Consider the following 288,358-nt stretch of genomic DNA (forward strand, 5'->3'; position numbering starts at 1 on the left):
CTTTGTTTTTCACAAACCCTTCCTTGGATCCCAGGCTGCAGAGTGAAAATGCAAACACTACACAGATAGCACCAGAGATCAGCATTGAATCCTGATCTCAGGGTCCATGAGACAGTGAGGCAGTGGCTCTGCCCTGTAACACTGGAGGAACGGAGGCTTCTCAGTGGGTTACAGGGTGGGACAGGAGGACATGAATGCTGTGTACAAGGGTATCTCTATACACTTGTAGAGGGTACAAGGGTAATGCTGTGATGTTAATGGACTGAGAATAAACATAGGCTGATATGTCCTGGCTGATGGTAATTGTCCTGGCCATCCATACAGATCATTTTAATCACAGGTATTATGAGGCAGTATAAAGGGAAAAGCAATTACCAAAATGTTGATTTCTTCCCCTTTCCTTTCCAGTCCTGACAAAGAGCCTCAACCCAAGACATTAGCTGTTCAGTTCCCTCCATGGATGCTGTCTGATCTGCTGAGTTCCTTCAGCACTTTTTGTGCATTGCTCAAGATTTCCAGCATCTCGTGTTCAAAGAATGTAGGACCGAGTGTTACAGTTACAGAGAAAGTGCAATGCAGTTGGGCAGATTACGTGCAAAGATTCATGATGTGGTCGCGTTCTGCTCATGATGCCATGACACCCGGGATCCCCCATCAGAGCCTGTTCCACTTGCTTCCGTGTCCAGCATCTGCACAATCTCTTTTGTTGACAGAAAGTAGAATCTAGTGTTATAGAGAAAATGATGAGGCAGTGTTCAGCTCACAACGCTGTGTCCCCAACATCCCATCCCACTTGCCAGCGTTTCCCCCATCTCCCTTTCTTCTCCTGCCACCTTTGGGCGGGTGGCACTGGAATCTGGAGTCCACACCACCAGGTTTGAGAGCTGTTGTTACCCTGCGGCTGGAAGGCTCCCGGACTGGCTTTACTCACCTCAGTGACTCTCGGAGATTCTGCATCTATGTTATTGGCCTTCCTTTTTACTGATTGCGTGATTTGCTCCTTCCACACATTGGATGTTTGCCGATCGTTGGTGTATGGGGATTTTTGTGGATTCTATTGTGTCTCTTTGTTTTGTGGGTGTCTGCAAGAAAATGAATCTGAAGGTTTGCTAATGCTACACACACAATCACATCTGTAGACTTTCTCCTGTTTCCTAATGCTACATATACATCTGCAGATTTTCTCCTGTTTGTTAATGCTACACATACGTCTACAGATTTTCTCCTGTTAGTTAATGCTACACACATCTGCAGGTTTTCTCCTGTTTGTTAATGCTACACACACATCTGTAGATTTTCTCCTGTTTCCTAATGCTACATTTGCATCTGCAGATTTTCTCCTGTTTGTTAATGCTACACACATCTGCATATTTTCTCCTGTTAGTTAATGCTACACACATCTGCAGATTTTCTCCTGTTTGTTAATGCTATATACACAATCACATCTGCAGATTTTCTCCTGTTTGTTAATTCTACACACATCTGCAGATTTTCTCCTGTTTGTTAATGCTATATACACAATCACATCTGCAGGTTTTCTCCTGTTTGTTAATGCTACACACACATCTGTAGATTTTCTCCTGTTTGTTATGCTAGATACACAATCACATCTGCAGATTTTCTCCTGTTTGTTAATTCTACACACACATCTGTAGATTTTCTCATGTTTCTTAATGCTGCATGATAAGGTTTGAACTAGAGTTGCAAGGAAATGGGAACCAGAGTGCCAGAACAGTCAGTGAAGAGGTTGTGGAGACAGATGTTGGTAAGACCTCAGACAAAGTCAGGAATCAACAGGTTGAGTATGGTGCAACTAGTGTCCTAAGCTGTGAATATTTCAATGCAAGTAGTATTGTAGGAAAGGCAGATGAGCTCAGGGCATGGATCAACACCTGGAATTATGATATTGTAGTCACTAGTGAGACCTGGTGGCAAGAGGGGCAGAACTGGCAACTCAATATTCCGAGGTTCCATTGTTTTAGATGTGACAGAGCGAGAGGGATTAAAGGAGGAGGAGTGGCATTACTAGTCAGGGAAAGTGTCACAACAATGCTCTGTCAGGACAGACTGGAGAGCGCCATAGTGAGCTGTTATGGGTGGAACTGAGAAATAAGAAATATATGGCCACATTAATGGGCTATATTATAGACCACCCAACAGTCCTAAGGATTTAGAGGAACAAATTTAGAGAGATCGCAGACAATTGGAAGAAATATAAGGTTGTTATTGTAGGTAACTTAACTTTCCACATACTTACTGGGAATTCCATTTTAGATGGGATAGAGTTTGTCAAATGGGTTCAGGAAAGTTTCTTTCATCTGTTTAAAGAAGTCCCGTCGAAAGAATGTATGATAGTGGATTTGCTATTAGGGATTGCAACAGGACAGGTGACAAAAGTTTATGTAGGGGAATTCTTTGCAACCAGTGACCACAATGCCATTAGTTTCAAAGTAAATATGTCAAAAGATAGATCTGGTCCTTAGTTAGATTCTAAGTTGGAGAAAGGCCAATTTTGATGGTATCAGAAAGGATCGGACAAGTGTGGCTTGGGGCTTGTTAATGCGACACACACATCTGTAGATTTTCTCTGAGGGTACAAAGCTTGTTTGTCCCTGTAAGAGTAAAAGATAAGGATGACACGTGCAAGGAACCTTGGTTTTCAAGAGATATTGAGGCCCTGGTTAAGGAGGTGCATATCAGGTAGGAACAAATGAAGTGTGCATGGAGTATAAAAAGTGCAAGAGAATACTTAAAAAATCAGGAAGGCTGAAAGGAGGCATGAAATTGTTGAAGCAGACCAGGTGAAGGAGAATCCTAAGGGATTCTACAGATAGGTTAAGAGCAGAAGGATTGTAATGGACAAGATTGCTCCTCTGAAAGATCAGAATGGTAATCAATGTGTGGATCCAAAACAGGTGAGGGAGATTTTAAATAAATGTTTTGCATCTGTGTTTACTCAGAAGGTGAACACAGAGTCTCTAGGAGTGAGGCAAAGTGGCATCATGGACTGTTTGCTACCTTGAGGCAAATCAGGGTGGATAAATTAAGGCCTGACCCTATGGGGAGGGGGGAGGGCAAGTGCAGAACTTGCCATGGTCCTCATAGAGATACAGTATTTAAATCATTCCTAGTGACAGGAGCAGTATTGGAGGATAGCCAATGTTGTTCCACTGATTAAAAAAGGCTCTGAACATAAACCAGGAAATTATAGGCCAATGAGTATGCTATCAGTTGTGGGAAAATTATTGGAAGGTATTCTAAGGGACCAGATATATAAGTATTTGGTTAGACATGGACTGATCAGAACCAGAATCAGTTTATTATCACCAACATGTGACATGAAATTTGTTAACTTAACAGCAGCAGTTCAATGCAATACATAATCTAGCAGCAAAAAAATAATAATAAATAAATAAATAAATCAAGTGTGTATATTGACTACATTTTTTAAAAACATGCAAAAACAGAAATACTGTATATTTTAAAAAAAGTGAGGTAGTGTCCAAAGATTCAATGTTCATTTAGGAATCCGATGGCAGAAGGGAAGAAGCTGTTCCTGAATCACTGAGTGTGTGCCTTCAGGCTCCTGTACCTTCTACCTGATGGTAACAGTGAGAAAAGGGCATGCCCTGGGTGCTGAAGGTCCTTAATAATGGATGCTGCCTTTCTGAGACACCGCTCCCTAAAGATGTCCTGGGTACTTTGTAGGCTAGTACCCAAGATGGAGTTGACTAGATTTACAACCTCTGCAGCTTCTTTCGGTCCTGTACAGTAGCCCCTCCATACTAGACAGTGATGCAGCCTGTCAGAATGCTCTCCACAATACAACTATAGAAGTTTTTAAGTGTATTTGTTGACATAACAAATCTCTTTAAACTCCTAATAAAGTATAGCCACTGTCTTGCCTTCTTTATAACTACATTGATATGTTGGGACCCAGTTAGATCCTCAGAGATCTTGACACTCTCTCCACTTCTGATCCCTCTATGAGGACGGGTATGTGTTCCTTCATCTTACCCTTCCTGAAATTCACAATCAGCTCTTTTGTCTTACTGACGTTGAGTGCCAGGTTGTTACAGAAGCACCATTCCACTATTTGACATATCTCACTCCTGTACGCTCTCTCATCACTACCTGAGGTTCTACCAACAATGGTTGTATTGTCAGCAAATTTATTGATGGTATTTGAGCTATGCCTAGCCACATAGTCATGGGTATAGAGAGAGTGGATCAGCAGATAAGCACACACCCCTGAGGTGTGCCAGTGTTGATCACAGTGAGGAGGATATGTTATCACCAATCCACACAGATTGTGCTCTTCCATTTAGGAAGCTGAGGATCCAATTGCAGAGGGAGGTACAGAGGCTCAGGTTCTGCAACTTCTCAATCAGGATTGTGGGAATGATGGTATTAAATGCTGAGCTATAGTCGATGAACAGCATCCTGATGTAGGTGTTTGTGTTGTCCAGGTGGTCAAAAGCCATGTGGACAGCTATTGAGATTGCGACTGCTGTTGACCTATTGTGGTGATAGGCAAGTTGGAATGACAAATGATTGATTAAGGCTTAGTACATGGTAGGGTATGTCTAATCAATCTTACAGAGTTTTTCAAGTAAGTTACCAGGAAAGTGGATGAAGGCAAGGCAGTGGATTTATGTGGACTTTAGCAAGGTACTTGACAAGGTCAAGAAGGTTCAATCGCTCAGCATTCAAGAAGAGGTAATAAATTATATTAGGCTTTGGCTTTATAGAAGCCAGAGAATGGTAGTAGAGGGTTGCCCCTCTGATTGGAGGCTTGTGGTGTGATTGTGGTGTGCCACAGGGATTGGTGCTGGGTCTGTTGTTGTTTGTCAACTGTTTCAATGATTTGGAAGTAATGTGGTTAACTGGATCAGCAAATTTGCAGATGACACTATGATTGGGGTGTCATGGACAGTGAGGATGGTTGTCATGGCTTACAGAGGGATCTGTATCAGCTGGAAAAATGGGCTGAAAATTGGCAGATGGAATTTAATACAGACAAATGCGAGGTGTTACTCTTTGGCAGGACTAATCAGGATATATCTTACACAGTGAATGGTTGGGCACTGAGGAGTGGTAGAACAAAGAGATCTGGGTGTACAGGTACATAATTCTTTGAAAGTGGCATCACAGGTAGTTAAGGGTTGTAAAGAAAGCTTTTGGTTCATTAGTCTTCATAAATCAAGGTATTGAGTACAGGAGATAGGATGTTACGTTGAAGTTGTATAAAACACTGGTGAGGCCTAATTTAGAGTATTGGGTGCAGTTTTGGTCACCCACCTACAAGAAAGATGTAAATAAGGTTGAAAGAGTACAAAGAAAATTTACAAGGAGGTTGCTGGGTCTTGAAGACCTGAGTTATAAAAAGGTTGGTGGACACATCCCGCGGGGATCGATCGGCAGGTTACGTTGTCAGGCGCTCCAGGTCGGGCCGAGTGACGGGGGAGGCTCCGCTGCCACTTCCAACTGTCGGGGGCCCGGGCTGTCAATCGGGTCGGGGCCCGAAGCTGACAATCCCAGAGGGCCAGGCTGCTGGCTGAAACAAGTCCGTGAACTGTGTCACGGTTGCGGAAGCCTCCACTCCAACCGAGCCCCGGGCTCAATTTCTGAGGCCGGTGGCAGAGGCCTGACTTCCGGCAGCTGTGGATGGCCACCAATGGGGCTCTATGGTGGTTGATCCGGGGAAACGTCTGGGGTATCTTGAGGTCTCTGACATCACTTCTGTGTGGTCGTCTGCTTCAGAGAGGTGCTGGTTGGAATAGGCCGTATCTCAAGGCACTCCGACACGGTAGCAGGCCGCAGGTCTCCGGGAGTGAGGTGGACCTCGGACCAAGCCTCGACGATTGGGTCCAGGTGCAGTCTGGAGTTGAAGCAATTCTGGCGCGTCGATGATTCTAGATTGAATACCCATTCTAGATTGGGTATTGAGCAATGAGGAAGGGTTAGTTAGCAATCTTGTGGTGCGAGTCCCCTTGGGTAAGAGTGACCATAATATGGCGGAATTCTTCATTAAGATGGAGGGTGACATAGTTAATTCAGAAACAAAGGTTCTGAACTTAAAGGGTAACTTTGAAGGTTTGAGACGTGAATTAGCTAAGATAGACTGGCAAATGATACTTAAAGGGTTGACAGTGGATATGCAATGGCAAGCATTTAAAGATCGCATGGATGAACTACAACAATTGTTCATCCCAGTTTGGCAAAAGAATAAACCAGGGAAGGTAGTGCACCCATGGCTGACAAGGGAAATTAGGGATAGTATCAAGTCCAAAGAAGAAATATATAAATTAGCAAAAAAAAGCAGCACACCTGAGGACTGGGAGAAATTCAGAGACCAGCAGAGGAAGACAAAGGGCTTAATCAGGAAAGGGAAAAAAGATTATGAGAGAAAGCTGGCAGGGAACATAAAAACTGACTGTAAAAGCTTTCATCGATACGTGAAAAGAAAAAGATTGGTCAAGACAAATGTAGGCCCTTTACAGTCAGAAACAGGTGAATTGATCATATAGAACAAAGACATGGCAGACCAACTGAATAACTACTTTGGTTCTGTCTTCACTAAGGAGGACATAAATAATCTTCTGGAAATAGTAAGGGACTGAGGGTCTACTGAGATGGAGGAACTGAGGGAAATGCATGTTAGTAGGGAAGTGGTGTTAGGTAAATTGAAGGGATTAAAGGCAGATAAATCCCCAGGGCCAGATGGTCTGCATCCTAGAGTGCTTAAGGAAGTAGCCCAAGAAATATTGAATGCATCAGTGATAATTTTTCAAAACTCCTTAGATTCTGGATTACTTCCTGAGGATTGGAGGGTGGCTAATGTTACCCCACTTTTTAAAAAAGGAGGGAGAGAGAAACTGGGGAATTATAGACCGGTTAGTCTGACATCGGTGGTGGGGAAAATGCTAGAGTCGGTTATCAAAGATGTGATAACAGCACATTTGGAAAGAGGTGAACTCAGCGGACAAAGTCAGCATGGATTTGTGAAAGGAAAATCATGTCTGACGAATCTTAAAGAATTTTTTGAAGATGTAACTAGTAGAGAGGATAGGAGAGAACCAGTGGATGTGGTATATTTAGATTTTCAAAAGGCTTTTGACAAGGTCCCACACAGGAGATTAGTGTGCAAACTTAAAGCACACGGTATTGGGGGTATGGTATTGATGTGGATAGAGAATTGGTTGGCTGACAGGAAGTAAAGAGTGGGAGTAAATGTGACCTTTTCAGAATGGCAGGCAGTGACTAGTGGGGTACCGCAAGGCTCAGTGCTGGGAGCCCAGTTGTTTACAATATATATTAATGATTTAGACGAGGGAATTAAATGCAGCATCTCCAAGTTTGCGGATGACACGAAATGGACGGCGGTGTTAGCTGTGAGAAGGATGCTAAGAGGATGCAGGGTGACTTGGATAGGTTAGGTGAGTAGGCAAATTCATGGCAGATGCAATTTAATGTGGATAAATGTGAGGTTATCCACTTTGGTTGCAAGAACAGGAAAACGGATTATTATCTGAACGGTGGCCAATTAGGAAAAGGGGAGATGTAACGAGATTTGGGTGTCATTGTACACCAGTCATTGAAGGTGGGCATGCAGGTACAGCAGGCGGTGAAAAAGACAAATGGTATGTTGGCATTCATAGCAAAGCGATTTGAGTACAGGAGCAGGGAGGTTCTACTGCAGTTGTACAAGGCCTTGGTGAGACCGCACCGAGAATATTGTGTGCAGTTTTGGTCCCCTAATCTGAGGAAAGACATTCTTGCCATAGAGGGAGTACAGAGAAGGTTCACCAGATTGATGCTTGGGATGGCAGGATTTTCATATGAAAAAAGACTGAATCGACTAGGCTTATACTCACTGGTATTTAGAAGATTGAGGGGGGATCTTATTGAAACGTATAAAATTCTAAAGGGATTGGACAGGCTTGATGCAGGAAGATTGTTTCTGATGTTGGGGAAGTCCAGAACAGTTTAAGGATAAAGGGGAAGTCTTTTCGGACCCAGGTGAGGAAAAACTTCTTCACACAGAGAGTGGTGAATCTGTGGAATTCTCTGCCACAGGAAACAGTTGAGGCCGGTTCATTGGCTATATTTAAGAGGAAGTTAGATATGGCCCTTGTGGCTAAAGGGATCGGGGGTATGGAGAGAAAGCAGGTACAGGGTTTTGAGTTGGATGATCAGCCATGATCATACTGAATGGTGGTGCAGGCTCGAAGGGCTGAATGGCCTACTCCTGCACCTATTTTCTATGTTTCTATGATCTCCAGCTGGGTCAGTAACTTTGCCAGGGTGTTGTTGATCCTACTAGATGTAGCATATTAGAGGTTTAGAAGGGTTTCTCGGGTATAGGATAGTGTAGAGAGCAGTTTGCTTGGGAGAGCACGTGCAGAGTCGCCAGTTACCAGCGCTATCTTAACTTTTCGTTCTGACCAATGACCTCACTTCGGAAAATCGGACCATCAGGCCATACTCCTCCTCCCGGCTTACAAACAGAAACTGAAGAGGGAGGTCATGGTGTCAAAAGTGGTGTCGCGTTGGACAGAGGAAATCGATGAGGTCCTCTGTGACAGCTTTGAATCAGTGAACTGGTTAGTATTCAAGGTCTTGGCAGCTAACCTCGATGAGTATGCTTCAGCTGTCACGGACTTTATCTGGAAGTGCACAGAGGACTGTGTGTCTCGCAAGACGATCTGGGTATTCCCTAACTGGAAACTTTGGATGAATTATGAGGTCCAGTCCCTTTTGAAGGCTAGAGCTGTGGCTTTTAGGTCCAGGGATACCAGTCACTACATGGAATGCAGGCGTGAACTCCAGAAAGCCATTAAGAGCGCCAAGAGGCAGTATCGAGTCAAGTTGGAAGCCCAGGCTAACCAGAGGGATGCCAGTATACTATGGCAGGGTCTAAATGAGATAACTGAGCGCAAAGAAAAGGCTGGGAATATCAGTTACTGTAGCGCTTCTCTTCCTGACGAACTTAACGTATTCTACGCAAGACTCGAACAGAAGAGGAGCATCCCACGCCCCCCTCTGGATGAAATGAACTTGGTGGCATTGAGATTCATCATCACCGAGGAAGACATTAGAAGAACCTTCCTGAAGATAAATCCAAGGAAGGCGATGGGCCCAGATGGCGTCCCGGGACGGGTTCTCTGACCCTGTGCAAGCGAGCTAGCTGGAGTGTTTCCTGACATCTTCAACTGCTCCCTGCTTCAGTCTAAGATCCCCTCATGTTTTAAGAAGGCAACGATAATCCCGGTGCCGAAGAAAAGCAAGGTGGCATGCCTGAATGACTACCGACCTGTGGCTCTAACATCAATTGCTATGAAGTGCTTCGAGCAATTGGTTATGGCACACATCAACCAGAACCTACTGGTCAACCTCGACGCTTTGCAATTCGCCTACCGGAGCAACAGGTCAATGGCAGATGCCATCTCTCTGGCACTATATTCCTCCTTAGAACACCCGGAGAATAAAGACACATATGTAAGGCTCCTTTTCATTGACTACAGCTCTGCCTTTAATACCATCATTCCAAATAAACTGATTCCCAAGCTCTGGAACCTGGGTCTTAGCACTCAGATCTGCAGCTGGATCTTCAACTTCCTCATAGACAGGACCCAGGCTGTAAAAATAGGGGACAAGCTCTCCTCTACAATCACTCTGAGCACCGGTGCCCCATGAGGCTGTGTACTCAGCCCCCTGCTCAATATATAAGTTTGCTGATGACACCAGAATTGTAGGCCGTATCTTGGGTAATGATGAGTCTGAGTACAGAGAGGAAATTAAGAACCTGGTGGCATGGTGCGAAGACAATAACCTATCCCTCAACGTCAGCAAGACAAAGGAATTGGTTGTTGACTTCAGAAGGTGTAGCGGACTGCACGACCCCATCTACATCGATGGTGCACAGGTGGAACAGTTCAAAAGCTTTAAGTTCCTTGGGGTGAATATCACAAATGACCTGACTTGGTCTAACCAAGCAGAGTCCACTGTCAAGAAGTCCCACCAATGCCTTTACTTCCTGAGAAAGCTGAAGAAATTTGGCCTGTCCCACTAATCTTTATAGGTGCACTGTGGAAAGCATTCTTCTAGGGTGCATCACAACCTGGAATGGAAGTTGTCCTGTCCAAGACTGGAAGAAGCTGCAGAAGATCGTGAACATAGCCCAGCACATCACACAAACCAATCTTCCATCCTTGGACTCACTTTACACCGCACACTGTCGGAGCAGTGCTGCCAGGATAATCAAGAACACGACCCACCCAGCCAACACACTTTTTGTCCCTCTTCTCTCCGGGAGAAGGTTCAGGAGCATAAAGATTCGTACAGCCAGATTTGGGAACAGTTTCTTTCCAACTGTGATAAGACTGCTGATTGGATCCTGACCCGGATCTGGGCCGTACCTTCCAAATATCCAGACCTGACTTGCACTACCTTACTTTCCCTTTCCTATTTTCTAATGATGATTTATAATTTAATTTTTTATTATATTTACTTCAATTTGTACTTCAGGGAGTGCGAAGCACAGAATCAAATATCGCTGTGATGATTGTACACTCTAGTATCAATTGTTTGGTGACAATAAAGTAAAGTAAGATTGAATAGGCAAGGGCATTATTTCTAAGAATGTAGAAGACTGAAAGATTTGATAAGGGGTATACAAAATTATGAGGGATATAGCTAGGGTAAATGTAAGCAGGCTTTTTCCACTGATGGGACAAGAGGTCATAGGTTAAGGGTGGAAGGTGAAAAGTTTAAGGGGAACATGAGGGGCACCTCTTCACTCAAAGGGTTCTGAGAGTGTGGAATGAATTGCCAGCATGAGTGGTGCATGTGAGCTCGATTTCAACATTGAAGATAAATTTGGATAGGTACATGGATGGTAGGGATATGGGAGAGCTATGGCCCTAGTGCAGGTCAACGATGGTTTAAATGGTTTCAGCATGGACTAGATGGGTCAAAGGGCCTGTTTCTGAGCTGTACTTCTCAATGCCACTATGAGTCAAGGTTGTATATGGTATTCATACTTTGATAATAAATGTACTTTGAACTTTAATTGGGAGATCAAGAGTATGGTACGGTAGCATCGCAGTTATCACAGCACCTAACAGTACAGATGACCCTGGTTCAATCCCTGCCGTGGCCTGTAAGGAATTTGTATGTTCTCCCGGTGACTGCATGGGTTCCCTCCCACAGTCTTAAGGAATACTGGTTGGTAGGTTAATTGGTCATTGTAAAATTATCCTGTGATTAGGCTCAGATTAAATCAGGGGACTGCTGAGCGGCATGGCTTGAAGGGTCGGAGGGCCTATTCCACACTGTACCTCAGTAAGTAAATAGGTAATAACTACAACATCTGTTATAGGCCCATTCAGGTGTCTTACAACAGCAGACTAGAAGAAGTTTTTGAGTTTGGTGGGGGGTGCTTTCAAGCTTTTGTTGTTCTGTCCAATGGGAGGGGGAGAAGAAGAATAACCAGGGTGCGAGGAGTCCTTTATTCTGTTGGCTGCTTTCCTGAGGCAGTGTGGTGTAGACAGAATCAATGGAGAGGTGGCTGGTTTTCATGATAGACTGATGTCTGTCCACAACTCTCCACAATCTCTTGTGATCTTGAACATACTAAGCTGTGGTGCACCTGGATAGGATGCGTTCTATGGTGCATCTTTAAAGATTGATGAGGGTCATCAGGGACTCTCCGAATTTCCTTTACCTTCTGAGGAAGTAGAGGTACTGGAGTGCTTTCTTGGCATAGCGTCTATGTATTTCAACTTACACCTGTGAAATTGAAGCTCTTAACCTTCTCCATTTATGCACCATTGATACATTTGGGGGTGATGCTAAAAAAAGTCCGTGTGAGTAGATCTGAGTTAGTAACAAAAATGCTCATCAGCTTGTGTGGAGGAAACAGAGTCAATGTCAAGTCAAGTTCAATGGCTTTCGTTAAAGATCCGAGGGCAGTCAAGTCATCCCGTCTCAGCTGGTAATAGCAAATATCGTTGTGCAAGCACCAAAATTTTCTATCCAGCTTTTATAAGGTTATTGAACAGACATATTGTACGATGAAGTGGACCTGGTCATGACCAACGTTCCCTCTAATTTATAAGGACCAGTGTGCGCAAAAATCTTATGAAGTCATTCCTGCCTGTGGCCATCAAACTTTACAACTCCTCCCTTGGAGTGTCAGACACCCTGAGCCAATAGGCTGGTCCTGGACTTATTCCCACTTGCCATAATTTACATTATTATTTAATTACATGGTTTTATATTACTATATTTCTACACTATTCTTGGTTGGTGTGACTGTAACGAAACCCAATTTCCCTCGGGATCAATAAAGTATGTCTGTCTATCTGTGCAATTTTTTGCCCAGTGACAACATGTGTGCACTGAATAATTTCTTCAATTAAAAAACAGTATAAATTGTAAAATCTGCAGACAAATCTTCTCAAACTCCACATTGTCAACACTGTCTACATCAGAAACTGGGAAAGAAATGTGATTGTGTACATTTGTGAAATATACTTAACATTCCAATGAGGTAGAGGGTTGATGACCTTTTCTGCGCTGTTTAAATTCCTTTGTGTTCTAATAGCAAAAGCATACATACACACCTTAGAGGGAACATTGGTCATGACCTTGCACCTTATTGTCTACCAGTGTAGAGTAATGTATATAATTCACACCCACCAACTTTGAGTTTGGGTGGGGTTCACTTTAAGAGGCTGGTCTGATGTGATGATGTAATTACATGAAGTTTGGTTACCACACTTTGTGTTCAGGTTTTGGAGTACAATAAACGAGTTGTTATGGTTTTTCATGAACATAAATGCCTCACATCAATTTACTTGTGAAAACCTACTCCAGCACTACCCTTTTTCTGTAACCAATACTTTATTCTGCATTCTATTACTGTTTTTTCTTGTCCTAATTGATGCATTGATATGATGAAATTATCTGTATGGATGGTAAGCAAAACAAAGTATTTGTGACTGTACCTCAGTACATGATTCCAGCAATGAAAGGGTTACATTCAAGGGTCTCGGCCCGAATGTCAACTGTACTTCTTCCTATAGATGCTGCCTGGCTTGTTGTGTTCACCAGCATTTTGTGTGTGTTGCTTGAATTTCCAGCATCTGCAGATTTCCTCGTGTTTGGGTTACATATAAGGAATGTTTGATGCTTCTCGGCCTGTACTCGTTGGAATTTAGAGGACTGGTGGGGGGAGGTGTAATGTACAACCTGTAATGAATTATTTAAAAAATAAAGTCTGCTTACTCGAACAATATATTTACAATATTACCCAAATACTACTGTTATATTGAATACACAACAGATCTCATTGAAACCCACTGGATATTAAAAGGCCTAAATAGAATGAATATGGAGAGGAAGTTTCCTATAGTGGGGGGATTCTAGGACCAGAGGGCATAGCCTCAATAGAGGAACAACCAATTAGAACAGAGATTAGGAGGAATTTCTTCAGTCAGAGGGTGGTGAATCTGTAAATTCATTGCCACAACTGGCTATGGAGGCTAAGTCATTGGAAATATTTAAAGAGGAAGTTGATAGGTTCTTGATTAGTTACAGGGAGACTGAGGTTGAGAGGGATGATAAATCAGCCATGTTGGAATGGTAAAGCAGACCCGATGGGCTGAATGGACTAATTGTGCTCCTATGTCTTATGACCTCTGTCATGTGACAATAATAAACTAATTTCATTAAAAACACAAGTGTTTCTGCCGGTGCTGGAAATCTTGAGGAACTCAGCAAGTCAGGCAGTTTTTATGGAGATGAATAGTCAATATTTCAGGCTGAGACCCTTCATCAGAATTGGAGAGGAAGGGGGAAAGACCAGAATGAGAAGGTGGGGGTAGAGAAGAAGCTGATATGTGATGAATGAAACTAGGAGGTGGGTGAGGGAGGAGGGATGAAGTAAGAAGGTGGGAAGTGATAAATGGAAGAAGCTAAGGAAGAAGGTATCTGATAGGAGAGAACAGTGTTCTAAATTTAATGAATTTAAATTTACCTATTATAAATAAACAAATTTAACAAATTTCACGTCACATGCCAGTGATAATAAACCTGATTCTGATTCTGATAAATGTTAAATTTTGCAACAACGAGAAACCTAATTGTGGTTTTGGAGCCAGGAAACAACTCAGGAAACGGCAGAGAGAACCCTAGCCCAACTAGAAACATGACTCAGCGTGTCACCAAAGACTTCAAGAGGATTGGAAAACCAGCAAGACAATGGTTTAAAAAGTCACTGCATAAATAATTAAAAGGGTGTTAAAAGCCAAGCTAGGTGGCAGGCAGACTTTACAGTGAACTAAGAATTGCTTTTGTCTGAAGGCGCAGGGGAGTTCTGGTGTTAATGATGTAAGGAGATGCCTTGCTTTGAAGTCAAGCCTGCTTTGTGGAAATTTTTTTGGGATAACAGTTATCAACATACGAGGAGCTTTACATTTGGGCTGCTGAATGTAAAATCCCATTTGGAATCACCAGGCCCCTTCCCACTGCAGTCTGTTCAATTTGATGATTGTAGAAGGAATTCCATCCTGATGAATTCTGCATTAATTGGCTGTGCTAAATAGTCCTTATTATTTATTTATTTAGAGACGAAGCCTTGAACAGCCACTTTTGGCTCACTGAGCCATGCCGTTTAGCAACCTTAGGCTAATCACAGGAGAATTTACAATGACCAATTAACCTACTGGTTTGACAACTAACTGGTTTGTCTTTGGAATTGGAATGTGTGAGGAAACTGGAGGAAAACCCTCATCTCATGGGAAGGACGTACCGGAAGTGAACTCAGAATCTGATTCCATCATGCTAACCCCTGTGTTACTGTGGTGCCCCCATCTAGATGGCTGACAAAATGGGGGGGAAGGTTATAGAGGATCCTGAAGACATACACTCAATGTCTTAGGAAAAGCTTCATCCCCTCCGCCGTCCATGAACCCATGGACACTACCTTGCTTTTCCTCTTTCACATTATGTATCTATCTATTATTATAAAATAGTAATTTTAAATGTCTCGCAATGTACTACAAACAACAAATTTGATGACACGTCAGTGATAATAAACCTGATTTTGTGTATAAACACATACGTCGTAACATCACTCACCCGATCACTGAACTGTTCTCATAACCTATGTGAATTCACTTTCAAGAGCTCTTCATCTCATGTTTTACATAGAAACATGGAAAATAGGTGCAGGAGTAGGCCATTTGGCCCTTTGAGCCTGCACCACCATTCAGTATGATCATAGCTGATCATCCAACTCAGAACCCTGTACCTGCTTTCTCTCCATACCCCCTGATCCCTTTAGCCACAAGGGCCATATCTAACTTCCTCTTAAATATAGCCAATAAACCAGCCTCAACTGTTTCCTGTGGCAGAGAATTCCACAGATTCACCACTCTGTGTGAAGAAGTTCTTCCTCATCTCAGTCCTAAAAGGCTTCCCCTTTATCCTTAAACTATGACCCCCTCGTTCTGGACTTCCCCAACATCGGAAACAATCTTCCTACATCTAGCCTGTCCAATCCCTTTAGAATTTTATACGTTTCAATAAGATCCCCCCTCAATCTTCTAAATTCCAGTGAGTATAAGCCTAGTCGATTCAGTCCTTCTTCATATGAAAGTCCTGCCATCCCAGGAATCAATCTGGTGAACCTTCTCTGTACTCCCTCTATGGCAAGAATGTCTTTCCTCGGATTAGGGGACCAAAACTGCACACAATATTCTAAGTGTGGTCTCACCAAGGCCTTGTACAACTGCAGTAGAACCTCCCTGCTCCTGTACTCAAATCGCTTTGCTATGAATGCCAACATACCATTAGCCTTTTTCACCGCCTGCTGTACCTGCATGCCCACCTTCAATGACTGGTGTACAATGACACCCAAATCTCGTTGCATCTCCCCTTTTCCTAATTGGCCACCATTCAGATAATAATCTGTTTTCCTGTTCTTGCAACCAAAGTGGATAACCTCACATTTATCCACATTAAATTGCATCTGCCATGAATTTGCCCACTCACCTAACCTATCCAAGTCACCCTGCATCCTCCTCACAGCTAACACCGCCGTCCAGCTTTGTGTCATCCGCAAACTTGGAGATGCTGCATTTAATTCCCTAGTCTAAATCATTTTATATATATATATATATATATATATATATATATACACACACTCATATATATATAGTAAACAACTGGGGTCCCAACACTGCGGTACCCCACTAGTCACTGCCTGCCATTCTGAAAAGGTCAATATTTTCAATATTTATTTATTATTTCCTTTTGTATTTGTACAGTTTGTTGCATTTTGCGCATCAAAATCAAAGGTTCATTTATTATCAAAGTATCCAACTCGGAACAACAACTTCTCCAGATAGCCATGAAACCAAGAAAAAAAGAATTGCAACATGATCATCAATCCCCAAACCCCTCTCCCTTGCACAAAAAAGAACAAACAAAAACAAAACAGGCACGTTGACCCTCAAATCCTCCTCCCCAACACAAAAAATTAGAAATATTGGGTGAAAAACACAGAATATAAAAAACTTTAATATTGGAAAGAAAGTCCATAGTCTATAATCTGAGTGCATATCTATATCCATATCCAAAATGGGCACAGCGGCAGGCCACACACGTTTCCCTCTCTGGCAGCAGAGTGACCGAAAGGCAGGCAGCCGGCACTTACCTTCTGCATTCGCCTCAATGTTTTCCATCTATCTTGTCATGTAAATCGGCAAAAAATGGAAGTTTTAATCAGTGAAATGGAGTCAAACATTGGCTAGTGTCACGATCCGCAGTCTCCTCACAACTAGTTTTCAATATCCGTTCAAAAATTGGATGGCAGAGGGGAAGAACCTGAGTTGCTGAGTGCATATCTTCATGCTTCTGTACCTTCTTCCTGATGGTAAAAATGAGAACAGAGCATGTCCTGAGTGGTGGGGAGCTTTAATGATATATGCCACCTTCCCTGAAGATGCCTTGGATACTACGGAGGTTAGTAGCCATGATGGAGCTAATTTTACAACTCTCTGCAGGTTGCTTGGATTCTCCCTCCCCCATATCAGATGGTGAGGCAGCCAGTTAAAATGATTTTGACAGCACATCTACAGAAATTTACAAGTGTTTTAGGTGACATACCAAATCTCCTCAAACTCCTAATGAGATATTACTGCTGTCTTGTCTTCTTTCTAGCTATATTGATACGTTGGGACCAGGTTAGGTCTTCAGAGATATTAAAACCCAGGAACCTGAAATTGTTCACTCTCTCCACTTCTGATCCCTCTATGAGGACTGGTTTGCGTGCAAGGTTTTGTATATCCCACTACTGTACACCCTCTTGTCACCATCTGAGATTCTGCCAACAATGGTAATGTCACCAGCAAATCTATAGATGGGATTTGAGCTATAGCCACAAGTCATGGGTGTAGAGCGAGTAGAGCAGTGAGCTAGGTACACATCTCTGAGGTGCACCAGTGTGGATTGTCAGTGAGGTGGAGATGTTATTTCTGATCTGCACAAATTGTGGTCTTCCAGTTAGGAAGTCAAGGATCCAGTTGCAGAGGCCCAGATTCTATAGTTATTTTGATCAGGACTACAGAAATTATGATGTTAAACGCTGAGCTATATCCTGACATAGTTATTTGTATTCTTCAGGTGATCCAAGGTTGTGTGGAGACATAATGAGATCATATCTGCTGTAGACTGTTCTATTGTGGTGATAGGCAAATTGCAATGTTCAGGTCGTTGCTAAAGCACAAATTGATTCTAGCCATGACCAACCTCTGTCCATTTGTCTGTTTTGTTGTGTGTGTTTTTTCATTGATTCAGTGGTGTTTCTTTGCAATTACTGTGAATGCCTGCAAAAAACTGACTATCAGGGTGACATGTGAACTACTTTAATAATAATTTTACTTTGAACGTTGAACATCAAAAAGCAGGCTAGATTCTCAAGAGGTGGCAGGTGCCGGAGTCTGGAGCAACCAAGAATCTGCTAGAGGGACTCAGCAGGTCAAGCAGCATCTGTGTGTGTGTGGGGGGGAAGAAATTGCTCATATTTCAGGTTGAAATCCTGCATCAGGTCTCCAAAAACATGCTAATTGGCCTACATTATTCCTGTTTTTCTCTCTTCCCAAATTTTTCTCAGTTCTTTTGGGATTCTATCCCTCACCAATACAAGAGGGGCAATTTACATTGGTCAATTAATCTACTAACCTACATACCTTTGGAATGTGGGAGGAAAGTGGAGCACCCAGGGGCAACTCATGTGGTCACAGGGAGAACATGCAATCCCCAATGAAGCCAGGCTGTGGGGCATCTGCTGCTGTGCCAATTAATAGGAACAGATTGGGATTTGTGTGATGGGTCGATGTGATAGCATGACCTTGGTGGGCTGAAGTGCCTGTCTCCATTCTGTAAGACTCTGCTTATCCTTGTCCTGATGTAACATTGACTCTAACTTTGCCTCCACTGATCCACTCGTTCTTCAAGCAGTGTTTTTTTTCTTGGAGTCCAGGATCTGCCATCTCTTATGTCTCCAGGGTATGTCTCTGTGACAGTGGTAAGATGGTGAAGATACCCAGTTCCCTTCCCTGACTCGAGTAGGGGCTTTATGGAGGAGGCAATCCTCCTCCATGGCTCTGACAGAACATCGGTACTTTTTTTCTAATTATGTCTACAGAAGCATTTCTCACAAACCTGACAGTAAAAAAAATGTTGATGCCAGAAATCTGAAATAAAAACAGAGTGGTGCTACATATACTCCTTTGGTCAGGCAGCGATGTGCAGAGGGAAAGTTAATGCTTCAGTTCTAATAAAGGCTCTTTGAACTTAAAGGTTAACCCTGTTTCTCTTTCCACACCTCTTCTGAACCAGGAAAGAATTTTAGGATGTTTGAAGTTTATGAAAGGTGTAATATATCTCTCACTACAGTGAGTACTGGAGGATTCTTAACCCTCTATAGTGGAACAGCTTACCATTTAGACAATAGACAATAGGTGCAGAAGTAGACCATTTGGCCCCTCGAGTCTGCACCGCCATTCTGAGATCATGGCTGATCATTCACTATCAATACCCAGTCCCTGCCTTGTCCCCATATCCCTTGATTCCCCTATCCATCAGATATCTATCTAGCTCCTTCTTGAAAGCATCCAGAGAATTGGCCTCCACCGTCTTCCGAGGCAGTGCATTCCACACCTCCACAACTCTCTGGGAGAAGAAGCTCTTCCTCAACTCTGTTTTAAATAACTGACCTTTTATTCTCAATCCATGCCCTCTGGTACTGGACTCTCCCAACATCTGGAACATATTTCCTGCCTCAAACCTATCAAATCCTTTAATTATCTTAAAAGTTTCAATCAGATCCCCTCTCAATCTCCTCAATTCCAGCATGTACAAGCCCAATCTCTCCAATCTCTCTGCGTAAGACAGCCCTGCCATCCCAGGAATCAATCTAGTGAATCTACGCTGCACTTCCTCAATTGCCAGAATGTCCTTCCTTAAACCTGGAGACCAAAACTGTACACAATATTCCAGGTGTGGTCTCACCAGGGCCCTGTACAAATGCAAAAGGACATCCTTGCTCTTGTACTCAATTCCCCTTGTATCAAAGGCCAACATTCCATTTGCCCTCTTCACTGCCTGTTGCACTTGCTCATTCACCTTCATTGACTGGTGAACTAGGACTCCTAGGTCTCTTTGCATTTCTCCCTTACCCAACTCTACACCGTTCAGACAATACTCTGCCCTCTTGTTCCTGCTTCCAAAGTGGATAACTTCACATTTATTCACATTGAATGACATCTGCCAAGTATCTGCCCACTCACCCAGCCTATCCAAGTCTCCCTGTATTCTCCTAACGTCCTCTTCGCATGTCACACTGCCACCCAGTTTAGTATCGTCAGCAAACTTGCTGATATAGTTTTCAATGCCCTCATCTAAATCGTTGACATAAATCGTAAAGAGCTATGGTCCCAATACAGAGCCCTGTGGTACCCCACTAGTCACCTCCAGCCAGTCCGAGAAACACCCATTCACTGCTACCCTTTGCTTTCTATCTGCCAACCAGTTTTCTATCCATGTTGAAACCCTGCCCCCAATGCCATGAGCTCTGATTTTACTCACCAATCTCCTATGTGGCACCTTATCGAATGCCTTCTGAAAATCTAGGTACACAACATCTACTGGCTTACCCTCGTCTAACATCCTTGTTACACCCTCAAAAAACTCCAACAGATTAGTCAAGCATGATTTGCCCTTGGTAAATCCATGCTGGCTTGGCCTAATCCTATTTCTGCCATCTAGATGTGCCACTATTTCGTCCTTAATAATGGACTCAAGAATCTTCCCCACGACTGACGTTAGGCTAACAGGGCGATAGTTCTCCGTTTTCTCCTTCGCTCCCTTCTTGAAAAGTGGGATAACATTAGCCACTCTCCAATCTTCAGGAACTGATCCTGAATCTAATGAACATTGGAAAATGATTACCAATGCATCCGCAATTTCCTGAGCCACCTCTTTTAGAACCCTCGGATGCAGACCATCTGGACCCGGGGATTTATTAGCCTTCAGTCCTACCAGTCTACTCATCACAGTTTCTTTCCTAATGTCAATCTGTCTCAATTCCTCTGATATCTTATGTCCCTGGCCCATCCATACATCTGAGAGATTGCTTGTGTCCTCCCTGGTGAAGACAGATGTAAAGTACGCATTAAATTCTGTTGCCATTTCCCTGTTTCCCATAACAATTTCTCCCAATTCATTCTTCAAGGAGCCAACATTGTTCTTAACTATCTTCTTTCTCTTCACATAGCTAAAAAAGCTTTTGCTATCCCCTTTTATATTCCTGGCTAGACTGAGCTCATACCTGATTTTTTCTCTCCGTATTGCTTTTTTAGTTAAGATCTGCTGTTCCTTAAAACTTTCCCAATCATCTGTATTCCCACTCATCTTAGCCCTGTCATACTTCTTTTTCTTTAATGCTATACAATCTCTGACTTCCTTTGTCAACCACTGTGGCCCCTTCCCCCTCTTTGAATCCTTCCTTCTCTTTGGAATGAACTGCTTTTGCATCTTTTGTATTATGCCCAAGAATATCTGCCACTGCTGATCCACTGTCTTTCCTGCCAGGGCATCCACCCATTTAACTTTGGCCAGCTCTTCCCTCATGGCTCCGTAGTCTCCTTTATTTAATTGCAACACTGACACCTCTGATCTGCCCTTATCCCTCTCAAATTGTAGATAAAAACTTATCATGTTATGATCACTACTTCCTAATGGCTCCTTTACTTCAAGATCACTTATCAATTCCTGTTCATTACACATCAACAAGTCCAAAATAGCCTCGTTCCTGGTTGGCTCAAGCACAAGCTGTTCCAAAAATACATCCCTTAGACACTCCACAAACTCCCTATCCTGGGGTCCAGCACCTACCTGATTCTCCCAGTCCACCTGCATGTTGAAATCTCCCATAACGACTGCATTACCTTTAGCACATGCCAATGTTAACTCCCTAATCAACTTGTACCCAATATCCACGCTACTGTTTGGGGGCCTGTACACAACACCCATTAGGGTCTTTTTACCCTTACTGTTCCTCAGCTCAATCCACACAGACTCTACTTCCCCTGTTCCCAAGTCACCTCTTGCTAAGGACTGAATCACATTCCTCACCAACAGGGCCACCCCACCCCCTCTTCCCATATTTCTGTCTCTACGATAGCACGTATACTATCGTACACTCAATTCCCAGGCCTGATCCCCTTGCAGCCATGTCTCCGTTATCCCAACAATATCGTAGTTCCCCATTTTCATCTGAGCTTCAAGCTCATCTGTCTTATTTCTGACACTACGCGCATTCAAGTATAGAATTCTGAGCCCATTCCTCCTCTCTTTGCTTAAAACACTGTCTACTGTACCTAACCCAGCTCCTTGAACTTCCATCGGGCTAATTGCACCCTGAATTTTGATGACCTTCTCAAGATCACCCAAACCTTCTACACATTTAACCCCATGCTCCTTCTGACCAACCCTCTGGATCTGGATCCCTGCCCCCTGCACATCTAGTTTAACCCCCCCCGAGCAGCACTGGCAAACACTCCTGCAAGAATGTTACATTTCTTACATTTCCATAGAGTACAAACTCAATGGCCACTTTATTGGGTACCTCCAGAGACTTGTAAAATTTGTCAGCTCTGTCAAGTGTATCAGCCTCCATAGCATCCAAGACATCTTCAAGGAGCAGTGTCTTCATTAAGGATCCCCATCACCCAGGACATGCCCTTTTCACACTGCTACCATCGGGAAAGAGGTACAGAAACCTGAAGGTACACATTCAGTGATTCAGGAACAGCTTCTTCCCATCTGCCATCTGATTTTAAATGGACATTGAAACCAAGAATACTACTTCACTACTTTTTTATTTCTTTTTTTTTGCATTACTTATTTCAACTTAACTAGTTAATATACAACATACTTAATGAAACTCATGGTTTTTTCTCTATACTTATTTATCATGCATTTCATTGTAAATACATTTCACAACTTCTGCTGGTAATATTAAATCTGATTCTAATTCAGATTCCATGGTAGAATGGTACCATGGAGACATGAAATGACAGATGCTGGAATCTGACAAACTGTAAGAAGGAGCAAGGGGAGGACAGCATCTGTGAAGGCAAAGGGAGGGTCATTGTTTATCAGGACACAGATACAGATGATCATAGAGCATAGAGACTGGCCTTTAACATCAACCCATCACACCTATCCCATTTTATTCTGCCCCATTCCTGTCAACTGGCAGAGGGTAGAGCAACAGTAGGTCCAATGGAGCTGATTGTCTCAGTACCAACAACCTGGATTGGATGGACACAATCTGTGTGGAGTCTGCATGTTCCCCTTAACCATATGGGTTTCCCACCATTGAGGACATTGTCCAGAGCTGGTGCCTCAAGAAGCAGGTACCCATCATCCATCATGCTGCCTCTTTAATTTACTATCATTGGGAAGGAGCCTGAAGATTCACACTGAACTTCAGGAACAATGTCTTCTCCTCTGCCATTTGATTCCTGAACCGTACATGAACCCATGAACACCACCTCAGTATTCCTTTTATTTTTCACTATTTATTTTTATAATCTATAATAATTTTATGCCTTTGCACTGTACTGATGCAGCAAAACAACAAATTTGATGTTGCATAAATCAGTAGATAATCAGTACTCAATTCCTCCTTCTCCACTGCATCTGCTCTCAGGATGAAGCTTTTCATTCCAGAATGAAGGAGATGTCCTCCTTTCTCAAAGAAAGGGGCTTCCCTTCCTCCACCATCAATGCTGCATCTTCTCCATTTCACAAATGTCTGCTCTCACCCCGTCCTCCCGCCACCCTATCAAGGATAGCTTCCTCTCGTCCTCAGCTACCACCCCACCAGCCTAAGCATCCAAAACATAATTCTACAAAACTTCCACCATCTCCAATGGGATCCCACGACTGAGCACATCTTTCCCTTACCCCCCCCCCCACTTGCTGCTTTCTGCAGGGTTCACTCCCTAATGGACTTCCTTCACCACTGATCTTCCTTGCAAGCAGAACAAGTGCTACACCTGCCTCTACACCTCTCCCTCACAACCATTCAGGACCCCAAACAACCTTTCTAGATGAGGCAACACTTCACCTGTGAGTCTGTTGGAGTCATATACTGTGTCTGGTGCTCCCAGAGTGGCCTCCTGTATATCGGTAAGACCCAATGTAGATTGGGAGATTGCTTCACCAAGCACCTATGCTCCATCTGCCAGAAGAAACAGGATCTCCCAGTGGTCACCCATTTTAATTCCACTTCCCATTCTCATTCCAATAATGTAATCCATGGCCGGGCGAACAACACCTGATGGTACGATTTCTCCAACTTCCAGTAATGGCCCCTCCTTCTTCACCATTCCCCATCCCCTTTTCTCTCTCTCACCTTATCTCCTTGCCTGCCCATCACGTCCCTGTGGTGCTCCTCCCCCCCTTTGGCAGTGGAGGCCAATTTTCTGGATGTTTTCAAGAAAGAGTTAGATAGAGCTCTTAAAGATAGTGGAGTCAAGGGATATGGGGAGAAGGCAGGAACGAGGTACTGATTGTGGATGATCAGCCATGATCACAGTGAATGGTGGTGCTGGCTCGAAGGGCCAAATGGCCTACTCTTGTTCCTATTGTCTATTGTCTTTCTTCCATGGCCTTCTGCCCTCTCCTATCAGATTCCCCCTTCTCCAGCCTTTCACCAATCAACTTCCCAAGTCTTAACTTCATCCCTCCCCCTCCTGGTTTCTGTCACCTTGTGTTTCTTTTGCCTCTCCCCCCCCCCCCACCTTTTAAATCTACTCCTGTTCTTTTTTTCTCCAGTCCTGCCAAAGGATCTTGCCTGAAATATCAGCTGTACTTTTTTCCATGGATGCTGTCTGGTCTGCTGAGTTCCTCCAGCATTTTGTACATTTTGCTCTGATAAATCTGAATGCGCGGTCAGTGCAACGGTGACACAAAAGACTCCAGAGGCTGGATTCTGGAAACAACATGCAGGAAGGGCACACTGCTTTGCAACTTTACAACCCATGTGCAACTCCAGCCACTACCTAAGGAGTTTGGATGTTCTCCTTGTGGGTTTCTTCCGGGTGCTCTGGTTGCCTCCCAAACCTACCAGTTGGTAGGTTAATTGACCGTTTTAAGTTGTCCGGTGATTAGGCTCAGGGGATTGTTGGGTGGCAAAGATCGAAGGGCCAGAAGAGCCAATTCCGCGCTGTTTCTCAATAAATAAATAAATCAATAGACTCAGCGGGTCAGGCAGCATCTGTGGAGAGAAAAGGACCCTCAATATTTTGGGTTGACAGCCTTTACCTGGACAGAAATGTATGTAATAAGTGATTATCAGAAAACGGGGAGATGCTGGAAATCTGAAATAGAAGCAGAAATTTAAGGACAAACGCAGAATGCGGGGGGGGGGGGGGGGGGGGGTGTGGGGCTCAGCAGGTTAGAATCACCTGACTCCTGATGAAGGGTTTCGGCCCGAAACGTCGTCACTACCTCCTCCCAAAGATGCTGTCTAGCCTGCTGAGTTCTGCCAGCATTTTGTGTTTTTATTTAGGTTAGAATCAGGCAGCGTTTGTTGAGAAAGAGTCAACCTTTCTGGTCCACTACGGCTGTGAATTGTGGACTTTTCCCCCCAGCATTTTCCGTTTTAACTCCAATATAAATGTGTGGTGGATGATGAAAGTTTACTGAGTTTGGGGAAGGGACTGTACCAGTCTAAATTCTGTGTTCGGATGCCTGCGTTCGTGAGCTGAAATACCACAACTGCCATATACCGATTTCTACCATAACAATCAATCCATTCTGGGTGGTGGGGAGTGGACTCTCTTGGTGCGGTTAGGGGCAGTCCTCTCACCGGAGAGGGGCGGGAGGTTGAATTGCTCGTTGAGCGATTCTTAAAACAAACCAAGCGTTGATGTTCAGAATCAGGAGTGGTTGAAACTCGTCAGAGGTCAGGTTGTAAAGGCCAGCAGGAGTGGAGCCTCAGGTTTTGGAATTCATTCGGGATATTTATCGCTTCTCGGTCTTTTGGCTAAAATCAGATTTTAAAAATGGGATATTTATCCAGCTTTTTCCGAGTACTCTGGGATCAGCTCTTCTAAATTTGCACAGATGCTGAACTGTTAACTTTTTAAAGAAAGTTGCAGCCTGACTTTTTGTTTGTTGGGTCCACCCATCTTTCCCCTCCCACACAAACTTCAGTGGGACGTAGTTCTCCGCTGGGGCGAGAGTTGTGCGGAGTCTCCGGCCGAAGGGACCCGCGCCACGTCCCGGAAAAATTTGGTGAAGTTTTGCCGGAATTGGAAGTAGAGGGACCTCAAGGAGCAGGGGCCGATGCGCGCCGTTTGCTGAATTGGACGGGGAGCCTTTATTCTCGTGAATTAAAGAGCCTGCGATCTGTAAGAGAATGCGAGCGGTGGGGCTGGTCTTGCTCTGCTTTTGGGTTGAGTCTCTGACCCAGACCGCCGATCCAGAAGGTGAGAATCCAGTAACCTCTCTCCCTCTATGAACTGTGATTGAAAGCGAGCCTGGAGTGTTTAAACCAGGGGCAGTCAAACCCCGTGAGCATATGTTATTTCTTACGGAAAATCTCCTTCCTCAATGGTCTCAGCAAAACAGAATTTCTAACCAAGAGACCCCTAATATCCTGTGCGTTCAGAGGGCCCCTTGAAGGGGCAGGGGGTGAAATGGGTGGCTGGTTAGTTTGTGGACTACAGGAGGTTAAGTGACCCTGGTTTCTATCGGTTGTGATTCATGTTTAGATTCTGTCGGGCTGTGGTCAAATTGGCAGGGTCCGTGTGTGTTTGGGTGTGTGAGATTTTAAAAAAATATATGATTGAAAGGTTCTGTGTGTGATTTTTTTTAGATCGCAAATTCTATATAGGAAAATACTCAACACAGCGTTTATTTGCATAAAGTGGAAATGTGGCGGCTGTAGTAGTGATAGGGATGGAAGTGGTTGGATTAGGGTTGCAAATTTCAGAAAAGGGTCTTCTACTGAGTGAGGTGTTGGTCCACTGTATAGACTGTAAGTGGTCCACTGGACAGATTGGCTACAAAATACAGCTCCACTAGATAGAATGAGGTATATCTGCAATGGTGAAACTGTCCCGAGGCAACAGATCCACTGAAAAACCAGTGGTGAAGTACAATTCCACTGGATAGGCAGCCAGTGGGTGCAGTCTGGGAGTACACTGTGTCCTCTGAAGATGCTGCTCCATCAACCTATTGACCCTGAGCCTGATGGGGCATTTAACCAACAGTGAAGGTTAGGAGCGATATGGGGCAAACATGTGCAAAATTGGGCATTTTAGTTGGCACAAGCTGGTTGGGCTGAAGGGCCTGTTTCTGAGCTGTATTCCTGTACTTAACGAGTAAAAGAGAAAACAGACCTGGTGACACCTGTGGAGAGAACAACACTGGTACCATTTTAGAGGTGAGCCTGTTGTTTGGTGACAATCACTTTCAATCTTCCTTTCTGACCTCTGCAACTATGAAATTTTGCTATTAAACCCCCCCCATGTGAAAAGAACATTGGACAACTTAGGATAAAAAAAACTTTTGTAAACAAGAAGGCATGGTATAAAGTCGTATCACGAACAGCAGCTCCCACAGCAGTGAGGAGCTAGATTAGTATCTGTTTACGGGAGGATTTGAATGTTCTGCTGGAAGTTTCAAGAAGTTTCAGAGCTTTCTGGGTCCCTGGGAATAGATCTGTGGAATGCGAGAGGTCACGATTAAATTCTGCATGAGAAATCATTCCATTGCTATTCATTCAGTGGATAACTCAATTTCAAGTAGAACAGTGAACACTACAGTGATAAAACTGATAATGCTGCTGCTTCACACAGAGGTCTGGGTTCGATCCTGACCTCCGGTGCTGTCTGTGCGGAGTTTGCACATTCCCATTGTGACTGCATATGTTTCCCTCAGGGGCACCTTTTTCATCCCCAATTGCAGAGACGTCTATGTTTTAACAGGTTAATTGCTATAGATTGCTGGTAGTGTGTTAATCAGGGGTAGGTTCTGAGGGCAGTAGTTGGGAATGTGGAGCAATTAATGCAGGCTTGTGTGTAGGGGCAGCCCATGCTCGATGGGACAAAGGACCTACTTCCATGATACATGACTCTGTTCAGACCATCACAACTCTGTGCCTTCACTTAAAGAATCCCCCAGATTGTCTGATGTCTTAATCTTGCCCCACAGCCCTTCAAACTCCAGCCTTTAAATCTTCTGCTTCCAGCACGCATGTAGAGTCCTACAGATTGCAAAAATGTTGCTGAAAAATGATCAGCAAAATGCAGCAGGAACTCTGCAGGTCAGGCAGTATCTATGGAAAGGTCAACATTTTGCACCAAGACCCTTTACTGTACCAGGATTTTTTCCAGTTAAATCCATACTTCCAAGTCTTCTCTTACTATTACAGTTGTTGTCTTCCAAAACCCTTCTTGGCTTTAAATACAGCATGGAATGCTTTCTAAATAAACAGTCAGCTCCTCAATGGCCTCAACATCAAATTGGACTGTACTGAGAGATTTTGTGCTAGCAATTAGTACATTAATAAATCTAAAGGAAAGATTTAAATGGGAAAGATGTAAATAGGTTTGAAAGAGTACAGAGAAAATTTACAAGGATGTTGCCAGTTCTGGTGGGCCTGAATTACAAGGGAAGATTGAATAGGTTAGGACTTTATTCCTTAGAACATCAAAGATTGAAGGCAGATTTGATAGAGGTATACTAAATTGAGGGGTATAGATAGGGTAAATGCAAGCAGTCTTTTTCCATTGAGGTTGGGTGGGACAGCAATCAGAGGTCATGGGTTAAGGATGAAAGGTGAAAAGTTTAAGGGGAAGATGAAGGAAAATTTCTTCACTCGGGTTGTGAGAATGTACAATAAATTTCCAGTACAAGTGGTGCTTGCGAGCTCAATTTCAATGTTTAAGCAAAGTTTGTATAGGTACGTGGATGGTAAGGATATGGAGGGCTATGGTCGGGGTACAGGTCGATGGGAGTAGGCAGTTTAAATGGTTTCAGCATAGACTTGATAGGCTGAAGGGCCTGTTTCTGTGCTGTACTTTTCTATCACTCTAAAAACTTAATAAACAAATCAATAAATTATTATTTCGTACATGGAGTTAATTAATCAGCTGGATCCTTTGCTGGAATTTGATGGTTATGTCCAATCAGCAAAGTACCCAGTAGTTGGCCTTTGAACTGTTCACTGCTGGCAGTGATTGCAACACACTGCTCAGGATTACACTCAGTACGGAAGTTCCCCTTGTCTTGCTGTTGTCAACAGTTTTTGTACTTTGATGAGAACACATTGTAGCATTGTACCCTTCTGATCAGTGCCTGGAATCGTAGGGTTTCAGCCAGTCCTTCAGGGTGAAAATAGTAAACGTGGCCCTTTCCAAAGATATATTTTGTTCCTACTAAGTAAATTTATTATCAAAGTACACAGATGTCACCACGTACTACTCTGAGATAGATTTTCTTTCAGGCATTCACAGTAGAACAAAGAAACACGATATAGAGTTAATGAAAAACTGCACACAAAGACAGACAAAAATGTGCAAATAGATGCTTCTGAGAACATGAGTTGTAGAGTCCTTGAAAGTGAGCCATAGGTTGTGGAAGCAGTTCAGAGTTGAGGTGAGTTAAGTTACTTATGCTAGTTCAGGAATGTGAAGTTATTCAATGGTTTAAGATCCTATAAGAAGTAGTGGATACAGCCCATTCCATCATGGGTAAAGCCCTTCCACCATTGAGCACATCTACGTGAAATGCTGTCACCGGAAAGCAGCACCCATCATCAGGGACACCTGCCACCCAGGATATGTTCTCTTCTCATTGTTGCCATCGGGAAGAAGTACAGGAGCTTCAGGACTCACACCATCAGGTTCACAAACGGTTATCGATTCTCAGCCACCAGGTTCTTGAACCAGAGCGGATAACTTCACTTGCCCCGTCACTGAAATGTTCCCACAAACAATGGATTCACTTTCAAAGACTCTTCATTTCATGTTTTCAAAATTTATTGCTTATTCATTTATGATTATAATTTCCTCTTTTTGTATTTGAGAAGTTTGTTGTCTTTTGCACCCTAGTTGAGTGATCTTTCATCAAGTCTGTTATGGTTATTCTGTAGATTTATTGAGTGTGCCCATGAGAAAATGAATCTCAAGTTGTATATGGTGTATTATATGCACTTTGATACTAAAATTTGCTTTGAACTTTGATGTTTGAGGGGTAATAGTTGTTCCTGAACCTGGTGGTGTAGGACCTGAGGCTCCTGTGCCTCCTGCCCAATGGCAACAGCAAGAAGAGGGGCATGGGCTAAACGGTGAGGGGCCCCAATGATGGATGTTGCTTTCCTGAGCCACAGCTCCTTGTAACATGAAATTTTATTGCATAAATTCTGAAAGATTTTGTACTTTCAATTAATAAATTAATTAAAAAATAAGTAAATAGATCAATAATGTTTTGTACTTGTTTTCTCTTTAATGGCCAAAATATGGAATAGGAATGACTTTGCACTTGCAATTATTAAATTCATAAATAAATTCTTAAAGTGATAAATAAATAAATTAATACTTTATATTTGCAAAAGTGAGCCAATAAATAAATCAATACTTTGGTACCTGCAAGTTGTTAAATATATTTGTAAATGTATTTATTTCTTTATGTTTTGATTGATAAGTTAGTATCTACTCTTAGTATTAACAAGTCATTTCCTCTTTGATATCAACACAAAATTGGAATATATTGAGAAAAATTATGGAAGCGATTATTTATAAATAATTTTATTGTTGAATTAAATTATTAATTTATCAATACATTAATAAATACTTTATTAATACATGAATAAATGTCAAAATTAATGGGGAATTATATACTTGCAATTAATGAATGATTTTCTCTTTGGCTGGAGCATGACATTGGATTAAATGCACTGAAGAACAGACTGCTTCCCTCACTTGAGTGGTAGCAACGAAGGGAGTGTGTTGGGATACAGGAGAGCAGCTCAGTCACCAGACCTGAATAGCATCAAACTTTACCAAGAGTAAACATGTCAATCAGATGGAAGAAGGCGTTAATGATGCAGATACTGGTGTAAGTTGCAAGCTTGTATTTGTACGCCACTGCTTTACAGCAGGAATGCAGCAACTGTTTAAATACAAAAAGAAACAAGAGAAGGACAAGGTGGCATCGTTACCACTGCTTCTTCATGGCTCTCTGTGCTCAGTTGGCAGAATCAGATTTAGTCTCACAGACATATGTCGTGAAATTTGTTTTGTGACAGCAAAGCAGTGCAATAAATATGTTATAAATTGCGATAATATACATATGTAAATGCTATAAATTACATATATTCTGTTCCTCAGCATTGGTGTTTCCTACCATGCAGTTAAGATGTTCTCTACTGAGCGTATATAGAAGTTTGTCCAAGAGTTTGGTGACGGACTGATTCTGTGCCAACTTCAGAGAAAGTGAGGTGCTCTCGTGCCTTCGCAATGACACGTTTGTGCTGGGACAGATCCTCAGAAATGTTAACAACAAGGAATTTGGAGCTACTGACCCTCTGATAGGGACCAGATCATAGAATTCCAGTTTCCTCATCCTGTCGTCAATAATCAACTCCACAGTGTTGTTGACTTTAAGTGAAAGGTTCCAATCTCCCTCCTATATGCTGATTCAGTCACAAACTGTGGTAACATAAACAAATGTACATATGACATAGGAGCTGTACTGAGTCTCAAATTTAGAAATAAAAACTGAGTAGATTAGGGGCAAAGCTCACAGCCATTGTGGATGAGATGTTGCAAATTGGTGTGTGACAGAAATCTTTCTATACACCTCAGGCACCCTGTCTGAAAACCCTGTATACCTCACCCAGGCCGTCCGACACGACACCCACTATAAACCTCACCCACCCTGGCCGATACCCCCTATAAACCTCACCCATCCTATCTGATACCCCCATACACCTCATGCATCCTGTCCGACACCCCCTATAAACCTTACCCACCCTGTCCGACACCCCCTATAAACTTCACCCACCCTGTCTGACAGCCCCTATACCCCTCACCCATCCTGTCCCACACCCCCATACACCTCACCCACCCTGTCTGACACCTCTTGCACCATCTGTTGAAGGGTCTGTGGATCCATGAAAGGCCTCATCACCCACAGACCAGAGTGGAAGGAAGTTATTGAGATGGTATTTGTCAGTTGCTCTGTGTAGGTGCAGTCATGGTTGTGTCTGATCCTATGGTGTTTCACCCCACTAAAGGTGACCCTAGTCTTGATGCTGTGGTAACAATGAGGGGCAAAGTTGCTGAGTTGGAGTCAAATCCTTTCACACCACCTGGAAGAGATCCTTGTTTTCTGAGTAATTCCGGCCCCATTCATCGTAGAAATTCAGAGCAGAGAGATATTCTGGAATGGATGAAGAACTGTCTTATTCTTTGTCCTTGATACAATTGGACCACTATAAGCACTGGTCTTTGTGAGGATCTTTTGCCACTCTCCTTGAGCCTGTATATGGATTGTCAAGCCATTGAACTGTTGAAGGCATCATGCCAAGTCCTGTCCTTTGCCCAGAGTGATGTCTTAATGCCTAACAGTTGTGCTCAAGGCTTAGACTCGTAGTTCACTCAGCACAGTTCAAAGGGTCTGAGGGATATTTCTCCTGTGTCTGGGCACCAATTCAATTGCTGTTCACACTCTCTGTCAGTGTCATGGTGTGCACTCATGGGACTGGTCCCAAGTGCAGAAAAATGGCAGAATTCCTATAAAGAGGTTAAGACATAGGAATACCAGCAGAGCCCTGGAGGAACGACTGAGCAACTCTGTGAGACAAATCATTCTGTCGAACACAATGACTCTGCTAAGGATCTAAAGAGAGTCCTTTTTAAATAATCATTGATTGCCAGAAACAAATGCCAGTTGCAATTAACTTGACAGGATTAAACTGAAAGTACAAGAGTTTAACAGCCCTAGTTAAGGTGATGGATAGCAAATGGTGTTTTGAAAGCTAGAAGATCAACGTTCTCTGGCAAGCCACAGAGGACTCCAGGACTCATGACAGTCAGGGACTTCTTGCCCTATATGTGGATGAAGCCATGGTTCCAGCATTGGACCCAGGTGTGAGCAAGTCTTCAGAATAACCTGTCAGGAGCTGGCTCATTCTGAAAACATCTGTTCTGCATAGGGGAGAAATGAAAGATTGTCTTCTAGAAGGAGAAATGAAAGATTGTCTTTCAGCATTTATGTGGAGCTTCTTACAACCTCTGAAAGTCTTATATCTCAAATAGAAGATAGAACAATACAGAAAATTCAACCCACAATGTCTGCACTAAGCATAATGCTGGATTAAACAACATCTCTTCTGTTTGCGTGTGATCCATGTCCCTTCATCTCCTGTATGTTCATGTGCCTATCTAAAAGCCTCTTAAATGCCAGTATTGTAACATCTTCCATCACTACCCCTGGCAGCACATTTCATGTACCCACATTTTATATAAAAGTATCTTGCCCCATACATCTCTTTTAAACTTCTCCCTCTCACCTTAAGTTAATTTCCTCTAGTCCTTGACATGTAATTTCTGGCTGTTGAAATACTGGGGACTTGTCTTTGTTGAAAAACAGAAAAAGGTCACACACAGCAATATTCCACAGGAAAGGCTATAGATGGTCGATCTGTGAAAGGGTCTTGGATATGGAACATTTGCTCTGGGGAGGGGTGGCAGAAGTATGATAGAAGTATGCGTAGGTGAACATTTTGGGTCCAGTGACCATAATATTGTTAGTTTCATGGATCAAGATAAGTCTGGTCCTTGAGTTGAGGTTCTAAATTGGAGAAGGGCCAATTTTGTGGAAAAGAGAAAGGATCTAGGAAGAGTGGATTGGGATAAGTTGTTTTCTGGCAAGGATGTGTTCAGTAAGTGGAAGGCCTTTAAAGGCAGAGTTTTGAGAGTGCAGAGTTTAAAGGATTAAAGGCAAAGTTAACAAGCATAGGGAACCTTGGTTTTCAAGGGATATTGGCACTCTGGTTAAGAAAATGAGAGAAGTGTATAGTAGGTATAGGCAACAAGGAAAATATGAGGTACTTGAAGAGTATAGAAAACATAAGAAAATACTAAATCAGGAAGGCAGATAATATGAAGGTAAACCCGAAGGGTTTCTGTAAGTATATTAAGAGTAAAAGGATAATAAGGGACAAAATTGGTCCCCTGGAAGATCAGAGTGGTCATCTATGTGTGTTTTTTTGCATCAGTATTTACACAGGAAACTGGCATAGCGTATATGGAAGGAAGGGAAATAAGCAGTAGTGTCATGGAACATATAGAGATTAAAGAGGAGGAGGTGCTTGCTGCCTTACAGTGAATCAAGGTAGATAAATCCCCCGGGCTTGACATGATATTTCCTTGGACCTTGAGAGAGATTTAGTGTAGAAATTGCAGGGGCCCTGTCAGAAATATTTAAAATGTCCTTAGCCATAGTTGCGGTGCCGGAAGATTGGAGGGTAGCTCATGTTGTTCTGTTGTTTTAAAAAAAAGGCTTCAAAAGTAAACCAGGTAATTACAGGCTGGTGAGCCTGACATCAGTAGTAGGTAAATTATTGAAAGGTGTTGTGAGAGATTGGATATATAAATATTTGGACAGCCAAGGGCTTATTAAGGATAGTCAACATGGCTTTCGGCATGGTAGATTGTGTTTAACGAATCTTGTAGAGTTTTTCGAGGAGGTTACCAAGAAAGTAGATGAAGGAAAGGCTGTGGATGTTGTCTACATGGACTTTAGTAAGGCCTTTGACAAGGTCCCACATGGGAGGTGAGTTCAGAAGGTTCAGACACTTGGTATCCATGCAGCGGTTGTAAACTGGATTTGAAGTTGGCTGTGTGGGAGAAGACAGAGTGGTAGTGGATGATTGCTTCTCAGACTGGAGGCCTGTGATTAGTGGTATGCCTCAGGGATCTGTGCTGGGACCATTGTTATCAATGATCTAGATGATAATGTGGTAAATTGGATCAGCAAGTTTGCTGATGACATTAAGATTGGAGGCGTTGTGGACAGCGAGGAAGGCTATCAAAGCTTGCAGAAGGATCTGGACCGACTGGAAAAATGGGCTGAAAAATGGCAGATGGAATTTAATGCAGACAAGTGTGAGGTGTTGCATTTTGGAAGGACAAATCAAGGTAGGATATACACAGTAAATGGTAGGGCACTGAGGAGTGTGGAGGGACAAAGGGATCTGTGAGTTTATATACATAATTCCTGAAAGTGAATCTTGGAATTCTCTGCCACAGGAAACAGTTGAGGCCAGTTCGTTGGCTATATTTAAGAGGAAGTTAGATATGGCCCTTGTGGCTGAAGGGATCAGGGAGTATGGAGAGAAGGAAGGTACAGGGTTCTGAGTTGGATGATCAGCCATGATCATACTGAATGGCGGTGCAGGCTTGAAGGGCCGAAGTGGCATCACAGGTAGAAAGGGTTGTAAAGAAGGCTTTTGGCATCCTGACATTCATAAATCAAAGTACTGAGTACAGTATAGGATTTCGGATGTTATGGTGAGGCATTGGTGAGGCCAATTTTGGAGTATTCTGTGCAGTTCTGGTCACCTAACCATAGGAAGGATGTCAGTAAGATTGAAAGAGTGCAGAGAAGATTCACTAGGATGTTCCCAGGTCTTCAGGAGTTGAGTTAGATGAAAGATTGAACAGGTTAGGACTTTATTCCTTGGAACGTAGAAGAATGAGGGGGGAATTTGATAGAGGTTTAAAAAATTATGAGGGGTATATTCAGCATGAATGCGAGTAGGCTCTTTCCACTTAGATTAGGAGAGATATATACGAGAGGCATGGCTTTAGGGTGAAAGGGGAAAGGTTTAGGGGGAATTTCTTCACTCGGAGAGTGGTGGGAGTGTTGAATGAGCTGCCACCTGACGTGGTAAATGTGGGCTCACTCTTAAGTTTTAAGAATAAATTGGATGGATACATGGATGGGAGAGGTCTGGAGGGTTATGGACTGGGTGCAGGTCAATGGGACTAGGGGAATAAAGTTTTGGCACAGACCAGAAGGGCCGAATGGCCTGTCTTCTGTGCTGTAGTGTTCTATGGGTGGAGTTGGTGCTGGGGCTGAAGGCTGATAAGTTAAGACAGATAAGGAGAGCAAAAGGGAGCAGATGGAGTCTCTGGGATTTTGATGCAAAATGCTCAGACCTCTGTCGCTGTCTTCATCCTTCCCATTCGCAGCTGACTCCATTTGCCTTTTGCTGAGTTCCTCCAGCAACTTGGAGGCCAATTCTCTGGATGCTTTCAAGAAGGAGCTAGATAGATATCTGATGGATAGGGGAATCAAGGGATATGGGGACAAGGCAGGGACTGGGTAGTGAATGATCAGCCATGATCTCAAAATGGCGGTGCAGACTCAAGGGGCCGAATGGTTTACTTCTGCACCTATTGTCTATTGTTTATAACTTGTTTTTATTTTTGCCCAGTATTCCAGTGTCAATAGCTTTTTGCGTCTCAATTCCTTTTCTCTCAATTCCAGAGTGGTAGAACATGGAAAAAGGCTTTCAGCCTGTACTTGTCTACAAGATACGTTTAATATAGCTATATAAGCTATATTCTATATAAAGATGAGCATTTGATGGCTCTGGGCCTGTAGTCACTGGAGTTTAACAGGATGAGTGGGAAATCTCTTAGAAACCCATCAAATGTTGAAAGGCCTCGACAGAGTGGACATGGAGTGGATGTTTCCTGTAGTGGGGGAATCTAGGAGCAAAGGGCCATCCATTTAGAACAAAGATAAGGAGGAATTTCTTCAGCCAGAGAGTGGTGGATCTGTGGAATTCATCGGCACAGATGGCTGTGGAGGTCGTCATTGAGTACACTTAAAGCAAAGGTTGACAGGTTCTTGATTAGTCAGGATGTCAAAGGTTACGGGGTGAAGGCAGGAGAATGGGGTGAGAGGGATAATAAATCAGCAGATTCGATGGGCTGAATGGCCTAATTTTGATTCTTTGTCTTATGGTTTAGCTAATCCCATGTTGCAGCACTTGGTCTATTTCCCTCGAAACTCCTGTCATTTATATAGCTGTGCACACATATCTAATGTAGCTACCACAAACACTTTGTCTGGCAGCCGGCACCTACCACGTGCTATGTAATAATGTTGCCCCTCACATTCTCTTTCACTTCTAATGAGAAGGTGGGGGTGTGGGATGACTAAAAGCTGATACTCCTTGTGCTTCTCCCCCTCCTCCCACCTTTTCACTTCTGCTTCTGCTGTCTTCCTTTCCAACCCCGATGAAGGGTCTTGGTCCGAAATGTGAACTGTTTATTCCTCTCTATAGATGTTGCCTGAGCTGCTGAGTTCCTCCAGCATTTTGTGTGTGTAGCCTATTCCTCACTTTACCAGAGAGGGCTGGGCAGTGCTTTCAAAGCTTCTCTGTACAAGAAATTCTCTGTAACTCTCAACTAAGTCTCAAGGGCAGCCTTTGCTATTTCCTGGCCGTGTCAGGCAGAGCAATAATTTCAAAACCTGGACCTCTCATTATGATACAGCAACAATGGTGTGCATTTATATAGTGCCATTGGCACTGGCTGCGTTAGATAACCTCAGTGTCCCTGTTGGACTGGAGGGGGCAGGTTTTCTCAGAGATGGGTTGGAAGCTGGAGAGAAGGGAAGAGCGCATGCATAAGTTTAAATTGGGGGAATGCTGGGCAGTGCAGCTCCGAGGGCCAAAAGGGCCGATTCTATGCTGTATCCCGATAAATAAAAACAAAAATAAATATAAATAAATAAACAAACTAATGCAATAACAAAGGAGGGGGTGTTGCACTCTAGGCCAGAGTAGGTGCAAAGCAAATTCAGAGGTTTGATTGACTGTAGAAGTAGAGAGGAATTTGTTATTCACTGTTCACAGTAAATTCATAGTTCCGAGTAAATATATTACAAAGTATCATCTACTCCTTGAGATTGATTTTCTTACAGACTTTCACAATAGGACAAAGAACTACAATAGAATCAATGAAAAACTACACACAAAGACTGACAAACAACCAATGTGTAAAAGAAGACAAACTGTGCAAAAAATATTAATAAATAAGTATTACTTTGAATATCAGTTGTAGAGTCCTTGAAAGTTAGTCCATAGGTTGTGGAATCAGTTCAGTGCTGAGGTGAATGAAGTTATCCATGCTGCCATGAGAGTGGGCAAAGAAGTGGCAGACGGAATACAGGGTTGGGAAGTGTACGGTCATGCACTTTGTTAGAAGGAATGAAAGAGAATGGAGAATTTTCTAAATGGAGAGAAAATTCCAAAATCTGAGGTGCAGGGAGACTTGGGACAAGGTTCATTTGCAGGTTGAGTCCGTGGTGAGGAAGGCAATTGCAATATTTGCATTCATTTCATAAGGACTGGAATATAAAAGCAAGGATGCAATGTTGAGGCTTTATAATGCACTGGTGAGGCCTCACTTGGAATATTGTGAGCTAATAAACACGTACAAACAAGCTGGATGAACTCAGCAGGTTGGGCAGCATCTGTTGAAATGAGCAGTCAACGTTTCGGGCCGAGACCCTTCGTCAGGACTGAAATATTGTGAGCAGTTTTGGGCCCCTTATCTAAGAACTGATGTGCTGACATTGGAGAGGGTTCAAAGGAGGTTCATGAAAATTTTTCCAGGATTGGAAGGCTTACTCCATGAAGAGTGTTTCATGGCTCTCGGTTTCTGCCCACTGGAATTCAGAAGAATAAGGGGTGACCTCAATAAAACTATTGAATGGTGAAAAGCCTCGATAGAGTGGATATGTAGAGGATTTTTTCCTATGGTGGGGGAGTCCAAGACCAGAGGACATAGCCTCAGAATAGAGGGGCGTCCTTTTAGAATGGAGATGAGGAGGAATTTCTTTAGCCAGAGAGTGTTGAATCTGTGGAATTTGTTGCCACTGGCCTAGTCATATATTTAAGGCTGAGATTGTTAGATTCTTGATTAGTCAGGGCATGAAGGGACACAGGAAGAAGGCAAGAGATTGGGGCTGAGAGGGAAAATGGATCAGTCATGATGAAATGTCAGTGCAGACAATGGGCCAAATGGACCTAATCCTGCTCTTGTGTGCTTGTAGTTTTATGGTTCAGAAAGTTGATAGCTGAGGGGTAATAACTGTTCCTGAACCTGGTGGTGGTGTGAGATTTGAGCGTACAGATTAAATATATAAAATCAAAGTGTTAAATTTTTAACAATGTATCGGCATTGATGTCAATTGTATTATATATCTGGGGGCTCTGTGTATTTATCAGTTTTCTACAGGGATCTCTCCTGCTCAGAATGGGAATTACTATTCCTAAAAACAAATCACTTCTGCGAGAGAGCATAGTCTTAGAATGAGAGGTGAAAGATTTAAAAAGCTCCTGAAGGGTATCTTCTTCATGCAGAGGCTGGAGCTCCCATGGAATGAGCTGACAAAGGAAGTGGTTGAGGCAGGTACAGTAACAACATTCAAAAGACGTATGGATAAGGACAGGGACAGGAAGGGTTTAGCTAAATGTGGGCAAATGGGATGAGCTTGGTGGGTCAGCATGGGTAAGTTGGGCTCAGGGGCTTTTTTTGAGTTCTGTGACTCCATGAACCTGGAGCAGGCACTGAATAGATTAAACTGCCTGTGTTGCTGAAGAATGGGGATAGTTACACAGACATCTCTATTAAGCTTTAACATGTAGACAAGGGGCAGTCTACTTCATCAATAGAACATCACTATCTGTACTGGGCAGTATGCTGCAGACCCAGTTCTCTAATTGGTACACACTCAGTTGCTGCTTTGTTAGGGGACGTCTCCAAATGAGAGACTGACATTGACTTGAAACACATCCTTTCATGGTTCATGGCCCAGCAGTGGGATAGATCTTAATTACCTTCTTGGTTCTGCAAGATAACCTCTCTGACCCCTCCCCTAGTCTGCTTTTAGTTTCTCAGAATAATTCCTTTGGAACACTGCTCCCGGCATCCTCACCCTTCAGTTCCGTGGGTTGTGTGCATGTTGAACCTCCAGGAACATTACCTTCAACTGGTGTTGCAAAGAGAAAATAAATCCTTGCATTGTGAATTTGTTTTCACTTTGGAGCACTTGTTGAGGGAATTAAATCAGTGTTAAGCTAATATGAGAGAATTAAATAAGTGAAAATCAAGGACAAAATTCAGATTATTGTCCTTTACACAAATACATAAATTATGGATCACTACAACACAAAAACAGGCCATTTGGCCCAACTAGTCCATGCTGAACTATCTATTCTGCCCAATCCCATCGACCAACACCTGGACCATAGCTTTTCATACCCCTCTTAACCACATACTTATCCAAATTTTTCTTAGATGTTGAAATTGACCCCACTTGTGCTGGCAGCTGTTCCACACTCTCACCACCCACTGAGTGAAGAGGTTCCCCTTAAACATTTCATACATGCACATCTACAATGAAAAGTAACATCATAGGCACATAACATTAGAAAAGCAGCATTTTCAGGAAAAAAAAACAATTAAATAATAAATTAAAGTATCTTTACAGTAAAGAACACAATTAGAATAAAAATAAGCAATGTCCATTTTAGTGCAAAGTGGTCGTGGTGACCTGGGCTGTGCCAATCATTACAAGATCCAAATGACTGCTCTTGAAACTGGTGGTGTGGGACTTCAGGCTTCTGTGCCTCTTGCCTGATGGTAGCTGGGAGAAGATGTTTAAGGGGAGTGAGGATGACTGGAGGAATTGAATCAGCCCATGATTGAATGGCGGAGCAGACTTGATGGGCCAAATGGCATACTTCTACTCCTATATCTTATGGTCTTAAGATGGCTTGTCCTGAATGGTGGGGATCTTTGACGATAGATATTTTCTTATTGACTTGGTCCCTACTGTAGATAGTATTGATGGAGGGGGTGTGCCTGTGATGTATTGGCCAAGGGCAGGGGTGTCAAACTCATTTTAGGTCACGGGCCGGATTGGGCAAAATGCAGCTTCATGCGGGCCGGATCAGTCGGGCGCGTGCGAACGCAGCTTTCATTGCCTCCCGTTTTTTCAGCCTGTTCTCGTGTGTCTCAGTCTTTGCTATAACTACAAAGCGTTTCACTTCACAAATTCCGTTTCTTATGAAGAAGACTGCTGACCAAGCATTATTTTTATGATTGGTATTAACTTACAATCATAGGCTTCATATCGCCGGGCCATTAATAATTAAAATAATAGATCTATCTAAAATGATCTCGCGGGCCGGATATAATTGTACGCCGGGCCTTGAGTTTGACACCTATGGCCAAGGGCCACTACTCTCTGTAGCTTCTTACAGTCCTGCACATTCAAATTTCTGTACCAGACCATGATGGAGTCAAAGGTACTCCTTGTATGAGTTTGTTAGACAGTTTGGTGACAAACCGAACCTCCTTAATCTTCTTAAGAAAGTAAAGATGCTGGCGTTGGGGTTGCTGTGCTGATAAGGTGTGAGGTGGTAGAGTGGAAAGGACTCATGAGGAACATTTCAGATTAATTTATCACAGGTACATGGAAACATGCAGTGAAATGTATCATTTGTGTTGGCAATCAACACATGTATGGATGTACTGGCGGCAGCTTGCAAGTCTTGCTGCACCTTCCAGCGCCAATATAATATGGCCAACGTACTTGTCAGAGCAACACAGAACACACCAACTGGCTAAGCAACAGCAGTGGCTAACAGCCCAATCCTCCCTCTCTCCCTCCCTCCCACCCATCCATCCACACACATACACAGCCCCCTAACCTCAGGACAGGTCATCTTCGGCCTCTAGCCTCCAGCAGATTCGCTGGACCAGTATAGACCACACTGTCTAGATTTTGGCCGGAAATTACAACTCTCCATTTCCCTCTACAGATACTGCTTAATGCTCTGAACTCTTTGAGCAGTTTGTTTTTTGCTCTGGACTAGCCTGTTTCTAGGCTGTAGTGGTATAGGATTGGAGAAAGTGTTTTAACAATTTGGGTGGTGATAGAGTGTAGATGGGTGACAAATAGTTTGAACTGGGATTCAGTGGCGCATTTCCCGAGGAATATGTCCAACTAACAGCTGGCAGTGCTGTCTTCACTGCCTCCTCCATCCCTGAATGTGGTAAAGGAACTTGCTAAAGTGCCCAGACATTGCACTCACCATTATTACCCAGTTCCTCATTTCTGGCGTGTGCCAGGGTTCCACATCAAGTCAAACAGCTGGTTTGTTACTGTCTGTGGAAACTCTGACTTCAGATGTCCAAACCAGTCCAAGTGACAGCTGACACCTCCAATGGCTAATGAACCTCTTTATTTTGGACCTGTTCTAGGTTTCAAGTGAAGGAACTTGGAATTCAGTTCTTGGGATCAATTTTTTTTGTTGTTTTTATTTTGCAACACTTCAGAAAGTTGAGGTCTAGATGATATATCCAACAGCACTACCATTGCTTGGCTCTACACTCACACTAGTGGTTAAGTAGGAGCTTTGGATTAAATAAACTACGCATGCCTTTCATCTTGGGACTTATTAAAGCTTTATGATCGCAGTTCACAAAAGACTGAGGCTCCAGAGTTGGACGTGTTCAAATCCCCAGTCTAAACTTAGGAATTTGAAGTAACCCTTTGTCCAAACGACCTAATGTTCACTCGAGCCTCTGAAAAGATTCGGAGTAAAGAACCAGTGATCACATGGAGTTTGGTCATGTTTACGTTCCACAGCTCCCTCTGGACTAAGTTCTTTTTTTAATATTTAGGGCCTGGGGGTTAAATAGTCTGGCACATTCACTGTTCTCCTTTTTGTTTTCTACATCTCATCCCGAGATTAAAATTCCTGAAATCCTTCTGCTCCTGTCTTTACATTATTCAGAAAAACAGCCTTCTCCCCTGAATATCCGGTTCTTTGTATGTCCAGCTCCCTTAACTCCATCATTCCTTCAAGATCCTCCATAAAACTGCTTCTTTGAACAGGTTATGAGTTACCTCACCTAATCACTGTTTTTCTTGAAATTCGAGTGAAGGACTTTGCAGATCACTATTCTGTTGGAACGAGTTAGTTCACTAGTTTGAATCCTTCTTAAGGAAAGGGAGTTTGTTGCAGGCAGTTCTGAATAGTGATAGGAGGCAAAATCCTCTCTCTCCTGCTCTTTCTCAAACGTTGCCTGCAATCAAGATGATGACAACTCCATCTAGCATCTATTTTTCCTTTCATTCCCATGAACCACCTGCACTATTTTATTTTAGGTCAATTGAATTCAGTCTGCAGTAAATAATGATTTCTGTATCTGTCGTGTTCATTTCTCCAAATCCTCTCCTTGTCATCAGAGCATCTTGTGACTCCCACTGTTCTCTGTCATTTTCTCTGTTCTGTGCACCTGTCTCCTCTCTCTCTACCCCCCCCCCCCCCAATCACTCTTGCTCTCATCTCACTCCAGTGATGAACTCATTTCCTGTGGTTGGAAAGTCTTTGATGACCTGCCATTGTGAGCTGCAGGAATTCACAGTAAGTCAGAGGCTTGATGGACCTTGGAATGTGTTGCTAGAACTACAGAAAAGACCATTTTTTAAGGAAAGATTCCAGGCTCATGGGAAAGACCAGGAATGTGGGGTTAATTTCAGAAAACTCCAGCTCAGAGTTGAAAAAAGAGTTTTTTTTCTTGGGTTGGAAGAGCTTTAGTCTTTTTTTCTCTTCATTAACATTTTAGAGGTGAAGTTGTGTTGTCTAACTGGAAGGAGTTGGAGAGTTTCCTCGATTTGGGATTGAAGTTGCATGCTCAGAGTTCATTGCACTTCCCTTCTGGCCGAATGGGTTTCTCGGCATTTCCTGTATCATCACAGGGTAGTATGTCACTGACGTGGCACTACATCAGTGCCAGACTGCAGGATCAGACAATTTGCTATACCAGCCAACACTGTGAGCTCAGTGTTACAAGGGTAACAATCCTCAAAAAGCAGTTCCGTATCCAGTTCAGAGCAACACACTGGAGAAACTCAACAGATCAGGTAGCATCTATGGAGATTAATAAATAATCGTTGTTTTGAGCTGAGGGCCCTCATTAAGGCTGGAAAAGCAAGAATAAGGAGGTAGAGGGGGGAGGGGATGGAGTACAAGCTGACAGATGATAAGGGAAGCCAGGTGAGGGGGAAGGTAGGTAGATGGGGGAGTGGGAATGAAGTAAGGAGTTGGGTGGTAATAGTTGGAAAAGTAAAGGGCTGAAGGAGGAGGATTGTGATAGGAGAGGAGTGTGGATCACAGAGGGGAAGCAGTGAAAGAGGATCTCACCGAACTCCCATCAAAGAGACGATTTAAACTTCTTCAGGGTAGGTATACCTTGAAGAGACTTCACAGTGGTGAAGCAAATTATAACCCTAAGAGATTCAGTTTGACTATGCTTCCCTAATGTTCCCCCTGCACATTCCCTTTTTTTGCACAGTGGTTCCACAAGCAACAATGCCTCTTATCCTTCCTTCTCTCTCTACATTTACACTTCCCACTGCCTTGAGAAAGCAGCCGGCCACCCATTTCAATTTGTCTTCTTATTCCCATTCCAATATGTTGGTCCATGACCTCCTCTACTGCCATTATAAGGCCACACTCGGGTAGGAGGATAAACACCTCATAGTCCGTCTGGGTAGCCTCCAACTTGATGGTATGGACATCAATTTCTCTAACTTTGGTTATTTCTCACCTTTTGGCTCACTTCTTACCAGTTCTCTTTTCTTCACCTGTCCATCACCTCTCTGTGGTTCCCTTCCTCCTTCCCTTTTTTCTGTGATCCATTGTCCTTTCCTATCAGATTCCTTCTTCTTCAGCCGTCATCTGTACCCTGCCAGCTTGTACTCCTTCTCCTCCTCCTCACATCTTATTATTCTTCTTCCCATTCCTTTGCTGTCCTAACGAAGGCTCTCGGCCCAGAACATTGACTGTTTATTCCCCTCCATAGATGCTGCCTGACCTGGTGAGTTCTCCTGTATTTTGTATGTGTTAATCTAAGACCCCACCCACCCCGGTCATTGTTTCTTCTACCCTCTTCCACTGGGCAGAAGATATGACAGTGTGAGGCTCAAGGACAGCTGTTATCCTGCTGGTGTTCATGTCTTCAATGGACCCCTTGTAAGATAAAGATGATCTCTTGATCTCTCAATCTATCTCATCATGGTTGTCTTGCTGTTCTGCACTTTCTCACTATCTGCAATAAATATGTACTACCTTGTGTACTTATGTTTGGAATGATCTGTCTGGATGGCATGTAAAACAAAGTCTTTTTCAGTACATGTGATAATGATAAACCATTTAGCAATCATACTTGACCCAGTGGCCTGGATATGAGTTTGAAAGGGCAGGTGTGATAACAGCAAGGAATAATAGTCTATCTCCCATTTGATCAGTAGCTGATCGTAACTCAATGCTATTTAGCTGCTTTGCATTGTAGTTTTCTATCTCAATTTTGGGAAATTTTTTATTGACCAGTCAATAGACAATAGGTGCAGAAGTAGACCATTCGGCCCTTCGAGCCTGCACCGCCATTTTGAGATCATGGCTGATCATCTACTATCAATACCTGGTTCCTGTCTTGTCTCCATATCCCTTGATTCCCCTATCCATACCTACCTAGTTCCTTCTTGAAAGCATCCAGAGAATTGGCCTCCACTACCGTCTGAGGCAGTGTATTCCAGACCCCCACAACTCTCTGGGCGAAGAAGTTTTTCCTTAACTCTGTCCTAAATGACCTACCCCTTATTCTCAAACCATGCCCTCTGGTACTGGACTCTCCCAGCATCTGGAACATATTTCCTGCCTCTATCTTGTCCAATCCCTTAATAATCTTATATGTTTCAATCAGATCTCCTCTCAATCTCCTTAATTCCAGCGTTTACAAGCCCAGTCTCTCTAACCTCTCTGCGTAAGACAGTCCTGACATCCCAGGAATTAATCTTGTGAATCTATGCTGCACTTCCTCTACAGCCAGGATGTCCTTCCTTAACCCTGGAGACCAAAACTGTACACAATACTCCAGGTGTGGTCTCACCAGGGCCCTATACAAATGTAAGAGGATTTCCTTGCTCTTGTACTCCATTCCCTTTGTAATAAAGGCCAACATTTCATTAGCCTTCTTCACTGCCTGCTGCACTTGCTCATTCACCTTCAGAGACTGATGAACAAGGACTCCTAGATCTCTTTGTATTTCTCCCTTACCTAACTACACCGTTCAGATAATAATCTGCCTTCCTGTTCTTACTCCCAAAGTGGATAACCTCACACTTATTCACATTAAACGCCATCTGCCAAGTATCTGCCCACTCACCCAGCCTATCCAAGTCACCCTGAATTCTCCTAACATCCTCATCACATGTCACACTGCCACCCAGCTTAGTATCATCTGCAAACTTGCTGATGTTATTCTCAGTCCTGACTCAAAAGTCCTCCAGCAGAGAAAGAAATCATGAAGGTCTTGTCTTGAAACATCTGTATCTACTGTAGGTGCCTGTGATGCTAAGGTTTTCATTGTACAATAAACTCAACTTGACTTTCCCTCCCCAGATGCTGTCTGGCACACAGAGTTCCTCCATTATTGACTTGTTTAATGCTCGATTAGGTGAATCTTGACTGTGAATCAAGAATCTTTCTCTCCCTCTTTTATCCATTCAAAGAAAGATGGAATTAGTTTAGTTTCATTTGTCACGTGTACATGTGAATATCGAAACGTGTAGTGAAACATATCAATGACCAACACATCATAAAGATGTGCTGGAGGCAGCCCACAAGTATTGCCACACTTTCAGACCCTAGCCCCTGTGTGCTTTTTGGAATATGTGAGGAAACCGGAGCAGCTGGAGGAAACCCATGTAGTCACGCGAGAAGGTACAAACTCCTTACAGATAGTGGCAGAATTGAACCACAACCTTTGGATTGCTGGTGCTGTAAAGGATTACATTAACTGCTGCCCAGTAAGAAAGTTTTGTTAGTTTAATAATCAGGCATACTTTTAAAATTTGAACATAGGACGTAGAACATTGCAGCAGAGAACAGGTCCTTCGGCCTGCAGTGTTGTACCGGTCCTTTAACTTGCTCTAAGGTCAACCTAAACCTTCCCTCCTACATAGCCCCAGGTTCTCCTATGATTTTATTTCTGCCGTTTTTACCACAATGCCTGGGATGTTAATATTTGGTACTTGAAGACTTGAATATCAATCTAGATTGGGGTCAGATTGAAATTCCATTAAGGTATGCAGATGAGCTACATGGTTCCAAAGTGAGATTTACAAATTCAGCCAAGCCAGATTTTAACCTCAACCTCTTCTGCTCTGTGTGCCTCAGCACCAGAGTTGGCACTGATGGGTCCCAATCTTAACCCCATGTCAGACCAAGAACTCAACAATATAACATGGAAACAGGGCTTTGGCCCAACTTGCCCATACCAACCATGGTGCCTACCAACCTAGACCCATTTGCCTATGTTTGCCCAAATCCCTCTAGTAATAGTAGGGTGATCATTTGAGTTGAGTATGATGTTCTCCCAAGGGGTTATTCTCTTAATGGAGATTGACAGTGCACCCTTCACTGCTGCAGCCTTCCTTCACCTTCACTGCCATTGTGATGTATCATCATTTTCCGCCAGCTGAGACCGTTGAGGTCGCTCTTTGCCTGGAACCTCCCTGTTGACCTTATCACCATGGGTGACCTTACCAGGAGCTAAGCTCCAGACGTCATCGCTCTTGGGATCTCAGCACACAAGCCTCTCCTCCATGACAAGGTGTCGATCCTCAGAGAAGCCCTCTAAGCCTTCTCAGCCGCTCTTATCCAAATGTCTTTTGAATTTCTTTGAAACATTGTGGTAGAAAAAAGAGGAAAAAGAAAGAAAGAATAAAGAAATAATCCTAAAGATCCACACTCAATGGTTTAGGAACAGTCTCTTCCCCCCCTTGCATTATTTATTTATTTAGAGATACAGTGCAGAATAGACCTTCCTGACCCAATGAACTGTGCTGCCCAGGAACCTGCCAATTTCACTCTAGCCTAATCACAAGACAATTTATAATAACCAATTAGCTGGTACATCTTCAGACTGGGAGGAAACCAGAGCACATGGAGAAAACCCAGACAGAGATGGTGTTGGAATTGAACTCTGAACTCCCAGAACACCCTGAGCTGTAATAGTGTCATACTAACAGCTATGTTACCGTAGCACCCAGTGTAACTGACAGTAATTTGGGATGCCTTCAATGTGCTGTTGCCATGAAGCAATAAATTTAATGACTCTGTCAGTGACAATCAACCTGATTCTCAAGTGTAAAAGCTATTGAGAAAGTGCAGTGCAGGTGATCAATAAAGTGCAAGATTGTGACCAGGTCAAGAGTCTATCTTATCGCACAACAGTGGGTCAGGTTTGCACAGTGAAGTTCTTGGTTCAGGGCCTGGAGGCAAATTAGCTGCTCCTGGTCTCTGTAAAGGGTTAATGTGCTGTGCTTGTGATTTCACAGTGATTCAGCCCAGTGATGAGGCCTCAAGCTGAACCACTGCCAATGAACTAGTCAGTGTGACATCATCATTGGGACGGTACGTTGGAAAAAAGGAGGCATGTTGACTTGGCAGCTGAATTCAGGAACTATTTTTAGTTCAGCAAATTGGAGTCAGACTCCTGAGATGGCACTTCACACCGAGAAGCCAGAGGGAAATATGCATTCCATCCCACTTGCTGGTGCTCATCAATAACTGGATCTGCACGACAAATCTCTGTGGGTTCCCAAGCACCGTCACATCTGCATTTGGAGACAGGAGAGTTTGCTTTAGGTCTTCAGTTCTAAGTGGGGAGGGATTTTATTTTTATTTATTAAGATACAGCGTGGACAGCACAGGTCCTTCCAGCCCTTTGAGGTACACCATCCAGCAACTGCCTACACTCTAAAGCGTTGTACCAACCTCTAGGCTACCGGGCCACCTGGATGAAGCTGGTCAGATAAATGGAAAGCAGGTGGGGAAGAGTTTATGACCCTGGACGATTTTCTAAGACTGATGGTTATGACTCATGAATGTCTCTGGCAGCTTCAATATTTAGTATCCAGAGCAACGCACACACAAAATGCTGGAGGCATTCAGCAAATCAGGCAGCGGTTACGGAGATGAATAACTAGACGATGTATCGGGCCGAATTGTGCATCAGATCTCATGGCTTATTATAATGCCAACACAGATGCCCTGTGCAGGAAAGCACAGAGTCGACTGTACTTCCTCAGAAGGCTGGTGTCATTCAATGTTTGTAGTGAGATGCTGAAGATGTTCTATTGGTCAGTTGTGGAGAGCGCCCTCTTCTTTGTGGTGGCGTGCTGGGGAGGCAGCATTAAGAAGAGGGACGCCTCACGTCTTAATAAGCTGGTAAGGAAGGCGGGCTCTGAGAGTATGACATCGGTGGCAGAGAGGAGGGCGCTGAGTAGGCTACGGTCAATCATGGAAAACCCTGAACATCCTCTGCACAGCACCATCCAGAGACAGAGAAGCAGCTTCAGCGGCAGGTTGCTGTCAATGCAATGCTCCTCAGACAGGATGAAGAGATCATTACTCCCCAACGCCATTCGGCTCTACAATTCAACCACCAGGGGCAAGACATGTTAAGTGCCGGGGTTAGGACTGAGCTTAAGTTACCACTCAATGCACTTTAGTAAACTATTTAAGAACTTTTTAAAAGCTATTTATTAATGCTTTTTGGGAGGGTGGTTTTAGATGCATATCATATTTATACTGAGTTAAATACTGTATGTAATTAGTTTTGCTACAATAAGTGTATGGGACACTGGAAAAATGTTGAATTTCCCCTTGGGGATGAATAAAGTATCTATCTATCTATCTATCTAATACTCGGTATGTGTGATGATACTCGGTACGTGTGATGATACTCGTATGTGTCATAATACTCATATGTATCATAATACATGGTACCTGTGCTAATCCTCAGTACGTGTGATAATATTCAGTACCTATGATAATACTGAGTGTGTGTGATAATACTCGGTACGTGTGCTAATACTCAGCATGTGTGATAATACTCATGTGTCTTAATACTCGTACATGTCATAATACTTGGTACCGTGATAATACAGTACATGTGATAATATTCAGTACCTATGATACTGAGTGTGTGTGTGATAATACTCAGTACATGGATAATACTCAGTGAGTGTGGTAATACTTGGTACATGTGATAACATTCAGTACGTGTATTAATACTCAGTATGTGTGATAATATTCATATGTGTGATGATACTAGTTACTTGTGATTATACTCGTACGTGTCATAATACTCGGTACCTGTGATAATACTCCTGTGATAATACTCAGTGAGTATGATAATACTTGGTACATGTGATGATACTCATTACTTCTGATAATACTCGTGTCATAATACTTGGTACCTGTGATAATACTCAGTACGTGTGATAATACTTAGTATATGTGATAATACTGTACTTAGTGTATGTGATAATACTTCATGTGTGTTAATACTCAGTAGGTGTGACATTACTCAGAAGTGATAATAATCAGTGAGTGTGATAATACTCAGTATGTGTGATAATAACTCGGAGCATGTGATAATACTCACACTCAAAACTGTTAATCTGGCATGTCAAACCTAGTGGTGCTACATTAGCAAGAACTCCTGAGTGTCATAAATCACTTCATTAATATTCTAGTATTAATTCACTTCTAGTATTAATGCAATTCTAATATTAATTCACTTTCTCTATTTACTTGGGCATCACTTTCTCTGTAGCTGCTATATTTTAGAACATGGAATATCAAACATTACCATACAGGACCACTCCTCAATGTAGAACATGGGATATCAAATGTTACCGTACAGGACTACTCCTCACTCCACAGTGTAGAACATGGGATATCAAGCGTTACTGTACAGGTCCAGTCCTCACTCCACAGTAATGGGCTGAGCAATCTAACTTAATGACACATTTTCCCTGCTGCCTGCACACAATCCTTATCCATATCCATTCATTCTTTGCTCATTCATGTGCATATCTAAGAGCAACTTAAATGCTTCTGTTGTTTTTAGCTCCTGCACTCCCCCCATGGCAGCAGAATTTTCATTCAATTATTAAAGAGTCAGCACGTTAACCCCCGAGACAGCACTCCCTAATTACACCTATGTGACCCGCACCGTTTGTCTGAGACTGTGCGATGGAAGTGGAGCATCCATGCAGTGTCGAGAATGTACAAACCCCTGACAGACGACAGTGGAATTGAATTCAGGTTCACTCAGTAGCTCTATGCTAACTGCTACTCTATCGTGCGACCCTGATTTCAATGTTTCGTTTTCTATTTATAGCCTCTGTGTATTTATGGACAGCATGATCTGTCTGACTGGCACACAAGCTAAAGCTTTTCATTGTTTCTCAGTGTACATGGTACTAATGAACTAATGCCAATACTAAGTTATTACTCCCCAGCTTTCAATATACCCAGTAAATTGGGAACACAGGGAACAGAAACAGGTGAACTGGGGCTCTGGTCAGTGGACAGAGAATGGAGCAAACATCACAGGTAGTGCATTATTTGAATTTTTTCTTTATTTAGAGATGCAGCACGGATAAGGCCCTCCTGGCTCAACACGCTGTGCTACCCAGCAACCCACCAACTGAACTCTTCCCTAATCACAGACCGATTCACCCACTAACCAGTACATCTTTAGAACGTGGGAAGAAACTGGGGCACTCAGAGAAAACCCACGTAGTCACAGGGAGAACGTACAAAAGCCCAAAGAGATGGCGTCCAAGCTGCAATAGCATCACATTATCTGCTATGGTACCGTGACACCCCTTTATATCATTAGGATAAAAGGATTCTCTGAATTTGACTATCTTATATGAGCTGCTCTGAGTGACAGGTCTAGGCTCTGAGTATTGGGTCTAGGCTGTGTGCTGCTTTGAGTGACAGTTTTAGGTGTGTTGTTGTTCCTGACGTCATATAACAAGGCCTCCAGGGACACACCGGGTTGGAGCTGGCAGTTCCCAGCTGGAGATACACCGTGGAAGTGGGACAAAGAGGGAGGAGTTTAAGCTGCATCTTGTGTATGAGCTGGGAGGTGCTGAGATTACTGGAGAGGTGCAGCGTAAATCTAGCAACAGCGTGAAAGCTTGTTGTGGTCTGGCTTCACTTGCTTGAGACTGCCTGCTCATTTGACCATCATTTAGTGCCAACATTGATTTTCCAGTGTTGGACAGAGCCAGAATACAGGTCCCAGCTTGATTTTTGATATCAAATATTCTTATTTTCTGTGATGGGGAAGTGGTGCAGTGAAGGGGTTATAAAAGGTAGGAAATGTTATCCTTGGCTTAAATTCCCAGCCAGAATGCTGAGGCCCAAAACTCACGGCTAAACGTGTGGAGGGTCGAAGCATCAACTGTTTATTTCTGTCCAAAGATGCTGCCTGACCTGCTGAGTTCCTCCAGCACTTTGTGTGTGTTACTCTGGAGGTAGAAGAGACTGCCAAAGCTGGAATCTGCAACAACAATCAAACAGAATCTGTACACGGAATTATTGGCCATTTGAAACTCTTTGTGTGGGGGGGGGGGGGAGTGCAGAGTGTTGTGTATGGTGGGTTGAGTGGGAATGGGTCAAAGTCGAGTTTAGTGTCATACACACAAGTAAGTCTAGACAAAGGTCCAATGAAAATCAGCAGCACCATAGACACACAGGATCAGATAAACAGTATTCACAAGAAAAACATCATTTAAACATAAAATACAGAGGCTAAGTAATCTACCGATAAACTCTCAAAGTTCAAAGCAAATTTATTGTCCAAGTACATATATGTCACCATATACTACCCAGAGATTCATTTCCTTGCAGGCATTCACAGTAGAACAGAGAAATTCAGTAGAATCAATGAAGAACTACACACAAAGTCTGACAAACAACCAGTGTGCTAAAGAAAGCAAACTGTACAAGTCAAAAATAAATAAATCAATGCTAACAACAGGAGTTGTAGAGTTGTTGCAAATGGTCTATAGATTGTGGAGTCAGTTCAGAGTTGAGGTGACTGAAAAGTTTGTATCGAAGATTAGACACTTTGTGTTAAGGATTATTGTTGCCTCACAAAACACCATCTCTGACTCTCCTGTTCAATAACCATATAACCATATACTTGAATGATGACCTAGGGTAACTTGTTGCCACAATGTGTGGGCGAAGGCATGTGCGTATGGGTGTGAGCATGCGTGTGTATACATGAGTGAGTGTGTGTGGGTGCAAACAAGTGTGTGTGAACATGAGAGAGAGGGGGAGAGATGTGTTGAGCAATAATGCTTCACAGCTGTCCTAATCCTTTGCAACTTCTCTGAGGATCATCACCTTGTCAAGGTGGAGATGCTGTGAGTTCCTGAGATCCAGAGAGTGATGCTGCGTGGAGTTTAGTTCCCGGTAGGGCCACCCATGGTGGTAAGATTGAGGGGGAGGTTCCAGACAAAGTGGAGCTGGTGGATGATGATGACACATCAAAACGGCAGTGAAGGGGGAGGAAGGTTGCAGCAGTGAAACTTGCAGCAGTCTTGCATTCCATGCCACTGGAGCCTGATCTATCAAAGACCATGTGTGCTTGCCTGTGCATCAGCCTTCACACATGAAACAAAATCACACATGGGTGTTCTCCATTAAGGGACCCTACCCTAACATCTGGGACAACACCTTCGGAGAATGTAATACTTGATTCGAGTGATTGCACTACTATTAATTCTTTGCAAATTCCAGTCATTGAAGTTACATATCCCAGGTTTTTCTTGCCCATCTCTTTAATCTGGCATAGTATTATTAAATCTAACTAAATTAAATTTAGATTTAGATGGGTAATCTTTTAGGAGCTATCTGTTTGGCCAATGATTGCAATGTATTTACCACAATTAGGTTTTATTTAAGGTAGCGTTGATCATGGCATAGTGGTTGTAATCTCCTCTCTGCCCTGTCATCTCTCAAATGAGATGTTAAGCTGAGACGCTGTCTCCTGTCGCGAGTGTATGAGGCATGTCAGAGCACCGTTTGGGAGAAGGATGCTTAGGGGGTTTCTCACATGAGTTCTGGTCAATATTTATTCCTCTGCATATATCACTAAAGCAGACCATGTAGTTATCATGTCAGGCATGTCTTTGGGATCTTGCTGATGACATTAGATTTAGGTCATATATGTTTATTGTCATACCCACCAGAGTGCAATGAAGTTCCTTGGTTGTGTGAAATTTACCAACTAGACAGGTGTACATAGAACTATAGAGTCGTAGAGGACAGCATAGAAACAGGCCCTTTGGCCCATCTAGTCTGTGCTGAAACCATTGGTAATAATGGGAAAACATGGTAACAATGAATACAACTGTATATACACCAATTGGATGATTTTGTATGCTGTAAAACAAATCCTATCTTCATGGCACCATGTAAATACAGGTTTTCCTTGTTTTGTTTCCTCTTTCTTCTTGAGGATGTGGCTGGGACATGGAATGTGGCCTTTTGTTGTTTCAAGTATATGCAGTTTCTCTCAGCAATAATCCCATTTACTTCCCTTGTACATTGCCCCCACCTGCAATTTACTACACTAGGGGTAGGTAACCTGCCAGGCTTTACACCTGGACTTCTGTAGATGCACAGTGGAGGAAAATCTGACTGGTTGCATCACGGCCTGGTATGGAAACTCCAACGTATATAAATGGAAAAAAAAACTACAGAAAAGGGTAGATACTGCCAAGTCCATCACAGGCAAAGCCCTCCCCACCACTGAGCACATCTCCAAGGAGGGCTGCCATAAGAGAGCAGCATCCATCATCAAGGACCCCCACCATCCAGGCCACACTTTCTTCTTGTTGCTGCCATCAGACAGGAGGTACAGGAGCCTTAGGTCTCACACCACCAGGTTCAGGAACAGTTACTAACCTTCAACCATCAGGCTCCTGAACCAGAGTGAATAACTTCACTCACCTCAGCTCCGAACTGATTCCACAATTATGGACTCACTTTCAAGGATTCTACAGCTAATGTTCTTAGAATTAGTTTCCAGAGCATATCAAGAATTGTGTGAAAAAAATCCAGTGAGTGGCAGTTCTGTGGGTGAAAACACTGACCACTGACTCAACCTGCAAAGTATCCACAAGGACTTCCAAGGCCTTTTGCATCTCTGATTTCTGAATTTTCTTTAGAACAGAGATGAGGAGGAATTTCTTTATCCAGAGAGTGGTGAATCTGTGGAATTCGTTGCCACAGATGGCTGTGGAGTCCAAGTCACTGCGTATATTTAATAGAAACATAGAAAACCTACAGCACAATACAGGCCCTTTGGCCCACAAAGTTGTGCCGAACATGTCCCTACCTTGGAGATTACTAGGGTTACCCATAGCCCTCTATTTTCCTAAGCTCCATGTACCTATCCAAAAGACTCTCAAAAGACCCTATCGTATCCGCCTCCACCACCATTGCCAGCAGCCCATCCCACACACTCACCACTCTCTGCGTAAAAAAAACTTACCCTGACATCTCCTCTGTACCTACTGCCCACACCTTAAACCTGTGCCCTCTTGTGGCAGCCATTTCAGCCCTAGGAAAAAGCATCTGACTATCCACATGATCAATGCCTCTCATCATCTTATACACCTCTATCAGGTCACCTCTCATCCTCCGTCGCTCCAAGGAGAAAAGACTGAGTTCACTCAACCTATTCTCATAAGCCACGCTCCCCAATCCAGGCAACATCCTTGTAAATCTCCTCTGCACCCTTTCTGTGGTTTCCACATCCTTTCTGTAGTGAGGCGACCAGAACTGAGCATAGTACTTCAAGTGGGGGTCTGACCAGGGTCCTATATAGCCGCAACATTACCTCTCGGCTCCTAGATTCAATTCTACGATTGATGAAGGCCAATACACCATATGCCTTCTTAACCACAGAGTCAATCCGCGCAGCTGATTTGAGCGTCCTATGGACTTGGACCCCAAGTTCCCCCGATACTCCACACTGCCAAGAGTCTTATCATTGCTGCTATATTCTGCCTTCATATTTGACCTACCAAAATGAACCACTTCACACTTATCTGGGTTGAACACCATCTGCTACTTCTCAGCCCAGTTCTGCATCCTATTGATGTCCTGCTGTAACCTCTGACAACCTTCCAGACTATCCACAACACTCCCACACACCCAATATTTGTGTCATCAGCAAACTTACTAACCCACCCTTCCAGTTCCTCATCCAGGTCATTTATATAAAAAAAAACACAAAGAGGAGGGGTCCCAGAACAGATCCCTGAGGGACATCATTATTCACCATCCTCCATGCAGAATATGCATTCATATTTGATCTACCAAAATGAACCACTTCACACTTATCTGGGTTGAACTCCATCTGCCACTTCTCAGCCCAGTTTTGTATCCTATCAATGTGCAGCTCTAACCTCTGACAGCCCTCCACACTGTTCACAATACCTTCAACCTTTGTGTCATCAGCAAACTTACTAACCCATCCCTCCACTTCCTCATTCAGGTCATTTTTAAAAATCATGAACAGTAAGGGTCCCAGAACTGATCCCTGAGGCACACCACTGGTCACTGACCTCCATGTAGAATATGACCCGTCTAAAATCACTCTTTGCCTTCTGTGGGCAAGTCAGTTTTGGATCTACAAAGCAATTTCTCCTTGGATCCCATTCCTCTTTACTTTCTCAATAAGCCTTGCATGGGGTACCTTATCAAATGCCTTGCTGAAATCCATATACACTACATCTACTGCTCCTCCTTCATCAATGTGTTTAGTCACATCCTCAAAAAATTCAATCAGGCTCGTAAGGCACGACCAGCCCTTGACAAAGCCATGCTGACTATTCCTAATCATATGATACCTCTCCAAATGTTCATAAATCCTGCTTCTCAGGATCTTCATCAACTTACCAACCACTGGTCTATAATTTCCTGAGCTATTTCTACTCCCTTCCTTGAATAAGGGAACAACATCTGCAACCCTCCAATCCTCCGGAACATCTCCCGTCCCCATTGATGATGCAAAGATCATCACCAGAGACTCAGCAATCTCCTCCCTTGCCTCCCGCAGTAGCCTAGGGTACTTCTCATCTGGTCCCGGCGACTGATCCAACTTGATGCTTTCCAGAAGCTCCAGCACATCCTCTTTCTTAATATCTACATGCTGAAGCTTTTCAGCCTGCTATAAGTCATCACTATAATCACCAAGATCCTTTTCCATAGTGAATACTGATATTTCCTCTGGTTCCATACACACTTTCCCACTGTCACACTTGATGGGCCCTATTCTTTCACATCTTAACCTCTTGCTCTTCACATACTTGTAGAATGCCTTGGGATTTTCCTTAATCCTGCCCACCGAGGCCTTCTCATGGCCCTTTCTGGCTCTCCCAATTTCCTTCTTGAGCTCCTCCCTGTTAGCCTTATAATCTTCTAGATCTCTAACATTACCTAGCTCTCTGAACCTTTTGTAAGCTTTTCTTTTCTTCTTGGCTAGATTTATTACAGCCTTTGTACACCACAGTTCCTGTACCCTACCATAACTCCCCTGTCTCATTGGAATGTACCTGTGCAGAACGCCACACAAATATCCCCTGAACATTTGTCACATTTCTTCCGTACCTTTCCCTGAAAACATCTGTTCCCAATTTAAGCTTCCAAGTTCCTACCTGATAGCCTCATAATTCCAATTAAACGCTTTTCAAACTTGTCTGTTCCTATCCCTTTCCAGTGCTATTGTAAAGGAGATAGAATTATGATCACCATCTCCAAAATGCTCTCCCACTGAGAGATCTGACACCTGACCAGGTTCATTTCCCAATACAAATCAAGTACAGTCTCTCCTCTTGTAGGCTTATCTACATATTGTGTCAAGAAACCTTCCTGAACACACCTAACAATCTCCACCCCATCTGAACCCCTTGCTGTAGGTAGATGCCAATTGATATTTGGGGAATTAAATCTCCCACCATGACAACTCTGTTATTATTACACCTTTCCAGGATCTGTTTCCATATCTGCTCCTCAACATCCCTGTTACTATTGGGCGGCCTATAAAAAACACCCAGTAGAGTTATTGATCCCTTTCTGTTCATAACCTCCCCCCACAGAGACTCCGTAGACAATCCCTCCATGAGGTCCACCTTTTCTGCAGCCATGACACTATCTTTGATCAACAATGCCACGCCCCCACCTCTTTTGCTCCCTCCTTGTCCTTTCTGAAAATCTAAAACCCAGCACTTGAAGTAACCATTACTGTCCCTGAGCCATCCAAGTCTCTGTAATGGCCACCAAATCATATCTCCAAGTACTGATCCACGCTCTAAGCTCATCCGCTTTGTTCACAATATTCCTTGCTTTAAAATAGACACATCTTGAACTGTCAGTCTGAACATATCCCTTCTCTGTCACCTGCCTATCCTCCCTCACACACTGTCTCCAAGCTTTCTCTATTTGTGAACCAACCGCCCCTTCCCCAGTCTCTTCAGTTCGGTTCCCAACCCCCAACAATTCTAGTTTAAACTCTCCCCAGTAGCCTTAGCAAACCTCCCTGCCACGATATTGGTCCCCCTGGGATTTAAGTGTAACCCGTCCTTTTTGTACAGGTCACACCTGCCCAAAAAGAGGTCCCAATGATCCAGAAATCTGAATCCCTGCCGCCTGTTCCAAACCCTCAGCCACACATTTATCCTCCACCTCATTCTATTCCTATTCTCACTGTCACTTGCCACAGGCAGTAATCCCGAGATTACTACTTTTGTGGTCCTGCTTCTCAACTTCCTTCCTAACTCCCAGTAGTATTTTTATAAGAACCTCTTCCCTTTTCCTATGTATGTGATTGGTACCAATATGTACCATGACTACTGTCTGTTCTCCCTCCCACTGCAGGACGCGATCTGAAACATCCCAGACCCTGGCACCTGAGAGGCAAATTACCATCTGTGTTTCTTTCCTGCATCCACAGAATCGCCTGTCTGACCCCCTAACTATAGAGTCCCCTTTCACTACTGCCTTCCTCTTCCTTTCCCTACCCTTCTGAGCCACAGGACCAGACTCTGCCAGAGGCACAGCCACTGTCACTTCTCCCAGGTAGGCTGTCCTCCCCAACAGTACTCAAACAGGAGTACTTATTGTTCCGGGGGGCAGCCACAGGGGTACTCTCTAGTACTTGATTCTTCCCCTTCCCTCTCCTGACTCTGACCCACTTGTCTGTCTGCTGTTGCCCCGGAGTGATCACCTGCCTATAACTCCTTTCTATCACCTCCTCGCTCTCCCTGACCAGACGAAAGTTGTCGAACTGCAACTCCAGTTCCCTAACATGGTCCCTTAGGAGCTGCACCTTGACACACCGGTTCAGATATGGCTGGCTGGGAGACTCCAGGACTTCCCACATCTGACACTGAGGACAGAACACAGGCCTCATACACGCATACTTACTTTCCACAATTAACACAGGTAAACCTACCTCGCCTTGTCCCTCTACTGCCTGATGCAGAGATAGATAATTACTTGATTAGTCAGGGATTTCAAAGGCTATAGGAAGAAGGCAGGAGAATGGGGATAGGAGGGAGAATAAATAATGGCATAGTGAAGAAGACTGAATGGGCTGAATGGCCTAATTCTGCTCCTATGTCTTATGGATAAGGTTCAGCAGCAGGAGACCACAAACATGTACTCAGTGGCCATTTTATTGCGTATTCACCACTTAGCATATAAGTACATTAATAATAGGTTTACTTTGACATTAACTTTGGTTTGCTGCAGTAATAGCTGAGGTAATGGATGGACAATCTTCATACACTTTCTCTTCCCTATGTCTGGGTGGGAGGAGGGTCTGGGGTCGAGAGGAGAGGAAGCTGGGTTAACTTTCTGATGAACTAACTGCACATGGCATGGGATGGATGGAGAGAATGCTGGAATTTCTTAGCAGGTCAGGCAGCATCAGTGGAGAGAAACACTTCCAATCAATAGGATCCATCACCTCCATGAGTGGAGTCTTACAGAATGGAAAGAGGGCTGAGTCATGCTGATAATCAAACACCCAGTTTCACACTAATCCTACCCCTAATCCATTTTAATTCATGGGAAGAACATATCAACCCTTTACGGACAGTGGAAGAATTGAACCCTCGCTATAACTGCTAAGCTATTGAGCTGCTCAGTAGTAGAGAAGCAGGGGAAAGAGGTCGCAGGTCGAACGGCAGCAGTGGATGTCATGGACAAACTTGGGTGTTGGCTGAACCTGTACTCACTGTGCCATCCGAATGTAAATTAAGGACTGACCTTGTCCTTAACTGCTGGGTTGATGGGCAGTGAGATGTGGGTTGCAATGATGGGTGATAATTCTATAGCTCTCAGGGTTACCTTTGGGTGCATGGCAGTGTTTGTGGAGGAATTATCCTCGGGGTTTGGAGTGGGTCTATAACATAGTACACTGAATCAGAGAAGGTCACACCACAGAACCGAATCACTGTTTCACTATGATCTTGACCACAGACCTCCTGCTTAGCTACTGTAAGTTCTGGCCACCAATGTTGGTTTGCAGAGAGATTCATGCTGGGTCTTGTGGTTTCTCAAGATAGCCAATTCATCTCCACGTGTAATGGAAACAGCGATGTTTTTGGTAGATGCTTCTATGATATTATCTGGAATTAGCCTCATTAAGCCATAGCTGTGTACCTGTGACAATTTTATTTTAATAGGTCCTTCTGGCCCAACGAGCTCTCACAGCCCTATTACATCCATGTGACCAATTAACCTACTAAACTGTATGTCTGTGGAATGAGGAAGGAAACCAGAGCACCCGGAGGAAATCCACTCAGTCATGGGGAGAATGTGCATGCTGGTCACAGGTGACAGTGGAATTGGATGCATCAGTATGGGTGCTGTAATATCCTTATGCTACTGTGAATGTCCCAACATTTTCCCACCCAGCTCATGTCCCGCTTGTAGTCAGAAAATGGCCATTCAATAATGTCCATTTACACCAATCCCACTATGCCTACACCTTCTACACCCGGTTTGAGGCGGAAAATGACGTGGCGAATGACCAGGTGCTGTTTCTCACCGCAGCCGACGTGAGAAGAACCCTGTGCAGGGTCAACCCATGGAAGGCTGCTGGACCAGTCAACATCCCTGGTAGAGAGCTCAGAGGATGTGTAGACCAGCTAGCAGATGTTCTCACTGACATCTTCAACATCTCCCTGAGCAGCGCCGCCATTCCAACGTGCTTCAAGGCCGCCACCATCGTCCCCATGCCAAAGAAGTCTTCAGTGTCCTGCCTAAATGACTACCGTCCCGTTGCACTCACATCCATCATCATGAATTGTTTCGAGAGGCTCGTCATGAGGCATATCAAGACCCTGCTGCCCCCCTCACTGGACCCCCTGCAGTTTGCATATCGTCCCAACTGCTCAACAGATGACGCCATTGCCACCACCCTCCACCTGGCCCTAACTCACCTGGACAAAAAAGACACATGCGTTCGGATGCTGTTCATAGACTTCAGTTCAGCATTCAACACAATCATCCCTCAGAAACTGATTGGAAAGCTGAGCCTCTGCAACTGGATCCTAGACTTCCTGACTGGGAGACCTCAGTCAGTCCGGATCAGGAGCAGCATCTCCAACACCATCACACTGAGCACGGGGGCCCCCCTAGGGCTGTGTGCTCAGTCCACTGCTGTTCACTCAGCTGACCCATGACTGTGCTACAACACACAGCTCGAACCATATCATCAAGTTCGCCGATGACACAAACGTGGTGGGTCTCATCAGCAAGAACGACGAGTCAGCTTACAGAGAGGAGGTGCAGCGGCTAACGGACTTGTGCAGAGCCAACAACCTGTCTCTGAATGTGAACAAAACAAAAGAAATGGTTGTTGACTTCAGGAGGGCACAGAGCAACCACTCCCCTCTGAACATTGATAGCTCCTCGGTAGAGATCGTTAAGAGCACCAAATTTCTTGGTGTTCACCTGGCGGAGAATCTCACCTGGTCCCTCAACACCAGCTACATAGCAAAGAAAGCCCAACAGCTTCTCTACTTTCTGCAAAGGCTGAGGAAAGTCCATCTCCCACCCCCATCCTCATCACATTCTACAGGGGTTGTATTGAGAGCATCCTGAGCAGCTGCATCACTGCCTGGTTCGGAAATCGCACCATCTAGGATCGCAAGACCCTGCAGCGGATAGTGAGGTCAGCTGAGAAGATAATCGGGGTCTCCCTTCCAGCCACCACAGACATTTACACTACACGTTGCATCCGCAAAGGAAACAGCATTATGAAGGACCCCATGCACCCCTCATACAAACTCTTCTCCCTCCTGCCATCTGGCAAAAGGCTCCGAAGCATTCGGGCTCTCACGACCAGACTATGTAACAGTTTCTTCTCCCAAGCTATCGGACTCCTCGATACCCGAAGCCTGGACTGACGCCTTGCCCTACTGTCCTGTTTATTATTTATTGTAAATGCCTGCACTTTTTTTGTGCACTTTATGCAGTGTCCTGTGTAGGTTTGTAGTCTAGTGTAGCTTTCTCTGTCTTGTTTTTTTATTATGTAGTTCAGTCTAGTTTTTTTGTACTGTGTCATGTAACACCATGGTCGTGAAAAACGTTGTCTCATTTTTACTATGCACTGTACCAGCAGTTATGGTCAAAATAACAATAAAAGTGACGACTTGACTTATCAAGCCTTCTATGCCTTGCTCATTCGTCCTTACTTAGATCTTGGATGTCGTGAGAGTACCTCCCTCCTCCACTCAGGAATGTGTCCCAGTTTCCATCCGTTCTCTGAGTGAAAAGATTCTTCCTACTGTTCCCTTTTAGCCTCTTTCCCCTTGCCCCAGAACTATGCACTCTGGTTTTAGATCCTACCACTGCGGTGTTCTGGCTACTAAATATTAAGTCGACCCTTAAGTTAGTGTATGGATTTACAGAGATGTTGTTAGATATTTAAAAACAATCTTCATATAGTAAGTTGAGTTATGGATGTTGGGTTTCTTGGTAGGATATCTAAATTTATAATAAGAAAAACTATGGTAGTTTTGCTGACAAATATCTGAACAAAATGAACTGACATGAAGAGTCTATTTGTGAGATACTATAGGAGCAACATTTTCAGTCTAGACCCTCTAATTGTCTCTCTAGATGCTCCTTCAGCTGCTGAGGTCTTCCAAGTTTTGCTGCTTGGCTCCAGGTTCCAGCATCTGCAGTATCTTGTGTCCCCAATATTTTATGAGAATCTGTTGGTTGTTAGTTGTGATCATATTATCGCTAGGCTGGAGCTCCTCTAATCGCAGCCGAGATGATCGAAGCCTGGTGACTTGGCTGAAGTTGGGCTCTGGGAATGATAACCTAAATCTTTGGTTGATGCCAAACCATTAGAGAGAGGATGGCTTAAGGGTTGCAAAATCAGTCTAGGATAATGTTAGTTAGAGACTTTCAATTCCAATCGGTGTCCTTGGTCATCCCCTGAAATATATGTGTATCGGGTAATTGGATACAGGTGCAACTGGACCTGGATATTGTGGATGTGGAAAAGTATGTTTCCATTAGTAGGAGAGTCTAGATGTGAGGCACAGACTAGAAATACAAAAACATCTCTTTAAAACTGAAATGAGGGGGGAGTTTTTTTTTCCTAGCCAGAGGGAGGTAAATCCATGGAATTTATTACCTATGTAGAGCTATGTTTTATGCATTTAAGGCAGATATCACCAGGCTTTTGATTGGTAAGGCGATTAAGGATAATGTAAAGAAGAAAAATGGACATGATTGAATGGTGCAACAGCCTTAATGGGCCAAAAGGCCTCATTTTCCCATATCTATGGTCCTGCAATCATAAGGTATAGGTCTCAGTTATGATCTTGCTGTCAAAGATCTGAACTAAATTCAGTACAAGAAACTATGTGAGTGATGTTTCAGGACTAGAGCTTCATCAGGAATATTTCCCTCTGTAGATGCTGGCTGAGCTGTTGACTTCCTTCAGCTTTTGGTGTCTTGTTCCAGTCACCAAAAGCTGGTGTCTTTTGGCAACAGTTGTGCTTAACAGAATTCATCTTATAGTCAAACATCTTACTCATTGGTAAAGATCAAAACTGCCGTGGAGCTAGGCTGTAGTGAATTTTATTTTGAGTCAGGGGTCGGTGAGTTGAAATCCCACACCTGGATGTGAAAATCTAAGCCAGAGTGTTGCTACAATGCAGTGCTGCAGAGTGCTGTACCATTGTATGTCCTTGATAAGTTGGGAGGAAATGAAGCACAATCTGTGCCATAGGTAAGTACTGAACCTGGGTCTATGATGCAGTAGCACCATCTACTATGCCATATTGTTGCCCACTATTTGGGAGAAAATCACAGCCAAGGATAAAATGGGAAGAATTGGCAACAATAGTTCAAAAAGAAACAGGACTAAGGCTAAAATTGAATACAGCAGCTGCAAAAAAGCTTATTGTTAAAGATGTTATGAAAGTAACAGAACTCCCAGTGAAACATGAAACAGAAGCTATGGAAAACCACATGGAAAATTGCTTCTGGAATTGTGCAAAGCATTAGCAATTCAGGTAGCAGGTCACAGAGAAAAGATGGCTCCATTACAGCAGTACATTGAGCATTCAAGTGCTTCCTCCAATCCCTACTCCTCTGTCTACCTATCCGAGTGCTTCCCTCCAATCCCCACTCCATCTATCTATCCAAATGCTTCATCCAATCCCAATTCTCCACCTACCTATCCAGGTGCTTCCTCCAATCTCCATGTCTCCATCTACCTGTCCAAGTGCCTCACTCTAATTCCCATGTCTCTATCTATTCATCCAAGTGCCTCCGAAACAAAGCAACAGAATGAGGCCATTTGCTGACATGTCTGTTCTGTCATCCATCATGGCTAATTTATTATCCCTCTTAATCCCATTCTCCTGCCTTCTCCCAGTAACCTTTGATGTCCGTACTAATTAATCACTGCTTTTAACATACCCTATGTCTTGGTCTTTTCAGTCATCCACGGCAATGATTTCCACAGATTCACCACTCTCTGGCTAAAGAATTCCTCCTCATTTCTGTTTTAAAGCAATATCTTTCTATTCTGAGGTTGTGTCCTCTGGTCCTGGTTGCTCCACATCCACTCTATCAAAGCCTTCCAATATTCAATAGGTTTCAATGACACCCCCCTCATTTTTCAAAACTCCAGTGAGTTCATAAGCAGCCCCCCAATGCTCTTCATGCTTTAACCCTTTCATTCTCAGGATCATTCTGGTATAACTCCCCCTCCACCCCCCTTTGAACCCTCTCCTATGCCAGCACATCCTTACTTACAGCTATATAGGACCCCAGTCAGACCCCACTCGGAGTACTGTGCTCAGTTCTGGTCGCCTCACTTCAGGAAGGATGTGGAAACTATAGAAAGGGTGCAGAGGAGATTTACAAGGATATTGCCTGGGCTAGGGAACATGCCTTATGAGAATAGGTTGAGTGAACTTGGCCTTTTCTCCTTGGAGCGACAGAGGATGAGAGGTGACATGAAAGAGGTGTATAAGATGATGAGATGCATTGATTGTGTAGATAGTCAGAGGCTTTTTCCCAGGGCTGAAATGGCTAGCATGAGAGAGCACAGTTTTAAGGTGCTTGGAAGTAGGTATGGAGGAGATTTCATTGGTAAGTTTTTTACGCAGGGAGTGGTGAGTGCGTGGAATGGGCTGCTGGTGTCGGTGGTGGAGGCGGATACAGTAGGGTCTTTTAAGAGACTCCTGGATAGGTACAAGGAATTTAGAAAAATAGAGGGCTATGCGTAACTCTGGGTAATTTCTAAAGTAAATACATGTTTGGCACACAGCATTGTGGGCTGAAGGGCCTGTATTGTGCTGTAGTTTTTCTATATTTTCTATGCTTCTATGTTTTGTTAGATAAGAGGCCCAAAACTGCTCCAAATGTGGTCTGACCAATGCCTTATAAAGCTTCAACATTACATTGTATCATTGTTCCTTCTTGTTACTGGATCTAAATCCTGTCACCCCCCCCCCCCCCTCCTCAATATCTCTATTGTTGCATATTCAGTGCACAGATCACAGCTGATCATGAGCATGACCCTTCACTGTCTCAAGGCCAATTAGGGATTGGTAATTAATGCTGGTCTTTCCTGGATCCTAAGACAATGATTAAGTAGATAAAACAGTGGCTCTGTTTGGGATCTCAGTTAGGGATCTTTAGGAAGGTCAGGAAAAAAGGATAAGCTATTATATTGATGAATTATGTAAAAAAAAGTGTGGAAAATGAGGATTTCTGAAAGAGGTAGCAGGCAGTGAAAGTGGAATTCGCACAGGATATAAGTCTGTAGTGGGACATCTTTTTACAGCTGACTGTTGCAATGTAGTGGGGAAGTTGAGAGTAGAGGAACTTGGGGGTGGGTGGGATCCAAACACAAACGGGAAAAGTAAGAGCGATTTTAACAGTGCCATAGTAGAACAGAAACTGGCCCCTTAGCCTGCTGTGCCCATACTGGACATCATTTACCCAACCACACTGATCTGATTTACAAGTCTGTAGTCTTGTGTGTTGACTGTTCACTCTTGTCTAGATACAGTTTAAACAATGTGAGAATCTCTGCCTTCACCATCTCCTCAGGCGGTGTGTTCTAGATTGCAACCACCACCTAAGTGAGAAAGGTCTTCCTCATGTCCCTTCTTAAACTATGGCCCTTACCCTAAAACTAGTTTTTGACTCTGTCATGGAGAACATTTTCTGACTGTCTACTTTAAGAAGCAGTTTAGGTTGCAAAGCCAGGCAAGAGAAGTCCCCCGCCCCCCCAACCGCCATTCTGACAAAATAAACTTCATCTCTGTTTCTTCTACAGATGCTGTGTGACCTGCTGAGTACTTCCAGCAATTTTCTGTTTTTATGTAAGCTTTCGAGTGACTGTAGATAGTTTTAATGTCCATTTATATGGGTTTTAATCTGTTCTACTAAAGTAAATTTTGGCAGTATGATATATATGTGCTGATATGACTGGACAGTTAGCAAACATGACTGAGTCCTGCTGAAGGGTCTCAGCCCGAAATGTTAACTGTTTATTCATTTCCATAGATGCTGTCTGGCCTTATTGAGTTCCTCTAGTACCTTTGTGTGTGTTGCTCTGGATCTCCAATATTTGGAGAATCTCTTGTGTTTTTACTTTTTCTCCAACCAATGAGGAAACAAATCTAGTGCTGAATAACTAACCAACAGTTGGGAGGGGTAGGTAATATCTCAGGAACACAGATCCGATCGAATTTGATTTTAGTCATGAGATGGAAAAATATTTGGAACAGCTTAAGATCTTTAAGGCAAGTATTTTAGGTTCCTGTGTAATTAAGCTATAAATAAAGTTTAGATAAATGCAAGGAAAGACCAACGTTATAATTGGCAAAACGTAGCTGCACTGGGAAACTAAGTACACATTGATGATCATGTCTAAAGACAGTCTTGTAGAAACATACTAGGATTTAAGGAAGACAAACTCCTCAGGATCTGCGGATTTACTCGTGTGGTATTAAAAGCAATCAATGGATATTTGCTATAATGTTCCTGTCAGGAACTGCAGCATAGAATTGAGAAGTTTTAAACTTTTCTCCTTCATTTAACCAGGGAGACAGGGGGAGACTAGTTAATGATTAATCTGAAAATTTATCAGTATTGTGGGAAATAGTTGGTTGCTATCATCAGGAAAGTGTGGGTGAGTATAAATTGATAAGAGTCAGAATTTGAGAGGATTAAATGTCTAACCAAACTAAATCAGTTTATTTTTTGAAGAATTCATTAACATGGTGAATGAATACTATCTTATGTTCTATTTTCTGTCTGTCTCTATCTCTCTCTGACTATTTCTCCCCCCTCCCCTCCCTCTCTGTTTCTGTCTATCTGTCTCTGTTTCTCCCCTCCTCCCCCTCTCTCTCTCTTCCACTCTGCCTCTCTCTAACTCTCTCTGTCTGTCCCTGTCTCTCTGTTCCTTCCCCCCCTCTCCATCTTTCTCTCTTTCTGTCTGTCTCTCTCCCCATGTCCTTTGTCTCTCTCCACTTCTCTCTCCATCCCTCCCCCTATCATATACCTACTGCTTTCTCCCATCTCCATACCCGCCCCATCCCCTATCTGTCGCTACCTGCATCTCATCTTGGACGCCTTGTCACCTTGGAATTGTTTCTTGCTACTCCCTCTCCCCTCTCTATATCCTGGCCATAGAACCATAGAACATTACAGCGCAGGAACAGGTCCTTTGGCCCTTCTTAACTGTGCTGGACCATTTTTCTGCTTAGTCCCACTGACCTGCACCTGGCCCATATCCCTCCATACACCTCTCATCCATGTACCTGTCTAAGTTTTTCTTAAATGTTAAAAGTGAGTTCACATTTACCACTTCATTCCACACTCCCACCACTCTCTGTGTGAAGAAGCCCCCACAAGGTTCCCTTTAAACTTTTCCCCCTTCACCTTTAACCCATGTCCTCTGGTTTTTTTCTCCCCTAGTCTCAGTGGAAAAAGCCTGCTTGCATTCACTCTATCTATACCCATCATAATTTTATATACCTCTGTCAAACCTCCTCTCATTCTTCTACTCTCCAGGGAATAAAGTCCTAACCTATTCAACCTTTCTCTGTAACTCAGTTTCTCAAGTCCCAGCAACATCCTTGTAAACCTTCTCTGCACTCTTTCAACCTTATTAATATCCTTCCTGTAATTCAGTGACTAAAACTGCACACAATATTCCAAATTCGGCCTCACCAATATCTTATACAACCTCACCATTACATTCCAACTCTTATACTCAATACTTTGATTTATAAAGGCCAATGTATCAAAACCTCTCTTTACTACCCTGTCTACCTGTTACACCACTTTTAGGGAATTTTTTAATCTATATTCTTAGATCCCTCTGTTCTACTGCACTCCTCAGTGCCCTACCATTGTATGTTTTATCTTGGTTTTTCCTTACAACGTGCAATACCAGCACATTACACAAACCAATCTTCCATCCTTGGACTCACTTTACACCACACGCTGTCAGAGCAGTGCTGCCAAAATAATCAAGGACAAGACCCACCCAGCCAACACACTTTTTGTCCCACTTCCCTCCGGGAGAAGGTTCAGGAGCACGAAGACTTGCGCGGCCAGGTTTGGAAGCAGCTTCTTTCCAATCGTGATAAGACTGCTGAACAGATCCTGACCCGGATCTGGGCCGTACCTTCCAAATATCTGGATCTGACTTGCACTACCTGACTTTCCCTTTTCTATTTTTCTAATTATGATTTATAATTTAAATTTTTATTATATTCGATTTGTACTTCAGGGAGCGCGAAGCGCTGAAACAAATATCACTGTGATGATTGTACGTTCTAGTATAAATTGTTTGGTGACAATAAAGTATCTCACACTTGTCTGTATTAAACTCCATCTGACATTTTTCAGCCCATTTTTCCAGCTGGTCCAGATCCCCCTGCAAGCTTTGAAAACCTTCCTCACTGTCAACCATACCTCCAATCTTTGTATCATCAGCAAACTTACTGATCCAATTTACCACATTATCATCCAGATCATTGATATAGTTGACAAATAACAATGGACCCAGCACTGATCCCTGTGGCACACCACTAGTCACAGGACTCCACTCAGAGAAGCAATCCTCCACTACCACTCTCTGACTTCTCCCATTGAGCCAATGTCTGATCCAATTTACTGCCTCACCATATATACCTAGCGACTGAATCTTCCTAACTAACCTCCCATGTGAGACCTTGTCAAAGGCCTTTACTGAAGACCATGTAGACAACATCCACTGCCTTCCCTTCATCCACTTTCCTTGTAACCTCCTCGAAAAACACTAATAGATTTGTTAAACATGACCTACCATGCACAAAGCCATGTTGACTCTCCCTAATAAGTTCCTGTCTATCTAAGTACTTGTAGATCCTATCTCTTAGTACTCCGTCCAATAATTTACCTACTACCGACATCAAACTTACCAGCCTATAACTTCCCTGATTACTTTTAGAGCCTTTTTTAAACAATGTAACAGCATGAGCTAGCCTCCTATCCTCTGGCACCTCACCCGTAGATACCGACATTTTAAATATATCTGCCCGGGCCCCTGCAATTTCAAAAGTAGTCTCCTTCAAGGTCCAAGGGAATACCCTGTCATGTACTGGGGATTTATCTACTCTGATTTTCCTCAAGATAGCAAGCACCTCCTCCTCTTCAATCTGTATAGGTTCCATGACCTCATTACTTGTTTGCCTTATTTCCATTGACTCCATGCCAGTTTCCTTAGTAAATACAGATGCAAAAAAACCCATTTAAGATTTATTTTGGTTCCATAGCCGACCACTCTGATCTTCAAGAGGATCAATTTTATCCCTTACTATTTTGCTTTTAATATAACTGTAGAAGCTCTTTGGATTATCCTTCACTATGACTGCCAAAGCTACCTCATGTCTTCTTCTAGCCCTCTTGATGTCTTTCTTAAGTACTTTTTTGCTCTTTTTATACTCAAGTACCTTATTTGCTCCCTGTTTCCTATACATGTCATACATCTCTCTCTTCTTCTTTATCCAATATCCCTGAGAACCAAGGTTTCTTATCCTTATTCACTTTGCCTTTAATCCTGACAGGAACATGCAAGCTCGGCACTCACAAAATTTCTGCTTTGAAGGCCTCCCACTTACCAATGACATCCTTGCCAGAGAACAACCTGACCCAATTCATACTCTTTAGATCCTTTCTCATTTCTTCAAATTTGGCCTTTTTCCAGTCTAGAACCTCAACCCGAGGACCAGATCTATCTTTATCACCTCTCCACTCACCGTCCCAATGCAGGGGTTTTGACCTGATTTTGCCAACAGCTCTGAAGCTTGTTGTTCTTCCAGCACTGCGAGATGTCCATAAAGTATGATGTTGACTGGCACAGGAGAACATGTTGAGGGATGGTGCAGCGGTGTACAAAGGTGATGTCCAGGCTCCTTCTACTACTGGGCATGGAGTGGCTGAGTCAAGTGGGGGAGTCCCTCAGACATTGAAAGGGTGTGTCATCCCAGGGGCCACATGAGTGGCAATGATACTGTGATAACACAACTGAATCTATTGACCAAATGGCACTAGGAATGTAAAAGGTTTTTTCCAGTATTTTTCTTTCTGTGTATGCTCTGTGGCCACCTTATTGCATACCTCCTGCACCTGATAACGTGGCCTCTGAGTGTATGTTTGTGTTCTGCTGCTCTGTAGCCCATCCACTTCAAGGTTCGACGTGTTGTGCATTCAGAGATGCTCTTCTGCACACCACTGTTGTAACACTTGGTGGTTTGAGTTACTGTCACCTTTCTGTCACTCTGAACAGTCTGGTCATTCTCCTCTAAACCTAACAAGGCAATTTCACTCGCAGAACTATCTCTCACTGGATGTTTTTGTTTTTCACACCATTCTCTGTAAATGCTAGAGACTGTTGTATGAGGAAATCCAGGGAGATCAGCAGTTTCTGAGATACTCAAGCCACCCTGTCTGGCACCAATTATCATCGGCAAAAGTCACTTAGATCACATTTCTTCTCCATTCTGATGTTTGGGTTGAACAACAACTGAACCTCTTGACCATACTTGCATGCTTTTATGCATTGAGTTGCTGAAAATAATTGGCTGATTAGATATTTGCATGAATGAGCAGATTAATTGTACCTAATAAAGTGGCCACTGAGTATATATTTTATAATGCATAAAGATTTTTTTTGGGAAATAAAACATATTTTCCTCCTACAAATGCTGGTTAACCTGTAGAGTTCTTCCAGCAGATTGTTAATTGCAGATAACATACAAGGGTACCCAGTTTAGAAGAACTCACCACATTCTTTTCCAAAGAAGTCTCTGAATGACACATCACTCGATTATTCTCCTTTCTGCAGAAGTGCGTTTCCTGCAGGATCCCGAGAGCACCGTGTCCTCCCAGGGGAAGCTGGTGAAACTGCGATGTTCCATCAAGGTGACTGACGAACTCCCTGAAATATACTGGCAGCGGGATGGCGCTCTGTACATAGCCAATGTCAACCAAGTGCTCGTACCTCTGAATGACTTGGAGCGGCTGGCCATCAGTGAGCTGAGGTAAGTGAGTGTAACCATGACAGCTTAACAGTTCACCTTCAAAATTATTGCTGTCACATGATAAGGCTGATTTATACTTATGTATCGCATCTACGCCATAGGTACCGCATACCCTACGCCGTACCTATGCCGTAGGGTGACGTGCACCTCCCCAAAAAAGTAAGTAACTTGCGCATTTGGCGATGCGGACCGCAACAACTGTGATCGGTCCACTTGGTAGCACCGCATTTCCAGTTGCTTCTTCTCCGCCATGTCTGTAACTGATCCAAAATAGATGAACCAAATCATCAAATCTACCTGACGACATGCGAAAATGTTTGAAATGCATTTCCTCGTCCATATCTCTCATGAAGAAACTCAACGCAGTGGCATAGAAACCCCACCACCAACTAACATTTTGGCGCACATCAATGCATGCTCACTATGGCGTACGCCTATGCATAAGTATATAATCAGGCCGACGGCGTAGGCTACGGCGTAGCCCATACGCAGAACTATAAATCAGCCTTTATGGTCACAGAGGGTATAAATTTAAGATTCAAGGTTATTTATCATGTGTACTTTGAAACATTCAGTGAAATGTGTCATTTGCATTAATAATCAACGCATTTGAGGGGGCAGCCCCCATGTTTTGCTGCATATTCCAGCGTCAGCATATGACAGAACAACATAGAACACAGTAAGCAACAAAACAACAGCAGCAAAACGAGCTGCATACCTCCATTCCGCACTCCCCCAGGCATATATACAGTCCTCTAAACCCCAGATCAGGCCATATTCTTCAGCCCCCAGTCTCCAATGGACTTGGACATGCAGACATTGGGCCTTCGACTACCACGACAGACTTGCAAAGATCCGGCCAACAGGCCTCAGCCCCGGACTTCTGATCCAATTCTTAGGCCTCAGTCCTCAGCAACAACTAATTACTAAACACCAGGCTCAAACACTGGATGCTCCAATATTGGAATCTGAATCACTAGGCCTCAGACTCTGGTCTCATGAACCCAGGGGGTAATAAGACCTCATTCTTCCTGTTGCATGAAATTATAACTCTGGAACCCACCTAGCATTGGCCCTGGGAGCCCACCAGCAAAAGTTTACACTGGTCTTCCAGTCCAATATCTGGCCAGACAAATGTTTATATGTTCCTGTGATGCAGCAGTGGCACGGTACTTTATGAACATAAATTAAGTCAACATAAATTAAACATAAGCTTACATGTCAGTCAGAGTGAAACTTTACAGCTACAGAGACCTGGGTTTGATTCTGACCTTGAGTGCTGTCTGTGTGGAGTTTGCATGTTCTCCCCATTCATGTGTGGGTTTCTCCCGGTGCTCCTGATTTCTGTCCACATCCTAAAGGTGTGGGGGTTAGTAGGTTAATCGACTGCGGTAAATTGCCCTGGTGCATAGGTGCTGAGTAGAATCTGGAAGGAGTTGCTAAGGATGTGGGGTGAATTAAAAATGCGATTAGGTAAATAGGTGGTCAGTGAACAGTGCAGACTTGATGGGCTGTTTCCAAGCTGTATCGGTCTCTGACTGTGTCTGTGGAGTCCGGGATCTCATCGGAATGTGGGCTGAAGGGGTTTTTTTTCTGCCTTGTATTTTTCTGTGATGGTGTCTCACTGAATCCAGGATTCTCATTGGAATGTGGGCTCCAGGGGTTTTTCTGTCTTGACTTTCTCTCTGACGGTGCCTTACTGGAATCTAGGAATATCATCGGAATACAGGCTGAAGGGGTTTTTTCTGTCTTGTATCTCTCTATGACTGTGTCTCACTGGAATCCAGAAATCTCATTGGAACGGAAGAGAATTTCAAGACAGGCCGACTTAGCTCCAGATTTGGGCAACAGGTATTTCTTTCAAATGGAGAGGTATGAGGTCAGAGTTTGAGTGGACCATTCAGAGAGCTACAGATGACACAAAGTCATCGTCAGGTTCATAGTCTGTGCGTGATTGCATGGACACACAGGTATAATGAAAATCTTACTTGCAGCACCATCACAGAGACATATAAGCAGAATTCACAAGAAAAGCATAAATTAGAGATAAATTAAACACAGCTTTGACAAGAAAGAACAGAATTAGAGAGAAAACAAATCAAAGTAATCCAGGTGCTCAAAGTGTTGCAGTGCTGGGATCAGAGTTTGCTAGTTAGTTCAAGAACCGAGTGATTGAAGGGAAGTGACTGTTCTTGAACCTGGTGGTGTTGGGACTTCAGTACCTCCTGCTCAATACGAGCTGTGAGGAACTTCTGCTCAAGGGAAGTCAATCCGTGTTGACAGCAAACCTTTTGCGAGTGTGGAAAGCAATAACGCTTTGAGTGTGTTTCATCTAATGCCACTGTGTCACCCAACACTTGGCAAGTAGTGTCGAAGGGAACTATGACAGTAAAGAAATTCTTGTAGCATAAAACAGCAAATTCTGGAATCTCTCAGCAGGTCCGGCAGCATTTGTGGAGAGAGGGAGAGTTAATGTTTCAACTGTAAAATGAAAAAGGAATGTGTTGCAGCAGTGTCAACTCCTTGAACGTACATTATCGGCTGCCGAACGTGTAAAGATAAAAAACTGCAGATGGTGGAATAAAATTTGAAATTGTGCAAGGCAGGTAGTATCTATGGAATGAAACACACTTAATACAATGCTGAATTACAAACAAAGCTTACTGCAAGGTCACAGCTTGATGGCTTAGTGTAACACCATTACAGTACCAGCCACCCGGGTTCAATTCCTGCCACTATCTGTAAGGAGTTTGTACATTCTCCCCATGACCATGGGCTCTGGTTTCCTCCCACATTCCAAAGACGTACTGGTTAGGGTGAGTGAGTTGTGGACACGGTACGTTGGTGCCAGAACCATGGCTGTCCTCAGCACATCCTAGGAGTGTGTTGGTTGTCGAGGCAAATGGCACATTTCACTGTTTGTTTCAATGTACATGTGGCAAATCAAGCTAATCTCTTAAATCTCCATGCACCTGAAATCATGTCCTCAAATTCTGATACCCTTTTATTCACAGTATTCCTTCCATTCACCGCTCTGATGCTGGGAGTTACCGCTGTGTCACTTCAGTCAAAGGGAAAGAAATTGTTTCCAAAGAAGCTCAGCTGGACACAGAAGGTATGTTGGCAATGAAAGTGGGTTTGATGAATACTGATCGGTACAGGAACAAATCCAAACTTTGATCAACACACACAAAAATGCTGGTGGAACGCAGCAGACCAGGCAGCATCTATAGGGCGAAGCACTGTTGACATTTCAGGCCGATATCCTTCTTCAGGACTAACTGAAAGAAAAGATAGTAAGAGATTTGAAAGTAGGAGGGAGAGGGGAAAATGGAAAATGATAGGAGAAGACTGGAAGGGGTGGGGGTGGAGCTGAGAGCCGGAAAGGTGATTAACAAAAGGGATACAGAGCTGGAGAAGGGAAAGGATCATGGGACGGGAGGCCAAGGGAGAAAGAAAGGGGGAGGGAAGCACCAGAGGGAGATGGAGAACAGGCAGAGTGATGGGCAGAGAGAGAAAGAAAAAAAGGGAGGGGGAGAAAAAAACGAAATATATCAGGGATGGGGTTAGAATGGTAGGAGGGGTATTAATGGAAGTTAGAGAAGTCAATGTTCATGCCATCAGGTTGGAGGCTACCCAGCCAGTATATAAGGTGTTGTTCCTCCAACCTGAGTGTGGCTTCGTCTTGACAGTAGAGGAGGCCATGGATCGACATACCAGAATGGGAATGGAACGTCGGAGACCATTTTGCTGAACACCTACACTCTGTCCACCAGAGAAAGCAGGATCTCCCAGTGGCCACACATTTTAATTCCACGTCTCATTCCCATTCTGATACGTCTATCCATTGAGGAAGTTCGTGTAGAAATAGCAGGGGCTCTGACAGAAATATTTCAAATTAGAAACGGAGATGGTGCCGGAGGATTGGCTTTTTGCTCATGTGGTTCCATTGTTTAAAAAGGGTTCTAAGAGTAAACCTAGCAATTATAGGCCTGTCAATTTGATGTCAGTAGTGGGCAAATTAATAGAAAGTGTTCTTAGAGATGGTATATATAATTATCTGGATAGACAGGATCTGAGTAGGAATAGTCAGCATGGATTTGTGCGTGGAAGGTCATGTTTGACAAATCTTATTGAATTTTTTGAAGAGGTTACGAGGAATGTTGACGAGGGTAAAGCAGTGGATGTTGTCTATATGGACTTCAGTACGGCCTTTGACAAGGTTCCACACGGAAGGTTAGTTAGGAAGGTTCAATCGTTAGGTATTAATATTGAAGTAGTAAAATGGATTCAACAGTGGCTGGATGGGAGATGCCAGAGAGTAGTGGTGGATAACTGTCAGGTTGGAGGCCGGTGACTAGTGGTATGCCTCAGGGATCTGTATTGGGTCCAATGTTGTTTGTTATATACATTAATGATCTGGATGATGTGGTGGTAAATTGGATTAGTAAGTATGCAGATGATTCTAAGGTAGGTGGTGTTGTGGATAATGAAGTAGGTTTTCAAAGCTTGCAGAGAGATTTAGGCCAGTTAGAAGAGTGGGCTGAACAGTGGCAGATGGAGTTTCATGCTGATAAGTGTGAGGTGCTACAGTTTGGTAGGAATAATCCAAATAGGACATACATGGTAAATGATAGGGCATTGAAGAATGCAGTAGAACAGAGTGATCTAGGAATAATGGTGCAGAGTTCCCTGAAGGTGGAATCTCATGTGGATAAGGTGGTAAAGAAAGCTTTTGGTATGCTGGCTTTTATAAATCAGAGCATTGAGTATAGGAGTTGGGATGTAATGTTAAAATTGTGCAAGGCATTGGTAAGGCCGAATTTGGAGTATTGTGTACAGTTCTGGTCACCGAATTATAGGAAAGATGTGAACAAAATAGAGAGAGTACAGAGAAGATTTACTAGAATGTTACCTGGGTTTCAGCACCTAAGTAACAGGGAAAGGTTGAACAAGTTAGGTCTTTATTCTTTGGAGCATAGAAGGTTGAGGGGGACTTGATAGAGGTATTTAAAATTATGAGGGAGATAGGTTTTTTCCATTGAGAGTAGGGGAGATTCAAACAAGAGGACATGATTTGAGAGTTAGGGGGCAAAAGTTTTAGGGTAACATGAGGGGGAACTTCTTTACTCAGAGAGTGGTAGTTGTGTGGAATGAGCTTCCAGTAGAAGTGGTAGAGGCAGGATCGGTATTGTCATTTAAAGTAAAATTGGATAGGTATATATATGGATAGGAAAGGAATGGAGGGTTATGGGCTGAGTGCAGGCCAGTGGGACTAGGTGAGTGTAAGCATCAGCATGGACTAGAAGGGCCGAGATGGCCTGTTTCTGTGCTGTAATAGTTATATGGTTTCCAATGCTGGACGTGATGTTGTGGCTTTGAAACCAATTGCCATTGATAAGCCAATAAGCCATTCCTTAAATGTCTCCCTTCTGTTGCTTCCTCAGGTTTGCCCCACTTTACTAAGGAGCCACAGGACCTCAATGTGTTTGCGGGCATGCCCTTTAATCTGAGCTGTGCTGCCGCAGGATCGCCCAGCGTTCAGGAGCTGGTATGGCTGCAGGATGGGACTCCAGTTCTTCGCAAAGAGAAGGCAGGGGCATTATCTCCTTCAATCTTCACAGTCAGAGGTGAGAATACTGGGTTTCAGTAGCGGTGAAATCCTATCTGATTCAACCTTTGAGCACATGAGGATGCATTAGCAGGTATTTGCGTGAACATCTTAGTGAATTGGAGAAAAGCCTCAGGGACATAGATTCAATTGTGAGTTCCTTCATGCTGTCTGTGTGGCATTTGCATGGTTCCCCTCTGACGCTGGTTTCCTCCCACGTCCCAAAGTTGTAGATTGGTTGCCTGGGGAATAAGGGAGAACCGTGAGAGAACTAGTTGTGGGGACGTAAATTCTGTTATTGTTCTCCTTTTCACTACCGCAATGTAATTTATTTGAAGAATAATCTCTCTCTCTATGGCATCAGACCTAAGCTTTTCACTGCATCTGAGCTCATTTAACAATACTAAACCACTACCAAACTGTTCAGCATCTCCCCACCTGAGACAGATGCAGACATGAGGGGTATCCCAAGCTGAAAATGTCCAACTAAGTTTCTGATGGGTGCAGAACAACCCTGGGGTCATCCTTACCACTCCAAATAAAAACAGGGCAACAAGCCATGATTTCCCATTCCTGTCTTCAGGCATGACCTCTCTTGAGGATATTTTTGTCAATAGAAGACTACAGAGAAAATGGGAAAATATAGTTTTATTTTCATGCTTCCCACTTATTCTGGAAATTTTTATCAATATACTGGAGAAACTTTCCATCTGGATACATATTGGTTTGGTTCAGGAAGTTATTGGCCTCTCAACCGTTAGCCTCCTGAACCAAAGTGGATAGCTACTCACCTCGACACTATAACCTAGAGTCACTTACAAAGACTCTATAACTCATGTTTTCAAAATTATTTATTTATTATTATTTTGTTTTTTCTTTTCGTATTCTTACAATTTGATGTCTTTTGCACACTGAATGTGTTTGTGAGCAGTTTTTCATTGTGTCTATTTGTATTTATTGTGAACGAATTTCAGGGTTGTGTAGTGATAATAAATTTATAATTTATAAATATAATAATTTAAATATAAATAATAAATTGATAATAAATTTACTTTGAACTTTGGTATAATAACTGCTCTGTGCATGGCTGCAAGAAACTACAGAGTTGTGGACACATCTTAGCATGTTGTGGAAACCAGCCTTCCCCCATGGACCCTCACGGCGTCAGTAAAGCAGCCAGCATCATCAAGGACCCTAACCACCCCGAACATTCTCTCTTCTCCCCTTTCCCATCGGGCGGAAGATACAAAAGCCTGAAAGCACATACCACTAGACTGAAAGACAGTTTCTATCCCACTGTTATCAGACTCTTCAACGATGGGCTCTTGACCTCATCATCTACCTCGTTATGATCTTTACTGCACTGCACTTTCTCTGTAGCTGATACACTGTAATCTTCATTGCTAATGTTTTACCTTATTCGAGCTCAATGGGCTGTGTAATGACCTGATCTGTATGAACAGTATGCAAGACAAGTATTTCACTGTACAGGTATCTTGGTACATGGGACAATAATAATAGTCAACCAAATGATTCTGGGAGAATGCAAGATGGTGGGATCCGTCCCATTTAAATTTGGTTTGGTCACAGAAAGATGCAGGAAGGGAGATGGTGGAGGGACTCTGTCAATTCATTCAGTCACATTCCAACCCATTGCCAGAGGGAATGGGCTATTTGACTCCTCCCCTTGGTGTGGCCTCGGTCGATGACTTGTTATCGTGACAGCAAGCAGGGATGGTGTGGGTGGGGAAGAGAACCTGGGCTCCAATCCTTCAGCAGATCCATTGTTGAGTGTGCGAATTCACAAATAAAAACAAAATGCTAATATAGCAGCGAAGAGCACTTCACAAAATGTTTTATTACTTTAAATGGTTGGGGTACAGAGTAATGAGGATGTTGTGAGCTCCCACACAAACAAGGTTGATCAAACTACAACCAACACTTCCCTTCATACATTTGGTTGCTGGGTAATGAGAGGGCAGGAACTAGGGGCCCGATGAGTAGAACAGAGAGTAGGAACAGGTACCACAGTGAGTGGGCAGGAATCAGGGGCCCCTTGAGTGGAACAGAGTGCAAAGTAAGGTCTAAGTACAGTACTACTCCGATAACTCACTATCTGATTAGTTCAAACTTCTAATGGTTCAAGCATCTTGATCACCAGGTGAAGATCCTATGGTTCATCCCACTCACAGGAGCCACATATTCTACCCTTAATTCTTCTTGATGATGACCCAATTTCTTCCTCTCCTCCCAGTTACTGCGACCCCCTTTTCCTGTACCCTCTTTCCACTTAGTCTGGTCCCAGTCCCTGCATTCTTTTCCACTTATTGGGCCCCTGGTTCTAGCCCATTCACTATCCCTGTTCCTTCACTCAGTTCCATTTAATAATCCCCCGGTTCCTACTCACTCACTGTGATCCCAGTTCCTGCTCTCTGCTCCTCACAACAGGCTCCTGGGTCCTCCCCTCTCACTGCGGTCCCAGTTTCTGCACTCTGTTCTATTCATTGGGCCCCTGGTTCTGCCTGGTTCCTGCCCACTCATTGTGGTCCCAGTTTCTGCTCTCTGTTCTACTCAATGATCCCCTGGTTCTTGGCCACTCACTGTGGCCCTAAATCCTGAGCTTTTTCTTAAATTGACCAGGGCCTTATTTCTCATGCTTCCTTTAAACTTAGGAGATTCACTCAGAAATTTATTATCCTGTGCAGCAACTTCAAAGTAAAATAATGAATTAAAGGGTAAACGCATGGAGTCATAGTAAAGCACAGCACAAACTGCCCCTTCGGCCTATCTAGTCCTTGCCAAACCATTTAAACTACCTACTCCTATTGACCTGCTCACCTTGCTCTCTTAACCCATGACCTCTACCAGTCCCACCCAACTTCAGAGGGAAAAGTCTGCTTGCATTTACCCTATCTATACTCATAATTTTGTAAACCTCTATCAAATCTCCCTCAATCTTCTGTTCCAAGCAATAATATCCTATCCTATTCAATCTTTCCTTTTTACTCAGGTCCAACAGTCCTTGTTGTTTTAATACATCCAAGGGTGGAGATTAAGTCATTGGGTATATTTAAAGTGGAGGTTGAAAGATTCTTAATTCAGGTTAGAGAAGGGTAGGGGAGAATGTAGGAGACTGGTGTTGGGAGGGACAATACATCAACCATAACAGAATGATGGAGCAGACTTGATCCCCATTTCTGCTCTTACATCTTTCCACAGTCTGGAAAATCTCCAGTCCAACACCTCCAAATTCCTGAGCCTGCCTGATTATGAGAGTCTAATTGTGCTGTAAAATCTTTCCTCCTACAGTGTGTCTGACTCTTAACTCCCTCTTGCCTGACTCCCAACTACTGAACCTCTCCCACCATGCACTGCCTGCATGTCATCTAGCTGTCCACCTGACTCGCCATCCTCTCTGGCCCCACCCATCCTCATGGTCCCGCCAACTACGTCTGAGTCATACTATCCTTGAAATTTTACCCTTGTCTTGGTATATGCTCATATCCCCAGTCCCACTCATGCCTGTCAAAGCTCTGACACATCTGGTATCTTCAGCCCTACTCAAAGTTCTGAGCCACCTCAAAGGTGTGATAGGTTTAAACAGGAACAGTACAATCCCACTCCAATGATCTGCCCACCTTCAGCCAACCTGGAGATGGCATATTTGCAGAGGCTGAAGTAAAATGCATAACATCGAACTGCTTCTCTGTGTACTCTGTTCCATCAAATGGTGGGATATACTTTAACTCTAACGCTCCACATTCCGATTTTTTGTAAATCCCAATAATTATGGTTCTGCTCACCAGCTTCTGTTCCCCACACACCCTTAAAACACAGCAGGATCCCATTTCCACAATCCTTTCAACTCTTGGGAAACTTCTCACCCCTCTCCTTTCCAATTCACTGGGCCCTATTCCAACTCTCCTTTCAACTCACCACACTCACTGGAAAATTTATTACACTGCTGCAGAAAATCTACAACAAAGAATAATTAAAAGTGTAGACCCAAGAGATGGCAGAAGCTGGAATCTGGAGTGAAAACAATCTGCTGGAGGAACTCAGCATTTCAGCAGCGTCTGTGAGTGGAAATGGACAAAGTTTTCAGTCTAGACCCTTCATCAAAGTTCAAAGTAGATTTATTATAAAAGTACGTATATGTCTCCATATACTACCCCGAGATTTATTTTCTTGCAGGCATTCACAATAGAACAAAAAGATACAATAGAATCAATGAAAAACTACACACAAAGACTGACAAATGACCAATGTGTAAATAGAACACATAATAGTAATTAAATAAGTAAGTAAATAATATTGAGAACGTGAGTTGCAGAACCTTGAAAGTGAGTCTATAAGGTGAGTGTCACTTACAGGTCAGTTACACTGGTTCGGGAACCTGATGATTAGAGTCATAGAATCATTGAACACAACAGCACTGGAAAAGACCCCTTGGCTCAAATAGTCCACTCCGAATTATTAATCTGCCTCGTCCCATTGACTTGGACCTGGGTCTGAACCATACCACTCCCATCCATATTTCTCTAAAATGTTGAAATTGAATCCGCATCTACCACTTGTTCTGGCAGCTCATTCCACACTCACCACCCTCTGGTGAAGAAGTTTCCCCTCAGGTTCCCCTTAAACATTTCACCTTACACCCTTAACCCATGACCTCTAGTCATAGTCTCATCCACCTCAGTGGAAAAAGGCTTCTGGTATTTACTGTATCTATACCCTTCATAATTTTGTATACCTTTATGAAATCTCCCCTCATTCTTCTACATTCTAGGGAACAAAGTCCTAACCTATTTCACATTTCTGTATAACTCAGGTCCTCAAGTCCTGGCAACACCCTTGTAAATTTTATTTGCACTGTGAATTTTATTCAATCTTATTTACGTCTCTCCAGTAGGTAGGAGAACAAAACTACACATAATACTCCAAATTAGGCCTTACCAATGTCTTATTACAACTTCAACATAACATCCCAACCACAAGAAAATCTGCAGATGCTGGAAATCCAAAACAACCGACACAAAATGCTGGAGGAATTCAGCAGGCCATGCAGCATCTGTAGAAAAAAGTAAACAATCGACAGTTCAGGCCAAGATCCTTCATCAGGACTCATGAAGGGCCTTGGCCCGAATGTCGGTTGTTTACTCTTTTCCATAGATGCTGCCAGGCCTGTTGAGTTCTTCCAGCATTTTGTGTCTGTTGCATAACATCCCAACTCCTGCACTGGGTACATTGATCTATGAAGACCAATGTCCCAAAAGCTTTCTTTACGACCCAATCTACCTGTGACAGCACTTTATTCCCTCTGTTCTATCGCACTCCTTAGTGCCCTACTGTTCACTGTGTAAGTCCTATTCTTGTTGATCCTCCGAAAGGGCAACACCTCTCACTTGTCCGCATTAAATTCTGTCTGTTATTTTTTCAGCTGGTCCAGATCCCGCTGCAAGTTTTGATAGTTTTCCTCTCTGTCCACCACCCCCAATCTTAGTGTCATCCGGATCTAGTTTACCACATTATCATCCAGATCATTGATGTAGATGACAAACAACAATGGACCCAGCACTGACCCCTGCAGCACTAGTCACAGGTCTCCAGTCACAGAGGCAACTATCTGCTATCACACTTTGGCTTCTCCCATGAAGCCAATGGCTAATTCAATATACTATAATTTAGTCTATAATATAATCCCGTTAACGTGGTCATACCTTTCTTATTCCTCAATTCTACCCATAAAGCCTACTAGTTTTCAGTCCTGAGCACTGCCGTACCATTTTCCCTGACTAGTATTGTTATCCCTCCTCCCTTAATCCCACCTGCCCTATTATGTCTAAAACAATGGAGCCACAGAACACTGAACTGCCGGTCCTGTCCTCCTGCAACCAAATCTTATTAATGGCTACAAATGTCATAATTCCACGTGATCCATGCCCTAAGCTCATCTGCCTTTCCTACAATACTCCTTGCATTGAAATACATACAACTCAAAACATTAATCTCACCATGCTCTACCTTTTGATTCCTGACTTTGTATGTAGGCTTTACACCATCTTTCCTCACAACCTCCTCACTACTTATTCTGGCAGTTTGATCCCATGCTCTGCAACTAGCTTAACCCCACCTCATACAGCACTAGCAGACCTTCCTGCTAAGAACATAAGAGATAGGAGCAGGAGTAGGCCAATCGGCCCCTCAAGCCTGCTCCGCCATTCAACAAGATCATGGCTGATCCAATCTTAACTCTAGTTATCACCGAATCCCACAAGGCAACAGTGGCAACCAACAGGGCACCATGTCGCCCATTTTATTTTATTATTCATCCCGCCCAAACCCATGTGATCACCCGGGGGGAAAAAATTTTAGTGCCCCTCCAGTTCAGGTGCAAACTAACCCTTCTGTACAGGTCTCACCTTCCCTGGAAGAGAGCCCAATGATCTAAAAATCTGAAGCCCTCGCTCCTGCACCATCTCCTTAGCCACATGTTAGACTGAATAATCTTCCTATTTCTGGCCTCTTTACAACCCTGGAGGTCCTGTCCTTTAACTTCACACCTAACTCCCTGAAGTATGTTGTCATCCCTCCTACCCAAGTCATTGGTATTGATGTAGTCCACGATGTCTGGCTGCTTACGCTTCCACATAAGAATACAATGGGCTTGATCTGAGATGTCAACAGACCATGACACATAGGGAGACAACAAACCATCCAGGAATCTTGTTCTCATCTACAGAACTTCTTTCTGTTCCCCTAACCAATTGATCCTCTATCAGGTTGGTCAAGGAAAATCTTGACAAGGACTTCATAAAATGCACCCGTGATGGCTTTCTTGAGCAGCATGTTAGTGAATCTACAAAGGAAAATACTATCTTAGATCTAGTCCTGTGCAATGAGACAGGTAAGATTAATGATCTCGTAGTCAGGGATCCTCTTGGAAAGAGTGATCATAGTAGGATTGAATTTCGCATACAGATGGAGGATGAAATAGTTAGATCTAAAACTAGTGTATTATGCTTGAATAATGAGGGAGCACAGGTTATTTGGTAGGACAGTTGAGGAACAGTGGAATACTTTCAAGGAAATTTTTCACAATGCTCCACAAAAGTATATTCCAGTCAAAAGTAAGGGCAGTAAGTGTAGGGAGAGTCAGCCTTGGATAACTAAGGAAATAGAAGATACAGTCAGGCCTCCTTATCCGTGAGTTCGGTATGCATGAATTCAACCAATCATGAATCGAGTGCTCTTCCAGCACTTGTTGTTCAAGCATTGTTCGCCGCGCGCCTTGTTCGTTAGCTATTTTGTTCCTGTGAAAAAATGGCTCCTAAAAAGCAATTACATGGTCAAAGCAATTCCTCAAAGGCTAAGAGGGAAAGTAAAGTGCTATCCCTCGCCAAGAAAGTAGAACATGTCACAGAAGCATATCCCTGTTGATGGCCAAATTATATCTGAAGAAGCTCTAAGTCTCTATGAGTACTACTGTGACGGGGTTGATAAGAGCGAGAGAAAAGGGTTTAAGGCTAGTAAGGGATGGCTGGCTGGCTATGTAAAGCGCTACAGCCTTAAGAACATAAAGATCACGGGAGACAGCTTCCTATAACAATGTTTCTAACTAAAGCATCTGCAATTCTGAAGTCTTGACGTTCAACGCTTGAAGATCCTCAACCCTCAACCTCTACAGCTCCTGACTTTAGTATTATTGAGCCTTCTCCAAAGCATCCTTATTCCCTAAACAAGACAGTGTAACAACTACTGTACAGGTATTACAAGTTTTACTGGTTGTTTGATCATTGTTCGCCTCGCGTCTCGTTCATTCGCTGCTTGTGTTGCGAGCGAGAGGAACATGTACAGATTTTTTCTTGTCAATATTCCCTAAACAAGACAGTGTAACAACTATTTATATAGCACTTCCATTGATTTAGGTGTTATAAGTTCTGTAGTATCAAATTAAAAACTCGTGTACAAAATTGCAAAGAGTAGTGGGAGACTGGAGGATTGGGAAAACTTTAAAAAGCAGCAAAACAGCTAAACAAGAAATAGGGAAAGGGAAGATAGAGTATGAAAGTAAATTAGCACAAAATATAAAAACAGCAAAAGTTTTTATAAATGTATAAAGCAGAAGAGGGTGGCTAAAGTCAACGTAGGTCCCTTGGAAGATGAGAAGGGGAAATTGACATTGGGTGATAAGGAAATGATTGAGGCATTGACCGACTATTTTGTGCCGGTCTTCACAGTGGAGGACATGACTAATATGCCAAAGAAGGATGTTATGGATGAAATGTGAGGTGAGGACCTTGACAAAATTACTGTAACTAAAGAGATAGTGATGAACAAACTAGAGGGCCTGAAGGTAGATAAGTCCCCTGGTCCTGATGGGATGCTTCCCAGGGTGCTGAAGGAATTGGCAGAGATTATAGTAGACGTGTTGGTAACCATTTATCAAAACTCTCTAGACTCTGGGCTGGTCTCAGTGGATTGGAAGATATCAAGTGTCACGCCACATTTTAAAAAGGGGATGTAGGCAAAAGATGGGCAACTGTAGGCCAGTTAGCTTAACATCTGTAGTCGGGAAAATGCTTGAAGCTGTCATTAAGGAAGAAATAGCAAAACATTTAGGAAGGAGTGGTTCCATTAGAGAGATGCAGCATGGAATCAGAAAGGGCAGGTCCTGTTTGGCAAATTTAATGGAGTTCTTTGAGGACATAATGAGTGTAGTGGATAGAGGGGAACAGGTGGATGTTGTATACTTGGATTTCCAGAAGGCGTTCGATAAAGTGCCACAAAAAGACTTGTAAATAAGATACGGATGCATGGAGTCGGAGGAAGTGTACTGGCATGGATAGTGGATTGGTTGACCATTAGAAGGCAGAGAGTTGGTGTAAATTGGTGTTTCTCCGGTTGGCAGTTGGTGGTGAGTGGAGTGCCACAGGGGTCAGTGCTGGGCCCAGCCCGCAGCTGTTTACCATTTACATTGATGATTTGGAAGAGGGGACTGAGTATAGCGTAGCAAAATTTGCTGATGACAACAAACTGAATGGAAAAGCAAATTGTACAGACAGATATAGATAGGTTAAGTGAGTGGGCCAAGGTCTGGCAGATGGAATACAACGGTGGTAAATGCGAGATCATCCACTTTGGAAGGAATAATAGAAGAGCAGATTATTATATAAATGGTGAAAGATTGCAGCATGCTGTTGTGCAGAGGGACTTGGGAGTGCTTGTTTATGAATTGCAAAAAGTTGGCTACAGGTACAGCAGGTTATTAAGAACACAAATTGTCCTTCATTGATAGAGGGATTGAATTCAAGAGCAGGGAGGTCATGCTGCAACTATACAGGGTACTGGTAAGGCCACATCTGGAATACTGTGTGCAGTTCTGGTTTCTGTACTTGAAGAAGGATATACTGGCTTTGGAGGCAGTGCGGAGGAGGTTCACCAGTTTGATCCCAAGGATGAAGGGGTTAACCTATGAGGAGAGATTGAGTTGCCTGGGACTATACTCTCTGGAGTTCAGAAGAATGAGAGGGGATCTTACAGAAACATACAACATTTTGAAAGGGATAGTTAAGATAGAAATAGGAAAGTTGTTTCCATTGGTAGGTGAGACTAGAACTAGCATACATTGTCTCAAGATTTGGGGAAAAGATTTAGGATGGAGATGAGGAGAAACTGTTTTTCCCAGAGAGTGGTGAATCTGTGGAATTCTCTGCCCGGGGAAGCAGTTGAGGTTTCTTCATTAAATATATTTAAGATACTGTTAGATAGGTTTTTACATAGTAAGGGAATTAAGGATTATGAAGAAAAGGCAGGTGGATGGAACTGAGTTTACAGACAGATCAGCCATGATCTTATTAAATGGCGGGGCAGGCTTGATGGGCCAGATGGCCAACTCCTCCTGTTTCTTATGCTCTTATGTTATGTACGACAGCGTGTCTTGTCTCCCCTCCTTCCCTTCTGAGTCACAGAGCCAGACTCAGTGCCAGAAGCCTGACTGCTGTGGCTTTCCTCACCAGGTTATTCCCCCCCAACAGTATCCAAAATGTTAACTCAGTTGTTGAAGTGAATGGTTACAGGGGTACTCAGCACAGGCTGCCTATCCTCTTTTCCCCTCCTGACAATCACCCAGTTACCTGTGTCCTGCACTGTGAGTGCAGCTAGCTCCCTGTATGTCCTATCTATCACCTCGTCAGCCACTCAAATGATCCAGAGTTCATCCAGTTTCAGCTCCAACTCCTTAACGTGGTCTGTTAGAAGCTGCAGCTGGATGCACTTCTTGCAGGTGTGGATATCAGGTTTGTTGAAGCCAATCACACCAGTAGTCTTGTAGCAACTTCTTTCCTATGATTGTAAGATTATTGAATGGTTCCCTAGTACAATAAAATGGACTCTTCACCTGACAACCAACCATGTTATGACCTTGCAGATTATTGCCTGCCTTCAATGAAATTTCTCTGTAACCATAGCACTTTATTCATTTATTGTCTTCCCTTTCATGAATTCAATATACTGATGTAATGAAAAGATAAGCCATAAGACGTAGGAGCAGAATTAGGCCATTTGGCCTGTTGAGTCTCTTCTGTCATTCCATCATTTTCCTTCTCAGCTCCATTCTTCTGCCTTCTCCCTTACTAATCAAGGAGCTATCTACTTCTGCTTTAAAAAAATACCCAATGATGTTCTAAATGGGTGCCCCTCTATTCTGAGCCTGCACCCTCTGGTCCTAGACTCCCCCAACATAGACAATATCCTCTCAACGTTCACTCTCTCTAAACCTTTCAATTTTCAATAGGTTTCAATGGGATCCCAGTCATCTTTCTAAACTCCAGCGAGTAAGAGTCATCAAACACTCTTCATGTAAAGCCTCAATATAACATCCTTATTGTTATATTCTAATTCACTTAAAATAAATGCTGACATTGCATTTGCTTTCCTCATTACCAATAGTCTTTCACTGTACCTTAGCCCTTGTGACAATAATAAACAAATAATAAACCCTTCTGTTTCTGGAATCATTGTCATGAACCTCCCCTGGACCCTCTCCAATGCCATCACGTCTTTTCTTAGATAAGGGGTCTCTGCTTTAAATATACACAATGACGGCCTCTATAGCCATCTGCGGCAATAAATTCCAAACATTCACCTCCCTTTGGTAAAGGAAGTCCTCCTCACTCTGTTATAAAGGGATGTCTTTGTATTCTGAGCCTGTGCTCTTTGGTCCTAGACTCCCCTATTATTAGAAATATTCTCACCAGGTCCACTCTGTCTTAGCCTTGCAATGTCTGGTAGATGAGATCCCCCCCTCATTCTTCTAAACTCTACTGAGTACAGGCCCAGGTTTATAAAACACTTCTTGTATGTTAACATTTCCGTTCCAGGATCATTCCTGTCAACCTCCTCTAGACCTTCTCCAATGCTAGCACAGTCTTTCTTAGGTATGGGGCCCTGTACTTCTCACAATGTTCCAGTTGTGCTCTCACCTATGCCTCAGAAAGCCTCACATTACATCCTTGTATTTACAAGCTAGTCTGCTTGAAATAAATGCTTAAATTGTATTTTGCCTTCCTCACTGCCACAGTTTTCACTGTACCTTGATACATGTGACAATAATAAACCAATTTTCCAATCCCTTATACCACTGAAATAAGACTTCCAGTATTCAGATCCACATGCCAAATAATCCTTTATCTGAGGTCTCCTAGTGTCTCCATTTCCCTCTACAGATGCTGTCTGACCCAGTTAGTTCCTCCAGCTGTTTGTGCTTTGAACTAAATGTGTGTTGGTGGATGTAATGAGCTGGATTAATCAGACCCAACAATTTGCATGTCTAGGTGATGTGGTAATGGGTACAAGCACACCAAAGTAATTTAAGCCTAATTTATTATCATAAAATAGAATGCACAAACAAACCACAAAATACTACATAGTAAGTCACGAAGATGTCAGGGCTCAAAATTCTTAGTCACTACTCAATTGTTGTTGGGGGAACTCTGAATTCTGATTCGCTCGTGAAACCACCCCTAGGTCATTGGTACCAATCACAATCTCTGGCCCTGGTGGAAGTTCGATGAAACCAGGAAAGACACTTCAATAAATACAAGTTTCATAAGTGCAGAGCAACCATGGGACAGACAAACTCTTTGATCCTGTCTCTCAACACAGCTTGTCTTTTTTCAAAAACATCCTGTCTCCATTAACACAGCGTTCAGTGTAGCCTCATAAATCAATTAGACATTGTAATGGTCACTCCTCAGCCATTAATCCATTGTTTGGGCACAGCATTCCTTTGGACTTACAAAAGGATATTAATGTCTACCCACATAAATAATAAACCTGAATGCAGACACTAAAAGAATCATCAACCTAGCTCTAAAAGAGACCAACAGACAATCTAGAGCCATTAACTGACCCCACATGAACGTCACCCTGCAGACATCCAACAATGTTTTATAGAATTTAATACAACAGTGTATGTAAAGGAATGACCTCCAATATTCCAGAAAATTGCTGTTCCAGCACCACCAAAGTTTGAAGGATGTCTGATTACTGGAACCTTGCTGACATTGCTTGCTGGTAAAAGGTGAACGACTGATTTCAATCGTTTTACAGCAGAGTTGTTGCTGTGCAAGATGGATAGTTAATCAGTATCATAATAATGTTTAATATCACTTGCATATATCATGGACATTTGTTGTTTTGCAGCAGGAGTACAGTGCAATACGTAACAACTATTAAATTGCAATAAGAAATACATATTAAAATGTAAATTAAATAAGTAGTGGAACATGAAAGCAAAAACAGTGAGGTTGTGTTCATTCTCTGTTCAGAAATCTGATGGCGGAAGGGAAGAAGCTGTTCCTAAAATGATGTGTGTGTCTTCAGGCTCTTCTCCAATGGTAGTAATAAGAAGAGAGCACGTCCTGGATGATTGGTGTCCTTCATGACGAATGCCACCTTTTTGATTTAACTTGAAACTTCTCTGTAGGCAGTATGACTGACTCAGTGTCAGTCCCAATCACTGACCCAGCAGTGGCATGTACTGAAGTCTAAATGCTGGCATTCACTTCCAGAAGGATCGTCAGTTTGGTCCCAGGCAGTTGTAATCTTAAGTAGGTTTTTTTTTCAGAAGTAAATTATGAGCAGGCCACTCTGCTCCTAAGGATGATTCTTTAAATTTATCTAACAGATCGACCTTGCTGCTTTTAGGATCCACATTTCTACACAGATGAGCCTGGAACTGGGAACATATAGAGAGATATAGCACAGAAACAGGGCATTCAGTCCACCAAATCGGTCCTGACCATCAGCAGCAATGCTGGTTGATTCTCCCCATATTCCCATCAAATCCAATTTCAATTTGACTTCCCAGTCGCATTGTCACATGTCTGTCCATGGCCTTCCCTACTACCATGATGAGGCCAAGTTCAGGTTGGAGGATCAACACCTCATATTCCATCTGGGCAGCCTCCATCCTGACATGAACATTGATCTATCTAACTTCAGCTAAAGACTAGCCCCTTCTCCCTTTTTCCATTTTCCATTCTGGTTATCCTGGTCCTCCTTTCTTCTCATCACCTGCCTATCGCCTTCCCCTGCTGCCCCTCCTACTTCCCTTTCTCCTATGGTCTTTCCTATCAGATTCCATCCTCACCAGTCCTTTACATTTTCTACCTATCACCTCCCAGCTTCTCAATTCATTTCTTCCCTCCCCCACCAACCCACTACATTACCTCCCTCCTCATCTGTCAGCTGTCAACTTGTTCTCCTCCCCTCCCCCATCTTCTTCCTCTTACTCTCTCTTTTCCAGTCCCAATGAGAGGTCTTAACCTGAAACGTTGACTGTTTATTCCCCTCCATAGATGCTGACTGACTTGCAAAGTTCCTCCAGTATTTGCAATTTGCAGCAGTTAATTAACCCACCAACCTGCATGTCTTTCGGAGGTGGAAGGAAAGTGAAGCACCCACAAGGTCACAGGAAGAACATGCAAAAACTCCACACTGATAACATCGGAGGTCGGGATTGAACCCGGATCTCAGGGGATTTGAGACAGTGGCTCTATTGGTTGCATCCCTATGCATTAGGGTGTTTAGTGAGCCCCATCTTGTACTCAGGCCAAGGGGACGTGCGCTTGAACCCCAGAATCTCTCACCCACTGAATGGTAGAGATGGTTTTGCTTGTGACTAGAAGGTATAGAGCCTGGCCTAGGGTCACTGTCTGTCTCCAGTGTGTGGCAAAGCTTCACTTGAACTTCAGAAGCTTTGCTGAGAGATCAGCTGCCTGGTTTCTTTCTCCAACGGCTGTAGGTTTACATGATGTCAGAAGTTACAATGGGAAGTGTTACTCTGAAACTCTGAGGTCAACAGCCTGAGGCGATAAGGATTTGGCTCTGTTTCATAATTTGGCAAATGAGCCCAGTAATCAAAAAAAGATTAGGAAGGCAGATTCAGGCAGGCTGAAGTTGACAACGGCAATCAGGCGTACACTGAGCATTTCTAATCTGTGCTGATCTCACTTGTTTAAGGCCAAAAACAGCCAGAGAAAAAGAATTATGCCATGTAAGTGGTGAATTTTATTTTTTAAAGTGTGATCTTCAGAATCAGAATTGTATTTTTATCATTGACTTATATGGCATGAAATTTGTTGTTTTCTGCATAAAATTGCCATAAATTAAAAACAAAAACTACAATAAATTGCAAAATAACAGAATAATAAAGTTGGGTTCATGGATAGTTTAAAAATCTCATGCAGAGGTGAAGAAGCGGTTTCTGAATCACTGAGTGTGGGTCTATACAGATCTGTACCCCTTCTCTGATGGTAGTGACACTCCCTTGTCTTCCTGATGTTACTAACTAGAAGCAGGACAGTTTCTAAATGTGTTTCCTCTCTGTTGCTTACACTCTACTCTGAGTCATAGAGTTATTAGTGTAGAAATAGGCCCCTTGAAAAGGTAAAGGGCTACAGAAGAAGGAATCTGATTGGAGAGGAGAGGGGACCAAGATGCCCCATCTAAGCTAGTCCCATTTGTCTGTATTTGACACACATCTCCCTAAACCTTTACTATCCATGTACCAGTCATTGTGTCTTTTAAAAGTTGTTATTGTACTTGCCTCATCCACTTGCTTTGGCAGCTTGTTCCTTATCTGTGTGAAGAGTTTTTCCCTCAGGTCTCTTTTAAATCTTTTCCTTCTCACCTTAAACCTATACCCTCTAGTTTTAATTCAATTTCCTTGGAAGAAACGACTGTGCTTTCAGCCTATCTATGCCCCTTGTGATCTTATACAATTCCGTAAGATCAGACGTCAGTCTGCTACACTCTTAAAGAAAAAGTCCAAACCTGCCTAAACTCTCACTATAATTCAGACCCTCAAGTTCTAGCAACATTCTTGTAATTCTTCTTTACACTCTTTCCAGCTTAATAATGTCTTTGGGAAATGAAAATAAAACAAAAACTGCAACTGTTGGAAAGGCGAAAATGTTGGATACCCAGCAGGTCAAGCAGCCTCTGTAAAGAAAGAAGCAGTTAGCTAATTTCCTTTCCACAGATATTGCCTGACTTGCTGAGCCTTCTGCATTTCTTGTTTAAGGCATGGGAAAGAAACAGAACTTTTTCCCTTTGCCATCTGCAGGGTTGATCTGTGCCCCAGTAGAGATAGACCATAACACCATAAGACATAGGAGACATAAGACATAACACCATCAATTCTGCTCTGCCAGCTGAGAGCTTATCATACAACACCTGCCCCCTTCCCTTCTCTCTAATCGATGGAGGACACAGCACCAAAAGATATTCACTGCCTAATATCTAAACAGTGGGTTATCAATAGGACACGCTTATGATTAGTTATAGAAAATCCACACAAAATGCTGGAGGAACTCATCAAGTCAGGCAGCATCTATGGAAGGGGATAAATAGTTGCCATTTCAGGCCAAGACCCTTCATGAGGAATTGGTATTCACCTGGAATTGCAGAGTTCCTCCATCATTTTTTGTGTGTTGCTCAAGATTTCCAGCATTTTTATGTTTGGAAGATGCAGCCCTTCAAGTCAAGTTGCTTTTTATTGTCATTTCAACCATAAACTGCTGGTACAGTACACAGTAAAAATGAAACAACATTCCTCCAGAACGCTGGTGCTACTTGAAACAACATAAAACTACACTAGACTATGCGAGCCAACTCAAGACTACACTAGACTGTAAAATAACACAAAAACTACAACAGACTACAGACCTACACAGGACTACATAAAGTGCACAAAACAGTGCAGGGCAGTACAATAATTAATAAACAAGACAATGGGCACAGTAGAGGACAAATTTCAATATAATAATAAATGATGTAGATGTCAGTCTAGACTGTGGGTATTGAGGAGTCAGATAGCTTGGGGGAAGACACTGTTGCACAGTCTGGTCATGAGAGCCCGAATGCTTCGGTACCTTTTGCCAGATGGCGGGAGGGAGAAGAGTTTTTGTATGAGGGGTGCGTGGGGTCCTTCATAATGCTGTTAGCTTTGCAGGTGCGGCATGTGGTGTGAATGTCTGTAATGCCCTTGTACTGACCCTGATGGGACATGGTACAAAACAAGGAAGAATCTGTTCACAACAGAGGAAAGCTGAACCAGAGTGATTAGGATTTCCTAAGGTCAAGTCACTGTTTTACAAATCTTCCTTCCCTATGGCACCTCTTTCAATTTCTCTCTCGTCAGCATAAGCTCATCATTCCTTCTGCTTTGTTGATTCTCTTCCTCACTCCAAAGCTCTTTTTTACACTTGTACCAACATAATGCTGTAGGAAACTTTCTGATGACCCTCTCTGAGTTTTCCAGCTTCACCTGACATGGCAAGTTAGTTTGTTAGGAGTGATTCCAGAGCAAAGACTTTCTCCTTTCAAAGACATTAAATTGCGTTCCACAATTGTCATGGTTAGCATAGAGGTGGTGGGCAGACGGGTCTGTTTCTGTGCTGTCTAACTTTGATTCCATTCAAATTCATCAGCAAATAAAGCAGTGATAACTTGCCTCCAGCAAGACCTCCATGGCAGCCAGCCACTCGTTCAGAACAGTCAACTAATGTTGACACTGCGAGACTGGCTGTGAATGACCATCTCTATCAATTAAGGATCAAAGCACTTACCGTCTCTTGCCATTCAATGGCATAACCATCACCAATTCATATCAATCAGGAGCAAATGATAAAGATTAGTTTTATTTGTCACATGTACATCAAAACATACAGTGAAATGTGTTATTTGCATCAACGACCAGCCAGGTCAAGGATGCACTGGGGGCAGCCTATAAGTGTCACCATACTTCCAGTGCCAGCAAAGCGTACACACATGAGTAACCCTAATGGTTATGCCTTTGGATTGAGGGAGGCAACTGGAGCTGCTGGAAGAACCCAAAGCAGTTATGGAGAGAATGCACAATCTCATCACAGACAGCAGCGGGAACTGAGCCCAGGTTGCTGGCACTGTAATAACATTATATGAACCACTACACTGCTGTGCCACCCACAGAGTGGGCCATTTGCTCTGCAAGGTACAAAACACTAAAGAGTCCATTCACAACAGGGGTAAACAACTGTGATGAGTAGATTTCTGCAGTTCAGTCAGTGAACCTCCCCTTTGCCATGTTGAAGAGGGTTAAGGTTAGGGTTAGGGTTAGGGTTAGGGTTAGGTTGAGATTATGCGGGCAGTGGGCTAAAAAGCCCTCTTGTGATTTTTGATCTCCTCACTTGAGATTCTGTTTCACATCACCCTGCCACTTTGATCTGGCCCACGCCTTCATTAACCAGGTCCCACACTTGCCCTTGTTGAATCCTACCCCTCTCGACATAGAATATCCGATTTATGGGGATTTAGCAAGGGTTAATCGGGGAGTGCCTAGGGTTTGTGGGGGTGTGTGCCCCCCTTGGAAGTTGCCTAGGGTTTGTGGGGGTGTCTACCCCTCTTGGAATTTGCCTAAGGTTTGTGGGGGTGTGTGCCCCGCATTAGGGTTAGGGTTAGGGTTAGGGTTAGGGTTAGGGTTAGGGTCGGAGTCAGAGTCAGGGTCAGGGTCAGGGTCAGGGTTAGGGTTAGGGTTAGGGTTGAAGAGAAGCAATATGTGTACAGGAAAGAGAGAGGATTTCAAAGATCTACTAAAATGAAGAGAATAGGCAGGGCCTCGTGACTCCATTGAGCACTGGCCTAAATCTCTGCTGTAGGTCTCCGACCATTGCTTATCTGTGTTCTTTTCTCTGTTCAAGTGAGCTGAATCAGAATCAGGTTTATTGTCACTGACTTGTTGAGAAATGTTTTGTTCTGTACAAAGACAAGAAAACTAACTCAAAGTTGCAATCTAAAATAAGATGAATAAATAGTGCAAAAGAAGAATAGTGAGATGGTGTCCAGGGTCCATGGAAGGGAAGAAGCTGTTCCTAAATCATTAACTGTACATCTTTAGACTCCTGCACCTCCTTTCTGATGGTAGTAATGAGAAGAGTTCATGCTCCATGTGGTGTACTCCTTCATTATAGAACTGCTGTTCTGCATTCAGAATAACAGTTACAGAGACATAGAGCATGGAAACAGTCCTTCTGCCTACCATGTCGACCTTTCAGAATCCATTTTTACATTAATCCTACCCTAACTTATTTTGTTCTATCTACATTTTCATCAGCTCCACCCCTACAAAATTTTATCATATATCTGACCCTTGGAGCAGATTGTGTTAATTAAGTTACTGACCCTCATGTTGTTGAGACGTAGGAAGAAACTGTAACAGGACTTTGTGGGAGTTTTGGCATGGACTGGATGGACCGTGGGGCCTGCTATGTAATACCCAAGTGAAGCCATGTGGTCATGAGCACGCAAACTCTATGTAAACAAATGCTGTCGATTGATGGGTATGTTCAGGATTTTTATATACTCAGGGAATTAAGCAGCGCGGGGTTAGGGCAATAAAATGTCAGTGAGGTTTGATCTGTATACTAGGATAGGAACAAGGGGATGGGTCTTGGAGGGTCTTTGGTACTCATCCTGATGAGTAGAGGATGTTTAGAGTAGAGAATCATTCGGGAGGCAGAGGCAGAGATAGATAGGAGTTATCAGGAGGTAGTCACACCAAAAAACCAAGAAGTAGGCAGATGGGTGACGGTCCAGAGAGGCAGGGGGAGCAGGCAGAGAGAGCAGAGCACCCCTGCAGCCATTCCCATTAACAATAAGTATAACGTACTGGATACTGTTGATGGGGATGACCTACCAGGAATGAGTTGTAGTGGTCCTGCCTCTGGCACAGAGGTTGAACCCTCAACTAGAAAGGGGAGGAGGGAAGAGAAGAGAGCGATAGTTTTAGGGGATTCTATAGTCAGGGGGGCAGATAGGAGATTTTGTGGGGCAGATCGGGAGTCTCGGATGGTATGTTGCCTCCCTGGTGCAAGGGTCCGGGACATCTCAGATCGGGTGCAGGCTATTCTTGAGAACGAGGGCATGAACCCAGATGTAGTGGTCCATGTAGGTAAGGTGAGTGAGGGGGTCCTGCTTAGAGAGTTCAGGGAGTTAGGAGTGAAGCTGAAAGGCAGGACCTCCAGGGTGACAATCTCGGGATTGCTACCTGTGCCACGTGCGAGTGAGGCGAAGAATAGAATGATTATGCACATTAATACGAGGCTGAGAGCATGGTGCAGGAAGGAAGGGTTCAGGTTTTTCGATAATTGGTCTTTGTTCCAGGGACATTGGGATCTGTTTCGAAGGGACGGTCTACATCTGAACCGGAGGGGTACTAACATTCTTGCAGGAGTGTTTGCCAGTGCTGCTCGGTGGGGTTTAAACTAGATGTGCAGGGGGCAGGGATCCAGATCCAGAGGGTTGGTCAGAAGGAGCATGGGGTTAAATGTGTAGAAGGTTTAGGTGATCTTGAGAAGGTCATCAAAATTCAGGGTGCAATTAGCCCGATGGAAGTTCAAGGAGCTGGGTTAGGTACAGTAGACAGTGTTTTAAGCAAAGAGAGGAGGAATGGGCTCAGAATTCTATACTTGAATGCGCGTAGTGTCAGAAATAAGACAGATGAGCTTGAAGCTCAGATGAAAATGGGGAACTACGATATTGTTGGGATAACGGAGACATGGCTGCAAGGGGATCAGGCCTGGGAATTGAGTGTACGATAGTATACGTGCTATCGTAGAGACAGAAATATGGGAAGAGGGGGTGGGGTGGCCCTGTTGGTGAGGAATGTGATTCAGTCCTTAGCAAGAGGTGACTTGGGAACAGGGGAAGTAGAGTCTGTGTGGATTGAGCTGAGGAACAGTAAGGGTAAAAAGACCCTAATGGGTGTTGTGTACAGGCCCCCAAACAGTAGCGTGGATATTGGGTACAAGTTGATTAGGGAGTTAACATTGGCATGTGCTAAAGGTAATGCAGTCGTTATGGGAGATTTCAACATGCAGGTGGACTGGGAGAATCAGGTAGGTGCTGGACCCCAGGATAGGGAGTTTGTGGAGTGTCTAAGGGATGTATTTTTGGAACAGCTTGTGCTTGAGCCAACCAGGAACGAGGCTATTTTGGACTTGGTGATGTGTAATGAACAGGAATTGATAAGTGATCTTGAAGTAAAGGAGCCATTAGGAAGTAGTGATCTTAACATGATAAGTTTTTATCTACAATTTGAGAGGGATAAGGGCAGATCAGAGGTGTCAGTGTTGCAATTAAATAAAGGAGACTCCGCAGCCATGAGGGAAGAGCTGGCCAAAGTTAAATGGGCGGATGCCCTGGCAGGAAAGACAGTGGATCAGCAGTGGCAGATATTCTTGGGCATAATACAAAAGATGCAAAAGCAGTTCATTCCAATGAGAAGGAAGGATTCAAAGAGGGGGAAGGGGCCACAGTGGTTGACAAAGGAAGTCAGAGATTGTATAGCATTAAAGAAAAAGAAGTATGACAGGGCTAAGATGAGTGGGAATACAGATGATTGGGAAAGTTTTAAGGAACAGCAGATCTTAACTAAAAAAGCAATACGGAGAGAAAAAATCAGGTATGAGCTCAGTCTAGCCAGGAATATAAAAGGGGATAGCAAAAGCTTTTTTAGCTATGTGAAGAGAAAGAAGATAGTTAAGAACAATGTTGGCCCCTTGAAGAATGAATTGGGAGAAATTGTTATGGGAAACAGGGAAATGGCAACAGAATTTAATGCGTACTTTAGATCTGTCTTCACCAGGGAGGACACAAGCATTCTCCCAGATGTATGGATGGGCCAGGGACATAAGATATCAGAGGAATTGAGACAGATTGACATTAGGAAAGAAACTGTGATGAGTAGACTGGTAGGACTGAAGGCTAATAAATCCCCTGGTCCAGATGGTCTGCATCCGAGGGTTCTAAAAGAGGTGGCGCAGGAAATTGTGGATGCATTGGTAATCATTTTCCAATGTTCCTTAGATTCAGGATCAGTTCCTGAAGATTGGAGAGTGGCTAATGTTATCCCACTTTTCAAGAAGGGAGGGAAGGAGAAAACGGAGAACTATCGCCCTGTTAGCCTAACGTCAGTCATGGGGAAGATGCTTGAGTCCATTATTAAGGACGAAATAGTGGCACATCTTGATGGCAGTAATAGGATTAGGCCGAGCCAGCATGGATTTACCAAGGGCAAATCATGCTTGACTAATCTGTTGGAGTTTTTTGAGGGTGTAACAAGGATGTTAGACGAGGGTAAGCCAATGGATGTTGTGCACCTAGATTTTCAGAAGGCATTCGATAAGGTGCCACATAGGAGATTGGTGAGTAAAATCAGAGCTCATGGCATTGGGGGCAGGGTTTCAACATGGATAGAAAACTGGTTGGCAGATAGAAAGCAAAGGGTAGCAGTGAATGGGTGTTTCTTGGACTGGCTGGAGGTGACTAGTGGGGTACCACAGGGCTCTGTATTGGGACCACAGCTCTTTACGATTTATGTCAACGATTTAGATGAGGGCATTGAAAACTATATCAGCAAGTTTGCTGACGATACTAAACTGGGTGGCAGTGTGACATGCGAAGAGGACGTTAGGAGAATACAGGGAGACTTGGATAGGCTGGGTAAGTGGGCAGATACTTGGCAGATGTCATTCAATGTGAATAAATGTGAAGTTATCCACTTTGGAAGCAGGAACAAGAGGGCAGAGTATTGTCTGAACGGTGTAGAGTTGGGTAAGGGAGAAATGCAAAGAGACCTAGGAGTCCTAGTTCACCAGTCAATGAAGGTGAATGAGCAAGTGCAGCAGGCAGTGAAGAGGGCAAATGGAATGTTGGCCTTTGTTACAAGGGGAATTGAGTACAAGAGCAAGGATGTCCTTTTGCATTTGTACAGGGCCCTGGTGAGACCACACCTGGAATATTGTGTACAGTTTTGGTCTCCAGGTTTGAGGAAGGACATTCTGGCAATTGGGGAAGTGCAGCGTAGATTCACTAGGTTGATTCCTGGAATGGCAGGGCTGTCTTACGCAGAGAGATTGGAGAGATTGGGCTTGTACACGCTGGAATTGAGGAGATTGAGAGGGGATCTGATTGAAACGTTTAAGATAATTAAAGGATTTGATAGGATTGAGGCAGGAAATATGTTCCAGATGTTGGGAGAGTCCAGTACCAGAGGGCATGGATTGAGAATAAGAGGTCAGTTATTTAAAACAGAGTTGAGGAAGAGCTACTTCTCCCAGAGAGTTGTGGAGGTGTGGAATGCACTGCCTCGGAAGACGGTGGAGGCCAATTCTCTGGATGCTTTCATGAAGGAGCTAGATAGATATCTGATGGATAGGGGAATCAAGGGATATGGGGACAAGGCAGGGACTGGGTATTGATAGTGAATGATCAGCCATGATCTCAGAATGGTGGTGCAGACTTGAGGGGCCGAATGGTCTACTTCTGCACCTATTGTCTATTGTCTATTGTTAATTAGACAGGCTAACTAAGTGCTCACTGGGATATTGGGAAGATCCCTATGTTATGTTCTGTATCTTTTGTGTAGTAACATTGAACATGAAGGATCCCATATGCTCTGTTCATGGACTGTTTGTCACACTCCCATCAGGGAGGAGGTACATGGCATCCAGGCCAAGACCATCAGACTCAAAAAACAGTTACTTTCCCTAAGCAGTAAGGCTGATGAACACCTCCACCCACTAACCCACCTCTCCACATTCTCAACCACACTACTTCATCATTTCCTGTCAGTCACCTTGTGTATAGACATTCCTGCACCTTGTGTCACTTTATGGACATATAATTAATCTATGTATATGAGCTATCTTCTCTATTTATATATTATTGAGTTCTTTACTTTATTATGCTTTTTGTGCTGCATCGTAACTGGAGTAATAATTATTTTGTTCTCCTTTGCACTTGTGTACTGGAAATGACATGAAGCAATCTTGAATCTTGAATTGTGCAAAATATATAATCTTTAAATATAGTTTCTTTAAAAAAGAACAATCCTTTCCTTGGAAAAATATTTGAATGACTTGTTTCATTGTATCTGATAAAAGTATCAAAGAGAGGGGTGACACAGTGACATAGTGTTTAGTGTATGACAGTTCCAACAATCTGGATTCAATTCCGCTGCTGCCTGTAAGGGGTATGTTCCTTTTCCCTGTCACTATGTGGGTTTCATCCGGGTGCTCCGGTTTCCTCGCGCTTCTAAAGAGGTATGGATTATTAGGTTAATTCGTGTAATTGGGCATCACGGCTTCATCAGGATGGAAGGGCCTGTTGCCCTGTGTACTTTGAAACAGATAAAAATAAAAATGAGAAGTCAGTGTGTAGAAGGGTGAGTCAGCTGCCTACGATGTGGTGTCTGTGGTTAGTCCTCTCACCTCATGTACAGTTAATACTTTCCAATTAAAATTTCCCTCTGCCTGATTTATTGTTATGTTGAAATGTGAAAACGTAGCAGAGAGGAATGGGATTAAAACTAACTTTGTAGCTTGGGGAAGGGCAAACAAATAAGCAAGATGGAGACATGAAATGACTGGGTATAGTCACACTGGGAAAGAGGAGATGGTCGGGGTCATAAATACAAGCAATTAAAATACCGGGAAATGTTGATGTAGTTTTTATGGGTACCATGGTAAGCATATGAACAAATGATAGGAGGACTGGCCTTATCATCCTGAGTTCAAATCCCATACTGCGGGGTAAAAAAACTGCTGGAGGAACACAGCGGGACAAGCTGCAACTGAAGGTGACTGGTGTTGGGAAGAAATCTGTTGACATTTTAGGTCAATACCTTACATCACAACTGAGAGTAGAGAAGAAAGATAAGATTGTTTTGTAAGATTTTAAGATAAGATTAGTTTTATTCAGAGAGAGTGCAGAGGAGATTTACCAGGATAGGTTGAACAAGTTAGGGCTTTTCTTTTTGGATATGAAGGAGGATAAGAGGTGACTTGAGAGAAATGTACAAGAAAGAGGCAAAGATCATGTGGACAGCCAGAGATATATTTCCAGGGCAGGAAAAGCTAATAAAAGGGAACATTATTTTAAGGCAATTGGAGGAAAAGCTAGGGGAGATGTCAGAGGCATGTTTTTTACACACACACTGATGGGTTCATGGAAAGCCTTGCCAGGGGCAGTAGTAGAGGCAAATACATTAGGGACATTTAAGAGACTCTTAGGAACATAGTTGATACAAAAATTAAGGGCTATGTAGGAGGGAAGGGTTAGATTGATCTTAGAATAGGTTAAAAAATTGACACAACATTGGGGGCAAAGGTCCAGCACTGTGCTCTAATGTTTTATGTTCTATTGTAAGATGAGATAATCTCCCCATTGGTCTCCACTTGGGTTCTCTGGTTTCTCTTTCTTTTTTAAAAATCTTTTTATTAACTCTAAACAAGCATAATAAGAAAAACATCAAGTACAAAGAGCTTGAGAGTACATAATTAATAGGTTAAAGTACAGATACAAACAGTTGATAATCCATATATAATAACCTCCCAAACTCATAGTGGTTACAGAAAATGGAAAAAATAAGCTCTGGTTTCCCAAGGGTGTGTGAGTCAGTATATTAATCAGTTATTGGAAATTGCATCCAGTGGTAGAATCTGGAGCTGTTGATGGGAATGTCATAGATTCACAATCATAAAAAAGAACAACACTGGAACAGCCCATTCAGTTCACCTAGTCTGTACCAAACCAATTAAACTGCCTACTCCCAAAGAACTCAGCCAGACCATAGCCCTCCATGTGCATGGGGAAGAGTAAAATGGATTTGACATTAGGATAGGATTTGTGTCAATATGCATGGTTTGTGGTCAGTGTGGACTTTGTGAGCTGAAGGGCCTTTTACTCTATTAATGACTCTACCACAGGAGGTTTAGAGAGGGCTATAGGACAAACACAGGCCAACTGGCCTAGCTCAAGTAGACAACATGTTCAGCAGAGACAAGTTGGGCTGAAGGGCCTGTTTCTGAGCTGTATAATTTAATTAATGCAAATTATGGAGAATAAGAATATAAACTGAAGAGGCCATTTTCTGGGTAACTACAACTTCCACAATAAACATTGACAAAGTCGTTTTGGCATTGGGGAAAGCAAATGAAATTGGAAGGTAAATGGGGTAACCTCAGAGTTAGTGGACAAACCTTGGAGTTGATGGGCATGCAAGAGGCTTGACTTTAACATCTGAGTTGTTTCTTTGCCGTATCTGTTCTGGCCTGGACTTGCTTCATGCCTGGGCTTAATCCATGTTCAATTCAATCTGTGCCACGATTTAATCTGTGTCTGGTCTCATTCTGTACCTGGGCTCATTCCATGCCAGCAAGACTAACTGAACATCCTTGTCCATGCAGGACTGTGGAAGTCAACAGTCTTCCGGTGTGAGGCTCACAATGCCAAGGGAGTCGCCACCTCCAGGACTGCCACAGTCAGAAGTAAGTGTATCCCTGTGGTGTCAGCGGGATGTTGTGGGCAGATATTGTTGCAACACCATGTACCCTGGTTCATGAAACACAGATGGGTGCAGTGAAGGTCAACCCTCATCATTCTAGGGCCATGACCTCTGGGATACCAGCAGGGTGACTGTGGGGAAGCAGAACCTATCAGCAATTGATGTGTGGCATATGGAATTTCACCAGTCTCAGGGTCTGAAAGGAGTATCCATTGATTACCTTGGGCTGAGACAGAGTGAGCAGTGAGGAGCAAGGTACTCAGGTGGGAGTCTAAGGGGAAGTTTACCATAGGAGATGACGTCCATGGGGTCTACCTTAGGATTGAGGGTCCAATAGGGTAAATCTCAGGAATGAGGTCCAACTTGGGAATGAGGATCTGTGGGGAAGTCTACCATAGAGTAGGCTCCACCAAGGAGGGTTTGAGTGGAAGTCTACAACATAGGGTGGAGTCATGGGCATGCTACAGAAAATGGTGATGAAGGTGGTCTACCTCATGACAAAAGGTCCAAAAGGAAATTACCACTGGGGATGGGGCCTACCTCAGGGGTAGGGTATGAGGGGAGGTCTACCACAGGGTGTGGAGTATGAGGGCAAGTCTACCACAGGGTGTGGGGTATGAGAGGAAGTCTCCCACAGGTGATGGGAAGTCTACAACAGGGGGTGGGTTAGGGAGAAGATTATTACAGGTGGTGGGGTACGATAGGATATGTACCTCAGGAGGTGGGGTACCAGGGTGTCTATCACAGAGGGTGGAGTATGAGGGGAAGTCTACCACAGAGTGGGTTCAAGGTGAAATCTATGGCTGGTGGTGGGGTTTGAGGGCAAGTCTTCCACAGAGGGTGGGGTTGAGTCTACCTCCAGGGTATCACAGGAGGTGGGGGCAAGGATAAGTTTACCATATGTGGTGGGGATTGAATGGTAGTCTACCACAGAGAGTGCGATCTAGCATGGGGGTGGGATTGAGGGGAAGTCTCCCACAAGGAGTAGGTTCGATAGTAAGTCTACCACGGAGGTTGGGATCAAGGGGAGATCTACAGCAAGGAATGTGATCAAGGGGAAGTCTACCACAGGGGGTGGGTGTCATGAGGTCTACCACACAGTCTGGGATCCAGAGGAAGTCAACCACAATGGGACATCTACCACAGATGTTGGGGGTGGGTTGAGCGGAGGTCTACCACAGGGAGTGGGTCGAGGGGTGATTTACCACAGTGGTTTCGTGTTTTAAGACTATAAGACAAAGTAGCAGAATTGGGCCATTTGGCCCATCGAGTCTGCTCCACCATTCAATGACAGCTGATCCTATTTTACCCTTCTCAGCTCCACTCCCTGGCCTTTTCCCCATTACCTTTGATGCCATGGCCAATCAAGAACCTATCAATCTCAGACTTAAATACACCCTACCATCTGGCCTCCACAGCTGCTGTGGTAACAAATTCACCAGCCTCTGACTAAAGAAATGTTTCCACACCTCTGTTTTAAACGGATGCCCCTCTATCCTGAGGCTGTGCCCTCTTCTTCTAGACACCCCCACCATGGAAAACATCCTTTCCACATCTACTCTGTCTAGGCCTTCAAGATTCGAAAGGTTTCAATGAGATTCCTCCCATCATCCTTAAATTCCATCAAGTACAAGCCCAGAGCCATCAAATGTTCCTCATATGATAACTCTTTTATTCCTGGAATCATCGCTCTGAACCTTCTCTGAACTCACTCCAATGCCAACACATCTCTTCTTGGATAAGGAGTCCAAAGCAATTCACAATAGTCAAGGTGAGGTCTCACCAGTGCCTTATAAAGCCTCCCTCACATCCCTGCTTTTATATTCTAGAACTCTTGAAATGAATGCCAATTTTGCATTTGTCTCCTTAACCACCGGTTCAACCTGCAAGTTAATCTTTAACCAAGCTGCCTCCAAATAATCAGCCAATGCTGTAATTTTCCTGTAATACCATGGGCTCTTAACTTGGTAAGCAGCCTTACGTGTGACACTGTCAAAGGCCTTCGGAAAGTCCAAATATACAACATCTATTACATCCCCTATATCTATCCTATTTGTAATCTCCTCAAAGAATTCCAACAGGTTCATCAGGCGAGATTTTCCCTTAAGGAAACCATGCTGACTTTGTCCTGTCTTGACCTGTGTCACCAAGTGCTACATAACCTCATCCTTAACAACTGACTCCAACATCTTCCCAACTACTGAGGTCAGGTTAACTTGTCTGTAATTTCCTTTCTGCTGCCTCCCTCCTTTCATAAAGAGTGAAGTGACATTTGTAATCTTTCAGGCCTCTGGCACCATGCCAGAGTCCAATGATTCTTAAAAGATCATTTCTAATACCTCCACAATCTCCAGAACCCGAAGGCGTAGTTCATCTGGTCCGGGTAACTTATGAACCTTCAAGTCTTTCAGCTTTTTGAGCACCTTCTCCCTTGTAATAGTAACTGCACTGCACTTCACTTCCCTTCCCTCACACGCTTCAACATCTGGCACACTGACAGTATCTTCCATAGTGAAGACTAATGCAAAGTACTCATTTAGTTCATCTACCATCTCCTTGTCCCCTGTTATTATTTCTCCGGCCTCATTTTCTATTGGTCCTATATCCACTATTATCTCTCTTTTATTTGTTATATACTTCAAAAAACTTTTTCTATCCATTTTGTTAATGTTTGCTAACTTGCTTTCCTATTTCATCCTTTCCCTCTTAATGATTATTTTAGATGCTATCTGTAGGTTTTTAAAAGTTTCCCAATCCTCTATTTTCCTGCTAATTTTTGCTTGTTTGCTTGCCCTCTCATGTTTTTACATTAGCTTTGACTTGTCTTTTAAGCCATGGTTGTACTGTTTTGCAGTTTGAGTAGTTCTTTGTTTTTGGAATATATCTATCCTGCATCTTCCTCATTTTTCCCAGAAACTCTAGCCATTGGTCCTCTGCTGACATCCCTGCCAAAGGCTCCTTCCAGTTTACTTTGACTAACTCCTCTCCCAAACCACTCTAATTTCCTTTACTCCACTGAAATACTGTTATGTTAAACTTTTACTTTCTCCCTACCAAATTTCAAATTGAACTCAATCATATTGTGATCACTGCTTCCTAAGAGTTCCTTTACCTTAAGCTCCCTAATCACCTCCGGTTTGTTACATAACATCCAAACCAGTATAGCTGATCCCCTAGTAGGCTCAAAAACAACCTTCTCTAAAAAGCCATCAATTTCAACAAATTCACTCTTTTGAGATCCATTATCAACCTTATTTTCCCAATCGACCTGCATGTTGAAATCTCCCATGACTATCATAAGTTTACCCTTTTGACATGCCTTTTCTATTTCCCGTTGTTATTTATAAGCCACATCCCAGCTTCTGTTTGGAGGTCTGTATATAACTGCCATCAGGTTCCTTTTACCCTTGCATTTTCTTAACTCAACTCACAAGTACTTAACATCTTCCAATCCCATCTTCCTAATAATTTGATACCCTTCTTTACCATCAGAGCCACGCCTCCCGCTCTGCCTACTTTCCTATCCTTCCGATACAATGTGTAACTTGGAAATTCAGCTCTCAGCTACAACCATCGTTCAGCCACAATTCATTGATGGCCACATCATACCTGAGAATCTGTAAAAGTGCAACGAGATCATCCACCTTATACTTTGTGCATTGAACATTTTGAGTACTGTATTTGCTATCCTTTTTGACTCTGCATTCCTAATACACTGATACTCACCCTGTTGGCTGCAATTTTTTCCTATCATCTGCTTGCCCTTCCTGACAGTCTGACTGCACACTATCTTTGCTTTTTTCCAACTGTCCTATCCTGAGTCTCTTCATTCTGGTTCCCATCCCCCTGCCAAATTAGTTGAAGCCCTCCCCAACAGAGCTAATAAACCTGCCCGTGAGAATATGGGTTCCCCTCAGATTCGGGTGCAGCCTATCTCTTTTGTGGTCTCTACCACAGGGGGTGGGGCTCACTATGAGGATGTGGCAGTCAAGTGGAAATATTCCACGGGGGCTGGGGCTGAGGGCTTCTGCAGAGGGTGGGCATCAATGGGAAATCTACCACAGGGGCTGGGCGTCGATGGGAACCCTACCACAGGGAGTTATTGTCAGTCCATCTTCCAGTCCTGAATCTTCATGGCATCCCTCACCAAACTTGGTGGATATGGAGATGTAAGTGGGGTAAGGGAGATGGAGGTGTGTTTATGGAGGGTGGGGGAGAATGTTCAATGTGTTGGGGCTAGTTAGTGAGCGGGAAGTGAGGTTGGAGCGTGTTCGTGGCGGGAAGTGAGATTGAGCCGTGTTAGTGTGAGGGTGAGATGGGGGTGTTTTAGTGGGGGTAGGGAGATAGGGACATATTGATCAGAAAAGTATGTTGGTTGGGGTAGGGCAGAGTCCATTTACTTCAGGAGTCAGGAAGATTGATTTGAGAGAATGAGTAATTGGCCTTTTTCTAAGGGGGGGTGAGTTAGGAAGGAGGATGTGAGGGAGGGTGGAGGATGCATGGATGCAACTCCAAGGTCAGTCCGTTGCTCCTTCCTGCTCATGTAGCCTGCCAGCTACTGAGGTGACACAGAGAACTGTGACTGGTTCTGGTGCTGAAGGAAGTGCTTTTCTAATCCTCTCTGTGTTTGATATGATGTTTCTGGCTGACAGTTTTCAATCTTCCATACATAGCGGGTTTATTTAAAAATCCCTTTTCCTCACCTGGATGCCTTCACTTCAATCGACCGAGTGGGGTACACGTCCCTACCTTTTTCATTTCCTTTCCTGGGAGATGATTCATCACAGCATCACTGAGTGCAGGAGAGACACAGTTATTGGACTGAAGATCAGGTGATTGATACAACTATAAACACAGAGGTGACTCAGCAACCAGCGTGTTCTCACTCTGGCTTTGCAGCTGTGCTGTCACCAACTTCTTAGAAGCAGCAGTGATTGGGAAAATGGTTAAAAATAGTCTGTATTGTAGGATGTTTGAGGAAATGTTCAGTTTCTTTCCACTTCTGAGTTTCTCTTTCTCTCTCCCTCACTCCCAGTCTCTGCATCTCACTCCCCATGACACTTGGCCCTCCATTTCTCCACCACTCCTTCACTGTCATCCTTCTCTCTGGCTCTCTCTCTCTCTTTCTTCTTATCTGCCAATCTCTGACGCACTTTCGCTATCACACTCTTTTTCTCTTTCGTTCTCTCTCTAATGGACAGTGGGCATGGACAGTTCCCCTGTCAGATGACACTCCTATTCATAGATTACATTTTCACTGCCCACCACAACTGACCAGCAGTTCCCAAGAAGCTGCTATTGACCTGAGGCGGGCTGCACAGGAACGTTCAGAGATTCCGAGAACAGGGCAGCGCAGTCTACTCTTTGTCTTTGGCCTCCTTACTGCACGAACTGTGGAAGAGTTGCTCCTCCCCAGAATAGCGACCATTAGCCTGCGTCTCCAATTCACCTCTTTACCAAGAAGCTCGCTCATGGGATCTGTCAATCCTGCAGAAGTAATTGATGCTCCCACAGTTGAAACTGGCTCCTTTTTTTTCACCCCAATGGAACTGTATTAGACCAAAAGACGTAGGAGTAGAATTAGGTCATTCAGCCCATCGAGTTGGTTCCACCATTTGACCATGGCTGATTTATTATCCCTCTCATCCTCATTCTGCTGCCTTCTTATTTCTGATGCCTTTACCAATCAAGAACCTATAAACTTCCACTTTAAATATACCAAATGAACTAGCTTTGATGGCCATCTATGGCAATGAATTCCATAGATTCTCCACCCTCTGACCGAAGAAATACTTCATCAAGTCTGTTCTAAAGGGATGTCTTTGTATTCTGAGGCTGTGACCTCTGGTCCTAGAGACACCCACCATAGGAGACACCCTCTGTACATCCACTCTATCTAGGGCTTTTCAATATTCAGTAGGTTTCAATGAGATCCCTTCTCATTTTTCTAAACTCCAGCAAGTACAGGCCCAGAGCCATTAAATGCTCTTCATATGTTAACTCTTTCATTCCTGTGATTATTCTCATCAATCTCTGGAGCCTCTCCAAAGCCAGTACATTTTTTCTTAGATATTGGCATTGAAGCCTCTACCTGGAATTCAACCCCAGGTAGGTTTCCTGCTTCTCCCCATTACTCTATCTACTTATGCAATTGTTTGTTAACCTAAATGAATAACTTATTTCCATCTGAAGCTTCACTCACTTTGTTTTGTTTTCTTCTTCCTTCATCACAAGGTCACAAGACAAAGGAGCAGAAGTAGGCCTTTTGGCCCATCGAGTCTGCTCCGCCTCTCTGCCATGAGCTAAATTATTCTCCCATCTAGTTCCAATTTCTGGCTTTTTCCCCATATCCCTTGATACCCTGACTAATTAGATATCTATCAATCTCCTCCTTAAACATCCTCAATGATTGGGCCTCCACAGCTGTATGTGGCAACGAATTCCATAAATCCACAACCCTCTGGCTAAAAAAACAAATTCTCCTCATCCCTGTTTTAAATGGGTACCCTCTAATTCTAAAACTGTGGCCTCTTGTCCTGGACTCACCCACCAAGGGAAACAACCTTTTCACATCTACTCAGTCCAACCCTTTCAACATTCAAAATGTTTCTATGAGATCTCCTCTCATTCTTCTATACTCTAATGATTACAGCCCAAGAGCTGACAAACGCTTCTCACATGTTAGCCCCTGCATTCCAGGAATCATCCTAGTGAATCTTCTCTGAACTCTGCAACATCAATACATCCCTCTTAAGATAGGGGGCCCAAAACTGCACACAGTATTCCAAATGAGGTCTCACCAGTGCCCCACAGGGCCTCATCAACACCTCCTTACTCTTATACACTATTCCACTTGAAATGAATGCCAACATAGCATTTGCTTTCCTTATTGTCGATCCAACCTGGTGGTTAACCTTTTGGGTAGTGGTCACCAACCTTTTTAAGCCCAAGATCCCCTACCTCGGCCTTAGTGAAAGGCGAGATCGACCCCAGATCGATTGGTTACACTCAACCTGGAAACACTGCAACCTGGAAGTAGAAATAATGCAAAAACACCAGGGGTACCCACCGTTTTTTGCACCGGTTTAGTATTGACAATATTCTTGCAGACCGGCCGACGGTGGAGGGAGGTGTAAAACACGATGGGAATACAGCGATACTCAAAACAGGTTCCTTATGTTCTGTCTATTCCGCAATTCAGTTTTCACGGCTCCTGGCATATAGCTTCTGTCCGGCTTGCTCACGTTTTTTCTGCTGAAAAAACTCAGCAGGTTCGTCTTTAAGTGCAGGGTGCTTGGACTCAGGGTACCGAAGCAGTTTTGAGGGCTTCATTGCCTCATCAGACAGCCTTCCGGCCCAAACCCCAGCCTCTGCCCGCCTGCTGCCAGATGCCCTGGCCAGGTGCGGCTGGTCATGGGTGGGGTGAGAGGACAAGGTCAGGGCCGGAGGTCCCCGTACTGGAGCCGCGGCAGTCACAGTCCGGACAGAGTGACTGACTGAGAGAGGAGTGCGACAGGCCTGTGCCCACCCCCCTTGTAGGATCTATTGGCTGACAAAAGTTTATTTCAGCAGATCACAGCGAGGTAGCTGCTCTGCTACTTACAAAACCCTGAGCTTGGATTAGGTCGTCTGCGAATATTTTAGCACCAGGTTCCCCATTAACATTCGGTGTGCTAAACAGGTTTAGAGGCAGTGCCCATCTATCTGTATTCCAGGCCAGTACCAACGATACTTCCTGCCAGCCGCTCTCCGGGCCAGTAGCATCAACGGTTCTCGCTGGCCCTGCTCCAGGCCAGTAGCATCGACACTTCCCACCGGCCATGCTCCAGGCCAGTAGCATCGACACTTCCCACCGGCCATACTCCAGGCCAGTAGCATCGACATTTCCCACCGACCATGCTCCAGGCCAGAAGCATCGACACTTCCCACCGGCCATACTCCAGGCCAGTAGCATCGACGGTTCTCACCGGCCATGCTCCAGGCCAGTAGCATCGACGGTTCTCGTCGGCCATGCTCCAGGCCAGTAGCATCGACATTTCCCACCGACCATGCTCCAGGCCAGTAGCATCGACACTTCCCACCGGCCATACTCCAGGCCAGTAGCATCGACGGTTCTCACCGGCCATGCTCCAGGCCAGTAGCATCGACACTTCCCACCGGCCATGCTCCAGGCCAGTAGCATCGACACTTCCCACCGGCCATGCTCCAGGCCAGTAGCATCGACGGTTCTCGTCGACCATGCAAGGCGAACACTGGTGCGAGGGTATCACGGCGTTTAGGCGGCTGATGACCTCGCGTGGTTTCAAGTTCAACAGTGGCCGTGACAGGGAATGAGGAAAGGTGCAGCTGATTCATATTGTTTCCTCGCAGTCCAGTGGTTGGGGACCACTGAAGTACACTGTGTAGTGCGGGGGAACTATGCGCATGCGCACTGGGCAGAAAGAATGGAACTAAGACTCCGCAACCCGGAGACAATCTCTCAACAGCATTTGTGTATTTATTTTTCTTTTTTTTTGGGATCTACTGGAAAAGTCTGAAAGATCGACCAGTCGACCACGATTGACAGATTGGCGACCACTACTTTAGGGTATCCTGCATGAGGACCGCCAAGTCCCTTTGCACTTCCGATTTTTGAATTTTCTCCCCATCTAAATAATAATCTGCCCGATTATTTCTTCTTCCAACCGTACATTTCTCAACATTGTATCTCATCTGGCATTTCTTTGCCCTCTCTCCTAAACTGACCAAGTCTCTCTGCAACCTTTCTGTTTCTTCAACACTTCCTGCTCCTCCACCTATCTTGATGTCATCCGCAAACGTAGCCACAAAACCATTTAATCCATAATCTAAATCATCGATATACAGTGTAAAAAGAAGTGGCCCTAACACCGACCCCTGCAGAACACCACTAGAAACCAGCAACCAACTAGAATAGGATCCCTTTATTCGAGCCCTTTGCTTTCTGCCTATCAGCCAATTCTCCACCCATTCCAATATCCTTCCTGTAATTCCATGGGCTCTCATCTGATTAAGCAGCCTTTTATCCGGCACCTCATCGAAGGCCTTTTGAAAATCCAAATACACAACATCCACAGCCTCTCCCTTGTCAATCTTATTTGAGATTACCTCAAAAAATTCCAATAGATTGGTGAGGCAGGATCTTCCCTTCCTGAAACCATGCTGGCTTGGGCCTATTTTGTCATGAACCTTGAGGTATTTCATAACTTTGTCCTTGAGGATCAACTCCAATAACTTTCTAACTACCGATGTCAGACTAATAGGTCTGTAAATTTGTTTTTGTTGTCTCCCTCCTTTCTTAAACAGCGGAACTACATTTGCAACCTTCCAGTCCTCTGGAACCAGGGTTTATTGATTCCTGGAAGATCATTTCTAATGGCTCCACAATCTCCAAAGCCACCTCCTTCAGAACCTGTGGGTGCACCTCATCCAGTCCAGGAAATTTATCAATCCTTAGTCCATTTAGATTCCTAAGCGCTTTCTCTCTAGTAATCTTGTACCTAATTCTATTCCCTGAGACCTCTGGCTATCAGGTATGTGCTAATGTCGCTAATGTCTTCCACTGTGAAGACTATTTTCTGTTTTTATTCATTCCTTCAGGTTCTTGCAGCTGCTGCCGTGTCAGCTGGTCTCCCTCCCACCCCCTCCCCTGTTCTCTCCGCTCCAACATTCCTCCTTCCTGTCACCTAGCCAGACAGCAGCATCTGGGGGAGGTAAGGGAGCTCGTCATTGTTTTTCTAGTCATGCGTACAGTCTGAGGTTCAAAGCAGTTGTCGAAGTCGATGAAATGGATTGGAGTGTATAATTCGATCATCTCCCTGGGCCTCACTAAATAGAAGCCAAGTTAAACTGCAGTCTCACATCTCTTAAAACTGTACACATCTTGGATCCCATCTTGCTTCATCATAACTTATAGGTCCCAGATCTCAGAATATTTTACTACAGATCACCATGGAATTTTCAATTGACATTTGAGTGTAGAAAGAATGAAGTTACAATGAGACTATTTCTTTCATTGTAAAGAATCTGATTTGTTCTTGAGTGAGTTTTCCGTGCCGTGTGCACACTCCAATGAGGCCCAGTCGCTTTAAGCTATCCAAGCAGTTTTCCTCTCTGCCAGTGGCTGAGGGCTACATGTCATCTTCCCTCAGAACCTGTCCTCGTTTGTACTGTTAATGTATTCTCCCCTTAACAATCTCACATTCCATTCCTTGGTCTCCCCTCCTGTGTTCTCCCTCCTTTTTTGTCTCTCTCCTCTCTTTTTCACTCTCACTCTCTCTTTGCTTCCCTTTCTCATTCTTTCCTCTTCTCTCTTTATCCCCATCTCTAATTTCTCTTTCTACTGAATCATTTTTACTCTTTATCCCTTCTCTCTTGCTTTGTATTTTCTATTTACTCTTTTACTTTAACCCTTGTTCTATTTCTATCTATTTTCCCTTTCTCTCCCCCTCCCATCTCTATTTCTCTTTCTTTCATGTTCTTTTTCTCTCTCTCTCCCTTCCCTATTTGTTTCCCTATCCCACTCATTCTACTGAAGAGTTTTGCCCACCCCTTTCTCCCAAGTCATTTCACGATTCAGCTGGCACCTGTTTCACTCAACAGCTAGAGAATTGATGGTTCAAACCCTGCTCCAGGGAGCTGAATTAAAAAAATTCAGCTTCATCCATACTTGCATTTCCTGGCCAATGATCCCTCAACCACTATCTCACTGCTGTTTGGGAAGGATTGCTGAATACAAACTCTGTGTCACGTTAATTTGCCCCTAGTGTGGGTGAGGGGTAGAATCTGGGGGGAGCTGGGTATGTTAATTGTCCATAGTAATATTCCCCTAGTGTGTGTGAGAGGTGGAATATGGGGAGAATAAAATGTGATTAACATGGGATTAGCCTAACTGGGTGGATGGTTAGAATGGAAGCAGTGGGCCAAAGGGTCTGTTCAGTTGCTCTCTGATTCCTTCTAATCCTCTCAATGATCCGTGGAAGTTGGTAAATTGTACCTGGAGCTCCTTACTCCCCCCATCTCCCAATCCCTCTGGAGGACAAACTATTGTAAAACCTTAAGATGAAGGAGACCTTAAAACACAGGAGTAAAATTAGAGCATTTGACCATCATCTCTACTCTGCTTCCTCCACTCCCCAAATCCCTAGAGTGCTCAGTGGGTGAATGCTCCACCCAGTGTAGAACCACAATGAAAGGACAGCACAAAAGGCCATTCGACATAGTGCATCTATGCTGGAGACTCTGTTGTGGAAGAAGGTGCGGGGGGGGGGGGGGCAGAGATTTCTAAGTTTTTCATTGTTTCCCTGTGCAGGACGTTTCCAGACTAACCTTGTTAACCTAGTTAAGTAATGTTCTTTTGTTCAAAATACCCAACATGAAGAACTGGTTCTCTGCAGTCACCTTGTTACTTATGGTGACTTATGTTATTTTTAACACACGTTAGGCCAGGCCAGGTCTGTACAACTGTCTCTGTAGAGGGGTGCAGATCTCTCTCACTGGTCTCTAAGGAGGTTGGTTCTGGGTTCACCCATAGGGTGTGGCAGGGGGCACCCCGAAGACCAGTTGGAGAGGCACCTTCAGCAGGACTTTTGTGAGTGCGGAGCATTTGAACCATAGCTGCAGTGAAAGATGTCACGGCTCTAAGTGGGGCTTATTGTGAATTAATGGTGATGGTTCAGTGATTTATTTCCTCTCTCCCAGTTCTACCAGATCAACCAGAAAATGTAACGGTGACATTTGTCAGCTCACAGGCTTTGGGCATCTCCTGGAAGGCTGGATTAAGTGGCTCTGCCCCATTCACTTCCTGCTCAGTCCAGGTAAGGACCACCAGACACTCACACACGTTTCACATTTTCTATCTTTCTCTCACAGTCATAGAGTCATAGAAAAGTATAGCATAGAAACAGGCCATTCAGCCCACCTAGTCCATACTGAATAATTTAAAATGCCTACTCCCATCAACCTACATTGGGACCATAGCCCTACATACCCTTCCCATCCAAATACCTATCCAAACTTCCCTTAAATGTTGAAATCAAGCTCGCTTGCACCATTTGTGCTGGCAGTTCATTTCACACTCTTATGACCATTTGAATGAAGAGGTTTCCCATCATGTTCCTCTTAAACTTTTCACCTTTCACCTTTAATCCATGACCTCTGGTTATAGCCAACCTCAGTGGAAAGCGACTGCCTGCACTCACCCTATCTATACCCCTCATAATTTTGTATACCTCTATCAAACCTCCTCTCAATCTTCTACGTTCCAAGGAATCAATTCCTAACCTATTGAATCTTTCCTTTTAACTCAGGTCCTCCAGACCTGGCAACATCCTTGTAAATTTTCTCTGCACTCTTTCAAACTTGTGTGTATTTTTCCTGTAGGTAGGTGACCGAAGCTACATACAATATTCCAAATTAGGCTTCATCAATATCTTACACAAACTCAACTTAACACCCTATCTCCTGTATTCAGTGCTTTGATTTATGAAGGCCAATGTGTCAAAAGCGTTCTTTATGACCATATTAATCTGTGACTCCACTTTCAGTGAATTAAAGACCTGTATTCCCAGCTCTCTTTGTCGTACCACATTCCTCAGTGCTCTACCGTTCACTGTGTAAGACCCACACTGGTGGGTCCTACTGATGTGCAACATCTCGTACTTGTCTGCATTAAATTCCATATGCCATTTTCAGCTCATTTTTCCAGCTGGTCCAGATCTCACTGCAAGCCATGATAGCCTTCCTCGCTGTCCACTACACCCACAAACTTGGTGTCACCTGCTAATTTGCTGATCCAGTTAAGCACACACTTGTGGTGTTTCAGTCTCTGGGTCATTCACCCTTGTCCCTTCCATAAACCAAGTTGTTGCTTTACCGTAACTTTTTGAGGATTAAATAGTTGTTGCTCAAAGGGACCAGATTACTAAAGGCCAATAAACAGGTGCAGCAAACAATTAGGGGGTAAACATGTGAGAGACTTTATTAGACATGGATTTGAATACAGGAAAAGGGAGGTGTATTTGCATTGGGATATGACCTTGGTGAAATGAAAAGTCAATGACTTTTTGAATGACTGCACCCCTCCAGAGATGCTGAGTTTCTCCTGTAGCTTCATTTGTTTTGCTTCGAATTGTGTCTCTTTCGTGAGACTGTACCTGACAAAGTTTGAGTTGAAGTTTATTGTCTTAGACATGCATACACACAAGGTATAACTTACTGGCTTTCTGCCCATTATGCTGCTGCCATTTAGGGCAGCAATGAAGGTCCTCCATCTCTATCTGTCCATACTGTCACACACAGATATAGAAGTTCTCTTCATTGCTGTTTTCTTAACAATTTTATTTTACCAGTCAAAGTGGTTGGCCCTGAGCTGAACTCCTGAATCTGGAGGATCAGTGGACCAGTCTTAGTTTGGCCTCTACCCTTTGACCTGCTTGGCATGTTTACCAAGAGCCAAAGCACACAGGAAATAAATGCCACATAAATTGTCTTGCAGCAGCATCAGTAGCACTGAGCATTATAAACACATGTGTGAAGATGTAGCCCCTCAGATCTCTTTGAAATCTTTCCCCTCTCAGCTTAAATCAGGATCAAGTTTAATAACACTGACTTATGTCATGAAATTTGTTGTTTTGTGGCAGCATTGTTGAGCAGTGCATTAAAATACAATAAATTATAATAAACATATAAATAAATTAAGCTAGCACTGCAAAAAGAGAACAAAAATAGTGAGGTAGTGTTCATGGGTCATGGTCCATTCAGAAATCTGATGGTGGGGGTGGAGAGGGACAAGAAGCTGTTCCTAAAACGTTAAGTCTTCAGTCTCCTATACCTCCTCTGATAGTAATGATGACCTGGGTGATGGGGTCTTTAATGATGAATGCTGCCTTTTGTGAGGCATTGCCTTTTGAAGCTTATACATATACTAGTGTTTAGTTCCCTTTCCCTGGAGGAAGACTTTTTATCTATGCCTGTAATGATTTTATACACCTCTATAAGGTCACCCCTCAGTCTCTTACACATCTGGAATAAAGAAATCCTGCCCAAATACTCCTTAAAGCTCAGGCCCTCAAGTCTGGTAATAACCTCATAAATCTTCTCCATAAATGTGGCTTTGTCTTAATATTGAAACCCAACACAGCACCTTGCAGCACTGCACATGCTGTACCAGGCAAGACCGGGGTCTATTCAAGCCATACTCATCCTGGAGCTTGATGGTTCTTGAACATGGTTCAGGGCATTTTGTTGTAAAGTAAGTGTGTTTGTAGGCTCCAGAAGAGATGGGATTGTGTTAAGGGATATATCCACTGTGGAGTAGCCTATTTCTCCTCTACGAGCGTCTAACCCACTGGAATCTCATGGAAGCATGCAGAGAAGTCTTCTGTGAACTACTGGAAGTTTTTGTGCCGTCTCGATTAAAAGAGTCACCTTGATGCAAAGAAATTAGTGTAGAGAATTCCATTTGGGCAGAGGAAATGATTCAAGGATGTTCTCAAGGTCTTCTTGGAGAAATGGAAAATTCCCACTGATTCCTAAATCTCTACCTGAGATGCTCAAAGGAGTATCAGAGTCTTGAGGGACTCCAGTAGGAGTATCAAGACACCGTGCACAGACACACTGCCTTACCATCCCAGCATCTTACTCCTGTCCTTGCTCTGGCTGAGTCTGTGGATGCATTGATTTCATCAGCCACCTCAGAACCCTTGAAACACATGCAATTCCAAGGGACTTCCCAAGACAAAGAAAGACAATTTGTAAAATTGATCAGAAAATAATTGCCCAAACAATTCCATGAAGTTCTGGAAGAAACTTACATAGCACAGCGATTTATCAATGGTGTTTCTGAGGTTGGCAGTAGGCTGGATTTGTGGAATCATCTCTTTCACTTCCCATTTCCCTGGTTTCAGAATGAGTCTGTGCTTCCATTCATTGACTCCTCAACAACACTTTACGCAATTCATTGGGGCAGCTTGGGGGAACCAGGGTAACCTGTGTTAAATGCCTTGGCTGAACAAGACCAGAGGTCATGGGGTCATACAGCTGGACCAGAGGTTTAGGGTTCATTACCACACTGCACAGAGGGAGCCCAATGGCTCATGATGAGAACTTGCAAACTCCACATAGACAGCATCAGAGGCCAGCGATGAAGTAGCAGCTCCACTAGCTGAATCACTGTGCCATCTATACTCTCCCCATCATCTGGGTGGTGAGTGTCACAGGAACTTTTCTTTGCCTCAGTAAAGCAGCCAGCAGAAACAAAGACATCACTCAACCAGAGCATCCTCTTTTCTCCCCTCTCCCATCAGACAAAAGTCTGAAAGTCGTACTAGCAGATTTAAGGACAGCTTCAGTCCCACTGACTTGACTGCTATAATTTGGAACTTGTTGCCCCATGCAGCTGTGGAGACCAAGTCATTGGGTGCATTTAAGGCAGAAATAGATAGGCTCTTGATTTTCCAGGCCATCAAAGGGTAAGGAGAGAAGGCAGGTGAGTGGGGATGACTGGAAGAATTGGATCAGCCCAACATTGAATGGTGGAGCAGACTCAATGGGCAGAATGGCCTACCTCTGCTCCTATATCTAATGGACTTACAGACTCTTGAATGGCCTCATAAGTTTACCTCTCGGCCTCAATCCAACTCCAAGTTCAAAGTTTCAAAGTACATTTATTATCAAAGTACATATATGTCACCATATATATTCCTGAAATTCATTTTCTTGTGGGTGTACTCAACAAAGCCATAAAAGAATAATAATCATAATAGAATCAATGAAAGACCACAACAACTTGGTGTTCAACCAGTGTGCAAAAGACAACAAAACTGTGTAAATACATGAACAAAGAAATAATAACAATAAATAAGGAACGAATATCGAGAGCATGAGATGAAGAAGAATCTTTGAAAGTGAGTCCATTGGTTGTGGGACTAATTCCATAATGGGGCAAATGAAGTTGAGTAAAGTTATCCCCTTGGTTGAAGATTCTGATGGTTGAGAGGTAGTAACTGTTCCGTAAACTGGTGATGTGGGACCTAAGGCTCTTGTATCTTCTTCCTGATGGCAGCAAAGAGAAGAGAGCATATCCGGGATGATGGGGGTTTCTGATGCTGGATGCCACTTTCCTGTAACAGCATGCTGTGTAAATGTGCTCATTGGTGGGGAGTACTTTACCCATTATGGAGCACATTGTGATCTTGCACTTTATTGTTCACTGACACTGCACCTATTCGGTAGCTTTTCCACTTTCTATTCTGCATTGTTCTTGTTTTACCCTGTTCTTCTTCAGTACACTGTGTAGTGACTTGATCTCTATGAGCAGTAAGTAAGAAAAGCTTTTCACTGTATCCTGGTACATGTGACAATAATATTTCAATTCCAAAATAAAAGCAGGTTGGGGTAAGGTACCCTTCATAATAGTTCTCCAAGAGCAGGGAGGTGTTTGGACATGAAAAGCTTCTAGAAATGGGCCAAATTCAGGCAAGTGGTTTGAGCTTAGCAAGGGATCTTGGGCTTCATGGATGAGATGGGCTGAACAGACTGTTTCTGCACTGAGTGACCAGTGGCGAGGTAACTGCCAGTCTGAGGCTCATGCCTCTGGAAGCATCACTCAGCAGGAGTTGTCTCTCCCGTGGGCCTGAGCAGAAAACGTGCTCATTACTAAACAAACACAAAGCTGGGTGGTCCTGCTGGCTGTGAAGAAAAGGCAGAAGGTATCTGACAGGGTGAGATTGGGCGGTGAAGAGGGTATCTGGGTGCGTTTGGGCTGTGAAGAAGGGGCAGAGGGAATCTGACTGGGTGACTGTCAGCTGTGAAGTGAATGCAGAGGGTATCTGACTGGCTGATTGGTTTCCTTCTGTGTTATAAAAATTCAATGAATAATGAAGGAGATTGTTGTATGTTGAAGCCTCCTGGAGTTCCTGCTGTCCTTGCACTGTCCAGCACATTTACAACGCCAGTGGCTACACTTCATTAGGAGATTTGGTATGCCACTAAAGTCCCACAATTCCCTATGGATGTACCACGGAGAGGGCTCTATATGATTGCATCACTACCTGGTGTGGAGGCTCCAATGTACAGTATCGCAAGAGGCTTCAGAGGTTCGCAGATTTGGTCAGCTCTGTCACCTGCACGGTATTCCCCACCACTGAGGACATCTTCCAGAAACCAGCATCCTTACCATCTGACCCATGCTGTCTCCTCATTGCTGCAAGATGCACACTCAACGTTTTAGGAACAGCATCCTCATCTCCACCATTAAATTTCTGAACAGCCTATGGTCACTACTTCACTATCTCTTTTTTTCTTTATTATTCTCGTGTAACTGATAGTAATATTGTTGCCTTGTTCTGTATTGGTAACACAAACAACAAATTTCACAACATATATCAATGAAAATAAACCCAATTCACCCTCGTCTGCATGGTGCTTGTAAATGACACCTTAAAACCACTGACCACCAACCAAATTCTTTGTGAGGTACTGCGGCACAGTGTTGGGAGAAGTGCCAGAGAGGAGGGGAGCGGTTTCACTGGAGCCAGGCGGGGTAAGGCTGTGTTTCGATTTCCTCGGAGTCTTTTTTGACGCACAAGACTTTTGCTTACTTGGCTAAGAGGATGCAATGTGTGTGTGAGCACATTCCTTATCCTGAGTAACCACTTCTGCATTTTCAGTGTGACAACATGATGCAGCAGGGGCCTGATTGTGCAGACAAATCCTTTAACTAAAATGACCTGCTGGCTGTTCCTGTTTCTTTCCTTCCAGACCAACCAATCCAAGGGCAATGCTAGCCAGGAGGTCTACTTTGAGGAAGTCACTGTTCCGCCATTCAGCCACGTTATCCGAGGATTGATGCCATACTCAGAGTTCAGTATCCACCTGTTCTGCAGTACTGGGATCGGACGCTCACGCTGGAGTGACCGCGTGACAGCTGCAACAATCGAAGGAGGTGAGGGCACTTTCAGTGTGGTGTTGCATTACAGTGGTTCACCTAATTTAGATTCAGATTTATTTATCACATGTACATTGGAACTTATGGCGTAATGCATCTTCACACACAAAATCTGCAGGAACAGCAGGCAAGGCAGCATCAGTGGAAGAGAGTACAGTCGACGTTTTTGGCTTAGACCCTTCAGATGCTGCTGAGTTCCGCCAGCATTTTGTGGTGTTGCTTGGATTCACTGCATCTGCAGACCTTCTCTTATTGGTGAAATGTATCATTTCATTAGCAACCAACGTACACTAAGATGTGCTGGGGGCAGCCTGCAAGTGTTGTTAGGCACTCCTGAGGCAACATAACATGTCCTATGTGCTCGACAGAACATCCACTCAAGCACACGCGCTCTCTCTCTCACACACACACTCACACACACACACACACACACACACACAGGGTCAGACACGCATTCACACACGCACATCCACTCAAGCACACGCGCTCTCTCACACACACACACACACACACACACACACACACACACACACATACACACACACAGATAAAGACACACACACACACACACATATATATATATACACACACACCAATACACACATGCTCACAGACCGACTTACACACACACACACACACTCACACACTCACAGAAACACAGACACACACAGGCACACACCCAGACAGGCATATACACACAACACACACACATACAGACATATATAGACACAAACACACACACACGCCACTAATCCCAGGACAGGATGTCTTCCAGTAGTTCCAGAAAAGTCATGGAATTGCAAACACTGGGTCCCAACATCCCCAGGAGACTGACAGTGATTTGTAGACCCAGGCTCTGGCCATTGGCATCGGCCTTTGGGCCTTGATCTGGACCTGATAGTGCCCTTTGGGCTTGCCACTCGTCTCTGGTCTACTACTTCCATAAGGGATGAAGGGACAAAGAGAGTGAAGCATGATAAGAAGTTTTGGACTTCAAACTTTTCTCCAATCCTCCATTACTGAATGACATCATATTGAAAAAGGTTTTAAACCCAGCAGTCATTTCAGATGGAATTATGTGCCATCAAATGTAGTCAAACTCCATCCATTAATGTTTACCTTAAACATAATTTTCTACCTTTATGGGATCTTGCTGTGCTCAAAGTTTTTACCCAAATCACACACTGACAAAAGAAAGGCCTATGATTAGGATGCCTAGTTCTGACAAAGGGTCTTGGTCCGAAACATCGACAGTGCTTCTCCTTTTAGATGCTGCCTGGCCTGCTATGTTCACCCAGCATTTTGTGTGTGTTCCTATGATTAAACAGAGTCTTTCATATTTCACAGCTGATGAAATAGTTCCAAAACTCTACTGAGGAATTTTAACTCTCTAAATGTCTGAAACTTCAATATTGATTGTGTGATTTGTGCCTCTAGAACTTACAAAATCCTTAAATAAAAACAGAATGCTGGAGAAAATCATCAGGTGAGATTGCAGATGTTGGGAGAGAAACAGAGAATGTTTCAGACTGACAACCTTCTACAGAAGGAAGATTTTTTAAAAAGTTGTTGGAAATGCAAACAAAATACTGAAAACATCCAGCTGGCCTGAAAATTTGTGGAAGGTTTGACAGGCTGGATGTTTCCCAGTGGTTGAGGGGTCTAGAAACAGGACTCAAAGTGAAGATTTGGGCTGGTGATGAGGAGAACTTGTTTCACTTCAGTGGGAGGTGGTGAATCTTTGTAATTCTCTTGTCCATGAGGTGCAGGATAGAGCAGTAGTTGGTGGAAATGTCATTGAAAAGAGAAGATATGCATAAAAGACATTTACGAGACTATAAGCCAAACGCAGACAGGTATGACAAGCTTGCTGGGCATGGATGAGATGGTCTGATGAGTTGTCTCCATGCTGTAAGACAGGGAGATTGTGGGTCTTGAATCAACAACTTCCTAACACATTGTGCGAGTAACCCAAAATACTGTGGGATTTGTGGATGAGATTGAGATACATAAGGGTGCAGATTCTAGAATTAGGAGCAACAGCCAAAGTGTTGGAGAAACAAACAGATCATGGAACAGCGATGGAAAGGTCACACAGAATGCTGGAGGGACACAATAGGTCATGGAATAGGGATGGAAATGTCACACAGAATGCTGGATGGACAACAGGTTAGGGAATAGTGTTGGAAGGGTCACACAGAATAGTGGAGGGACAACAAGTTAGGGAGCAGTGATGGAGTGAAATAAACAGGTGATGTTTCAGGTGAAGATTCTCAAGAAATGGATAACTGATCTTTCAAGTTGAGACTCTTCACCTGGACTATTACTAAAGTGGGAATCTGGGTTACTTTATCTGTGGGCCTCACAAACCCATTCAAAACCAACTGAATTTGGCCTTGTGCTGAATTGATACGGGGTGATGTGGAGATGCTAGGATCAGGAAGCTGTTGGCAGCTGGATTCTGTAATTTGAAGCACTAATGGAGCCCAGGTGTTTCAGTGACCAGCCTGCCTGTTGTGATTGCAGTAGGAAGGCGTGTAGAGCAGCTTTCACTGTGTCACTGGTGCTATTAACAACACCCAAGCATCCCAGTGACACGTGCCTGCAGCTAACAGCTCAGCATTAAACCCTCAGGAATTTCAGCGAATCAGCAACAGGAAGTATTCTAGTTGGGTGGAATTGTGCATCTGGGATCTGAGTTATTCTTGGATGCAAGCCAGGTGAGAAGGTACAGTATTTAACTCCGATAGTTCCTGACTCATATCCTAGTCTTGACATTGGTAATATGGAGGAACGTTAAGCCGTTTGGAGGAAAGTAGAGAGTGGTGGGTATGCGGAACATGCTGCGAGGTGGTGGTAGAGGCATTTACATTAGGGACACTTAGACTTTAGGGATACATTAGGCACATGGATGTTAGAAAAATGGAGGGCTCTGTTGGAGAGGATAGTTAGATAAACTTTGAGTAGGTTAAAAGGTTGCATAACATCGTGTGCAGAAAGGCCTTTACTGTGCAGAAGTGTTCAATGATCCATCTTCCTCAGAGAATGTTAATGGAGGCAGTAACTATTCATGTCATCATTTCCTTCTCAGAAAGGAAGCAAGAACCCACTAAATACTTAGATTTATTCATCATTGTCAAATGTCTTCTATTTTACACACTGCCGTGGCAACATCCTCTAGTTGTGTGTTGGGTCTCACACAATGACCTAGGAAGCTATGGCTTCAAGACCGTTACCCACTATCATGCAGTCATACAGCACAGAGGAAGGCCCTGCAGTCCAACTTCTACCCAGCAAGCTTATCTCATCTGCTCATGTTTGGCCCGTCCTCTATGCAGGTATTTTTTGAGATGGCATTTAGATGTGGCTTTTGTGCCCACTTCAACCACAATATCTGGCAGCTCATTCCAAGTGCACAGAGCCAGCCAGTGGTTTAGTGGCATCCAAACCGGACTTCGAAGAGAATGGTTCTGGGTTTGAATCTGGCTAGCTCCTTGCATGCTTTATATATATATATATATATATACACACACACACACACACCCCACCCCCCCCATCTTTCTGACCCTACTTGCCTGCACCACCAAATTATACCCTTCAAACCAATTCACCTACTAACATGAACAACTTTGGAATATGGAAAAAACTGCAGTACTCGGAGAAAACCCATGCAAATCACGGGGAGAACATACAGTCTGCATGGGGATTGAACCCAGGTGACTGGTTCAGTAACAATCTCTGCTAACTGCCATAGCACCGTGTTGCCCACTGCTGTAAATTGTCCCTTAATGTAGCTGAGTGTCAGGAGAATGGAAATGAGGGAATGAAATAAAAAGAGATCTCACGGTTTTCCTGAGATCCAGCATGTACTGGATGCGCTGATCAGCCTCCTCTGTTGTAAGAAGTTCTTTACTTATCAAGAACCTATGTACTTATTTTTTGGATACAATAGGGTCTTTTAAGAGCCTCTTAGATAGGTACATGGAACTTAGAAAAATAGAGGGCTATATGCTAGGGAAATTCTAGGCAGTTTCTACAGAAGGTTAAACAGTCGGCACAACAATGTGGGCCAAAGGGCCTGTAATGTGCTGTAAATTTCTATATTCTATGTTCTGTCTTAACAATATTCAACGCCCCACTTCCACTGCCCTTTCAGGGAGAGAGATTCTCCCTCTGAGAGAAGACAGTTGGTGCCATTTCATCCTCAGTGGGTAATCCCTTAATTTTAAAATGAGTCCTTGTTCTAGAACCCTCCCCACCCCCCAAGGCAGCATTCCCCACATCTGCCTTGTCAAGAATATAACAGTAGGGAAGTTTTGTTTATTGATCCTGGGACAGGTTCATGTTGAGAAGCTGTTAGATCATCCACTGGTAAAGCAGAGAAATGTTTGACTTGGCAGTCTGCCAGAACACACTGCATTTATTCAATCCCTGATAAGGCTTTGTTTAAACCTGGACAAAACAAACCAATAGCCTCAAATCACTTCCTTATTGCTCTTCTTGGCTGCAATGTTTTTTCTGTCATAGCTCTGCATGGGAGGTTGTTTATTCAAACACACTGTACATTTGTTGCAGATGTGTTACAATGCCTTGGAGAACAGGTCTGTGCGCACATATTCAGAGAAATATGTATACAAATGTGCACATAGTGGAAGCTCATGAACATACAGATGTGCAAACACAAACCCACACTACAGTATTATGCATCTGCAGTACTGTGCAAAAGTCTTAGGTACCTATATGTAGCCCGAGTGCCTAAGACTTTTGTACAGTACTGTTAATTATATTTTTCCAGTTATCAAATAATACTTAATACCACTGAGCTAATAGAAAGCCAAGTATTCTTATTTTTCTTTCCCAACCACTTTCCTATTTTAACCAATTTGCAGTACTGTGCAACAGTCTTAGGCACCCTGACTATATATATGTACCTAAGACTTTTGCACAGTACTGTATATACATACATGCTTAATAAAATATAAAAAAAGCTTTATTTGACATGTGTATGTCTAAACAGCGTGAAATGCATCTTTTGCATCAAATAGAATCAGTGAGGATTGTGCTGAGCAGCCTGCAAGGGGCGCCACACTTCCGGTGCCAACATAATATTCCCATAGCTCAAAAATCCTGACTTTGCAATGTGGAAATAAACCGGAGCAGCCGAAGGAAACCCATCTCGTCACTAGGAGAATGTACAAACTCCGTACAGACAGTAGCAGAACTGAACCCTGACTGGTGAATGCAGAGAAATGATTTCAGGTGAGATAAGTAAGGAATACAATGTGTGTATTTAGTCACATACACTCATGCAAGTTCTCACTTATAGATGTACAATACACACATGCATGTGTTCTCTCTCTCTCTCTCTCTCTCCCCCATTTCCTCCTCTCTCCCTCCCTCCCTCCCTCTTCCCTCCCCTGCTGTCCCTTTTCTCTCTCATAAAGTGTAGATATTTGCCTCCCTTTTCCCTCTTCTATTCCCACTCTGCATCTTACTTCTTCTCACCACCTGCTTGTCATCTACTCCTGGTGCTCCTCCTTCTTCCTTTTCTCCCAAGGCCCACTCTCCTCTCCTATCTGATTCCTTACCAGCTCTTTACGTTTCCCACCCACCTGGCTTCACCTATTACTTTCCAGCTTGTCCTCCTTCCCTTCACCCCACCTTTTATTCTGGTGTCTTCCCCCTTCCTTTCCAGTCCTTATGAAGGGTCTCAACCTGAAACGTCCACAGTTTATTCATTTCCAAAGATGCTATATGACCTGCTGAGTTCCTGCTGCATTTTGTGTGTGTTACTCCGAAAGCACAAATCATTAAGTTCTGTACTTCAAGTAATTAGGCTGATTAAGAAAGCAGATAGGTTATTGCTACATGGAAACAGTAAAAGGCAAGAAAGAAAATGTCAAGGGAAGGAGAGAATGCAACAACTTACTACACAATCCAAGTTCTGTGGAGATTTCTGCTTATTAACAGTACAGGATGTTGCAGGGATGGAAGATAGGAGTCTAAAGTTAAATCCCATTGAAAGGTCGCAGAGGTTTGGGTGCCATGTTAGCGCAGCCATTACCGTGACACATTACAGCACAGGACGTTGGAGTTTGGAGTTCAGTTGTGGTGTCCTCCATAAGGAATGTCTGTACACCCTCTCCATGGAATGCCTGGGTTTTCTCCAGGTCCTTCAGTTTCCCCCTACTGCCCTAAGATGCCAACCACCATTAAACTTTAGAAGAAGGTTGTCTGATGTCAAACTGCGACATTGATCCAGTGAAGGCAGATGTGGTTCTGCAACACTGAATCCAGTAAGGATGTGGGTCTGTGAAGCTGGGTCTAGTGTGGGGCAGTAGTGGCTCTATCATGCTTGGTGGGTGTTGTTCTGTCACACTGGATCCAGTATGAGGACAGATGTGGTCTGTTATACTAGAGCCAGTGTAGTAGATCAAGAGTACTGGCCATTGAAATTGTCCCGTTTGTCAAGGGTTGTTGGGTGGAGTGGCTCGAAGGACCAGAGGGGCCTGTTCTGCACTGTATCACAAAGTAAGTAAGTGTTGGTGTTGACAGGTGGTTTTAATACAGAAAAGCTTTATAAAGCTTGATCGAGGCACGACTGCGCAAATGCGTGGACGTCAGCCAGTTAGAAGGGAGAAGAGTTTAAAAAGAAGACAGCTATATAGAACAGGCATCAAAGGAGCAGGCGACAGAGTAGCAGGGGGACAGAGTAGGAGGGCTTTGGCACAACAGGGCTTAGATGATAACAGGTCGAGGTGAGGTAGGTTATCTGTGTAGAATAGAGACAGGAAGTATGTGTGTGAGGCCAGAGTTCTGTACTGGGTGTCAGATGTGGGATGTTCGGGAGACTCCCAGCCTCCTGGACAGCCACACCTGCAGATCCTTAGGAACCATGTTAGGGAACTGGAGATGCAGCTGATGACCTATGTCTGGTTAGGGAGAGTGAGGAGGTGATAGAGAGGAGCTATAGGCACTAGGGCCTCGAGTAACAGTCAGGAGACGGAAGGGCAAGAGTCAGATACCCCAGTGGCTGTCCCCCTTAACAGTAAGTACTCCTATTTAAGTACTGTTAGTACTGGGGGAGGCAACAGTGGCCATGCCTCCGGCACAGAGTCTGGCCCTATGGCTCAAGAGTAGGGAAAGGAAGAGGATGGCAGCAGTGATAGCGGACTCTATAGTTAGGGGGTCAGTCAGGCGATTTTGTGTAGCAGGAAAGAAACATGGATGGTAGTTTGCCTCTCAGGTGCCAAGGTTCGGGATGTTTCTGATCGCGTCCACGATATTCAGATGTGGGAAGGAGAACAGCCAGAGGTTGTGGTACATATTGGTACTAACAACATAGGTAGGAACAGGGAGGAGGTCCTGAAAGCTGACTACAGGGAGTTAGGAAGGAGGTTGAGAAGATAGAAACCTTGGGATTACTGTCTGTGCCACGTGACAATGAGTATAGGAATAGAGTGAGGTGGAGGATGAATGTGTGGTTGAGGGATTGGAGCAGGAGGCAGGGATTCAGATTTCTGGATCATTGGGATCTCTTTTGGGGCAGGTATGCCCTGTACAAAAAGGATGGGTTGCACTTGAATCTGAGGGGTACCAATATCCTGGCTGGGAGGTTTTGCTAAGGCTACTGGGGAGAGTTTAAACTAGAATTGCTGGGGGATGGGAAACAAACTGAAGAGACAAAGGAGGGGGAAGTTGTCTCACAAATAGAGAAAGCTTGGAGACAGTGCAAGAGGGAGGATAGGCAGGTAATAGAGAAGGGACACGCTCAAACCAATGGTTTGAAATGTGTCTGTTTTAATGCAAGGAGTGTTATGAATAAAGTGGTTGAGCTGAGAGTGTGGATCAGTAATTGGAGCCGTGATGTTGTGGCCATTACAGAGACTTGGATGGTTCAGGGACAGGAATAGTTACTTAGAGTACCAGGCTTTAGATGTTTCAGAAAGGACAGGGAGGGAGGCAAAGGAGGTGGGGGTGTGGCAGTGCTGATCAGAGACAGTGTTATGACTGCAGAAAAGAATATAGAACATAAGAACATAAGAGATAGGAGCAGGAGTAGGCCAATCGGCCCCTCAAGCCTGCTCCGCCATTCAACAAGATCATGGCTGATCCAATCTTAACTCTAGTTATCACCGAATCCCACAAGGCAACAGTGCCAACCAACAGGGCACCATGCCGCCCATTTTATTTTATTATTCATCCCACCCAAACCCATGTGATCACCCGGGGGAAAAAAAAAACAATTTGCCAATTGAGGAGAAAAAATCTGGAAAATTCCTCTCCAACCCATCCAGGCTATCGAAAACTGGTCCAGATCACATGGCTGATCTAAACCTAGCCTCATGTCCACCTGCTCGCTCACCGAATCCCCAAATGCCATTTTTATCCAGGAAAATGTCTATCTCCGTTTTGAATTTATTGAGTGTAGTAGCATCCACAGCTCTCTGGGGCAGTAAATTCCACAGCCCCACTACCCTCTGAGTGAAGAAATTTCTCCTCATCTCAGTCCTGGAACGGCATCCCCTTATTTTAAATTATGCCCCCTAGTCCTAGTTTCACCCATCATTGGGAACATTCTCCCCGCATCCACCCGATCAAGCCCCTTCACAATCTTATATGTTTCAATAAGATCGCCTCTCATTCTTCGGAACTCCAATGAGTAGAGTCCCAATCTACTCAACCTCTCATCATACATCAACCCACCCATCCCCAGAATTAACCTAGTGAACCTTCTCTGCACTGCCTCGAGAGCCAGTATGTCCTTTCTTAAATATGGACACCAGAACTGCACGCAGTACTCCAGGTGTGGTCTCACCAATACCCGGTATAACAGCAGTAAGACCTCCCTGTTCTTATACTCCATCCCCCTAGCAATAAAAGGCAGCATTCCATTGGCCTTCTTGACCACCTGCTGCACTTGCATACTAACTTTTTGTGTTTCCTGCACCAGGATCCCCAGATCCCTTTGTACAGAAGCACTTTCCAGTTTCTCCCCATTTAGGTAATAACTTGCTCTATTACTTTTCCTGCCAAAGTGCAAGTCCTCACACTTGTCAGTATTATATTTCATCTGCCAAATGTCTGCCCAATCACTCAGCCTATCTATGTCCCCGTGCAGGGTTTCAATGTCCTCCGCACTCATTACACTCCCTCCCATCTTTGTGTCATCAGCAAACTTCGATACATTGCACTTTGTCCCTTTCTCCAAATCATTAATATAGATTGTAGATGAGTTGGGGTCCCAACACTGACCCCTGCGGAACACCACTAGTCACCAACTGCCAGTCTGAAAATAAACCATTTATCCCAACTCTTTGTTTTCTGTTAGAAAGCCAATCCTCCACCCATGCCAGAATATTATCCCCAATGCCATGATTTTTTACTTTAAATGATAATCTTTGGTGTGGCACCTTGTCAAATGCCTTTTGGAAGTCCAAATACACCACATCCACTGGTTCCCCTTTATCTACCCTATATGTTATGTCCTCAAAGAACTCCAACAAATTTGTCAAACATGACTTCCCTTTTGTAAAGCCATGCTGACTTTGTCCTATTAAGCTATGTTTATCCAAATGCCCTGTTACTGTTACCTTAATTATCAATTCCAACATTTTGCCAACCAAAGATGTTAGGCTAACTGGCCTATAATTCCCAGCCTTCTGTCTATTGCCCTTTTTAAATAAAGGAGTTACATTAGCATTTTTCCAATCTGCCGGGACCATTGCCAAGTCCAGCGAGTTTTGAAAAATTATCACTAATGCATCCACAATCCCGACCACCACTTCCCTTAAGACCCTAGGATGCAAGCCATCCGGTCCAGGGGACTTATCCACCTTCAGTCCCATTAATCTCTCAAGTACTACTTCCTTGGTGATTTGAATCGTAGTTAGCTTCTCTCCCCCTAGAGCCCCCTGTTTATCCAGTGTTGGGGTATTTTGAGTGTCCTCTACTGTAAAAACTGATACAAAATATTTGTTCAGCGTTTCCGCCATCTCCATGTCCCCTACCATTAATTTCCCGGTCTCATCTTCTAGGGGACCAACATTTACTTTAGCCACCCTTTTTCTTTTTATGTAACTATAAAAACTCTTATCTGCTTTTATGTTTTTCGCCAATTTACTTTCATAATCTATCTTCCCCTTCTTAATCAATCTTTTTGTTATTTGTTGCTGATCTTTAAAAGCTTCTCGATCTTCAATCTTCCCACTAGATTTAGCTACCTTATATAACTTTCTTTTTAGTCATATATTTTGCTTTATTTCTTTACTTAGCCACGGATAACTTTTTTTCTTTTAAGGAGGAAGACATGGAGGGATTGTCTACAGAGTCTCTGTAGGTGGAAGTTAGGAACAGGATGGGGTCAATAACTCTGGGTATTTTTTATAGACCATCCAATAGTACAGGGACATTGAGGAGCAGGTAGGGAGACAGATTCTGGAAACGTGTAATAATAACAGGGTTGTCGTGGTGGGAGATTATAATTCCCCAAATATTGATTGGCATCTTCCTAGAGCAAAGGGTTTAGATGGGGTAGAGTTTGTTAGGTGTGTTCAGGAGGTTTCTTGACACAATATGTAGATAAGCCTACAAGAGGAGAGGCTATACTTGATCTGGTATTGAGAAATGAACCCAGTCAGGTGTCAGGTCTCTCAGTGGGAGAGCATTTTGAAGAAAGTGATCATAATTCTATCTCCTTTACCATAGCATTGGAGAGGGATAGGAACAGACAAATTAGGAAAGTATTTAATTGGAGTAAGGGGAAATATGAGGCTATCAGGCAAGAACTTGGAAGTATAAACTGGGAACAGATGTTCTCAGGGAAATGTATGGCAGAAATGTGGCAAATGTTCAGGGAATATTTGCGTGGAGTTCTGCATAGGTACGTTCCAATGACACGGAAAGGATAGTAGGGTACAGGAACCGTGGTGTACAAATGCTATTGTAAATCTAGTCAAGAAGAAAAGGCAAGTTTACGAGGTTTCAAAAAACTAGGTAATGATAGAGATCTAGAAGATTATAAGGCTGGCAGGAAGGAGCTTAAGAATGAAATTAGGAGAGCCAGAAGAGGCCATGAGAAGGCCTTGGCTGACAGGATTAAGGAGAACCCAGGTAAGTGTGAGGTGGTTCATTTTGGTAGGTCAAATATGATGGCAGAATATAGTATTAATGGTAAGACTTGGCAGTGTGGAGGATCAGAGGGATCTTGGGGTCTGAGTCCATAAGACTCTCAAAGCTGCTACGCAGGATTACTCCGTGGTTAAGAAGGCATAGTAAGGTGCATTGGCCTTCATCAACCATGGAGTTGAGTTTAGGAGCCGAGAGGTAATGTTGTAGCTATATAGGACCCTAGTCAGACCCCACTGTGCTCAGTGCTGCTCGACTCACTACAGTAAGGAAACCACAGAAAGGGTACAAAGGAGATTTACAAGAATGTTGCTTAGTTTGGGAGCATGCCTTATGAGAATAGGTTGAGTGAACTCGGCCTTTTCTCCTTGGAGCGATAGAGGATGAGAGGTGACCTGATAAAGGTGTGTGGATAGTCAGAGGCTTTTTCCCATAGTTTTAAGGTGCTTGGAAGTAGGTACAGAGGAGATGGCAGGGGTAAGTTTTGTACACAGAGAGTGGTGAGTGTGTGAAATGGGCTGCCGGTGACAGTGGTGGAGGAGGATACTATAGAGTCTTTTAAGAGATTCCTGGACAAGTACATGGAGCTTAGAAAAATAGAGGGCTATGGGTAACACTAGGTAATTTTTAAAGTAAGGACATGTTCAGCACACCATTGTGCTGTAGGTTTTCTATATTTCTAAAAGCTGTTGTGAACTGGTCATTAACCAGTGACCATTGGATAATGGCCTGGAGGGGAGGAAGGAAAAAGATAAAGGGATAGAACAGAAAGCACAGAACAGTATAGCACACAAAGAGGGCCTTTGGCCTGCCATGTTATCCTGAAATAATTAAATGCCCAACTAAATGAATCCCTTCTGTGTAAACAAAGTGCGGATTCCTCCATTTATGTAGCTCAAAACCCTCTATCATATCTACCTCTGTCACCATTCCTAACAGCTCAGTCCAGACTCAGAACCAGAATCCGGTTTATTATTGGTAATAGGTGGTGTGAAATTTATTGTTGTGTGGCTGCAGTATAGTGAAATACATAAAATACACTATGGAAGACTATAAAATATATTAATGAATTAGATTAGTGCAAATAGAGAGCAAAAATAGTGAGGTAGTGTTCATTGTCCTCATATATGGAGCTCTGGAGTTAGCCTCCATGTATAATTATAGACAATAGGTGCAGGAGTAGGCCATTCAGCCCTTCGAGCCAGCACCGCCATTCAATGTGATCATGGCTGATCATCCACAATCAGTACCCCGTTCCTGCCTTCTCCCCATATCCCTTGACTCCACTATCTTTAAGAGCTCTATCTAACTTGTCCTTGAAAGCATCCAGAGAATTGGCCTCCACTGCCTTCTGAGGCAGAGCATTCCATAGATCTACAACTCTGGGTGAAGTTTTTCCTCAACTCTGTTCTAACTGGCCTACCCCTTATTCTTAAACTGTGGCCTCTGGTTCTGGACTCCCCCAACGTTGGGAACGTTTTTCCTGCCTCTAGCACGTCCAATCTCTTAATAACCTTATATGTTTCAATCAGATCCCCTCTCATCCTTCTAAATTCCAGTGTATACAAGCCCAGTTGCTCCAATCTTTCAACATATGACAGTCCCACCATCCCGGGAATTAACCTCGTGAACCTACGCTGTACTCCCTCAATAGCAAGATGTCCTTCCTCAAATTTGGAGACCAAAACTGAACACAGTACTCCAGGTGTGGTCTCACCAGGGCCCTGTACAACTGCAGAAGGACCTTTTTTGCTCCTATACTCAACTCCCCTTGTTATGAAGGCCAACATGCCATTAGCTTTCTTCACTGCCTGTTGTACCTGCATGCTTACTTTCAGTGACTGATGAACAAGGACACCTAGATCTCATTGTACTTCTCCTTTTCCTAACTTGACACCATTCAGATAGTAACCTGCCTTTCTGTTCTTGCCACCAAAGTAGATAACCTCACATTTATCCACATTAAATTACATTTGCCATGTATCTGCCCACTTACCCAACCTGTCCAAGTCACCCTGCATTCTCCTAACATCCTCTTAATATTTCACACAACTACCCAGATTTTTGTCATCTGCAAATTTGCTAATGTTACTTTAAATCCCTTCATCTAAATCATTAATGCATATTGTAAATAGCTGCCGTCCCAGCACCGAGCCTTGTGGTACCCCACTAATCACTGCCTGCCATTCTGAAAAGGACCAGTTAATCCCTATTCTTTGTTTCCTGTCTGCCAACCCTACCCCCAATAGCATGTGCTTTAATTTTGCACACTAATCTATGTGGGACCTTATCATAGGCTTTCTGAAAGTCTAGGTACACTACATCCACTGGCTCTCCCTTGTCCACTTTCATGGTTACATCCTCAAAAAATTCCAGAAGATTAGTCAAGCATGATTTCCCTTCATAAATCCATGCAACTCAGACTGATCGTGTTACTGTTATCCAAATGTGCAGTTATTTCATCTTTTATAATTGACTCCAGCATCTTTCCCACCACTGATGTAAGGCTAACTGGTCTATAATTCCCTGTTTTCTCTCTCTCTCCTTTCTTAAAAAGTGGGATAACATTAGTTATCCTCCAATCCTCAGGAACTGATCCTGAATCTGTAGAACATTGGAAAATGATTACCAATGCTTCCATGATTTCTACAGCTACCTCCTTAAGTACCCTGGGATGCAGACCATCAGGCCCTGGGGATTTATCGGCCTTCAGTCCCATCAGTCTACCCAACACCATTTTCTGCCCAATGTGAATTTCCTTCAGTTCATCCGTTACCCTAGGTCCTCTGGCCACTATTACATCTGGGAGATTGTGTCTCCCTAGTGAAGATGGATCCAAAGTACCTGTTCAACTCGTCTGCCATTTCCTTTTTCCCCATAATAAATTCACCCGTTTCTGCCTTCAAGGGCCCAACTTTGGTCTTAAATAACTTTTTCCTTTTCACAGACCTAAAGGAGCTTTTACTATCCTCCTTTATATTCTTGGCTAGCTTACCTTCGTACCTCATCTCTTCTCCCCGTATTGCCTTTTTAGTAATCTGCTGTTGCTCTTTAAAAGTTTCCCAATCCTCTGGCTTCCCACACATCTTTGCTATGTTATACTTTTATCTTTTATTCTCTTTTATCTTTATACTGTCTTTGACTTCCCTTGTCAGCCACAGACACCCCCTACTCCCCTTAGAGTCTTTCTTCCTCTTTGAAATGAACTGATCCTGCACTTTCTGAATTATTCCCAGAAATACCTGCCATTGTTGTTCCACTGTCATCCCTGCGAGAGTATCCTTCCAGTCAACTTTGGCCAGCTCCTCCCTCATGGCTCCATAGTCCCCTTTGTTCAACTGTAATACTGACACTTCCGATTTTCCCTTCCCCCTCTCAAATTGTAGATTAAAATTTATCATATTATGGTCACTACCTCCTAATGATGCCTTTACCTTGAATTCCCTTATCAAATCTGGTTCATTACGTAATACTAGATCCAGAATTGCCTTCTCCCTGGTAGGCTCCAGTACAAGCTGCTCTAAGAATCCATCTCGGAGGCACTCCACAAACTCCCTTTCTTGGGGTCCAGTACCAACCTGATTTTCCCAGTCTACCTGCATGTTGAAATCCCCCATTACAACTGTAGTATTACCCTTGTGACATGCTAATTTTAGCTCTTGATTCAACTTGCACCCTATATCCAGGCTACTATTTGGGGGCCTGTATGTAACTCCCATTAGGGTCTTTTTACCCTTACAATTTCTCAGTTCTATCCATACTGACTCTACATCTCCTGATTCTATGTCACCCCTTGCAAGGCACTGAATTTCATTCCTCACCAGCAGAGCTACTGTGGTGAACTACATATACCTGTCTGGACACGCCCCCCCCCCCCCCCCCCCCGCTGACTGCTTCTGTGGCTCCTCCCACGGACCCCAGTATAAAGGCGATTGGGGGCTCCGCCCCGGTCTCAGTCTCCAGGATGCAGTGTGGTGGTCAATTGCTGCTTGTTCTTTCTTCCAGCCAATAAAAGCCGATATCTCGCCTCACGTCTCAGTTATTGATGGTGCATCAGCTACCCCACCCCCTCTGCCCACCTGTCTGTCCTTTCGATAGGATGTATATCCTTGAATATTCATTTCCCAGCCCTGGTCCTCTTGCAGCCATGTCTCTGTTATTCCTATAACATCGTACTTACCAACTTCCAACTGAGCTTCAAGCTCTTCCACTTTATTTCTTATAATTCGTGCATTCATATATAATACTTTTAATCCATTACTCCTCTCACTTCTCACATGGTCCCTATTGCACTTGGCGATATACTCCGATCCCTTCCTGAACTTTCTGCCCCGTCAATTCTGATGTCTTTCTTAACTTTTCTTATTCTCTCTTTCCCTTTAACTCCATCCTTATATTTCCAGGTCATCTCCTTCCCCCCACTTATTAGTTTAAATTAAGTGAGACACTGAAGGAGCGCAGGGACTGGGATATTGGCAGCACCCGGTAACCTCTTACCAGGGAAAGCATCATGTGAGATATCATCCCAGACCCCATCACTAGGCAGGACATGCCCGCATGCAAAATTCTGTGGGAGACTCCAAAGGGCCAATTTCCTGAAAATAGTCCAAGTGATTACTCCAGATTCCAGGGAAAGCCCTGGAGTGAGTGGGCTAATTACAGTTGACATGTGAGTGCCTGTGGTTATGGGAGCTGACATTTGGATGGATGAGGTTATGGGAGTTGACACATGAGTGGGCGGGTTTCTGGGAGTTGACAAGTGGGTTGGGAGGTTATGGAAATTGACGTGAGTGGGTGGGGTTATGGGATATGATGGGTTATGTTATGTGGGTTAGGCCATCGACCATAAGATATAGGATTAGAAGTAGGCCATTCAGCTGGGAGGTTTTGGGAGTTGATATGTGAGTGGGTAGGTTTATGGCAGTTGTGAGTAGGCGGCGTGGTAGAAGTTGATATGTGAGTTGGTGGGGTTATGTGTGTTGTCATGTCAGTGGGTGGGGTTATGGGAGTTGACATGAATGAGTGGTATTATGAGAGTTGTCATGTGATTGGGTGGGGTTATGCTAGTCAGTGACTCTAAACAAAATCCTACAATGGAATGGTAATCTACAGTACTACCACTCACAAACAAGAGAAAATCTGCAGGTACTGGAAATCCAAGCAACACACAAAATGCTGGCAGTACTCTGCAGGCCAGGCAGCATCTATGGAAAAGAGCACAGTCAAAGTTTCGGGCTAAGACCCTTCATTTTGTGTGTGCTGCTAAGTCTGTTTGCTTAATAGAAGTATTAGGAAGCATATTTGTTCAAATTTTGCTAATTAGTCCCCCATTCTCCGCTCTGGTTCCACTGGCACCCCTTCTCCTGCTCACCTGGCCATCACTTCCCTTTGGTGCCCCACCTCCTTCTCTTGGTCCACTCCTGTCAGGATTCCTTTTTCTTCAGCCCTTCATCCCTTCCACCTATCACCTCCCAGCTTCTGACTTCATTCCAACTGGTCTCACCTATCACCTCCCAGCTTCTGACTTCATTCCAACTGGTCTCACCTATCACCTCCCAGCTTCTGACTTCATTCCAACTGGTCTCACCTATCACCTCCCAGCTTCTGACTTCATTCCAACTGGTCTCACCTATCACCTCCCAGCTTCTGACTTCATTCCAACTGGTCTCACCTATCACCTCCCAGCTTCTGACTTCATTCCAACTGGTCTCACCTATCACCTCCCAGCTTGTACTCCTTCCCCTCCTCCTTATCTTCTTATTCTAGCTTCTCCACCCTTCCTTTCCAGTACTGATGGAGGCTGTCGGCTTGAAACATTAACTGTATATTTCCTTTCCATAGGAACCCAACCTGCTGAGTTCCTCCAGCATTTTGTGTGTGTTGCCCAGGAAGTATTAGTACTTTTGTGCAAATTAGTATAATCTTTCCCTAAAGCACATATATGGTAAAAGAATCTATCTGATTAGGAGTGATTCAGAACAGCCTTAGTTTGAAGCAGTTTCTGGCTATGAAGCACTGACTGTGCAAGATGGGTTCAGAGGGCAATGTTAGGCCATTATTAGGGCACAGGAGAAGGCACTTCACTCTCTGCGGATCAAATACTTTGGCGCAGTGCTAGGCAAGGTGGCAGTTCAGTGCAGGAGATGAGTGTGAAGAAGTCAGGGCCTATTGACCAGCGTGGAATTCTCACAGTGAAAGTCAGCTATGGGAATGCAGTCCCTAAAATGACACTGTTCTGGTGTAATAAAGCTGGAAGTGCTTTGTGTTGGCATTAACTGTCAAAACTCATTGAAGTGTTCCACTGGCCTGTTCCTTTCTCTCTTGCATCAGGCACAAAGAGGCAATTGTTTACATGCTGGCTCTGATTGACGAGTGTGTGAGGTCACTGGCAGGCGTTCGCCTACAAAGCAACAGCCAGGGTAGGAGTACTGGCCTGCCAGCCACATCAGGAATGGAACTGCCCAAAGGCACAGAGACAGGAATGGTTTATAAACATAGCATTGACAAATAAATATTGTCTTCTGCTAGGTTCCTTCATCAAACTAACTGCCTTTCACATACACTAGGACTTCATTCCCATAGATCCATGGCATATTAGGAATAGCAGATGAGAGTGTGAGAGTGAATGGTGGGAGAGATAAAAGAAAGGACTGAGGGAGAGGGAAAGGAGGAAGGTTACCAATGAGTGGTGATTAGGAGTGTGTTTTGAGAGCAGAAATGTTGAGGGAGGGACTCTTGGATGGGAAGTAGAGAGGGTGGATGGGATAGGAGAACAGGCAGTGCTGCAAGAGAGGGAAGTAGGAGTGGTGTGGATGGGAGAGAGTGTGAGGAAGTGGGTGAGTTAATGGAAGAGAGAAAGAGTGAGTAAGGAAGTGGATAGAAGAGGGGAGCTGGGAGTTAGGGAGGGAGGGGAAGTGCATGGGAGAGGCAGAGGGAGACAGTTGATGTGAGGGGGTAGATAGTGTGTGTAGAGGAGTGGATGAGATTGCAGAAGACAGTGGGGTGCAAAGGTTGTATCTAGATGGGTGGGAATAGGGCGTAGTTGTTCACGGAGTGAGAGGATGTGGTGGAGAATGAGATAGGTAGGGGACTGGGAGATGAGGGACTGCTAGGTCTATAAGATAAACAGTAATACTGCAAGCTCAGAGGGATGCACAGTTCCAAAACCCAACCTCCAGCATCTTTCCAAAGCAACCCATCTATACATGTTAACCTGGAATATGAATAATGTCTTCAGCTGTGTGGGTCATCATCTGCACCCTTCCGCTTCCTAGCATGTTGGTTCCCCCTGGGATTATTATTCCTCCCTGATCAGGATTTGGCAACACCTATTCTGGAGATGGTCAAATATTGCCAAGCTGGCTGGAGATTGAAACTGTTCAGCTTCACGCCACATGGCTCGTTACTGTTGTTAAGGTGTGTGACACGTGGTGGTGTGATGTCAGAGTTCTCACTTATGGAAATGCTAAGAAGTTCGGAACTATTGACCTGGAGTCAGGAGTTCAAATCACACTAATGAGAATGCTAAGAAGTTCGGGACCATTGATCTAGATCAACAGTTAAAATCTCAGTAATGGGAATGCCAAGAAGTTGGGAGTGATAACATAAAAGTCTGTAATTTTATTTTAGTTTTTTTTTAAGTGTGGTCCCAGTGATCGTGAGTGTGAAGGTATGAACGTGTATTCAACAGCCATCTGTGTTAGTACAAGTGTCAGGGATTCTAATTATTCTTCCCCAATTTGACCTGTATGTAATTGTAGACCTATCAATGTGGTTAAATGTTACAGAGGCAATAGAGGATGGATTATAAATGGTGACAAGGCAAATGGGAATAGGCTAAACAAAAACTATAACTGCTGACAATGCCAGTGGAAATGGGTTAGACAGGAATCCTCAGTTCTTAAGTGAATCCCTCACAGAACTGCTCCTCAACAAACTTATCATGTTTATTAATGCATGGGATCTGTGTGTTACTGACAAAGCCAGCATTTATCGCACATCCCTGATGCACGAGATAATCATAGTCTTACAGTACTTCACCCTTTGGTCCTGCCTTAAGCACTTCCTCTGGCAGCTCATTCCACATACAGACTACCCTCTGGGTGAAAACTTTGCTTTTCGAGTTCCTATTATATTTCTCTGCTTTTACTTAAACCTCTGCCCTCTAGTTCTTGATTCCCCAACTCAGGGAAAAAGACTCTATCTCTGTAAGACCATAAGCAGGAGCAGAATTGGCCATTTGGCTCATTGTTTGCTCCACCGTTCAGACTTGGCTGATTTATTTTTCCTCTCAACCCATTCTCCTGCCTTCTCGCTTCAACCTTTCATGCCCTGACTAATCAAGAACCTATCTTTAAATACTTTATATCCAATATCTTGGCCTCCACAGTTATCTGTGGCAATGAATTCCACAGATTCACCACACTCTGGGTGAAGAAGCTCCTTTTATCTGGTCTAAAGTCACATCTTTCTATTCTGACACTGTGACCTCTGGTCCCAGACTCTCCTACCACTTGAAATATCCTCCCTATGTCCATTCTATCTAGGCCTTTTAATATTTGGTAAGTTTTAATGATATCCCCCACTTCTGAACTCCAGTGAGTACAAGTCCAGAGCCATTGAACGCTCCTCATATGCTGCTGATATATCCCAGATGATTTTTTGAACAGCTCAAAAATATCACCCCTCATTCTTTTACTCTCCAAAGTATAATGTCACAGTATGCTCAGTCTTGACTCATAACTCATCCCCTTGTGTCCTGGCAAGCACCTCATAAATCTCCTCCTCATTTGTTAGATTTTAATAACATCTTTCCAAAATGGTGGTCATTTGCCTTCATGAAGTGCTGCAGTTTGTGTGGGGATGGTCCTTCCATGGTTTTGTTGGTAAGTGATGGGATGGAAGGGATTTTGACCCAGTGATAATGGAGGATCAGTGATCACACCCGGTGGCCCCTTCATTAGATACAAGAGCTATCTAATAAAGTGGCCACTGAATGTATTTCTGTATGTCCATGGACTTCTGCTGCTGTAGCCCATTCACTTCAAGGTGTGACATGTCATGCGTTCAAAGATGCACTCAGCTTGAACCAGTCTGGCCATCCTCCATTAACCTCTCTAATTAACAGAACTATCACTTAATGGATTTTTTTTTTTGTTTCTTACACCATTCTCTGTAAACCCTGGAGACTATTGTGAGTGAAAACCCCAGGAGATGATTGATCGCTCTGGGCCTCTACTTACTGGAATTCAGAAGAATGAGGGGTGACCTCATTGAATGTGGAAAGGCCTCTGTAGAGTGGGTGTAGAGAAGATGTTTCCTGTGGTGGGAAAGTCTAAGACCGGAGGACACAGCCTCAAAATAGAGTGCCATCCTTTTAGAAGAGAGGTGAGGAGGAATTCCTCTAACCAGAGCATGGTGAAGCTGTGGAATTCATTGCCACAGATGGCTGTGGAGGCCAAGTCTTTGGGTACATTTAAGGCAGAGGTCAATAGATTCCTGATTGGTCAGGGCATGAAGGGATATGGGGAAACAGCAGGAAATTGGGGCTGAGGGAGAAATCAAATGAAATGGTGGAGCAGACTCCATGGGTTAAATGGCCTAATTCTGCTCCTACATTTTATGACCTTATGGTCTTATGGAGATCAGCAGTTTCTAAGATACTCAAACCACCCTGTCTGGCAGCAACAATCATTCCACGATCAAAATCACTTAGATTACATTCTTCCCTATTCTGATATTTGGTCTGAGCAACAACTGAATATCTTAACCATGCCTGTGCTTCTATGTATTGAGTTGCTGCCACATGATTGGCTGATTAGATATTTGAATTAATGAGCAGGTGTACAGGTGTGCCTAATGAAGTGGCCACTGAGTGTATTTCCATGTAAGGATAACATGTGCAACACAACAGTATGTGCAGGAGAAGGTTCCCAACAGTCTGTTGATGTTGGTAGGGTTTGACAGAGTGGGAGGAGGGTTTGAATATACGCTTATATTTCATATACGCATCCTTCCTCATGTCCTCATCCAGCCAGCTACAAACTCCAAATATTCCTTTATCTTTGTGTGTTTAACCCATTTCTCTTCCCTTGGAGTGCCTGGGGCAGTAAGTTCCACATTCTATTCACATGATTTAAATGCTCATCTCAGACAATAAAAAATGTTTTATTGCTGTAATTCTTCCTCTGCTTGGTTGTATCCTAGGGGAGGATGTTTCTCTTGAGTTGCCAGTTGGATTTTACTGCTCATCTAATCTGCTTGATGTCAATCTAACCAGAAGCACACCGCTCACCTTCTCTCTCCTGTCCCATTCACTGAATACCCCAGATTAAGTTCAAGGGTGCAGCTAGCTCTAGCAGACCAGGTTTGATGATAATCTTTGGAGCTGTCTGTGTGGCGTTTGCATGTTCTTTCTGACCATGTGGGTATAACCCTCAGTGACTGACTCAGAAGAGATGGTAGCCTGCACACTCTCTCCCTGTTTCTCTATTCAAAAGCTTTGGTTTCTTCCCACATTCCAAGGGCCTACTGGTGGGTATACTGGCGACTGTAAATCAACTCAACGTACAGTTGAGTGGCAGACAAAACAAGTTGAAATAGTGTTTGGAAGCACGTGCGAGAATCAGCTTTATTCTCGCCAACGAGATTTTATTTAAACATATAAAATTATGAAAGTGGTAAATAAGATAGAGGCAGGAAAGTTGTTTCCACTGGTAGGTGAGACCAGAACTAGGGGACGTAGCCTGAAGATTCAGAGGAGTTTTAGGATGGAAATGAGGAGGAACTGCTTTTCTCAGAGAGTGGTGAATCTGTGGAATTCTCTGTCCAATGAAGTAGTGAAGCTACCTCAGTAAATATATTTAAGACAAGGTTGGATAGATTTTTGCATAGTAGGGGAATTAAGGGTTATGGGGAAAAGTCCGTGGCCAGATCAGCCATGATCTTATTGAATGGTAGAACAGGCTCAACTTGCCAGATGGCCTACTCCTGCTCCTATTTCTTATGTAATATAGAAGGAAAATAATCAATTACAGTAAGTATGTATATGAATAGATTAAAATTGTGCAAAAACAGAAACAATGTATATTTTTAAAAATGAGGTAGTTTTCATGGGTTCAATGTCCATTTAGGAATCATATGGCAGAGAGGAAGAAGTTGTTCCTGAATCACTGAGATCGTGCCTTCAGGCTTCTGTACCTCCTTCCTGATGGTAAAAAATGAAAAGAGTGCCTGTGCTGGGTGGTAGTGGTCCTTACTGATGGACACCACTTCTTGAAGATGTCTTGGGTTCTTTGGAGGCTAGTACCCAAGATGGAGCTGACTGATTTTACAACTTTTGTAGCTTCTTTCGATCCTGTGCAGTAGCCTCCCCTCATACCAGACAGTGAAGCAGCCTGTTACAATGCTCTCCTTGGTACATTTGTAGAAGTTTTCAAGTGTTTTAGTTGAAAAACCAAATCTCTTCAACCTCCTAATGAAATATAGCCGTTGTCTCGTCTTCTTTATAGCTGCATCAATATGTTGGGACCAGGTTAGATCCTCAGAGATCTTGACACCTCAGAACTTGAAAGTGCTCACTCTCTCCACTTCTGATCCCTCAATGTTCCCTCGTCTTCCCATTCCTGAAGTCCATAATCAGCTCTTTCACCTTACTGACATTGAGTGCAAGATTGATGCTGCACCACCACACAATTAGCTGGTATATTGCTCTCCTGTACACCCACTCATCTCAGAGTGAGTTGCAGGTCTACAGGTGAAGGGGAATGAGACTGATAAATATCTGGTCTGGGAACCCAGGTGGACTGTATGGGCTGAATGGTCTCCAGTGTATGGTAGGTATGTGCTGAATATGCAAAGTCATAATGAACATTTGTACAGTATCGATTCTTGTCTCATAACATCACATTGCTAAACCAGAAGCAAATTCCTACTCGCTCTGAAATATTAAAGAAATTTTATTTAATTGTTTAAATTTATTAATTATTAAAATAAAAGTTTTGTGAAATGATAATACTCTTCGATTGACAGACAAGTATCATCCAATTGGCTAACTAGCTTTCCAAACTATTCAGGGGAAGGGAGTAAATTTATTTTTTGCATTTGCAGTTTGCTTCCTTTTGCACATTGGATGTTTGTCAGTCTTCGTGTGTAGTTTTTCATTGATTCTATTGTATTTCTCTGTGAATTCCTGTAAGAAAATGAATCTCAGGGTTGTATATGGTGACATAACACAGTACATACTTTGATTCTAAATTTACTTAGAACTTTGAGGGGACTGCTGTGCAGGTTAATGATAGACATTTCAAGTACCAGCGGTAGGAATGTGGCAGCAATCAGTTGAACTCCTGATTTCACCACCTGATGTTTTCCAATGTTGCTGTTTGGTTCACTGTTTGGGACCAGTGTGGGGTGGTGTGGTAAATCGTAGCTCCTAGCAGTTTAATCATTTGAGAAACTCCATATTCATTTCTTTAGCAGGAGGTGAAGTTTTATTAGTTTTGGATCATTGCTATTATTTTATGAATCACATTTTTTTTCCCGACGTGGCAGAATGCAGAGCCAAAGGATGTTCAGGGATGGAAGGGAAGAGTTTGGAGAGAGCTGAGTGGATAGGGAATTGTAGCTATTCCCAGGATCTGTAACTGGAAACATGTGTGAGGAATTGGAGCAGAAACTGCATTGAAAACATTTCCTGACTCAGATGGGAACTAGGTTGGTTGCCTGAGATTAGACACATCACCAGGGAAGCATAGAGTCAGGTAGCATGAAACAGGCCCTGCAGCCCAAATGGTCCACACTCACCAAGATTCCTGTCTAAGCAAGTCCCTCATGCCACATTTGGCCCATACTGTATCACTGAAAACCTTTCCCATCCATGTTTATTTAAAAAATCGTCAATATACCTGTGTCAACCACTTCCTCTGGCAGCTCATTCCACATATTGACCACTCTCTGTGTGAAAAGGTTGTCCCTCAGGTTCTTATAAAATCTCTTCCCTCTCACCTTAAATGTATACCCTCTTGTTTTTAATTCCCCCACACAAGAAAAACCTGGTGTGTGTTCTCTCTACCTATCCCCTCATGATTTTATACATTTTTGTAAGATCATTGTCTATTCTCCAATTGGATCTCCATGAGTATATACACCTCCATAAGGTCATCCCTCATTCTCCTATTGAAACTCCATGATTTTATGTACCTCTATAAGATCATTTCCCATTCTCCTATGCTCCATTGATTAACATCCCAATCTACTCAACCTACTCAGTCCCTCAAGCCCTGGAGACATCTTTGTAAACCTTCGGCACTCTTTCCAGGATAACGGTATCAAGTTCTTGGATCATTGAAACCTTTTTTGGGGAAGGAGTTACCTGTATAAGTGGGACGGGTTGCACTGGAGGGGAACCACTATCCTGGGAGAGAGGTTTGCTAATGCCATTGGGGGAGTTTAAACTAGATTTGTAGGTGGAGGAAACCGAAGTGAAGAGGCAGAGGATGAGGCAGTTAGTGCACAAGCAGCGACAGTTTGAAGGAAGTTTGTGAGGAAGGATAAGCAGATGATACAGCAAAATGCACTCATTCAGGTGGTTTGAGATGTATCTATTTTAATGCAAGGGTGTCATAAACAAGGTGGACAAACTTAGGGCGTGGATCAGTACAGGGAACTATGAACTTGTGACCATTACAGAGACTTGGATGTCTCAGGCGCAGGAATAGAAAATTTTGTTAAAATGTATAAAACCAGTCATATTTGAAACCTAAGAGAGCATCACTCTGCAGCAGTCAGTGTTGCTTCTGACATATCCTGACCTTTGAATGTTAGTACTTTCTTTACTTGTTGGAGCACAGGTTGACTCATGATGACAGGCTGAGATTGGCTGGTAACATCTGGCTTATTGCTTTATCTTTTCAGAACCAGATATGGCACCAAACAATGTAACTTACCACTACAATGGCAGTGTTCTGGTCTTTGAGTGGACGGAGCCATCCACCGGCCTTAACGGGCTTCTGCAAGGGTACAAAGTTGCTTATCAGATCCAGGACTATACTGAGGTGAGTGGGCTTCACTTTGTGGGTGGCACAGTGAGATGCAGGTCATTACCCTGTCCTGTGATGTGTCCTTCTAGTAGTGGACACATTACCTTGCCTTGTGATGCATCCCACTGTTAGTGGAAACATCGTTGCTCCACTCAGTCCCCTTACCTCTTTACACTGGGTATCTCTCCTCTGTCTTTCAATCCAGAAGGAGGATTTTTATGAAGAAGCTGTTCCTTAGACTTGCCCTCAACATTTTAGGAGCAGCTTTGTTCCTTTCTCCATCACATTTCGGAATAAACAATTAACTCCTGAAGAGTGGTGGGAGAGGTCTATTGATGCTGTATTGGCATTTAAATCCCTTTCCTTGTCTTGTAGGTGATTGTGGACAATGGGATGGTATCGAACATCACTCTGGAGGTGGTACTGCCCATTACGAACCTGAGTCTGCGTGTGGCAGCCTACACGAGAGCTGGAGATGGTCCCTGGTGTGATCCCATCATAGTTAACCTGCTTAGCTCAGGTGAGACGATTTGACTGCGGCTTCTCAGAGAGCCCTGTGGGTCTGCGTGATTGTTCATTCCACACACCAGACACAGAAGCATGCTTCGCCCAACAAGTCTGGTGCATTTTAGGTCAAAGAATTGAGCTGCTGGTGGTTTTCAGGAGGTCAGGTAGCATCTGTGGGGCTGGCTTGGCAAGAGACCCTTCAGTGGACAGAGATCCAGTTTAAAGAGATGGGGGAAGGGGTGAGGTGGGGCAATAGGCAGATAGAGGAGAAAGGAGTAGAGATAGTGATTGAGGTTGGGAGGTGATAGGCAAAGGCAGATGATGGAGTGTGGAGCCAAGTAAAGGATGTGGGCACGGAGAGAAAACACAGTGGGAGGAGTGTTTGGCTGATGGATTGGTTAGAAGAGAGTAGGCTGAGGTTAGGATTTACAAAGTAGGGGATGTGAAAGAGCCAGTCCCACCCTTCACCGGTGCTTACACAAGCCTGTGATTCCAAACATTTCCCCTAATTACCTAGTAATCCCTCCCATCCACATCAGTTTGTGCTCCCCCCACAATGCCCCACCTTTACCTTCCCAAAGCTGGACAATACTGATTGGACATGACTTAGTGAAGGACCGAATAAACTTGTTGCTGACCCAATGTCCCTCCCACCTATTGCCTTCAAATCCCATTTGGAAATACTACGGCCACCCAATCCAATTCATGGTGGGCAGGCAGTTTGGTGACCTCAGGAATGCTGAGCAGAGCCCATGGATCAGTTTAACAGGATGTTCTCTGTTTAGCTGCCATCACCCACAACGTTATTTTTGTTTTTTTTTGACAGATAGCCCAATGGAAACAAGCCACACAGTAGGTAAGAGGTCACCCACTACATCAAGGTCCAAAGTTCAAAGTAAATTCATAAAGTGCCTACAGTAAATGTCATCATATACTACCCTGAGGTTCATTTGCTTGCAAAGAAATACAATAGAATCAATGAAAAACTATGTAAAAAGACTGAAAGACAACCAATGTGCAAAACTGTGCCTCCAAAAAATAATAATAGATCGATAATACTGAGAACATGAGTCATAGAGTCCTTGAAAGTGAGTCTGTAAGTTGTGGAATCAGTTCAGAGTTGAGATGAATGAAGTTATCTACACTGGTTTAAGGTTGAGGGGTAGTATTGTTCCTGAAAGCTGGTGGTGTGGGAAAATCCTCCATATACTAGACAGGTAAATGGAAGAATTTAAGGTGGGGGGGGGGATATATGGGAGGCAGGGTTTAAGGATCGGCACAACATTGTGGGCCGAAGGGCCTGTACTGTGCTGTACTATTCTATGTTCTATTTTCTAAGTTTCCCATACCTCCTTCCCGGTGGCAGGGGTCCTGAATACAACTGGGTTTTAATTGCATCATGAGGAGCATGGGTTTGAAAGGGATCCTGTGCCTTTTACAGTTCCCTCCCAACCTCTCCCAGGGTTCAGTTTTAGAGTTTTACACTCTATCTGTTCTATTGCTTACAGTGTTTTGCCATGGCTGGTCTTGCTGATCCAGGTTGTCTGGACAGGTCTAGTCATGAAGTGACTTGATTGCATGGTGATACAATTGGCCCTTGAATAAAGGCCAATGGAAACACAGCCTAGAGGTAGTATGGAGAAAGGGGCATCACAGCCTGTCAGCTCCCTTCTTGGCTAAGAGCTTGAAGGAATGAGCAGATGACTAGGTCAGCAAAAAGGGGATGCATCAAGCATCCTGTCTCCCAATGTGCCCTGCTTGGAATGTTTGAGGCTCCCTGTAGGCCTTGCATTTGGCATGGATGTGGGTCATTGCTGCAATGAGGGTGGGTGGTGACACCATTTTCCCCTCGCTGTCTCCACATTCCTGGCATCCCTGGCTGTGGCTCACAGTTCATTGTTGGCAGCTCCAAGCACGCCTTCCATCCCTGCAGGCACTGGACTGGAAGAACTTGAGCATCCTAATGGAGGGATGAAACATCTCCTGCCAGCTGATACTGTTCAACCTGCTGAGTTCCTCCAGTAGCTTGTGGCAGGGAACACAGTTATGGGTGGATCAATAGACAGTGTGCTAGAGGACCTCAGTGCCTCAAGCACCATCTGTATGGGGAAAAGAATTATCAACATTTTGCGTTGAAACCCTGCATCAGACTCTTTGACCTGCTGAGTTCCTCCAGCAGATTGCTTATAGCTCTATCATGTACTGTGTCTGCCGTCTTCCAAAGCCCTTCATGGAACACTACGTAAGGACACAAGAAACAGAAGCAGGATTCAGCTATCTGGCCCCTTGAACCTGTTTCACATGGCTGATCTGGTTATGGACTCATCTCCTTAACCCTTAATTCCACTGCTATGCAAAAATCTAACCATGTCTTAAATATATTTAATGAGGTGGTCTCTGCAACTTCCCTGGGCAGAAATTCCAATCTCTGAGGAAAACAGTTTGTCCTCAACTCCGTCCTGAATCTAGTCTCACTTACCAGTCAACGTCCCCTCATTCTAGTCTCACCTATCAGTGGAAACAACATTCCTGCCTCAATCTTTTCTCCCCTTTTCATAATTTCATGTTTCCGTAAGACCCTCTCTTATTCTTCTGAATTCTTCCAGCTGAGTACCTGCTGGACAGCATCTATATTGTGTATGGGGCTGAAGAAATGGGTTCTTCAAAATTCCAGATTGTGAATCATGTTTAAATTCCTTACCATGATGGGAGTTAAACTTGTGGTTCGAGATTTGTAGTCCAAGCCTTGTGTTTTCTAGACTGGTAATTTAACCACCCTACCTTCATGGCTTCATCTTGTCTCTTTGTCTTCTAGGGCACGTAGCCCGGAGTGGGTTCTCCTGGCACTGGTGGTACGTTGTGATGGCTGTCGCAGTGGCCGCAACCTGTGCAGTGTGCATCACAGTGTTGGTTGCCCGACACTTGAAGAAGGAGGTCCGATACGGGTGAGGGCCACTTGAATGGGCTAATTTTTTCTCTGATGGATGTGTGGTCTTTATCATAAAATCATTGAACCAGGCTATTCGGCCCACTATGTCCATGCAGGCAGTCAACTATTGATTGCTACTAATCTCTGGTTTCCCTCTCACTTACCTGCCTATCACCTTCATCCTATTCTCCCTTTTCCCATGGTCTACTCTCCTATCAGATTCCTTCCTCTTCAGCCCTTTACCTTTTCCAACTATCTCCTCCCAGCTTCTCACTTCATCTTCCTCCCCCACCTACCTTCCCCCTCACCTTCCAGCTCGTATTGCTTACCCTCCCCCAAGCTTCTGATTCTGGCTTCATTCTGCTTTCTTTCCACTCTTGATGAAGGGTCCCTGTCCAAAACATTGACTGCTTATTCTCCTCCATAGATGCTGCCTGACCTGCTAAATTCCTCCAGTATTTTGTCTGTGTTACTAACCTGATTTACAAGCCTTTGGTCCTTAGCATTCTTTCCTTGGCAATTTAAACCCTTGCGAGAGTCTTTGTGCCCCCCACCCGTGGGTAGTGAAGGTCCTTAGCATTCTATCCTTGGCAATTTAAACCCTTGCGAGAGTCTCTGCCCCCACCACCCTGCAGGAGTGTTTTCCAGATTCCAACCATTTGCTTCTGCTCCGATCACCTCTCACCCTTTTACTCTGAACCCTTAATTTATGCCCTGTGACCATCTGATGCGGTATGTGTGTTAAATGGAGGAAGGTGTGGGGAGGGAAATCTCTGCTGTTCCTTCAACCAGCTGAGTAAATCCAGTCTACAGACTCTCCCATGTCTTGGCCTGAAGAAGCTCAACACTGTACAAAACGTAGCAGCCCACTTGAGAGGCAGCCCATCCACTACTATTCAGTCACTCCACCACCCACACATAGCAGCCCCTCACTGAGACTGCTGACACTGCACCTTCCAAATCCACCACTTCTACCAGCCAACAGAAGTATGGTGACCAAATGGAAGTTGCCCTCCATCCCCACACTTTCCAGATTTGGAAATCTATCACCGCTCCTTCACAGTCTCTGGTCAAAGTCACAGAACATCCTCCCTAACAGCACTGTCAGTGTACCCACGCCTCAAGAACTACAGCAGCTCACCAGCACCTTCTAGGAGATGGGTTCAGCCTGTGAAGTCCATATCCCTGAATTAATTAAAAAAAAATTTCACTGGGCGGTAAGTTGGGGGAGAGTTGAGTTTTTTGTGTTACCTTATTGCTGAAGGTAGGAGCAAGGCTGAGGGGCTGAATGATTCTGTGTGCTCCAGTGTTTATTACAGTAAGACGGCTAGATAACTGGTGTGGCGTAGATTAAGGAGAAAGCCATTGGGAAGTCTTACTCCTTTTTAAAGTCTAGATAATTTATTCAGAATGATTTGAGATTGATTGGAGCTTAATCAAATGTAATATTCCCTCTTCTGTAACAGCCTCTTCAAGCAGAGGCCTTTCCATAGTGTGGCTCAGCTTGGGGTAGCTCTGCCAGCTCTGACTGGATGTCCCATCAAAGGACCTTTCGACTGCCATTGCTCTACCCCTCTCTCACACCATTGGTTTCCAGGCATCTCAATCCTTACAGTGCTCAGCCTTCTCCTGGCCAAGTGAATATTCTTCAGTTGCTGATTGGATGATTCTTCACTGCCAGTCACTTTCTCCCCAATGACACACTGATGAATAAGTTAATCGGCAACAGGGCCATTTCATTGTCTGAATGCCTGCTTATGCTCCACAGAGAGGCATTTGAGCCTATGATCGATAGGGGAGAGTTGGTGGTACGTTACCGAGTCAGAAAATCATACAGCAGACGGACCGCTGAGGCCACCTGTGAGTATTTGTCACAAATCTGACACCGCAATGTTTAATCCTGTTGTGAGAAGTACTCTGCAAGTCAGTCAGCATCTGTGGAAAGAGAAATAGTTGTATTGATTTATTATTATCATGGGTCAAGATGCAGTGAAAACTCCTGTTGACATGCTATCCAGACAGATCATGACATGCATAAGGATACTGAGATAGTAAAACAGAAACCTGAATTCAGAATATAGTCCAATCACAAACAAGAGAATTCTGATGAAGGGTTTTGGCTTGAAACATCGAGTTTGCTCTTTGCCATAAATGCTGCCTGTCCTGCTGAGTTCCTGCGGTATTTTGTGTGTGACATATAATGTTACAGTTACAGAGAAGGTGTAATGCAGATAAGTACATGAGCCACAATGAGATAGATTGGGAGGTCAGGAGTTCATCTTTTAGTATGTGAGAGGTCCATTCAAGCCTCTGATTACAGTGGGATAGAAGCTGCCCTTGAGCCTTTTGGTGCATGTTCTCTGCTTTCACATATTCTGTCCAGTGGAAGAGGGGAGAAGAGAGAATGACCGTTGGGAGGGGTTCTTGATTATATTGGATTCTTTCCTGAAGCAGTGGAAAATATAGAAAGAGTTAGTGATTTGTGGGATGGACTGGGTTGTGTTCACAACTCTTGAGATCTTGGACAGAGTAATTCCCATGCCAAACTGTGATGGATAGGATACTTTCTGTGGTGTATCTGCAAACCTGGTTAGAGTCATCAGATTTTCTAAGCCTTCTGAGGAGGTGGAAGTGCTAGTGTACTTTATTGGCTTTAGCTTTCTGTGGATGGCTGGTGACATTTACATGCAGGACCCTGAAGTTATTGACTATCTCCACTTTCACCAGGGTCTCGGTTCCTATGCTCTCATTAGCACACTACGGTCCCAGTTCTCAGCCTCCCATTTACACACCACGGTCCCGGTTCCCACCCTCCCATTAACACACCAGGGTCTTGGTTCCAAGCACCACCTTACCATTTACCTGTACTGTGGTTCAGGCACTCCCTGACTATTTACCTCTCGTTTGGTTCCCTTTCCCCTTTACTATTTACCTTTACTCTGGCTCCAGCACTCCATTTATCTGTACTTTGATTCTGGCAGCCCTTGAACTGTTTCTGGCACTCCCTTTAAATTTTACAGGTTCTGTTTCATACACTCTGTTGTACCAACTGGGTGCACTGAACCACTGAACATCCAAGGATACGGTGTATCGGATAGATAGGTTAGTAGGCAGAGAGGGTGGTGTGGCCCTGTGTACAAGAAATAATATTAAATCATTAGAAAGGGATGACATGGGATTGGAAGGTGTAGAATCTCTATGGGTTGAGTTAAGAAATGGCAACGGTAAAAGGACCCTAATGGCAGTTGTATACAGGCCTCCAAACAGCAGCCTGTGGATTACAAATTACAGCAGGAGACAGAAAAGGTGTGTCAGAAGGGTAATATCATGATAATCGTGGGGATTTTAACATAAAAGTGGATTGGGAAAACCAGGCCAGTACTGGAACTCAAGAGAGAATTTGTAGAATGTCTAAGGGATGGTTTTTTATAACAGCTTGTTATAAAAAGGGGATTGCCTGTGCTGGATTGGGTGGTGTGCAGTGATCCGGAGGTGATAAGAGAGCTTAAGGTTAAGGAACCCTTAGGGAACAGTGATCATAATATGATTGAGTAAACTTTGAAATTTGAGAAGAAGAAACTAAATTTCAATGTGTCAGTATTTCAGTGGAATAAAGGAAATTACAATGGCATGAGAGGGGAACTGGCCAATGTTGACTGGAAACGAACACTAGCAGGAAGGACAGCAGAGCAGCAATGGCTGGAGTTTCTGAAAAGTGAGGGAAGTGCAAGACAGATATATTCCAAAAAAGAAGAAATTTTCAAATGGAAGAAGGACAGTACCGTGGCTGACAAGTAAAGTCAGAGCGAAAATAAAAGCAAAAGAGAGGGCATACAAAGAAGCCAAAGATAGTGGGAAGATAGAGTATCCAGAAGCTTTTAAAAACTTGCCGAAGGAAACTAAGAAGAAGGTCATTAGGAAGAAGAAGTTGAATTATGAAAGGAAGCTGGTGACTAATAACAAAGGAGATACTAAAAGCTTTTTTAAGTATATAAAGGGTAAAAAAAAGAGTTGAGGACAGATATAGGACCAATAGAAAATGACACTGGAGATATTGTAATGAGAGATGCAGAGATGGCAGAGGAACTGAATTCGTATTTTGCAAAAGTCTTCACAGTGGAAGACTTCTGCCATATATCAGACTTTCTAGAGTATCAGGGAAGTGAAGTATGCGCAGTGAAAAGACTGAGAAGGTGCTCAGGAAGCTTAATGGTCTGAGGGTGGATAAGTCTCCTGGACCTGATGAAATGCACCCTTGGGTTCTGAAGGAAGTAGCTGAAAAGATTGCAGAGGCAGTAACAATGATCTTTCAAGAATCAATAGATTCTGGCATTGTACCGGATGACAGGAAAGCTGTAAATGTTACGCCACTATTTAAGAAGGTGGGAGGCAGCAGAAAGGAAACTATAGACCTGTTAATCTGACATCAATAGTTGGGAAGTTGTTGGAATCGATTGTATTCAGGAAACAGAGAGTCTACAGATGATTTGGATAGTTTAGGGGAACAGGCAAAGAAGTGGCAAATGAAATACAGTGTTGGAAAGTGTATGGTCATGCACTTTGGTGGAAGAAATAAATGGGCAGGCTATTATTTAGATGGGGAGAGAAATCAAAATGCAGAGATGCAAAGGGACTTGGGAGTCCTTGTGCAGGATACGCTAAAGATTATCCTCCAGGTTGAGTCGGTGGTGAAGAAGGCAAATGCAATGTTGGCATTCATCTCTAGAGGTATAGAATATAAGAGCAGGGATGTGATGTTGAGGTTCTATAAGGCACTCATGAGACCACATTTGGAGTATTGTGTGCAGTTTTGGGCTCCTTATTATAGGAAGGATATATTGACATTGGAGAGGGTTCAGAGAAGATTCACCAGAACAATTCCAGGAACGAGAGAGTTACTGTATGAGGAATGTCTGGAAGCTCTTGGACTGTATTCCCTAGAGTTCAAGAGAATGAGGGGGGATGTCATAGAAACACTCTGAATGATAAAAGGCCTGGAGAGATTAAATACGGCAAAGTTATTTCCCATGGTAGGGGAATCTAGAACAAGAGAACACGACTTCAGGATTGAAGGACGCTCATTTAGAACAGAGATGCGGAGAAATTACTTTAGAGTGTGGTAAATCTATGGAATTTGTTACCATGAGTGGCTGTGGAGGCCAAATAACTGGGTGCATTTAAGGCAGAGATAGATATGTTCTTGATTAGCCAGGGCATCAAAGGGTTTGGGGAGAGGGGATGACTGGGAGAATTGGATCAGCCCATAATTGAATGGAGGAGCAGACTTAATGGGCCGAATGGCCTACTTCTGCTCCTATATCTTATGGTCTTATTGTCTCATTACTGAGTAACATCTTTATTTTAGAAAGTATGAGTTAAAAGTACAAACGTTTGTAGATGCAATGGCCACTTTATTTGGTATATCTGTACTCTTGCTCATTAATAATAATATCTAATCAGCGAATCATGTGGCAGAAACTCAATGCATAAAAGCTGCAAATATGATCAAGAGATTCAGTTGTTGTTCAGAACAAACATCAGAATGGGAAAGAAATGTGATCTAAGTGACTTTAACTGTGAAATGATGGTTGGTACCAGACAGGGTGGTTTGAGTATCTCAGAAGCTACTGATCTCTTGGCAGTTTCACAAACAACAGTCTCCAGAGTTTACAGAAAATGGAGCAAAAACAAAAACATCCAGTGAGCAGCAGATCTGTGTGTGAAAACATCTTGTTAATGAGGGGTCAGAGGAGAATGGCCTGACTGGTTCAGGATGACAGGAAGGTGACAGTAACTCAGATAACCACGTGTTATAACCATAGTGTGTAGAAGAGCATCTGTGAGCAGACAGCACATTAAACTTTGAAGCTACATCCACTTCAAGTGCATGAAAATGCATCAGTGGCCACTTTATTACGTACCTTCTGTACCTAATAAAGTGGCCACTGAGTGTATGTAGGAGTATTCATGAAATGATGTGGAAATTCCAGGAAATCTACCAGTCTGCACCAGTAAAGCCCCGAGCAGGCCAAATTACTAGACCTTGAATGCTGGTATCGTATTTTGGTTGGCCAGGGATCTGGTCCTATGAGATGAAGGGTCTTGGCCAGAAATTTCATCTATTTATTCCTCTCCATAGATACTGCCTGATCTGCTAAGTTCCTCCAGCATTTTGTATGTGTTTCTCTGTGGTACCTGTTCTATTAGGAGCAGTGAAACCACTCCCCCCACCCCCGCCAGCAGCATGCCCCCTTGGGGTAAGGGTTTGAGTTGCTCAAGTAGTCCACATGCCAACAATGAGCAGATGAATGTGTCACCTCATCATGGATATAGATTGGTAATTGTGGGAGGGAAAAGTTTCATAATACTCTAAATACAAACCAAACAGCTGTGTCCACACATCTGTTGTGAACAACATAAGGTCAGAACATTTCCTCAGACCTTCCATCAGCTGGTATTGTGTTCCTGGTCTCAGGCCATTAGCTGGCATTGTCTTCCCAGTCTCAGAAATGCAATGGCACTTGGGGATCTCCCAGATGGTCTGAAAATGTACTCCTGGGCTCCATGTGCCCAGAAGGAGTGAGGTCAGGGAGATAGGACAGATGTTACAGCTGTGTAGCCGCCAATAATCTGTTAATGAACAAGAATAATTCTTGTCAGAATGAGTCACAACAGTTTGCAGCTCATGCATAAACAATCTGGCCATTCCCCTGAAGAAGTCCCGACATATCAGAAGAATTTGTGAGAAGCAGGATTGAGAATCTCTGTAGCTCATGCATAAACCATTCGGTCACTCTGCTGAGAAAGTCCCCACATATCAGTGAGATTGTGCAAAGCAGCACTGAGCATCTTTCCTGATCCACAGAGATTAACTGAGGAGGAGTTGGGGGCATGGAAGGTTATATTACTCAGGTTTTTAGACCATAAGACATAGAAGCAGAATTAGGCTATTTGGCCCATCAAATCTCTACTATTTCGTTATGGCTGTGTTATGTTCCCTCTCAATCCCATTCTCCTGCCTTCTCCCAGTAACCTTAAGCACCACATTTTGGCCTAATTTTACTACTTAAGAATCTATCTACCTCCACTTTAAATGTACTCATTAACTTGACCTCTACAGTCAGCTGTGGCAATGAATTTCAAAGATTCACCACCCTGACTAATCATGTAGAACATACAGAGTAAATGGTAGGGCATTGAGGAATGCAGAGGAACAGAGAGATCTAGGAATAACTGTGCATAGTTCCCTGAAAGTGGAGTCTCATGTAGATAGGGTGGTGAAGAGGGCTTTTGGAACGCTGGCCTTTATAAATCAAAGCATTGAGTACAGAAGTTGGGATGTAATGCTAAAGTTGTACAAGACATTGGTAAGGCCAAATTTGGAATATTGTGTGCAGTTCTGGTCACCGAATTATAGGAAAGATATCAATAAATTAGAGAGAGTGCAGAGACGATTTACTAGGATGTTACCTGGGTTTCAGCAATTAAGTTACAGAGAAAGGTTGAACAAGTTAGGTCTCTATTCATTGGAGCGTAGAAGGTTGAGGGGGGATTTGATCGAGGTATTTAAAATTTTGAGAGGGATAGATAGAGTTGACGTGAACAGGCTGTTTCCATTGAGAGTAGGGGAGATTCAAACTAGAGGACATGATTTGAGAGTTGGGGGCAGAAGTTTAAGGGAAACACGAGGGGGTATTTCTTTACTCAAAGAGTGATAGCTGTGTGGAATGAGCTTCCTGTAGAAGTAGTAGAGGCCAGTTCAGTTGTGTCATTTAAGGTAAAATTGGATAGGTATATGGACAGGAAAGGAGTGGAGGGTTATGGGCTAAGTGCGGGTAGGTGGGACTAGGTGAGATTAAGGGTTCGGCATGGACTAGGAGGGCCAAGATGGCCTGTTTCCGTGCTGTGATTGTTATATGGTTATCTCTGTTCTAAGGGGATGTCCTTGTATTATGAGACTGTGCCCTCTGGTCCTAGATTCCCCCACTACAGGAAGTTCCTTCTCCACATTTGATAGGAGATCCTACCCCTCATTCTTCTAAATTCCTGCAAGTACAAGCCCAGAACCATCAAACATTCCTAATATAATAAATCTTTCTTTCCTGAAATCACTCCCACAAACCTTGTCTAGACCGTAAAGATTCTGAAGTGCGACAGTTAAAGGGAGAGGGGTAATCAGAGTGAAGATTGTTCAGGCTGAACAATCTAACAATTCATTCATAAAGTTAAAAAGCTGAAAATTAGCAACTGACAGAAAGAACCCTAATCAGTAAAGAGTAAGTGAGATAACTGTGAAGAGCAAAAGATTGTCTATGTTCTGAGCTCATACTTTGTGTGAGAGGTCAGTGAAGGCCTCTTGATTGTCATCATACAGCACAGTTTGTACAGGCTGTAGTAATCAGTGTCTGATCCTGACAGTGCGGTGGTTGGGGGTTTATGCAGATTGTGATATTCAGTGTCTGACCCTGACACAGTGTGGTGGATGGGTGTTTATACAGTTTGTGGTATTCAGTGGCTGATCCTGACTGTGTAGTGGATGGCATTGATATAGGTTGTGGTAATTCAACTCATTGAATAGAGAGATATAGTACAGAGTATGTCCTCCAGCCCATCCAGTTTGCATGCACCATCTGTAATTTCCTCTGGTATCAATAAAATATTTATCTATTCATCTATCTGTCTACCACCCATTTACTTTAATCCTATTGGTTATTCTGCCCACATCCTCATCGCCCTCCACCCACAGATTCTGCTATTGACTATGGCCAGTTAACCTACCAATTATTTCCTTGTTTGTCTGTTTGTTTATTTGTTTATTTAATTGATTAGTTGGTTCATTAGCTAATTTACATAAACTGCATGGTAACAGGCCCTTCCAGCCCACTGAGCTTGCCCCACCAAATTACTCCCATGCAACCAATTAATTTATTAACTTATTCATCTTTGGAATGTCAGTAGAGCTCATAGCACCCAGAGAAACCTACATGCTCACGGGCAGGATCTGTTAACTCCCTGCGGACAGCGGTGGAATTGAACCCCAGTCTGTAATAACATTACATTGACTGTTACACTAACATGCCACCTATGGATGTCTTTCGGATACCCGGAGAAACAGGAGCACACGGTGAAAGCCCACATGGTCTCGGGGGGAATGTGTGGACTCAACATGGACAGCAATGGAGGGAGGGATTGAATGTGGCTCTCTGACTCTGTCAGGTAGCAGCTCTGTCAGCTGAATCACTGTGAGGAAAGATCGTTCCTTCCTTCAGAGCACTGCGTCACCCTGTTACTACTTGTCTCAAGGTGATCTCCAGATCCAGGATGATGTTCTGATGAAGGATCTTGGCCAAAAATGGCAATAGCTTATTCAGCTCCATGGATGCTGCCTAACCTGCTGAGTTACCTTAGTATTTCGTGTGTTGCTCAGGTTGAGAAATGTTCCCTATGCAGTTCACATGAACATGAGGAGTGTTCTACAGCTATTGCGCAGTTAGATGTTTGAACGAATATAGCCACAATGGAGAATTTTTAAGCAAGATTAATGCCCGGATTTCCAACCCTCTTCATTGCACAGCAAATTCAGCTGATTCCCAACAGATTGAAAGTTTTTGGGCAATCGTTTATGATTATGAATTTGACAGAGAGAAGGCATTCCACCTAGGCAGATGGCACGTCCGTATCCAAGGGAAGACATTAACTAAGGAGGGAGATTCAGGTGGGCAAATGGAATTAAGGAGCAGATCATAGGTGATCTAAATGAAGAACAGAACAAATTATTTTTGATCTAATTAATTGATACCCTTTAAAGTACAACATTAGTTTTGTTTTGTCCGCTTCTCTTTCCACTGGAACAGAGGAGACCTGTACTTGTACGTGGTCTTGGTGGATCCAGGAGATATATAACTGCTCTCTCAGGCCTTGTCAGGTTTCCTCCAGGTGCTCCAGTTTGGTATTCAGGATTGGTTTATTGTGCTGAGGTACAGTGAAAACCTACGTTTTGCAAGCCATCCATACCGATCATTGCAAACTATAACTACTCTGAGATGGTACAAAGGAAACTAGTAGCTTACTTATCTAGTAGTATATGTGGTGCCGAACAGTGGCAGTGGGACAAACTCTCACTACCTAAAAGTGGTCCTCATGGCATGCACCTCAAATAGCCTCTGACAACCAAGTCCATCTCCTGGCCTTCTTGTGTGGCTTAGCCTCTAAGCCCAGTGGAACTGGTTCTACTGACAGGAGAAGGGGTGAAGGTGGGTCTTGGCACCTTAAAACCAGTGCTTCGGGTAGATGGAGCTCGTCAGCCTGGGAAAGCAGTCCATCTAGGAGAGGGAAAACTCTGATTTCATAACTCTGCTGCCTTGCGGCCATACCCACTTACGGGAAAGGCTTTGGGAGTAAACCCAGAGGACAAATCAGAAACTGGAGTCCCTAAGGCAGTCCGACGTTGGGTTCATCCTTGCTCTGGCAACTCCTGTGATGACACCGGTGCCAAGCTGTATCGGCCCTCGCCCGTCCCTCGGACAACATTAGTGGCATGGAGAGGGGAGACTTGCTGCTTGGGCAACTACCTGTCAACCTTGCCCAGGCCTGCACCCTGGAGAGGACACTCCAGCGTTGCCTCACCGTGATGGCACAACACGGATGATGAGACTTTCCAGGTGCAGATCCGTGGTCTCGCAAGACTATCAGTGCCATCATCATCATCAAATGTGGTGCATGACTTCAGTGTGCCAACAGGCCTGTATCTCTGCTGTCTCTCTCTCTCTCTCTCTCTCTCTCTCTCTCAATGGTGTTTGAGCCTTCTGTTGACAATAAACCCCCAATCAACTGTACAGCAGTGGAAAGCAATAATTGAATATAAAATATAGTGTAAGTGCAGTGCAAGTTGACAATACGGTTCAAAGGTCATGTCAAGGAACACTGTGAGATCAGAAGTTCACTTCTAGCTTTCGAGGTCTGTTCAAGAGCCTTCTAACTGTAGGAGGGAAGTTGTCCTTGAGCCTGTGTGCTTTTAAACGTGTATCTTCTGGAAGGGGGCAAAGAGGGAGGATCCAAGTTGTGAGGGGGGTCTTTGATTATGATGCAGCTTTTCCAAGGCATTGACGTGTAGACAGGGTCCATGGAGGGGAGGCTTGTTTTCACATCCACAACCCTCTTGGACAAAGCATTTGCCTTTTCTTCTACACCACAATATGTTAAGTGTGGTGGTTAATTGGCTGTGGTAAGATTTCCCTTGCATATAGGTGTGACAGAATCTGGGGAAGTTGATGGGAATGTAGGTGAAATTTTTAAGAACCGGGAATAATAAAAAGGTGCTTGATGGTTATCATGGACTGGATGGGCTGAAGGGGCAGAGTGTGTGCAATGTGGCTATAATCCTGGTGTGCCATCACAAGCTATTGTTCTGGGCCTGGGCTGTGGACCCTAGGCAAAGGTTTCATATTTGTTCTGTTTGTGATTTAATTTGGTTTGGGGAGTCAAGTGGAGGTCAGTGAGAAAGCTAATGATTCCTACCGTAGGAGGTTCAAGGACTCTGCACAGCTGGTAAAATGTTTTTGGGATGCCAAGAACTGGCCGGTTAAATGTTTTATTCTTGTTGTAACCAGTGTACCCCTCGTTCCCTCTTTGGGAATTATTGGAAGCAATTGACAGTCAGGATATAGCAGGCTGATCGTAGAGTCATAGAGAAGTGCAGCACAGAAACAAGCTCTTCAGCCCATCTAGTCTATGCTGAAACAATTTAAACTATCCGCTCCCGTCGACCTGTACTCGGACCGTAACCCTCTATATCCCTACTGTCCATGTACCTATCCTAACTTCTCTTGAACATTGCAATCGAGCTCCCATGAACCACTTGTCCTAGCAGATCATTCCGACTCTCACAACCCTCTGAGTGAAGAAGTTTCCCTTCATCTTCCCCTTAAACTTCTCACCTTTAACCCAGGGCCTCTGGTTGTATTCCCACCCAACCTCAGTGGAAAAAGCCTGAATACTTTGAGTTGTTGAGCAGTCATGAATAACTTGGAAACTTAACAAGCATTTGCTTTAGTTCAGATTTGGTGGAATGTTATCAGGGCTGCATGGAATCATACCGCACGGAACAAGGGGCAGCCAAACCATTGCACCTATTCATATTCATCCTATCGACTCACGTTTGGTCTGTAGCCTTCTTTGTCATAGTGATTCAAACACTTGCCTTGAGGCTTAAATGATAGGAGAGTATTTGCCTCCAGCACCTCCTTAGATTCAAATAATCACTGCACTAAAATAATTCCTCTGTAGATGTACTACCTCTCACCTTACATCTACTGTATGTCCACTTCATTTTACATAGTGCTGTCATAAGAGTAAAGGTTCCTATCTTTCCCCTTGTGAATCATCCTTGTAATTTTCGACATTTCCATCAGGTCACTCCAAGAAAAATAAATCCAGTCTATCCAATCTCTCCTTCTGATGGAAACACCACCTCCCAGGTGACATCCTGGTAAAGTAACTCTGCTGTCACATCCATAAACTGCTAGGATGGCAATCAATTGGGAATGATACAAAATGAAATCTGAATCAAGGTACTTGCTTGAACATAGAACAATACAGCACAATACAGGCCCTCCTGCTAACGATATTGTACCAAACTTAGAAGATACTGCAAGATCAATTTTAGCCTTTCCTCCCACATGATATCTACGAGTCTCTTAAATGTCCCTTGTATCTGCCTCTACCAACACACCTGGCAGCACGTTCCACACACCTGCTAATAATCCTACCATTAGCCATGTACTCTGTCTTCAAGCTTGACGTTCTGAAGTGAATCACTTCTGACCTTTTTTGGTTGAACTCCAATTGCCACTTCTCAGCCCAGCTCTGCCTCCCTTCAAAGTCCTGTTATAACAACAACCTTCTAGAGTGTCCACAACTCCACCTACCTTCGTTTCATCTGCACTCTTACTAATCCAGCCTCCCACTTCCTCTTCCAAGTAGTTTATAAAAGTCACAAAGAGCAGGGGTCGCAGAACAGATTCCTGACAAACACCACTGGTCACCAACCTCCAGACAGAATATGCTCCATCTACCCTCTACCTTCTGTGGGCAAGCTAATTCTGAATTGATCAATGCAGAATCAGTGCAGTTCAATCCCAGCTCAGTGTGGTGTGGTTTGGTCCCAGTTTCTGTTGGAAGCCGTGGGCATATTTAAGGCAGAGATTGTTAGGTTCTCGATTGGACATGGCATCAAAGGTTATGGGGAGAAGGCTGGGAACTGGGATTGAGGAGGAGATAGAAAAAAAGGACCAACCATGATTGAATGGCGGAGCAGACTTGATAGGCCACATGGCCTAACTATGCTCTTATGTCTTATGGTCTATGGGTAAATGCTGAACAAGGATTTATCAACCTGATCTACCAGTCAGTGGCCCACTGGATGACTTCAAGGAGGCAGAGTGTTGCACTGTGTAGAGCCACTAACACAGCTCCAGTGACCCAGATTGTGTGTGTGTGTGTGTGTGTGTGTGTGTGTGTGTGTGTGTGTGTGTGTGTGTGTGTGTGTGTGTGTTCACAATCTCCCTGCTGATCCAGTTTCTTCCCACATCTCAAAGACATGCAGGTTGATAGGTTAATAGGTTGCTGGAATTTTCTCGAGAATGTAGATAAGGGGTTGAATCTTGGGGGTGGGTGGGGCGGAAGAGTTGATAAGAATGTGGCAGGAATAAAATGGGATTAGTGTAAGTGGGAGCTAGATAGCATGGGCTGAAAGGCCTGTTTCTTGGTTGTAGCTCTCCATGCTGTTTGAGTCGGCTGAAATAAGAAATAAAATACCTTGGGGAAGAAATGCTCAGAATAAGAGTGAATGAAGAAGATCAATCTCAGAAACTCACTAGAAACATTTTCAAAGAACACTCTTCTATCTATGATTATAAAACACATTAACTTACAAACAAGTAATCATGGACCATTCCTCCAAAAATACCATTTTCACTTTTAACAATACAGCTGCACTTTAGACAACTGAAATGTGCATAAAATCCAATCTCAAAGATGAAGATTGAACAACAAATATTATAGCCTAGTTCATAATCCTCTTCTAAATAATTTATATTTATCTATTAAGTACAAGAACATTCCCCATCTAACAAGACTAAACATGTCACTGAAATTTTTATCTTATTTTATTTAGAGATACAGCACCGTAGCTGGCCTTTCCGGCCCAGTGTGGCCACACCACCTAGTTCAGGGGTCAGCAACCTTTACCACTGAAAGAGCCATTTGGACCCGTTTCCCACAGAAAAGAAAACACTGGGAGCCACAAAACCCGTTTGACATTTAAAATGAAATAACACTGCATACAACGTTTTTTTTGCCTTTATGCTATGTATAAACAAACTATAATGTGTTGCATTTATGAAATCGATGAACTCCTGCAGAGAAAACGAAATTACATTTCTGCATGCAACAAAAACATTTTGAACTCCGAAAAAAAGACGTTGGGTTGAAGGTTACTTTTAAGTAAAATACTCAATGTCTATTTGAGTCCTTCTTATATTTATGAAAAACGCCGAACTTAAATTTTCCGCCAGCAGCAAACCAAAAATAACGTCAGCCAGCTGTCAACCTGAAAAATAAAAGGACTATTTCATTGAACAATGGAAAAATAGGAATATACGTAAAATAATAGGCAATTAAAATATTTATCATACTTGGTTAATGGGATTTCTGCTCCTGGACCTCAGCGCACAGCCTGCACATCAGGGCTGTGTGACGTCACCTTCATCTTTACACAGGATCGCAAGCTGTCATCTGTGAGGCGTGCGCGATGTTTGTTTTTAATAAAGTTCATGTTGGAGAACACCTGCTCACATACATATGTGGATCCAAAGATCGACAGGACTCCAAGCGCATACTTTTTAATGTTTACATAAATGTCGGGGATAGCATTCCATGTTTCGAACACAAGTTTGTCCGGTTTGGGGAGGTTGAGTTTTTCAATATCACTCCATTTGTGATTCTGAGCAAGAACAGCCTTCTGACGGGCAACATCTTCAAGGTCTGCTGTCAAGCGTCTAAACTTGGACACCCATATGTCTTTGTCGGCTATGTCGGCCAGTTCCATCTCAAGATCAGGTTCACTCACACCTGCCAATGCAGTCGTATTCAGTAGGGATGGATCGATGCTTAGGGGAGTGACCGGGAAGGATAATGTGTTTTTTTCCTCTCTGAACTCACAGAAGCGTTTCCCAAATGATGTTTGCATTGCGATGATTGCAGAATGTAAATACTCCGAATTTATCATGTCGTGACCTTGTTTGAACTCTCTCAAATTGGGGAAGTGAGACAATGTGCCTTTCTGTAAATCTCTGGCAAGCACTGTCAACTTGCGCTCAAATGCCAAAACATCCTCCAACATGTGTAGGGCTGTACGTCCTTTCCCCTGAAGAGCTGTGTTCAGCGTGTTCAGGTGCGCTGTCATGTCTACCATGAAGTGTAGCTTTTCTAGCCACTCTGGCTGTTCCAGCTCAGGAAAGGTGAGCCCTTTGCTGCCCAGGAAAGTTTTCACTTCTTCCAGACATGCGACAAAACGTTTCACTACCTCCCCTCTGGACAGCCACCGGACTTTGTTGTGCAGCAGGAGATCAGAATATGCGCTTTCCAGCTCATCCAGTAACAAACGGAATTGACGGTGATTTAAACTTTTTGCCATTATTTTATTGACAATCTGAATGACAACATCCATTACTTCTGTGCACTCCGGAGGAAATGTTTGAGCGCACAGTGCCTCTTGGTGCAAGATGCAGTGAAAAGTCAGCAGCTTTCTGTCCAGCGACTTCTGCAGTAAAGCCACAAATTTTCCAAAGCCACAGGGAGCCGCAGCACAGAGATGAAAGAGGCGCATGCGGCTCCGGAGCCGCGGGTTGCCGACCCCCGACCTAGTTACATCATGTGACCAATTGACCTATTAACCCATATATCTTTGGAATATTGAAGGAAACCAGAAACCCACAAGGTCACAGGGTGAACGTGCAAACTCCTTACAGCCAAGGAAATGAAGCCAGATTGCTGGAGTTATACACGAGGAAATCTGCAGATGCTGGAAATTCAAGCAACACACATACAAAATGCTGGTGGAACACAGCAGGCCAAGCAGCATCTATAGGGAGAAGCGCTGTCGACGTTTTGGGCCGAGACCCTTCGTCAGGACTAACTGAAAGGAAAGATAGTAAGAGATTTGAAAGTGGGAGGGGAATGTTTGTGTGTGTTGCTTGCTGGAGTTATAGTAGTGCAAGGAGACAGTACAAGGTCCTTAACAGTGTTGCGAGCAGAGAGATCTTGGGATCAAAGTTCATAGCTCCTTGAAAATACACAGGTCAATAAGGTGGACTTTATTGACCATTCCTAGAGAATGCTTGCTTTTATTAGTTGAGACACGGAGTTCAAAAGTCAGGAGGTTATGTTGCAACTTTACGAAGCTCTTGTTTAGTCCACATCTGGAGTACTGTGAACAGTCCAGGATATTGATGCTTTGAAGAGGTTGCGAAAGGCAAACTGGATTAAGTTGGGTTGTTTTCTTTGTCGTGTCAGAGGCAAGAGGAGAGATCTGATAGAGGCTTACAAGACTATGAGAGGCATGAACAGGGTGGACGGACAGTATCTGTTTCCCAGAGTTGATATGTCTAATACCAGAGGGCATGCAATGAAGGTGAGAGGGAGTAGGTCAAAGGAGGTGTGAGGGTAAGTTTTTTATTCAGGGATGCCTGGAGTGTACTAAAGAATACGTACACGACGCTGGAAGAGCTCAGCAGGTCAGGCAGCATCTGTGAGAAAAGAGACTCTTTTCTTTGATCCACAGCATCTGCAGTTGTATTTTTGTGCCTGGAGTGTATTGCCTGGTATGGTGGTATTAGCGGCTTTCAAGAGCTGTATGGACAGGCACATGGATGTAAGGAAGATGGAAGGATATGGGCATGTTGTAGGTAGGAGGGATTAGTATTTGGGTGCTTTGGATTTGCTTTTTCGATGGTTCCACACAACATTGTGGGCTGAATGGCCATTTCCTCTGCTGTACTGTTTAATGCTCTATGTATGTTGCCGGGGTCAGGGATGTTTTGAATTGGGTCTGTGGCATTCTAAAGGAGAAGGGTGAACAAGTAGAAGACTTGGTAAATACTGGCACCAATGCTAATAGGTAGGAAAAGAGAGGAGATCTCGAAGAGAGAATTTAGGGAGCTAGGTAGAGAGCTATAAAGCAGGACTTCTGGGGTGGTGATCTCTGGATTACTGCCTGTGCTACATACCAGTGAGGGTAAGGACAGGATGATTTGGCAAATGGAACTGGTGCAGGGGACAGGGGTTCAGATTTATGGATCATTGGGATCTCTTCTGGTAAGCTACGATCTGAACAAAAGGGATGAGTTATACCTGAACCTGAGGGGGACCGATATCCTTGCTGGCAGGGGATGGGAAACTGAGTGACAGGGCTAAGGGTGAGGTGATTGGTGTACAAGCAGAGGCAGTGTGTAGTGAGACTATTAGGAAGGACAGGCAAATGATTGGGCAAATTTGCAGTCAGAGGAATGAGTTACAATGTAGCAGAGAACAAAATCAAAAAGGTGTAATATTTGAATGCACACTGTATATGGAATAAGGTAGATAATCTTGCAGCACAGTTAGAAATTGGCATGTGTGATGTCGTGGACATCACTGAGTCGTGGCTGAAAGAAGATCATAGCTGGGTGCTTAACATCCAAGGATACACATTGTATTGAATGGACAGGCAGGTAGGCAAAGGGAGTGGTGTGGCTCTGTTCATAAAAATAATATCAAAACCTTAGAAGGAGGTGACATAGGATCGGAAGATGTAGAATTGTTGTGGGTAGAGTTAAGAAATTGAAAGGGTAAAATGACCCTGATTGGAATTACATAGGGATACCCAAATTCTGAAAGGCCTAGATAGAGTGGACATGGAGAAGAAGGGTCTTGGATCCCAGGGTATAGCTTCAAGAGTAAAAGGCAACCCTTTGAAACTGAGATGAGTTGGAATTTGTACAGCCAGCTGGTAGTGAATCTGTGGAATTTGTTGGTATCAGTTGGTATAACACAATTACAGTGTCAGCAGCCAGCATTCAATTCTGCCACTATGTGTAAGGGGTTTGTATGTTTTCCCTGTGACCGTGTAGGTTTCCTATGGGAGTTCCAGTTTCCTCCTCTGTTCCAAAGATGTATGGGTTAGAAGGTTATTGGTGACATGGGTGTAAGTGGGCTGTGCGAGTTTATTGGGCCGGAAGGGCCTGTTACCATGATGCATCTTTAAACAAAGTCAAATAAAGGACGTTGTGGAGGCCAAGTCAATGGTTGTATTGAAGACAGAGATTACTATGTTCTTTGTTTAATAAGGGGGTTAATGGTTACTGGGAGAAGACAGGAGAATAGGGTTGAAAATAAATTAACCATTCGATGGGCCAGATGTCTTGTGATGTTATGCTGGAGGAACTCGGTGGGTAAGAAGGAACTGTTGTGGTTTTGGGTTGAAACCTTGCCTCATGAGTCCTGATACAGCATTTCAACCTGAAACCTTGACCTTCCTTTCCCTCTCCGTAGATGCTGCTTGTCACGCTGAGTTCCTCCAGCAGACTGGATGTTGCTCCAGATTCCAGCATCTGCAGTCTCTGACCTCAGATTTGGGCATTTCTTGTTCCAGCAGTATGGAGGTGGGGAAAGGGTGGGTTTCAAAGACAATTCCTTGTCTATACTTCGGGCTGAGGTTAATAGGTTTGTAACCAGGGGGAATTGAGGGGAAGGGGAAAGTGCATGAAAAGAGCTTTGAAGGATAGCAGATCATGATTCTAGAATGGCTTTTGTCCTTCCCACTTCTTAACTCTCTAAGTTATTGCTGCACTTTGCCTAACTTTGGCATAGCTTTGTGTTGAAGTTGTCTAGTCTAGCGTGACACCTTCCCAGAGGTTTTGTCACATTACTTCCTCCCTCCCATTGCCTGCATAATTGAACACTTGTTCATCCAATTCTATTATTGGCTGCTGCTGCCAGAAGAACAGTCAATATTAGGTGTAAACAAGGATGGTGGGATGATGCATTTCAGACCAGAGAATGGATGGGTCAGGAGTGGAGTTTCAACAGAACTATGTCAACAGTTTTGAAACGGAGAGCCTTATTAGACTTTTGAATGAGCCTCCTGTATGTTAAAGATGAACTCTTGACCTTGCAATCTACCTGGCTCCTTATTGTCTACCTGCACTGCATTTTCTCTGTAATTGTAACCATTGGTAGGTTGGTTTATTATTATTACACGTACCAAGGTACAGTGAAAAATTTGGTTTGCATGCCATCCATACAGACCATTTCATCACATCTAGATCGTACAAGGGAAAGGCAATAACAGAATGCAGAATAAACTGTTTCAATTTTACAGAGAAAGTTAAGTTCAGGCAGGCAAGAAGCAAGGGTCATGATAAGTGAGATTGTAAGGTCAAGTGTTCATCCTTTTGTACAACAGACTGCTCTAGATTTATTCAAAAATCATATACTGTAACAGATGGATACAAGCTGTCCTGATGATACAGTACACATTTTCAAGCATTTGTATCCTCTGCCCCACGGGGAGAAGCACGAATATCTAGAGTGGGAAGGCTTTTGATTATATTGAATGCTTTGGCCAGGCAGCAAGTGTAGACAGAGTCCATGGAAGGAAGGCTGGTTTCATTGATTTACATACTCTCTGCGGTTCCTTGCGGTCATGGCCACACCAAGCCGTGACAGATCTGGTTAGAATTCTTTCAGTGGTTGCATCTATTGGAGTTCAAATCTGGCACCATTCTATAGGGAGTCTCTGTTCGACCTCCCTGTGGAGTGCGTTGATTCTCCCCAGCAACGCCAGTTTCCTTCCTTGGTCCAAGACATACTGGATAGGCTAATTAGTCATTGAACATTGTCCTCTAATTAGGTTGTGGGTTTGCTGGTGCAGCATGGCTCAAAGGGTTGGAAAGGCCAACTCCAAGCCAAAACACAAAATAAATAAAATCTCTAAAGTTAGTGAAGTCTTTAGTCTCCTGTAGAAGCACAGACCTTGGCCGTGATGTCTATATGGTTAGACCAGGATAGGACACGGTTCTGGTGATGTTTACAACATACTCTGTGTTCTGGTACTTCTTTACTACTGAGATGTATTCATGTTGTGAAATAATCTATATCTTACGAAGCTAAGATTTTCACTGTATCTCAATACATGTGGCAATAATAAATCAATATTTAAGATTAAAGGAGGTTAAAGATTATTTGTCACATTTTCATTGAAGCTTCAAAACATATAGTGAAGTGCTTTGATTGCATCAATGACAACAAAGTCCGAGAATGTGCTGGGGGCAGTCCGTTAGTGTCTTCGTGCTTCCGTGCTTCCAGTACCAACATAGCATGCCCATAACTCACTAGTAGAATGTAGGATAGGAAACCGGAGCACCTGGAGATAACCAATGCAATCACAGGGAGATTGTATAAGCTCCCTACAGACAGCGGCAAGAATTGAACCCCCGATCACTGGCACTATAAGGCATTACACTAAACCCCATGCCACCATGCCATCCAGTCAATATAACTGTTGGAGGAGAAGAGGTCAGATTGAAGGTGAGGAGGAGAATTTTCTTGAAGATGAAAGAATTTTCTTTGACCCAGCACAATATGAATGGAATTACATCTTTCAAAAGGAAATTGGTGTGATCTTAAAGGGGAACATTTAAGAGCTGCAGGGGTAGAGCAGGCAGCAGGACTGAGATCACATCATCCTGAAAGCGCAGGTAGAAGAGTCCTCAAGGAACACTTCATATTGTTCACAAACCTGGCACAAAGCCATCAGTTCTGTCAGCAAAATCATTGACATGTAACATAAAAAGAAGCAGCCCAACACAGACACAAACACCACTAGTCGCAGGCAGCCAACCAGAAAAGGTTCTCTTTGTTCCCACTCTTTGCCTCCTGCCAATCAGCCACTGCTTTATCATGTTAGAATATTTCCTGTATTACCATGGGCTCATAGCTTGTTAAGCAGTCTCATGTGTGTCATTTTGTCAATGGCCTTCTGTAATTCCAAGTACACAACATCAACCACTTCTCCTTTGTCTATCCTGCTTGTTAATTCTTTGAAGTATTCCAACAGATTTGTCAGGCAAGATGTTCCCTTGTGCAGAACACAACAAACATATCATTTTCTGCAATATCTATCATCTTTTAGTGGTCCTACCACCAAACATATCTTTACCTACCCCACTCTGCTCTTCACTTTCTGCAAGGTTTGCTCCTCCATGGTTCTCTGGCACTGTACCAGGCCATGAGGCAAACAGTTAGGATACTTTCAACAGCGCACCTACAGAAGTTTTGCTCAGAGTATTTGTTAATATGTCAAATTTCCTTAAACTTCTAGGTTAGAGAACATGTCTTATGAGCAAGCCAGGACTTTTTCTCTTCACAGCAAAGGAGGATGAGAGGCAACTTGATAGATATGTATAAGATGATAAAAGGAATAGATAGTATTTAAGGTGAGTAGAGGAAAGTTTAAGGTTTATAGTTTAAGGTGAGTGGAGGAGTTTTCGGGGGGTGGAGATCAGAAGTAGGTTTTTTACATAGTGGTGGGTGACTGGAATACACTGCCAGGGTTGTGTACAGTTTGATAAAAATAGGGTAGTTTAAGCAACTTTTAGATAGGCTCATAGGTGAAAAGAAATGGTGGGTTATGGGCTATGTAGGTGGGAATGGATGGATTGCTCATAAATTAGTTTAAAAGTTCGGCATATAGTTGTGGCCAAAGTGATTAGTGATATAAAGATTAATGTTACTATTCACATGTAGATCGACATATCCAGTGGAATCTATCATTTGTGTCTATATACCCACAACTGACTAACCTTTATTAACCCGTACACCTTTGGAGTGTGGGGAGGAAACCCATGTGGGCGTGGTGAGAATGTACAAACTCCTTACAGATTGCAGTGGGAATTGAACTACGACAGCTGGTGCAGTAACTGCTACACTATTGTGCTGCCCTGTATTGTGCTGGGTGATGAATTAATAGTGATTCTGCTCCTCATAAGGATTTTCAATCTTTATTATGGGTGTTAGGGTGAACAGATCAGCTCTGACTGGTCAACAGTGACACCATTAACCTTTGATGTTTGACCTTTGACTCCACTTCTTCCCCCACCCTTGCTGCTGCAGTGAACACTCTGGGAATCAGCGATGACCTCAAGGAGAAGCTCCAAGATGTGATGATTGACCGCCACAAATTGGCCCTGGGCAAGACCCTGGGTGAAGGTAAGTGTGGGTATCACGGTGACAGAGGGCTGTTACTCGCAGACTGATGGTGGTGACAGGGATCCAATAACCTGATCCATGTGTTCATCGTCCACGGCCATGGGTGATGACCATCTGCCATATATTCATGTCTTTCATGGGGACTGATACTAACCATTAACATTGATCTATTTTCACCAAACAGACCTTAAGGCTTACAGCCAACAGGTCGTTAACCATGCACTCAGACAGAGGTGTGAGCTGGCATACACAAGTGAGTACTAGACAGAGTGGAAATGGAGAGGAGGTTTCCAATAGCAGGAGCATCTAGGACCAGAGGGTACAGTCGCAGAATAGAAGGATCTATTAACAGAGTTAAGGACAAACTTCTTTGGCTAGAAGATGGTGATTTCTTTGGAATTCGTTATCACCGGTGGTTATGGAGGCCAAGTGTTTGGGTATATTTAAGAGGAGGCTGATAGTTTCTTAGTAAAGGTGTCAAAGGTTATATGGAGAAGACAGGAGAAGAGGGTTGAGAAGGGTAATAAATCAGCTATGATTAAATGGTAGAGTAGGTTCTATGGGCTGAATAGCCTAATTCTGTGCCTTTTCCTTATGTTTTTGTGTATAGACCCTGATGTTCCTGTGGCTCCTTCCAGAAGCTATGTCATCCACAACCAGGGAGTGGGGTTGGGTTAGGATTGGAATGTTGGGAATTGGTAAGGGATGGGGTTGGTGAAGTCAGATTTCGCACTGAGGTTTGGAGGTCAGTGGGACAGCCACAGAGCCAGCCACAGGGGGTCCAAATTTGGAAGGCAGAAAGTCTTGGGCACTAGTTTGGAGATCTTGGACTCAGACTTCTGAGGAATGAGGCTGTTGCTGAAACCACAAGCTGATTTTAGGAGTGGAAGGGGCCCATTCAGCCCTTTGTATCCGTTCTAGTGAAGTTGGCTAATCTTTTCTTCAAGTCTATCAAAGCGAGGCTGAATTGAGAGTGATGGATGAGTTACTGATAGAATATCTTGCCTTGTCGCTGTTGGTGTCAATGGCCACTTCACATTAATTTTTCTTTTCTTTATCCAGGGGAGTTTGGTTCGGTAATGGAAGGACAATTAAACCAAGATGATTATTTTCTCAAGGTGGCTGTGAAGACGATGAAAAGTAAGTTTGACACACTTGGGTTTTGTTCTCAAAATGGTCTTCTGACTGAGGATGTAACATTAGAGCAAAAAACAAACTGTGGAGGGGCATCATTTTAAAGGGATGGTGGTAAGTATATGGGGATGTCAGAGGTAGGTTTTTTTTACACAGAGAGTGGTAGGTTTGTGGAACACCCTGCCAGGGGTGATGACATTTATAATAAAATTAGTAAAACTTATCTCTTACCTAAAGGAAAAATCACAAATAAACCATCAAAATATCATCCTATTACTGTTTATAAACCATATATAAAATTGTCACATCATGCATTCTACAACTAATCAGCACTTACATAGATAAGCCAAATGCACTTACAAAAGAGCAGAAAGGATGCCATTAGTGTATGAAAAGATGTAAGGAGCAACTGATAATAAATTCTGTAACTCTCAAGCTTAGGCAAGGTAAATTGTCTTGTAAGTTTAGATACTATTAAGGGGCATGTCCTACCGGGGGCGGGTGGGGGGGGGGTTAGGGTAGGGGGTGCGCACAGTGACCGGATCTCTGCTCTGAGTCTGGTGCTGTGGCTGAGAAAAGCAGAGAGGTGAAGTAGGAGATTCCTTAGTCAGAGGAAGAGGCGAGGTTCTGTGGGCATGATAGAGACACCCGGATGGTATGTTGCCTCCCTGGTGCCAGGATCAAGGATGTCTCAGATTGGGTCCATGACATTCTCAAAGATGAGGGTGAGCAGCCAGAGGTTTTGGTACATATTGGCATGAAAGACATAGGTAGACAAGATGAGGTCCTGAAGAGAGATTTTAGGGAGCTAGGTAGAAAGCTGAGAAAGAGGACCTCCAGTGTAGTAATCTCTGGATTGTTGTCTGTGCCACATGCAACTGAGGGTAAGAATAGGATGATTTGACAGGTGAATGTGTGGCTGAGCAGCTGATGTAAGGGGCAGGGTTCAGACTTATGACCTGTACAAAAGGAATGGGATACACCAGAATCAGAGGGGTCCGATATCCTTGTGGCTAGGTTGGCTAGAGTTGTTTGTGTAGGTTTAAACTAATTTGGCAGGAGGATGGGAACTGGAGTGATACTACTGAAGGTGAGGTAATTGGTTTATAAACAGAAGCAATGCTGAATTGAAAATTGAGAAGTGTGAGTATAGGACTGAGGTTTTATATTTGAATGTGCGCAGTGTACAGAATGTCGATGAACTTATAGCACAGTTATAGACTGGTAGGTATGATGTTGTAGGCATCACTGAATCATAGCTGAGAGAAGATTATAGCTGGGACCTTAATGTACAAGGGTACACATTGTAACAAAAGGACAAGCAGGAAGGCTGAAGGAGTGTCATTGCTCTGTTGGTAAAAAATGAAATTAAATCATTAGAAAGAGGTAACATAGGGTTGGAAGGTGTTGAATTATTATGGATAGAGCAAATTAAAAATAACATGATGGAAGTTATATACAGACCCCCAAACAGTAGTCAGGATGTGGCCTACAGATTACAATGGGAGGTAGAAAATGCATGCCAAAAGGGCAGTGTTACAATAGTCATGGGAGACTTCAATATGCAGATAGATTGGGAAAATCAGGCTGGTGCTGGATACCAGGAGGGGGCGTGTCTAGAATGCCTACAGGATGGCTTTTTAGAGCTGCTCTTGGTTGAGCCCACTAGGGGATCAATTATTCTGGACTCAGTGTTGTGCAATGAACCAGAATTAATCAGAGACCTCAAGGTAAAGTAACCCTAAGGGACAGTGATCATTAAATGATCAAATTCACCCTGAAATTTGTGAAAGAGAAGCAAGGTCATGTGTATCAGTATTACAGTGGAGTAAAGGGAATTACAGAGGCATGAGAGAGGAGATGGCCAGAATTGATTGGAAAAGAACACTGGCAGAGCAACAATGGCTGGAATTTCTGGAAACAATTCAGAAGGCACAGGATATATATATTCAAAGAGGAAAAAGTATTCTAGAGGCAGAATGACACCACCATTCCTAATAAGGGAAGTCAAAGCCAACATAAAAGCCAAAGAGAGGGTATGTAACAGAGCAAAAATTAGTGGGAGTTTGAGGATTGGGAAGCTTTTAAATACCAACAGAAGACAATGAAAAAAAGTCACTAAGAGGTAAAGATGGAATACAAAGTAAGCTAGCTAATAATAGTAAAGAGGATACCAAAAGTAAATAAATATTTTGCATCAGTCTTCACTGTGGAAAACACCAGCATTATGGTGGAAGTTCCATGTGTCAAGGGACATGAAATGTGTGAAGTTACAATCACCAGGGAGAAGGTTCTTCAGAAACTGAAAGTATGAAGATAGAAAGTCACCTGGAACAGATGGTGTACACCCTAGTGCTCTGAAAGAGGTGGCTGAAGGGATTATGGAGGCATTAGTAATAATATTTCAAGAATCACTGGATTCTGGAATGGTTCGGGAAGACTGGAAAATTGCAAATGTCACTGCAGTCTTCAAGAAGGGAAAGAGGCAGAAGAAAGGAAATTGTAGACCAGTCAGTCTGGCCTCAGAGGTTGTGAAGATGTTGGAGTTGACTGTTAAGGATTGGTTTCATGGTTCTTGCAGGCACATGATAAAATAGGCCATAGTCAGCTTGGTTTCCTCAAGGGAAGACCTTCCCTGACAAATCTGTTGGATTTCTTTGAGGAAATAACAAGCAGGATAGACAAAATGGAATTGGTGGATGTTGCGTACTTGGATTTTCAGAAGGCTTTTGCAAGGTGTTACATATGAGGTTGTTTAATAGGATAAGACCCATGGTATTACAGGAAAGATTCTGGCATGGATAAAGCAGTGGCTGATTGGCAGGAGGCAAAGAGTGGGAATAAAGTGTGACTAGTGTTGTTCTACAGGAGTCTATGTTGGGACCAATTCTTTTTACATTATATACCAATGATTTGGATGATGGAGTTGATGGCTTTGTTGCAGGTTGCAGATAGGTGGAGGGGCAGGTAGTTTTGTGGAAGTAGAGAGGCTACAGATTAGAAGAATGGGCAAAGAATTAACAGATAGAATACAGTGTCCGGAACTATACAGTCTTGCACTTTGGTAGAGGAAATGAAAGGGTTGACTATTTTCTAAATGGAGAGAAAATGCAAAAATCTGAAGCACAATGGGACTTGGGTGTCCTTAAGTAGGATTCCCTAAAGGTTAATTTGCAGGTTGGGTCTGTGGTGAGGAAGGCAAATGCAATGTCTGTGTTCATTTCAAGAGGACTAGAATATGTAAGTAAGGATGTAATGTTGAGACTTCATAAAACACTGGTGAGGTTTTACTTGGAGTATTGTGAGCAGTTTTTGACCCCTTATCTTAGAAAGGATATGCTGAAACTGGAGAGGGTTCAGTGGAGGTTTATGAAAATGATTCTAGGATTAAGTGGCTTTTCACATGAAAAGCGTTTGATGGCTCTGGGCCTGTATTCACAGGAATTCAGAAGAATGAAGCATGACCTCATTGAAACCTATCAAATGGTAAAAGGCCTTGATCGAGTGGGTGTGGAGAGGATGTTTCCTATGGTGGGAGAATCTGAGACCAGAGGATACAGCTTCAGAATAGAGGGGCATCCTTTTAGAATGAAAATGAGGAGGAATTTATTTAGCCAGAGAGTGGTGAATCTGTGGAATTCTTTGCCACAGGCAGCTGTGGGCGCCAAGTCTTTATGTATATTTAAGGCTGAGGTTGGTAGACCCTTGATTGGACTGAGCAAAAAGGGATATGGGGGGGGTGTGGGGGGTGAGAGGCAGGAGATGGGGCCAAATCAAAAATGGATCAGCCCTGATAAGGTGGTGGAGCAGACTGATGGGCCAAATTGCCTGATTCTGCTTCTATATCTTATGGTCTTAAGATCTGAAATCAAGCTCAGTGGAAATGCGGTCATCTTTCATGTTAGCAAAATCATTTTGATTCTGTTCTACACTAATGTTTAATAGAGGCTTGTAATATAAATGGACACCCATTACTTGTGAAATTCCTGCAACATCTGATGAAGCATTGGTATACTGTAATGACCCTATTGACTAATAACCAAAAAGTAACATTTACTTTACCTTACTTTACTTTATTGTCACCAAACAATTAATACTAGAGCGTACAATCATCACAGTGATATTTGATTCTGCGCTTCATGCTCTCTGAAGTACAAATCCAAGTAAATATAATAAAAAATTTAAATTATAAATCATAATTAGAAAATAGAAAAGGGAAAGTAAGGTAGTGCAAGTTAGTTCTGGATATTTGGAAGGTACGGCCCAGATCCGGGTCAGGATCCATTCAGCAGTCTTATCACAGTTGGAAAGAAGCTGTTCCCAAATCTGGCCATACGAGTCCTCAAGCTCCTGAACCTTCTCCTGGAGGGAAGAGGGATAAAAAGTGTGTTGGCTGGGTGGGTCTTGTCCTTGATTATCCTGGCAGCACTGTTCTAACAGCGTGTGGTGTAAAGTGAGTCCAAGGATGGAAGATTGGTTCGTGTGATGTGCTGGGTTATGTTCACGACCTTCTGCAGCTTTTTCTGGTCTTGGACAGGACAACTCCATACCAGGTTGTGATGCACCCTAGAAGTATGCTTTCTACGGTGCATCTATAAAAATTAGTGAGGGTTTTAGGGGACAGGCCAAATTTCTTCAGCTTTCTCAGGAAGTAAAGGCACTGGTGGGCCTTCTTGGCAGTGGACTCTGCTTGGTTAGACCACTTCAGGTCATTTGTGATATTCACACCGAGGAATTTAAAGCTTTTGAACTGTTCCACCTGCGCCCCACCGATGTAGATGGGGTCGTGCAGTCCGCTACTCCTTCTGAAGTCAACAACCAATTCCTTCGTCTTGCTGACATTGAGGGATAGGTTATTGTCTTCGCACCATGCCACCAGGTTCTTAATTTCCTCTGTACTCAGACTCATCATTACCCAAGATACGGCCTACAATTGTGGTGTCATCAGCAAACTTATATATTGAGTTCGATGGAAACTTGGCTACACAATCATGGGTGTACAGTGAGTACAGCAGGGGGCTGAGTACACAGCCTCGTGGGGCACCGGTGCTCAGAGTGATTGTAGAGGAGAGCTTGTCCCCTGTTTTTACAACCTGGGTCCTGTCTGTGAGGAAGTTGAGGATCCAGCTGCAGATCTGAGTGCTAAGACCCAGGTTCTGGATCTTAGGAATCAGTTTATTTGGAATGATTATTATCATTATCAAAACAAACCGAGGCATTTTCCAGGGCAACTCTCTAAGCCCACTATGGTTTTGTCCAGCTTTAAACACACTCTGATTCACTGAAATGGACCAAAATATGGTATCTAATCAGAGAAACCAAACAAACTATACATTGACACACCTTCTATACATGGATGATCAGTAATGCTAAAGCAATTAAATCAAATAGAAGAGCTATTTTCAAATGATATAAATATGAACTTCAAAGTAGATAAGTACAGAACATTTAATATAGATAGGTGCCTTAGAGCCAGTAGAATACAAGACAGAGCAGCAGGATTGTTGATTGCTGAATATGAAACATGGAAGTATCTGGGATATGAACACACAAAGAAAATATAGTGTGATAAAGAGAAACTTTGACAGAATTTACTTCAAGGCTTAAGAAAATCTGTCGGATTTGAACAGAGCTGAGCAGTAAAAATGTAACAAAGACAATAAAGACTTTCGCTTTACCTATATTAATAGGCTTAAGACCTTAGTTTACAAAGAAAAATAAGAAATGAAATGACAAATTTCAGGAAACATTAGGTACACTCAAACGCACTTAGAGTAACACTACCTGGGGGAAGAGGAATAGCACATAATAAAAATTTACACAGCAGTCAGATAAAATTTCTAAGGATATAATTTCATCAGCACTCCATGTGAACATATGCAATTCTGATAAGAATTATACGCGGCTAAATTTTAATGAAAACACAACCCCAAAAAATGAAGAAATTATCACTATTGAATTTGAATTTAACTTTATTTCTTACATCCTTCACATACATGAGGAGTAAATAACTTTGTTACATCTCCGTCTGAATGTGCAATGTGCAATTTATAATAAATAGTATGTACAACAAGACAGTCAATATAGTATAGAAATAGAATTGTATCAGTGTGAATTAATCAGACTGATGGCCTGGTGGAAGAAGCTGTCCCGGAGCCTGTAGGTCCTGGCTTTTATGCTGCGGTATCATTTCCCGGATGGTAGCAGCTGGAACAGTTTGTGGTTAGGGTCACTTGGGTTCCCAATGATCCTTCTGGCCCTTGTTACACAGCTGTCTCTGTAAATGTCCTGATTTGTGGGAAGTTGATATCTACAGATGTGCCGAGCTGTCTGGACCACTCTCTGCAGAGTCCTGCGATTAAGGGAGGTACAGTTCCCATACCAGGCAGTGATGCAGCCAGTCAGGATGCTCTCAGTTGAAGTAAAAGTGAACCAATGGAAGAGCATAACCCGAGGCAGACTAAATGTCGACAAAGAAGCTTCAAAAGCCTGGTTGAGAGTTGGAGATCTCTTCCCAGAAACAGAAGGGTTCCTTGTGGCAATACAGGACCAGGTGGTTGACACAAAAAAATGATCAGAAATACATAATAAAAGACCATCAAATTCAATGCAGAAAATGCCAAGAGAAACCAGAAACAATCCAACACAGTACAGGATCCTGCAACAATTTAACTAATTTGATTAATTACGCAGTAAGTGGCAAACATCATTCACCAAAATCTTGCTTTAAAATACAAACTAGTAAAACAAACCATACATTATCATAAATACAAGTCTGACCCAGTTTTAGAGTCAGAATCCCACAAATTATATCATGACCAATCTGTTATTACAGCTGACAATCCATAATAATCATCTGAATATAGTAATACAGGATAAGCAGGCAAAAACAATTTATTTAATAGATATAACCATTCCAAACACACATAATTTACCAAAATCAATAAGCAAAAAACACCAGAAATATGCTGAATTAAAAGAGGAAATTGAAAGACTTTGGTACAAGGTATATATTGTCCCAATAGTAATATCCACAATTGGAATCATACCAAAGGCACTACACAATAGTATTAAACAATTAGGGCTACACAGCAATATTTGTGTAAATCTTTTGAAAACAACAATACTATACACCACTAGAATAGTTTGAAAGTTCCTGGCAATTGAGAAATATGTATGCTTGACTATGGCCATACCTCAGGTTTTACCAGCATGAGCTGAGAAATAAATAACTAAAAATAATAATAATAGTAACTTATTTATAAAGCACTTTTTATACAGATGATGTGGTTCTAAGTGCTTTACAATGGAATAAAGTGCAAATATGAAAATAAAAGTAAAATTTTAGTTAAAAGCAAGGTTAAATAAATAGGTTTTGAGGTGTCAACTGAGTCTTCATCCTTTTTTGTTTTAGGTATTGCATTCCACAGTTTAGGAGCGTGGTTCAAAAAATATGAGCTGCCAATTTTCTTTCAGGGAGATTGTTTAGATTTAAGAGACACATTAGGGATACATTAGGGACATTTAAGAAACTCTTAGATAGGCACACAGATGATACAAAAATGGAGGGTTATGTAAGAACGTAGGGATAGATCAATCTTCGATTGTGTTAAAAGGTTGGCATTACATCGTGGTCTGAGACCTGTACTGTGTTGTAATGTTCAATGTTCTAACTCAACGGGTTAAACAATATATGTCCAGGGAAACAGCCAGTTGATGTTTTGAGTTCAGACAACTTCATTAAATATCCTCCATGTATTCTCACCCTGCTGATCACTAGTATTTCTTCGACATGGGAAATGTGGCTATGGAATGGTGGGGATGTTATGTGGCTGTGGAGAGGGAGACATTAAATGTTGTCAGGACAAAGTTCAGAGAAGGGTGAGGACTGATCCCGATCTTCTTAACCCCTCCCTCATCTCTGCTACACTGACCTCCTTTGCACTGAGGTCTTGCAGAACAACCTTCTCTGTGGTTGACTCCCTCCTTCCTGTGTTAACCTATCGCGGGCAGAAGCCCTCCTGCTTTGACCTCTCATGGGCTGACCAATGCTTCATTGTCCACAGTTGCAATCTGTACCCGAACGGAGATGGAAGACTTCCTCCGCGAGGCCGTCTGCATGAAAGAGTTTGACCATCCCAATGTCATGCGTCTGCTAGGTAAAGATCACCTCATGTGATTTGCTTTAACGAACTGGTGGTGTGGACCCTGCTCCTGTGGCCAGTGTGGTCTACCATGCAGTCAAAGGGTATGGGGAGAAGGCAGGGCAGTGGGGTTGACTGGAAGAATTGGATCAGCCTATGATTGAATGGCAGAGCAGACTCGATGGGCTGAATGGCCTACTTCTATATCTTATGGCAAGGACTTAGCCTGGTGTTCCCAAACGTGCTGCATTTTGTCAGGACCCCCCCCCCCCCCTTTGATAGCATGGATGGGGATGATTGTGAGGCCTCCATTACACACTCTGGTCCCTCTGGAACCCTCCCAGCTGACTTCCCAAAGGTGGCCATTCTCAGAATGGACATTTTGGGGCTGATGTATCCGCCAATTTCCACCTTGTGCGTTGACACCCCCTCCCACGTGGCTGACAACCCTCTCATTATGGTTTGTGTAAAGGCTTCAGAGCTTACGTTGTGGGGTCAACATCCAGGGCTGGCCCCTCTGCGATAGGTCCACCCCACTAAATGGGCCTTTCTGGGTTGGCCTTTCTTTGATGACTCTCTAGGTTGACCTCTTGTGTCCCGTCTGGATTAACCTCAGAGTCGATGTTAACGACCTGTGTAAGGTTGGGACCGATCAAGAGATGGAGGTGTTGGAGGATAAATGGACCAAAGGTAATTGTACTCTGCTGACTATTAAGCTGCAGGAGATCTCACCCCAGTTTTTTCCCCACCTCCCAGTGGCATGCAGGTCAGTGGGTTAATTGGCCCTGGTGTGTAGATATGTGGTAAAATCTTGGGGGAAGATGATGGGAATGTGGATAGAATAAAATGGGGTCGGCATGGACTCGATGGACCAAAGGGCCTGGTTCTGATTGTGTGACTCTTGAGATTGACACATTTCCCCAGTTTTGGCTCAGTTCCACTTAGGTTGCCACCGCAGTTTTTCAGTAAATCTTACGTGCAGCGCAGAGCCACTACCTCCCAGAGAAGTAGGTTCAATGCTGACCTCCGACACTGTCTGAGTGGAGTTAGCACGACCTCCATGTGATTGTGTGGGTTCCCCTCACCCTCCCCCCATGTTCCAGCACTGTTTGTGTGGAGTTTTCACTTACTCCCCATGATTGTGTGGGTTCTCTTCACCCCCCCTCCCCATGCTCCAACATTCTCTGTGTGGAGTTTGCATGTACTCTCTGTGATTGTGTGGGTTTCCCTCACCACCCCCCAACCCCACCATGCTCTAGGTTCCTTGCACATCCTAGATGTCATACGGGTTGGCAGGGTTTAGAGGTCATTGTGAATTGCCCCCAGGACTTGGATAAGAGGTGGAATCTGGGGAGCATTGATGGGGGAATGTAATGTGTGTAAATGGGTGGGTAATGGGAAAGCAGATTTGATGGGCTGAAGTGCCTGATGTATCTTTCACTCTGTGTGCAGGGGTGTGTCTACAGAGCCATGAGAATGAAGGCTTTCCCTCCCCGGTGGTAATCCTGCCCTTCATGAAACATGGAGACCTGCACAGTTTCCTGCTGTACTCTCGGCTGGGGGAGAACCCTCTGGTAAGAGCCTGACTCCCTCTGTCCACTAGCCTAACCCAACCTAGCTACCCCTCCTTGTTCAGGAACCCCTCCACCCTCAGTCCCTCCTCTCAGCTTATCCCAGTCAGCCTCTAGCAGCACCTGCATTGACATCAAAGCAAGGCGCTTTGAGAATGCAGTGCACAATCTGCTAGAAGAACTCTGAATCAAACAGTATCTGTAGCAAGCTGAAGGAATTGTCAGCATTTTGAGTTGAAACTCAGGGCATCAATACAAAATTTCAACGATTCTTCCCCCCCTCCTCCCACTGTTCCAGCATATTGTTTTGTCTCACAGCCTGCTGTCTGTTACAGGATCCCTTAAGCTTCTTCAGTCAGTGCCACCACCTGCTGCATTATTCAGTCTCCCTCTGCCAGTCCCTTTGTCCTCTGCACAATATTCTTGACTTTTCAAATCATGTCTTCAACTAGAAGCATTAACTGATTCTCCCTCCACAGAAGCTGCCTGGGCTGCTGAGTGTCTCCAGCATTTTCTGCTCTTATTTCAGCTCTCCTACATCTGTGGGTTTCTATTTGCCATTCGGCAGGTGGGGAGGGAAGTGACCTGTTGCACGGAGCTTGCAAGGGCAGGTGTGAACAAGCTTGCTCATTCCCCTTCCCAAAGCGAAGTTACTCCTCCAGTTTTATACCATTGTTGACCTCAAAGAACAGCAGTGTTGTATTTCTGTGACACATCGGTGATAATAACAGGACAATTCACAGTAGAGGCAAGAGTGATTTTCAATATCACCTGTTTTGATTGAATGTCACTCCCATAACTCCTCGACTGTTGAACAGAAAGCAAGAGATGCTGAAAGATAGAAACAAAATGTACTCGAGATACTCAACAGGTCAGGCAGCATCCGTGGAGAGAAAAATGGAGCTAATGCTTCAGGTTGAAGTGTCCTGATATCCACAGATGCTGTCTGACCTGCTTTGTGTTTCTATGTTAAGGTTCTGAAACCTGGAGGAATCTGTGGAGACAGGGGTAAGGGATAACCTACAGGGTTATTTCTGCTTTCCACAGACGCTGCTGGACCTGCTGATAAAACTAATCTCAGGGTTTTATATAGTGATATATATGTACTTCAATTATAAATTTACTTTGAATTGAATTGAGTTCCTCCAGCAATTTCCGTTTTGGTCCCATTAGTTAAAAGCAGGCAGAGCAAGGAACAGCTGTGCCCTCTGCTGTCCACTCTGCAATACTGCAGTTGCAAACACTGTGTGGGAACAGGCAAGTTCTGTCTCACCACCTTCCTTCATCGCTATCTCCTGCAGACACAATCCCCCATTTGCAAACCTCTCTCCACAAATACACCCCCACACACGCACATACACACACAGACACCATCACTGGGACACATACATAATTACACACACACACACACACACACTGAGGGAGTGTTGTTTCACAGTACCTCAGTATGTGACATAATATACCAATTTATCTGTCTCTGACTCACTGCCTCTCCTATCCTTGCCTCCTTGTATTATGCTGATGATGTGCTTTCCCTTGCAGTACCTCCCGATGCAGACTCTGGTGAAGTTCATGGTGGACGTTGCCCGGGGGATGGAGTACCTCAGCAACAAGAACTTCATCCACAGGGACCTGGCTGCTCGCAACTGCATGTGAGTTGGGGTGAAATCCGCCCTGCACTCTCCCGCCCACTGAGTCCCTCTCAATGCAACCTGCAGACTCAGCAACATCATGTCTGAGGCAGAAGCTGACACCAAAGTTCAAAATCAGGTTTATTGTCATCTGCACAAGTACATGTATGCACAGATGCAATAAAATACTTATTTGCAGCTGCATCACAGACATGTAGCTTCAGATGCACAACTTTCAGAAAAATATGAATTATTCACAACTTTAACAAAGAAGAACACAACTAGAACAGAAAAAAAACTCTAGTGCAAAGTGGTCAGTGTTGCTGTTCGTGGCAGTTGTTTCAAGAATCAAATGGTTACAGTGAAGTAGCTGTTCCTGAAACTGGTGGTGTGAGACTTCAGGCTTCTGTACCCCCTGCCTGATGGGAGCTGTGAGAAGCGGGCATAGTTTGAACGGTGGGTTCTTTGATGATGGATGCTGCCTTCTTGAGGCAGAGCCTCCTGTTGGTACTATCAGTGGAGGAGGAGGGCTGTGCCCATGATGTATTGGATTGAGCATTCTACTCTGCAGCTTCTTACATTCCTATATGTTTGAATTGCTGTACCAGCCCATGATGTAGGACACTTTCATCAGTACATCTCTGGGGACTGGATCTTTAGGCTCTTTGGTCCATCAAGTCTGCTCTACCATTTCATCATGGCTGATCTAACCTTCCTCTCAGCCCCAATCTCATTGCTGCTCTGCTGTCATCCCTGCCAGTGTTCTTTTCCAATCAATTCTGGCCAACTCCTCTCTCATGCCTCTGTAATTCCCTTTACTCCACTGTAGTACTGATACATCTGACTTTAGTGTCTGCTTCTTAAATTTCAGGGTGAATTCAATCATATTATGATCACTTTCCCCCAAGGGTTCTTCTCCTTAAGATCTCTTATCAATTCTGGTTCATTGCACAACATCCAATCCAGAACAGCCGATCCCCTACTGGGCTCAACCACAAGCTGCTCTAAAAAGCCCTCTCAAAGGCACTCTAGAAACTCCCCCTCCCAGAATCCAGCACCAACCTGATTTTCCAAATCTACTTGCATACTGAAGTCCCCCATGACTACTGTAACTTTGCCCTTTTGGCATGCATTTTTATCTCCCATTGTACTTTGTAGACCATATTCTTGCTACTGTTTGGGGAGTTATACAACTCCCATCAGGGTCTTTTTACCCTTGCAGTTCATTGTTCTATCCACAGAGATTCAATACCTTCCAACCCTATGTCACCTCTACCTAATGATTTGATTTCATTTTTTACCAACAGAGAAATGCTGCCCCTTCTGCCTTCTTGCCTGCCCTTTTGATGCAAAAGATATTAAGCTCCCAGCTATAATCTTCTTTCAGCCGTAATTCAGTGATGCCTACATCATCATACCTGCCAATCTGCAACTGTGCTGCAAGTTCATCTAGCTTAATCCGTATACTGTGCGTATTCAAATATAACATCCTCAGTCCTATATTCACTCTTCTCAATTTTGTCTGCCTTTTAAGCTGCAACTCATCCTGTTGACTGCAATATTGCCCTGTCATCAGCCTCTCCTCACTACACATTGCCCAGCTATCTCATCTTCAGTACTATTACCTGCCTTTCCTATGATAATTCTTGGATTGGAATATAGGCAGCATTTGCAGAATCGCTTGTGATCCCACTTATATAATGTTTGTTTTTGTGCACTGTATACCTTTGAGCACCATGCTCAACTTTTCAATTCATAACGTTGTCTGAGGTCTTTACCAACATCTTCCTCCACAACCTCTCCACTAACTGTCCTGGCACTCTGGTTTCCATCTGCCTGCAACTCTAGTTTAAGGCTTCTTCTCAAGTGGGAAAGGTGTACAGTAAACAAAAACAGAAATTATACAAATGGAATCACATGTGATTCTGCAAATGCTGGAAGTCCAGAGTAACACACACAAAATGCTGGAGAAACTCAACAGGTGAGGCAGCATCTATAGAGAGGAATAAATAGCCACCATTTCTGGCTGAAACCCTTCATCATGATAGGAATGGAAAGGAGTGGAAGCCAGAATAAGGAGGTGAGGGGAAGGGAAGGAGGACAAGCTGACAACTAATGGGTGAGACTAGGTGAAGGGAAAGATGGGGAGTAGGGAATTGAGAAGAAGTAAGAAGTTGGCTGGCAGTAGGTGTAAGAGATAAAGGGTTAAAGAAGAACAAATCTCATAGGAGAGGATAGTGGACCATGGGAGAAAGGGAAGGAGGAGGAGTACCAGAGAAAATTATTGCTGTGAACTTGGAAATGCTGACTGGGTTGGAAGGAAGAGGGGTACCAGAGGAAATTATTGCTGTGCATTTGGAAACACTGACTGGGTTGGGCCAAAGTTGACTCTGCCATCAATGTTGAAGAGGACTATAACATCTCAGCAGGGTACTGGCTGGAATCAGTCATGCCCCAAGCATCTGCTGGCTGTCACAGTTTCTCCTAGCCTAGTTAGATCCATGGGATCGTGAACCCGGACACTGCTTTTGAATTATTAAAGTTGTCTTGTTGGAAGCTGATCCACAAACATGCACTGTGTGTGGCTGTAATCACTGATTCCTCCATCTCATGCTGAGTCACCCTGTCAGTCATCGACTCCCAGCCTGGAATTAGTATCATACAACTTTGAAACAAGCCCTTTGGCACATCCAGTAGGTCCTGACTATGGAACTCCCATTTACACCAAACCCATTTTACTCTCTCTATGTTTCAGTCAGTTGTTTGCTGAGTCAAACGAACACATTGGATGTAACAAAACTCATCAATGAAGATAGAGCAGCGAATGTAGTGTACATGGATTTTAGTAAGACATTTGATAAGTTTTCCCATGCAAAGCTCCTTCAGAAAGTAAAGGGGCATGGGATCCAAGGAGATCTTGCTTTGTATATTCAGAATTGGCTTACCCACAGAAGACAAAGGGTGGTTGTAGATGGTTTGTGTTCTGCATGGAGGTCGGTGACCAGTGGTGTTCCACAGGGATCTGTTCTGGGACCCCTCCTCTTTGTGATTTTTATAAATGACCTGGATGAAGAAGTAGAAGGGTTGGTTAGTGTTTGTTGATAACACAAAGGTTGGGGGATGTTTTGGATAGTCTGGGGGGTTGTCAGGGGTTCCAGTGGGACATTGACAGGATGCAGCACTGGGCTGAGAAGTGGCAGATGGACTTCAACTCAGATAAGTGTGAAGTGGTTCATTTTGGTAGGTCAAATTTGAAGACGGAATATAATATTAAGACGCTTGGCAGTGTGGAGGATCTGCGAGATCTTGAATCCACGTCCATAGGACACTCAAAGCTGCTGCGCAGGTTGACAGTGTTGTTAAGAAGGCGTATGGTATGTTGGCATTCATCAACCATGGGATTGAGATCAAGAGCCGTGAAGTAATGTTACAGCTATATAAGACCTTGGTCAGACCCCACATGGAGTACTGTGTTCAGTTCTGGTCACCTCACTACAGAAAGGATGTGGAAGCCATAGAAAAGGTGCAGAGGCGATTTGCAAGAATGTTGCCTGGATTGGAGAGCATACCTTATGAGAATAGGTTGAGTGAATTTGCTCTTCTCTCTGTGGAGCGACAGAGGATGAGAGGTGACCTGATAGAGGTGTGTAAGATGATGAGGGGCATTGATTGTGTGGATAGCCAGAGGCTTTTTTCCAGGGCTGAAATGGCTAACATGAGGGGGCATAGTTTTAAGGTGCTTGGAAATAGGTACAGAGGGGATGTTAGGGGTGTTTTTCACATAGGTGGGTGCATGGAATGGGCTGCCAGCAGCGGTGGTGGAAATGGATATAATAGGGTCTTTTAAGAGCCTCTTAGAGGCTTTTTAAGAACCACTCATTCTCTCAGTTAGTGTCACTGAAAATCTGTGGGCTGTATGATGTCTCGGTTCATTATTCTCCTTTTCTCATCCTCACTCTCCCCTCCACTTCCTTCTCCCCTGCTCCTCCCTTTCCAATCTCTCCAACCTCTCTTTCATACTCTCTTTCTCCCCTCTATCTCTCATTGTAGGTTGAATGAAAACATGAGTGTCTGTGTGGCTGATTTTGGCCTTTCCAAAAAAATCTACAACGGGGATTACTATCGCCAGGGCCGAATCTCAAAAATGCCCGTGAAGTGGATCGCAATCGAAAGCCTGGCAGACAGAGTTTACACAAGCAAGAGTGATGTGGTATGTACACTGTACCCTGAGCCACTTGGAGCTTTAACATGGAAGATAATGTCTTAGTGTATGCAGTTCCCTGTTGGATCTGGAGATGTTGCCATACAGAGTCTTATGAAGTTACGAATAAGGTGCCAATCTTATAATTATAGTAATTTTATTAGGTGTTCTGTGGATAAGAAGGCATATGGTGCATTGGCCTTCATCAGTCGTGGGACTGAGTTTAAAGAGCCGAGAGGTAATGTTACAGCTAACTAGGGTCCTGGTCAGACTACAGACCTACACAGGACTGAGTAAGGTGCAGAAAAACAGTGCAGGCATTACAATAAATAATAAGCAGGACAATAGGGGAAGGGTGTCAGTCCATGCTGTGGGTATTGAGGAGTCTGATAGCTTGGGGGAAGAAACTATTACATAGTCTGGTCGTGAGAGCCCGAAAGTTTCGGAGCCTTTTCCCAGACTTCAGAAGAGATTGTATGAGGGGTTCATGGGGTTCTTCATAATGCTGTTTCCTTTGTGGATGCAGCGTGTAGTGTAAATGTCCGTGATGGCGGGAAGAGAGACCCCGATGATCTTCTTAGCTGACCTCAATATCTGCTGCAGGGTCTTGCGATCCAAGATGGTGCAATTTCCGAACCAGGCAGTGATGCAGCTGCTCAGGATGCTCTCAATACAACCTCTGTAGAATATGATGAGGATGGGGGGTGGGAGATGGACTTTCCTCAGCCTTCGCAGAAAGTAGAGATGCTGTTGGGCTTTCTTTGCTATGTAGCTGGTGTTGAGGGACCAGGTGAGATTCTCTGTCAGGTGAACACCAAGAAATTTGGTGCTCTTTACGATCTCTACCAAGGAGCCGTCGATGTTCAGCGGGGAGTTTTGTTCACATTAAGGGACAGGTTGTTGGCTCTGCACAAGTCCGTTAGCCGCTGCACCTGCTCTCTGTAAGCTGACTCGTCGTTCTTGCTGATGAGACCCACCACGGTCGTGTCATCGGCGAATTTGATGATATGGTTCGAGCTGTGTGTTGCAGCACAGTCGTGGGTCAGCACAGTGAACAGCAGTGGACTGAGCACACAGCCCCCATGCTCAGTGTGATGGTGTTGGAGATGCTGCTCCCGATCCGGACTGACTGAGGTCTCCCAGTCAGGAAGTCTAGGATCCAGTTGCAGAGGGAGGTGTTCAGGCCCAGTGGGCTCGGCTTTCCAATCAGTTTCTGAGGGATGATTGTGTTGAATGCTGAACTGAAGTCTATGAACAGCATCCGAACGCATGTGTCTTTTTTGTCCAGGTGGGTTAGGGCCAGGTGGAGGGTGGTGGCAATGGCGTCATCTGTTGAGCAGTTGGGACGGTACACAAACTGCAGGGGGTCCAGTGAGGGGGGCAGCAGGGTCTTGATATGCCTCATGACAAGCCTCTCAAAACACTTCAAGATTATGGATGTAAGTGCAACAGGATGGTAGTCATTTAGGCAGGACACTGAAGGCTTCTTCAGCACGGGGACGATGGTGGCGGCCTTGAAGCACGTTGGAATGGTGGCGCTGCTCAGGGAGATGTTGAAGATGTCAGTGAGAACATCTGCTAGCTGGTCTACACATCCTCTGAGCACTCTACCAGGAATGTTGTCTGGTCCAGCAGCCTTCCGTGGGTTGACCCTGCACAGGGTTCTTCTCACGTTGGCCACGGTGAGAAACAGCACCTGCTCATTTGTAGGAGGGGTGGACTTCCTCGCTGCCACGTCATTTTCTGCCTCAAACCGGGCGTAGAAGTTGTTCAGCGCATTTAGGAGGGAGACATCACCTACACAGTCAGGTGATGTTGTCCTGTAATTGCTGATGTCCTGGATGCCCTTCCACATGCACCGCGTGTCGCCGCTGTCCTGGAAGTAACTGTGGATTAGCTGGGCATGTGCACGCTTTGCCCCTCTAATGGCTTGGGACAGTTTGGCCCTTGCTGTTGTTAGAACTACCTTATTGCCTGCTCTGACGGCAGAGTCACAGGACCTCAGCAGCGCACGCACCTCTGCGGTCATCCATGGCTTCTGGTTAGCGCGTATAGTGATGGTCTTGGACAGAGTAACATCATCAATGTACTTGCTGATGTAGCTGGTCACTAATGCTGTGTACTCCTTTAAGTTGGTAGAGTTGCCATTGGTTGCAGCCTAGGTAGTTCTAAAGTAGGGACATGTTCGGCACAGCTTTGTGGGCCAGAGGGCCTTTATTGTGCTGTTATGTTTTCTATGTTCTATGTTCATACAATTAAAAATAACTGGAACCAATTCACTCTACTGTAAGGGAGAGAAAGCAAAGTAGGATAAAAAAAAACAAGAAGACAAAGAAGTTGAGGTCATCTTATATAATAAGCTCACTGTCCAAAGAGATAAAGCAATTTCCATTGATTAGAGATAGCCTATAAAGCAGGATCAAGTGGAGTGACAGCAGTAAAACCCAGAAATTTCCAGAAAAATACAGAAACAGGTACAATTACTGAAAATTCACAGAAAAATGACATGTCTATAAGGAAAAATACAAGAAATGTAGGCAGAGTTAAGTTATGACACTTTAATGCAATGGGCCTTTACACACAGAGTCGGGGTGTCGAGAGTGCATTGCAAACAGAATAGGGCTGTCTGAAATGCATTGTACAAGGAGTGAGGGGTGTCTAGAATGCATTGTACAGAGTGTGGGGGTCTGGAATGCATTCTACACAGAATGGAGGGTGTCTGTAAAACATTGTACACAGACGGGGGGTGTTTGGAATGCATTGTACACAGAGTGGGGGGGCTGTCTGGAATGCTTTGTACACAGAATGGGGGGCTGTCTGGAATGCTTTGTACACAGACTGGGGGGTGTTTGGAATGCATTGTACACAGAATGGGAGTGTTTGTAATGCATTGTACGCAGAATGAGGGGTGTACAGAATGCATTGTACACAGACTGGGTGTGTCTGTAATGCATTGTACACAGACTGGGGGTGTCTGTAATGCATTGTACACAGACTGGGGGTGTCTGTAATGCATTGTACACAGACTGGGGGTGTCTGTAATGCATTGTACACAGACTGGGGGTGTCTGTAATGCATTGTACACAGACTGGGGGTGTCTAAGATGCATTGTACACAAACTGGGTGGTGTCTGGAATGCATTGTAATCTGTGGTCAGTATATGGAATGCATTGGGAGGTAATCATGGCAAGTACAGAGAGGTATGTAAGAGTCGTTTAGGCAGGCAGATAATGGAGGGACATGGACATTGTATAGGCTGAAGGGATCAGTGTAATTTAATTTCTTGTTTAATTAGTTGGACACAAAATCATGGGCTGAAGACTCTCTTCCCATGCTGTACTGTTCTACGTTTCTGTTAACTGGGAATGGCTTTGTTCGGAGAGCAGCGATCAGTTTGTTATCCTCATCACCAGAGATCAGAATCAGGTTTACTGCCACTGACACATTGTATATTGTGAAATCTGTTGTTTTGTAGTACACCCTATCCTCGTTACATGCGGGGATACGTTCCTTGCAATCGGCACATAATGTGAAATCACATAATGTGAATAATTATTTAAATGGAAAAAATAGTGATGTGTTCCCGAGGGCTTCCTAATTATGTTTTATCTGTAACTTTTCATACCAATACGACACAAAAGCAGTACCACAAGGCACATTCGTATTATATTTAATCAATTTAAGGTAATATTCAATGTAATAAATCACAGAAAGTTAACATACTAGGGTGTACCGTACTCACCAACCGTGGCAGGTGTGTTCACTCCGGGAGATGAGTGGTTGTTGTGGTGTCGGGCAGCTTTACATGGATAAGGTGCATGGATGGTTGTGGTGTCGGGATCATATCGAGCACAGCAAGGGGTGAAGGAAGACTCACAGAACTCTTAGAACTGCCAGCACCAGTTTGAAGAAAGTGGTGAGGGTTGTTTGCTTGACAGCATATTGTTTTTCAGCATAAATTTGCTTGTAAGGAAGAAGGGTTGACGGCAAGGAACAACTGAAATGCTGACTCCATTCTAAACTTGGGTCCATGTCCATCGCCGTTTGTGCCAAGTGTTCCGACTTCCACCATTCCCTCACCGTTGGTAAACTCCTGGGGTTTTCAAAATCGTCTGTTGCTTGCAGCATCTGAGAGATAGTTCGCCATAAAAGAAAATACGCCTTGAATGTGGATCACACCCTGGTCGAGTGGCTGAATCAGCAATATTGTGTTAGGCGGCAGGAAATGCACTGTTATGTTAGGATGAATGCTGTCCAAATGTTTAGGATGGGCTGGCACATCATCAAGCAACAAAAGAACTTTAAAGGCAAGATTCTATTCCTGGCAGTAGCGTCCCAGAGCTGTGTTACCTTCAGCTGATGCCATGCTGTTTATAATTTCCAACTTTTTTTCAAGTGTTAAAGCAGTTCTTTGTCGCTCGTCTGATGGCCCTGGACATGACACCGGATGCTTAGGAGGCATAGTTAAATATTTTGAGCACAAAATCACTGCACCGTAGGTAAAACCAACAAAAGTTTAAGAGCGTAAGATCGCACATCCACACCTTGCCAAAACCAATGCGAGACTGGTGGGAGTGAGATTGTGAGGCGTGCGCACCAGACTCGTATTGGCAGGAAAGCAGTGCTCCTTGCATAACTGAGAGTTCGGGATGCATATAAGAAGATATTGGTAGAAATAGGTTCCTCGCATAACTGTGAATTTGCATAGTCTGAAGACGCATATAACGAGGATAGGGTGTACTAGAGAGGCATCATCAGCATCTCTGGTCGTCTCCAATTTTGTCTGGGTTGTGTCTTTATCCCCTTTCTCTAAATCTGCTTGGCTTTAGGTTAAATTCGTTGTCATAGAAGGCTTTCCTAAGGCATAAATATTATGAAAGTAATCTTATGAAAGTAAGGCAACACAGTACCTTACAAACAGGGTGAACAGAAATTTAAATAAACTTCAATTACAGTAAGAGAGGGGTGAGTTGAAAGGGGATGCGTGGGCAAGTTTTTTGCACACGAGAGTGGTAAGGTTGTTTAATCTATCCTGTGACTAACCTGCCAGTGTAGTGGTGGAAGTCGATACAATATTGATCTTCCAGAGGCTTTTAGATGGACATATGAATGGAGGGATATGGGTCACGTGCAGACAGAAGAGACGTAGTTTTACCTGTAGAGACTTAGTAGGCCAAAGGGTCTGTCCTTAGAACATTTTATGTTCTGTCCAGTTTGCCAATTTGAAGCCTGTTCTGGGACAGCCTGATGGGTTTTCTAGGTTCTGTCTGGTTTGCCTGGTTTGACACAGCCTAATATGTTTTCTCTCTCTACTTTGCAGTGGTCCTATGGTGTCACCATGTGGGAGATTGCAACCCGTGGACAGACCCCTTACCCGGGTGTGGAGAACAGCGAGATCTACGACTACCTGCGGCAGGGCAACAGACTGAAACAGCCTCCCGACTGTCTGGATGTACTGTAAGAACCTTTAACCCCTCTCACCCAAAACATGCTGTATCCTCCAACTCGGAATATAGAGAATGCCTTCATTGTAACGTTTAATATATTTGTAGTTTCAGTTCTGAGCACAGAATTTCTAGGGACATGTGGGATTTCTCCTAAATGGCAGGTCAACTTTTCATTCCCCTCCATAGATGCCACCCGTCTGCTGAGTTCCTCCAGCATCTTGTGTGCAGTTGCTCAATATTTTCAGCATCCACAGAATCTGTCCAGTCGGACTGGGGCATTTCCATGGCCTTCATTCCCCATTCAGGGGCTGGTGTGGAGCAGAGCTCTGAATGCTCTGAACAGACTCACTCACAGATATGACAGCCATGCTTTTCTTAATTTAAAAAGTTTATTCAAGTAACACAACACAATATCATAACATGCTATAATATAATGTATAGGACTTCCCAAGCCTAGACATAACTCTAAAAGAGGGGAGAGGAACCACCTCAGGCAGAATCCTCAACTGTCTGCCACTGAACCCATGATTGGCCAGGCCCAGCACATCCCTGAGTGACTCACCCACCCCCTGACTTTCACCCTGTGTGGCCGAAGATCAGGAATATGAGGCTGAAGTGCCGCCAGAACTGGAGGAGAAGCCCCTTCAGATATTCAAACAGAGGCTGTGACCTCTCACACACCATATACATATGAAGCAGTGTTTCCTCTCAGCCATAAACGTCAGATGGCTGGGGAGTCCGTAGACCGATTCAAGAATTTATTGCATGGTACTGCTCTGCCCCAGGACCCCAATGTGAAGTGGGAGGACTCCTTCATAATGAGACCTCCACTGGGGTCCTCCCTGGTGGCCATTCTTCCCATGACTGCTCACTCTCCTTTTGCCGTAGTTGCCATGATCTTCTCCCACACGCTGTTTGTGTTGGTTTCCGAGTTATGGATTGCTAGGATTATGAGCAATTCTCAGAGACTCTGGCAGAGTTCCACTCACTCTAAATACAGAGACTTGCTGGTGAAAGTCCAAAGTGTGTTCGAGGGGAGTAGGCATGTGCTAAATGTTAGGTCTATCTCTAAATTGCTCTGAGTGTGTAGGTGAGGGGTAGAATCTTGGGGAAGTACATGGGAAATCGGGCAGAAAATAAGAAACTGCAAAGAGTTGTGGACACAGTATGGGACATCATGGAAACCAACTTCTGTCTATACTTCCCACTGCCTTGGAGAAACAAAAAATAATCAGACCCCACCCACTCCAGACCTTTTCTCTTCTGCCCCCACCCATCAGGTAGAGGACACAAAAGCCTGAGAGCACGAGCCACCAGGCTCAAACAGTCTCTGTCCCTCTCTTTGTGCAGTGAGTTTCCCTCATACAATAAGATGGACTCTTGACCTCACAATCTACTCATTATGGCCATTGTTTACCTGCACTGCACTTTCTTTGTAACTGTAACACTTTAATCTGCATCCTGTTATTGTTTTCCTCTTTACTTCCTCAGTGTTGTGGATTTTTGGCATGCGAAACTAATTTTTTCACTGTACATTGGTACAATAATAAACCAAAGGAATTAATGTAGGATTAGTACAATGGGTGTTCAGTACAGAGTTGATGGGCTGAAGGGCCTATTCATTTCTCTCTGTCCCTCTCCCTTTCCCTCCCTCTCCCCAACTCTGTGTGGTCCTCCCATTGACTCTTGACTCCTCTTTGCAGGTACGAGTTGATGTACTATTGCTGGCAACTAAATCCTAGAGAACGGCCAACATTTGAGATAATCTGCTGTCAGCTGGAGAAAATTCTAGAAGACCTGCCGGACCCTTCAGATCCAGAGGAGATCCTCTACGTCAACATGGAGGATGCCTGTGGGCGACGGGACAGCAGCTGCGAGCAGGGAGCGGTGGGGGGCAGGGACCTTGAGGAGTGTCTAAAGAACTCCAGCTCGCAGTTCTCCAAGGTGCCCACCACCACCACAGTTGACGTCCACCAGACGGACACAGTTGACCGCTATGTCCTGTGCCCGCCCGCTGAGACAGCCCGTCTCATGGCAATGGCTTCCCTCTCCGGTGCCAATGATCCATGCTCTCTGGCTGATGAGCTTCCACTGGAGGAGCTGTGCGGGAAGGAGTACAAGTGATAGAGATGGCGTGCCATTCTCGATGTTTTGTGTTTACAAGTGCCTTACCTTCAACAATCTCTCCATTCAGCTCCAAGCAGGCACTTCCAAAAGTCACTATGACCACAGTGGTACAGGGAACAGACTTCTTTGCAACTGTGGCAACTGGAGCCATTGTTACAGACAAATCAATCAAATCAACCATTCTCAAACCCAATCTATTTAGCACAAAACCTTTCATATACCATGAAACTCAAAGTTTCCTGCTTGTTTAATGCTTGGCATTCTTCACTTCCTTTAAAGTGGAATTCGTAAGATGAGCTATCTCCAGACTTCCATTCACCAGGAGCTAGTTTTCCCTTTTCACCTCCCTGCTTCCTATCCCAGTGACACCACACTGCGAAGTCTGGGATATTGACGCCCAAACGAGAACAGGATCCTGAGCACCTTTTGGAATTTTAATTCAGTTTTTGTTGGTGAGGGGTGGTGGGGTCAGTCACTATGGGGCCTAGCATGCTGGGTATCCATGACCCAGCTTACATTTTCACTGATGGTCAATGAGTTGTGAGTTCTGCGGGAACCTTGGACTCCGTTTTTTAACTTTTATATTTGGCAATGGGAAAAGAAAATATTTGTGACTTAGAAAAATTTATTAACAATGGATCAGATGAGGTTTTCCTCAAAATTTATATTTTCCTTAACTATTTAAGATAAAGTTGGAATGACAGGGAGAAACTTCAGCAGCAAAGTGTAGACAGGCATAGGACCATGTTCTGAGAACTTGCTACTTTCCAAGCTTCTTCCTGTGTCTCCCTAGTGGACTCAAAATCAGACATATTTCATCTCAGTGGTAACAAATATAAATGCAAAGATCCTTATTGGGTAACTGAGGTATAGTTAGCATTCCCTCTGTGGAAGGGACTTTCTCAAGCACCACATTGAACACAGACATCACTCAAAGGCTAAATATTGAGCACTTTGTACCAGTCTCAAGGGCTGGATAAGTATAGACACTGTGATCTCTCTGCCTATTGAACATGCCGCACTTTAGACTCACTTGCACACAGTGGGGAAAATAAACCCTGACCATGGGTTCCAGCATTGGTGTCAGAGTGCTGGTTGAATTATTAGGTACTTTGCTTCTGGGATTAAGTGTTGGTTCAAAAGCTCAATAACTCTGCACCTCTCCCAACTTATTGGAAAATTGCTAGTGTGGTGGGCCAGCACTGCTCATTGTGACCTTAACCAGTAGATATTTCATCAGCTTTCTGTGCAGTTGGCTTTTTGTTAGCAATCATTTGGGTGTGTCTCAACTTTGAACTCTTTTTCAAACCAGGCCTGTAGTAGCTTGGAAAAGCAGCCAAATAAGCCAGGAGAGCAAAAATCACACTTCTTGGCAGTGGTGCTTTGGGGGTGAGAGTCAGCATCCACCCCAACAGCCAGAACCATTTGAATTTTGAACGCCAACAGCAGTTAGTTAGTGGCCATTGAGACCCAACCTTTGGCTTTCAGTCTCTGGGCAGACTAATATGGTGTTTTTGTGAGGCATTTGACCTCAGGCACACTCTGCTGCGAACTCAAGCCAGGGGGATGGCACTCATTAGGAGGCTGTTGTGTAAATGGACCAATCACCTTCCAGATACCTATTCCATTGATGGTACACTGAGAAGTCTGGGATACCCACTGTCTACATTCAAAAGTAATTGACCAATCAAAAACTGACTTTTTCATTGTTCTATCATATTCAATTTGCCATTGTTGATTTTTTAAATTCCTTATGAATGAACTGTCCCCCATATTAACATGCTATGTCTTAGAGTCAGGCAGCATAGGAACAGGTCCTTCAGCCTATCTGGTCCATGCCCACCTGTTAGTTCCAGTTGCTTGTACTAGGCCAAAAGCATTTGATTCCACATGGTGCAGTGGGGCTGTACAGGGCCCGAATGCTTAACCAACAAAGGGGGCATTCTGGGTTAGTTAGACAGCTACCAACACTGGAGTAATTGGCCACTGTCAACACAACACAGTTATATGAGGGCAAGGCTGCAGGAAAGATTGAACAGAAGAATCCCATCAGAACTTCATTAGGAATTTGGCAAGCAAAGGTTTCATTTTTATTCAAGTTTCAATTAATACTATTTTCAATAACCACAACTGAATCTACAACACACACAAAATGCTGGTGGAATCTACAACAGCAAGTATCTTCCTGAGATTCTGTGTTGCTATTCACCATTGCAGAAGTATTCAGAACAATTCTGTCATCCCCACTCAAACACACTGCCAAAGTCAACAACTGCATTAACCACACTGCCAACAGCCTGATTATCTTTGGCCACCTACCTTTTAATCTACTCAATTGTCTGACTGCAATATGCACCTGTGTGCTTGTGACTGTCTTTGAGATAGTAAGAAGAATTAGGTCACTTGTCCCAACAAGTTTGCTCCTCCATTCCATCATGGCTGATTTATTCTCCCTCTCAATCTCATTTTTCTGCCTTCTCCCCATAATCTTTGATGCCCTTACTAATCAAGAACCTATCCAACCTCCACTTTAAATATACCCAATGATATAAATTCAACAGATTCACCACTCTGGCTAAAGAAGTTTGTCCTCAGGTCTAAGACACTAGGTTTCAGTGAGGGGAATGGGTGGATGTGCCATTCTGTAGAGAATGCGTCAGTGTACTGTATAATTGTCAGTGAGCAATTAGACAGAAGAGTTATTCATCATAAGAAGCTGGAAACACTCAAGCAGGTCAGGGAGGATCTGTGAAAAGAGGAACAGAGTTAATGTTTCAGATCTAAAAAAGGGTCTGTGACCTGAAATATTAACCAGTCCTCTCTCTACAGGCACTGCCTGACCTGCTGCATGTTCCTCTTTCTCCACAGATGCTGCTTGACCTGCTGAATGTTTCCACCAGTCTCAGTTTATATTTCTGATTTCCAGCATTTGCAAGCACTCAATGGATTTACTATACAACATCAGCATCACAGTAATTTAACACCTTTGCAGCTAAAAATAAAGTCCAAGCTGATAAAGTGACCTTTGGAGGACTTGGTGATAGAGTCTAATAGACCTTCCCTGTCTCCAATTGGGTTGGGTTACTAACCAGTAATGATGGAAAATCAGAGTGGGAAAACTCTTTCCTGTGCAGTGGTGGTTCTTAACTACCCTGAGGCCAGAACCAAGTCACCTGAAGGAGTCAATTCCCACCGCTGACTGTAAGGAGTTTGTATATTCTCTCTGAGACGGCATGAGTTTCCTCCAGTTTCTCTGGTTTCCTTCCACATTTCAAAGTTGTAGGGTTAGTAGGTTAATTGGAGACATGGGTGTAATTGGGCTGGAAGGGCCTGTTACCCTGCGTATCTCTAACTAAAAATTTAACAAAAATAAAAGCGTTGTGTTCTCCTGAACCAAAATTTACCCTTAAAGAAAAACAGGATAAACTTGACAGTTGGGAGTAATATGACTTTGACCTTTGAGGTCTGGGGTCAATGTGTTTTTTCTACAATATTCCCTCTTGACTTTTCGATTTCAGTAAGGTATCTGTTGAAATTTATGGGCAAGAAACATTCCAAAGGAGTAAATGGCCAAGATTGCCAAGTGCATTAGTTTGCATTTCTCCTGGCCCTTCCTGTGAGCCATTGGGGAACACAATGGAACAAATGGCACACAGTGCCAGTGATCTCATCTCAATCCAGACCACCAGTGCTGCCTGTGTTGAATCTGCATGTTCTCCCTGTAACCTCATGGGTTTCTCCACAGGTACTCTAAATTCCTCGCCATGTTCCTCCACGGATTCTTTACTTTCCTCATCACATTCTCCCTGTAACCTGATGGATTTCTCCACAGGTTTTCCCTTTAATCTCATGGGATTCTTCACAGGTTCTCTAGATTCCTCACACATCCAAACTAATGCTAGTTAGTGGGTTAATTATTCTGGTGTGTCAATCAGCAGTAGAATCTGGAGAGAGTTGATGGGGATGAGGGAAGAATAAACAAATGGGGATTAATGTAGAATTAGTGTGAATGGCTGGCTGGCATAGACTCGATGGACTGAAGGGCCTGTTTCTGTGTTGTATGACTCTGCGACTCCATCATGCCTTAAGGTTACTCAGTAACCCAAGATCTTTGTTGTCCATTCCCCTTACTCCCACTCCAAACATTTCCAGTACTCTATTTACCCAATCTCCAACCTGTTTTCATCGTAAACATGGCATTTGTGTGAAGTCTACCAAGTTGAGGGATTATATATCCAATCACCTGGAAGTTGAAAATCTTTTGCATCAAACCAAACCCACAGAGAGCACCTACCACTGGTCCAAGATATCCTGGCAGCAGAATATCCTGGGAAGTAGCAGACTCCAGACAAAGCTTGTGCTGTTATTGATTTCTTAAACTTTGCCGGTCTTATTCTTACAAAAGTTTTTATACAAGTGTATATACTTGATTCAAGCTGTAATTAATTGCATCTATTAGTTGCTGTTCAGGCTGAGAGCTGTATCACGGTTAAACATTGATGTACATGCTTTTTATTAAATAAATCCTCTTTATTAGTATGATTGTCATATTAGTCTCATTGTCATTGGACTGAACTAAAATTAATCAGGTAACATTTGTATCGTGAAGCCTTGCAACAGCAGAAACTTAATGTCTTAGCCGAATTGCTGAGTCGCAATCCCCCAACTCAGCAATTCAGGTAAGACATTAAGTTTCTGCTGTCGCAAGGCTTCACGATACAAATGTCTGCCCCACTGCACCTATCAGAAGATGGAACACTGAGGATGTGTTGGGGTCTGTAATGGACTGGATTGGGATGGAAAGGAAGTGGTTGGTGGGTGATGCAGGTGAGTGGGTTGTGTTTGGGTTAGAATGGTTAAGGGTGAAATGTTTAGAGAAGGATAACCGAGATGGGTTTTTCAGAACAGAGGGGAGTTTGACTATGGTTATTTAGTGTGGGATATGAGATATTTGGAGAGGGGTGTCTTGGGAGAGAGGGGTGGATTCTTTGGGAAGGAGCACATACAAAATGTTGAAACATCTGTGGAGAGGAATAAACAATCGATGTTTCAGGCCAACACCCTTCATCAGGACTGGAAAGGGAAGGGAAGGGAAGGAATACAAGCTAGCAGGTAATAGGTGAAACCGGGTGAGGGGGATTGTAGGTGGGCGGGGAGGGGGATGAAGTGAGAAGCTGGGAGGTGATGAGTAGAAGAGGATAAATAAGAAGAAAGAATCTGTTAGAAGAGGGCCATAGCAGAAAAGGGAGGAGCAAAGTTCAAAGTAAATTTATTGTCACCATATACAACCATGAGATCCATTTTCTTGTTTTTCTGTGACCACCTTTTGCATGGATGTGCTGAATAGTTAGGAGGGTTTTGTCTGTGACACATTTTTGTAGGATTTTCTGTTCAAGAAATTTATGCTTCCATTCCAGGCTGTGATGCAGCCTGTCAATATACTCTCCACCAAACATCTCAAAGTTTTAGATGTCATGCCGAATCTTTGCAAACTCCTAAGTAGAGATGCTGGTATACTTTCTTCTTAATTGCACTTATGTTCTGAGCCCAGGACTGGTCCTCCAAAACCGTAACATCAAGGAATTTAAAGTTCCTGACCCTCTCTACCTCTCATCCCCTGATGAGGACTGGCTCATGGACCTCCAGTTTCCTGCTCCTGAAGTTAATAATCAGCTCCTTGGTCTTTCTGACGTTGAGTGATAGGATGTTGTTGCAGCACAACTCAGGCAGATTTTTAAACCCTCCTATATGCTGATTTATCACCACCTTTGATTCAGCCTACGACAGTGGTATCATCACAGTGGTGATCTTCAAGCCTTAAGAGAAAGCAAAGTAAAGAAAAGCTCATGGTTAAGTTTTTCTCCTTTCCTTCTTTATATTTGTTCAGCTAGGACAGTAGAGATGCCAGATAGTTGAATGATCTTCTTGTGGGATGTGGGAAGGCAGGGAGACTTTGTGTCCCTGATAACTACAAATGCGAGAAGTGCATCCAGCTACAGTTTCTAACAATCTGTGTAAAGGAATTGGAGCTGGAACTGGATGATCTCCAGATAATTTTGGAGGCTGAAGGGATGATAGATAGGACATAGAGATGCAGGATACAGGAAACTGGGTGACACTCAGGAAGGGAAAAAGGGTTGAGGAGCCAGTGCAGAGTACCCCTATGGCCATTGCCCTTAACAGCAGGTGCATCACTTTGGATATGGATACAGTTGGGGGGGGGGTGGGTTTGACCTAACAGAGGAAAGTCAGTGGTCGTGTCTCTGACACTGAGTTTGGCTCTGTGACTTAGAAGGGAAGGAGGACACTGTGGTGATAGGGGAACAGACAGGAGGTTCTGTGGGACAGAACGAGATTCCCAGAAGGTATGTTGCTTCCCAGGTGTCACAGTCTAGGATATCATGGATCAAGTGGGAAGTGAACAGTCAGACATTTTGGTCCATATAGGTACCAATGACATGGGTAGAATGAGTGACGGGGTTCTGCATAGGGAGTTCAGAGAGTTAGGTGCTAAGTTAAAGGCAGGACCTCCAGGGTTGTGATCTCAGGATTGTGATCTGTGTTATGTGCTAGTAAGACCAGAACAAGGAAGATTATACAGTTTAAAACATGGCTAACGAGTTGGTGGAGGAAGGTCACAGGATTTGTGGATCTTTGGAGTTCCAGGGAAGGGATAGTTTGTACCAGCACTCGAGGGGACTAATATCTTAGCAGGAAGGTTTATCAATACCGCACAGTGGGGTTGAAACAAAAGCTGCAGGGGGATGGGAACCAGTTAGTAGAGAGCAACACACACACAAAATGCTGGTGGAACGCAGCAGGCCAGGCAGCATCTATAGGAAGAAGTACAGTTGATGTTTTGGGCCAAGACCCTTCCTCAGGATTAACTGAAAGAAGAGATAGTAAGAGATTTGAGAGGGGGAGGGGGAGATCCGAAACGATAGGAGAGACAGGAGGGGGAGGGATGAAGCTAAGAGCTAGAAAGGTGATTTGTAAAAGGAATTCAGAGCTGGAGAAGGGAAAGGATCATGGGATGGGAGACCTAGGGAGAAAGAACGGGGGAGGGGAGCACCAGAGGGAGATGGAGAGCAGGCAAGGAGTGATTGTGAGAGGGACAGAGAGAGAGAGAGAGAAAAAAAAGTGAAAAAGGTGGTGGGGGGGAGAGAGAGAGAGAAAGGAAAATAAATAAATAAAGGATGGGGTAAGAAGGGGAAGAGGGGCAAGACAAAGTGTCTCGGCCCGAAACGTCAACTGTACTTCTTCCTATAGATGCTGCCTGGCCTGCTGCATTCCACCAGCATTTTGTGTGCGTCACTTGAATTTCCAGCATCTACAGATTTCCTTGTGCTTGTGTAGTTAGTAGAGAGATTGTGTAGACAGATGTTAGTAAAACCTCAAAGTTAAGAATCAAAAGGTTGAACATAGTGTGACTACTGTCCTGAGCTGCGTATTTTTCAATGCATGAGGTATTATAGGAAAGTCCTGAAGATGAGTTAGCTGGTCTGCAAACGGAGGCAATATATAGGCAGGAGACGCTGTTGATAGGGCAAAATTGCAGTCAACGGGATGAGTTGCAACATAAAAGGTGGATAAAATTGAAAAAGGTGAAGGGGTTATATTTGAATATGCGTAGTATATGGAATAAGGTGGATGAACTTGCAGCACAGTTGCAGGTTGGCAAGTATGATGTAGGCATCATTGAATTATGAATGTAAAAAGATTAAAGCTGGGAGCTTAATGAGCAAGAATACATTATCAAAAGGACAGGCAGAAAGGCAGAAGGGGCAATGTTGGTAAAGAAATGAAATCATCAGAAAGAGGTGACATAGAGTTGGAATGTGATGAAGATGGAGCTAAGGAACAGCAAGAGTGAAAAAGATCCTGATAGGATTTGTATACAGAACCCTAAACAGTAGTAAGAATGTGGTCTACAAATTACAATGGGAGATAGAAAATGTGTGCCAAAAGGGCAATGCTACAATAATCATGGGGGATTTCAAAATGCAGATACATTGGGAAAATCAAGATGGTTCTGGATTCCAGGATGGGGAAAAGAATGCCTATCAGATGGCTTTTGAGAGCATCTCATAAGACCACAAGATTTAGGAGCATAAGTAGGCCATTTGGCCTATCGGGTCTTCTTCGCTATTCAATCATGGGCTGATTCACTTCATCCAGTCATCCCCATTCCCCTGCTTTCACCCCAAATCCTTTGATGCCCCGGCTAATCAAGAACCTATCTATCTCTGCCTTAAATACACCCAATGACTTGGCCTCCATAGCCACTTTTGGCAACAAATTTACCACCCTCTGACTAAAGTAATTTCTACACATCTCAGTTCTAAAAGGACATCCTTCAATCCTGAAGTCGTGCCCTCTTATCCTAGAATCCCGTATCATGGGAAATAACTTTGCCACATCTAATCTGTTCAGGCCTTTTAACATTTGTAGTGTTTCTATGAGCCCCATTCTCCTGATCTCCAGGGAATACAGCACAAGAGCTGCCAGACGTTTCTCATACAGTAACCTTCTCATTCCTGAAATCATTCTCGTTAATCTTCTTTGAACCCTCTCCAATGTCAGTATATCCTTCCTAAAATAAGGAACCCAAAACTGCACACAATACTCCAAGTGTGGTCTCACGAGTGCCTGAAAGAGCCTCAACATCACATCCCAGTTCTTATATTCTATACCTCTAGAAATGAATGCCAACATTGCATTCGCCTTCTTCACAACCGATTCAACCTGCAGGTTAACCTTTAGGGTATCTTGCACAAGGACTCCCAAGTCTCTTTGCATCTCTGCATTTTGAATTCTCTCCCCATCTAGGTAATAGTTTATTTCTTCCACCAAAGTGCATGACCATACACTTTCCAACATTGTATTTCATTTGCCACTTCTTTGCCCATTCCCCTAAAATATCTAAGTCTCTCTGCTGGCTCTCTGTTTCCTGAACACTACCCACTCCTCCACCTATCTTTGTATCATAGGCAAATTTAGCCACCAATCCCTTAATACCATAGTCCAAATCATTGACATAAATTGTAAAAAGCAGCAGTCCCAACGCTGACCCCTGTGGAACTCCACTGGTAACCAGCAGCCAGCCAGAATAGGATCACTTTATTTCCACTCTCTGTTTTCTGCTGACCAGCCAATGTTCCACCTAAGCTAGTAACTTCCCTGTATTCCATGGGCTGTTATCTTGCTAAGCAGCCTGATGTGTGGCACCTTGTCAAATGCCTTCAGAAAATCCAAGTACACCATGTCTACTGCATCTCCTTTGTTTACTCTGCTTTTAACTTCCTCAAAGAATTGCAGTAGGTTTGTCAGGCAGGATCTTCCTTTCAGGAAACCATGCTGGCTTTGGGCTATCTTGCCTTGTGCCTCCAGGTACACCATAATCTCATCCCTAACAATTGATTTCAAACAACTTCCCAACCACTGAACTCCGTTGAGCCCACTAGGGGATCAGCTATTTTGGATTGACTGTTCGGCAATGAACCAGAATTGATTAAGGAGCTTAAGATCTCTTAGGGAAAGTAATCACAATCTGATAGAATTCACCCTGAAATTTGAGGAGGAGAAGGTAAAAGCAAGTGTATCAGTATTACAGTGGAGTAAAAGGAAATTACAGAGGCAAGACAGAGGAGTTAGCAGGAATTGATTGGAAAAGAACATTGGCAGGGATGACTGCAGCACAGCAACAGCTGGGATTTCATTCTTCCTCTTTGGAAGGCAGTGGATACATACATCCCAAAGAGGAAGAATCATTCTGAAGGAAAGATGACACAACCGTGGCTAACAAGACAAGTCAAAGACAACATTAAAAGTCAAAGAGAGGGAAAATGTTAGAGCAAAAATTATTGTGAAGTTAGAGGATTGGAGAATCTAGCACCAACTTGATTTCCCCAACTTATCTGCATTTTGAAATCCCCCATGATTATTGTAACACTGCCCTTTTTGTTACAAAAACCAACAGAAGGCAACTAAAAAAAGTCATTAAGAAGGTAATGGTGGAATACAAAAATAAGCTAGTCAATAATATTAAAGAGGATACCTAAAGTTTCTTCAGATACATAAAATGCAAAAGAGAGGCAAGAGTGGATGTGGGACCCCTGGAAAGGCAATGGGGGACAAGGAAATAGTGGACAAACTGAATAAGCATTTTGCATCAGTCTTCACTGTGGAAGACACTAGCTTCTGGTGTTAGGAGTCATGACGTGTGTGAAGTTACTATTACTAGAGAGAAGTTTCCTAGCAAAATGAAAGGTCTAAAGGTAGATAAGTCACCTACACCATAGAAACATAGAAAATAGGTGCAGGAGTAGGCCATTCGGCCCTTCGAGCCTGCACGGCCATTCAGTATGATCATGGCTGATCATCCAACTCAGAACCCTGTACCTGCTTTCTCTCCATACCCCCTGATCCCTTTAGCACAAGGGCCATATCTAACTTCCTCTTAAATATAGCCAATGAACCAGCCTCAACTGTTTCCTGTGGTAGAGAATTCCACAGATTTACCACTCTCTGTGTGAAGAAGTTTTTCTTCATCTCAGTCCTAAAAGGCTTCCCCTTTATCCTTAAACTGTTACCCCTCGTTCTGGACTTCCCCAACATCGGAAACAATCTTCCTGCATCTAGCCTGTCCAATCCCTTTAGAATTTTATACGTTTCAATAAGATCCCCCCTCAATCTTCTAAATTCCAGTGAGTATAAGCCTAGTCGATCCAGTCTTTCTTCATATGAAAGTCTTATACACCAGACGGTATACACCCCACATTCTGAAAGTGGTAGCTGAATTGATTGTAATGACATTAGTAATGATCTTTCATGAATCTGTAGATTCTGGAATGGTCCTGGAAGACTGGAAAAATGCAAATGTCACTCCTCTCTTCAAGAAGGAGAGATGCAGAAGCAAGGAAACTGCAGGCCAACTGTATTCTGACCTCTATTGTAGAGAAGATGTAGGAGTAAATTATGAGGAAAACAAGCAGGATAGACAAAGGAGAATCTGTTGATGTTGTGTACTTGGATTTTCAGAGGCCTTTAACAAGATTCCACACGTAACATTACAGGAAAGATTCTAGAATGGATAAAGCAGAGGCTGATTGGCAGGAGATAGAGTGAGAATAAAGGGACCAATTTCTGTGTTGGGACCAATTCTTTTTATGTTATATGTCAATGATTTGGCTGATAGAATTGATAGCTTTGTTGCAAAGTTTGCAGATGATAAGAAGATAAATGGAGGGGCAGGTAGTCTTGAGGAAGTAGAAAGGCTACAGAAGGACTTAGTCAGATTAAGAGAATGGGCAAAGAAATGCTAGATGCAATACAGTGTCAGGAAGTGTATGTTCATGCATTTTGGTAGAAGAAATTAAAGGGTTTCACTATTTTCTAAAAGGAGAGAAAATACATAAAACTGAGTTGCAAAGAGATCTGGGAGTCCTTGTGCAGGATTCCCTACAGGCTAATTTGCAAGTTGAATCTGTGGTAAGGAAGGCAAATGCATTGTTAGAATTCATTCCAACAAGGATGTAATGTTGAAGATTTATGAAGCACTGGTGAGACTTCACTTGGACCACTGTGAGCAGGTTTGTGCCCCTTATCTTAGAAAAGATATGCTGAAACTGGAGAGGGTTCAAAGGAGGTTCACAAAAATGTTTCCAGGATTGAATGGCTTGTCATATGAAGAACGTTTCATAGCTCAGGGCTTGTATTCACTGGACTTTAGAATTTTGGGTGACCTCATTGAAATTTGTCGAATGCAGAAAGGCCTTGGTAGAGCAGATGTGCAGAGGATGTTTCCTATGATGTGAGAGTCTAAAACCAGAGGACACAGCCTGAGAATAGAGGGACGTCCTTTTAGATCAGAGTTCAAGAGAAATTCAGTCAGAGTGGTGAATCTGTGGAATTCTTTGCCACACCCTGCTGTGGAGGCCAAGTCCTTATGTAAATTTAAGGCAGAGGTTGATAGATTCTTGATTGGTTAGGGTATGGAGGGATGTGGGGAGAAGGCAGGAGACTGGATCCAAGAGGAAAATTAGATTAGACATGAATGGTGGAGCAGACTCAATGGACCATATGGCCTAATTATGCTCCTATTTTATATGGTCTCTCATGGGAGACTCATCCAGGAAGCTATGTGTGGGATCCATGGCAAATTGGCCATTTTGATTCAAAACTAGCTTGCCTAAGAAAGACATAGTAGTAGTTTATTCTAACTGGAGGCTTCTGATTACTGGTGCTCCTTAGGGATCTGTACTGGGGCCCTCTGCTGTTGGTGATTGATACACACTCACACGATCGGAATGAAAATTTAGATGGGTTGGTTAGTATGCAGATGTTATTAAGAATGATGGTGTTGTAGATAGAGTAGAAGACTGTCAAAGAATACAGCAGGATATAGATCAGTTACAGATATGGGTGGAGAAATGGCAGATGGCGTTTAACCCAGCCAAATGTGAAGTGTTGCATGTTGGCAGGTTAAATGTAAAGTTACAGTACACTGTTAAGGACAAGACCCTAGTAGAGAGATAGAAACATAGAAAACCTACAGCACGATACAGGCCCTTTGGCCCACAAAGTTGTGCTGAACATGTCCCTACCTTAGAAATTACTAGACTTACCCATAGCCCTCTATTTTACTAAGCTCCACGTACCTAACTAAAAGTTTCTAAAACCCTATCGTATCAGTCTCCACCACCATTGCCAGCAGCCCATTCCACACACTCACCACTTTGAGTTAAAAACTTACCCCTGACATCTCCTCCATACCTACTCCCCAACACCTTAAACCAGTGTCCTCTTGTGGCAATCATTTCAACCCTGGGAAAAAGCCTCTGACTATCCACACCATCAATGCCTCACATCATTTTGTACACCTCTGTCAGGTCACTTCTCATCCTCCTTCACTCCAAGGAGGAAAGGCTGAGTTCACTCAACCTATTCTCATAAGGCATGCTCACCAAGGCAGGTAATATCCTTTTAAATCTCCTCTGTACCCTTTCTAAGGTTTCTACATCCTTCCTGTAGTGCAGCGACCAGAACTGAGCACAGCACTCCAAGTGGCATCTGGAGTCCTATATAGCTGCAACATTACCTCTCGGCTCCTAAATTCAATTCCATGATTGATGAAGGCCAATACACCATATGCCTTCTTAACCACAGAGTCAACCTGCGCAGCTGCTTTGAGCATCCTATGGACTCAAAACCCAAGATCCCTCTGATTGTCCACACTGCCAAGAGTCTTACCATTAATACTATATGCTGCCATCATATTTGACCTACCAAAATAAACCACTTCACACTTATCTGGGTTGAACTCCATCTGCCACTTCTCAGCCCAGTTTTGTATCCTATCAATGTCCCACTCTAACCTCTGACAGCCCTTCACACTATGCACAACACCTCCAACCTTAGTGTTATCAGCAAACTTACTAACCCATCCCTCCACTTCCTCATCCAGGTCATTTTAAAAAAACATGAAGAGTAAGGGTCCCAGAACAGATCCCTGAGGCACTCCACTGGTGACCAACTTCCATGCAGAATATGACCCGTCTACAACCACTCTTTGCCTTCTGTGGGCAAGCCAGTTCTGGGTCCACAAAGCAATGTCCACTTGGATCCCATGCCACCTTACTTTCCCAGTAAGCCTTGCATGGAGTACCTTATCAAATGCCTTGCTGAAATCCATATACACTACATCAACTACTCTTCCTTCATCAGTGTGCTGAGTCACATCCTCAGAAAATTCAAATAAGTTATTCAAAGTCAATAAACCTGCCCTTTACAAAGCCATGTTGACTACTCCTAATCATATTATATATACCTCACTAAATGTTCATAAATCCTGCCTCTCAGGATCTTCTCCGTCAACTTACCAACCACTGAGGTAAGACTCACTGGTTTATAATTTCCTGGGCTATCTCTACTCCCTTTCTTGAAAAAAAAGGAACAACATCCACAACCCTCCAATCCTCCAGAATCTCTCCCATCCCCATTGATGATGCAAAGATCATCGCCAGAGGCTCAGCAATCTCCTCCCTCAGTAGCCTGGGTTACATTTCATCCGGTCCCGGCGACTTATCCAACTTGATGATTTCCAAAAGCTCCAGCACATCCTTTTTCTTAACATCTACATGCTCAAGATCTTGGGGTTCAAGTTCATAGCTCCCTGACAGTGGCTATACAGGTTGCGAGGGTGGTTGAGAAGGCATAGGGCATGTTTGACTTTATCAGTTAAGTCTTTCAGTTCAAAAATTGGTAAGTTATGTTGCAGCTTTATAAATCTCTGGTTGCACCTTTTCTGGTGTATTGCATACAGTTCCAGTCGTACTGCTATAGGGAGGATATTTAGGCTTTGGAGAAGGTGCAGAGATGTTCATCAGGATGTTGACTGGATTAGAGGCATGGTTGGACAAATCTGGGTTGTTTTCTCTGGAGCGGCTGATGCTGAAGGGAGATCTGAAAGAGGTTTGTAAGGTTATGAGAGGCACTGTTAGACTGACAATAACTTTTTCCAGGGGTTGAAATGTCTAATAACAGAGGCATGTGTTTAAATTGAGAAAGGGTAAAAGGGCAATTTCAAAGGAGAAGTGAAGGGTAAGTTTTTTTTTTATTACACAGAGCATGGTGGGTCCTTGGAAAGCATAGACTGGAGTGGTGGTAGAGGCAGAAGCACTGGAGACTTTTAAGAGATGTTTAGATAGGCACATGAACGTGAGGAAAATGGAAGAAGGGATTAGCTTAGATAGCCATTTAGTTGCTAATTTAATTGGTTTGTCACAATGTAGTGGGCCAAAGGGCCTGTTCCTATGCTGTTTGATTTTATATTCTACATTCTAAGATGATGGACATGCACTCAGTGGTCACTTTATTAGTACAGGAGATACCGAATAAAGTGGCCATGTGTAATTGTTGTTCAATAGTCTCATCTTGTTCCCTGACCTTTCCGCAATTCTATCATTATCAACTGTGATGTCACAAAAGCATCCTCACAACATCATAAAGCATCTACACTCTGTCATGAATCTCCAGTGAGGTCCCTGTGTTAACCTTCTAATTCAAATTGCAAGCAACTTGATGAAGCATATCTCTTCAGAAATCTTCCAACCCACCTCTGGCAATTTTCCAACACAGTGCTCCTGTTCCACACTCCATGTGAGATCATTCGCTGACCAACCATCTCCTGCGACTGCTGACATCTTCCCTCTGTTGAATATCAGAGCCTTCATTTTTTATCCACATAGTCAGTAACATGTCAGGTAGGAGACTCCTGCCCACAATATTGAGACAATGGAAATGAAAAGGCTGCCTGAGGTAACAAAGTCAGGATAAACCAGGGAAGGTTTATCACCCAAAACATTGTTTCTTCCAATGGTTTGATGTTTGATTTTGGTTGGTAATATCATTTCAGGGAGGGACATTTGTTCTGAAATGAGGAGGGGGTTCCTTGCTCCCTTTGGAATAATGGTTATTTGTTAATTAGTATATTAATGTCACATGTATCAAGATACAGTGAAAATTTTTGCTTAGCATGCCATCCATACAGATAATTTCATCACATCAGTACATTGAGGTCGTACAAGGGAAAAGCAGTAATAAAATGCAGAATAGAGTGTTACAGTTACTTAGAAAGTAGTCAAACAAGTTTCTACAGATATACGGTAGAGAGCATTCTAACTGATTGCATCATTGTCTGGTAGCGAGAGACCATTATACAAGATAAGAAAAATCTGAATATTATTATAAACTCAATCAGCTTCATCATCACCTCCACCATAGCCTCATTAAGCGTTGAGGACATCATCAAAAGGCAATACCTCATGTAGGCAGCATCCATCGTTAAAAAGCCCCACCTCCCAGGATGTGCTCTCTTCTTATTACGATCATCAGAGAACCCCTTGGGAAAGGGGTTCAGATGGGGTGGTGTTTGTTAGGTGTGTTCAGGAAGGTTTCTTGACACAGTATGTAGATAAGCTTACAAGAGGAGAGGCTGTACTTGATTTGGTATTGGGAAATGAACCTGGTCAGGTGTCAGATCTCTCAGTGGAGAGCGTTTTTGAGATAGTGATCATAATTCTATCTCCCTTACAATAGCATTGGAGAGATATAGGAACAGACAAGTTGGAAAAGCATTTAATTGGGAATTATGAGACCATCAGGCAGGAAATTGGAGGATTAAATTGGAAACAGATGTTCTCAGGGAAAAGTATGGAAGAAATGTGGCAAATATTCAGGGGATATTTGTATAGAATTCTGTATAGGTACGTTCCAATGAGACAGGGAAGTTACGGTAGGGTACAGGAACCGTGGTGTACAATGGCTGTTCTAAATCTAGCAAAAAAGAAAAGCTTACAAAAGGTTCAGAGAGCTAGGTAATGTTAGAGATCCAGAAGATTATAAGGCAAACAGGAAGGAGCTTAAGAAGGAAATTAGGAGAGCCAGAAGAGGCCATGAGAAGGCCTTGGCGGGGAGAATTAAGGAAAACCCCAAAGCATTCTACAAGTATGTGAAGAGCAAGAGGATCAGACGTGAAAGAATAGGACCTATCAAGTGTGACAGTGGGAAAGTGTGTATGGAAGCAGAGGAAATAGCAGAGGTACTTAATGAATACTTTACTTCAGTATTCACTATGGAAAAGGATCTTAGTGATTTTAGTGATGACTTGCAACGGACTGAAATGCTTGGGCATGTATATATTAAGAAAGAGGATATGCTGGAGCTTTTGGAAAGCATCAAGTTGGGTAAGTCGCCAGGACTGGACGAAATATAACCCAGGCTACTGTGGGAGGTGAGGGAGGAGATTGCTGAGCCTCTGGTGATGATCTTTGCATCAATGGGGATGGGAGAGGTTCCGGCGGATTGGAGGGTTGTGGATGTTGTTCCGTTATTCAAGAAAGGGAATAGAGATAGCCCAGGAAATTATAGACCAGTGAGTCTTACCCCAGTAATTGGTAAGTTGATGGAGAAGATCCTGAGAGGCAGGATTTATGAATGTTTGGAGAGGTATAATATGATTAGGAATAGTCAGCATGGATTTGTCAAGGGCAGGTTGTGCCTTATGAAACTTATTGAATTTTTTGAGGATGTGACTAAACACATTGATGAAGGAAGAGCAGTAGATGTAGTGTATATGGATTTCAGCAAGGGATTTGCTAAAGTACCCCATGCAAGGCTTATTGAGAAAGTAAGGAGGCATGGGATCTAAGGGGATATTGCTTTGTGGATCCAGAACTGGCTTGCCCACAGAAGGCAAGTGGTTGTAGACCGGTCATATTCTGCATGGAGGTTGGTCACCAGTGGAGCACCTCAGCAATCTGTTCTGGGACCCTTACTCTTGGTGATTTTTTATAAATGACCTGGATGAGAAAGTGGAGGAATGAGTTAGTAAGATTGCTGATGACACTAAGGTTGGAAGTGTTGTGGATAGTGAGGAGGGCTGTCAGAGGTTACAGTGGGACATTGATAGGATGCAAAACTGGGCTGAGAAGTGGCAGATGGAGTTCAACCCAGATAGGTGTGAAGTGGTTCATTTTGGTAGATCAAATGTGATGGCAGAATAATAGCACATTTCTTCTGTACCTTTCCCTGAGAACATCCGTTTCCAATTTAAGCCTCCAATTTCTGCCTGATAGCCTCATAATTCCCCTTACTTCAATGGTAAGACTCTTAGTGGTGTGGTGGATCCCCAAGGGATCTTTGGGGTTCCAAGTCCATAAGACACTCAAAGCAGCTGCGCAGGTTGACTCTTTGGTTAAGAAGACGTATGGTGTATTGGTCTTCATCAGTCGTGGAACTGAATTTAGGAGCCAAGAGATAATGTTGCAGCTATATAGGACCCTGGTCAGACTTCAAGTACTGTGCTCAGTTCTGGTCACCTCACTACAGGAAGGATGTGAAAGTCATAGAAAGGGTGCAGAGGAGATTGACAAGGATGTTGCCTGGATTGGAGAGCATGCCTTATGAGAATAGGTTGAGTGAACTCGACCTTTTCTCCTTGGAGTGACGCAGGATGAGAGGTGACCTGACAGAGGTGTAGAAAATGATGTGAGGCATTGATAGTGTGGATAGTCAGAGGCTTTTTCCCAGGGTTGAAAGTTTTGCCACAAGAGAACACAGGTTTTAAAGTGCTGGGGATTAGGTACAGAGATGTCAGGGGGTAAGTTTTTTACTCAGAGTGGGGGGGGGGGGGTGAGTGCATGGAAGGGGCTTCCGGCAACAGTGGTGGAGGCGGATACAATAGGGTATTTTAAGAGGCTTTCAGATAGGTACATGGAGCTTAGTAAAATAGAGGGTCTAGTAACTTCCGAGGTACGGACATGGTCGGCACAACTTTGTGGGCCAAAGGGCCTGTATTGAGCTGTAGGTTTTCTATGTTTCTAAAAGAGGTATAAGAGCCTGAAGACACAGTCAACTTTTTAGAAATAGCTTCTTTACCTCTGTCATTAGACTTCTGAATGGACAATGAGTCAATGAAAACACCTATTTTTGCTCTCATTTTTCTCTAATTAAATATGTTTTATATATTTCTTATTTAATTTATAGTATTTTTCTTATTGCAATGTACTGCTGCCATAAAGCAACATAAGTCTGGTATTAAAGCAGATTACGATTCAGTGCAGGCAGTTAATAAAGTTAGAAGTTGAGGTCAAAACTCCAGTTTACCGCACAAAATTTCTGTTCAATATTCTTATAACAGCAAGATAGAAGCTGTCCTTGAGCATGTAGTACGTGCTTTCAGGCTTTCATATCTTCTGAGAGGAGAGTGAAGTGAGAATTTCTGGGATAGTGAAGTCTTTAGTTGTGTTGGCTGTTTTATCAAGGCAGAAAGGAGTGTAGACATAGCCCATGAACGGGAGGCTAGTTTCCAGACTGACTGAGCTGTGTCACAACAGCCATCTGGCCTGTTGAGCCTGCTCCAACATTCAACAAGATCATGGCTGATCTGGACAGAGCCTCATCTCCGCCTACCTGCCTTTTCCCCATAACCCCCAATTTCCCTACTATGCAAAAATCTCACCAACCTTGACTTAAATAAATTTACTGAGGTAGCGTCCACTGCTTCGTTGGACAGAGAATTCCACAGAATCACCACTCTCTGGGAAAGAAGTCCCTCCTCATCTCCATCCTAAATCTACTCCCCTGAATTATTCTTTAACCTTGTTTTACCTCTATGCACCGTGTAATGATTTGATCAGCATGAATAGTACGCAAGACAAGCTTTCACTGTCTTGGTACATGTGCCATAATAAGCAAATACAATATAATACGTAAAATATTGACCTGCAGTATATGAACGTCAATTGTTTTCCAAGATAGTTTCATGGGATCCTTTACCTCCTCCTCACTGAGCAGACAGGGCGATAGTTTAACTCAGGAAACATAACCTGTCAATATGTCACTCCCTCAGGGACAGCCAGGATTACTCTGCACAGTTACCTTTCCTTTCATATGCAGAAGGGTATAACGAAAAACAAGCTTGCAGCTGCATCACCGGCACATAGATTTACAGTACTAGTGCAAAAATATTAGACTCGTATATGGTGCCTAAGACTTCGCACTGTGTAGTAATTTTATGTACTTTACTGTACTGCTGTCACAAAAAGACCAAATTTCATGACATACAGGATCAGCCGTGATGGAATGGCAGAGCAGACTTGATAGGCTGAATGGCCTTATTCTGCTCCTATGTCTTATGGACATGTGAGTGATGATAAACCTCATTCTGAAATGGCAAGGAAGAGGGGAAGGAGTGGGAAGCACCAGATAGACATTCTGTAAAGATCAATAACTCCTTCTCTGCCACTGTTCTACATCCCTCCTGCAGCACTCCACCCAAGTCATTCCCAACTTCCTTTGCTCCCACCAGATTTACAAACTCACTCTCTGCTCCATGTTGACAAATACAGTACTGTGTAAAAATCTTAGGCACTTAGACATAGTGCCCAAGAATTTTGCACAGTACTGTAGATAACAGAGAATGTAAATTTTACATGATGTTGAAAAGTGTACAATTATAAACAAGGCTCTGGTAATGCAAGAGGTCAAAAGCCAAACATCAAAGTTGAGTTTATTGTCATATGCACAGGTGCAATGAAAACCTTACTTGCAGCATCACAGACACACTATCAGATAAGCAGCACTTACAAAAAAACGTAAATATAAATTATACTTACTTCAGCTGTATCACAGACACAAAGCAGAACAACATTCACAAGATAAACATAAATTATGCACAATTAGAACAAAAGACAATCCATCATAAGACAATCTGGTCATTGTGTTGCTATACTGAGGTAGTGATGAACTGGCTCTAGAACCAGAGTTGAAACGAAGTATGACACGAGTGAATCTGCAGATGCTGGAAATAAATAAAAACACAAAATGCTCATCACCCTCCTGATGAAGGGTTTCGGCCCGAAACGTCGTCACTACCTCCTCCCATAGATGCCGTTTGGCCTGCTAGGTTCTGCCAGCATTTTGTGTTTTTATTGAAAGGAAGTAGTTGTTCCTAAGCTGCCCCTTGAGGCTGCTGGAGGATGGCATCATAGTTCTGTGATTTATGGACTGAACTGGCATTTTTGCAGTTTTATGTCTTCTATATTCTGTGTTTTGGTCCATTCTTTCTTGTTGCCAACCTCTTCCCCCAAATACAATAGCTCAGAAGGCAACAAGAAAGAACAGGCAAAAATGGGTTATTCTGGCTGCTCACCAATTTGTTTTTTTTTGTGGGAGGAGGGGTGAGTTTGATGGTCCTGTTGACCTTGAGATTTCAATTTGGGGCAAACTGTAGGTTTTTTTGTGCAGGGGAGATTTGATGTTTTTCTTTGAATGAATTCCATGGTTTTCTTTGTTTCATGGCTATCCAGAGAAGACAAATCTCAGTGTTGAATACTGCATACATACTTTGATAACAAATGAACCTTTGAACCTTTTGAACTCTGTCGTGTGGGACTTTAGGCTTCTGTATACCTCCGTCCAGAAGGTTGATTCAAGAAAATAGCATGGCCAGGATGGTGGTGACCTTTGATGATAAACATTGCCTTTCTGAGGTGCTGCTTGATGTACATCCTGCTGATACTGGGGAGAGAAATGCTCCTGGTGTACTGGGCAGAGACAACTACCCTCTGCAGCTTCTTAGATTGCTGTAACAAATCATCATGCTTTCAAAAATAGATCTGTAGAAATTTTAGTGACCTGCTGAACCTCCTTAATCCTCTAAGCAGGAGGGTTAGAGTTGTGCAGGTCAGTTCAAGAATCTGATGATTGTAGGAAAATAACTGGAACTTCAGGTTCCTTCCTAAACGGGATTGAACCCATAACATTCCATACAGGAATTCCTGTAGCCAATGATGTTCCTTGAAGCCTGAAGTCCCACACCACCAGGTTCAGGAACAGCTACTTCCCTTCAGTCATTCAGTTCTTGAAAGCAACCTGCACATTTCTAATCACTATCTCAAAATGGCAAAACTACTGTATGACCACCTTGTTCCCTTTGCACTAAAATGGACTTTGTATTTTTGTTCTGATTGCATTCTCTTGTGTATAAGTTGGTATAATGTATGTTTAACATATTTCTCCCATGAACGGTCTGTATTTAATGCTATGTGCCTGTGAAGCTGCTGCACCTCTACTAGTGCAAATGACAATATGCATGACTTTGAAGTGTAGTTGCTGCCACAATGTAGACATTGCAATTATGATTATTGGTAGTTGGACTCTGAGAATGCTATGATAAATAATGTGATTCCTCCAGCAGAAAGGAGTCTCGGTGAGGAGTCAATCGACGGGAAAGGGGTTGCAGAGGAAAAGGATTCAGGATTGAAGAGCAAAAAGAAAAAGAAATGGAAAAAGTGAGCAAGAACATAGAAGGTGGTATTGCCTTCTATGTCTGTCACACATTGCCTTGCCTTTAAAACTGGCCAGTTCTGGTGTACCTGTAATATTAGCTCAGCTTTCCTCTCTATAAATGCTGCCTAACCTGCTTCCTTTGATGATTTGAGGATCTTTATAGAGCATTCCAACACAGGAAGGCTGGAGTGTCATAAAGAAAACTTTCGGCAACTTATTGAGTACAGAAGATGGGATGTTATAATGAAGCTGCGTAAGATGTTGGTGAGGTCTAATTTCGAGAATTGTGTGCAGTTTTGGTCACCTACCTAAAGGAAAGATATAAACAAGGTTGAGAGAGTACTGAGAAAATTTACAAGGATTTTGCCAGGGCTGAAGGACCTGAGTTATAAGGAAGGATTGAATAGGTTAGGACTGTATTCTTTAGAACATAGGTGATTTGGTAGAGGTATATAAAATTATGAGGGGGTATTGATAGGATAAATGTAAATAGGCTATTTCCATTGAGGTTGGGTGGGACTACAACCAGAGGTCATGGTTTAAGGGTGAAAGTTAAAGGGGAACATGAGGGGAAACTTCTTCATTCAGAGCCGTGAGAGTGTAGAATGAGCTTCCAGCACAAGTGGTCCATACGAGTTCAATTTCAACACTTAAGAGAAGCTTGGATAGGTACATGGATGGTAGTGATATGGAGGGCTATGGTCCAGTGCAAGTCATTGGGAGTGGCAGTCTAAATGGTTTCACCATAGATTACATGGGCTGAAGGGCCTTTTTCTGTGCTGTACTTCTCTATGACTGTAGGAACAGATCCTTCAGCCCACAATATCATGTTGAACCTATTATGATAATGATGGCTCATTAAGTGAATTCCTTTGGAGTACACATGGTCCATATCCCTCCATTCTCTGCAGCAGCATCTGATTAACTTTAAGTACAGTTATTCTGCAGTTGCAAATCCAGAATAACACACACAAAATGCTGGAGGTACTCAGCAGATTAGGCAGCATCTATGGAGAGGAATAAAAAGTCAATGTTTCAGACTAAGGTCCTTCGTCAGGACTCCTGATACATTCTGATGAAGGGTCGGCACAAAACACTGACTTTTTATTTCTCTCTATAGATTAGCTTTATTTGTCACACATACATCAAAACATTGAAACATACAGTTAAATGCATCTTTTGCATCAATGACCTAAACAGTCCTAGGATGTGTTGGGGGCAGCCCACAAGTGTTGTTGTGCTTCCGGCACCAATGCACAGCCCACAGTTTACTAACTCTAATCCATACATTATTGGAATGTGGGAGAAAGCGAGAGCACCCACAGGAAACTCACGTGGTCATGGGCAGAACTTACAAACTCCTCACTGACAGTGGTGGGAATTGAACCCTGATCTCCGTCACTGGCTCTATAAAATGTTATGCTACCATACCATGCCACCCCCTATGTACAGGCACAGAAGATTAGAGAAACAACATTCACAAGAAAAAGATAAATTAAACGCAGATTATACACAGGTTTTACAAGAAGGTTTTACATAGTGCTGCTCGACCAAGATAGTGATTAATATTGTACAGGTTGGCTCAAGAATTGAATGGTTGAAGGGAATTAGCTTTTCTTTTCTTGAACCTGGTGGTGTGGGACATTCTCAAAGACATGTCCCCCAACCTCTGATTCTACAAGCCGTCTGGTACTTTACACTCCACTGGCAGCAATTTACAGCAACCCATTAACACACTGTCTTTGGGGTGTGGGAAGAAATGAGGGCTCCCAATAGAAGCAATGTAGTTACAGTGAGGAAGTGCAAATTCCACACAGCCAAAAGCAGAGGCAGGATAGAATCCAGGTCCCTGGAGCTGGGAGGCTGCTGGGATTCTGCACCACCTCAAACGTTGTGGGATTTTACAGAAGTTTAGAGAAACAACATTCACAAGAAAAAGATAAACTAAAAGCAGATTATACACAAGTTTTACACCCAGCCAGCTTTTTAACAATTACAATGTGGTCTTTTTCTAGGATCCAGTTTCTTAAAATGCCCCACAAAGTGAAGCAAAAGGGGATGGAGGACCAAGGCATATACACACAGGTGAGGCCTTACTTAGGTATCTGTTACCTGGGACTCTCACTCAGGAACCCCACAGCTACCTAGTAAACAGGGGCAAAGGCTCAGTGCAAAGGTAATGCTGAGTACAGACCAGGGCAAGCTGTGCGACAGACCTGCCACAGCTGTGCTGGACATTTGCAGCAACATCCTCTCGAAGGTATGCGCACGTGTGCATTCATGCACATTTTGCTACTAGTACACAAAGGAATCTTAACTGCGCACAAAAGGTTGCCACCCTCTACTTTGCTGGCATGTTGAGTATATTTCAGGACTGTACATAATCACATTTCCTTTTCTGGTTTCTGATGTGGACGGTGTTGACAATGTACGATGATTTTGCCTGCAGATTTTAGAACAGGCTTATTTATACTGTTTTTTTTTGAAGAAATTATTCAGTGTACACATGTCACTGTGTAAAATGTTGCACAGTACAGGATTTTTGCGCACACACTGGTCATTAAAAATTAGAGGGAACGTTGCTTTGCAGCCACCTGGTACTACCCTCACTAATAAGCCCATACTGTGGTCAGGTAGCCATGGCTGACCGACAAAGGAATTGGGGATTGAAAGATATTTTTTAAATACACACCTTTCAGGTCGATGAGACCAACAGTCCTTTTTAACATGCCTGAAGTGTGGCAATACTGGACATAATGCAAAACATCACCTATGATTATCTCTTCTGTTACTCTTTCCTCCTCTCTCCTAGTTTATCTCTCCATATAAACATCTTACTTCCCTCCCCCTCTATACATGTATCATTCTTTCCTTTTCCCTCTTTCTTCATCCGTCTATCTTTATTCTCCTTTTTATCTCTTCATTGATCTATATACAGTATTTATTATTTTCCATCTCCCACTTATCTTTCTATTTATCTCCATCCTTCTCTATTCCTCTATATATTTCTCCTTCTCTCTATGTATTCATCCACACACCTCTTCCTACCTGCCCTTTTCTATCTCTGTCCTTTTCTTAGAAACATAGAAAACCTACAGCACAATGCAGGCCCTTCAGCCCAAAGCTGTCCCTACCTTAGAAATTACTAGGTTTACCCATAGCCCTCTATTTTACTAAGCTCCATGTACCTATCCAGGAGTCTCTTAAAAGACCCTATCATATCTGCCTCCACCACCATTGCTGGCAGCCTATTCCACACACACATCACTCACTGAGTGAGAAACTTACCCCTGACATCTCCTCTGTCCCCAGCACGTTGCTTTGCAGCCACCTGGTACTACCCTCACTAATAAGCCCATACTGTGGTCAGGTAGACATGGCTGACCGACAAAGGAATTGGGGATTGAAAGATATTTTTTTAAATACACACCTTTCAGGTCGATGAGACCAACAGTCCTTTTTAACATGCCTGAAGTGTGGCAATACTGGACATAATGCAGTGGTAACCATTTCAGCCAGGAAAAAGCCTCTGACTATCCACACGATCAATGCCTTTTATCATCTTATACACCTCTATCTCACTTGTTTTTCATTCATTTGTCCATCACTTCCTGGTCCTTTCTATCTATCTATGCGTATGTCTGCCATCTGGGTGCAGCACAGTACCACAGTGGTTAACATAATGTTATTACAACGGCAGCCATTTGTACGTTCTCCCCGTGACTGTGCGGGGGACTCCGGAAGCATGGCAACATTTGCAGGCTGACCCCAGCATATACTCGAAGTTTCAATGTACATGAGACAAATAGAGCTCGTTTTTAATATTTTATCCAAACTTCTATCCATTTGTCGTTCATGAATCCAGTTCTCTCCTCTCTCTCGTTCTGTCTTCCCAACATATTAATACAATTACAAAGAAAGCACGTGGACTTATTTCATTAGGAGTTTGAGGCGATTTGATATTTTGTAGCCTGGGGAAAATTATACACGCAAGATAAATACTTTTTCGGGTCTTTAATTCCTTTAACTGTTTTAGATATTTTAATGCAGAAAGAGGGTATCAAAATAAAAACGACAAAATAAATTAAAAAAGAACACAGTTCCCGCTGTTAAAATCTCAGTTTAATTTTGGACCACACCATACTTGTTTCGTATGCAGTATGAAAATAACTAAAACAAAATATACAAAACCAATATGGTAGTGGTAATTCTAAAAAAAACAATACAAACAATGTTAGAATCTCACCAACCCCGTACCTTATACACAACATCGAAAATATTAATAAATACATCTCATCTCAACCAACTGATATACTCTGGCACCCACGTGCTTTACTTCCAAACACATATAGGCGAGACTTTGAAACGAGTTCTCCTCGCTCACGCTACGTAAACAGAGATTAAACCTTAAATAGATTAAACGGAGATTCACGTTACTCTGTTGCAATCACAGCCAGTCATGAAACTAGAAAGAAAGACAAAAATAAACTTTTACAATACATTGTCTTGTATGTGAATTACTACAAAGACTTACTCGGCCGATGGGAAACGTCACCAATCACGCAATCCAGCGCTGATAAATTTTACTGGCAAAAGTCTTTCCTCACCAGACATGGGGAAAGCACCCGAACATCATTCTCTCTACAACAGGGCAACTCTTCGTTCTATTTCACCCGTGCAAAATGACGTCACCGTTTTCTCTTAAAGGCTCAGGTAGCGATTTCAGCATTACGAGGGTGAATACTTCAACAATACAAAAATGATATTCTACAGTCATCTGGTTACAGATATGTCACCAAGGACTCCTACAAATTTCTACAGATGTAGCTTGGAGAGCATTCTAACTGGTTGCATCCCTGTCTGATATGAAGGGGTCACTGCACAGGACTGGAAAAAGCTGCAGAGGGTTGTAAACTCAGCCAACTCCATCATGGGCACTAACCTCCCCGCCATCAAGTGCATCTTCAAGAATGTTTCAAGAAGGTTACATCCATCACTAAAGATCCCCATCAAACAGGACATACCCTCTTCTCAGTGTTACCATTAAAGAGGAGGCACAGGAGCCTAAAGACACGCATTTAATGTTCAGGAGTAGCTTCTTCCCCTCTGCCATCAGATTTCTGAATGGAGTGAACCCATGAACATTACCTCAGTATTTGCTCACTTCTTGTACTACTTATTTATATTTTTATATTTCTTATTGTAACTTATAGTAATTTATAAGTTGTAAGTTTTGTTTTTAATGTAATGCACTATACTGCTGCTGCAAAACGATAAATTTCATGACATATGTCAATGATAATAAACTTGTCTGATTCTGATTTTCTCTCTCTTTCTCTACATATTTAAGTATCTCTCTATCTCCCTCTTCCTCCACTACTCCTAATCTCTCACTTGCTTTTCTTCTGCCCCTTTCCTCTCCCTCCCTCTCTCTCCTCCCCACCCCCATTTCTCTCTTTACATGAGTATGGACTGTTGTTGTGATTTCATGGCCAGTTTTATTAATTATGTTCTTTCTCTAACTGTGCTCAGGTTTTAAACCCTCACCTTGCTCACTTCAGAGAGTCAATTGATAAAATGGTGACATTGACACAGGAAAAAATAGCCACTCACAGCAGTGAGATCCAGGTTAGTAACTACAGCAGTAATCCATAATCCACCTTTCCCATCAGCAACTACCTTGGCTTCTCCAGCCTTGATCCAATCCAGTTCAAGGTTCAAAGTACATTTGTTATCAAACTATGTATAGAACCTTGAGACATGAGGAAGTCTGCAGATGCTGGAAATTCAAGAAACACACACAAAATGCTGGTGAACACAGCAGGCCAAGGCAGCATCTATAGGAAGAAGCACAGTCGAAGTTTCAGGCCGAGACCCTTCGACAGGACTAACAGAAAGAAAAGAAAGTAAGAGATTTGAAAGTAGGAGGGGGAGGGGAAATCCAAAGTGCTAGGAGAAGACAGCAGGGGGACGGGTGAAGCTAAGAGCTGGAAAAGTGATTGGCAAAAGGGATACACATATGGAGAAGGGAAAGGATCATGGGATGAGAGGCCTAGGGAAAAATAGGGGGGAGGGGAGTACCAGAGGGATATGGAGAACAGGCAAGGAATGATAGTGAGAGGGACAGAGAGAGAGAGAGAAAAAAGGAGGGTGGAATAAATAAATATATCAGGGTAAGAAGGGGAGGAGGGGCATTAACGGAAGTTAAGAAATCAATGTTCATGCCATCAGGTTGTAGGCCACCCAGACAGAATATAAGGTGTTGTTCCTCAACCTGAGTGTGGCTTCATCTTGACAGTAGACGAGGCCATGGATAGACATAACTGAATGGGAATGGGATGTGGAATTAAAATGTGAGGCCACTGGGAGATCCTGCTTTCTCTGGTGGACAGAGCATAGGTGTTCAGCGAAACGGTCTCTCAGTCTGCGTCGGGTCTCACCAATATATAAAAGGCCACACCAGGAGCACCGGACAAAGTATACCACACCAGCCGACTCACAGGTGATGTGTCATCTCACCTGGAAGGACTGTCTGGGGCCCTGAATGGTAGTGAGGGAGAAACTACGGTCAGGTGCAGCATTTGTTCCACTTACAAGGATAAGTTCTGGGAGGGAGATCACTGGGAATGGACGGGGAGGACGAATGGACAAGGGAATCGCATAAGGAATGATCCCTATGGAAAGCAGAAAGGGGGGAGGGAAAGATGTGCTTGGTAGTGGGATCCTGTTGGAGGTGGTGGAAGTTACGGAGAATTATATGTTGGACCCGGAGGCTGGTGGGGAGGTAGGTGAGGACAAGGGGAACTCTATCCCGAGTGGGATGGCTATCACTATCTCACTATCATTCTTTGCCTTTTCTTAATCTCCCTCTGGTGCTCCCCTGTCCCTTTCTTTCTCCCTAGGCCTCCCATCCCATGATCCTTTCCCTTCTCCAGCTCAGTATCCCTTTTGCCAATCACTTTTCCAGCTCTTAGCTTCACCCCTCCCCCTCCTGTCTTCTCCTATCATTTTGGATTTCCCCTCCCCCTCCTACTTTCAAATCTCTTACTATCTTTTATTTCAGTTAGCCCTGAAGAAGGGTCTCGGCCTGAAACATCGACTGTGCTTTTTCCTATAGATGCTGCCTGGCCTGCTGCGTTCCACCAGCATTTTGTGTGTGTTAGAACATAGAACATAAAACAATACAGCACAGTACAGGCCCTTCAGCCCACAATGTTGTGCTGACCCTTAAACCCTGTTGCTCAAAAATCCTTCCTCCTTAAATTCCCCCATATACCTGTCTAGTAGTCTCTTAAATTTCACTAGGGTATCTGCCTCCACCACTGACTCAGGCAGTGCATTCCACGCACCAACCACTCTGAGTGAAAAACCTTACTCTAATATCCCCTTTGAACTTTCCACCCCTTACCTTAAAGCCATGTCCTCTTGTACTGAGCAGTGGTGCCCTGGGGAAGAGGCGCTGGCTGTCCACTCTATCTATTCCTCTTAATATCTTGTATACCTCTATCATGTCTCCTCTCATCCTCCTATTCTCCAAAGAGTAAAGCCCTAACTCCCTTAATCTCTGATCATAATGCATTCTCTCTAAACCAGCCAGCATCCTGGCAAATCTCCTCTGTACCCTTTCCATTGCTCCCACATCCTTCTTATAGTGAGGTACCAGAAATGGACATAGTTCAAGTGTGGCCTAAACAGAGTTTTATAGATCTGCATCATTACCCCTCGACTCTTAAACTCTATCCCTCGACTTATGAAAACTAACCCTCCATAAGCTTTCTTAACTATCCTATCTACCTGTGAGGCAACTTTCAGGGATCTGTGGACATGTACCCCCAGATCCCACTGCTCCTCCACACTCCCAAGTATCCTGCCAGAGTTGTATAGAACCTTGAGATCTGTTTTATTGCAGGCAGTCTCAAAGAAACATGATGGAATCCATTTAAAAAAACACACAATAAAGGCCATCAAACACCCAACATGTGAAAAAATAACAAATTGTGCAAACAATAAAAAATAAATATATAACACACAGAATATGAACTGCATGCAGAGTGGCTGAAAGTGAGACCACTGCACAGAGCCAGCTCAGCGCTGAGGCAAGTGAAGCTGTACCAGGAGCACTATGGCCATAGAGTCCATTTAAAACCAGGAGACAGAGAGCAGAATTAGGCCCATTGAGTATGCTCCACCTTTTCATCACGGCTGATTTCTCTCACCCCTATCTCCATATCCCTTCATGTCCTGACCAATCAACAGTCTATCAACTTCTGCCTTAAATATAGAAATTTTTGCATTATATATATATATATATATTTTATATTTTTTTTCTTTTTTTTCTTTTTTTCTGTTTTCTTTATGTCATATATTATGAAATATTTAGACTTACTATGTTCATACATATATTTTATGGCTTATGTCTTGGTAAACTCATTTATATTGTAACTATTATGTATGTTTTTTTTCATATGTAATGGAATTTGTATGTTGGTAATTTCTTTATCAATATATCATTTGTATTCTGTCCATATTACTAATATTAATAAAAAGATTTAGAAAGAAAAAAAAATATATAGAAACATAGAAAACCTACAGTGCAATACAAGCCCTTCAGCCCACAAAGTTGTGCCGAACATGTCCTTACCTTAGAAATTACCTAGGGTTACCCTAGCTCCATGTACCTGTCCAGGAGTCTCTTAAAAGACCCTATCGAATCCACCTCCACCACCGTCACCACTCCACGCACTCACCACTCTCTGTGTAAAAAAACTTACCCCTGACATCTCCTCTGTACCTACTTCCAAGCACTTAAAACTGTGCCCTCTCATGCTAGCCATTTCAGCCCTGGGAAAAAGCCTCTGACTATCCACACAATCAATGCCTCTCATCATCTTATACACCTCTATCAGGTCACTTCTCATTTTCCATCATTCCAAGTTCACTCAACCTATTCTTATAAGTTATGCCCCCCCCCCCCCGCAATCCAGGCAACATCCTTGTAAATGTCCTTATAAATTTCTATAGTTTCCACATGCTTCCTGTGGTGAGGCAACCAGAACTGAGCACAGTACTCCAAGTGGGGTCTGATCAGGGTCCCATATAGCTGCAACATTACCTCTCGGCTCCCAAACTCAATCCCACGATCAATGAAGGCCAATGCACTGTACGCCTTCTTAAAGTCCTTATATACATAAGGACTTGACCTCCCCAGCTGCCTGTGGCAAAGAATTCCACAGATTTGCCACACTCTGGTGAAAGAAATTCCTTCTTATCTCTGTTCTTAAAGAATGCCTGAGGCTTTGTCCTCTGGTTTTAGGCTCTTCCACCCATCTGCTCTATCAAGGCTTTTCACCCTTCAATAGGTTTAATTGAAGTCACCTTTCATTCTTCTGAATTCTAGTGAATATAGACCCAGGGCCATCAAATACTCCTCACATGACAAGCCATTCAATCCTGGAATCATTTTCATGAACCTCCTTTGAACCCTCTCCAGTTTCAGCAAATCCTTTCTAAGAAAAGGGACCCAAACCTGTTCACAATACTCCATTTAGCTCTCAGGCAAGTGAAGCCAGTCCAGAAGCCCGATAGCTGCAGGCCACAGCCACTGAGGTTGTTCAGCACTGAAGTGAGTGAAGCCTGTCCAGGAGTCCGATGGCCGGAAGTAGACAACTACTCCTGAACCAGCAAAAGAGTCTGTTTGACACAGTCCCATTTGTTAAGAATTGCTTTACCTGTCAAGCACTTAATTTAATTTAACTATTTAATATACTTATGTATACTTACTGAAATACAGATTTTTTTTCTATATTTATCATGTACTTATTTCATTGTACTGCTGTTGCAAAGTTAACAAATTTCACAAATCTCAAACCTGATTCTGATTCTGAACTTTCTGTCAGTCATTTTATCCATCTGATAATCAGCATTTACTGCTTTATCTGTCAGTCACTGTTCATCCTAATAAAATTGCTAATAAAGTGACCACTGAATGTGTACTTATGGTCTTCTTCTGCTGTATCCCATCCACTTCATTAGGTACGTAAGAACGTAAGAAATAAGAGCAGGAGGAGACCACCTGGCCCGTCGAGCATGCTCCGCCGCTCAATAAGATAATGGCTCATCTGGCCATGGGCTCATCTCCAACTAACTGACTTTTCCCCATAATCTTTAATTCCCCTACAATGCAAAAATCTATCCAATCTTGTCTTAAATACACTATCTTAGGTAGCCTCCACTGCTTCATTGGGTAGAGATTTCCACAGATTCACAACTCTGGGAAAAGCAGTTCCTCCTCATTTCTATCCTAAATGTACTCCCCAAAATCTTGAGGCTATGTCCCCTAATTTTAATCTCACCTACCAGTGGAAACAACTTTCCTGCCTCTATTTTATCTATCCCTTCCATAATTATATATGTTTCTATAAAATCTCTTCTCATTCTTCTGGATTCCAGTCACAAGCGACTCAATCTCTCCTCATAGTCTAATTCCCTCATCTCTGAAATCAATCTTGTGAACCTTCTCTACACTGCCTCCAAAGCCAGTATATCCTTCCTCAAATAAAGAGACCAGAAATATGTGCAGTACTCCAGGTACAGCCTCACCAGTACCCTGTACCGTTGCAGCATAATCTCCCTGCTCTCAGATTCAATCCCTCTAGCAATGAAGGCCGATGTTCCATTTTCCTTCTTGGTAGCCTGCTGCACCTACAATCCAAGCTTTTGTGATTCAAGCACAAGCACTCACTCCCAAGTCCGTCTGCACAGCAGCATGATGCAATTTTTTACCGTTTAAATAATAATCTGCACTTTCATTTTTCCCTCCAAAGTGGATGACCTCACATTTATCAACATATTATTCCATCTGCCAGATCCTTGCCCACTCACTTAACCTATCTATATCTCTCTGCAGACTCTCTGTATCTTTTGCACAATTTGCTTTTCCACTCAATTTAGTATCATCAGCAAACTTAGATACTACACTCATTCCCCTTTTCCAATCGTTAATGTATATCATGAACAGTTGCGGTGCCCAGCACCGACCCCTGCAAAAACCATTCACCGCTGATTCCCAACCAGAGAAACACCCATATATCCTCTGTCCATGCCAATATATCACCCGCAACTCTAAGCATCCTTATCTTATGGATAAGTCTTTTATGCAGCACCTTATCGAACACCTTCTGGAAATCCAAGTAAGTAACATCCATCTGTTCCCCTCTATCCACTGGGCTCATTATATCCTCAAAGAACTCCAGTTAGTTTGCCAAACAGGACCTGCCTTTGCTGAATCCATGCTGTGTCTGCCTGATGGATCCACTTCTTTCCAGATGCCTCGCTATTTCTTTTTTAATGATAGCTTCAAGCATTTTCCCAACTACAGATGTTAAATTAACTGGCCTATAGTTACCTGCCTTTTACCTACATCCTTCTTTGAACAGTTTTAGATCAAACTATTGCACCCACCATTTGTATGAAAAACTCAATCATACGGTGATCACTCTTTCCAAGAGGATTCCTAACTACAAGTTCACTAATTTTACCTGTTTCATTGCACAAGACCAGATATGACTTAGCACGTTCTCTTGTAGGGATCAGTAACAAGTTGTTCAAGAAAGCCATCATGGATGCATTCTATGAAGTCCTCCTCAAGACTGACTCAACCATCTTGATTCATCCAATCTGCAAGTTAAAGTACCCCATGATAACTGCTGTTCCATTCTTGCATGCCTCAGATATTTCTATTTATTGCCTGTGCCACTGTAATGTTATTATTCAGTGGCTGATAGCCAACTCCCACCAGCCATTAGTAAAGGGATTTTTTCTCTTTACTATTCCTAATCTCTACCCAGATGGATTCAACATACTGCTCCTTAGATCTTATATAGTCTCTCACTATTGGCCCGATCTCATCACTCTACACCACCTCCCTTACCTTCCTGCCTATTCTTCTGTATTGCCTGATATGAGATCAGTACCTGCTGCTGCTGCATCCCATCCACCTTATTCCATACATTCTGGCACTGAGTGTATGTTCATGGTCTTCTGCTGCTGTAGCCCATCCACTTCAAGGTTCGACATGTGGTGCTTCACCACTGCTGGAATGCTTGGTCACTTGAGTTACTGTCATCTTTCTGTCAGCTTGAACCTGTCTGGCCATTCTCCTCCGACCAACTCTCATTAAGAAAGGAATTTTCACCTACAGAACTGCTGCCTACTGGATGATTTTTGTTTTTCACACCATTCTCTGTAAACTCTAGAGACTGTTGTGTGTGAAAATCCCAGAAGAGCGGCAGTTTCTGAGATACTCAAACCACCCTGTCTGGCACCAACATTCATTCCACAGTCAAGGTCACAGATCACATTTCCTCCTCATTCTGATGTTTGGTCTGAACAACAAATGAATCTCTTGACCATGTCTGCATACTTTTATACATTGAGTTGCTTCCAAATGATAGATATTTACATTAGCAAAGGTGTATCTAATAAAGTGGCCACTGATGTAATGTGATGCGTATTGCCTCTTTCAGTACCGCAAGATGTTGCTGTCAGATACGGTGAGGGCCAAGTTGCGCCATGCCTCGATTCGCCATGTGCAGAGGAAGCTGCTGCCCAGGGAGAGGTGCTGTATCACATCCCATGAAATGCTGGAGAGAAAGACCTAGAATGTGGTTAAATGCTGATATCATACAGCCAAAACGTTACAGGACATTTGCTGTTGGGCTCCTGTGTACACCAACCAATGGGTACCCATCTGTGAAAATCCCACCTTCAAGCATTTGGCCTATAACCTTCAATGCCCAGACAATTCCAGTGCTTGTTCAGACGTTTCTTAAATGATGCTGTGAGCTCTGCTTCCACCACTGCATTCTGGTACTCATCACCTTAGAGCCATAGTATCATAGAGAAGTACTGTACAGAAACAGGCCCTTTGGCCCATCTAGTCCGTGCTGAAACCGTTTGAACTGCCTACTCCCATCCACCTGCACTGGGACCATATACCTCCATTTCCCTACATTCCAAGTATTTATCCAAACTTCTCTTAAACATTGAAATCAAGCTTGCATGGACCACTTGTGCTGGCAGCTCATTCCACACTCTGATGACTCTCTGAGTGAAGAAGTTTTCCCTCATGTTCACCTTAAAATTCTCACCTTTCACCCTTAACCTATGACCTCTGGTTGTAATCCCACCTAACCTCAGTGGCAAAAAGCCTGCTTACATTTACTCTATCTATACCCCTCATAATTTTGTACACCTCTATCAAAGCTCCTCTAAATCTACCACATTCTAAAGAATACAGTTCTAACCTATTCAATCTTTCCTTATAACTCAGATCCTCCAGACCCAGGAACCTCCTTGTAAATCTTCTCCACACTCTTTCAACTTTATTTACATCTCTCTTGTAGGTAGGTGACCAAAACTGCACACAATACTCCCAATTAGTACTCACCAACGTCTTATATAACTTCAACATAACATCCCATCTTCTACACTCAATCCTTTGATTTATAAAGCCCAAAATGCCAAAGGCTTTCTTTACAACCCTATCTACCTATGACACCACTTTCAATGAATTATGTACCTATATTCCCAGATCCCTTTGTTTTACTATACTCCAGAAAGGACAGGGAGGGAGGCAAAAGAGGTGGGTGTGTGGCACTGCTGATCAGAGATAGTGTCATGGCTGCAGAAAAGGAGGACGACATGGAGGGATTGTCTACTGAGTCTGTGAGTGGAAGTTAGAAACAGGAAGGGATCAATAACTCTACTGGGTGTTTTTTATAGATCACCCAATACTAACAGGGACTTAGGGAGGCAGATTCTAGAAATAGATAATAATAACAGGGTTGTCATGGTGGGATGTTTTAATTTCCCAAATATTGATTGGCATCTCCCTAGATCAAAGGTTTTAGATGGCATGGAGTTTGTTAGGTGGGTTCAGGAAAGTTTCCTGACACAATATGTTGATAAGCCTACAAGAGGAGAGGCTATAGTTGATCTGGTATTGGGAAATGAACCTGGTCAGAGTCAGGTCTCTCAGAGGGTAAGCATTTTGGAGATAGTGATCACAATTCTATCTCCTTTATGAGAATAGGTTAAGTGAACTCAGCCTTTTCTCCTTGGAGTGGCGGAGGAAGTGAGGTGACCCAATAGAGGTGTATAAGATGATGAGAGGCATAGATCGTGTGGATAGAACCATAGAACATTACAGCACAGAAACAGACCTTTTGGCCCTTCTTGGCTGAGCCAAACTATTTTTCTGCCTAGTCCCACTGACCGGCACCTGGCCCATATCTCTCCATATGCCACTCATCCATGTACCTGTCCAAGTTTTTTTTAATGTTAAAAGTGAGTCTGCATTTACTGCTTCATCTGGCAGCTCATTCCACACTCCCACCACTCTCTGTGTGAAGAAGCCCCCCCTAAGGTTCCCTTTAAACTTTTCCCCCTTCACCCTTAACCCATGACCTCTGGTTTTTTCCCTCCCCTGGCCTCAAAGGAAAAAGCCTGCTTGCATTCACTCTGTCTATACCCATCATAATTTTATACACCTCTATCAAATCTCCCCTCATTCTTCTACGCTCCAGGGAATAAAGTCCTAACCTATTCAATCTTTCTCTGTAACTCGGGTTCTCAAGTCCCGGCAACATCCTTGTAAACCTTCTCTGCACTCTTTCAACCTTATCAATATCCTTCCTGTAATTCAGTGACTAAAACTGCACACAATGCTCCAAATTTGGCCTCATCAATGCCTTATACAACCTCACTATAACATTCCAACTCTTATACTCAATACTTTGATTTATAAAGGCCAATGTACGAAAAACTCTCTTCACTACCCTATCTACCTGTGACAACACTTTTAAGGAATTTTGTATCTGTATTTCTAGATCCCTCTGTTCTACTGCACTCCTCAGTGCCCTACCATTTACCTTGCATGTTCTACCTTAGTTTTTCCTTCCAAAGTGCAATACCTCACACTTGTCTGTATTAAACTCCATCTGCCATTTTTCACCACATTTTTCCAGCTGGCCCAAATCTCTCTGCAAGCTTTGAAAACCTTCCTCACTGTCCACTACACCTTCAATCTTTGTATCATCAGCAAATTTACTGATCCAATTTACCACATTATCATCCAGATCATTGATATAGATGACAAATAACAATGGACCCAGCACTGATCCCTGTGGCACACCACTAGTCACAGGCCTCCACTCAGATAAGCAATCCTCCACTACCACTCTCTGACTTCTCCCATTGAGCCAATGTCTGATCCAATTTACTGCCTCACCATGTATACCTAACGACTGAATCTTCCTAACTAACCTCCCATGTGGGACCTTGTCAAAGGCCTTACTGAAGACCATGTAGACAACATCCACTGCCTTCCCTTCATCCACTTTCCTTGTAACCTCCTCGAAAAACTCTAATAGATTTGTTAAACATGACCTACCACGCACAAAGCCATGTTGACTCTCCTTAATAAGTCCCTGTCTATCTAAATACTTGTAGATCCTATCTTTTAGTACTCCTTCCAATAATTTACCTACTGCTGACATCAAACCTACCAGCCTATAATTTTCTGGATTACTTTTAGAGTCTTTTTTAAACAGCAGAACAAAATGAGCAATCCTCCAATCCTCCAGCACCTCAGCTGTAGTTATTGACATTTTAAGTATATCTGCCAGGGCCCCTGCAATTTCAACACTAGTCTCCTTCAAGGTCCGAGGGAATACCCTGTCAGGTCCTGTGGATTTACCTACTCTGATTTGCCTCAGGATAGCAAGCACCTCCTCCTCTTCATTCTGTATAGGTTCCATGACTTCACTACTTGTTTGCCTTATTTCCATTGTCTCCATGCCAGTTTCCTTAGTAAATACAGACACAAAAATACTATTTAAGATCTCCCCCATTTCTTTTGGTTCCATACATAGCTGACCACTCTGATCTTCAGGAGGACCAATTTTATCCCTTACTATCCTTTTGCTATTAATATACCTGTAGAATCTCTTTGGATTATCCTTCACCTTGACTGCCAAAGCAACCTCATGTCTTCTTTTAGCCCTCCTGATTTCTTTCTTAGGTATTTTTTGCACTTTTTATACTCTTCAAGCACCTTATTTGCTCCCTTTTTCCTATGGATAGTCAGAGGCTTTTTCCCAGGGCTGAAATGGCTAGCACCAGAGGGCACAGTTTTAAGGTGCTTGGAAATAGGTACAGAGGAGATGTCAGGGGTAAGTCTTTTACGCAGATAGTGGTGAGTGCGTGGAATGGGCTGCCGGCGATGGTGGTGGAGGCAGATATGATAGGGTCTTTTCATAGACACCTGGATAGGTTCCTGGAGCTTAGAAAAATAGAAGGCTATGGGTAACCCTTGGTAAGTTTTAAAGTAAGTACATGTTCAGCACAGCATTGTGGGCCGAAGGGCCTGTTATGTGCTGTAGGTTTTCTATGTTTTTGTTTCTTCAGAGCTGCAGGCACACATTGGTAAGTCATACCAAAGTTCAATATCTTGCACTTGTCTGCTTTAAATTCCATCTATCATTTTTCAGCTCATTTTTCCAGCTGATGCAGATCCCTCTGCAAGCAATGATAGCCTTCCTCACCATCCACTGCAACCCCAATCTTGGTGTTATCTGCAAATTTGCTTATCTTGTTGTCTACATTGATACACTTGACAAAGAACAAAGGACCTAACACTGACCCCTGCAGTACACCACTAGTCACAGGCCTCCATTCAGAGAGGCAACCCTCTATGACCACACTCTGGCTTCTCACACAAAGCTAATGACCAATCCAATTTACCACCTCATCCTGACTGCCAAGTGACTGAACCTTCTTGACCAACCTCCTATGCAGAACCTTGTCAAGCACCTTGCTAAAGTCCATGTAGACAACATTCACTGCCTTGCCTCCATCCACTCTCCTGGTAACTTCCTTGAAAAACTCTATAAGATTAGTTAGACATGACCTGCCACACATGAAGTCACGCTGATTATCTTTAATCAGTCCATGTCTATCCAAATACTCATATATCCAGTCCCTTAGAATACCTTCCAATAGCTTTCCCACAAATGATGCCAGACTCACTGGCCTATAATTGCCTGGTTTCTGTTTAGAGCCTTTTTTTAGTAACAGTGGAACAACATTTGTTATCCCCCAATCCTCTGGTACCTCTTGTCGTTAAGGATATTTTAAATAGCTCTGTTAGACCCTGGGGATTTATCCACCCTGATTTGCCTCAGAGTTGCTAATCTTCTGGAGGTACAAGGTCCATACAGTTTTCCTTTAATTCTATTACCCTCACCTTAAATCAGATTCCTCTAGTTTTAGTTATTTCTGATTTGGGGAAAAGTTTCATGCAGTTTAATATTTCTATTCCTTTCTTCGTAACCTTTTGTGGATGGCACAATAGTATAGGGTTGGCATAACACTTTACAGCACCAGCATGGGTTCAATTCCTCCTGATGCCAGTAAGGAGCTTGTATGTTCTCCCCATAACCACGTGGGTTTCCTCTGGGTGCTCCAGTGGTCTTCCACATTCCAAAGACCTGGTCCATGGTTTGATCAGAGTTGTCATGGTAATATTCTGTAAATCTTTCCCTTTTAGTGCTACACAATGGTTACAGTCCCTTCCAGACCAATGAGCCCATGCAACTCAACTACACCCATATGTCCAATTAAACTACTAACCCCTACGTCTTTGGAATGTGAGAGAGAACCGGAGCACCTGGAGGAAACCCTTGCAGTCACGGAGAGAACGAACAAGCTCCTCTCAGACAGCTGCGGAACTGAACCTGGATCAGTGAATGCTAGTAAGCTGTGGGCATGCTTGGTGTTGGAAGCATGATGACACTTGTGGACTGCTTCCAGTACATCCTTGGATTATCTTAGTCACTGACACAAAACACACAAGACAATACATTTCACTGTATGTTTTAAAGCACATGTGACAAATAAAGCTAGTCTTTATCTAATCTTTAACCTCCTCCAGTCCAGGGGAAACGAAGGTTCAAAGGTTTATTTTATTGTCAAGGTATACCTGTACAATACAACTCTGACATTTGTCTTCTCCAGATAGCCATGGCATACGTAAAAACCATCATAGTGTGTTGAAAGAAAAGACTTCAATTCTGGCATGAAAAAGAGAAAAACGAAACTTGCAAATAAACCCCCCCCCCCCCCAAACCTTCCATCGCCCAAAATACTAACATATTGCCCACATGGAAAACGGCAGCTGGAACATCAAACCCCAAATCCCCAAACCCCTTCCTCACTAAAAACAGCAACAATAACACCAACTCGTCAAACTCCTCCCTTTCAGAAAAGAATGGTGACTATAGTATCAAAACCACCACCGCTTCCCTTCAGAAAAGAACGGTAACAATAACATCAAAACCTACACCCCTCCCTCACACACAAAAAACTAACAGATCACCCACACAGAAAAATAGCAACAAGAATATCAGATCCTAATTCCTCAACTCAGCCCTTTCACAAACAGACCTTGCATTTGAATCACTGAGATAATGTCTACAGAGCAAATGCTGGAAATGGGATTAGTAGAATAAGCATGTGGAATCCCCAGTAGTGAAGCCTCTTGATGCTGCTCTACTGTATAAAATATGCAAGTCTCTAAACTGGCTGTGCCTCGTCATGTGCAATTGGCAGGTTAGATTGGGTAACATGGGAGCGTAACATCGTTACAGTGCTAACAACCCAGGTTCAATTCGAAACAGTGACAATAACACCAACTCCTCAATCCCCTACCTCACAAAAAAACAGCGACAATAACACCAACCCAGAGGAAACCCTCCTGTTTAGGGCAGAGAACATACTGACAGTGGCATTACTGTCGGTATGTTCTCTTCCTAAACATGAGGGTTTCCTCTGGGTCCTCAGGCTCCGACTCACATCCGAAGTGTTAGTAGTTTAATTGGTTGCTAGGATGTAATTAGGCTGGAAGGGACTTTCACCGTGCTGTATCTCTAAAAGAAAAGTATTTACAGAATATAACCATGGGAACTCTGATCCAGCCAAGCACCAGGTGTCAGCAGCAACTTTACAGACAGGCATTCTCTCCCCTCAAGAGCATTAGAGGAAGAAGTTCAACTGGAATTTGTCTGGCCACAAGGCTGCTGTACAATGTACCTATAGTAAGGATATCAAAAATGAGAGGACATGAGTTTAAGATAAGATCTAGGTGTTTTAAAGAGGATCTGAAAGGTAAGAGTGCTGGAAAATGCTGCCAGAGGAGACGGTGGAATTGGATGCAACCACTACATTAAGAAGCATTTTGATAGACACTTTAAACAGGCAAGGTATTGAAATAGATGGATACACAAGAGACTGCAGATGTTGGAATATGGAGCCACAGACAAAATGATGGAGAAACTCAACAGGTCAGTCAGCATCTACGGAGGGAAATGGAAGTCAACATTTCAAGTTGAAACCCTTCATGTGAACTGTAAGGTAGAAGGGAGATAACCAGGATGAAAATGTGGGCAGGAGGGCTGGGACAGGAGTGGGCAGGCAGGTGGTAGGTAGATTCAGGTGAGAGATGGGGTTGATAGGCAGATTGGGCAGAAGAAAGTGGGAATGACACTAGGAAGATGACAAGGGACTGATGGTGATAGAAGGTGGAGCAGGACAGGAGATGGGGAGGACAAAGGGAAGCAATGGTAGACAAGACCAGTGGGAGGAGTGTTTGGGTGATGGGCAGATGGGGAGTGGAGGAGCCAGATCATAATCAGAAACAGCATCAGTGACATATCAGTGACATATAGACAATAGACAATAGACAGTAGGTGCAGAAGTAGTCCATTCAGCCTTTTGAGCCTGCTCCGCCATTCTGAGATCATGGCTGATCATCTACTATCAATACCCGGTTCCTGCCTTGTCCCCATATCCCTTGATTCCCCTATCCATAAGATACCTATCTAGCTCCTTCTTGAAAGCATCCAGAGAATTGGCCTCCATTACCTTCTGAGGCAGTGCATTCCACACCCCCACAACTCTTTGGGAGAAGAAGTTTTTCCTTGTCCTAAATGACCTACCCCTTATTCTTAAACCACTGGACTCTCCCAGCATCTGGAACATATTTCCTGCTTCTATCTTATCCAATCCCTTAATAATCTTATATGTTGCAATCAGATCCCCTCTCAATCTCCTTAATTCCAGCATGTACAAGCCTCTCTAACCTCTCTGCGTAAGACAGTCCGGACATCCCAGGAATTAACCTTGTGAATCTACACTGCACTTCCTCTACAGCCAGGATGTCCTTCCTTAACCCTGGAGACCAAAACTGTACACAATACTCCAGGTGTGGTCTCACCAGGGCCCTGTACAAATGCAAAAGGATTTCCTTGCTCTTGTACTCAATTCCCTTTGTAATAAAGCCTTCTTCACTGCCTGCTGCACTTGCTCATTCACCTTCAGTGACTGATGAACAAGGACTCCTAGATCTCTTTGTATTTCTCCCTTGCCTAACTCTACACCATTCAGATAATAATCTGCCTTCCTGTTCTTACTCCCAAAGTGGATAATTTCACACTTATTCACATTAAGCGTCATCTGCCAAGTATCTGCCCACTCACCCAGCCTATCCAAGTCACCCTGAATTCTCCTAACATCCTCATCACATGTCACACTGCCACCCAGCTTCGTATCATCAGCAAACTTGCTGATGTTATTCTCAATGCCTTCATCTAAATCGTTGATGTAAATCATAAACAGCTGTGGTCCCAATACCAAGCCCTGTGGCACCCCACTGGTCACCACCTGCCATTCCAAGAAACACCCATTCACCATTACCCTTTGCTTTCTATCTGCCAACCAGTTTTCTATCCATGTCAATATCTTCCCCCCAATGCCATGAGCTCTGATTTTACCCACCATATGTCATGAAATGTATTGTTTTGCAGCAGCAGTACAGTGCAAAACAAAAACAGAGCAATTTACAATATATAACACAAAGCAGTGCAAAAAGACAGCAAGATAGTGAGGTAGTATTCATGGGTTTCAGAAATCTGATAGTGGAAGGGAAGAAGCTGTTCCTAAAATGTTGCATGTGTGCCTTTAGGCTCCTGTACCTCCTTCTTGATGGTATAATGAGAACAGGGCATGTCTTTGATGGTGTGGGTCCTTAATGAAAGATGACGCCTTTTTTGAAGCATTGCCTTTGAAGATGTCCTCAGTAGTGGGGAGCTCTATGATGGAGCCGAATGAGTTTACAACCCTGCAACCTATACCAAGCCTGTACGTTGGCCCCTCTATACCAGATAGTGAAGCATCCAGCCAGAATGCTCTCCACGATACATCTGTGTAATTCTGCTAGAGTCTCTGGTGACATATAAAATGTCCTCAAACTCCTAATGAAATACAGCCAATGCTGTGCCTTCTTCATAATTGCATAAATATGTTGGGCATAGGAGAGAAGAGAAATAGTAATAGAGGTATGTAGATAAGGAGATCAGAGAAAAGGGACAGAGACGGAAATGGTCCTAGATGCAGGCAAACAGGATTAATGTTGATGGACATAAAGATTTGCACAAATATGGAGATGTGTCTGGAGATTATTTATCACTGGACATTATGGGAACAATGTGAGCAGTGATCACTCACAAGGCTAAAGAGATCAATTGATTGTGAATCATGAATCAGGTATTTCTTTTCCCCTGCAGCCCGCACATTCCTACCGGAGTTTGGGAAGAAGATGCTGGAATAGATGAAGAGCTCCTGGAGGATGACACACTCAGGTCTGCAGTAACAGCTTCTTCAGTCCATCATGGCCATGCTCACCTTTAAACACCCATCTATACTAATCCATTTCCTGGTACCTGGTCTGTAGCCAGGTGTTGCTCTTCCAGATACTTCTTAAATGGTCAGAGCCATTTTAACATTTAAAAAAACCTGGACAGGTACATGGATGAGAGGTGTGTGGAGAGATATGGGCCAGGTGCAGGTCAATGGGACTTTATATAGGGAGGTCAGAGTCAGTGTACTGGGACTTTGTGTAGGGTGGACAGAGTCAGGAGACTGGGACTTTATATAAGGAGGTCAGAGCCAGTGTACTGGGACTTTGTGTAGGGTGGACAGAGTCAGGAGACTGGGACTTTATATAGGGAAGTCAGAACCAGGGCACTGGAATAGGTTCAGAGTGATGTTCATATTGCTCAGCCTCACACCAGTTCTCTGGAGGTGGGAATAGTTTGCACCCTTTATCTCCAGCAATCACCAAATGGGGTTTAATTCCCACCACTGTCCGTAAGGAGTTTATACATCCTCTCTGTGACTGTGTGGATTTTCTGCAGGTGCTCCAGGTTCCTCTCACATTCTAAAGATCTACAGTTAGGGTTAGTGTAAGTTATGTCAGCACCAGAAGTGTGGACATTTGTGGCTGCCTCCAGCAAGGATTGTGTTTGTCATTGATGAAAATGATACATTTCACTGTATGTTTCAATGTACTTGTGACAAATAAAACTAAGCTTTAACTCAAAAACATGGATTCAAGGGGTAGTGACAGTGATGAATGGAAGCTAAGTTGGAGAGGAAAGGACAGGTCTTTTTAATGAGGAGGTCTTTCATTTTGCAATGTCTAGGTCTGAGCCATAGGTGATGCAGGTGAGAGACTATTGGGGAATAGTTGGATTCACTAATGAGGGAGGAGTTCACAGTTCAACTGAGGTGGAACCTAACCTTACCCGCAGAGATTCTTGTATATTCATGGACAACCTAGGTGAATACCCTCTCACCATCCACTGCACCTCAGATCCACCCAACCATTCTGTCCCCAATTCCATCTCCCCACAGTTTCCATCTTTGTATGTTCCTCGATCCTTAGGCACACTCCCTAACCATGACTGATATCCCCATGCTCCAAGCCTGACCCCTGCCGCCTTCAACTGGATTCTGCTTCCCATTTCTGTCGTCTCACAGTCTTGAAGGCCCCCAACCCTTTAATAATAAATGTACTTTGAATAATACTTTCAACTTTGAGCATAGGTATTAAGAAGTAGATAGGGGAGGGACAGGCCATTTGGCCCCTCCTGTCTACTTTCCTGCAATACTCCCACACCATATACACACATACATTTTTATATAACTATATATAGTTATATAAATTTCTATCGGTAATTTCTTTCTTCCAATAAGGTGGCAACACGTTCAGATACAACGGCCTCTTGGAGGCCAGCCAATGTTGTTTTTGTCTTTTTTAACTGTCTTTTTAACAATTGCAAGACAATGCTGAACATTAAGAACTTCAAGTACTGCAGGTCTACCCCATCAAAAGCTGTTTGTTGGCAGAGGAGTTAGAGGAGCTAGACTTGGTGCAGATCATATTACTAATTGCTACAAGGAGGCATCAGAGTTGATGCATGAAGGCAGTGGACAGGTTAATTCTGAGAGATTGCCGTGGACATTTCTTTTGTGATCGCGAGACTCTGTTGGACATTGGCAAGTTTGTTTTCCTTGATTATTGATGAGACAGATGCCTGGGGAGCTGCATTGTCTTGGTTTACAGCAAGGACTAGGCCTTAAGCCACAGGTTTGCCTGGTGTAGCAGACCAGGAAAGGAGATGGCGAAGGCAATGTAGTGCCACATACATGCCAGGTTGGGGGTCTGGATCCTCCCTTTGGTGCTGCCCTCCAGAGTGAGATTTAAGAATTCTGTTCCTAATACATAAACATCTATAGATGCACAGTGGAGAGTGTCCTCAGTGGTTGTATCAAGGCCTGGTATGGAAACACCAAAGCCCAAGAACAGAAGAGCCTACTAAAAGTGGTGGGTATATCCTAGTCCATCACAGATAAAGCTCACCCCGCCATTGAGCACACTCATATGGAGCGCTACCACAAGAAAGCAGAATTCATAATCAAGGACCCCCATCAACCAGGCCATGTTATCTTCTTGCGGCTGCCATTGGGGAGGAGGTACAGGAGCCTTTGGGCCCACACCACCAGGTTCAGGAACAGTTATTATCCCTCAACCTTCAGGTTCTCGAACTGGCATGGATAACTTCACTCAACACTGAACTGATTCCACAGCCCAAAGACTCACTTTAAAAATCTCTACAACCCACATTATTAGTTTTTTTTGTAATCTGCACAGTTTGTCTTCTTTTGCACATTAGTAGCTTGTCAGTCATTGTTCATGTGTAGTTTTTCATTTCTATTGTATTTCTTCACTTTTCTGTAAATGCCTGCAAGAAAAATGAAGATAGCAAATGATAACGTATATGTACTTTGATAATAAATTAACCACTTTGAATGTGAAAAACTATCCATTATAGTGCAACATGATCATAATGTTGCTGAACTGTAGTGATTTGAGTTGTGCAGGATGGTTTAAACACTGAACGGTTGAAGGAAAGTAGTTGCTTTTGAATCTGGCAGTGTGAGATTTAAGAATTCTGTTCCTCATGCCTGATGGTAGCTGCAAAAGGTGACTTGGATGGTGAGGACCTTTAATGATAAATCTCTTCCTCAGGCAGCATCTCATGTAGATACTACTGATGGTGGGGACAGATGTGACCTTGATGTTTTGGGCTCAGTATACTACTCTGCAATTTCCTTCATTCCTGTGGATTTGAGTTGCTGTTCTGACCATGATACAGACAGTCAGGACCCTTTCAACAGTATATCCACAGAAGCTTGTTAGTGTTTGGTGACATAATAACCTCTCTAATCTCCTAAAAAAGTAGAAATGATGGTGCACCTTCCTTGTGATTGCAACTATATGCTGGGTCCAGGACAGGTTGTAGGTTTTCACAAATAAAACCAAGTGAGGAGTTTTACGTTTAAGAAAAACTGTAACACATTTTATTGAACTCCAATTCCTGAGCAAAAAATGTGCTAAAAATCCTTTATGCAATTACGTCATCACACCAGACCAACCTCTTAAAATGAACCCCAACTCACTGTCAGTGGCTGTGAATTATGTACGTTTCCACCAATTACATTACTCTTTACAGTCCCTCCATCCCTCCACCCCCCAGGATTCACTAAAACCGACATTGTGAGACTGTCTGGAACTCAGAGCCGCGAGTCCTGTGTTCCACGGGTGGAGGAACAGCAGGTGCCTCTGGTCATCCAGAAGTATGTTGACATGCTCATGCTCAAGCAGCGATGGCAGGACAGCATGTTGGTAGAATCCTCCAAATATTGGTGGGCCAGTTTAAGAGAATCTACTGAAACACATTCAGATTTACCCCTCTTATCAATGATAAACATCTTTTCTCTCCATTCCAAAATGCAGAACGGGCCATTATAAGGTGGCCTAAGGGATGTGGGTGTGCATTGTGGTGGATGGAAACAAACAAGGTGGAATGTAATTCAACAGGAACCCAAGAGCACTGTACACCTTGATGGGAGGTAGGAATAGGTACAAGGGAATAGGTGCAATGCTCTTGGGAGACCAACCAGGCGGTCATGGCACCAGGCAGTCAGGACTAAAATCACTCATAATTTGGGACTAAAAGGCACTCATAATGGCTGCCTGTATACTAACTCAGCTGTGGATGACTACAGGTCCTCATTTGGAGCTGCTCTGAGCCACAGCCGGACCCATGGGAGATGATCATACCAATACTCAGCTGTCAGGGAAGCCCTCAGAGTAGTCTTTAAGGAGCGGTGAAACCATTCACACAGGCCATTGGAATGCGGGTGATATGCTGAGGTGTGCTGTAGCCTAATGTTGAGGTTCTGGGCCATTGCAGCACAGAGGTTTGAAATGAATTGGGGACCACGGTCATGAGAAATATCTGATGGGGAACCAAACCAGGCAATCCTGGTGCTGATGAATGCCCAAGCCACATCTGCGGCTGTCATAAATGATAGAGGATGATCTCTGGCCACCCAATGGTACAGTCCACCATGGTAAGGAGGTGCGTGAAACAGTGGGAGGAGAAAAGAGGACCAACAAGGTCCACTTTGACATGGTCAAACCTTTGCTCAGAGACCTCAAAAGGTAGTAATGGTGCCTGAACGATGGTTATTTTTTGCCCAGTGGCATTCCACACAGGCTGCAGTCCGATCACACACGTCCTTTCCTAGGCCATGCCGCACAAACTTCGGTGCAACCAGTTTCTGTGAGGCCTTCCGGCCCGGTTGCGAGAGACCGCATATGGAGTTAAAAACAGTCTGCCTCCAGTTTGTAGGCGCTATGGGGTGAGGGTGACCGGTTGTGACATCACACAGGAGAGAAACCCCAGCTTCCCTAAACTTAATGTCAGCTAACCACAGGCCTGTGACTGCTGTTCAGTAATTATGGACCTCTGGGTCAATTGCTTGGTCGGCTGGCTTGTTGGCTTATGTGTATGGCCTCAATGTCTGGCCGAGAGAGGAAATCAGCCATGGCATTATTTTTTCCCCTTGATACGTTGTACATCAGTTATGAACTCTGAGATGTAGGCCAGGTGGTGTTGCTGCCATGCAATGGTCTGATAATTTGGTCATTGTGTGCACTGAGGAATCTGTGGTCAATGAATGCTGTGAAGTGGTGATCCTTTAGAAGAAAACAAAAATGCTACAAAGCCAGATGGAGACCAAGAAGCTTACAGTCAAATGTGCTGTACTTTCTTTCGGAGAGAAGGAGCTGCCAGCTGAAGGTGGCGAGTGGCTGCCACATGACTCTGATCAACTGTTTGTGCACGGCAACCAGAGCGAAGTCTGAAGTGTCAGTAATAATGGCTGAAGGTGCTTCGGGGAGCGGCTGCCAGTAGGGTCATTTGAAAGAGCTCGTTTGGTAGCATCAAATGCCCTGGTCATGTCCACTGATCAGTCAAGGACTTGATTAGGGGAAATTGCCTTTAAGCACATGGGGGAACTAAGTACAGCAACTTGCAAAATGAAGCAGTAATAGAAATTAATCATGCCTAAATATTCCTGTAGTTTTTTAGCAGTGCAGGGAAGTGGAAAATCCATAACAGCAGCTATCTTTGACGGGAGTGTTTCGCACCTTCTACGGAGATGCGATGGCCGAGAAAGTCAATGGTTGACATCCAGACTGGCGTTTATCAGAATTAATAATCAACCCATGCTAGCTTAAGTGCTCAAATAATGTGCAGGGACAGGATAGGTGTTCAGATTTGGATTCACTAGCAACAAGTATGTCATCCAGGTAAACATAAAGAAGATCTAAGTCTTTTAATACAGAATCCATCAGTCGTTGGAAAGTCTGTGTTTCATTTTTCAGCCCAAATAGCTTGTGCAGAAACTCAGAGAGGCCAAACGGGGTTATCACAGCACTCTTTCTGGTGCTGGACTAGCAGATTTGCTGGATTATTGGATGTTACTCCAAAAATAACCAAAATACAATTTTATTTCCCTTTGATTTCCATGTTTCACAGTAGTATGATAAGTTTTTCGGTGAAACAGTAGGTTTAATGGAAGTGGGAAACTGGTTTCAAAATCTCCCGCATTTCTGACCCAAACTCCAGCTCCCCTGATTTTACAAACGCTGGTCACACACTGGACCCCTGACTCACATTCCAGACTAACAGGTAAACCAGATGCAGGATGTAGGATTGTTGGGCTTTCCAGAGAATTGAATGCCAGACTGCTGGAGTTTTCCAGGGGTATCAGAGTGTTTGCCTCAGTCCTACATGTGGGATCTTGCTGTGTGAACTTCGGTTGCTGTGTTTCCTGCATGGCAAAGCTTTAAGATTTCCTGTTACTCAGCTCAGTGATGGTGAGGAAGTGAGGAGAGGATATGCTGCTATAAGGGGTGGTGCTATGTAATTGATAATTAATTATAATCATCTACACCCAGATAACAGTGGAAAGCTTTTGCTTGTGTGTCACTCATGCAGATCATTCCATAGATAAATGCATCAACATATTACAGATCTAGACAGCAGAATGCAGAACATGTTGTTACGGAGGAAGTGCAGTGAGGTAGACAAATAATGTGCAAGGTAGACCAAGAGTCTGAGTCAGAGAGTTCATTTTCAATATATGAGAAATCCATTCACGAGCCTTCCAGCCTGATGGTGCATGTTCTCAAACTGCTGTATCTTCTGTTATATGGGAGGGGGAGAAGAGAGAAGAACTGGGCTGGGGAGTTGTCTTTGATTATGCTGACTGCATTCCTGCAGTAGCAGGAAGTGTAGACAGTGTCATTGAAGAGGTGGTTGGTTGGATTTTGTGATGGACTGGGTTGCATTCACATCTCTCTGCAATTTTTTTACGGTCTTGGGCAGAGCAGTTGCCAAACTGAACGGTGTTAAAGGTCTTTTTCTTTATCATCTGAGTCAGTGGGAGTGCCGTGCTTGGACAGGCCTCCCGATGCTCACAAATTGTAAATCTCTGCCTTCTCTTTTCCAGCCATGCTTTCAACAATCTGACTCTGGTGGTGATGAACGATGATCAGCCATGAAATGCTCGTATGTTTAGACTGCATTCAAGCTTTGTTGCTCAGCTTATAAGACAAGTGTATCCTTCCTTCATTAGAGAAACCAGGCCACTCTTCAATGTTCTGTATAATCACAGTAAGATATGTTTTATACTGAAATCCTTCTCCAATAAAGGACAACATGCCATTTGCCTTCTTTATTGCTTATTGTATCTACATATTATACTTCATGGTCAGGGACCACCAAGTCCTTCTGAAGTCCAACACTTTGCAATATCTCAACATGTATCTTCTTTTCTACCAAACTGGATTTTAAATTGTTTCATTTATATTAATTTGCCATAATATCCTGTCTATATTTCCTTGAAGCCTTGAAGACTGTTTTTCATTTTCATCACCACTCTTGTTGCCACTCATTCTTGGATATATTACACTTGATTACCCTCATGCCCATTCATATCACTGATTGCAAACAGCCAGGGACTCACCACTGCTCTCTGTGGTGATCTTGTCACAACCATGGATTCAGTAGCACAGCAGATTCGGCAGTTGTGCTCGTGAATATGCACCTGTCAGCTAATTGTTATTTAATTGTGATAATATTTAACTCTATTCATTCCATCGTAGCATTTGTCGAGACTTGGACACAGTTAAGCTTTGTTATCTGTATTCTGCCTTGCCTGAGAAATTGGACTGTTGGGTCAACTGAATCTCAAGACTAGTGGTATTCGTTTAATGCTTAGTTGTTCTTTTCAGGCTTCATTTTCCATTTGAGAGTTTTAGTTAATGGCTCTGTTGGACCAAGCGTTTATTAATTTCTTTCCCTTTAACACTGTTCGCATTAAAGTCTGTGATCTATCAACCTGCTTCAGTGTCTCTTATTCCACACTTGGGCCATATCCGAACCTGGTGACAGATCTACTGCTAAGTGACTTAAGCTGTCAAGTATATCAGTGATAAAGGAGCTGAATTACAAACACCTACTTAGTCTCTCTCTCTCTGTTTTACATGAAGGTATCCTTCTATTCCTCTCGCCATGCTTTCATGGGGACATACCTCCTCACCGTCAGTAATATCTACAGGACACACTGCCTCAAGAAGGCAACATCCATCATCAAAGATCCCCACCATCTGGGTCATGCCATCTTCTCACAGCTAAAATAGGTACAGAAGCCAAAACTTCTACACCATGAAAAGTTAATTCCTTTTACATTTTTGGTTCAATTGTTCAGTTTAATATCAGAGAATGTATACAGTATTCAACTTGATATATTTACTCTTTGCAGACATCCATGAAACAGGAAAAAACCCCAAAGAATGAATGACAGAAATGTCTGAACCTCAAAGCCCCTCTCCCCCTGCCACACACAAAGCAGCTAAGCATCAACCCTCCCGTTCCCCTCCCTCCACATATTCCAGCAAAAGCACTGACCCCACCCAGCCGCCACTGTGTAAGCAATAGCAAAAGCCACCGGAAAGATCTTGATCTCAAGTTCATCAAGAACTACAGTCCATCCCAACATCTCAGTACCTCAGACAGGCTCTCTCACTAGTGAGAGAGAGAGATGTTTCTCCTCTGCCATAGAGAGTGGGAGACCAGCAGCTCACTGTTTCGATGTTACACTCTTCCACATCGCTTCTCCGAGCCCCCAGCTCAAGGACTGACAAGCTGTCACTCACCATCAAAGGAGAGAGAGTATTGCTTGAGTATAGAGGCCCTCATCCAACAGCAGTCCCAACGTCTGCTGTCCCGAAGTTTCAGTTTCCCATGGCACTTCAGTCGGCAATATCAGCAAGTAACCATACCCCAAAGGTGCATATCTTCTAGGCCATACCTGAAGATATCGAAACGCAAGGCTGCATGGCAATTCTGAGAACCTACTCATGGAGAATCATAGTTTGAGCTGCAGCTGTGACATGACCCCTGCCACATTGAAAAGAGAAAAGAGACTTGAGAAAATTCATGTCAGATCCCACTTGGAGTACTGTGCTCAATTCTCAAGTCAAGTCATTTTTATTGTCATTTTGACCATAATTGCTGCTACAGTACACAGTAAAAATGAGATGTTTTTCAGGACCATGGTGTTACATGACTCAGTACAAAAACTAGACTGAACTACATAAAAAACAACACAGAGAAAACTACACTAGACTACAGACCTACACAGGATTGCGTAAAGTGCTCAAAAAAGTGCAGGCATTACAACAAATAATAAACAGGACAATAGGGCAAGGTGTCAGTCCAGGCTATTGGTATTGAGGAGTCTGATAGCTTGGAGGAAGAAACTGTTACATAGTCTGGTCGTGAGAGCCCGAATGCTTCGGAGCCTTTTCCCAGATGCCAGGACGGAGAAGAGATTGTATGAGGGGTGCATGAGGTTCTTCATAATGCTGTTTCCTTTGCAGATGCAGCACGTAGTGTAAATATCCGTGATGGCGGAAGGAGAGACCCTGATGATCTTCTCAGCTGACCTCACTATCCACTGCAGGGTCTTGCGATCTGAGATGGTGCAATTTCTGAACCAGGCAGTGATGCAGCTGCTCAGGATGCTCTCAATACATCCTCTGTAGAATGTGATGAGGATGGGAGGTGGGAGATGGACTTTTCTCATCCTTCGCAGAAAGTAGAGATGCTGCTGGGCTTTCTTTGCTATGGAGCTGGTGTTGAGGGACCAGGTGAGATTCTCCACCGGGTGAACACCAAGAAATGTGGTGCTCTTAACAATCTCTATCGAGGAGCCGTCGATATTCAGCGGGGAGTGGTCGCTCCATGCTCTCCTGAAGTCAACAACTATCTCTTTTGTTTTGTTCACATTCAGAGACAGGTTGTTGGCTCTGCACAAGTCCGTTAGCCGCTGCACCTCCTCTCTGTAAGCTGACTCGTCGTTCTTGCTGATGAGACCCATCACGATTGTGTCATCGGTGAACTTGATGATTCAAGTTCAAGATGTGCATTGCAGCACAGTCGTGGGTCAGCAGAGTGAACAGCAGTGGACTGAGCACACAGCCCTGGGGAGCCCCCGTGCTCAGTGTGATGGTGTTGGAGATGCTGCTCCTGATCCAGACTGACTGAGGTCTCCTAGTCAGGAAGTCTAGGATCCAGTTGCAGAGGGAGGTGTTCAGGCCCAGTAGGCTCAGCTTTCCAATCAGTTTCTGAGGGATGATTGTGTTGAATGCTGAACTGAAGTCTATGAACAGCATCCGAACGTATGTATCACCTCACTATAGGAAGGATGCGTAAACCATTGAAAGGGTGTAGAGAAGATTTACAAAGATGTTGCCTGGATTGTGGAGCATGCCTTATGGGAATAGGTTGAGTGAACTCGGTCTTTTCTCCTTGGAGCGATGGAGAATGAAAGGTGGCCTGATAGAGGTGGAAAAATGATGAGAGGAATTGATCATATGGATAGTCAAAGGCTTTTTCCCAGGGCTGAAATGGCTAGCACGAGAGGGCACAATTTTAAGGTGCTTGGAAATAGGTACAGAGGAGATGTCAGGGTTAAGTTTTTTACACAGGGAGTGGAATGGTGGTGGAGGCGGATACAATAGGCTCTTTTAAGAGACTCTTGGATAGGTACATGAAGCTTAGAAAAATTGAGGCTATGGGTAACCCTAGGTAATTTCTAAAGTAAGTACATGTTCGGCACAGCATTGTGGGCCAAAGGGCCTGTATTGTGCTGTTGGTTTTCTATGTACTATATTCTATCTTCTAAAAGAAGAATTGTGGACAAACTGGAAGAAGTCGCCCTGGTCCGCAAAAACCTCTGGCACCATCTTTTCTAGCTCCTCCCACTTCTTGAAAGAACTGGCAGAATTTCAAGTTTAGCAACATTCTGTGGTGGAGGCCAAGTATGTGGCCTTGTTCTACTACCCTTGTTCTTCCAACTGTTTGAGATGGTGTGTTTGGACCATGCTATCTAAGGAGCTGCAGCAGTTACTGTGCACAACTGCTACTGTGCATTGGCATTGGAGATTGTAGACATGCTGCCTATCAAGTGGATGGTATATTGTAAAGCTTCTTGTGTGCTTTTGAAGCTACACTTATCCAAGCAAGAGGATAGTGTTCGATCACACTCCTGACTTGAGCCTTGCCAATGCTAGAGATAGGAGGTGAGTTAGGATTTCAGCCTATAACATGCTCTTGTAGTCACCTTTTGTATTTGGCGACTCCAATTCAGTTTCAGTTTTTAGGGGCAACTTTTATAGCTTAATCGTTGTGTCACCTTCCATTCATCCTTCTCTTGACTGCTTGCCCAACCTCCCCTTACCTACCCCGCAGTGTCCACACTCTGTGCAAGCAAGCTCCATATTTCCATCATTCTTTGAGTAAAGGTTTCTTCCAAATTCCCTGTTGATTTCTTGCACCTTGCTTTATGTTGATGGCTTCTAGCAGTGGATGTTTGGGGGCTGATGTTCTGAGGATTTCAACTTTTACTATACATTGCCTGAGATATTTGGGCAGTTGGGGTTCGTCAGCTTTAGACAGCAGCCCACCTAGGAGAAGGAAAACTGATTTTAAACCTCCACTGCCTTGCGGCCATACCCACCCATGGGAAAGGCTTTGGGAGTAAACCCCGAGGAAGAAATTCAGAGCTGGGGTCCCTAAGGCAGATTGATGTTTACAACTTTACTCTGGCAACCTCTGTGACAACACTGGTGCCAAACTGTATTGACACTTGCCGTTCCCTTTGACCATGTCATTGACGTGGAGGGGGGAACCAGCTACATGGGCAACAACCAGTTCAATCAATCACAGCACGGAAACAGGCCACCTTGGCCTTCAAATCTTCCCACCCAGGCTTGCACCCTGGAGAGGACACAGTCTACCCCTGGGATCGATGGCTGCTTACTACTACCACTATAACCCGAGATAGCTGAAGATACCACAGGGTTGCTTTCACACTAATTATTAATATTAACAAACTGACTCATTCAAATGTGATTAAAGGTCTTTTGTTAGGTTATTGCCATTAGATAAGGGTTAAACATACTAAAGGAAATTCTTTATTATGGTTTGGCGTACTTTGAAAGTCTGGTGTCTGAGACAGATGAGTCTGAACCTGTTTCAATATTGTGCAAGACCCAATGAAAACAGAACATTTCATAACTTTGTACTCATCGCTGTATGTGTGCATTCTGCATTGTGTTGGTTTGTGGATGGATAAGTGATTTCATGGCTGTTCTTATGTCGAGTGGAGTTTACTGATATGTACGTGTCTCTGTGTGTCTTTCTGTGTTAGTGTGTGTCTCTGTGTGTCTTTCTATGTCAGTGCATGTTTATGCATGTCTTTCTGTGTTGGTGTGTCTCTATGTGTGTCTTTCTGTGTTGGTCCTTGTCTCTGTGTGTCTTTCTATGTCAGTGTATGTCTCTGTGTGTCTTTCTGTGTCAGTGTGTGTCTATGTGTGTTTTTCTGTGTCGGTGTGTCTCTCTGTGTGTCTTTCTGTGTCAGTGTGTGTCTATGTGTGTTTTTCTGTGTCGGTGCGTATTTATGTGTGTCTTTGTGCACCTGTACACCTTCTCATTAATGCAAATGTATAATCAGCCAATCACATGCCAGCAATTCAATGCATAAAAGCATGCAGACATGGTCAAGAGGTTCAGTTTTCAGACCAAACATCAGGATGGGGAAGTAATGTGATCTAAGTTTCTTTGACCGTGAAATGATTTTCATGATTGCCAGACGGGGATTTTGAGAATGTCAGAAACTGCTCATCTCTTGCAATTTTCACACACAACAGTCTCTATAGTTTACAGAGAATGGTGTGAAAAATGAAAAAAAAAGTACATCCAGTGAGCAACACATCTGTGGGCAAAAACACCTTGTTAATGAGAGGTCAGAGGAGAATGACTAGATGGGTTCAAGCTGACAGGAAGATGACAGTTACTCAAATAACAAATGTGGTGTGCAGGAGAGTTAATAAAGTAGGTTCCTTTCTCCATAGATGCTGCCTGACCTGCTGAGTATCTCCAGGACATTCAACTGTTCATTCAACTGTACAAGATCTGCAAGGCTTTTTTCCAATTTTGGTTAGATGGTGATAAGAGAGCAAGGTATATTAGCTAGTGGAGTGGTGTCGCAGCAACAATTTTGCACTCTACGTCAGTAAGACCAAAGAACTGATGTGGACTTCAGAAAGGGAAAGAGAGGGAACACACACCAGAAGTGGAGAGAGTGGGCAATTTAAAATTCCTAGATGTCACGATCTGAGGATCTAAACTGTATCCAACATATCAATGCAGCTACAAAGAAGGCATGACAGTGGGTATATTTCATTAAGAATTTGAGAAGATTTGGTATGTCGCCTAACACACATAGATTTCTACAGTTGTATCATGGAGAACATTCTAATTGGCTGCATCACCATCAAGTATGGGGGGGGGGGTGCTACTGCACAGATAAAAGTAAGCTGCGGAGAGTTTCATCTCTCTCATAGGCACTATCCAAGAATCTTTAAGGCGTGATGCCTCAAAAAAGTGGTGTCCACCATAAGGACTCCCATCACCTAAGTCATGTCTTGTTCTCATTGCTACCATCAGGCAGGAGGTGCAGAAGTGTGAAGACACATACTGAAAGATTCAGGATTAGCTTCTCCCCATCTGCCATTTGATTTCTGAATGGACATTGATCTCATGAACACTACCTCACTACATTTTATTTCCATTTTTGAACTATGTATTTAACAATTTAATATATACATACTTACTGTAATTCACGTTTGTTTTCTATTATTAGGTATTGCATTGTATTGCTCTGCAAAGACAACAACAAATTTCACGACCAGTGCCAGTGATATTAAACACATTTATAATGTGATTTCCAATGCTTTGGATCTGGGGCCTCAGCATTTGAAAGGAGCTTTCTTTTGAGTCAAATTTTAACATTAAATAACTTTACACCTTGTAAGGTTGGTGAGTCTCATCAGTGAATGATGAAGTTACTGAATCTCAGTTTAAACCATCCCATTATTCATTGTTGGTTTAGCTTCACCAGTTTTCTAGTTTATTGAATGAATTTGGCTTAACAGAACTTGATACAGTATCTTTGGGTACTTTTGTTTGCTAATTTGTGACATTGGGGTCTGAAACAATATCTTACTTATGTACTGCAATGTAGACAGGACTGGGATGTCCATTTAGAAATGAGCTGAGGAAAAATTTCTTCAGCTAGAGGGTGGTGAATCCATGGAAATCTTTGATACAGATGGCTTTGCAACCCAAGTCATTGGGTGTATTTAAAGCAGAGGTTCAGGGGTTCTTGAATAATCTTGGTATCAAAGGTTACAAGGAAAATGCAGGAGAATGGGCTTGAGAGGGATAGTAATCAGCCATGATGAAATGGTGGAGAATACTCAATGGGCTGAATGGGCTAATTGTACTCATAGGACCCTGTGGGAGGCAAGCGTAGAAATTGCAGAGGCCTTAGCAGAGATATTTTATTGTTAGTGACAGATGAGGTACCAGAGAATTACAGGATAGCTAATGTTGTTCCACTGTTTAACAAAGGCTGTAAAATAGACCAGGAAATTATAGGTCAGTGAGTGTGACATTAGTTATGGGAAAGTTATTGGAAGGTATTCTAAGGGACTGGATATGAGTATTTGGATATATATGGTCTGTTTAGGGATAGTCAGCAAGCTCTTATGCACAGCAGGTCATGTCTAACTAATCTTTTAGAACTTTTCAAGGAAGTTTCCAGGAAAGTTGATTAAAGCAAGGCTGTGGAAGTTGTCTACATGGACTTAGAAAACATAGAAACATAGAAACACTACAGCACAATACAGGCCATTCGGCCCACAAAGTTGTGACTTTAGCAAAGACCCACATGGGAGGTTGGTCAAGAAGGTTCAGTCACTTGACACTCAAGATTAGACAACACTTTGGCTTTGTGGGAGAAGTCAGAGAGTGGCACTAGATGGTTGACTCTCTGACTGGAGGCCTGTGACTAATGGAGTACTTCAGGGATCACTTCTGGGTCCATTGTTGTTTGTCATCTATATCAGTGATTTGGATAATAATGTGGATAACTGGATCAGCAAATTTACAACTGACACCAAGACTGGGAGTTTAGTGGACAGTATGAAGACCGTCGGAGCTTGCAGTGGGATCTGAACCAGCTGGAAAAATGGTCTGAAAAATGGTAGATGAAATTTAAAGCAGACAAGTGCAAGGTATTGCATGTCGGGAGGACCAACCAGCGTAGGTTTTACATAGTGAATGGTAGGGCACTGAGAGGTGCAGTAGTACAAAGGGATCTGAGAATATGTGTCTATAATTCATTGAAAGTTGTGTCACAGGTAGATAGAGTTGTAAAGAAAGCTTTAGGCACATTGGCCTTCATAAATCAAAGTATTAAGTGGAGGAGATGGGATGTTATGTTGACATTGTACGCAAGTTGGTGAGGTCTAATTTGGTGTGTTTTGTGCAGTTTTGGTCACCTACCTCCAGGAAAGATGTACTGTAAATAAAGTTGAAAGAGAACAGGGAAAACTTACAAGGATGTTGTTGGGTCCTGAGGACCTGAGTTATAAGGAAAGATTGAATAGGTTAGGACTTTATTTCTTAGAACATAGAATATTGAGGGGAAACTTGATAGAGGTATACAAAATTATAAGGGGTATAGATAGGGTAAATGTAAGTAGACTTTTTTCACCAAGGTTGGGTGGGAAAACAACCAGAGGTCATGGGTTAAGGGTGAAAGGTGAGAAGTTTAAGAGGAATATGGGGGGAAACTTCTTCACTCAGAGTCATGAGAGGGCCATTAAACCCATCAAGCTGCTAGCCCAGGTGGTGCATGCAAGCTGAACTTCAATGTTTAAGAGAAGTTTGGATAAGTACTTTGATGGTAGGCGATGGTCCCAGAGCAGGTTGATGAGAGTAGGCAGTTTAAATAGCTCAGCATGGACTAGATGGGCCAAAGTGCCTATTTCTGTACAGTACTTATCTATGACTCTTTGAATCTGGGTCTTATGGTCTTCACACAGTGATCCAGCATCCACAACTTGTTAAGCTAAGTTTCCTATCATGTTGACGAATAAACTATGATCATTGTAGATTACTTCTCTGCAAGTGAAACTCTCTGTTCTTTTCTTACCCAGAGTGTTCACTCATATGAAATAAACTAAATTAATTCTTTTTCTATGTGTTATCCTCAAAATCAAGAAATGGATGTCTATTGTCTTGAATTTTATCCTGTTCCGTGTAATGTCATTTTCCCTGAACAATTCTTCTTCTTCTCATGCTGTCTCCTGGGATCAAGGGTGATTTGCTTCTACCCTGGTTTTGTGAGTTCTGAGGCTGATGAGGCCACTGTTATCAGGGAGGATGAAAGGTCCAGGTCTTGGAGCCTAATGATGAGTTTTTAGAGGATGATAGTATTGAATACCAAGCTGTAGTCACCTTCATTGACAAGGTCTCCCAGAGCTGCATGAAGGGCCAGGTAAACGGCTTAGACCAAAAAGCCATAAGACGTGGGAGCTAAATTAGGACATTCAGCTCATCAAGTCTGTGCTGCCATTTCAGCATGCCTTATCCTATTCAGCCCCATACACCTGCCCTCTTTTATCCCTTGATACCCCGACCAATCAGGAATCTATCAACTTCCACTTCCACTTTAAATATACCCACAGACTTGGCTTCCACCGCAGTCTGTGGCACAGCATTCTGCAGATTCACCACTATTTCGCTAAAAAAAGTCTTCGTTACTTCTGTTCTAAAAGGTCGTTCCCTCAATTTTGAGGCTGTGCCCTCTAGTTCTGGCTACTTCTACCAGAGGAAATAACCTCTCCATATCCACCTTATCTAGCCCTTTTATTATTTGGTAGGTTTCAATGAGATCACCAAGCATTCTTCTAAATTCTAGTGAGTACAGGCCAAAGCTGCCAAATGCTCCTCATATGTTAACCCCTTCATTCCTGGAATCATCTTCATGAACTTCCTCTAAATTCCCTCCAATGACAATATATCTTTTCTGAGATAAAGGGGCCAAAACTGTTGACAATACTCCAAGTGTGGCCTGATTAGTGTCTTATAAAGCTTCAGCATTATCTTCTTGCTTTTATATTCTATTCCCCTTGATAAAATGCAAACATTGCATTCACCTTCTTTACCACAAACTCAATTAACTTTTTTGTGAGTCTTGCACGAGAATTCCTGTTCCTTTTCATCTCTGATGTTTGAATTTATCTCCCCATTTAAATAATAATCTGCACTGTTGTTTCTTTTACCAAAATACATTATCATACATTTCCCAACATTGTCCCATCTGTCACTTTTTTGCCCATTCTTCCAATTTATCTAAGTCCTGCTGCAATTGCATTGCTTCCTCAGCACAGCCTACCCCTCCACCTGTCTTCATGTCATCTGCAAACTTTGCCACAAAGCCATCAATTCCGCTATCTAAATCATTGACACCAATGTGAAAAGTCGTGGTCCCAATCCTGACCCCTGAGGAATGCCACCAGTCACTGGCAACCAACCACCTGTCAGCCATTCCTCTATCCATGCCAGTATATTTCCTGCAACACTGTAGAATTTAATCTTGTTAAGCAGCCTCATGTAAGGGACCTTATCAAATGTCTTCTGATAATCTAAATAAGTGACATCCACTACCTCTCCTTTGTCCACATTGCTTGTTACTCCCCTGAAAAATTCTAACAGATTTGTTAGGCAAGTTTTCCCTTCACAGACACCATGCTGACTTCGACTTATAAGTCTCCAAATACCCGAAACCTCGCCCTTAATAATGGACTCCAACACTTCCCCAACCACCTAGGATAGGCTTACAAGCCTATAATTTCCTTTCTTTTGCCTTCCTCCCTTCTTAAAAAGTGGAGCTTTTCCAAAAAAACCCATCTCATAAGCATTCAACAAAATCCCTCTCTTACAATCTGACACTAACCAGATTTTCCCAATCCCCTTGTAAATTGAAGTCCCCCATTTACAATTGTGACATTACCCTTATTATATGCCCCTTCCAGCTCCCTTTGCAATCTCAACCCCACATCTTGGTTGCAATTTGGAGGCCTATATATGATTCCCATAATGTTTATTTTTACCCTTGCAGTTTCTTAACTCCACCCACACAGATTTGATATTCTCTGACCCTATGACATCTTTCTAAAGATGTAATTCCATCTCTTACCAACAGAACCACACCATCACCTATGCCTTCCTGCCTGTCCTTTTGAGACAAAGTATATCCTTTGATGTTAAGCTCCCAACTATGACCTTCTTTCAGCCATGACTCAGTGATGCCCACAACATCATACCAACTGATCTCTAATGCGCCATGAGTTCATCCACCCTATTCTGAATGCTACGTGCATTTAAATACAGCACCTTCAGTCCTGCATTCTTCGCCTTTATGAATTTTGACTCTGTGGTAAAACTTAACTCTTTGCACTGTCTGCAGTTGTATTTTTCATTATATTCATATTACATATTACATTGTCTACTTGTAAACCTGCTGGCTCACCTTCAGCTTTATTGTACTGTTTCCCACCCACCCTCCCCTTAGGCTTCTGTTGTTGACCTGTTGTGACAGTAGGCAAATTGGATTGGATCCAGGTTACTCCTCAGGCAGGAGTTAATATGGTTCATGCCCAACCTCTCAAATAGTTGATATAAGTGCTTCTGGATGATAATCCAGGTTCCATACCCTGAGATGCCTGTAGGATGTAATTTGGGAAGCATAGAGTAGGTAGAGATCAGAGCGGCCCAATACATGTATACAGGTACACGTTTGTACAGTGTACAAACAGGCCCTTTGTCCCAAATGTTGTACTGAAGTAATTAAGCTAATGATGTCTAATTAAACTAGTGCCTTCTACCTGCACATGGTCCATATTCCTCCACACCCTGCATATTCAAATGCTTCTATCGTATGTAACACTCACTTCGGCTAGTAGCTTAATATAGGGGGTGATAGCCCCCGGCCCAGCCAAACTTAAGAAATCTCGTTTGGGTGGATGCTGCGCGATGTGTCCCATTACAAATCAATACCCCAAAATAACAAACAGTACACTATATGCGATTAAAAAATTAAGCTTTATAATTCTTATTTGGGCTATATGGTTAGTAAAGACAACGAAAAAAAGAAAAAAAAGGCCTAATCTTATTAAACAGTCTGTGCGCAATGTTGAAGCTCACTGATAAGTGATCGTTAACCATCGACCTCCTCTGAGCGTCGTCGACCTTCGGACCCTCGCTCGCAGTCCATTCCGTCTGGGGGTCTTCCAGCCCTCTCCACACGCGTCTTCCTTCTTCTCCTCCCTGACCAAAACCTGCAAAAGTCTCTCTTCCAGACTCACAAGAAAGAACAACAGCATTCCAACCCCAATATCTCTAGTCATAACCCAACCATTGCTGCTACAGAGAAACCATTACATTATCAATGAAACCTTACAGCATGTTACACAGCAGTGAAACCTTCAGCAAGCTATACATAATTGCCTCCAGCACCACTTCTGGCAGCACATTCAGGCATCCGTCAGTCTCTGTAAGAAAACTTACTCTGCACATCTCCTTTGAACTCACTCCCTGTCATTTCATCCCTGGCCCACAGGTCAAATTTTTACAAGTCTCAAAGCTGACTTAAAGTTTTATTAACCATCAGAAGATTGTGCCAAACCACTGATAAATCAAAGAGAAAATTTTTGAAATGAATTCACTAAAGCAGAATATTCAAGTCTGAAACAACAGCCAGGAATCTCTGGGAGGAATTTGACAGGTCAGGCAGCATTTGAGGATGGAAATGGACAGTTAACATTAGGCAAGGAGGGAGAGCAAGTGTTAATTTCCTCCAGCAGTTTTTTTTTGTTCACCTTTCTTTGTTTCGCTGAACACCTATTCTCAGTCCGCCAGAAAAAGCAGGATCTCCCAGTGGCCACATATTTTAATTCCACGTCCCATTCCCATTCTGATATGTCTATCCATGGCCTCCTCTATTGTCAAAATGAATCCAAACTCAGGTTGGAGGAACAACACCTTATATACCGGCTGGGTAGCCTCCAACCTGATGGCATGAACATTGACTTCTCTAACTTCTGTTAATGCCCCTCCTCCCCTTCTTACCCCATCCCTGACATATTTAGTTGTTTGCCTGTTCTCCATCTCCCCCCCACTCCTTTCTTTCTCCTGAGGCCTCCCATCCCATGATCCTTTCCCTTCTCCAGCTCTGTATCATTTTCGCCAATCACCTTTCCAGCTCTTAGCTTCATCCAACCCCCTCTGGTCTTCTCCCATCATTTCGCATTTCCCCCTCCCCGCACTACTTTCAAATCTCTTACTATCTTTCCTTTCGGTTAGTCCTGACGAAGGGTCTCAGCCAGAAACTTCAACAGCACTTCTCCCTATAGATGCTGCCTGGCCTGCTGTGTTCTACCAGCATTTTGTGTGTGTTTTTTTTTGTTCACTCCAGGTTCCTACATCTGTAGCACTTGTGATCCAGGTAAATCTCCTTCACCTGAAAACCACAAAAAGATATCAGGACACTAATAGTTTATAGATCAGAGGGAAAAGAATGACAGATTGATATTCAGCAACAACAATGAATGCTTCCAGTTATTGGAGACCGCCGCTGCCAAATTACTGCAGAATCTGATAACTAAATGGTTTTTGTACAGTCAGTGACAGTGTTATCACAGGCAGGATCAGCTTGATGGATTTATATTCCAGAGACAGAACCATACAAGGAGGAAACCAATGTGGTTTTATTGATTTATAGAACTCTTTCAACATCTTCAGGGTGTGTTTCACACAAAAGTGTAGGCTAAGTCCGACTTTACATGCTTGATGAATTGTGCATAATTTTATAGCATCCAACCACTGCCATTTTGACAGCTTGAGCAGATAGGCTAATCAGACCCAGTCTCCTATCACAACCTCTGAAAAATAACACATCCATTCAGCACACACCACTTATTTACATTTTGTCTGGATTAAGTGATGATTAAGAGAAGGGGGGGGGGGGGAACAGAGAGACAGAGAGAAATATAGACAGAGTCAAAGAGAAAGAGGGAAAGAGACAGAGAAAGACAGAGAGAGAAATAGAGACAGAGAGTCACAGATAGAGAGACAGAGATGGGGGAGAGAGGGATGGAGAGGCAGAGACAGAAAGAGACTGAGAGAGGGATGGGAAAAGAGAAAAGGCCAAAAAGAGAGAAAGAGAAAGAAAGAAAGCACGGAGAAAGAAAAATAGAATGGAGGTAAGAGAAAGAAGAGATAAATAGTGAGGGAACAAATAAAGAAGTGATAGGTAGAAAACTTAGAAAAATAGAGCGCTATGCACTAGGGAAATTCTAGGCAGTCTCTAGAGTTGGTAGCATGGTCAGCACAACAGTATGGGTTTAAGGGCCTGTAATGTGCTGTACCTACATTCTACATTTTAAAACTAAATGAGGGAAACAGATAAATATAGAGATAAAAGGCCTTGTATGGCAATGAAAAATGCAGTATTAATATATCTTTTTTGGATGTATATACATCTGTAGTATGAATATATCTTATCTTTATTCCACCTTGAATAATATAGCAAAAGGCAGTGAATTTGAAGTGTGTGTGAACCACATGAGGTGGTTGGATAGCTGAAGGCACAGTGTTCTCATCAGTCCTTTCCCCCTGAGGTGCTTACATCACCTATAAACAGGAGATTGATTACAGTGCAGGAAGTCTCTCAGGACTTTCTCCTCTGTTTCTCTTTTGAACCTGCATTAGAGTTTTTAATCCAAAGGTGTTTAAAAGAAGCTTGAAGCAGATAGGGATCTCTGTAACAACTGTCATCTGATACAGCAGGCAGGCACATATATCAATTAACAATGGATCATGTTAAAGAACTGGAGTTAGAAATAGATGAGTTCAGGATCATACAGAAGGCTGAGAGGGTTAATTGATGGTGATACAGGGAGGTCATTGCACACAAGGTGATAACTACATGACCATCAGGTAAAGGAAAGGATATGCAGCCAGTGAAGAGAAACCAGTGGCCATTCCCCCCAGTTACTGTTGGGGGAAGGGAAAGCCACAGTGGTCAAGTCTCTGGCTTTGTGGCTCCCAGGTGCTGGGGTCAGGGATATCTTGGATTGAGTCCCTGAGTGAAGAGAGCAAGTCCAGGGGGATCTGTAGAACAAATCGTGCCTTGATCAATGACAGCTGGGTCACCTGGGTGATGGTGCCTGACGTTGAAAGACCAGAAACACCTGATGACCCTAAGTTACATCACTGATAATGCATTCAGAGCATCGTTGAATGTATTCTTCAAAAAGGTGAGCAGCCAGAGGTTGTGGTCGATACCAATGGGATGGGTAAGAAGAGTGATGAGGTCCTTCAAAGTGAATTCAGGGGGACAGGTACTAAGTTAAAGGGCAAGACCTCCAGGATTGTGCTCCAAGGACTGCTGCTCATGCCATATTTTAGTGATGCTAGAAAATAGGAAGATCATACAGTTTAACACATGGTTAAGGAAGGAGGGCTTGAGATTTTTGGATCATTGGAATCGCTTCCAGGGAAGGTGGGATCTGAAATGGGGACTAATATCCTTGTGGGAAGGTTTGCAAGTGCTGCATGGGTGTTGGGGGGAGTGGTTTAAAGTAGAGCTGCAGGAGGCTGGGTGCCAGAGCACCAAAGCAGACTAATGGAGTGGTTTTAGGGAAAGATGTTGTTAAGTCTACATACAAAATCAGGAATCAAAAGGTTGAGCATGGTGGGTCTAATGTTCTGAGCTGTGTATACTTCAATGCAAGGAGTGTTGTAAGAAAGGCAGAGGAGCTAGGGCATGGATCAACATGTGGAATTAGCTTTTGGTGAGACTTAGTTGCAGGGAGGGCAGGATTGGCAGCTCAGTCTTGCAGGGTTCCATTGACTTAGACATGATAGAGTAGGAGGGTGGCATTACTAGTCAGGGAAAATGTCACTGCAGTGTGGAGACAGGGCAGAATGGAGAGCTCGTCTAGTGGAGCTATATGCATGGAACTGAGGAATAAGAAAGGGATAAGCACATTAAAAAGATTGCTGATTTATTGGGTTTATACTATATTATAGTCAACGGGATTTAGAGCATCAAAGTTATAGAGAGATCACAGACTATTTGAAGAAACATAATGTGATATTAACTGGGATTCACATACTGTAAAAAGGCTGTAAAAACTTTGTCAATTGTATCCAGGAAAGTTTCCTTAATCAAGAGGTCCCAACTAGAGAGAGTGATCTCCTAATATGGAATGAGACAGGACCTGTGACACAGAATGGTCATTTATGCATGAAACTGAAAGAGATGGGGGAGACCCAAGTAGATTTTTTTACGTCTGCATTTACTCAGAAGGCAGACAGAGTCTGTAGTAGAGAGGCAAAGGCAGCAGTGAGATCACAGACCCCATACAGATTACAGAGGAGAAGGTGTTGGCATTCTTGAGGCAAATTAGGGTGGATGAAATCCTTAGGACCTGACAAGGTGCCCCTTCTGATCTTATGGAAGACTAGTGCAGAAACCACAATGGCCCTAACAGAACATCCTTAGTGACTGGTGAGGTGCCAGGGAATGGGAGGATAAAGAAAGGCTCCAAGAATAAGCCAAGAAATTATAAACTAGTGAGCCAGCCTACAGGAAAGCCGTAGACAGGGTTGAAAGATTACAGAGAAAATTTACAAGGATGCTGCCAGGACTGGAAGACTTGAATTAGAAGGGAAGATACAATATGTTAGGATTTTTTTGCTCAGAACATAAAAGATTGAGGCTAGATTTGATAGAGGTTACAAAACTATGAGGAGCATAGACTGGGTAAATGCAAGCTTGCTTTCTCCACTGAGGTTTGGTGGGACTACAACTAGTGGTCATTAATTTAAGAGTGAAAGGTGAAAGTTTAAGGGGAACATGAAGGAAAACTTCTCCACTCTGAGGGTTATGTGAGTATGGAACGAGCTGCCAGTGCAAGTGGTGCATACGAGCTCGATTTCAACATTCAAAAGAAGTTTGGATAGGTACGTTATTGCTAGGCATATAGCGGCTATGGACCCAGTACCGGATGATGGGAGCAGGCAGTTTAAATAGTTTGGCACAGACTAGATGGGCCAAAGGGCCTGTTGCTTTGATATACTTTTTTATGACTCTTCTATGACTCTATCAGTAGTAGGTAAGTTATTGGAAAGTATTTCAAGAGACTGGATATACAAGTATTTGGATAAACAGTGACTGATTAGGGATAGATTGCTTTGTGTATAGTAGATCATGCCTAATCGATCTTATAAAGTTTGCCAAGAAAGTTACCAGGGAAGTTGATGAAAGCAAGGCAGTGGATGTTGTCTACATGGACTTTTGCAAGGCCCTTGACAATGTCTTGTGTAGGAGGTTGTTCATGAAGGCTTAGTTGCTTGGCATAAAAAGTTCAAAGTAAAATTTATTATCAGAGTGCATACATATCACTTCACACAACCCTGAGATTCTTTTTCCTTCAGGCGTACTCAGCAAATCTATAGAATAGTAACTGCAACAGGATCAATGAAAGAGCAAGAGCATAGAAGACAACAAACTGTGCAAGTGCGAATGTAAATATATATCAATAAATAATAAGAACATGAAATGACACAATAAAGAGTCCTTAAAGTGAGACCATTAGATGTGGAACATCTCAATAGATGAGTGTAGTTGTCCTCTTTTGTTCAGGAGCCTGATGGTTGAGGGGCAGTAACTGTTCTTGAACCTGGTGGTGCAAGTCCTGAGGCACTTGTTCCTTCAAGTTCTTTCACCTGAAAGAAAGTGCATTCAGCTGCAGCTTTGAACGATCCACTTTGAGGAGTTGGAGTTGGAACTAGATGAAATATCAAAGCTTTCAATGGGAACTAGACAAGCTGGAAAAACAGCAGATGGAATTTAATGCAGACATGTGTGAGGTGTTGCACCTTGGGGAGACTAAAGAGGATACACCTTACACAGTGAGTAGTAAGGTGCTGAGGATTGTGGTAGAACAAAGGGATCTGGGAATACAGTTATTTCATTATTGAAAGTGGCATTATAGGTAGATATGGTATTTATGAAATAATTTGAAACATTGGCCTTCATACATCAAAATATTGAGTACAGAAGATGTTGAAGTTGTATAAGAGATTGGTGAGGCCTCATTTGAAGTATTTTGTGCAGCTTTGGTCACCTACCTACAGGAAAGATATAAATAAGGTTGAGAGAGTACAGAGAAAATTTACAAGGATGTTGCTGGGTCCGGAGGACCTGAGTTATAAGGAAACATTGAATAGGTCAGGACCTTATTCCTTGGAATATAGAAGACTGAGAGGAGATTGAATAGATATATACAAAATTATGAAGGTTATAGATATGATAAATGCAATCAGGCTCTTTGTGCTGAGGTTGGGTGAAACTAGAACTAGAGGTCATGGTTTAAGGGTGAAAGGTGAAATGCTTAAGGGAAACATGAGAGAAAACTTCACCCAGAGAGTGGTGAGAGAGTGTAATGAGCTGCCAGTGCAAGTGGTGGATGTAATTTCGATTTCAAGGTTTGAGAGAAGTTTGGATATGTACATGGATGGGAGGGGTATGGAGGACTATGGTTTGAGTGCAGATCGATGGGACTCGACAGTTTAAATGGTTTGGCATGGACTGGATGGGCTGAAGGGCCTGTTTTTCTGCTGTATTCTATGACTCTAACATTGGATTATTTGGGATGCTGAGGGGGTGACAGGCAGGCCATATAGAGAGGTAGTTAAACCAAGGTGCTGGAGACAGGAAACTAGGTGACGGTCAGAAGGGTGAAAGGGATTAAACAGCTAGTGCAGAGTACCACAGTGGCTATCCCTCTCAATAATAGGTGAACAACTTTGATTCTGTTTAGGGTGACGATCTAGTAGAAAAATGTTACAGTGGTCAGGCTCTTTGGTTCAGAAAGGGGGAGGGAGAAAAGAGGCAAGCTGCAGTGATAGGAGATTAACTAGTTAGGGGAACAAAAAGGAGGTTCTGTGGATGAGAACAAGATTCCCGAATGATACGTTGTCCCAGGGTTCCAGAGTCTTGGACACTTTAGGTCAAATGCTCAGCATTCTTAAGTGGGACAGTGAGCAGCCAGAGGTCATGGTCCATATGCTGTAGGTACCAATGACATAAGTAGGAAGAGGGATGAGATTCTGAAAAGTGAGTTCAGGGAGTTAGGTGCCAGGTTAAAGGTCAGGACATCCAGGGTTCATACAGATCAAACAGTTTTAACATGTGGCTAAGGAGTTGGTGTAGGTGGGAGAGTTGATTTTTGGACTATTTGGCTCTCTTCCAGGGAAGGTGGACCTGTAAAGAACAGATGGTTTGCACCTAAACTGGAGGGGAACGATATCCTAGTGGCAAGGTTTGATAGTACTGCACAGGGGTGTTTAACCTAGAGCTGCAGGGGAATGGGAAGCAGAGTGTCAGAACAGATAGTGGGTGGTTACTAAGTTCTCAAAGTCAGGAATCAAAAGTTAGAGCATGGTTTGACCATGACTCTATGACACAGAACATTAGTCCCACTACACTCAACCATCCCATTTCTGTTTGCTTGTAGGCTTAACAGATTCAGAAGTTCAATTGTTGTTCAGACCAAACATCAGAATGAGACATAAGTGTGATTTAATCGATTTTGACTATAGAATAATTGGAAGTTCCAGATAAGGTGGTTTGAGTATCTCACAAACTGCTCATCTCCTGGAATTTGCATGCACACAGGCTCTAGAGTTTACAGAGAATGGTGTGATAAACAAAAAAAACATACAGACAATACATTCCTTCCCACAACTTCCTATATATTACTTTTTTGTGCTGTTTCAGAGAATAACACACTTTTCTGACCAACCTGACCTGTTAACCTTCAGTTGCAGAGAAGAACACACACGTTTCTGACCAGCCTGACCTGTTAACCCTCAGGTTGTTCATTGACAGTTTAAAGGGGGAGGGGAGAGGAACAAGGACATTCACAAGGTGAATGCAAGGATACAGAGCTCAGTGCAGCCACAGGTCATTACTGTAGCACAGCAGAGAGATGAGGAATGAGCAGATGAGCATGTAGCTAGAGAGATAAAGATAGCAGTGTGGTGAACTATGTGCCTGTCTGGACACGCCCCCTGCTGAATGCTCCTGTGGCTCCTCCCTCAGGCCCCTGTATAAAGGCGATCTGAGGCCTGATGCTCGGCCTCAGTCTCCAGGACATAGTATGATGGACACTCACTCCTGGTTCCTTCTTCCAGTCAATAAAAGCCGATATCTCGCCTTACGTCTCAGTGTGAGTTATTGATGGTGCATCAAGCAGGCACTGAAAGTCTGTAACAGGCTGAACTGGCCAGAGCCTCAGACTGTAGGCCAAAGTGAACCATAGTGAACGGATTCCTGGTTCCTGGCCTAGCAACAGCTTCATAAAACTCCGAGATGGAAGCCTGCCACTGTATATACAAAGTAAAAGTGGAACTGCTCACAGCTCATGCACAAAAGACCTACCCCACTTTATGTGTATACAGCACATGTGGGGTAGACATAGTGGAAAAGTACACAAGAAATAGTACAAGAATAATGCAAACTTTGGATGGGGGAGCATTCATTCTAGAATGAGTGACTTCTCAGTTGACATCAGGTTGTAATAAAGAGAAAGTTTGTTCTGAAGGTAAATGCCAGATTTGTGAAAATTCTTTCTGTAAACATTATCAAACTTGCCTGAAGCTGGCTTGTTAATTTATAACCTTGTATCCTGGGAATCCACTATTCCACTAACAGTTCATTCTCTACAGATAGATAATCTGGTGGAAGAGCTCTGGGGCTCAGAGGTATCTATGGAGGGAAATAAGTTGAGGCTTCAGGCGAAAACACTTCCATTCCTCCCAGCACCCCCACAGATGCTGCTTGGTCACTGAGTTCCTCATCAGGTTACTTGTTGCTGAAGATACCATTATTTATAACCATATAACAATTACAGCACGGAAACAGGCCATCTCGGTCCTTCTAGTCCGTGCTGAACGCTTACTCTCACCTAGTCCCACTGGCTCGAACTCAGCCCGTAACCCTCCATTCCTTTCCTGTCCATATTCCGATCCAATTTTACTTTAAATGACAATATTGAACCTGCCTCTACCACTTCTACTGGAAGCTCATTCCATACAGCGAGTAAAGAAATTCCCCCTCGTGTTACCCATAAACTTTTGCTCCCTCGCTCTCAACTCATGTTCTCTTGTTTGAATCTCCCCTACTCTCAATGGAAAAAGCCTATCCACATCAATTCTATCTATACCCCTCATAATTTTAAATACCTATATCATGTCCCCCCTCTTGATATACTCCAAAGAATAAAGACCTAACATGTTCAACCTTTCCCTGTAACTTAGGTGCTGAAACCCAGGTAACATTCTAGTAAATCTTCTCTGTATTCTCTCTATCTTGTTGACATCTTTCCTATAATTTGGTGACCAGAACTGTACACAATACTCCAAATTCGGCCTTACCAATGCATTGTACAATTTTAACATTACATCCCAACTCCTATACTCAATGCTCTGATTTTTAAAGGCCAGCATAGCAAATGCTTTCTTCACCACCCTATCCACATAAGATTCCACCTTCAGGGAACTATGCACCATTATTCCTAGATCACTCTGTTCTACTGCATTCTTCAATGCCCTACCATTTACCACTTATGTCCTATTTGGATTATTCCTACCAAAATGTAGCACCTCACACGTATCAGCATTAAACTCCATCTGCCATTGTTCAGCCCACTCTTCTAAATAGCCTAAATCTCTCTGCAAGCTTTGAAAATCTACTTCATTATTCACAACACCACCTATCTTTGCATCATCTGCATACTTACTAATCCAATTTACCACCCCATCATCCAGATAATTAATGTATATGACAAACAACATTGGACCCAGTACAGATCCCTGAGGCACACCACTAGTCACCGGCCTCCAACCTGACAAACAGTATCCACCACTACTCTCTGGCATCTCCCATCCAGCCACTGTTGAATCCATTTTACTACTTCAATATTAATATTTAACGATTGAACCTTCCTAACCAACCTTCCATGCACAAATCCATGTTGACTGTTCCTAATCAGATAATTATATATACCATCTCTAAGAATACTTTCCATTAATTTACCCACCACTGAAGTCCACAATACGTCAATCCTCCAGCACCATCCCCGTTTCCCATGACATTTGAAATATTTCTGTCAGAGCCCCTGCTATTTCTACTCTAACTTCCCTCAAGGTCCTAGGGAATATCCTGTCAGGATCCGGAGATTTATCCACTTTTATATTCCTTAAAAACACCAGTACTTCCTCCTCTTTAATTATAATAGTTTCCATAACTTCCCTACTTGTTTCCCTTACCTTACACAATTCAATATCCTTCTCCTTAGTGAATACTGAAGAAAAGAAATTGTTCAAAATCTCCCCCATCTCTTTTGGCTCCACACATAGCTGTCCACTCTGATTCTCTAAGGGACCAATTTTATCACTCACTATCCTTTTGCTATTAATATAATTGTAGAAACCCTTTGGATTTATTTTCACCTTACTTGCAAAGCAACCTCGTATCTTCTTGGAACACAGCAGGCCAGGCAGCATCTTTAGGGAGAAGTGCTGTCAACGAAGGGTCTTGGCCCGAAACATCGACATTGCTTCTCCCTATAGATGCTGCCTGGCCTGCTGTGTTCCACCAGCATTTTGTGTGTGTTGTTGTTTGAATTTCCAGCATCTGCAGATTTCCTCGTGTTTACTCGTATCTTCTTTTAGCTTTTCTAATTTCTTTCTTAAGATTCTTTTTACATTATTTATATTCTTCGAGCACCTCCTTTACTCCATGCTGCCTATATTCATTGTAGATCTCTCTCTTTTTCTGAACCAAGTTTCCAATATCCCTTGAAAACTATGGCTCTCTCAAACTTTTAACTTTTCCTTTCAACTTATCAGGAACATAAGAATTCTGTACCCTCAAAATTTCATCTTTAAATGACCTCCATTTCTCTATTACATCCTTCCCATAAAACAAATTGTCCCAATCCACTCCTTCTAAATCCTTTCGCATCTCCTTAAAGTTAACCTTTCTCCAATCAAAAACCTCAACCCCGGGTCCAGTCCTATCTTTCTCCATAATTATATTGAAACTAATGGCATTGTGATCACTGGACCCAAAGTGCTCCCCAACACATACCTCCTCACCTGACCTATTTCATTCCCTAACAGGAGATCCAACACTGCCCCTTCTCTGATTGGTACCTCTATGTATTGATGCAAAAAACTATCCTGCACACATTTTACAAACTCCAAACCATCCATCCCTTTTACAGTATGGGCTTCCCAGTCTATGTGTGGAAAATTAAAATCTCCCACAATCACATCCCTGTGCTTACTACAAATATCTGCTATCTCCTTGCAAATTTGCTCCTCCAATTCTCGCTGCCCATTAGGTGGTCTATAATACACCCCAATAAGTGTTACTACACCTTTCCCACTCCTCAATTCCACCCAAATAGTCTCCCTAGACGAGCCCTCTAATCTATCCTGCCAGAGCACCGCTGTTATATTTTCTCTGACAAGCAATGCAACACCTCTCCCTCTTGTCCCTCCGATTCTACCACACATGAAGCAATGAAATCCAGGAATATTTAGTTGCCAATCACACCCCTCCTGCAACCATGTTTCACTAATAGCTACAACATCATATTTCCAGGTATCAATCCATGCTCTAAGCTCATCCACCTTTCTTACAATGCTCCTAGCATTAAAATAAATGCATTTAAGAAATTTTCCAGCTCTTCCTCTCTGTTTATCTCTAATGGTGCAAACAACTTTACTATCTTCTTTTTCTTCCTTCTCCCATTCATCTGTTCCTACACTCTGGTTCCCCTCCCCCCTCATATCTAGTTTAAATCCACTGTAGCCTCCCTAGCAAACCTACCTGCAAGAATATTGGTCCCCCTCCAGTTCAGATGTAAACCGTCTGGAACAGGTGCCACCTTCCCTGGAAAACTGCCCAATTTGTTATGGTCCGGTCCGGAGGTAACAGGCTGGACTGCTGTTGCCTGGAGGGGGGTACTCTGTCCCCTTCCTACCCCTCACCTCTGATGGGTTGTGCCTACTATCTGCCCAGGTGTCCTGTGTCATGCCTGTGCCTCTGTGTTCCTGCCTGGGAGGTGGACCTGCCCAAGAGTATGTGGCCCACCCTGAGGTCTCTGCCCCTTCCTACCCCTTGCACCCTATGGGTTGTGCCTGCACCTGCCTAGGTATTCTGTATCTTGCCTGGGCCTCTGTGCTCCTGCCCAGGAGTTATGTGGCCACCTGGGGACTCTGGGATCCAGCCTTGCCATGGACTCTGAACCCCAGGATTACCTAGCACACCCTGTCTCTTTTGCATGCCCTGGTCTCCCCATCTGGTTCTATACTTTAGTTATTCCTGTCCTGCCCCTAGTACTTCAGTGCCTGTGTCCTGCACTTGGGTCCAGCGTTGTTGTGGGCAGTGGAGTGAGCTGGGAGTAGAGTGGAGACCCAAGGGCTTTGGCTCAATGGGCTTCGGTGGAACTGGGTGAGGTGAGGAAGACCGGAGCTGCAGAGCTCACAGCTAGTTTCTTGGTAAGTAGTCCTGCTTCCTTTTACACTTATAACTTTAAAAGTATTGTTAAATAGTGTGATAGTTAGCTGTATTGGGGCAAAGGGTTCTTGCATAACTAATACTAATACATTAAATTAACTATATAGCATGGAGTGGGTGATGTGTTACTGCTTTGAGAAGTGGGAACCGGTAGACCCAATTGAGGGACACAGTGACTATATTTGCAGCAAGTTTGTTGCTCGAGGAACTCCAGCTTCATATTGATGAGCTGCAGTCCGAGCTTCAGACACTGCGACACATCAGGGAGGGGGAGAGTTACCTGGACTCTGTGTACCAGGAGATAGCCACACCTAATAGATTAACTAATGTAGATTGCAGTCAAGCACAGGATGGTGTGGCTATGAGTGAGGAAAGTAGGGGAATCCAGGAGGTAGGGCTGGAGGAGATGCAGGCCTTGCTCTTGTCCAACAGATTTGAGGCTTTAACTCCCTGTGAGGGCAGGAGCAGGGACTGTGGGGAGGATGAGCAACCTGCCCATAGCACCATGGAGTGGGGGGCCATTCCAGAGGGGGGAGTCAATAGAAATGTTGTAGTAATAGGGGACAGTATCGTCAGGGGGATAGATAGGGTTCTCTGCAACCGAGAGCGAGAGTCCCGAAGGCTATGTTGCCTGCCTGGTGCCAGGGTTACGGACATCTCTTCCGGGCTGGAGAGAAACTTGCAGTGGGAGGGCGAGGATCCAGTTGTCTTAGTACACGTCAGTACTAATGACATAGATAGGACAAGGAAGAAGGTTCTGTTATGGGAATATGAGCAGCTAGGGGTCAAATTAAAAAACAGAACCTCAAGGGTAATAATCTCTGGATTATTACCTGCGCCACAAGCAAATTTGGCTAGGTTAAATAAAATTAGGGAGTTAAACACGTGGCTCAAAGACTGGTGTGGGAGAAGTGGGTTTTGCTTCTTGGGACACTGGCACCAGTACTGGGACAGGAGAGAACTGTTCCGGAGGGACGGGCATCACCTGAACCGGGCTGGGGTTAGTGTCCTGGCGAATCATATAATAGACAATAGACAATAGACAATAGGTGCAGAAGTAGACCATTCGGCCCCTCGAGTCTGCACCGCCATTCTGAGATCTTGGCTGATCATTCACTATCAATACCCAGTCCCTGCCTTGCCCCCATATCCCTTGATTCCCCTATCCATCAGATATCTATCTTGAAAGCATCCAGAGAATTGGCCTCCACCATCTTCCGAGGTAGTGCATTCCACACCTGCACAACTCTCTGGGAGAAGAAGCTCTTCCTCAACTCTGTTTTAAATAACTGACCTCTTATTCTCAACTATTATAACTATTATTATAACTATTATTATTATAACTAGGGCTGCAGAGAGGTCTTTAAAGTAACTAGTGGGAGGGGGGAGGATTCTAGAGAGCAAATAATTAAAAAGACAATGGAGAAGATAATGGATGTAGGTAAAAGTGGAGGAATAAAAAAAGTGTCAGGAGGGGAAAGAATGTACGGAGATAAGCGTAAAGTTGTACAAAAGGAAAAGGTAGGAAATAAGTGTCAAACATATTTGAAAGTCCTATATTTGAATGCACGTAGTATTAGGAATAAAATTGATGAGTTGACAGTACAAGTAATTATGTATGGTTATGATATTGTGGCAATTACGGAAACATGGCTGCAGGGTGACCAGGACTGGGAATTAAACATACAAGGGTATTTGACAATTAGGAGAGACGGGCAAGAAGGAAAAGGAGGTGGGGTGGCTATGTTAATAAAGCAAGAAATCACTGCAATAAAGCGAAATGATATTGGCTCAAAGGATCAGGATAACGAAACAATTTGGGTAGAAATAAGAAATAGTAAAGGGAAAAAAGCAGTGGTGGGAGTAGTCTATAGGACTCCAAACAGCTGTAACTCAGTTGGTCGGAACATAAACCAGGAAATAGTTGGGGCTTGTAATAAGGGAACAGCTATAATTATGGGGGATTTTAACTTTCATTGACTGGACTAATCAAGTCGGACACGGCAGCCTTGAAGAAGAGTTTATTGAGTGTATTCGGGATGGGTTCCTTGAACAATACGTTACTCAGCCTACAAGGGGGCAAGCAGTCTTAGATCTGGTCCTGTGTAATGAGACAGGACTAATAAAAAATGTCCTAGTAAAGGATCCCCTTGGAATGAGTGACATGGTTGAATTCCATATTCAATTAGAGGATGAGAGGGTTGGATCTCAAACAAGCATACTGAGCTTAAATAAAGGAGACTATGATGGTATGAGAGTGGAATTGCTTAAGATGGATTGGGAAAATGGATTAAAGGGTAGATCAGTACTTGATCAGTGGTGTATATTTAAGGAGTTATTTTACAACTATCAAGAAAAATATATTCCACTGAAGAAAAAAGGGTGTAGAAGAAAAAATAGTTATCCATGGCTAAGTAAAGAAATAAAGCAAAGTATAGGACTAAAAAGAAAGTTATATAAGGTAGCTAAATCTAGTGGGAAGATTGAAGATCGAGAAGCTTTTAAAGATCAGCAACAAATAACAAAGATTGATTAAGAAGGGGAAGATAGATTATGAAAGTAAATTGGCGAAAAACATAAAAGCAGATAGTAAGAGTTTTTATAGTTACATAAAAAGAAAAAGGGTGGCTAAAGTAAATGTTGGTCCCCTAGAAGATGAGACCGGGAAATTAATGGTAGGGGACATGGAGATGGCGGAAACGCTGAACAAATATTTTGTATCAGTTTTTACAGTAGAGGACACTCAAAATATCCCAACACTGGATAAACAGGGGGCTCTAGGGGGAGAGAAGCTAACTAAGATTCAAATCACCAAGGAAATGGTACTTGATAAATTAATGGGACTGAAGGTGGATAAGTCCCCTGGACCGGATGGCTTGCATCCTAGGGTCTTAAGGGAAGTGGCAGTCGGGATTGTGGATGCATTAGTGATAATTTTTCAAAACTCGCTGGACTCGGCAATGGTCCCGGCAGATTGGAAAAATGCTAATGTAACTCCTTTCTTTAAAAAGGGCAATAGACAGAAGGCTGGGAATTATAGGCCAGTTAGCCTAACATCTGTGGTTGGCAAAATGTTGGAATCGATAATTAAGGAAACAGTAACAGGGCATTTGGATAAACATAGCTTAATAGGACAAAGTCAGCATGGCTTTACAAAAGGGAAGTCATGTTTGACAAATTTGTTGGGGTTCTTTGAGGACATAACATATAGGGTAGATAAAGGGGAACCAGTGGATGTGGTGTATTTGGACTTCCAAAAGGCATTTGACAAGGTGCCACACCAAAGATTATTACTTAAAGTAAAAATCATGGGATTGGGGATAATATTCTGGCATGGGTGGAGGATTGGCTTTCTAACAAAAAACAGAGTTGGGATAAATAGTTTATTCTCAGACTGGAAGTTGGTGACTAGTGGTGTTCCACAGGGGTCAGTGTTGGGACCCCAACTCTTTACAATCTATATTAATGATTTGGAGAAAGGGACTAAGTGCAACGTATCGAAGTTAGCTGATGACACAAAGATGGGAGGGAGTGTAATGAGTGCGGAGGACATTGAAACCCTGCAGGGGGACATAGATAGGCTGAGTGATTGGGCAGACATTTGGCAGATGAAATATAATACTGACAAGTTTGAGGTCTTGCACTTTGGCAGGTAAAATAGAGCAAGTTATTATCTAAATGGAGAGAAACTGGTAAGTGTTTCTGTGCAAAGGGATCTGGGGGTCCTGGTGCAGGAAACACAAAGTTAGTATGCAAGTGCAGCAGGTGGTCAAGAAGGCCAATGGAATGCTGGCTTTTATTGCTAGGGGGATGGAGTATAAGAACAGGGAGGTCTTACTGCAGTTGTACTGGGTATTGGTGAGACCACACCTGGAGTACTGCGTGCAGTTCTGGTGTCCATATTTAAGAAAGGACATACTGGCTCTCAAGGCAGTGCAGAGAAGGTTCACTAGGTTAATTCTGGGGATGGGTGGGTTGATGTATGATGAGAGGTTGAGTAGATTGGGACTCTACTCATTGGAGTTCCGAAGAATAAGAGGCAATCTTATTGAAACATAAGATTGTGAAGGGGCTTGATCAGGTGGATGCGGGGAGAATGTTCCCAATGATGGGTGAAACTAGGACTAGGGGGCATAATCTTAAAATAAGGGGATGCCATTCCAGGACTGAGATGAGGAGAAATTTCTTCACTCAGAGGGGAGTGGGGCTGTGGAATTTACTGCCCCAGAGAGCTGTGGAAGCTATGACACTCAATAAATTCAAAACGGAGAAATGGCATTTTCCTGGATAAAAATGGCATGAGGGGATACGGTGAGCGAGCAGGTAAGTGGACATGAGGCTAGGTTTCGATCAGCCATGTGATCTCCTGGACCAGTTTTCGATAGTCTGGATGGGTCGGAGAGGAATTTCAGATTTTTTCTCCTCAATTGGCAAATTGTTTTTTTTCCCCCGGGTGATCACATGGGTTTGGGCCGGATGAATAATAAAATAAAATGGGCGGCATGGTGCCCTGTTGGTTGGCACTGTTGCCTTGTGGGATTCGGTGAAAACTAGAGTTAAGATTGAATCAGCCATGATCTTGTTGAATGGCGGAGCAGGCTTGAAGGGCCGATTGGCCTACTCCTGCTCCTATCTCTTATGTTCTCTATGTCCCCTTGTGACAGAATGACCCCCCCCCCAGCAATGCAGGCACTGGAGTCTATTTCCTGTCACCCTGGGGTTCTCTTTGGTCTGAACATTTCCCCCTCCCACCCACCTGTAACGTCCCTAGCCCTAGAGACCCTCTTTGGTCGCCTGGAGGCTCCCTTGATTGGGGGGGGGGGGGTGGTACTGTTGTGGTCCGGTCCGTAGCCCGCACTCCAGGTCTTGATCTGGTCTGCGGTCTCCGGACTCCGGGTCTTGCAGCCATCTCTCCTGTCACCCTTAAGCCAAATAAGATCATCTTGGCTTAAGAAGGTGCACCTGTTGCCTATCAGCTGGCAGGTGGATATAAGGGACTCTGGGACCGTGCCTAGTTGTGGGGTTGTGTGGCTTGTGCTGCTCTGAACCTCTTTGCCAGTTGTCTTGTATGAGCTGGTTTGCCATGTTCTGAGGTGTATCATCTGATTGGCTCTTTTTGTTCTGGTTGTCCTGGCTTGGAGGGCCCATGGCTTCATCCTCAAGTTCTGTGAGTCAGCCTTGGAGTTACCCTGGACCAAGTTCCCTCCTGATACCCTGCCTCTATTGGGTAGCAGGCCAGACTGCTGTTGCCTGATGAGGTGACTCTGTCCCCTTCCTACCCCTCACCTCTGATGAGTTGTGCCTGCTACCTGCCCAGGTGTCCTGCATCTTGCCTGGGCTTCTGTGTTCCTGCCTGGGAGGTGGCCCTGCCCAGGAGGTATGTGGCTGCCCAGGGGCTCTTGCCATGGACTCTGGGATCCAGCCTAGCCATGAACTCTCTCTGAACCCCAGGATTACCTAGCACACCCCATCTCTTTTGCATGCCCTGGTCTCCCCATCTGGTTCTATCCTTTAGTTATTCCTGTCCTGCCCCCTAGTACTTCAGTGCCTGCATCCTGCACTTGGGTCCAGCCTCCATGTCCCCTTGTGACTTAATTATCTATAAATCTGAAGCCCTCCCTCCTGCACCATGTTTTCAGCCATGTGTTGATCTGTGCTATCTTACTATTTCTAAACCTGCCTGCATGTGGCACTGGTAGCAATCCTGAGATTGCTATCCTGGAGGTCCTGTCCTTTAACTTGGCACCTAGCTCCCTAAACTCACCTTTCAGGACCTCCTCACTCTTCCTACCCATGCCATTGGTCCCTACATGGCCCATGACATCTGGCTGCTCACCCTCCCTTTGAGAATATTGAGAACTCGATCTGAGATATCAAGGACCCTGGCACCAGGGAGGCAACAGACCATCTAGGATTCTAGATCTCTTCCACAGAAACTCCTATTCTGGAGAACTGTAAGATTACAAATGTTGCTCTGCTATTTAAGAAGGGGGCAAGGAAGCAAAAAGGAAATTATGGACCTGTTAGCTTAACATTGGTGGTTGGGAAGTTGTTGGAGTCAAGGATGAGGTTATGGAGTACCTGGAGGCATATGACATGATAGGTGGAACTCAGCATGGTTTCCTTAAAGGATAATCCTGCCTGACAAACCTAGTGTAATTTTTTGAGGAAATTACAAGTAGGCTAGACAAGGGAGATGCAGTGGATGTTGTATATTTGGATTTTCAGAATGTCTTTGACAAGGTGCCACACATGAGGCTGCTAAACAAGATGAGCCCATGGAATTATGGGAGTTACATATGTGGATAGAGGGTTGGTTGGCAGGAAACAGAGTGGGAATAAAGGGATCTCATTCTGGTTGGCTGCCAGTTACCAGTGGTGTTCCACAGGGGTCTGTGGCCACTTCTTTTTATGTTGTATATCAACAATTTGGATTATGGAATAGATGGCTTTGTGGCTAAGTTTGCTGATGATACAAGAGTAGGTGGAGGGGCTGGTAGTGCTGAGGAAACAGTCTGCAGAGAGACTTGGATAGATTGGGGAATGGGCAAAGAAGTGGCAAATGAATTACAATGTTGGAAAGTGTATGGTCATGCACTTTGGTAGAAAAAATAAATGGCCAGACTATTATTTAAATGGGGAGAGAATTCAAAGTTCTGAGATGCAACGGGACTTGGGAATCCTCGTGCAGGATACCCTTCAGGTTAACCTCCAGGTTGAGTTGGTGGTGAAGAAGGCGAATGCAATGTTGGCATTCATTTCTAGAGGAATAGAGTATAGGAGCAGGGATGTGATGTTGAGGGTCTATAAGGCACTGGTAAGACCTCACTTGGAATACTGTGTGCAGTTTTGGGTTCCTTATTTAAGAAAGGATGTGCTGACATTGGAGAGGGTTCAGAGAAGATTCACTAGAATGATTCTGGGAATGAGAGGGTTAACATATGAGGAATGTTTGATGGCTCTTGGACTGTACTCGGAGTTTAGAAGAATGAGGAGGGACCTCATAGAAACATTTTGAATGTTGAAAGGCATGGACAGACTGGATGTGGCAAAGTTGTTTCCCATGGTGGGGGAGGAAGTACAAGAGGACAAGACTTGAGGATTGCAGGGCACCCATTCAGAACAGATGCAAACAAAATTTTTTAGCCAGAGGGTGGTGAATCTATGGAATTTGTTGCCACAGGTGGTAGTGAAGGCCAGGTCATTGAGTGTATTTAAGGCAGAGATTGATAGGAATCTGAGTAATCAGGGTTATGGTGAGAAGGCGGGGGAATGGGACTAAAGGGGAGATTGGATCAGCTCATGATGAAATGGCAGAGCAGACTCGACGGGCCAAATGGCTGACTTCTGCTCCTTTGTCTGATGGCCTATGGTCTACAGTCTATCTGCCTCCCTAACTATCGAATCCCCTATCACTACTGCTATCCTCTTTTCTCTCCTTCCCTTCTGAGCTGAGGGTCCAGTCTCAGTGCCACAGACGCAACCATTGCAAATTGTCCCTGGTTGGTCGTCCCCACCAACAATATCCAAAACGGTATACTTATTGTTGATGGGAATGGCCACAGGGGTGCTCTGCTCTTCCTGTCTATTCCCCTTCCCTCTCCTGACAGTCACCCAGCTACCTGACTCTTAGGGGTGACTATCTCCCTGTAACTCCCTGTTTATTTCTGCATCTGTCTCCCAAATGATCCAAAGTTCATCCCACTCCAGCTTCAGTTCCCTAACACGGTTTGTCGGGAGCTGCAGCTGGATGCACCTTTTGCAGGTGTAGTCATCAGGGACAGCTGTCCTTGCCCTGACTTCCCACATACTGCAAACGGAGCACTCAACTGCCCTAACTGCTGCCTCCATTACCTACTCCTAATCTAATTAGATTAATTAAAGGAGCTTACCCAGCCTTACCTCAACTGGAGTGAAGCTTGTCCTCAGCCTGTGCTCGCTTTTTAAATTCCCCCACTGATCTCGGAGGCCAACTTTCACGTGCTTGCGCAGTCGTACCCCGTTCAAACCTCACCTCTGCTTGTTCACACCGAAGCCTCTTGAGCCAAAGCCATCCTACTCTGCCTCAGTCCACTCCGACAATGGTCGCTACGACAATGGCCGTTGTAATCTGGTGGTCTTTCTTTTAAACCTTTGGCACGCTATGTGTCTAACCTCTTTGCCCCGATCAGTTTTTTAAAAAAAAACAACTTCTCTCCATCTTTATTACTTCCCTCTCTGCCTCTTGCTTCAATTTAAAAGACTTGAAAACTTCCTTTCCTTTTTAAACCTTTGGTGCGCTACGTGACGTGTCTGCACAGTCTAGCCTCTTTGCACCAATCAGCTTATATAAAAAAAAGCTTTTCTCCAAGCTGCCTTTACTACTTCCTTCCCGCCTCTTGCTTTGGTTTGCCATGTCTTGGATCCTTTTCTGGGTTTTGGTGCAAAATATTGACTGTTTATTCCTCTCCTTACATGCTGAGTTCTTCCTGCATTTTGTGGATTTCCAGCATCTGCAGTATTTCGTGCTTATGAAAATACCATTGATGTTCACATGCGGCTCACCTTGGCCACTTCAAGTTCTGATTTAATACCCGAAGAGGGAGCAAAGTCTATAGTGCTGAAACCGCTTTGCAGATGGTTTTTGACAGCCAAGTAGAGTTTGCTCTTGGTGTTGAAACATCCTTGTGCTTCCATGATGAAGCCACCATTTCACAAATTGTTATCAATATTGCCAATTTGGGCACTAACACAGGGCCAAAGTTATTACCTGAAATACTTCCAAACCGTGAAGCAACAGGAAATTTCCTTTTGAAATAGTGTGTTGCACAATGAAGGTGTGATGTTTTCATCTACCCTTAACCGCTGGGTCACTTCAGGACATACTTCAGCATGACTGACAAATAGTGATCAAAGCAGAACTGTGAGATCATAATCTCGGGAAAAAACACTGTCTCAACAGTCAATAGCTGAGGATATAGTGGCACAGAATCAGTAGAGAAAGGATGAGGTGGCAAGTACAATGTTTTACAACAACAGTGATCACCAGTTGAGATTCAATTCCCACCTCTGCCTGTAAGCAATTTGTACATTCTCCCCATGATTGTGTGAGTTTCCTCTGGGTGCTCTGGTTTGCTCCCACGTTCCAAAGGAGTATGATTAGAGTTGGGGTTAGTGAGTTGTGTGCATACCATGATGTGCTGGAAGCACGGTGACATTTGCAGGCTACCCCCCCCCCCCCAGTACAATCCTCACACTGTGCTAGTTGTTGATGCAAGCAATATATTTCACTCTACAGTATGTTTCAATGTCTCAGCGTACTGGTGACAAATAAAACTAATCTTTACTATTTATTCAGGAATGTGAACTGATCAGTTTAGTATTATTGTCACATATACGGTCACATGAAATCTGGTTATCATGACTTCCAGACAGTTCATTCCATAGACTGAGGTAGCTAAAAGGAAACAGAATGTAGAGAGAGTGTAGTGCTGGGATAAACAAAGTGCAAGAGTCACGACAAGTTACTGTTGTTCAACAGATCAAATTTCAACTTCAGTGTATCAGATGTCCATTCAAGAGTCTGAGACAGATACTGTTGTTGAGCCTGCGATCCCATCCTGCCCATTCCTATCAGTTCATCTCAATCACTCTTCGCAGGAGCTTGTTAATGTACATCAAGTGGCCACTTTATTAGCTACACCTGTACTCCTGCTTGTTGATGCAAATATCTAATCAGCCAATCACGTGGCAGCAACTCAATGCATAAAAGCATGCAGACATGGTCAAGAGCTGCAATTGTTGTTCAGATCTTATAAGTAATATTGGTGTCAGTCGGGGTGGTTTGAGCATCTGGAAAAAAAAGTTTGATCCCCTGGGATTTTCTTGCACAGCAGTTTCTAGAGTTAACAGAAAGGGGTGTGAAAAACAAAAATTAACATCCAGTGAGTGGTAGTTCTGTGGGTGAATCAGTAAAGATGTAAAGTTGGGTGCAGGAAGGAGGTTCTAATCATAAATGTAAGTTGATCAACTATTATCATTGCCACATGAACTGAGACAGTGAAAAAAAATATTCCACACCGATCATTCCATAGATACGTACATTGAGGTAGTAAGATGATAATAGAACACAAAATATAGAGTAGTAGTTACACAGAAAGTGCAGCACTGGGAAACAAATAAAGTACTGGGATCACAATGAGATAGTCTGGCAGATGAAGAATTGATCTTCAGTGCATGAGAGGTCCATTCAAGAGTCTGATAACAGTGAGACAGAAACTGTTATTGAGCCTGGTGAACATGCTTTCAATCCCATCAAGCCTCTCCTAGCAGTCCATCTCAATCACTCTTCTTACTAGCATGTTAATTTAGTTCTTTATTATTGTTGTTGATTTATTCTGAATGCTTCCACTGCCCATTAGCCAAATTAACAAGTCACTAATTGAATAAATCTCCAGATAGTCTTTTGTTACTTTGTTGCCTGAAGTCCACATTCTCTGCTCACTCAATGTTAGAATGAGTTCCTGTTTTGGCTTCATAACTACTCAGAACATCTCTGTTAAAAGTTTCCATTAAAGACCACAGACTTTCTAGTCTCTACCCACAATTGAAGCTTTTTCCAATTCTGACCAATTACCTCTTGTAACTCATAAATATTGGAATTGATATTGGTTTATTATTGTCACATGTACTGAGATACAATGAAAAGCTTGTCCTGCATACTGTCCATACAGATCAAATCATTGCACAATAACTGAGGCAGTACAAGGGAAAACTAACAATACAGAACAAAGTCCCAACTATGATTTGAAATGCATTGGGGTAGACTGTCCCTTATTTGGTGACAGCATCATGCAGTATATCAAGTGCCTGATTATAGTTGGCTAAAGGTGGTATGTAGACTGGTCAGGATCACAGAGGAGAATTCTCTTGATTATTAAGTGTTCTGGGTCAGGGAAAACTGCCAGAGCTGAGCACCACAGAGTTTATCGTGAAACTCAGCCCCGCCCCCCCCCAACCCAACCACACCACTTTTTACCTTTCCATATCAACAGTTTGGTCCATGCTTCGGTTCTGAAGCATAGGAACATAGAAAACTTACAGCATAATACAGGCCCTTTGGTCCACAATGCTGTGCTGAACATGTACTTACTTTAGAAATTACCTAGGGTTACCCATAACCCTCTATTTTTCTATCCAGGAGTCTCTTAAAAGACCCTATCGTATCCACCTCCATCACTATCGCCGGCAGCCCATTCCACACACTCACCACTCTCTGCATAAAAGAGTTATCCCTGACATCTCCTCTATACCTACTTCCAAGCACCTTAAAACTGTGTCCTCTCATGTTAACCATTTCAGCCCTGGGAAAAAGCCTCTGACCATCCTCACGATCAATGCCTCTCATCATCTTATACACCTCTATCAGGTCACCTCTCATCCTCCATCATTCCAAGGAGAAAAGACCAAGATCGCTCAACTTAAGAACAACCTAAGTAAGACTGACTTGTCTATAATTTCCTGGGCTATTTCTACTCCCTTTCTTGAATAAGGGAACATCTGCAACCCTCCAATCCTCCAGAACCTCTCCTATCCCCATTGATGGTGCAAAGATCATTGCCAGAAGCTGAGCAATCTCCTGCCTCACTTCCCACAGTAGCCTAGGGTATATCTCATCTGGTCCTGGTGACTTATCCAACTTGATGCTTTCCAAAAGCTCCAGCACATCCTCCTTCTTAATGCCTATATGCTCAAGCTTTTCAGTCCTCTGTAAGTCATCCCTACAATCGCCAAGGTCCTTTTCCATAGTGAATACTGAAGCAAAGTATTCATTAAGTACGTTTGCTATCTCCTCCAGTTCCATACATACTTTTACACTATTGCACTTGATTGGTCCTATTCTCTCGCATCTTATCCTCCTGCTCTTCACATACTTGTAGAATGACTTTGGGTTTTCCTTAATTCTGCTCGCCAAGGCCTTCTCATGGCCCCTTCTGGCTCTCCTAATTTCCTAAAAAGGCTCCTTCCTGCTAGCCTTATAATTTTCTAGATCTCTATCATTACCTAGTTTTTTGAACCTTTTGTAAGCTTTTCTTCTTGACTAGCTTTTCAACTGCCTTTGTACACCATGGTTCCTGTACCCTACCATCCTTTCCGTGTCTCATTGGAATGCACCACTGCAGAACACCATGCAAATATCCCCTGAACATTTGCCACATTTCTGTCATACATTTCCCTGAGAACATCTGTTCACAATTTATGCTTCCAAGTTCCTGCCTGATAGCTTCATATTTCCCCTTACTCCAATTAAATGCTTTCCTAACTTGTTTGTTCCTATCCCTCTCCAATGCTATGGTAAAGGAAACAGAATTGTGGTCACTATCTCCAAACTGCTCTCCCGCTGAGAGACCTGACACCTGACCAGGTTCATTTACCAATACCAGATCAAATACAGTTAACCATCTGGGAGTAGGCAATCTTAAAATATTGATGAATATTAGTAGCTCGAGTTGGCTATTTGTAAGTTTTGTTCATTGTTGAGCTTGGCAAAATGTTTGCAGATGTTTTGGCTCCAATCAAGAAGCCATGAGCATCAGCTAGTGTAAACACGAGGAAACCTGCAGGTGCTGGAAATTCAAGCAACACACAAACTGCTGGTGGAATGCAGCAGGCCATGCAGCATCTATAGGAAGAAGTAGTGTCGAAGTTTCGGGCCGAGACCCTTTGTCAGGACTGAAGGGTCCCAGCCCAAAACGTCCTTCTGTAGAGAACTTCACTTTGAGAAATTCTCATCCTTGTTCTTGCTTCTACAAAATCCAGTGTATTGACTGCAACAAGTAATACTTCTGTCAAATAGGAGGAAAACTGTTGACCAGGCTATATGAGCATCAGCTAGTGATCAGAAAACACAGTACATTCTCAGCTCATGAAGATGAAGAAGGACACCATTTCAACTGGATAACAGCCAGAGTCTTTACTCAAGCAAGAACAAGAGAAAAATGAGAATGATCAAACACTCCATCTGCATCAGACATCCAATCACAGTAACTCTTACTTGTACCGCACATCCAATCACAGACTCTCTTATGTTATATTGACCAGCTTGTTGTACATACTAATTACAGTTTACTATAAATTGCACATTTCACATTTAGATAGAGATGTAACGTAAAGATTTTTACTCCTCATGTATGTGAAGGTTGAATTCAAATCAAATTCAAATCACCAGCACCACACATCCAATCCCTCCCACCCTCACAGTACTTCCACCTGACTCCTCATCCAATTGCAGTAGCTCTTACCTGAACTACATATCCAATCACAGAGCCTCACACCTGCAGCAGATATTCAATCACAGTCCCTTCACCTGCACTACACATCCAATTACAGCCCCCTCACCTGAACCACACAACCAATCACAGCCCCTCTCACCTGAACCACAGATCCAATCACAGCCCCTCTCACCTGCACCACACATCCAATCACAGCCAATCTCACCTGCAGCAGACATTCAAGCACAGAGCCCCTCACCTGCAGCAGCCATCCAATCTTTCCTGCACCACACATCCAATCACACCCCCTCACCTGTACCACACATCCAATCACAGCCCCTCTCACTTGAACCACAGATCCAATCACAGCCCCTTTCACCTGCACCACACATCCAATCACAGCCCCTCTCACTTGAACCACAGATCCAATCACAGCCCCTCACCTGTACCATAAAACTCTCCCTTGACCATACATCTGAGCACAGCTCTTCTTTCTTGCACTATATTTCCAATGTTACCTTTCCTCAGCCACTCTACACATCAAATCACTAAATGACAATATTATATGAATAGAAAAATTAATTGTGATTAAACTCAATTTTAATCAGAACCCAAATCCTAAAACGTTTGTACTTCCACTTCCCTTCAACTTCCTGTTGATTAATTCTGCCAAGTGACACACTAAGGACAGTGATTATTGAGGGGGTACAGTTAAGAGAACAAAGGAAAGAGCCTACATGCATCTGTTTGTGTCTGCTCTGGGTCTGGGTGAGTGACTGAACCACACTGAGGTAAACAGGAATCAGTGTCAAGATGGTCTGAGTGATATGAGTTAACGTCGCATTGGATCCAAATCTAGATTGTTTCCAGAATCAGAATTGGGTTTATTATCACCGGCATGTGATGTGAAATTTGTTAACTTAGCAGCAGCAGTTCAATGCAATATATAACATAGAAGAAAAAAAAGTAAATAAGTAAGTAAATCTTATTCAGTATAATTTATGCAGTATATGTATATTGAGTAGATTAAAAATCATGCAGAAAACAGAAATACTATATACTAAAAAAATGTGAGGTAGTATCCAAGGGTTCAATGTTCATTTTGGAATCGGATGGCAGAGGGGAAGAAGCTGTTCCTGAATCGCTGAGTGTGTGCCTTCAGGCTTCTGTACCTCCTACCTGATGGTAACAGTGAGAAAAGGCATGCCCTGGGTACTGGAGGTCCTTAATAATGGACGCTGACTTCCTGAGCCACCACTCCCTGAATATGTCCTGGGGACTTCATAGGCTAGTACCCAAGATGGAGCTGACTAAATTTACAACCCTGTGCAGCTTCTTTTGGTCCAGTGCAGTATCACCACCCCCCCCCTCCAACCAGACAGTGATGTAGCCTGTCAAAATGCTCTCCACAGTACATCTATAGAAGTTTTTGAGTGTATTTGTTAACATACCAAATCTCTTAAAACTCCTAATAAGGTATAGCTGCTGTCTTGCCTTCTTTATAACTGCATTGATATGTTAGGACCAGGTTAGATCCTCAAATATCTAGACATGCAGGAACTTGAAACTGCTCACTCTCTCGACTTCTGGTCCCTCTATGAGGATTGATATGTGTTCCTTTGTCTCACCCTTCCTGAAGTCCACAAGCAGCTCTTTCTTTCTTTCTTTCTTTTCTTTTTCAATCTTTTTATTAAATTTCATATATAAAAAAAAAACAACACAAAATAATGAATAGATTACAGATTCAATAAACTTGAGATTACATTAGTAATAGGATAATAATATCCTATTAAAACATCCATCAACAAAAGGTACATAAATCAATCAAGTCTATATAAATATATATGAAAAACAAAAATAATCGTCGAAAAAAGAAAAAAAAATTGAAATTATATATGAGAAAAAATATATAATGAAAAAAAATACTAAACTAAAACTAACATGGGCAATAATAACACTTTATAAATATATAAAGGTGTCAAGAAAAGAACTCCAGAACTCCATACCTGAACAAGTATAAGTAGAGAAAAGGATCTGAAATAAGCCAAATTAATTCATATGAAAGTGTCGAATAAATGGTCCCCAGGTTTCTTCAAATTTAATTGAAGAATCAAAGATAGTGCTTCTGATTTTTTCCAAACTCAGATAAGAAATAGTTTGGGAGAACCACTGAAATGTAGTAGGAGGATTTACTTCTTTCCAGTTTTGTAATATAGACCTTCTGGCAATTAATGTTACAAAAGCAATCATTCGTCTGATTGAAGGGGAAAGCTGATTGCCATCTTCATTTGGTATACCGAAAATTGCAGTAATAAAATGGGGTTGTAAATCGATATTCCATACTGAGGAAATGACATCAAAAATGTCCTTCCAATAGTTATGTAAAGTGGGACATGTCCAAAACATGTGAGTCAATGAAGCCACTTCTAAGTGACATCTGTCACATTGAGGATTAATATGCGAATAAAATCGGGCAAGTTTATCTTTAGACATATAAGCTCTATGTACAATTTTAAATTGTATTAAAGCATGTTTAGCACAAATAGAGGAGGAATTAACCATTTGTAAAATTTTTTCCCATTTATCTGTTGATATATTACATCGAAGTTCTTTTTCCCATTCTTGTCTAATTCTATCCGATATTTCTGGCTGTATCTTCATAATCATGTTATAAATAAAAGCTACTAATCCCTTCTGACAAGGATTAAAAGTAAAAATCAAATCTGAAAAATCCGATGGAGTTGAATTAGGAAAAGATGGAAGAATTTTATGTAAGAAATTTCTAATTTGTAAGTATCTAAAAAAATTAGATTTAGGTAATTCAAATTTGTTGGATAGTTGATCAAAAGACATCAAAGTACCTTCAAAAAAAAGATCACGAAAACATTTTATACCTTTCCTTTTCCATATACTAAAAGCTTGATCTGTCAATGAAGGTTTGAAAAAAAAATTACATAAAATAGGGCTGTCCAGAGCAAAGTTTTTCAGATTAAAGAATTTACGAAATTGAAACCAAATTCGTAGTGTATGTTTAACAACAGGGTTAGATATCTGTTTATTGAATTTGGCTAAATCAATAGGAAGAAAAGAACCAAGAACGGAAAATATAGAATATCCCTTAACCTCACTACATTCCAAATTTACCCACTGTGGGCACACAGGTGAATCCAAATCTAGTTTCCAGTACATTAGGTTACGAATATTATTCGCCCAATAATAAAATCTAAAGTTAGGTAAAGCTAGACCACCATCTTTTTTAGACTTTTGTAATTGCCTTTTGCTTAACCTAGGATTTTTATTTTGCCAAACAAATGAGGAAATCTTTGAATCAATATTATCAAAAAAAGATTTAGGAATAAAAATTGGTAAAGCTTGGAATAAATATAAAAATTTCGGTAAAATCATCATTTTAATAGCATTAATCCGACCAACTAATGATAAAAATAAGGGAGACCATCTAGTAGTAAGTTGCTGAATTTGATGAAGCATAGGTAAAAAATTCAGTCCAAATAAATCTTTATATTTCTTGGTGATTTTTATACCTAAATAGATAAAGTTATCAGTAACAACTTTAAATGGCATCCTATCACTCAATAAAGTTTGCGCGTTTAAAGGGAATAACTCACTCTTATCTAAGTTTAACTTATAACCAGAAAAACTACCAAATTGAGCCAACAAGGATAAAATAGCAGGAATAGACCTACTAGGATTAGAAATATATAACAACAAATCATCAGCATAAAGCGATAATTTGTATAACTTCTCATTACGGGTAATACCAAAAATATTAGGAGACTCACGAATAGCAATAGCTAAAGGTTCTAATGCAATATTAAATAATAAAGGACTTAAAGGACAACCTTGTCTCGTACCACGAGATAATTGAAAAAAAGAGGATCTATAATTATTTGTAAGAACAGAAGCAACAGGTTTAT

The 288,358-nt window shown here is 43.3% G+C and overlaps 1 protein-coding gene across 3 annotated transcripts; it reads left to right on the forward strand.

The window, feature by feature from the left end:
• Positions 1-25,569: 25,569 nt before the first annotated feature.
• On the forward strand, positions 25,570-200,913 carry LOC132381545 (tyrosine-protein kinase receptor UFO). 3 transcript variants are annotated; one of them, XM_059951043.1, is made up of 20 exons: positions 25,570-26,078; positions 71,541-71,736; positions 74,751-74,851; positions 77,184-77,366; positions 103,141-103,221; positions 114,957-115,072; positions 121,017-121,200; positions 146,245-146,384; positions 146,745-146,889; positions 147,703-147,732; positions 149,692-149,821; positions 151,574-151,665; positions 172,015-172,110; positions 173,173-173,250; positions 181,311-181,403; positions 182,841-182,962; positions 184,502-184,611; positions 188,641-188,800; positions 194,112-194,248; positions 195,942-200,913. In XM_059951043.1, the coding sequence occupies exons 1-20, from the start codon at positions 26,009-26,011 to the stop codon at positions 196,360-196,362; spliced, it is 2,685 nt and encodes an 894-aa protein (XP_059807026.1). In that variant the 5' UTR covers positions 25,570-26,008; the 3' UTR covers positions 196,363-200,913. The 3 variants fall into 3 exon arrangements, with proteins under 3 accessions (XP_059807026.1, XP_059807027.1, XP_059807028.1); XM_059951044.1 differs by lacking the exon at positions 147,703-147,732; XM_059951045.1 differs by lacking the exon at positions 103,141-103,221.
• Positions 200,914-288,358: the final 87,445 nt, after the last annotated feature.

The sequence above is a fragment of the Hypanus sabinus genome, chromosome 26, assembly GCF_030144855.1.
Source record: "Hypanus sabinus isolate sHypSab1 chromosome 26, sHypSab1.hap1, whole genome shotgun sequence".
NCBI classification, from domain to species: domain Eukaryota; kingdom Metazoa; phylum Chordata; class Chondrichthyes; order Myliobatiformes; family Dasyatidae; genus Hypanus; species Hypanus sabinus.

What these genes read in the sequence shown, in the direction of transcription:
- LOC132381545 (XM_059951043.1), top strand. Translation starts at nt 26,009, where the DNA reads ATGCGAGCGGTGGGGCTGGTCTTGCTCTGCTTTTGGGTTGAGTCTCTG. An exon ending in CTGGCCATCAGTGAGCTGAG is followed by an intron (nt 71,737 to 74,750) that starts GTAAGTGAGTGT and finishes TTTTATTCACAG; the next exon opens with TATTCCTTCCATTCACCGCT. An exon ending in CCCGACTGTCTGGATGTACT is followed by an intron (nt 194,249 to 195,941) that starts GTAAGAACCTTT and finishes TCCTCTTTGCAG; the next exon opens with GTACGAGTTGATGTACTATT.